General features: G+C 42.8%; 2 protein-coding genes across 4 annotated transcripts in view; one reads left to right on the top strand and one right to left on the bottom strand.

Annotated features, from left to right (window-relative positions):
• Positions 1 to 109,937, top strand: part of OSBPL1A (oxysterol binding protein like 1A) — a 248,851-nt gene extending 138,914 nt beyond the window's left edge. For all 3 annotated transcript variants that reach the window (XM_082258671.1, XM_082258672.1, XM_082258673.1), the window contains 13 exons: positions 35,235 to 35,400; positions 52,153 to 52,312; positions 63,219 to 63,294; positions 72,411 to 72,545; positions 75,198 to 75,295; positions 75,741 to 75,923; positions 77,716 to 77,823; positions 77,905 to 77,994; positions 82,024 to 82,150; positions 93,682 to 93,798; positions 95,436 to 95,559; positions 107,289 to 107,379; positions 109,376 to 109,937. In XM_082258671.1, coding sequence (XP_082114797.1) covers positions 35,235 to 35,400; positions 52,153 to 52,312; positions 63,219 to 63,294; positions 72,411 to 72,545; positions 75,198 to 75,295; positions 75,741 to 75,923; positions 77,716 to 77,823; positions 77,905 to 77,994; positions 82,024 to 82,150; positions 93,682 to 93,798; positions 95,436 to 95,559; positions 107,289 to 107,379; positions 109,376 to 109,478 — 1,578 coding nt within the window. In that variant the 3' untranslated portion in view covers positions 109,479 to 109,937. The remainder of the gene's footprint in view (positions 1 to 35,234; positions 35,401 to 52,152; positions 52,313 to 63,218; positions 63,295 to 72,410; positions 72,546 to 75,197; positions 75,296 to 75,740; positions 75,924 to 77,715; positions 77,824 to 77,904; positions 77,995 to 82,023; positions 82,151 to 93,681; positions 93,799 to 95,435; positions 95,560 to 107,288; positions 107,380 to 109,375) is intronic.
• Positions 109,938 to 136,216: 26,279 nt separating this feature from the next.
• On the bottom strand, positions 136,217 to 288,122 carry TTC39C (tetratricopeptide repeat domain 39C). Its single transcript, XM_082258676.1, has 14 exons — positions 287,909 to 288,122; positions 199,948 to 199,996; positions 187,750 to 187,875; positions 174,020 to 174,134; positions 165,368 to 165,722; positions 163,842 to 164,010; positions 161,747 to 161,840; positions 158,052 to 158,159; positions 152,223 to 152,332; positions 145,235 to 145,358; positions 144,963 to 145,060; positions 142,962 to 143,066; positions 137,441 to 137,479; positions 136,217 to 137,328 (listed from the first exon to the last, which is right to left on the bottom strand). The coding sequence occupies exons 1-14, from the start codon at positions 288,034 to 288,036 to the stop codon at positions 137,239 to 137,241; spliced, it is 1,710 nt and encodes a 569-aa protein (XP_082114802.1). The 5' UTR covers positions 288,037 to 288,122; the 3' UTR covers positions 136,217 to 137,238.
• Between the last annotated feature and the right edge of the window lie 236 nt (positions 288,123 to 288,358).

The following is a 288,358-nucleotide window of genomic DNA, read 5'->3' as shown; positions in this document are numbered from 1 at the left end:
CTCACATTTTTGTAAATAATTTATTATAACTTTTCATGTGACAACACTGAAGAAATTACACTTTGCTACAATGTAAAGTAGTGAGTGTACAGCTTGTAGAACTCTAAATTTGCTGTCCCCTCAAAAAAACTCAACACACAGCCATTAATGTCTAAACCGCTGGCAACAAAAGTGAGTACACTTGATACCGGAGAGGAAAAATGGCTAATTGGGCCCAATGTGGACACTTTCACTTAGGGGTGCACTCACTTTTGTTGCCAGCGGTTTAGACATTAATGGCTGTGTGTTGAGTTATTTTGAGGGGACAGCAAAGTTAAAATGTCCAAATTGGGTCCAAAATGTCAATATTTTGTGTGGCCACCATTATTTTCCAGCACTGCCTTAACCCTCTTGGGCATGGAGTTCACCAGAACATCACAGGTTGCCACTGAAGTCCTCTTCCACTCCTCCATGACGACATCCCGGAGCTGGTAGATGTTAGAGACCTTGCGCTCCTCCACCTTCCGTTTTGAGGATGCCCCACAGATGGTCAATAGGGTTTAGGTCTGGAGACATGCTTGGCCAGTCCATCACCTTTACCCTCAGCTTCTTTAACAAGGCAGTGGTCGTCTTGGAGGTGTGTTTGGGGTCGTTATCATGTTGAATACTGCCCTGTGGCCCAGTCTCCGAAGGGAGGGGATCATACTCTGCTTCAGTATGTCACAGTACATGTTGGCATTCATGGTTCCCTCAATGAACTATAGCTCCCCAGTGTCGGCAGAACTCATGCAGCCCCAGACCATGACACTCCCAACACCATGCTCGACTGTAGGCAAGACACACTTGTCTTTGTACTCCTCACCTGGTTGCCGCCACACATGCTTGACACCATCTGAACCAAATAAGTTTATCTTTGTCTCATCAGACCACAGGACATGGTTCCAGTATTCCATGTTTTTAGTCTGCTTGACTTCAGAAAACTGGTTGTGGGCTTTCTTGTGCATCATCTTTAGAGGAGGCTTCCTTCTGGGAAGACAGCCATGCAGACCAATTTGATGCAGTGTGTGGCGTACGGTCTGAGCACTGACAGGCTGACCCCCCACACCTTCAACCTCTGCAGCAATGCTGGCAGAACTCATGCATCAATTTTCCAAAGACAACCCCTGGATATGACGCTGAGCACATGCACTCAGTTTCTTTGGTCAACCATGGCGAGGCCTGTTCTGAGTGGAACCTGTCCTGTTAGACCGCTGTATGGTCTTGGCCACCGTACTGCAGCTCAATTTCAGGGTCTTGGCAATCTTCTTATAGCCTTGGCCAACTTTATGTAGAGCAAAAATTATTTTTTTCAGATCCTCAGCGAGTTCTTTACCATGAGGTGCAATGCTGAACTTCCAGTGACCAGTATGAGAGAGTGAGAGCGATAACACCAAATTTAACACCCCTTCTCCCCATTCACACCTGAGACCTTATAACACTAACGAGTCACATGATACCAGGGAGGGAAAATGGCTAATTGGGCCCAATGTGGACACTTTCACTAAGGGGTGTACTCACTTTTGTTGCCAGCAGTTTAGACATTATTGGTTATTTTGAGTGGACAGCAAATTTACACTGTTATACAAGCCGTACACTCACTACTTTACATTGTAGCAAAGTGTTATTTCTTCAGTGTTGTCACATGAAAAGATAGAATAAAATATTTACAGAAATGTGAGGGGTGTACTCACTTTTGTGAGATACTGTATACAATTGTTGTAAACGTCCCAAAATAGCAGTCCCCCAATAATCCCTGACTAGTGTTATTGTTGGCAGCATATGGTCTGATGATTACTGCTATGTTGCGTAGTGACCAGTGTTCTAAGTAATCATGATATTTCCTGTGCTCCAGGTCATGTTACAGGAAAGTCACATGTCAAAAATCACAGAGAAAGCAGGGCGCCACTTAACAGCAGTGTATAGTGCACCAAGGGTTGTGCGCCTAACAAGGAGATTTAAGAGGAGCTTAATCTGGACTGAAAATTAACTTGTAGCCAGCCTTTTTTTAAAAGGATTTTTTGTAAAACATTTCCTTTTACATGAAAGTCAATTGAATTGTTTGTATCCTTTCACATCACATTACAATGAAAGTATTAGAAAGGAAGATTGTTATGAGTGCTTGTAGGATATTGATCACCCTGATTTTAGTAATTCATTTGAGAGGAATGAACTGTGACAGAAGTGCTGGTGTGTTTAAATTGTGGTCCTGCAGAAGTATAAATGCTTGAAATTGTTCTATACCTTGTACAGTTTCAAAGGTTTTTTTTTTTTATTCATCTAAGATTACATGAAAGTTATTTTTTAATATATACCTATATGAAATCAGTCCGTGTTAAATCTGCTTCTAGTTATTGTGGAAAAGGAACTGGTTTTGTGCATTATACCACTCGGAAAATACCTGTCTTGTTTAATGCAAAGGATGAAACCAGATCCAGGAAAAATTGGTAGATCTATGAAATATACATGAGGCACTCATCTCTCCCATTAGTCTATCTTTGTCTATAGCATTATATATATATATATATATATATATATATATATATATATATATATATATATATATATATATTACAATATAATATATTATTTATTATTATGATTATTATTATTTTTATTTTTCCAAGCTTTACATCTATAACTAGAGTTGCAGGAAAAAAAAAATGTATGTATGCGTATGTTTGCATTATTTACTATACCAAGCAAAGTAATTTCACTATGCATGGACATAAGTGGAGCTTTGCATCAAGAGCTGCTACAATTGTTACCTGGTTATACTGAATCAAATAGGCAATTTGATTGATGCAAACTCCTTTATGCTTGACCTAGTGGGCTGCTTTTTGACATTGAACAAAGTAGAGAGTAAGGAGGTAGTGGTTTTAGGAAATCAAACATTCCTATCCAATTTTAGTTATACAGTATAATGCTGCACAGGATATAGTGCCTTGAAAAAGTATTCATACCCCTTGAAATTTTCCACATTTTGTCATGTTACAACCAAAAATGTAAATGTATTTTATTGGGATTTTATGTGATAGACCAGCACAGAGTGGCACATAATTGTGAAGTGAAAGGAAAATGATGTATAGTTTTCAAAAATGTTTACAAATATCTGAAAAATGTGTCTTGCATTTGTATTCAGCCAAAGAGTCAATACTTTGTAGAACCACCTTCGCTGCTATTACAGCTGCAAGTCTTTTGGGTATGTCTCTACCAGCTTTGCACATCTAGAGAGTGAAATGTTTGCCCATTTTTCTTTGCAAAATAGCTTAAGCCCTGTCAGATTGAATGGAGAGCGTCTGTGAACAGCAATTTTCAAGTCTTGCCATAGATGCTCCATTGGATTTAGGTCTGGCTTTTGACGGAGCCATTCTAGCCCATGAATATGCTTTGATCTAAAGTATGCCATTGTAGCTCTGGCTTTATGTTTAGGGACGTTGCCCTGCTTGAAGGTGAACCTCCGCCCCAGTCTCAAGTCTTTAGTAGAGTCTAACAGGTTTTCACATCCATCTTCCCATCAACTCTGACCAGCCTTCCTGTCCCTGCTGAAGTGGTGTGTTCAGGTTGATGTGCAGTGTTTGTTTTCCACCACACATAACATTTCGCTTTCAGGCCAAAAAGTTCAATTTTGGTCTCATCTGACCAGAGCACCTTCTTCCACGTTTGCTGTGTCCTCACATGGCTTCTCGTGAACTGCAAATGGGACTTCTTATGGCTTTCTTTAAGCAATAAAATGGGAAAAGCCCCTGCGCTATCAAAATAGTAAATAGTAAAAATGTTAAAATGAACTGGGAGATAGGATCAGCTGCGGCTCCTATCTCACCCTTTCATAGGGAACTGGATCAATCACAATAAGTAAAATATTAAAGCCGCGCTTATCCTGATATCAAATATCAATATATAGGTGTATACATAATTAGGTAAATAAATAGATCATGTGCTTCGTAAACAAAATGTAGAAAATAGATCAAAAGTGCTAGTGCTAATAGTGTCACAAATGCAATAGATCCTGTGCTTCGTAGACAAGATGTAAAAAAAATAAATCCAAGGTGCTAGTAGTGCCAAAAAAGTGCAATGGTATAAAATAAATATACACGGGGGTAGAAAATCCTCAGAATAAAATCTGCTGTGAATAAAGTGCTAGGTGCAAAATACCAGTGCAGTGCAGTCTCTCCTGAGACTTCTCTTCTGAGACGCAGAGGCTGAAGGCGGAAGTGCGGCATCACGGACCGCTCGTTACAGACATCCCCATTCACCGGCTCTGGAAAGCCTGAATGTAAGTTGCTACATGGTTTTTTTTGCCAATAAATCGTTTGAAATACTACACCAGAGGAAGTTTTGTTTTCTGTCTGCTCCTCGCTTGGGAGTCCATAGGACACAGCATAAAACCCCCCCTCACCCCTGGAAGTTGGAAGGAGGAAGGACCCCAATATAGTATCCCTTCCCAGCACCCCCCTTGGAGGAACGCAGGATCACTGGAAAACAATGTGTCAAATGCTGTAACCTTACAGCAGTAAGGTAAGGGTGTAGCACACCCAGAAGCTTTGCTTATTTTGCTCTGTCACCGTTCACTGTTTGGGACCTGCAATCACCCACCTGATCCTATCACCCGTGTCCACGCCACTGTCACTTTATGATCGATACTGCTACATATTATTGAATGGACTTACTAGCTGGAAGTTGATGTTTATATTAACTACACTGAATTTTATGTCACGCAGTTCACATTTAATATGTTACTTTATATTAAATTTTCCTTTTAAGTATAGTCAATCCTCACTGTAGGACGGCTACCCTATTGTGTAGTTTTCCTGCACTGGTATTTTGCACCTAGCACTTTATTCACAGCAGATTTTCTTCTGAGGATTTTCTACCCCTGTGTATATTTATTTTATACCATTGTACTTTTTTGGCACTAGCCCCTTGGATTTATTTTTTTATATCTTGTCTACGAAGCACAGGATCTATTGCATTTGTGACACTATTAGCACTAGCACTTTGGATCTATTTTCTACATTTTGTTTACAAAGCACATGATCTATTTATTTACCTATTTATGTATACACCTATATATTGATATTTGATATCGGGATAAGCGCGGCTTTATTATTTTACTTCTTTAAGCAATGACTTTCTTCTTGCCACTCTTCCATAAAGGCCAGATTTGTGGAGTGTACAACTAATAGTTGTCCTATGGGCAGATTATCCCACCTGAGTTGTGGATCTCTGCAGCTCCTCCGCAGTTTCCATGGGCCTCTTGGCTGCTTCTCTGATTAATGCTCTTCTTGCCCGGCCTGTCAGTTTAGGTGGACGGCCATATCTTGGTAGGATTGCAGGTGTGCCATACTCTTTCCGTTTTCAGATGATGGATTGATAAGTGCTACGTGAGATGTTCAAAGGGATTTTTTTTTTTTAACCCAACCCTGCTTTAAACGTCTCCACAACTTTATCCTTGACCTGTCTGGTGTGTTCCTTGGCCTTCATGATGCAGTTTGTTCACTAAGGTTCTCTAGCAAACCTTTGAGAGCTTCACAGAAAAGCTGTATTTATACTGAGAATAAATTACACACAGGTAGACTGTATTTAGAGTACAATAAGGTGACTTCTGAAGGTAATTGGTTCCACTAGATTTTATTTGGGGGTATCCGAGCAAAGGAGGCTGAATACAAATGCACCCACACCCAAACTTTTCAGATATTTATTTGTAAACAATTTTGAAAAACATTTATCATTTTCCTTCCACTTCACAATTATGTGCCACTTTGTGCTGTTCTATCACATAAAATCCCAATACATTTACGTTTTTGGTTGTAACATGATAACATGTGGACAATTTCAAGGGGTATGAATACTTTAAAGGCATTGTAACTACCTAGATCAGTGTTTTTTCAACCTTTTTTCAGTCAAGGCACCCTTTAAAAATGATGGAAAATATCGAGGCACCCCATTCTAAAATGTAAAAGCTATTCTGATAGTTTTACATAATGCAGCAACATCCACAAGTATAAGTAGGACACCCAACGTTCGAGGTGATTTTATTCTTCCACAGCAAATTCTCTTTGGAATACTAGTCAGAATCCGTTTGTAAAAGTTTCTTTTCTCCCTTAGTTTTTCTCCATTGCTCAGCTAATGTGATCCCAATGCTGGTGGAGAGGGGCAGGGGAGGGTCAAACAAGGATGCTATGCAGGCGACTGACATCCTTTTTATCAACTGATCATGCTATTGGTCGTTAGGACGCCAGCAGCTACAAAGTTATAATGGGGCACAATGGAAACCTGTGGCTGTGTGTAATTACTGTAAAAATGCAGTCTTCATCTACATGCCAGCCTGTATACGATTTTTGGGCAGTTTTTTAGGCATTTTGCTAAGGCACCCCTGAAGAAACTTCAAGGCACCCCGGTTAAAAAAGGTTGACTTGGACACCAGTTTAAAGATAGACTGTGTTTGTAAGGTCCCTTCAAAAATGAAATGGAGGTCACTCCAAAAATGAAATGGAGGTCACTCCAAAAATGAAATGGAGGTCACTCCAAAAATGAAATGGAGGTCACTCCAAAAATAAAACTACAGTAGCCCTGTAAAATTGAAAATAACTTAAGCAACCTCATCTAAAAATACTCCTTTTTTCAGTGCTAGGATTGGTGACTAACCGCATGCAAAGCACAATTTCACATATAGGTAGAACTTCCCTACAACACTTTCACTCTGAGAGAATGGGGATTTATACCTGTAATAAGCCTCAACAATTTGGTATAAAATGCATAGACAGAGTTGCCTGTGGTGAAGTTAAAGGGTAACTCCACATTCGTGGGGAAAAAATTGCAAAGAAAACAAAATGGTGTATACAATTGCGACACAAATCATATTGTAATTGATTATTAAAAATTACCTTTCCTTTTCAATCTACAGCTGTTGCTGTTGAAAATGCAATGCAATATGGCAACCTGGAGCTGTTCTGTACACAGAAGGTGTACTGACCACAGGGCAGAAACATCATTTTCTGCATGTGTGATTGGCTCACTTGATTTTCCCAGATGTCTGCCTAAGATACAAGTCTGGCATCCCCTGCAACAAAAATTTATTTTTTGGTGAGATACTCTCAACCGGAACATGTCTAAAGGGATGCAGGCCCAGCAGATTTCCTCATTAGAGCCCTGCAGCTGCCACAGCTGATAGATAATTATAAAACCACTCCCATTAGACCCACTCAGCACAGAGAAAGAAACAGTGGTTTCTTTAGAATAAGGTAGGAATCTGCAACAAAGTTTGTTAAAATCCTTGCAATGTACATAGATCACCCAGAGGGGAATGTTTTTTTTTTCTCAACAAAAGTGGAGTTACGCTTTAAGCTCCTAAACCTTTCTATTGTTCAATGACATTGCCCATTGTGTTAGGTCACAGGGTGGAGAAGGAAAAAGCAGGACTGGGCTCAACTAGGTTGTTTTATGAGTGTTTTCACTGAAAATAACATAGGTTTGTTTTTGTTTTTTTATTGAAATACTCTGGATTGTGACAAGTTTTATTTTTTCCTTTTTGTTCAAATTTTTTTTTTCTTTTGTTAGAACTGTCACAAGTGACAGTTCAGTAAGTTCTGTTCACACAGTGGTGTTGTGATATGGTAGTTTTTCGCAATCCTTTATGCTGGAAAAAAAGTACTGCGTGTAATACTTTTTTTTTAGCGCACACCACTGCAGTGGAGGGGTGTGATCGGTCTTTATAGGGAACAAGGACTTTCTCCGCTTTGCCCAGCACAGTCCTAGTACACCTGGTGTAAGGTGGAGGTTGCTTCTTGTCCCCTTGTTATCTCTTGCTGCCCTTGTAGATTATAAGGTATGTGGACAGCTTATATTGCCGGTAAAGACAAAAGAGGAAAGGTTACTAGCTAAGTATATGAGAACATGAAAAGAAACCATAAGAAGAGAAGAAAAAACTCCGGTCTTGTGCCCTTCCTGACTAAACAGTGCTGTATGGCTAAGCTGTGTAAATCTCAGGACTGGATGGACAGAAATGCAAATCCTTTGGCATGTAAACCAACTTCATTCAGCTTTAGGGATTTTCCCTGTTTTAGCACTATTTCTTAGCTGCGGTTCACACTAGGGCAACTTCAACATGACTTGCATTGACTTGACTGCAGGGATGTTCGCTTCAAAGTAGGGCTGCACGATATTGGGAAAAAAAGGACATTGCGATATTTGTTTTTCAACGATGTATATCGCGATATTGAACTGGGTGGAATGCAGAAGACACTGACAGTGTGGATTAGGCAGAGTCCGGGACTCACAGTGGTGGTAGGAGGTAGAAGAACACAGCCCGACATGACATCCGTCCCACACGTTCAGTCTGCCACCCTGCAGCTAGTTCTCTTGACCGAGCGGTGAGCGCGGCACAGCGAACCAATCATGTCGTGAGTAGCGGCATAGCGAACCAATCAGGGGTGCAGGCACGCGTGATTGGTTAGCTGTGCAGCTGCTCAGGGCGCGCTGCTCACTGCTCAGTCAGGAGAACTAGCTGCAGGCAGGCAGACTGAACGTGTGTGGGACGGATGTCGGGCTGTGTTCTGCTACCTTCTACAAGCACTGTGAGGTCTCCTGACTTCTCCCTGCCTATGCCTACTATCGTATGTTCGGCGATGTGACTATCGCCCACGCCCGCAGCACGATAGTCGATATCACATCGACTATCGTTCAGCCCTACTTCAAAGTGGGAACTGTGCCTTAAATAGGAACCAGATGTAAAATTACTTTATTGAATAGTGACAGTTCATAAGTGCTAAACTGCTTAGAAGTGCAGCAAGAACTGAATAATTGTAATCAATAAGGCTGTCACCATGCCAGATGCCTAGTCGGGATTAATTGGTCTACTGGCAAAAAAAATAATCTTCTTTTCAATAGCCAGCAGAAATACACTATATGTCAAAAGTATTGGGACACCTGCCTTTACACGCTTATGACCTTTAATGGCATCCCAGTCTTAGTCCGTAGGGTTCAATATTGAGTTGACTCACTCTTTGCAGCTATAACAGCTTCAACTCTTCTGGGAAGGCTGTCAACAAGGTTTAGGAGTGTTTGCATGGAAATGTTTGACCTCTATTCCAAAAGCGCATTTGTGAGGTCAGGCACTAATGTTGGACGAGAAGGCCTGGCTCACAGTCTCCGCTCTTATTCATCCTAATGGTGTTCTATCAGGTTGAGGTAGGTGAGGTAGGCCAGTCAAGTTCCTACACCCCAAACTCGCTCATCCATGTCTTCATGGACCTTGCTTTGTGCACTGGTGCACAGTCATGTTGAAACAGGAAGGGGCCACCCCCAAACTGTTCCCAAAAAGCTTTAAATTGTCCAAAATGTCTTGGTATGCCGACGGCTTAAGAGTTCCCTTCACTGGAACTAAAGGGCCAAGCCCAACCCCTGAAAGACAACCCCACACCATAATCTCCCCTCCACCAAATGATTTGGACTTGGGGGTACCCAGCAGCACCATTTCCTGGAAGAAACTCTGAGAGGGCTTCAGATGTCCACACAAAGGATAGACGCTTACTGTATCCTGATGGGACAATGAGTCCAGCAACAATGAGACCTAAGACAGCAAACTTTTTCTTTTGCAGCAAATGCCAGTTTAGATCACATAAGCTGAGACTATCACGGGAGTTATTTAAAAGAAAAAAAGAAGAAAAAGGCCGGAACTGTGTGAAAGGGATTTTTTTTCCTTTCCTTCCCTCTGACTGTGCTTGTCTTTTTAAGCTGGCCATAGATGATTCGGTTTTATTTCGTTCAACCAGGTCGGAGAATACACGGATCAGCACAGCAGTCTACAGCCTGCATTGCTGATCAAGCGGCTAAAATCCAAGAAGGTGATTGAACAGAATCAGTTGATGGGTAGATCGACTTCTGTTCAATCACAGTGGCCATAAATGAATTGAAATTCAGCCAGTCCCTGCTGAACTGTCCGAATTGTGATCCATGTATGATCAACTTTTACTTGTTGCTTCCTCGTTGCTGGACTTTGTCTCAGAGACAAGCAAACTGTTTGTTTCTTCAGGGCAGTGAACTTGTTTGTCAGTCTAACACTGTTATGCCTGAACTACAAGTTTTTTTGTGGAACCTCAGTAAAAACGCTTATCTCCACAAGCTTCTATGGCAGCATTATCTGTGAAAATTCTTCAGGAGTTCATCTCTACAAACTCTGACAGCTTTCTCTGTGGAGGCTCAGTGATGAAGTGTAGCTCCACATATTCTCATGACAGCCTTCTCTGCATGACTAAAGTTGGCCATACTCTGTTTTTGTTATGCAAAAAGAAAGGGAGTATGGAACTTTACATGAGCGCAGCTAGACATATATGTTTGTTATATAAATAACATAGAGAACCCCTCAAGGGGGACCTATAGAGAGCTGACATATAATCAGATGTACAATTTATAATATACCATATTTAATTACAATTCATAAATCACATATACAATTAATATAGATAGGAATAAATACACTTGTAACATATCCAATAAAAAACTGTAAAAATATAGTGGATTACATATGACCCCATATTCTCTATAGGTACATGGTCTTACAATATATAAAACTTGAATAGAATATCTGAGTAAATGTAGGCTCGACGCGTTTCATGGACCTCCGTCCATTCATCAGGAGCTTAGAGGTAGGTAGGGTATCTAAAAATAACAGATCTAAATTATAACACAATATAAATATAAAAGGAGGGGAGGGAAAATATAAAGGTAATAAATGGAATGAACAATGGAAAAAATTCTAGCAAGGGCATAGACCTGTCCCTAAGAAAGAGGTCAAGACTACGTCCCTACAAGAAGAAAAGGGGGTTTAAATGTGCCTCTACAAACAGTCAAAGTATGCACATGTTCATGTCACATAACAACGGTACACAACTGTTTAAAAAATTCATAAATCTTTATTAGTACATGGTAAAAACAAAAAGTATATCACTCTAATAAATTGAATAGTCAATACATAGTGACAGGATTAGTACAATTACAGATAAAAATGCTGGAGCTACGCGTTTCGCATTATGCGCTTCCTCAGGGTCCAGCAAGGGAAAGTATGTAAACAAAGATTCAGTCTTTAATAATCTAAAAGGTACATAAAACAGTTATTAGATTTATAAATATACACATATATCTATAACATTTTTATTATCAGTTTGTTATTTTCAGCTATCAATTGTATGTTACTTATATTGTTATCTTAGCCTTGAACACATCAATTTTACTCTAATTATTTCAAAATTATATAGGTAGATTAAAAAATAGATTTCCCACAGATATAGCTGGTTAGTGTATTGGTTCATATATTGTAGATTCATTTAAATAACAAAGAGAAAGAGAGAAACTTTTCTACTTATTTATCTCTTTATTCTTTGCTTGTCAAAAAGACAAGGAACTACATCCCACAACTAAAAAGGAAAAATAGGAAAGGGTAAGGGAAAAGGAAAAGAGATAGGGGATGAATGTGAAAGAAAAATGAAAAAAGGGGAGATGATGTAGAGTGTGAATCACCACGTAGCCCAAAGGGGGGGCAATAAGAGGGATAGGCTAGTTCCCCCGAATGCTATAGATCAAGGGACAGTCCATCCACAGAGGAGGCATGGAGGAGACCAAAAGATGAATGGCATACATAAAGAGCTATATTCCCTCCATTATAGAATGTAGATATGACATACTAAGGCATTAGATTGTCTTACCCCAATTAAGACGTCACAATGAATAGAGTTGAGTATACTTGTTTAATTTAAAATCACGTTATATGAAAGGGGGAGCCAAAAGCCCCTAAAATCAACAGAAAGAAAAAAGCAAATTTATATGTATATATGGTTACTCCTTATCTAATTGCTTTGATCAGGGGGATAGTAATTTGAGTATTAAGAGTGGACACTTACCAGGGACTCGTTCTATAAAGTTTAAGTGTTAGGTGGTGTAAGAGTCATAAAAGACGTACACCAGTTTAAGTGAAAGAAGGGTTAAACACTGGAATCCCCTTAAAAGATGTGCACCAGTATTAAGTGAGAAAAGGGTTAAATAAAGAATCCCCTTAAAAATTGGGGATCATTGTAGTGCTGAAAGTATAAAAACTAAATATAAGAGAGTCACTGGATGCTTTAGACAATTGGATCCAACCCCGAATCTGAAAAGATATATAAAAATAATAGACCATTGGTAAATGGCTGAGCCTGACAGAAAGGAAAGATAAGGAGCTGGTATAAAGTTGAAAAACTTACCATCTGAAGCAATTCAGAGAGCCCACGGGGAGTATGACACTCAGCCTATAAGCCTGTAAATGTGAGCTTACTAAGTTGTCCGGTATATATACTCACCATTCTATGTTTGATCTCCTCCTCCTCCCGGTCTCACGCCCCCCACATCCGCCCGCCATAGCGTCCACGTGTAGACGCCGCGGGAGGATGTTCCCGCATACCGGAAGTGAGCATCACTTCCGGTTCCGGGACCGGAAGTGACGATCTGCCATGACGTAATCCACTATTCAAACGGATTAAAGCCAATATTAGCTGACCAGCACCGTCAGAAATGGTAATATTATACGTGCATCAAAAACAGGGATATATCTTAACCATCAATGTGGCATATATGAAATACATCTGAATATAACTATTTACTCCCTATTTGTATCAATTCAAAACTGCATTTTAGCCATATAGGGGAAAAGTTATCCACAAACGTACCAAAACAAACAGTTTTACTCAGAAATGTCATCAGCAATTCTGTTTACATGGTGTGATCATATGGGGCAGTGAATAATTCAGATTTATAAGAAGAAGAAGAGAAAGAATAAATAGATTATAAAATCTGGCAACCAATATGCAGGACAATGGACCACGCGGTAAGCAGACCCACAGCAAACAGACAAAAAAAAAAAAAGGAGGGGGAAAGGGGGGGAAGAAAGAAAGGAGGGGAAGGGAAGAAAAAAAAAAAAACATATAAAATAGAAATATATAAGGTATAAATCTAAATGAATTGATCTCTTCAATATCATATTGGAGAATCTAAAAGGGTATTAATCTACCAAAAAGGGAGCAAAGCTCAGGTGTTCATTAAGTCCTGGAAGGGTGCATGCATTTAAAGAAAAAATCCAACGTGCTTCCCTTTGTAGAATTAAGTTATCAAAAGGTCCCCCTCTGGGTCCAGGATGGATCCTATCTAGGGCAAAAAATTAAAATTTTGGACATTTATATCTATGCGTTTGGGCTATGTGTCTCGCTATGGGACTTTCTAAGTCGCCACCCCTTATGTATGATACATGATCCTTTATTCTCTCCCAGAGATGCCGTTTAGTTTTAGCCACATAAAAGGCGGGACATTCACATTTCCAAAGATAGACAATACCTATAGTTTGGCATGTCACAAAATGTTTTAAAATAAATGGGCGTCCATTTGGCAATGTTTGTTGAGTCTTGCTAGCAATGAATTTACAGTAACCACACAGTCCACAAGGGAAAGTACCTTGGGGTAATTTGGTACAGGGGTCTGCCCTTTTGTCTCTCTGGTAGTGACTGGCTGTCACCATATCTCGAATGGATTTATTTCTCCTAAAAATCATATTGGGTTTAATATCTACAAAGTTACTGAGGATTTTATCCTCTGCCAAGAGATGCCAATGTTTGGCTATAATACTTTTTAGTTGGTTAGATTGAGAACAATATCTCGTGATCATTTTAGTTGGGTTTTGAGAGTTTTGACATTCTCCTTGAAAGAGGAGAAGGTCTCTAGGACTGTCTTTTGCTTTTTTGTATGCTTTTTTAGTGCTTTTTCTACTATATCCCCTCTGTAGGAATCTCTCTTGTAATTCTAAAGCTTCTTTTTCAAATTCAGTCTCTTCCGAACAGTTCCTACGAATCCTATAATACTGTCCTATTGGTATTCCTTGAATTACATGTCTTGGATGGCTGCTATCTGCATGCAGTAATGCGTTTGTGGCAGTTGGTTTTCTATAGAGTGTGGTTGCAAGTGTATTATCCATGCTTCTATAGATCTCAAGATCTAAAAAAGGAATCCTGGATCTATCAAAAACATAGGTAAAATGCAAGTTGAAGTCATTTACATTCAAGATATCTATGAATTCCTTTAGGATGTCGAGAGGACCCGACCAAAGGACGAATATATCGTCGATATATCTTTTCCAGATCTCTATATATGCCAGATATGCTGACATAGATTCTTGGGCAAAGAGCCATCGTTCCCACCCCCCCAGGTACAGGTTGGCATAAGATGGGGCGCATTTGGTCCCCATCGCCACTCCCTGTACCTGGAGGTAGTGGGAACCATCAAACACAAACACGTTATGTGTCAAGATGAAGAATAATAAGTCCGAAACAAACTTATTTAGCCTTCTATGGTCGAGTCCTCTCTCATCCAAAAAGGATTCAACAACTTCCACACCTCGAAAGTGTGGAATATTTGAGTATAAGGACTCAACGTCTATGGATACCAGATAGGTCTCCTCTTCAATCTGTATATCTTCAATCGTTAATAGCATATGCATAGTATCTTTTAGATATGAGGGTAGCGACTCTACATGTGGGCGAAGATATGCATCTACGTATGAACTGGCATTTTGTGTAAGACTATTGATGCCCGAGACTATGGGGCGACCGGGGGGATTGGTGTGATTTTTATGCATTTTTGGAAGTGCATAAAATGTAGGCGTTGTGGGTTCTTTAATAATCAAAAATTCCATCAAGTCCTTGGTTATAATTCCCCATTGATGGTATTGATTTAGGAGTTTTAGGAATTCTCTTTGATTCTTAAGTAACTGTAAACTGCTTACTCTTGAATACCAGGCTCTATTATCAAGAATGTTGTTGCACATTTCTGTGTATTGTACTTGATTTAAAATGACGACTTTTCCGCCTTTATCCGCAGACTTAATCACAATATCTTTGCGTTCTTGTAAGTTTCGTAGAGCCTGGTATTCAGTTTCGGACAGGTTACTAGAGTTTTTTCGTATGTTCATTTGTTTAATATCCTTTGTTACCATATGAATGAAAAGATCAACTTTAGGATTGGTTTGACTCGGGAAACGTTTAGACTTTTTTTTAAAAATTTGTACTGATTGTTGTGTTGTTCCTTCCGAGGTCGAGGGTGGGTTGGGTCCGAGTGTAATCGGACCCGACTCATCCTCAAGCTCGGTCAGGATTTTAAGCATCTTATAATCCTTTTTGGACCAATCGCGCCAAGTTTGAAGAAGACCACCCATAGGGGCTTCTTTTTGCTTGATTTTAGGGCCCTCAATTAGGGACCTAAAATTAAGCTTACGTGCAAAAAGATTAACATCTTTTATAAATTCAAAACGATCTACGTCTTTTGCCGGACAAAAATTGAGCCCTAGACCAAGTACTTTAATTTCCTCTTCATTTAATTGAACACCAGAGATGTTAATGACTTGTAGAGAGTTTGTTTCTTGGTTTAGTTTTTCTCTTCTGTTGTGGGTATTTTTAGAGGGCCTAGGAGTCCTAGTGTCATTTGTTCTAAAAAAGCATTGTCCTGAGTATTAGGGGGGTTTCTTTTTGGGATAGTTCCACAGTGTGTTCCTTGAGCACTTGCTGATAATGTGCTGGATACACTTGCCATTGGGTTTGATGGTGATTGGTTTTGAGTTTTAGGTCCAAGTTTTAAAGCCTTGGCTGTTTGTGTAGTCTGCAAATTATGCTGTGTTCCCATAGGGATATCCCTTTCATCATCTTTCCTTTTTTCCTGTCTAGTTCTATTAGATCTCTCTTGGCGAGCATTCCAGAAATTGGAAGATGTGGAGGATGCAGCTGATGAGTCAGACCAGTTGCCATCCTCTCTATTCTGTTCATTTTGTGGTCTAGATCTATATGTTTTATTAGTATTCCTTTCCCATTTATAGGCTCTTCCTGTCCTAAATGCCACTTGGTCACGATTCATTTTTTTATCTTTTCTTTTAATAATTTCTCCACTAAATTTTTCCACTGCATGTTTGATTTCAAGATTTTTTTCCTTAAAAATGGGTTTATTTTGGAATGCCCCTAGTTGGTTTACAATTTCTACTATTTCTTTGTCTAGAATGAGTGCTTCTGCCTCATAATAGCCTTTCAGAATCTTCATCATTTCGATTGAGCATTGTGTGAGATTTTCTTCCCATTTATTTTTTAATTCCGATGAAACTGAGTGAATTGTTGGAAATATTTGTATACGTAACCTGATAGGTATAATTTTGGTGTCTATATATTGTTGAAAATAAGTGGCATGCCAGAAAAAAGTTGTCTTACGTATTAGAAGTTGTCTTAAACGAGTTGTAATTTGCGAGATTTCAGAGTCCTCCTTATTTGAACCGCGAATTTCAGTCTGTATTTGTAGCATGTAATTGGACCAAAGATTTCCCAGATAGTCAGCCATTTCAATCACTGTCAGAGAGACAAAAGGACAGACCCAGACACACAGACAACAAAAACAGGGAAAAAAAAAAAACTGAAACTGAATACCAGGCTCTACGAAACTTACAAGAACGCAAAGATATTGTGATTAAGTCTGCGGATAAAGGCGGAAATGTCGTCATTTTAAATCAAGTACAATACACAGAAATGTGCAACAACATTCTTGATAATAGAGCCTGGTATTCAAGAGTAAGCAGTTTACAGTTACTTAAGAATCAAAGAGAATTCCTAAAACTCCTAAATCAATACCATCAATGGGGTATTATAACCAAGGACTTGATGGAATTTTTGATTATTAAAGAACCCACAACGCCTACATTTTATGCACTTCCAAAAATGCATAAAAATCACACCAATCCCCCCGGTCGCCCCATAGTCTCGGGCATCAATAGTCTTACACAAAATGCCAGTTCATACATAGATGCATATCTTCGCCCACATGTAGAGTCGCTACCCTCATATCTAAAAGATACTATGCATATGCTATTAACGATTGAAGATATACAGATTGAAGAGGAGACCTATCTGGTATCCATAGACGTTGAGTCCTTATACTCAAATATTCCACACTCTCGAGGTGTGGAAGTTGTTGAATCCTTTTTGGATGAGAGAGGACTCGACCATAGAAGGCTAAATAAGTTTGTTTCGGACTTATTATTCTTCATCTTGACACATAACGTGTTTGTGTTTGATGGTTCCCACTACCTCCAGGTACAGGGAGTGGCGATGGGGACCAAATGCGCCCCATCTTATGCCAACCTGTACCTGGGGGGGTGGGAACGATGGCTCTTTGCCCAAGAATCTGTCAGCATATCTGGCATATATAGAGATCTGGAAAAGATATATCGACGATATATTCGTCCTTTGGTCGGGTCCTCTCGACATCCTAAAGGAATTCATAGATATCTTGAATGTAAATGACTTCAACTTGCATTTTACCTATGTTTTTGATAGATCCAGGATTCCTTTTTTAGATCTTGAGATCTATAGAAGCATGGATAATACACTTGCAACCACACTCTATAGAAAACCAACTGCCACAAACGCATTACTGCATGCAGATAGCAGCCATCCAAGACATGTAATTCAAGGAATACCAATAGGACAGTATATAGGATTCGTAGGAACTGTTCGGAAGAGACTGAATTTGAAAAAGAAGCTTTAGAATTACAAGAGAGATTCCTACAGAGGGGATATAGTAGAAAAAGCACTAAAAAAGCATACAAAAAAGCAAAAGACAGTCCTAGAGACCTTCTCCTCTTTCAAGGAGAATGTCAAAACTCTCAAAACCCAACTAAAATGATCAGGAGATATTGTTCTCAATCTAACCAACTAAAAAGTATTATAGCCAAACATTGGCATCTCTTGGCAGAGGATAAAATCCTCAGTAACTTTGTAGATATTAAACCCAATATGATTTTTAGGAGAAATAAATCCATTCGAGATATGGTGACAGCCAGTCACTACCAGAGAGACAAAAGGGCAGACCCCTGTACCAAATTACCCCAAGGTACTTTCCCTTGTGGACTGTGTGGTTACTGTAAATTCATTGCTAGCAAGACTCAACAAACATTGCCAAATGGACGCCCATTTATTTTAAAACATTTTGTGACATGCCAAACTATAGGTATTGTCTATCTTTGGAAATGTGAATGTCCCGCCTTTTATGTGGGGAAAACTAAACGGCATCTCTGGGAGAGAATCAAGGATCATGTATCATACATAAGGGGTGGCGACTTAGAAAGTCCCATAGCGAGACACATAGCCCAAACGCATAGATATAAATGTCCAAAATTTTAATTTTTTGCCCTAGATAGGATCCATCCTGGACCCAGAGGGGGACCTTTTGATAACTTAATTCTACAAAGGGAAGCACGTTGGATTTTTTCTTTAAATGCATGCAACCTTCCAGGACTTAATGAACACCTGAGCTTTGCTCCCTTTTTGGTAGATTAATACCCTTTTAGATTCTCCAATATGATATTGAAGAGATCAATTCATTTAGATTTATACCTTATATATTTCTATTTTATATGTTTTTTTTTTTTTTTTTTTTTTCTTCCCTTCCCCTCCTTTCTTTCTTCCCCCCTTTCCCCCTCCTTTTTTTTTGTCTGTTTGCTGTGGGTCTGCTTACCGCGTGGTCCATTGTCCTGCATATTGGTTGCCAGATTTTATAATCTATTTATTCTTTCTCTTCTTCTTCTTATAAATCTGAATTATTCACTGCCCCATATGATCACACCATGTAAACAGAATTGCTGATGACATTTCTGAGTAAAACTGTTTGTTTTGGTACGTTTGTGGATAACTTTTCCCCTTATATGGCTAAAATGCAGTTTTGAATTGATACAAATAGGGAGTAAATAGTTATATTCAGATGTATTTCATATATGCCACATTGATGGTTAAGATATATCCCTGTTTTTGATGCACGTATAATATTACCATTTCTGACGGTGCTGGTCAGCTAATATTGGCTTTAATCTGTTTGAATAGTGGATTACGTCATGGCAGATCGTCACTTCCGGTCCCGGAACCGGAAGTGATGCTCACTTCCGGTATGCGGGAACATCCTCCCGCGGCGTCTACACGTGGACGCTATGGCGGGCGGATGTGGGGGGCGTGAGACCGGGAGGAGGAGGAGATCAAACATAGAATGGTTAGTATATATACCGGACAACTTAGTAAGCTCACATTTACAGGCTTATAGGCTGAGTGTCATACTCCCCGTGGGCTCTCTGAATTGCTTCTGATGGTAAGTTTTTCAACTTTATACCAGCTCCTTATCTTTCCTTTCTGTCAGGCTCAGCCATTTACCAATGGTCTATTATTTTTATATATCTTTTCAGATTCGGGGTTGGATCCAATTGTCTAAAGCGTCCAGTGACTCTCTTATATTTAGTTTTTATACTTTCAGCACTACAATGATCCCCAATTTTTAAGGGGATTCTTTATTTAACCCTTTTCTCACTTAATACTGGTGCACATCTTTTAAGGGGATTCCAGTGTTTAACCCTTCTTTCACTTAAACTGGTGTACGTCTTTTATGACTCTTACACCACCTAACACTTAAACTTTATAGAACGAGTCCCTGGTAAGTGTCCACTCTTAATACTCAAATTACTATCCCCCTGATCAAAGCAATTAGATAAGGAGTAACCATATATACATATAAATTTGCTTTTTTCTTTCTGTTGATTTTAGGGGCTTTTGGCTCCCCCTTTCATATAACGTGATTTTAAATTAAACAAGTATACTCAACTCTATTCATTGTGACGTCTTAATTGGGGTAAGACAATCTAATGCCTTAGTAGGTCATATCTACATTCTATAATGGAGGGAATATAGCTCTTTATGTATGCCATTCATCTTTTGGTCTCCTCCATGCCTCCTCTGTGGATGGACTGTCCCTTGATCTATAGCATTCGGGGAAACTAGCCTATCCCTCTTATTGCCCCCCCTTTGGGCTACGTGGTGATTCACACTCTACATTATCTCCCCTTTTTTTCATTTTTCTTTCACATTCATCCCCTATCTCTTTTCCTTTTCCCTTACCCTTTCCTATTTTTCCTTTTTAGTTGTGGGATGTAGTTCCTTGTCTTTTTGACAAGCAAAGAATAAAGAGATAAATAAGTAGAAAAGTTTCTCTCTTTCTCTTTGTTATTTAAATGAATCTACAATATATGAACCAATACACTAACCAGCTATATCTGTGGGAAATCTATTTTTGATCTACTTATATAATTTTGAAATAATTAGAGTAAAATTGATGTGTTCAAGGCTAAGATAACAATATAAGTAACATACAATTGATAGCTGAAAATAACAAACTGATAATAAAAATGTTATAGATATATGTGTATATTTATAAATCTAATAACTGTTTTATGTACCTTTTAGATTATTAAAGACTGAATCTTTGTTTACATACTTTCCCTTGCTGGACCCTGAGGAAGCGCATAATGCGAAACGCGTAGCTCCAGCATTTTTATCTGTAATTGTACTAATCCTGTCACTATGTATTGACTATTCAATTTATTAGAGTGATATACTTTTTGTTTTTACCATGTACTAATAAAGATTTATTGAATTTTTTAAACAGTTGTGTACCGTTGTTATGTGACATGAACATGTGCATACTTTGACTGTTTGTAGAGGCACATTTAAACCCCCTTTTCTTCTTGTAGGGACGTAGTCTTGACCTCTTTCTTAGGGACAGGTCTATGCCCTTGCTAGAATTTTTTCCATTGTCTGTACATGGGTGCAGGTGCCATTATAATTTCTGATTAAAAAGACCCTAATCTCCCCCTCCACCCATACTGTCTAAATGGAATGAACACTACCTAAAATAGTGTCATGTATCCAAAAGTAATCCAGTCCTGGGGAGGAGGAACAAGGGTCGATCCGAGAAATGCCTGACCCGGGGCTCATCACAGTGAATTTTGTCTGATGCAACGCTGAATGATAGCCAGGTTTTAGTTTCCAACAACCCTTTTGAATAATGCCAAGTAGGTGTTCATCATCGTGCTGGACATAGGGAAGCTGATCCTAGTATCTAACTACAGGAGCACGTTCTAACAGGCAGCTAAGTATCCCCTGGGCTGGTTTCATGCAGAGTGCTGTGGAATGAAAGGCTGTTTCTCATATTTTTTTGCAGTTTATAATAAAGGGTTTCAGTAAGCACTATAAGTTTTTTGTTTCCTTGCTCTGAGTTATGATACAAGCGATGATGTTAATGGAGAATTATTACCCTCTAAGGAGATTCAAATGCTACATGACCTGTATTCAAGGAATCCTGAAATGAAAGTGCACCCCTTTGAGCACAACTGGGAAACATGCAGAAGAAAACACTGCAGTAGATATGAATTGAAGCACAGTTAGATATGTGTGTCTTATAAAATGTACTTGTGATTGAAAAGTCTTCTTAACACTTTAGTTTACTTATGCATAGTTTAATGGAGTAACTGGAGTGGTACACACAATATTAGTTTGTGTAAGTGTGTAATAGATTTGGACGTTTGTGGTGAGTTATGAGCATGTTTTTCATATGTATATTTTTAAATTTACAGTATGTGTAATATTTTTTGGATATATTTAGTAGAATTGTTTTCGTATAGCATTGCAATTTTATGGTTGATGTTAATTTTGATGCTGTTGGCAGTCACTAACTAAATACATAAGTGTGGGTTTGCTGATAGCTAGGGGATACATACAGCGCATTGAAATGTATTGGATTTGTTCCTAACAGAACTGCAAGCGAGTGTTGGAATTGATGGTAGATACTTTTTAAGCAGTTCCATCTCAACTCCATCCCAACACTTTACAATCGAAGTCTCACAGCATTTGACAAGTCCAGTCTTTCTCTGTACAAGATGATCCGATTAAATTCTAAACTCAAGATGCCTCTGTTTTTGTTCTTCCTTATGTTGAGAGTGTCACAACAGACGCCTACCTTCTGGGTTAGGGTGGAGTTATGGACTATTTTTTCTTTTAAGGGTTATTTGTTTCTGGAGGAACCCAATCTTCCCATTAACAATTTAGAATTATGTGCTGTTATTCTGAATTTCCTCCACTGGAACCCCCTTCTGACCATTTATCTGTTCTGGGTTAAATCAGACAGTGCCACAGCTGTGAATCAAGAAATGTATCAGGGAGCACCAGGAGGTAAAATATGTCTTGTTCTGTCCTTTGTTGAGCTTCAATCTCGTGCACATGCCTAGTGTGAAGAACAATCAGACAACATTGGACCTAGAGAATGTTCTCCCAATCAAGAGGTGTTTTGGGACATATGTCTGCAGCGGAGGATGCAGAATGTGAATTTTTCAGCATTTTGGTCCAACAAGAAGCTGGACAAGTTTTTTTCCAGGATGTAGAACTTGATGGAAAATTCAGTGAATACCCTGTTTGTGACATAGGATCAGTATACCTCGATCTACAGTATTTGTGTATTAAGCTAAAACTACTACCTCATCTGTATTTTCGAATAATCGAAAGCAAGGGCATTCCAGATATTCTCATAGCTACAGATTGGCTTCAGAGAGTGTGGTACACACAACATCATTCACCTGTTATCTGACACTCCGTGACCTTTATCAGATTGGCTAGGTTTTTATCCCAAGGACCAAACTTGCACCCTGCCTATTGGTCACTGGTCATGACAACCTGGTTATTGAAACCCAGGTTCTGACAGAGGCATTGTGGATTAAGTTCTCCTGGCCATACTTAAATCTTGTAAATCTACTTCCCACAAGATTTATCATGTCACATTGAAGACTTCTTTTTACTGTTGTGAGGCTTTGGTGGCTTTCCCAATGTGCCTTTTCAGTGGGCTGTGCTCTTTTAATCAATCAATCAATTGGGGGTAAAACAAAACATAGTACTTAGCAACATCAAGGGTCCGGTATCTGCTCTGTTTTTCTAATTTTGCTCAATAATTCACTGATTTGTTCCTTCATTCACAGGGTTGCACACGTTTTTACCCCCGCCCATCCCGCACTCCAACCGTGGAATTTAAAACTTGCATTCGAACTTATGGGGGACATTTCCTTCAGGTTCTTATCCTGTAAGGTAGCCTGTCTTGTGGCCACCACTTAAGCTAGAAGGGCCCCCCATTTATTAGCATTGTTCTGTAGCCATGTTTGATTTTAAACAAAGACCAGGTTGGTTTGAGGCCTCCTTTGTGCCAAAGGTGGTCTCTGCTTTTCAACCTAATGAAGATATTGTGTTACCTTTGTGTCTAGCACCTATTCACCTCAAGGAGATGTCTCTCCATTGTGTGGATGTGTTGAGGGCTGTCAGGTTTTACCTCTTAACCACTGCCCCTTTTAAACAGGCTTCCTATTTATTATTCCAGAAGATCCTAAAAGATTTTGTGGCTTCCAAATCCACTATTTCTAAGTGTATTTGACATGTTGTTACACAGGCCTAGGAGTTGAGAGATAAATTGCCTCCTTTTCCCAATAAAGGCCATTCGACTAGAGCAGTGAGTATTTCTTACGATTCTTACGGCCTCAGTGTCTTAGATTTACAAGGCTACAACTTGGTCTTCTGTTCACGTGTTCTCTAGAGCCAGTTTACTGTAAATACCTGTGGCGGCCACTCAACCTGTGCAACTCAATGATGGACTGTAAGGAGTTGGTGCTGTCTGCAACTCTAGGGAGTTGGGGCTGTCTGCACATATGACATCTGGGATGACCCAAATATTATGGTGATCTTCATACAGTGTGAAAAACCATATGTGAAAATTCTTTATGCAAAAACATATAATTTATAACAATCGTGAAAATATATATATATATATATTCAATCGGAGGACTATATATTTTTTTTTTTACTTATTTATTTATTTTTCCCACGATTGTTATAAATTATATGTTTTTGCATAAAGAATTTTCCCATATAGTTTTTCACACTGTATGAAGATCACCATAATATTTGGGTCATCCCAGATGTCATATGTTTAAAACCACTTTACCACCGGAGGATTTTCCTGCTTAACGTCCAGGCCACTTTTTGCAACTTGGCACTGCGCGATTTTAACTGACAATTGCGCGGTCATGCGACCCTGTACCAAAACGAAATTTACGTTTTTTTTTTCCCCCATAAACAGAGCTTTCTTTTGGTGGTATTTGATCACCTCTACGCTTTTCATGTTTTGCGATATTAATAAAAAAAGAGCGAATGTTTTGCGGAAAAATTGACATTTTCTACTTTGACAGTTAAAAAATATCCAATATATTAAATTTTTGTCATATATTTAGGCCAAAATGTATTTAGCTACATGTCTTTGACAAAAAAATTCTCAATGAGTGTATTTTTAACCGCTTTAAGACCGGAAGATTTTACCCCATTCCTGACCAGGCTATATTTTGCGATTCCGCACTGCGTTTCTTTAACGGACAATTGCACTGTCATGCGACGCTGTACCCAAATTAAATTTATGTCCTTTTTTTCCCCACAAATAGAGCTTTCTTTGGTATTTGATCACCTGTGCGATTTAACATTTTTGAAAAAAAGAGCGACAATTTTGAAAAAAAAAAAAAAACAATATTTTTTACATTCTGATATATAACATTCCCAAAAAAAATTAAAAATCAAAATTTTTTAACATTTTAGGCCAATTTGTTTTCTGCTACATATTTTTGGTAAAAAAAAAGCGTATTTTGATTGGTTTGCGCAAAAGCTATCGTGTTTACTAACTACGGGAAAGATTTGTCATTTTTATTGTTTTTTTTTTACTAGTAATGGCGACGATCTGCGATTTTTTTTTTTTTTTTTTTTTTTTTTTTTTTTGCGGGACTGCGACATTGCGGTGGACAGATCGGACCCCTAACTGACATTTTCTCTATCGCTCATTGACAGACGTAGTCTTCTTGATTCTCAAGAGCTGGGTTATGTTGTCTCCGCAGGAGTAGGACTAGGCAGAAAGACAAAACATTCTGGCTCCACCTTAGGGGCAGTCCCTGAGGGTATATCCTCCCTCTCTCTGCTACAGGGAATCAGTTTTTTTCTGTCTAGTCAGGAGTAAGGACCTAAGTTCCTTGCTGGGATCTTTTTGGTCCTGGCAAGATTTTTTCTTTTAGAAAAAATATTTTTTAGGTAGTTTTTCTCCAGTGTTTTTTTCCTGTGAGATCTTCAAGCAAAAACGCCGGACTGGGCGACACTAGTGGTCACCCCAGCCGGCCTACGAGCGCGCGCAGACCATTGCATTGCGCTTGGTCGGCCGCGACACATTCAAGTAAGTATGCGGGGCCGGGCGACGGGCTGGATGTTGAGATCCAGTGGTCACCCCGGTTTCTGCCTACGAGCGCGTGCAGACCAGAGCTCCGCGCTGGGTCGGCCGCGACGGAGTCCCAGTGGAGGGACTGACCTTGCGAGTTAAAAGTCTCGCTTGGACGCCAGGAACCAGAGAGTCGAGGCGTCCGGAGTGGTCCACAACCCCCCACCCCGGTGGAGAGGGTATTGTGAAGAGAGGGTGCCCGTCGGTTCGGTATGGTGAGTAAACGTTCCCTTTTTTCTTTCCTCGTTATGAGGCAGTATGAATTATGGGCCTCTCCATACATGGTCAGTATATATCTGACACTAAAAGTCCCCCTTGTAAATACAGTATGTGTTTGTGGGAAGTGGACTTGGTTTGAGAGCTAACACTCTACCCAGCAGACTGTAGCATTACAGCAGACATAGGAGGTATAATCCTACCTTATTGTATGTGATGACATCTTGCCCGGTTTGGCAGTAGTCTTTATAGCCAATCATTTTTTATTTCAGGCTTTCTAGTCTTATTGACCCCAGATCTCCCCATAAAGAGGAGCTGTCATTCACTATTTCATTTCTTTAGCCCTTTTTATAGTGTCCACCTGTACCCATAAAACTGATGCTCCAAATTATATAACAACTCCTTGTTTTACTTTTGCTTTGTACGAAGACATTGTAATGTTTAATGTTTCCATTGGCTTCTATTTGTACTCAAAAAATTTCCAATAAAATGCTTTTGATAAAAAAAAAAGAAAGAGATAGTATGAGTGAAGGCTGCTGTGTCACTCAATGGACTCGAAGAAAAGAACTCTACAGGGAGTAGAAAAATCCAATCTTCTCTATTGTTCATTGGGGAATACCGCTTTATTCAAAATAAGCAACTAAGAGATAACCAAAATCAGTCCAAACTAAGAGGGGCACACCAAAACCACACAAACAAACGAGCCCAACAAGAAAAAAGGGGGGGGGGCATTAAATAGCTGCTTTCAGAAGTTTTCAGCTGAAACTGGCATCTGCAGAGGCAGATATATGGACCATGTAAAATTGAGACCTCATTCACACGTATCAAATCAGACACTGTGTGTGACAAGTATTCTGTGGATACCTGTGAAAAAAGGTATAGTGCGCTCAACACAATCATAAATATTAACCACTTGCCGACTGCTCACTGAGCTGCTACTGCGGCAAAGTGGCTTGTTACGTCACCAGACTCTCCCCTCTCTCGGCGACGCGCGAGACACAGCTTGTGCGACACAGCGGGAGTCATGCCAGGGGAGGAGAGGTAGTGATCACCGCCACTCTTCCCCGATCGTCGGGGATCGAGTGAGGAAATCCGCCCGCTTGTGTAAACAAAGTGGGCAGATCTCCTATGTGACAAATTACAGGATTCAGCATAGCTGAACCTGTGTTCTGTGTCTGTGTCACACAATCCCCTCCCCCCACACACGTCAGTAAGCATGAGGCATACATTTAACCCCTTGATCACGAATAAAGTTAACCCCTTCCCTGCCAGTGTCATTATTACAGTAACAGTGCATATTTATAGCACTGATTACTGTAGTAATGTCACTGGTACTCCCAAAAGTGTAAAAAAATGGATTTTTGTAAGATCTTACCGTAAAATCCTTTTCTCTTAAGCTCATTGACAGACGTAGTCTTCTTGATTCTCAAGAGCTGGGTTATGTTGTCTCCGCAGGAGTAGGACTAGGCAGAAAGACAAAACGTTCTGGCTCCACCTTAGGGGCAGTCCCTGAGGGTATATCCTCCCTCTCTCTGCTACAGGGAATCAGTTTTTTTCTGTCTAGTCAGGAGTAAGGACCTAAGTTCCTTGCTGGGATCTTTTTGGTCCTGGCAAGATTTTTTCTTTTAGAAAAAATATTTTTTAGGTAGTTTTTCTCCAGTGTTTTTTTCCTGTGAGATCTTCAAGCAAAAACGCCGGACTGGGCGACACTAGTGGTCACCCCAGCCGGCCTACGAGCGCGCGCAGACCATTGCATTGCGCTTGGTCGGCCGCGACACATTCAAGTAAGTATGCGGGGCCGGGCGACGGGCTGGATGTTGAGATCCAGTGGTCACCCCGGTTTCTGCCTACGAGCGCGTGCAGACCAGAGCTCCGCGCTGGGTCGGCCGCGACGGAGTCCCAGTGGAGGGACTGACCTTGCGAGTTAAAAGTCTCGCTTGGACGCCAGGAACCAGAGAGTCGAGGCGTCCGGAGTGGTCCACAACCCCCCACCCCGGTGGAGAGGGTATTGTGAAGAGAGGGTGCCTGTCGGTTCGGTATGGTGAGTAAACGTTCCCTTTTTTCTTTCCTCGTTATGAGGCAGTATGAATTATGGGCCTCTCCATACATGGTCAGTATATATCTGACACTAAAAGTCCCCCTTGTAAATACAGTATGTGTTTGTGGGAAGTGGACTTGGTTTGAGAGCTAACACTCTACCCAGCAGACTGTAGCATTACAGCAGACATAGGAGGTATAATCCTACCTTATTTGTAGTGTATCTCCTGTAGATCAATAAATCGCCACTCAGCAGAGATGCAGGTGGATGTGCTGGGAAAAACTATTTCGGCGGTCCGCCGCCATTTTGCCGTAGACCAGGTGCATGCATGTCCTCAGGTCACGCCGGCCGCCATGTTTTTGGAGTATAATGTCTCCTGTATGGGGGCGGCCATGTTTCATTAACCCAGCTACCTCGTGGAGAGCTGGGAACGCCGGAAGGCGTACACAGGGGGCGGAGCCACGTCCTTCTACCCGGGAAAAAGCAACAGCTCCTTCCAGTCTGTAAAAGACAGACGCTGACTGCAGTTGGTTGGAAACTTCACTGCATCGGTTGGTGAGCCTTGGGGGTCCCTCTCTCTCTCTGTGGGATCGAGAAGCAGGTACTCTGAGGGGCGCTATTGCGCTAGGGGGAGACACATAAAAAAAAAAAAAAATTAAAAAAAAAAAAAAAATTAAAAAAAAAAAAAAAAAGAAAAGTTTTTTTGTTTTTTCTGGCAGAAGTGTCCTGAATTTACATGGACCCTGCCACTCATGTATCTCCACCGGATCCCCTCGAGGGGTCTGCAGGATCCTCCAGCACCCCACTGATGGTTGAATCATTGTCAGCTATTATGGAAACTTTTGTGTCCCGGGTGGAAGTGGCTTGTCATTGACAGGGCGCAAGAAAGCGACCCCCGCCTAACCCCTTATTATCTGAAACTTCGGATTCAGACTCTGAGCCTATTTCTGCAGTTGCAGGTACTTCATCTGGGGTTGGTGTCTCGGGTACTGTCTCTTCAGACAGTGAGGAGGATGTTTCGGCATCAGCCATAGCCCGTGAGGAAGCGTTGGTAAACGCACTCATTGTATCTGTTCAAGAAACCTTAAGATTACAGGGTATTCCGTCGGAAATAGCTGAAACTGAAATCCCTTTTGGGACTAAAAAACGCATCAAAGTGGCGAAGGTTTTTCCATTGCCCAAATGTTTTGGCAATCCAATCAAAGAAGAATGGAGTCTGCCAAAACGCACTTCTACTATTTCTAAACGCATTAACAGGCGTTATCCGTTTGAGGAAACCCTCATTAAGAAATGGACAGAACCACCTGTGGTGGATTCACCAATTGCTAGATTGAATAAAGCCACGGTTATTCCTCTAGAAGACGCTCCGTCTTTTAAAGATCCAGTGGATCGCAAGATAGAAGCTATGTCTCGCACCATGTTTACCTTGATTGGATCAGCTTTCAGACCAATAATTGCTATTGGTCTGGTTTCGCAGGCTGTAACTGAATGGACCAAGTGGTTACGCCGGGACTTAGAAGAGGTCCCTCAGGCGGTATCAGATTTGTTGGAACAAATGATACAGGGGTTACAGTTTGTGTGTGATGCGGCGTTAGACGCCACTCCATTATTGGCGCGAGCATCAATCTCAGCGGTGGTTCTCAGGCGTACACTGTGGCTAAAAGGTTGGTTAGCCGACCAAGGTTCCAAAAAAGCATTGGCTAATATCTCCTTTTTAGGAGAGCCTCTATTTGGAGCCAACTTAGATGAGATCATTAAGGATCTCACGGGTGGAAAGAGCACCTTTTTACCGCAAAATGTTAAAGGTAAAGGAACTCAAAAACGAGGGCCTTCTTTTTCTGCTCACAAGAGGTTTTTTCGTTCCGCGGGTGAAAAAATTAAGTCCTCCAAAGCTCCTTCAGGGGGCTTCAGGGGACGTTGGTCGGGCAAGCAAAAGCCCGCCCCCTCCAGATCTGAAGATAAATCGTCCAAAGCCTGAAGGTGCGCCCCCACCCATAACTGGGGTGGGGGGACGTCTTCGCCGGTTCCCGGATCCATGGCTTTCCAGAATCCCGGACAAGTGGGTTTGCGAAGTCATAAGGTCAGGGTACAAGATCGAGTTTCGATCTCTCCCACCGGCGCGATTCTTCCCTTCCAATATTCGACTATCCCCGGATCGTTTAGAAGATCTGCGGAGAGCAGTCACGGATTTACTACAACAAGGAGTGGTAGTCCACGTTCCTTGGACAGAACGTTTTCTAGGGTTTTATTATAACCTATTTACAAAACCAGGAAAGAGGGCAAAGTGCGTCCAATTCTGGACTTAAGGGCACTCAATTCCTTTCTCGACATAAGGAAATTCAAGATGGAATCCATTCGCACAGTAGCAGCCTTCCTGCATCCAGGGGATGTCCTAGCGTCCATAGATATCTAGGACGCCTATCTTCACATTCCCATTTTTCGCAGGATATCAGCGGTTTCTACGCTTTTCCGTAGAAGAGATCCACTATCAGTTTGTGGCGTTACCTTTCGGTCTCGCCACGGCTCCTCGGGTCTTCACGAAGGTGTTGGCCCCAATGTTGGCACTACTGCGCCAAAGAGGCATATCGATTCTAGGTTACCTAGACGATCTCCTGCTTCATGCAGAGTCTCCTCAGACCCTGCTACAAAACATAGAAATTGCTATAATTTCTTTACAGGAATTCGGGTGGCTGGTGAACCAGCAAAAGTCATTTCTGGTTCCCACCCAGAGGCTCGAATATCTGGGTCTAATTCTAGACACAGTCAGGACAAGAGTTTTCCTTCCGGTAGGGAAACTCCGAAAGATTCAATCAGCAGTCCAGTTGTTACTATCCAACAGCTGGTCTTCCCTTCGGACTTGCATGAGGGTTCTGGGGTTGATGGTGGCTTCCTTCGAAGCAGTCCCATTTGCCCAGTCCCATACCCGAATTCTTCAGCAAGAGATTCTTCTCAGATGGAATCGGAATCCGGAGTCCCTGGACTATCGGATCCAATTGATCAAACAGACCAGAGAGTCTCTGGTCTGGTGGCTTCGGTCTCCGATGCTCAGCCAGGGAAAGTCATTTCTGCCAATATATTGGACGACAGTGACCACGGATGCCAGTCTATCCGGATGGGGAGGAATTCTCGGTCAGTTATCTGTCCAGGGACTTTGGTCCCCGGAAGAATCCAGGTTACCGATAAATGTATTGGAACTGAGAGCGATCAGACTTTGTCTGATTCACTGGACCGAGCAGCTCCAGGGCAGCCCGGTTCGGATCCAGTTGGACAACGCCACAGCCGTGGCTTATGTCAATCACCAGGGGGGCACCAAGAGTGTCCGAGCGGCCAAAGAAGTGGCTTGCATTCTTCGCTGGGCGGAACGATTTGTTCCAGCTATCTCTGCGGTGTTCATTCCGGGGGTGGAAAATTGGCAGGCAGATTATCTCAGCCGTCAGACTCCGGATCAGGGGGAATGGTCCCTCCATCCACAAGTTTTCCACCAGTTGTGCCTACGTTGGGGCACCCCGGATGTGGATCTGTTGGCATCACGATTCAACAGAAAAGTACAGAGATTCGTGGCTCGCTCCTGCGATCCTCTAGCAGAGACCGCAGACGCACTGGTCACCCCGTGGGGGCAATACCAGCTAATGTATGCCTTCCCTCCTCTTGGGTTACTGCCAAGACTTCTTCGCAGGATAGAGGAGGAAGGAATTCCAGTAATCCTGGCAGCTCCGGACTGGCCTCGTCGAGCTTGATACGCCGACTTGGTCAGACTGGTGGCGGACGTCCCGTGGAGACTTCCTCTCAGGGAGGATCTACTGTCTCAGGGACCGATCTTCCATCCTGCTTTACGATCGCTGGTTTTAAACGGCCTGGTTATTGAGACCCAGGTGCTGAAGGACAAGGGATTGTCCGCTTCAGTTATTCCTATTCTAGTTAAAACAAGGAAAGCGACTTCCAGAAAGATTATCATCGTACATGGAAGTCTTATATTGTGTGGTGTGAATCCCTTGGGTTCCATCTACATCTTTATTCGGTAGCCCGAATATTGGCTTTTCTGCAACAGGGAGTTGAGCAGAAGCTGGCCTTGAGTGTTATTAAGGGTCTGGTTTCAGCATTTGCTATCTTCTTTCAGAAGCCTTTGTCTACTCATTCCTTGGTGCGGAATTTCATCCAGGGGGTGCGACACCTGGCTCCGCCAGTGCACGCGCCGTTACCATCCTGGGATCTTAATTTGGTGCTGTCGGTTCTTCAGACACCTCCCTTTGAAAATATCAGGGAGATTCCCTTGCTTACTTTATCCCAGAAGGTGGTCTTCTTGGTGGCTATCACTTCTGCACGCAGGGTGTCAGAACTGGCTGCATTATCCTGTTGTTCCCCAGATCTGGTGGTTCATAGGGATAAGGTTGTTCTTCATCCGAATCCATCCTTCCTTCCTAAGGTGGTTTCAAAGTTTCATTGAATGAGGACAGTGTATTGTCCTTCCTATGTCCTTAGCCCAATCATCCTCGAGAATTTGCATGGCATTCCTTGGATGTAGTTCGGGCGATCAGGATATATTTGAATACTACGGATTCAATTTGTAAGACGGATTCACTGTTTGTGATCACGGATGGCCCTAAGAAGGGGTTGCCTGTTCTGCTGCGACCATCTTTAGATGGATCAGACAGACGGTGGTATAGGCTTATTTTATCTAAGGGTCGGGATCCCCCGTTCCCTTTTAAGGCGCATTCTACTCGGGCGCTTAGAGTTTCCTGGACCTTCCGCCATCAGGCGTCAGTGGTTCAGGTTTTCGAGGCGACTGTTTAGTCGTCGGTTCATACCTTTACAATATTGTATAAGGTTCATGTGATGGCATCGTCAGATGCCTTTTCTGGCCGCAAGGTTCCTGCAGGCCACTGTTTGAGGAGACTGTTGGTCTACCTCGAGGATTTGTGGGGTAGGTCTCATCTGTTTACTCGATGAGTCCTTTGATACTTCTGGTTGGCTCCGGTTGGGCCTTCTAGATTGGATTTTGATTTTTGTCAATCCCACCCCTCATTTGTGGCACTGCTTCTGGATGTTCCAGCTCTTGAGAATCAAGAAGACTACGTCTGTCAATGAGCGATAGAGAAAAATGGATTTTTGTAAGATCTTACCGTAAAATCCTTTTCTCTTAAGCTCATTGACAGACGTAGTACCCGCCCCTCTATCATTGAGTTGGGTTGGGTTAAATTCTCTGTTACTGCTTTAGAACAGAACTGATTCCCTGTAGCAGAGAGAGGGAGGATATACCCTCAGGGACTGCCCCTAAGGTGGAGCCAGAACGTTTTGTCTTTCTGCCTAGTCCTACTCCTGCGGAGACAACATAACCCAGCTCTTGAGAATCAAGAAGACTACGTCTGTCAATGAGCTTAAGAGAAAAGGATTTTACGGTAAGATCTTACAAAAATCCATTTTTTTACACTTTTGGGAGTACCAGTGACATTACTACAGTAATCAGTGCTATAAATATGCACTGTTACTGTAATAATGACACTGGCAGGGAAGGGGTTAACTTTATTCGTGATCAAGGGGTTAAATGTATGCCTCATGCTTACTGACGTGTGTGGGGGGAGGGGATTGTGTGACACAGACACAGAACACAGGTTCAGCTATGCTGAATCCTGTAATTTGTCACATAGGAGATCTGCCCACTTTGTTTACACAAGCGGGCGGATTTCCTCACTCGATCCCCGACGATCGGGGAAGAGTGGCGGTGATCACTACCTCTCCTCCCCTGGCATGACTCCCGCTGTGTCGCACAAGCTGTGTCTCGCGCGTCGCCGAGAGAGGGGAGAGTCTGGTGACGTAACAAGCCACTTTGCCGCAGTAGCAGCTCAGTGAGCAGTCGGCAAGTGGTTTAATATTTATGATTGTGTTGAGCGCACTATACCTTTTTTCACAGGTATCCACAGAATACTTGTCACACACAGTGTCTGATTTGATACGTGTGAATGAGGTCTCAATTTTACATGGTCCATATATCTGCCTCTGCAGATGCCAGTTTCAGCTGAAAACTTCTGAAAGCAGCTATTTAATGCCCCCCCCCTTTTTTCTTGTTGGGCTCGTTTGTTTGTGTGGTTTTGGTGTGCCCCTCTTAGTTTGGACTGATTTTGGTTATCTCTTAGTTGCTTATTTTGAATAAAGCGGTATTCCCCAATGAACAATAGAGAAGATTGGATTTTTCTACTCCCTGTAGAGTTCTTTTCTTCGAGTCCATTGAGTGACACAGCAGCCTTCACTCATACTATCTCTTTCTTTTTTTTTATCAAAAGCATTTTATTGGAAATTTTTTGAGTACAAATAGAAGCCAATGGAAACATTAAACATTACAATGTCTTCGTACAAAGCAAAAGTAAAACAAGGAGTTGTTATATAATTTGGAGCATCAGTTTTATGGGTACAGGTGGACACTATAAAAAGGGCTAAAGAAATGAAATAGTGAATGACAGCTCCTCTTTATGGGGAGATCTGGGGTCAATAAGACTAGAAAGCCTGAAATAAAAAATGATTGGCTATAAAGACTACTGCCAAACCGGGCAAGATGTCATCACATCGCGCCCGGGCCTCCGAGAGTCCCCTCTCGCTGCCAGTAAGAACGATTAAGCAGCTTAACAGCTGCTATGATTGTTCTTATGGTGCAGGGAATGGCCGAACGGAAAAAAAGCTGCAGGCATCATACAGATATCCCCACTTAAAGCCCCGGACGTCATATGACGTCCAGCGGTAAGGAAGTGATTACAGCTTGTTTAACGTTTGCTGCCCAACATTTAGACAAGCCTGTGAAATTCTGGGAGAATATAGTATTGTCATATGAGACCAAAATTTAATTCTTTGGATGCCATAATACACACCATATTTGGAGGTCAAATGGCACTGTACATCACCCAAAAAACACCATAAACACCATACCAACAGTGAAGTTTGGAGGTGGGAACATCATGGTGCAGGGCTGTTTTTCAGCATACGGTACTAGCAAACTTCAGGTCACTGAAAGAAGGATGAATGGAAAAAAGTACCAAGACATTTTTGATAAAAATCTGCTGCCATCTACCAGGATGATGAAGATGAATCAAGTGTGGACATTTCAGCAAGACAATGATCCAGAACACAAAGCCAAGGAAACTCAATTTGTTTCAAAGAAAGAAAGTACAGCTGCTAGAATGGCCCAGCCAATCACCTGACTTGAATCCAATACAAAATCTGTCATTACCAACAAAGGATTTTGTACGATGCAATAAATACATTTCGGTTAGGGGGTTCAATAGTTTTTTCCCTGGCATTCCATTTTATTATACATAATTTCTGACTTTTTTTTTTTTTTTTGGCTTTGTAGGTATGGATGGTTACTGGCATGTGGTGAAAATTTCATGTCATTAGCACCTTTTTAAATATATTTACCTAGAAAAATGGTGACATGTTCAATACTTATTTTACCTGCTGTACTTATTAATGTTATTCACAAATTTCAAGGAACAGTGTAATGACATGTTATGTGAATTAATGTGCCAAATCAGAAATAGTGGCATTTATGTTTCAACCTTACCAGTACATAAGAGTCACTGTTGCCTGGATGAACTGTGAATTGTCCTTTCTATTTCTGTAGATCATCCTAATAGATTTTTTTTCTGCTAGCTCATGTTTCCCTCTTTTCATTTTTTTTTTTTCTCACAAATTTCTTCAATTTCCATCTGTCACCTTCATTTACCTTACAGATAGTTAACTGAAACAGGAATGTTTTTTCCTTTTTTAGGTGAGCAATCTGAAACTAGAACACGAGCAAGAGAAAACGAAGATCTTATCAGAGGCTTTACAGACGTTGGCTACTGAACACCACGAATTAGAACAGTCTCTGGTTAAAGGAACACCTCCGCACCACAGCATTCTGAGCGAGGATGAATTCTACGATGCCGTCTCAGGTACATTTTCTTCTCCTCTGTTTTCATTGAAAGACTGCATGTTAGAAGATCCCTTATAGGAGCAGGTCATATTAACCTATGAACATGATGGCTTTAGTGATCATTGCTGAGCCAAGTCTATAGCAGCTCATCATATGGATAGCAATTAGAGACTTTTTTTTTTTTTCAATTAATTTAAAATGTTTGTTTCTCTTTCGTTCATTGATGGACACAGCTCTTGGTCTTCATTACCATTGGGTTATACTGCCCCATACAGGAGTAGGACATTAGGCAGAAAAAGAATCTGGCTGCACCTATGGCCAGTCCCAGGGAGTATACCACCTCTCTCTGCTATAGTGCCCACCTGGTTCCTGGTATGGTGAGTAGTTGTCCCCACTTTCCCCCTGTAGGGTTTTGGGTTGGATGTGGGCCACTCCTTAGAATGGTCGGACCCCCAGATTCCCCTCCTTCCCATCAGGCACCCCCCTTTCATCTGTCCCCCATCCTACCCCCCACCCCCCTCCACATATGCTGGGGGTGCTTGGGTGGTCTGATCCACCTTCTGGGTTGGGGGCAGGGCGTTATGCTGGCGATGGGGGCTGGGGAGGTCCTCTGCCGGCGACTAGACGATCGGCTGTGCGGGGGTTGTACCTGGTGGGGGCCCTTGCCAGGGCCCCCCATCCTGCCTGAGCCTGTCCTTTAGGCCTAGGGATTCCTCCTGGGTCCCTGAAGGCCTCGTAGTGTCATGTGGGGACCCCTTTTGCTGTAGCCTGTGTGTTTATATGCATGGAGGCCATGTTTGTGTAGTCCGGTGGCCATTTTGCAGTTGTTTGCCATTGGAAAATAGCGGCAGTCATGACAGTGGAGCTCTGTGGGCGGGGATTTCTGCAGTGGGAGCCCCTCTTCATCCCCTGGAGCTGACTTCTGAAACTTTGCACTTTCTGATCGCCGCACTTGGAGTGCAGATTATCGTAGTGGCTGCAGGTGCCAGTTTCTGCTGGGTGGTGAGTCTGGTGGGGTTCTCTTCCTCTCTGCTGAGGATCACTTGGTGTTTGTGCCTGGCGACCGGGTGGTGCTGCCAGCGCGGTGGGTGGTTTCCCTTTGCAGTGTTTTACACTTTGTGGGGGTCTCTCTGATGACTCATGGAGTCCTTAGAGCACATCTCCCCACCTGATCCCCTCTCCGAGGTTTTGGGGCTCTCCGGGTCCCAACCATCCATAGTTGCACTGACGGCGGTCCTGGAGTCTTTCGTGTCTCGGGTGGAGGTGGCTTTCGGGCAACGGGCTAGCATAAAAGCACACCCTGCCTAATCTGTCTCATCAGATCCTAATTCGGCCGCCGAGGACATGGGTCACCCTGCTGGGTCTGCAACCACGCGCCCAGAATCCTCCAATATTGATGATGATTCCTCCACATCTGCAACCGCGCACGAAAAGGTGCTGGTGGAAGCACTGATTGTATCTGTGCATGAGACCTTGAAGATAGAGGATGCAGCTACAGATATGATGGAGGCACAGGTTCCTTTTAGTACTCACAAACCATCCAGAGCGGCAAAGGTGTTTCCTTTCCCTGCCTATTTTTACAAAATTATCGCTATAGAGTGGGGACGACCAAAGCATCCTTAAGCAATTTTTTAGGCGTTCCCCTATGAGGATGTATTTAGAAGTGGTGCCCTCCGGTTACCAGATTGAACAAGGCAACCATGTGGCCGGTATTCACCATTGCCCTGTTGTTGCAAACTCTGACCTAAGCTAAGCTTTTACGCCGTGACCTGGAGGGAGAACAGCTCCCCCCTGCCTTTACTGAGCTGGCGGACCAGCTGGTCCAGGGGCTGCAGTTTAAATGTGATGCCTCTTTAGATGTGGTTCCCCTAGTGGCTCGGCTCTCTGTTTTCTGTTCTGTTTTCTGTCTCTGTTTTGGCAGTGGTCCTTCGGCGTGTCTTTTGGTTCAAATGCTGGTCTGTGGACCAAACTTCTTAAAAGGCCTTGACTGATCTTCCCTCTCAAGGAGATTGCCTGTTTTGGAGCTACCCTGGATGACATTGTTAAAGGTTCCACATGGGGGGAAGAGTACCTTTCTTCCGCAGGCTTCTAAGGGCAAGGAACCTCATCGTAAAAGTGGGCCCTCCTCAGCTCATAAGAAGTTTTTTCGTCCCTCAGGGTTAACTGACAAGGTCTGGTAGCCTTTCAGGGCCTCCCCTTGGAGGATCTAAATGAACCTGGTCTTGCAAGCCGAGAGCAGGCTTCTCAAGACCCGCAGATATGGCTCCTTCAGCGTGAAGGTGCGCCCTCACCCGTATCGGGGATGGGAGGATGTCTTCGCTGGTTCCCGGACCTGTGGACTTCCCTGGTACAAGACAGGTGGGTCCACAAAGTAATTTGGTCCGGCTACAAGATCGAGTTTCACTCTTGTACCCCAGCAAAGTTCTTTCCTTCCAACTTGCCCCTGTCCCCGGACCGCTTCCAGGGTTTTTTTTATGGCAGTACAAGACCCGTTGCTTCACTTGTTTTTACTCAAACCAGTTTACAGTTCCCAGGAAGGAAGGCAAAGTGTGTGCAATCCTGGACCTCAAGGCACTGAACTGCTTTGTGCAGGTGCAGGAGTTCAGAATGGAGTCTATTCGCACGGTGGTGGCATCCCTGCGTCAGGGGGGATTTTCTTGCTTGTATCGACATCAAGGATGCTTACCTTCACATTCCAATATGTGTCGGTCTCCAGCGCTTCCTCCGCTTTACCATGGGAGAGGAGCATTATCAGTTTGTGGCGTTACCCTTTGGTCTCGCCTCTGCACCTAACAAAAGTGTTAGCCCGGTGCTAGCTTTGTTACACCAATGGGGTATCGCTGTACTGGGCTACTTTTACAACCTCCTTCTACGAGTGGAGTCTCCTACTGCTCTGGTGGAAAATCTGAAAATCATGGTCCGAACTCTGAGGGAGTTCGGCTGGATTCAGAATTTTCAGAAGTCTGCACTGTTTCCGTCCACAAAGCTGGACTATCTGGGTCTGACTCTGGACTCGACCTTAGCCAGAGTGCTCCTTCCTCTGGACAAACTCCAGAAATTGCAGGCTGCAATTCGTCTCCTGCTGTCCAGCAGATGGTGATCCCTCCGGACTTGCATGCGGGTGCCGGGCCTGATGGTGTCTGCATTAAAGGCGGTTCCGATTGCACAGTTCCATATGAGATCCCTGCAAAGGGAGATTCTGGCCAAATGGGACAAGACTCAGCAGTCTCTGGTCAATCCGATCTGGCTGAGCCGGAGAACGCCGGAGTTCCTGATATGGTGGCTTCGCTCTCCGGCGCTTCGTCTGGAAAAATCCTTCCTCCCATTGTATTGGACAGTGATCATCACGAATGCCAGCCTGTCCGGCTGGGGAGGCAGTCACGGCAAACGTTCTGCCCAGGGGATCTGGACACTGAAAGAGTCTTGACTACTGATCAATGTATCGGAACCCCGAGCGATCAGACTGTGTCTGGACCATTGGACAGATCTTCTTCAGGGATGTCCAGTGTGCATTCAATCGGACAATGCCACGGCCTTGGCTTATGTCAATCACCAGGGGAGCACAAGAAGTGTCCTGGCGGCTCTGGAGGTAGCCGCATTCTAAGGTTGGCAGAACAGTTCGTTCCAGCCCTCTCCGCCGTACACATTCCTTGGGTGGAAAACTGGCAGGCAGATTACTTCAGTCGACAGGAGCAAGGGGGGTGGTCCTTTCATCCGGGGGGGGGGGGTTCATCAGTTGTGTTTCTGGTGGGGCATCCTGGAGTGGATCTGTTGACGTCTTGGCTCAACAGAAAGGTGCAAAGGTTTGTGGCTCAGTCACGGGATCCTCTGGCAGACGCCATAGATGCGCTGGTGGCCCCGTGGGGTCAGTATCGTCTAAATTATGCCTTTCCACCTCTCAGCTTCTGCCGAGACTTCTACACAGGATCAAGGCAGAAGGGTTTCCATTCATCTTAGTGGCTTCAGACTGGCCTCGCCGGGCTTGGTACACCGATCTGGTGCAGCTGATCGCCGACGTTCCTTGGAGGCTTCCTCTCAGGAGGGATCTGCTGTGCTGACTTTGATGGCTTGGCTGTTGAATAACAGGTGCTGAAAGATAGAGGTTTATCTGAGTGAGTGATTCCTACGCTCTTAAAAGCTAGGAAATCTACTTCTAGGAAGATCTACCATCGTACGTGGAAGACATGCATTCCAACGACCCTTGGCCACACACTCTCTCTGGGGCGTACCTTTTTTGCAAGGTTTTCTGACGTTTAGTTCCTCCGGTGCGGTCTTCGTTGCCGCCTTGGGACCTCAATTTGGTGCTTTCAGGCCTCCAGAAGCCTCCCTTCCGGAGATTCCCTTGCTTACATTGTCTCTGATTTTCATTTGAATGAAGACATTGTGTTGCCTTCCCTGTACCCCAGGCCTAAACATCCGAAGGAAATTACCTTGCATGCCTTGGATGTGTTCCGGGCAATTAGCATCTACTTGGCAGCTATGAAGTCTTTTAGGAAGTCGGATTCATTATTTGTGTTCACAGATGGGCCTCGGAAAGGGTTGTCCGCTTCCTCTGCGACCATTTCTAGATGGATCAGACAGGCGGTTATTCAGGCCTATTCCACCAGGGGTCAGGTTCCTCCTTTCCCTGTCAAGGCGCACTCTACTCGGGCGCCTAGTGCCTCCAGGGCCATCCAGCGTCAGTGACGCAGGTTTGCAAGGCAGCCACCCGGTTGTCGGTGCACACTTTTACAAATTTTATAAAGTGGATGTGCTGACATCTGCGGATGCTTCTTTTGGCCACAAGGTTTTTGAGGGTGTATTGTTTTTCAGGTGGGCTTCAGTTGTTTTGGTTGAGCTCCTGTTGCCTGGTTGGCTACTGTTTAGCCTTGGGAATTATTTTGCTGTTCCCACCCCTCATGTTTAACACTGCTTTGGGACGTCCCAATGGTCATGAAGATCAGGAGCTGTGTCTGTCAATGAACGAAAGGGAAAATGGAAAAAATTTTTGACTTACCGCAAAATCCATTTCTCTGATGTTAATTGACGGACACCGCACCCACCCCTCTGTGGAGTTGTAATTCTTCTGACACTGCTTGTAACAAAGCTGAGCAACTATAGCAGAGAGGGAGTAAACCGCCTGGGACTGCCCATAGGCATAGCCAGATTATTTTTTTGCCTAATGATCTACTCATGTAGAGGGAAGTAAAACCAAATGGTCATGAAGATCAAGAGCTGTGTCTGTCAATGAACAAGGCAATGCCCGTTAATCTAAATTAGCACCTTTTATTATGATTGGCGATTTTGTGCGCATTAAAACAAAATATTTCGGTTGAGTGCGTAAACTCACAAACGATGTATATTTTAATAGCATACATCTAAATAAACTAGATTTCTTGTGCTGGCCATATACATTAAAGTCTAACTATGCAGTGTATTGTTGCATACATGTTGATGTGCATTGTGAGACAGCCTATTTATTCATGTTGTAACAGGCTAGCAGCATTTCATTCACCTCAGCGCATAGAAACATAGAAACATAGAAACATAGAATGTGTCGGCAGATAAGAACCATTTGGCCCATCTAGTCTGCCCAATATATCTGAATCCTATGAATAGTCCCTGGCCCTATCTTATATGAAGGATAGCCTTATGCCTATCCCATGCATGCTTAAACTCCTTCACTGTATTTGCAGCTACCACTTCTGAAGGAAGGTTATTCCATGCATCCACTACTCTCTCAGTAAAGTAATACTTCCTCATATTACTTTTAAACCTTTGCCCCTCTAATTTAAAACTGTGTCCTCTTGTGGTAGTTTTTCTTCTTTTAAATATGCTCTCCTCCTTTACCGAGTTGATTCCCTTTATGTATTTAAAAGTTTCTATCATATCCCCTCTGTCTCTTCTTTCTTCCAAGCTATACATGTTAAGGTCCTTTAACCTTTCCTGGTAAGTTTTTTCCTGCAATCCATGTACTAGTTTAGTAGCTCTTCTCTGAACTCTCTCTAGAGTATCTATATCCTTCTGGAGATATGGCCTCCAGTACTGCGCACAATACTCCAAGTGAGGTCTCACCAGTGTTCTGTACAGCGGCATAAGCACTTCTCTCTTTCTACTGCTTATACCTCTCCCTATACATCCAAGCATTCTGCTGGCATTTCGTGCTGCTCTATTACATTGTCTTCCCACCTTTTAAGTCTTCTGAAATAATTACTCCTAAATCCCTTTCCTCAGATACTGAGGTCAGGACTGTGTCAAATATTCTATATTCTGCCCTTGGGTTTTTACGTCCCAGGTGCATTATCTTGCACTTATCCACATTAAATTTCAGTTGCCAGAGTTCTGACCATTCTTCTAGTTTTCCTAAATCCTTTTCCATTTGGCGTTTCCCTCCAGGAACATCAACCCTGTTACATATCTTTGTGTCATCAGCAAAAAGACAAACCTTACCATCGAGGCCTTTTGCAATATCACTTATGAAGATATTAAACAAAATTGGTCCCAGTACAGATCCCTGAGGTACCCCACTGGTAACATGACCTTGTTCTGAATGTTCTCCATTGACTACAACCCTCTGTTGTCTGTCACTCAGCCACTGCCTAATCCACTCAACAATATGGGAGTCCATGCTCAATGACTGCAGTTTATTGATAAGTCTTCTATGTGGGACAGTGTCAAAAGCCTTACTAAAATCTAGATATGCAATGTCTACTGCACCTCCACCGTCTATTATTTTAGTCACCCAGTCAAAAAAGTCTATAAGATTTGTTTGACATGATCTCCCTGAAGTAAACCCATGTTGTTTTTCATCTTGCAATCCATGGGATTTAAGATGTTCCAAAATCCTATCCTTTAATAGGGTTTCCATTAATTTGCCTACTATTGATGTCAGACTCACTGGTCTATAGTTGCTCGATTCCTCCCTACTACCTTTCTTGTGAATGGGCACGACATTTGCCAATTTCCAATTTTCCCGGACGACTCCTGTTGCTAATGATTGGTTAAATAAATCTGTTAATGGTTTTGCCAGCTCACCACTAAGCTCTTTTAATAATTTTGGGTGTATCTCATCAGGACCCTGTGACTTATTTGTCTTCACTTTAGACAGCAATCTTAGAAGGTCTTCCTCTGTAAAGACACATGCATCAAACGATTCATTAGTCATCCTTTCAAGTGGAGGTCCTTCTCCTTCTTTTTCTTCTGTAAAAACTGAACAGAAGTATTCATTAAGGCAGTCGGCTAGACCTTTATTCTCTTCTACATACCTTCCGTCCTTTGTTTTTAATTTAGTTATTCCTTGTTTTAATTTCCTTTTTTCATTTATATATCTGAAGAATGTCTTATCCCCCTTTTTCATAGACTGAGCTAGTTTTTCTTCTGCCTGCGCTTTAGAAGTTCTTATAACTTGCTTGGCCTCTTTCTGCCTAATCTTGTAGATTTCCTTATCTTCATTGCTCTGGGTTTTTTTATAATTACAAAATGCTAGCTTTTTATTTTTAATGATTTGGGCCACTTCTGCTGAGTACCACAGTGGTCTCTTCCTTTTTTTGCTTTTACTGACAAGTCTAATGCAATTTTCTGTTGCCTTCAATAATGCACCTTTTAAGTAGTCCCATTTCTCCTGGACTCCATGTAATCCGTTCCAGTCTGATTAGGACTCATTTATGACTAATTTCATTTTTAAAAAGTCTGTTTTTCTAAAATCTAAAACTTTTGTTTTTGTGTGGTGTGACTCTTTCACAGTTCTTATATTAAACCACACTGACTGGTGATCACTGGATCCCAAGGTTTCGCCTACAATGACATCATATACCGAATCCCCATTTGTGAATACCAGATCCAAAATGGCCTCCCTCCGGGTTGGCTCCTCAACCACTTGTTGCAGAGACAACCCCAGTAGGGAATTTAGAATATCTGTACTCCTGGTAGAACTTGCTATTTTGGTTTTCCAGTTTATATCTGGAAGATTGAAATCTCCCATAATGATAACTTCTCCTTTCATTGTCATTTTAGCTATTTCTTCAACTAGTAGATCATCTAGTTCTTTGACTTGACCAGGTGGTCTATATATCACACCTACACGAGTTACTGCATGATTAGCAAACTGCAACGTAACCCAAACTGACTCTATGTTGGCCTCACCAACTTGTATTAGGTTAGATTTAATGCTATCTTTCACATACAGGGCCACTCCTCCTCCTTTCTTGCCTTCTCTGTCTCTTCTGTATAAAGAGTACCCTGGTATGGTTATGTCCCAGTCATTTCTTTCATTAAACCATGTCTCCGTAAACAGCCACTAAATCTACATTCTCAGATGCCATAATTGACCCAAGTTCATTGATTTTTTTTACCTAAACTGCGAGCATTTGTAGACAGGACTCTGATCTTATCATTTCTTAACCTCTGTGCTTCTGACCTGTTCTGGCATTGTTTCGGGGGGCAATTGGACTCTTGGACTCTTGTAATTCCACTCTTTTGCATCACAATGCATAGGTGCATCTGTTCATTGTAGCGCTCTAAAAGGCACATGTGCAAGCTAGACGCATTGGGGTGCCATTCAAAATAAATAACAACGTAATGCCCCACACTTATTTTTGTGGATAGTGGTAACATTTAATAAACAGCTTACATCTGTCTTAAGGCCTGTTCGCACCAGAACACAGTGTGGGAGAGGTGCGTTCAGTGTGTTTCCTGCACCAAAGGTGAATATGCTACCCTTGCGCTCTGCATGTGGGTGCAAGTGTATTGTTTCAATAAACATATAGGTGCTACTACTTCAAGCTATATCCTGCAAGGGGTGCCAGTGTATTGTTTAAGGCACCCCAAACGCAGATTGAAAACACACATGGTTTGCAGGCACCAAATTGTATGGTACCATGCAATCCCTGTGTGAACCAGCCCTTAGAGTTACCTAAACTAGCTAATGTGAGTGCCTTCACCAACAATCTATTCAATTATATTATATTCAGTTAGGCAGACCCCTGCACTGCATATTTTTTGGTAGATCTAAAGGAGCTTAAACAATCAGATTGTACAATGTGTGATCATCTATAGACTGGCAGGGAACAAACCGAATTACTTTTCGAACTAATAACTTCATAATTGATAAGAATTATAATGTTGAGTTGAGGTAAAACAATGAACACAAGCAAGCCATCTATAGCTAATATTAAATCTCAACCTCAGACTTTTTTGTCAGTTGTGGGGAAGGGTGTAGAACCTGTTAGACTTTTATCGCTATATGTGTTTCCGTTGTCATAATGATGGAACCAAATGGAGAGCTTTTGCAAACCAATACACAAAAATCAGTGAAACAAACCGCAATAAAAAAAAAAAAAACTTCCTATGGTTCTAACTTCTTCTAGGAAGAATAAAGGGAAGGTGCATCAAAATGCAGTAACCAATAAAACATTTTATTGCACACTTATAGAATAAATGAAGGAAAAGGCTCATCACGGTTGAAAAAATCCAGGGGTCTACATATCTAGGTAGTCCTTAGATATTCCAGTGGGGTAAGGTGGAGGAGATCCCAATCCGACCAGCAGAGGGGAGCCACAAGAGGAAGCACTGGGAGGACAAGTGATAAGAAGATGTACACCGCTCAGGTGAATCTATATCCACAATTAGCTGTGGGTGCTGGACCTTGGATCACCACTGGATAACGGGAACATGAAGAGAAAGTGGCCGCACACCAAAACGATGACTTGATAGTAGCAAAGGATTATTTGTAAAAATCTGGATACAAGGTACAACAGAATGGAAATGGTAGACGCGTTTCACACGACCAACAGCGTGCTTGTTCTCGAACTGGGAGGAAACCACGCTGTGTAACTTCTCCTCCTTACTCTGGCCAAAACCTAAAATGTAGGCCCAAAGCAATTGTACATCCAATGACTAGTACATACCATAGGTCCTCCCATAATCGATTCAGCTGTTTTGGCTCCTCTCTAGAAAAAGCTCTGGAACCTCATTCCTCTTCATCCTTCCATTTGCAGGATTGGCTGAATTTATCTTCCATTTTAATGCTACCCCTAGCAACTGCTTATGGCTATTCAAACTGCGTAGGTGCCTAATTTGAATGGCCAGCACTTTTTCTGGGGAGCAAACAAACCAGCTGCATCAGTAGGAGGAGCTATGGTATATACTATTCATTGAATGAGAACGACTTTGGGGGGGGGGGGTGTTACTTTTAGTAACCGGCTACATATTACGCCCGTATTTAGGGTGTAACATTTAAAATGTTACTATGCAACATCCCCCGCCCCCCATCCCCCACTGTGACAGCAGGTGGGGGTCTTGTCCCCCCCCAACCACTGTCGAAATGTAAAATCGGCATGGCTCCACCCTTACAGTCACGTCATCCGTTCACAATAATGAATGGATAAACTACAAGTCCCACTTTCAATGGACTATGCTAATGAGTACGCTCGTAGTCCATTCAACCTTCCTTCAGCTTTGAAACTGACAGTCCGTACAGCAGTATGGGCACATTGCTTTAGGAAGACTGGGGATGAACCGGACATGGCACCCGCCATCCACTGATTTAAAAACATGTGCATTCATTTTTTTATTTTTTGTTAAAAGATATTAGCCTTTAAAGGATAGAATCACATTTTATAGTATGTACAGCCCCGTACACACGATCAGATTATCGAACGATCTGTCGTCCGTTTTTTGTGGCATGCTAGTCTGATGTGGAAAGTGAAGAGGTTATTTTCATACGAATTTTACCGTACGACAGAATTCTACTTCAGAAGTGATGTCATGTGTTGGATTGCTTTGTATGTGTTCTTTCGTCTCTGAGCATGCCCAGTCTTGCTCTTAAGATTTTTTTTCCGTCCAAATCTGTACTGATTAAACGAAAATCGGACGTTGTATTACGGACGACACAAATTATATAGCCTGCACATCAGGATTTTGTCAGCCGCAAAGTCGGAGTTGGCTGCCGAAAGCACCATATTAACAATCCGAAAATCGGCAGATCGGTCGCCGGACGAATTTTCCCTACAGATTTTCTTATCGTGTGTATGGGCCTTTACACCCATACTCCGGTCTGACCCCCATACTTCTCTCCGTACCTGTTATCACTTGTTAAAACCAGTTGCGCCCCCACAGCCGTGTCATTCATTCACAGCATTCTGTGAATGAATGGAACTATAAGTCCTGTTGGCAGACAGCTTGTAGTTTTAAATGAACTGCAAGGGCACTGGTGAGCGCTCTCGTAGTTCATTGACACTTCCTCCACCTTTGTAACTGTCTGCCTGTATGGAGATACGGATGGGCAAGATGGAGGCAGTGTCTGCAGGAGCCTGACACTGAATGTGCGATCTACTGATCATGAATGTAATGCTCTGCATACATCAGAAAGTTATAATAAATACACACATTTTTTCCTGCAATATTATTTTTGCTTAAAGGGGAACTTAGTCTTTAAGTAGCATGCAAAAAGACAAGAGAGAAAGGCGCACGGACCTAGTGCAATACCATAAAATATTTATTGACAAATTGTTAAAACAACATATAATCTATGAAACAAAATTAGAACAGCGCTCAACACCTACAGTGTTAGAAAAAAATGTGAAATGTGTTATGCAGCTGCTGTGCATCCAAAATAATATTGGAGAAAGTGTGTGTTACCAAATTAAAACAGCGCTAGCATGAAAATGTAAAATATACCAATATACAAATAAATGCAATACATTAATATATAAAATGATCCTTTAAACTTAAAACATTATAAAAGTCCTCCTTGGTGAAGTGACCTTCTGGTCCGGCTTCCTGGATTCCGTAGAACGCACGCCGCTGCGGCATTCCGACCTGTATCCAGTGTGATTTTAATACTATCTGTCTGTAAGTATAGCATGTAATGTTTGGGGAATAAATACCATTACGTATTACACTATTGGCCCCTCTTTTATTACATATCCTGGCTATACGATCACCGCCTATCGGAGCGATCCCATCAAGGGCATTTGGAACCAATACTGGAGCCTATATATCTCAAGTCGCTATATCAATATATGCGCTGATATATCTGCATTGTGGTGAGTAGGGGACCTGGAGGGCCACTCACAAGAGCACCAATTTGTTGGGACGTTTTACACTCGAGCACTTTAATTATATTTTGCACCAGGAATAAGGATCCGCACCTAAGCACTTTAAGGCTTCTTTCACACGGTCCGCCTCCGCAGGCGGATCCGTGTTGCTCAGCGGGGATCGATCCGCGATCCCCGCTGAGCCGGGCGGATGACAGCTCCGTCTCCGCTTGCAGAGCGGAGAGGGAGGTGTCTCAGCACCCGCTGCCCTCTATGGGGGATCGGAGGAGAGCGGACCGCTTGTCCGCTCTCATCAGATCCACTCCGCTCCGATTACTGAACGGATGGAAAAATAGGGTTTCCATCCGTCCAGATTTCAGCACAGGATCGGATGCGGAGGGCAGCGGGTGTCAGCGGAAGTGTCTCCGCTGACACCCGCTGCCCCATAGAGCTGCATGGAGGATCCGATCAGATCCGCCTAAAAAACTGACAGGCGGATCTGATCGGACCGCCCGTGTGAAAGAGCCCTAAGAGTCACTATATATTTTTACCAAGGAGGACTTTTATAATGTTTTAAGTTTAAAGGATCATTTTATATATTAATGTATTGCATTTATTTGTATATTGGTATATTTTACATTTTCATGCTAGCGCTGTTTTAATTTGGTAACACAAACATATAATCTACTCACAAGAGTAAGCTACAGTATATACAAGCAAAAAAGAGAGTCCCTTCAGCTCTTCCTCAGAGCCGTCGGGTCTGAGGAAGAGGGTTCTCCCTCGAAATGCGTTAGCAATATGGACACCTTCAAGTCTGCCTGTCACAACTAAGCATCACGGTCCTATGGTCTCTGGACAATTGAAGGGACTCTCTTTTTCGCTTGTATATAGCGTACTCTTGTGAGTAGAATATATGTTGTTTTCACAATTTGTCAATAAATATTTTATGGTATTGCACTAGGTCGGTGCGCCCTTCTCTTGTCTTTTTGTTTTCAGTTTGTGTGGATACCCATCATCCCGAGAGGGCAGCAAGACCTTTGATGCTTATGGTACAGCCAATGCCTCTCTGTCCTACATGCACTTTCTGAGCGCAGGGGATATTTACTTGTCTTGTTTGCTACCTTTTAAGGAGCATGCCCAGGCAAAAAAAGAAAAAAATAATACATATTTGCAAAACATGCACATTTCTTAATTGTTTTATACCTTTTTAACATAATTAACGTAACATACCAAACATGGATGGCCCCCTATAGAGGACCCTGCCACCTCTTGTCCTAATTCGTGCAATCCCCGTAAAGGATAATCCTACATTTAAGAGCTCAGTGGACAAAAGTATAGAGGCCCTTTTTATCTTGACAGGCCCTGCTATGCAACCCTAGCTCCATTTTAATAGATCCTTACGACTAGGGCTTTTACCTGTGGCCTCACGCTACTGCGGGGACAGCTTAGCGGACTTGTTTTGCTAAATCCCTAGGATGAGTCTTTGCTCTGTATATGTGGAGGATTCTTTGGTTCACTTGCTGGTCAGCAAAATTCATGTGCAAGAAATGACTGAATCACCTACCCTTTTGAAGGTGAACGCTTGTTTGGTCCCTCCTTGCATAAGTATATCAAGGAGATCACAAGGGGGTATGAGTACTCTTCCTCCAGAAAAAGCTTCTGTTCGCAGGTGGGTTACTGCCCCTATCCCGAGCTAGGCTTTTACTCCAACCTGTTCAGTTCCCTAGCCACATGGTGACGTTCAGCTCATTCTGTATCTGAAAACTCACAACTTGTTCCTGTGGGCTCAAAAGTTCTGCATGGAATCAGCAAGGTCAGTAATTGGCTCCCTCCTTCCAAAGAGATTTTCTGGCTTAAGTAAACATCAGGGATGCCTACTCTGCTTCGTTCTATAAAATATGTGCTGTAGCTTACCTGGATGATCAGTCCTCCCCATCCCTGTCAGCCAGTGTCCTATGTACACTGCAGATTCTGCAGAAATTTGGTTGGATCCTCCACCCGCTCTTATGCCCAGTCCCTTCACAGAGTTGGCTCTCAATTCTTGCCTGCATAGCGGCTTGGGTCTGATCATGTCTGCCTCCTGAGGCAGTGCCATATTCATTTTAAATCATTGCACATCAACATTCTTGCAACGTGAGAACAAAAGCCAGATTGCAGGATCACTCTAGAATAATCCTATCAAATAATATCAGGCTTAAATTAACCATTAGGGAGGCACTGCAGGGCTCAGAAGGAACCGGATTTATACCTCTCTTTGGCAGAACTGCATGTTTTAGCCCTGTCTGCTGTCCACAACCCAGATGGGGAAAATTGGCAGGTGGACTTTTTCAGTCATCAGCATCTGGATCCAGGGGTATGAAGTTGTTTTAAGCCCTTTGTTGCAAGTGGGGGACACTGTACATGGAACTTCTGGTGTCCAGGTTTATTAACAGACTGGAAAGGCTTATAGCCACATCCAAGTACCCTCGAGCTTTAGCAGGGGGCACTCTGATCACTCTGTTGGATCAGTTTTATATAATCTACACCTTCCAGCTTCTCCCTTGTCTGCTCCACAGGATCAAAATGGAGAGCATTGTAGCGATTCTCTTTACATTAAATTGGCCCAGGGGACAGGGTACTTCATCATATACCTGACAAATTCTCCATGGACCCTTCCAAATTGTCCAGACCATCTGTCCAAAGGACCGGTCCACCATCCTATCTCTCAGCTGCTGGCAAAAACAACTGGGCTGTTAAAGGCAAGGTCTTGAGGGACAAGGGCTTTTTGGATTTACTCATCCCTACCCTCTTAAAGGCTAGGAAGTCAATGGGGTCGATTTACTAAGGCAAGGGAAGTTGCTCTCTGCAAGGTAATTTTCTCTAGAACTTAATAAATGTGGTGAAACTTCACTTTGCAGGCGTACGTGCTGCGAGAATCAACTTGTTGGCCACAGCCTCTTTGTGCTTCCCAAGGGTTCCTGCAGAGGGTGCCCTGTTTCTGGTTCCAGTTATTGCTAGGTGAGTTTGACAAGTCATCTGAGCTTCTGTTCACACATATGTTAGGTTCTACCTGGTTAATTTTTCAGGCATAGGGTGTTAACAAGCTACTCTCTTATGCCGGCCATACACAGAGCAAACTTCTTTCCTGCAGGAAAGAAATTAGCTTGATTCTCCCATTAATACAGACAGTGTTTATGTGGGAATCCCTCCTGCCAGGCCATTGTCTTCTCCCAGCAAGAGGGGGGAGCTGTCCTCGCCAGGAGAAGACAGTAATTATTGCTAGCGGCTATAGCATAGCATGCTGGTTGGCTCAAGTTGATTGATCGATGAGCTTGGTACATTTAGCCTGCCCATACACGGTTTGAATCGAAGATTCAAACCTTGTATATCCTGCCTTAGTCTGTCAAGCGCTTCTTGACCAGTTTGTTATGTGAGCAAAGGGCAAGTTTTCTGTACTGCTCCCTTCTCCGCTAGTCTGTTAATGGGGTCCCATGGTTGGGGACAAAGGCCTCTTGCACACAGATGCCTAAAAATACTAAATTTTATGCATTCAGGCTTTTTTTTTTTTTTACTGACTTAGCCTGCCACAAAACTGGGCTAGCTTGATGTTGGAGGGGTTATATAAGGGATGTTCCTGTAGCTTTTTTTTTTTTTTTTTTTTTTCAGTGCCCAGTCACCTGAAGGTAGCTGCATAAGACCCATGGTTAAATACTACTTATCCCGTTTCCTGTACTGAACTGCAAAAAAAATAAAACTATTAAATAAAACGATCACCTTATGGACAGCAGCTTAAAAAGGATCAACAGGATGTCTATGTAGTCACATATGATAATTATTTTTATGTGCAGATTGTTAAAGTAATCTGTGAGGATAGAAACAGAAGCTGCCATAGCTGACTTGTAGTTAAAAGGACATACATAGGGACTGTTATCCTGATCCTTGTGTCATTACTCAGAAAAATTGACTGAAAAAGTCATATCAGCGGTGAAACCTAAAAGAGCTTTTAACATCCATTCAGCATGTTTCCTCTAGGCTACCTACTAAGCAGTGAAACTAGTATAAGGGTGAGAAACTTGGAACCTGCACTGTTAAGAACAAGTTGGCAAAAGCTTAGTCGTATGTGCACATTCCCATTCACACTAGTGTGATGCAATTTTGATCCGATTTCCAGTACAACACTTTTGTCAAAATAAAAGCAATGTGTAAAAAAAAGAGAGCTTACTTGTCTATCTAGCTACTGGTGCTTTCCATCTTTGCTCTCTGTTTCCAGTCACCAGCCACTATATTATTACAATTCAGCAAGGACACAGTAGAGATGTACCGACTGTCTGGTTGCTGATGATTCTTCGCCCAATGCAGTTCTGCAAGAGGAATCGCACATGATCAGAAAAGTGTCCTTGCTTTATGTGTATGTCTAAAAACAACCATACCAACGCTTTCTGTATTCATTTTCTTTCATAATGTGATCAATTTATTCTTATCAGACCTATCGGCAGCAATATTAACGTCTAATATAATGCAGGCTGAGCATCTTTTTTGAGCTTTACTTCAGTTTAAAGTCAATATGGTGAATAAAATAAAATGGTTTGGGGTGCCTTTTGTTTTCCAGTATAACTCATTAGGATCCAGGGAGAGATGCATCTCTTAGTGGATGGAGCCTGTCAACATAACAAAGTAACCTCCTCGGGTTTCAGTGCTCTGCGAATGTGAGAAGTTTTTCAGTTGTCGCTGTGCGGACGAGAGTGTGTATTTCATTAACACAATTGTGCTTCTTTTAGATTCAGAGTCTGATCATTCCTTGAGTGGATTTGAGACCGTTGGAAATTCTTCTCCAGAAGAGAGTTTGGATTTAAGCTTCCACCGTAATAAAGGCAGCATGTCTGAGGACAAGAAGCCAAGCGGAGGAGAAGCCACATCTAATGGCATTAAAAAACACCGGTAAGAATGGGCTAACAGGGGAATTGGAGTTCATCTTTGTAATTCATTGGTGAAGCAGTGAGATGCTTCACATTCTGTTATTTGTGTTTGTGAACAGGCAGACATCCATAGTAACCATGGTAGTCAAATAATAGCAAGGAACATGGGCCTAATAAATGGTCTAGATAAGGTTACAATGTCAGTTTCTGTACATCTTTATGTGTGTCTGCAGTACAATGAACACAAGTACTTTACTAGCATCAGCATGACTGTGCCTGTTAAATTGAGGGATTTTATTGTTAGAAACTTTGGAATAAAGACATTATATGTAGTTTCAGTATATTCCTGATGTGTACAAGGACGTCCGCTCCCAAACTCCAGTATATGATATTCTTTTAGCACACCACAGTAGACCAGCTGCAACATGTAAGGCAACCATAATCATAATGCTGCAGTTAGGATTTTGCTGCCCTTGTACATGAAGGAGTAATGTGTAAATCCTAATGAGCCTTAATGTGCTGGAAAAAAAAAATATTCACTATGAAGGTCTGTCTTATTAAACCAATTAGGGGACATTCACCGTTAGCAGAAATTATGTTAACTTAAATGAACAATTTGTAAGCTTGTGTGAAGGATAAGAGATGAAACGGTTAATGTTGCTTATTCCTGTGTACATGGCAAAACTACTAATTAAGCAAAATGAAGTGTTTATTCATGAAAAGCTGCTTACCATGTCTGTTATAGGAACACAGTGCATGGACAATGACCCTCCTGTGTTTCAAACCTTTTTTGGGGGTTTTTAGTCTATTCAGCTGAAGGAGAAATCAGCAGAGCTGTTTAAATACGGGGGGCGATCTTGAACAAAACTCAGCTAGTCTAAAGATGAACATATTTTTGCAATGTTTCCCTGATTTGTGTACTTAATAGCTAGCACAGCTATGCCACGTTTGTTTCATTTAAGTTTCAGCCATTTATGTTCAAAATACAATTTCGGAGGCGATATTGGAAAAGAGAGAGACTGAGATTGGATGATATGTAGACATCCTACCAAAGTGAGTTCAGGTGCTTTCAAAGATGCACGTCCAACCTTGTAGCAACAGTTTCAGAAAGACCCTTTTATCTTCCAACATGATTGTGTCCCTATGTGTAACATCAGCCCCTTAAAGCCTTGATTTGGGGTGGAGGAAATCAAGTGGCCTGTGCAGAGTCTAGACCTTAACTCTACTAAACACCTTTGATATGAATTAGAACTCCAGTTGCACGACATGCATTTTCTTCCAACATCACTTCCTGACCTCCCAAATTAGTTGAATGGGCACATATTACTAAAGGCATATTGCAAAATCTTGTGGAAAGCCTTCCCAGAAAAAATGCCTCTGAAGAGTTCAGGCTGGTATAGCCACAAAAGGATGGGGCTCTCAGGGAGGTGGAAAGGGATGCAACGCCCTTTGATTTGGGAATGGGACTAACGAATATACTGTACAAGCAGGTATAATTGTGTAGTTTAGGAGTGTGAGTGGTCATTAGGGCTAGAGTTGCACAAGTGCTTTTCATTGCAGTAATATCATGCTTGTGAACCTGTCTGACAGACAGATCTTTCCTCAAATGATGTTCCTTTTTTGACAGCATCAGAGAATTTGCAATTCACATCTAGACTGAGATGATGCGGTGAGCACTAGTTTGGGGAGGAATTTGCATGCTGTGGCTTTCCATCTCTCAATTTCCGAAATGATTCTGTTAAAACAGCTATGCTACTAGATGGTCAGTAGTCCTCACTGTGTGTGTATTTGATATACACACAATGTATATATAGTGTGTGTTTGTGTAAATATACACATCCACACTCAAAAACACTATAGCTCGCTTTTTTCGGTAGTAATTATTTTAGGACTTACAGTATAATCAAGACTACAATCCATGAAGCCCAAGGCACGTTTATTTGAGCTGTGTTTTTCATTGTTGCTTCCCTCTTTTAATTAAACATCATTTATTAATGTATCTCCAGCAACTTTTTAGTTTCCAGTCATTTGATCCCCTGCCACTAGTGGAATTAAATGTGTCATGGTCTGTACAGGAACATGTTGTATATTTTTCTGCTTGGACTTGTGGGGTATCTATGCTCTCTTTGTGCCCTGTATGTTTTCTGGGAATCAAAAGGCACACATTTTGTATCATTATCTCCATTCACCTTTGCTACATACCCTGAAAGTGGATCCTCGGCAGCATGTTCATTGTTTCATGATCTGTCAGGATGAAATGTACACCACACTTCTCCAATGTCTTTATTGCATTCTTCTACAGGCCTGAGTGTAAACACAACAGGCACATTTTGTCTTTTGTGTTTACATACCGCTCTCTTATTATTACTGTTTACCATGCGGCCCATTTATGCGGTATTATTGATCTGTTTTGTGTATCATGCACAACCTACTTCAAGTCTTCAAGAATGACAAAGTAGCTAAAATTCAGGTTATTAAGATAATTGTGGCTGTTTAAAGGATCATGCAATATGTGGACATTGTAACAACAAACAAACACAAGGGCGCACCGGCCTAGTGCATTATCATTTGGATGGTTTATTTAAAAATAAGGATTAAAAATACTCACAAACGAGTTCTTGTTAAAAGCATGTCACAATGGAACGCAGTCCTCAGTAAAGGTATCCCAGGGTGAGTTGTCCCTTAGATTTTTGAAGGCTAGCGTGTTTCGAGGCTAGGCCTCGAAACGCGTTAGCCTTCAAAAATCTAAGGGACAACTCACCCTCGGATACCTCTACTGAGGACTGCGTTCCTTTTGTGACATGCTTTTAACAAGAACTCGTTTGGGAGTATTTTTAGTCCTTATTTTTAAATAAACCATCCAAATGATAATGCACTAGGCCGGTGCGCCCTTGTGTTTGTTGTTACAGTGTTTCCAGACTTCCCTGGTCGTGTAAGGGGCAGCAAGGCCGTAGCATTTTTCCTGGGTTGTCGTGTCCACAGCTACAGAAATAGTCGAAAGACCCTAATAAGGTGGACTAAAGTTTATACCACTCTGAGCGCAGGTTACGGGTGCTTTGCACCATAAAACTTAATATGTGGACATTGTTACATCCACTTCCAAAAGGGAGTTTTTCACCCTGCAACCTCCCCATTCTTAGCAATACGAAAAGGGTGTTTTTTTTTTTTTCTTTTATTATTTTTTATTTATTTATTTATTTTTTTACGTGTCATTGAGTGCTGCAATAACCCAGAAGAGACAGACAGCTTGGATGTAAGATGGGAAGATGGCGGTAGGAACCAGGGCAGCATCCCCTGAGTAGTGGATCACATCAGAACACTGTATTTGCTATGCACTTAGGGTAAAAATTGAGGACAAACTGCATAACTGGTCAGAGAGAAGGGGAAAAAAAGCAAGGGGATGGGGAAATATAAAATTCTTCTTTAAGAAACACATTTTTATAATTCTTTTGAATAATCATTAGTCAGTAACTTTGATGTTTAAAGTCCAACTCTAGCTAAATATTTTTTCTGGTTAGTGGGAAAGGTTATGACACCTCTCAGGTTTTCATTGCCGACTGTCTTTGTTTTTCGGAGGTTTTACCACACTTCCTCTTACCCTAAAAAAAAAAATTCCCTATTTGCAATTGGACCAGCAATAAAAACCTGAAAGGTGTTTGACCCTTCCCTACTCTTCCCAAAAGAAGAGAAAACATTTTGTCTAGAGTTTTGCTTTATAATTTCTGCTGGAATACATAAAATGGAAAATAAATATGTAATTAAAGTGTTACTAAACCCACAACAGTAAAATCAGTGTGTATATGCAGTAAAGCATGCTTGTTATACTCACTGTGGAACCTAAAGGGTAATCCTCTGCATTGTATTGAACAGCTGTTTGATCCTGTCTTCTCTGATCCTCCCCTTCTTCCACTGTTGGGATAGGACAGTTACTGGAGTCACTCTGCACATGCTCAGTTGGGTGCGTATTGTTAGGGAGTTTTGTTTTTATTTTTGTTGGGACAGTGCATGTGATTAGCACAGGGCCAATCAGCACTGTCCAGACAAAAAGTCAGCGGTACTGCATCCTGATGCAGTGTTTCTCGAATGCATTTATCTATCTATGCTTTTATTGAAGACAGTGACTCTGATTTCAGGACTACAGCATGTGTACTTCCAAAGTGAGTTTCACTTATCTTCGTGAATGGAATACAACAAAGTGAAAATTCACTCTGCGGAGAAAAACCCAAGGACAATTTTTAAAAGAATATTTTTTTTCCTGGTTTTCCATGAAGTCTGTTCCCACTACTGTGATGTGGTGGTATGCATTGAAAAAAAAAAATACTGCGAGCGTGCACTACTTATTTCAGTGCATTGTCTTGTAAAGCAAACTACCGCATTGCAACAGCACTGCAGTAAATAGAACTGCGTGAAATGTCTCTTCTGATGTTCAATAAAGTTGATGCGATGGGATAAACCTATCAGCACTGTTCATCCCAGCACACACCAGCAGTTGTACATTCTGCACGGCTTTCTTGTATAAATGAGCCCTTACTATAAAAAGTACTCTCCAACCCATTATAATATCTATCAATCATGCACATACTATTAGTTCAGACACGCAGCTTTAAAATACAGAAGTAAATATTAGCACTAATTGCAGCCTCCCCTGTTGGAATCTCGGTCCAAACATATTTTCTGGAAAGATGCTCTCTCCTTTGACACTGTCAGCTACCGCTCTCTGCTCTGGCCCTCCAGCACTTGCTGGAGTGCCGGGCTGGGGTGGGGGAATGAACGGCTGGCTCATGCGGTCAGTGGTGTGCTGAAAAACTGAGCCAGTTACCGGTCAGGCATCTGGGTGGATCACAACGTTTTGTCAGGATCTCTGCACAGCCTGGGCCAGCTCAGTGATGACTGTCAGCTGAATCTGCGTCCCCGGAAGGCAGAACTAAGTGGAAAAAAAATCAAATCTGGAGTGTCTACTTTCCAAAAAGAGGCCAATTTAGCTATTATTGTATTGGCCTGGCTTTTTCATTTGCTATGTTTTAATACCTAAAGTAAGGGACACATTTTTTTTTCCTGTGTATAGTAAAAAACGAAAACCCTGGTGCTTATTAAATACTACAAAAAAAGCTCTATCTATTTTTTTAAAAATATATATAAAAAATTAATTTGGGTACAGTTGTGCATGAGCAAGTAATTGTCAGTCAGAGTATGACAGCACTGAACGCTGAGATCAATAAGTAGTAGCTAAAGAGGGGAGGATGTTATAGGGGGGAGGGAAACTCCAAATGAATGCCTCTGGTTTTGTAATAGGTTGTGCAACAAGTTCAGAGGTTTGATGGTCAGGTGTACACAAAGGTATGGCCATACAGTGTAGCTGAAGGCCCCTACATTGGGAGATTGTCAGGTACTTACTTCTGCTACTGCTTACTGATCTCATTAGAGTTTTTACTCCATACCCATTGTTCTTAGGACAAATATAAAGATTTGGATTTCCCATCATGTTCTTTTTTTTTTGTGATAATGGTCACCAGGAAATATAGAAGGGTGAATCTCCATACTAGTGACACAAACCGCAATATAACCCTTTCCTACTTAAAAACAAGTTAAAAAAAAAAAGTTTGGTTACAAATATACATTAGTTGAAAACCATAGCACTGAATTTTTAACATTAAAATAAAGTCCACCCTCTTGTTAATTACTCATAAGATAGGTATAGGATTACCAAAAAACAAGCCTTATACTCACCTAGGTGGATGAAGCGTTGATCTGATGCTGCATCTGTCCACTGTCGCCTCTGCATTGAGAATTGCGCAATCAAGCACATCTGATCGCTCAGTTCTCCCCTCTGCTCTAAACAGAGAGTGACTGTCAGTCAGCGGCTGTCTGCTCTGCCCCTCCAGTGCTCACCAGATCGCTAAGCTGGGGAGGGAGCTGCTGACTCAGTCTCCCAGTAGTGCAAATGATGAGATTGAACCAGCTGCCAGTCCAGGAATCTGGGTGGAATCTGTAGAGTTGAGATCTTTTCCCAGCCTGGTCTGGCTGGGTGACATCAGCCGACAGCGGGTTTAGCGCGCTGTCGCTGAAATTGGGTCACAGTATAGAAGTATAGCCAAAAAAAAATCTTTGGCCATACTTCACCTTTAGGTAAAAAAATAATGAAGAATTCTAGAGCAGCAGTCACCAAATTGCATCCAATTCTTTTTGTTTAATATATTTTTGTTGAAATTTTTTTTCAAAGAAATAACAAACAGTAGTCACTGCAGGGACAGTCTCCCAAAGCAAAGTCAACAATTGGAAGCAAATACATCATGAACCAATGTAGTAGACGGATAGTAAATACCATACCAAACAGTATAACAGACCGGCATAGCTCTGTAGCACCGGGAGTGAACCGCGAGAGTCCGCCCATCGTTAAACTGCAGCTAATTAATGCTTTTAAACTGGCCTATGGGGCATTATTCCTCCCTCTGATAACAACAAGGCACTATTCCTCCGTTTGATATAAATAATGGGGCACTATTTCTCTCACAGGACACCAATAATGGGGCACTATTCCTTTCACTAATACGATAAATTAAGCACTATTCCTCCCACTGATACCAAAAGCGGGGTACTATTCTTCTGTTATTTCACTGATATCAAGGATGGGGCACCATTCCTCCCACTGATACTAATAATGGGGCACCATTCTTCCATTGTCCTCAAGGACTGGGCACTACTACTCCCACTTATACCAACAATGAGGCACTATTCCTTCCACTGATACCAATGATAAGGCAATATTCTGGCTTTTCATTTCTTACTAACCACAGGTGATTGGTCATGTTTTACTCCTTCTGCTCACTAAACCTGGTACATTTTTACCCTCAGTGACCACCAGGTCTGGGACACTGTTTACTCTTAAGTAACCACTGACAATGGGGCTTTTTCCCCGCTTGCTACAGTGATGTCCCATCCAAGTCTAAAGGACAACGAATTGGCCCTTTGGAAAGTTTGAGGATCCCTCTCCTAGAGCATCTCGGTCTCTCAGCCACAATGGGTCTCAAGTAAAAAAAAAAACACTCTCAAGGGGTTGTACAAATAAGGTTTCCCTGTCTGTGAGTCATTTGTGAATTTTGTCAATTGCATTTGTGCACAGTATTAACTACCACTTTAAAAGCATTGAGGTGGTCAGTCATTGTCTTCTTGGTGAATTCAGTTTCATTGATTTTCTGCCTACCTCCTATGCAGCAACACTCTTCAGTAAGGTTTCGCCGGCAAATTAGATTTCTCAAGTCTGTATAGCCAGGACAAAGAGTGGGTAGGCTGCTGAAGAAATTGTGGGAAGATTAGAAAGAGACATTGTTGACTTTCAGAAGTCAAAATGTTCATGCAGTTTAGGCTGAAACTGGACACAAAGATATAGAGTGGAAAGTAGACCACATGCATAATAAACATATACTGTATGCTCTTACTGCACACATCATGCAGTAGTGACAAGTTTATTGTACTTTGATAGAAAACATATTAACAACCCTTTTATCAGTTCTGCCAGTAGCCAGGGTGTTAGCCAAGGCCCATCTTACCAACAAAGGGAAAATTGGTTAGCAAACTCTTGCTTGCCTAAACAGCAATACATTCTAGGCCCTGTTCACATTTGCACTTTTAAAGTTAAAGTGTGGTGTTTGCTACATCTGTCTCTGTCAAGCTCAATGGAACTCTGAAAATTGCATCAAACATACAGCAGCTGGACTTTTTCCCAGTGCACCATAACACACCTAAACATGGACTGAACAGGACCTCTGAATGTTTTCATGCAGCATGACATTCATACCATGGAGTATTATTACTTCTCTATTGTAAGTTTTTTTTTTTTTTTTCTAATTTTACCATGTTTTTATTGAAAATGTTAATGTAAAAATACAAATATCCAGATAGGACATTATCCATTTTCTGTCCGTATGAGAGTAGGTACATTAGTGTATGACTTAACATAGCCAGTACAAATAATACAGGAAAAGTAAAACAAAACAATAAGAACAATGAGTATACAGAGCTAAAAAAAAAAAACAGTTGATGCTGGTCGTGTCCCCAGGACATCCGAACACCCCTATTGGGGGAAAACTGTTCCCGGGTGGGGGAAAATCCAACCATCTTTCTCAAGAACTGTTGAGTTTTCACATGTGGGAAAGAACAGAGGGAGACCATAGTGATGTGAACAAGTCAGAGAGCGGGAGGAGGATTGGGCTTCCTATAGGTTATACTGTATAGGTCATGGTGGAACAGGAAGGTCGTGTTTGACAGATGAAACCTTGTGATGATTCTGCAAGGGAGTCATGAAGAAATGCTCCAACTGGAGCTAAATTACCATTAGTAACACTAGTAAGGTAAACAAATAGTCAACAACAAAATAATGAAACCAAGATTGTGATACCAGAAGGGGTGTACCATGGAGTAAGTGATTTTTTTTTTTTTTTTTTTTTATCCTTTTTGACAAGCAGAAGTACAACTTGAAAATATATTTAAAAAAAAAAACTGTATTGACTGTAACGTCATTGCATATATTACCTGAATCTATTACCAACATTAAATATTAAAAAAAAAATAAGAAAATACTTTTTTTTTATTTTCTTTTAGCAGCTTAGTAGATGCCCCCTACACATTCTTATGTGGTAGAGCATTGTTCATTTCGATGTCAAATTTCAATTTAGTTTTAGTCAGTCTTTTGACTAAAATACCATTTTAAGGAAGGGGATTGGTGTGGGTCACCATGAACTAAACCTGCGCAAATGGATGTGATCGATAAATAAACACTAATAAATTAATCGTGAATTTGTGTGTTTAGTGAAATTTCTTTCACTCTGTGAGCTGCAACATAAACGTGATAACGTGAACAATTGAAAATGGAAAAATATATGGCGCTCAACAGATAAATCACAAACCACAATAGTGCTAATAACATGTGCATCAAAAATAAAGTGCAAATAATATCAAATTGTAAATCAAGTCTCTAGTGCTCCAAACATCAAGGTGTTAAACCAAATAACAGCAGCTGATGGAAAAATCACAGACTTGATAGGAGTTTATTCCTCAATGCCTCCACCTCCACAAGTTCACCCAGTGCTAGTATATGCACTGCTTACCAGAAGTACAGGACCCCTTAATTATAGGGGGTCATAAGCGCAGGTTTTATTCCTCACTTAATCCGACCAGACACTTCACAAATGTAGCGTGGTACTTGTATATGAACCAGGCACTCTCTCGCCATCGAGAGTGTATAGCCAGACCAAGGGTTAATTCACGACCAAGCCATAAGTAGAAAAAACAAGAAGGCTCTCATGGTGCAGTAATTCATGATAAAAGACCATTTATTGCTTAAAATCACACTTCCTACAATCCAGAAGTTTAAAAGCCTTGAATACAGATATCTCGGTTCCAGAGAGTGAGAACGCCGCTGCCCGCCTGCGTTCCACCAAACCGGAAGTTACGGTCTCGCGTTCCGAACCCTTGGTCTGGCTATACACTCTCGATGGTGAGAGAGTGCCTGGTTCATATACAAGTACCACGCTACATTGGTGAAGTGTCTGGTCGGATTAAGTGAGGAATAAAATATGCGCTTATGACCCCCTATAATTAAGGGGTCCTGTACTTCTGGTAAGCAGTACATATACTAGCACTGGGTGAATGTGTGGAGGTGGAGGCTTTTAGAAATAGACTCCTATCAAGTCTGTGATTTTTCCATCAGCTGCTGCTATTTTTGGTTTAACACCTTGATGTTTGGAGCAGTATAGACTTGATTTACAATTTGATATAATTTGCACTTTATTTTTGATGCACGTGTTATTAGCACTATTGTGGTTTATATATTGTGATTTATCTGTTGAGCGCCATATATTTTTCCATTTTCAAAATACCATTTTAGTTCTTTTGACTAAAATGCCATTTTAATTTTAGTCATATTTTAGTCCTCTCAATTCTTTTAGTTTTAGTCATATTTTAGTCTTCTAAAATAGTATTAATTTAGTTGACCAAATTAACACTGTCCACAACTTAATCCCAGAGATCTTTTGACAGTGCCTTGACAGCTGAAATGCTCCTGGAAAGCTCTTTTCATGCTGAGCTAATCAAAATGACCACAACTGATCACAGTTGAAAGTCAAATGGCTTTGTGTACCATTGAGAAGGTGATTTAGCTACACCTGATTGAGTTTACAAGTCATTTTTAGGAGGGGGTAATCCTGTTTTTGATTTTTTTTGATAAGTTATATCTAAAAGTTGCACTAAATAAACACAGCTGAATAAAACAAAATCTGTGTCTTCATTTTGGGCTGCAAAGGAACAAAATGTGATTATTTAATTATACCCACTGTATGTATTTTAACGCATTGCACGTAAATTGAGATCAATGAAAGTCTTTTGAAAAAAAAAAAAATCTTTATATTATTTTGTCCCTTACAAGGACCGATATGGCAGCCATCTTAGTGGGGAAGTAGAGATTGTGTAGTGAAAAGCTGGCTAGTGAGGTGTCTCCATGTCAATGACAGGGTTTATAGAAATAGATTAGTGACGTAAGTCCTGGTTTAAGGTCCAAAACTGCCCTTCACTTTCACGTTATGTGATATAGATGCAGTTTGGCTTACCCCAATCTCCTCATCTGCCTCCTCCTTGTTAGTATAGCTAGTGCAGTCACAATGATTGGGGCTGTTACCATAGACCTCCTAATGGCTGTCTAAAACAAAAATGTTTTTGTCTGTCTCTCCTGCTTCTTCTCTTAACCCACAAACAGCAAAAGGATTTGATGTATGAGGAAATAACTTGCAAAATGCATAGCAATTTATTGTGCATAAATGTGTGGCAACGCATATAAAAATGTGTTGTTGCATGTCAATAGGAAGCAATGCACATTGATTTTTTGAGCAGGCCCATAAGATTTTATCTAACTTTTTTCATCTTTTGCTTTTTCCCAGAACAAGTTTACCATCCCCAATGTTTTCCAGAAACGATTTTAGCATTTGGAGTATTTTAAGAAAATGCATTGGAATGGTGAGCATTTACCTATATATTCATTTGAAACTGCTTATGTTATTTTTCTGGTTACATTTTGAGTTTACAATGTTGTGTAAAAAAGTAAATTTTTGTTTTTCATGAAATATTCTATGAGCCAGTTTGTAATAATGTTTAATAATTAAACCCATGAACAAAAATGTAATATATTGCATCGTACAGTCCCTAGATGTGGTGGCTGCATTTGTTTTTATTTTAAGCTGACATCCTTTTTTGCAAGTGCACTTCATGTGAGCTGCACCCTAAAGAGGAATTTCCACTTTATGCCCCCCTCCTCCTCTTCTACTTATGGAACTTTTTTGGGGGTGGGCAAGCGGATATCTGGCTTTGACAGGTACCCACTTCCACTTCTGGTTGGATTGTCAAGGCCAAGGGTGTCAAACTCATTTTTATCACAGGCCGCATCAGAATTAGGGTTGCCCTCAAAGGGCCAGTTGCGTTTGTAAGACTATGTATCTACTCAGTTACATAGGACTACTCAGGAGTACACAGCATACAGAGTGCAGAGTTCAGGAATGGGCTGTGTACAGAGTGCAAGGTTTAGGCGTGTACTGCGTACAGAGTGCAGAGCTCAGGAAAAAGTGGCGTCGCTGAGAGTGCAGAGCTCGGGACCGTGCGTCGCTGAGAGTGCAGAGCTCGGGGCCGTGCGTCGCTGAGAGTGCAGAGCTCGGGGCCGTGCGTCGCTGAGAGTGCAGAGCTCGGGCCGTGCGTCGCTGAGAGTGCAGAGCTCGGGGCCGTGCGTCGCTGAGAGTGCAGAGCTCGGGGCCGTGCGTCGCTGAGAGTGCAGAGCTCGGGGCCGTGCGTCGCTGAGAGTGCAGAGCTCGGGGCCGTGCGTCGCTGAGAGTGCAGAGCTCGGGGCCGTGCGTCGCTGAGGGTGCAGAGCTCGGGGCCGTGCGTCGCTGAGGGTGCAGAGCTCGGGACCGTGCGTCGCTGAAGGTGCAGAGCTCGGGACCGTGCGTCGCCGAGGGTGCAGAGCTCGGGACCGTGGGTCGCCGAGGGTGCAGAACTCGGGACCGTGGGTCGCCGAGGGTGCAGAGCTCGGGACCGTGGGTCGCTGAGGGTGCAGAGCTCGGGACCGTGGGTCGCTGAGGGTGCAGAGCTCGGGACCGTGGGTCGCTGAGGGTTCAGAGCTCGGGACCGTGGGTCGCTGAGGGTTCAGAGCTCAGGACCGTGGGTCGCTGAGGGTGCAGAGCTCGGGACCGTGCGTCGCTGAAGGTGCAGAGCTCGGGACCGTGCGTCGCCGAGGGTGCAGAGCTCGGGACCGTGGGTCGCCGAGGGTGCAGAACTCGGGACCGTGGGTCGCTGAGGGTGCAGAGCTCGGGACCGTGGGTCGCTGAGGGTGCAGAGCTCGGGACCGTGGGTCGCTGAGGGTTCAGAGCTCGGGACCGTGGGTCGCTGAGGGTTCAGAGCTCGGGACCGTGGGTCGCTGAGGGTGCAGAGCTCGGGACCGTGGGTCGCTGAGGGTGCAGAGCTCGGGACCGTGGGTCGCTGAGGGTGCAGAGCTCGGGGCCGTGGGTCGCTGAGGGTGCAGAGCTCGGGGCCGTGGGTCGCTGAGGGTGCAGAGCTCGGGGCCGTGGGTCGCTGAGGGTGCAGAGCTCGGGGCCGTGGGTCGCTGAGGGTGCAGAGCCATGGGTCGCTGAGGGTGCAGAGCTCGGGACCATCTCCCTCCCTCTCTTCCTCTTTCCCTCCCTCTCTTGCCCCTTAATTTTGTGTATTAGTGGCTATAAAGCTAATGTGTATGCAGGCACTGTAGTGATGAGATAGCAGTAATTATTTATATGCATGTAATCCTGTTCCTGCTATTGTGTCTATTAGGACACAGAAGGTGCACGCCTCCATCTAAATAGATGTTATGCAGTCTATGCCCCCCCCCCCCCCAACCTCGTTGCTGGAATCTTCTTCTTCTGCTGCAACAGGGGTTAATACAACTGTCATCAGGAGAGTCTAACTATGCCTACCCTTTCCACCCAGCTACTTCATTCATAGAAACTGTACTACAGCTTTCTATGAATGAAACCGGATCTAAGAAGAGGATGGGTGGATTATTGAAAGTTCTGCCCCCTCCATTTATAGAACATGTTTCATTTATAGAAGCTGTGGTACGGCTTCTAAGAATGGAATTTCTGGGCAGAAAGGCTCTGCATAGTCAGGCTCTTTTGATCAGAGTCTGTGACAGCCCCTTAGTTCTATTAACCCCCACTGCACCAGAAGATTACAGTGGCAGGAGTGGGTGAAATGAGTATAGCAGGATTTCAACTAAAAGAAGATTCATCTGCACAAGGGACACAATCTACTGTTGTTAAGTTGCAGTATGTCCCTTGTGCTAATTTTTCTTTTTTTTATATTTTGGCTGCACTCAGGCTTTAAGGGAAACAGGATTTAGAGATAATTGGATTTTACTGCCACCTAAAGGATGATTTGGACACTGGCAAACCAAAAAAAAAAAAACTGTTGCTAGCTTAGTATAGCTCCACCCACTCCGAGTACAGTTCTGTTTTTCAATGGTGAGAAAAGTTTACCTGTTTTTATTAGTCATTTGTTTAAGTTTTACCAAGTGGGTGTTTATGCCTCATCTGATGCCAGCTTTGGGTGTAAGGTCCTTCAGGCAGCTCTTTGAGATACAAGCATTTCTGTTTAGTTATTGTTGGAGTATTCCCACCCCTTAGTTGTACTGCTTTTGGACATCCCTGCTGCCTCTGAATTTTGTGTCCCTCTTTTTTTTTTTTTTGTAAATCAAGTTGAATTTTTTGTTTGAGATGTCACTTCCAAATTACAAAAAAAGTAGCGAATTCACATCAGCATGAACGGCACCGTTGAACAATCATTATACATACAAAAGTAGCAAACATATAAAACAAAATGCAGATCAATGTGTCCCAACTATTTCCCTCTCCAATAGTAAAAGTCGTCTAGATAAGTGTGACCATGTTATCAAAGTGCATGTATATCCAGTAAGCGTCTGACTCAGTGGATCAATCTCTCGAGTACCATTTCCATTGGAACCAGGCCCGGAAAATCCAACCATCTGCCCCAGATCTTTTCAAATTTAGATGGGGAGCTTCTGTGCTGGTAGATATATTTTTCGAAGCGTATTATGTTACCCATCGGCTCAAGCCACATCCTAGACATGGGTAGATCAGGTGAATTTCGTGTTCTTTAATAAATGAGAAAAAAAAAATAGTATTTTAGTACCCACCATAAAATCAGTTTCTTGGAGATCGTTAACCAGTTTTTTAAAAATCCTTCCTGCCCAGGCCATTTTTCAGTTTTCAGCTCTGTCACACTTTGGTACTTAGTCATGCATGCAACACTGTACCCACAGAAATTTTACATCATTCTTTTGAGACCAAAAGTTTTCTTTTGGTGATATTTAATCATCACTGTTTTATTTTTTGCTATATAAAGAAAAAAAAAAGACTGACAATATTGAAAAAGTTAGTTTTTAGTTATGAAACTTCTATAAATAATCTTTCTTCATAAATTTGGGCCAGAGTGTATTCTGTTACATTTTCCTAATGAAAAAAAAAAACAAATAGGTGTATATTGTTTAGTCTGCAAAAGTTAGAATCTACAAAATTATGGTATCAGTCCTGATGTGCTGATTTACTATCTCATTTCATGAGGTCAGGATGCCAGGATAGTGCAATTACCCACCAAAATGACCCCTTTTTGGAAAGTAGATTGTCCAAGGTAATTAGTAACAAAAATGGGTAGTATTCTGAAGTTGTAATTTTTTTTTTTTTTTTGGATTATGAAAAATGTATTCTTTATAATTTATTTTTCTTTTTACATAGTTGTCTTTTTAATACGTTTTTTTTCTTACACAAAGCAAAGGCACACATACAATTAAATCTTAAAACACATGCTGCTACTCCTTCCGAGTATGGGTTGTGTGAGACTTTTCAACAGCCAAGACGCATAGAGGGATCCAAAATCCATTGCCCAGCTTTGAGCATTCAAGGAGCATAAATTCCACATTTCATTTCCTGAATAGCGATCAAATTTCTTGAGTCCCTGAAGTGCCAGGACAGGAGAACTCCCACCAAATTACCACATTTTGAAAAGTAAACACCCAAAGGCTTCTTTCACACGGTCCGCTGCGGTCCATTCTCTGCTAATCGGGGATCAATCCGCTGATCCCCGCAGAGCCGGCAGATGACAGCTCCGTCTCTGCTCTGTGTGCGGAGAGGGAGGTGTCAGAGCCCCGCTGCTCTCTATGGGGAATCGGATGAGAGCGGACCGCCTGTCTGCTCTCATCCGATCCCATCCCCTGGACGGATGGAAAATAGGGTTTCCATCCGTCTGGATTTCACGGACAGGATCGGATGTAGATGGCAGCGGACATGTCTCCGCTGACATCCGCTGCCCTATAGGGATGTATGGAGGATCCGATCAGATCCGGCTAAAAAACTGACAGGCGGATCAGATCGTTTGTGTGAAAGGAGCCAAAGTTATTTTCTGAATGACATAATGAATCTTTTGAAAATGTAATTTTTTGCCACAGATTTTTTGAAACTGGAAAAGAAAATTAAAATGTATTTTTTGTTACTAAGTTGTCAGGTAATAAGACAGCAGCCTATTAATTTGACTGTGATGCTGTACCTGCATTTTCCACAGGGAAAAAGTCCCTGACCCTTGTTTAAACGTGCCGCATTTTTGGATGTATGGAGGTGCCATTAAAAATTAACGGACTCCTGCGCATTTGCTAAAGAGCAGCACGTTACTGCTGGTGTCTATATATGAGGGAACACATGCAATTTAAACACACTCCCGTACCTGCAATTGTCTGAACCTGGCCTCACAGTACACCGTTTTTGATGCAGTTGGTTGATTTTTTGGATACACAAGATACAATGTCTGGTACATAATCAGTCAAACACTGAGAAAGCCACACACGTGTTGTATACTCGGAAGGAGTAGCAGAATGTTTTTTTTAGGTGAAATTCTGGTTAAATTTGCTGGCTGCATCTAAATGGCCATGAATGAGGCCTAATAAAGCAGCCAGTCACAATGTCTCCGATCACCACCACACCACTCACAGTGACGCCAGACCAGTGGCATAATGAGTCTTTTGAAGACTTCATTTTGTTGCCACACATTTTTGGAAAATGTGGAAAGAAAATGGAAATTCGTTTTTTACACAAAGTTGTCAATTTATTAAGATATTTTTCACACAGCATGGGCATACTTCCCCCGAAAACACATTCTGTTACTCCTTCCGAGTATGGGGATTCCCCAGGTGTCAAACCTTTTCAGCGATTTCACCGATCGTGTATGGGACATTGCATCTTGTGTATCACAAATATTAACCAATTGTATCAAAAACAGTGTACTGTAATAGTCGTCTCTGTATGAGTGGAATATAACTTTGTGTAGCATTACCTGTAGCAACCTTTGTTTCTATAAGCCAAGCAAGCCAAGCCTTCTGGTACATGGCTGCCCCCAGGAATGCCATGTTTGCTGGTCAGGAAGTACAGGAGGCTGAAGAAAGGAAGTACAGGAGGCTGAAGAAAGGAAGAACAGAAGAGCCCCCCCTGGTTCTAGGAGTGCAGGGATTGCTGGGACTGGTGTCTCGCCGCAACATAGTCAGTGGGACATGCAAATGTACAGGTGGCAGCCAGAGGCATGGTAAGCAAACAGGCAAAGATTGGTTTAGACAGCAGAGAGAAGCATAGTCAATAAACAGGTGGGGGTCAATACAGGCAGAGGGAATACTCCACTGGTGTGATGGCGACCAGGAACACTGATGTGGTGGCAATCGGGGACACTGCTAATGGCTGCACTGGCTCTGGTGACACTGGCATTGGTATGGCTAATGATCAGGAATCTTGTTGCTGACTGCTCTAGCTTGGCGACATTTTTACTGGTCTGGCAGCAATCAGGAACACTGTTGATGACTTACACTGGTCTGGCAGCACTGAGACTGCTGTGGCAACAATCAGGAACAATGTTGTTGGCTTAGGTTGGTCTGGGGACAGTGGGAATGGTGTAGAAGCGATCAGGGATATGGTTCCTGGCTTACACTGGTCTGGTGGTACTGGCATTGGTGAAACAGGTATCAGGAACATGGTTGCTGGCTTACACTAGTCTGGTGACACTAGCACTTGTGTAGCACCAATCAGGAACACAGTTGCTGACTTACACTGGTCTGATGACACTGCTACTTCGGTAGCAGAGATCAGAAACACTGTTCTTGGCATACACTGGTCTGGCGACACTGTAGCTGGTTTAGCAGTGACATGGAACACTGTTGCTGGCATACACTAGTCTTGTGACTCTGGGACTGGTGTGGGGGGTCATCAGAAAAAATTGTTGCTAGTCTGGTGTGGCAACAATCAGGAATATTGTTTTGCGCTGGTCTGGCAAACATTGACTGGTGTGATGGTGATTGGGGATATTGTGACTGGCTGCACTATTAGGCCTCTCTCTTTCACACAGCCATTTAGATTTGGCCACTGAATACCAGCAGCAAGATTCCTTCAGCTGGAATGACTAGAACATGGGAATAACCACTCAGCCTATATAAACGAATGACAGGCTGACAGCAGCCACCACTGTTTGCATGTAGCTGTACACAAAGCCATTTACCTGCGGTTCTGTAAAAGTCTCAGTCAGGATGCAGAGGTTTTGACAGGTGGATTCTACTGCTATTTAGAGGTTGTTCTAAGTGTTTAAGAACCATGAACAAGAATGAGAGGTAGCTGTCCTTGAGGATAAAGCAGCCATTTAAATTATTCACTGTCTGCCAAACCTGTAATCACTATAACTAGTTGTGCAGCATGTCATCAATAAAGCTGGTATCAGAATTTGCCTCTGTTAAGTGCAAAAGTTATTTGTGCTGCAATATGTTTCTGACACAGATTCTGTATGTCCAGTGCAAAGTGATGGATTCAGTCTAGTCGATTAAAAGTCTCAGACACCTGGGCAGAAGAATGTATTGAGTCACAATAAACCTGCAGTTCTTGCCCATGTTGTGAGGCTGCATTCATAACGTGACCTACTCTGCTTATGAAATTCTTTCAGAGAGCACCACAGGGCAAAAGCCATGGAGATTGGGTATGCCTTGTGTTTTAGCCCTTGTGGTTCAAAGTGAATGTACAGTTTAGGAATAAGACGTAACAATACAACACTGTAACCAGGCATATCACACTGCCTTTAATACTATATCTTTGCCTACACAGTTCACCTAATACGTGCCAATGGTGTCTCATTTTGAAGGTAGAATGAATGTGTCTGGTCATTGACACCAGGGGCAGAAAAATGTAAATATAATTTTCCTACCTTCAGAAAAAAGGTTTTAGTTTTTATTTTGAGCACATCATTTATTTAGTGCACACTTACTAAGACAGCCACAGATCAGACTAATCTTCTAGTTTAGATCAAGACATGTCTGCAATGTCCCTGGAAGAATCTTTTTGAAGAATATTCGGGCATGATCGCTGGTGGCACATATTCATGAAAAAGTCAATTCAAATGCACCACTATTATAAATACTAGCAACGCTGAAAATGTATTTGTTTTATACACTGTAAACCATCAGTATATATCAGTTTTTAGTAGATGCTAGAGAGTTAGGCAAACTTCCTCGTATCTCTCAAAAATTCCAGCAAATGCTCCACTTCCGTTTTCAATTCTAAACACCCGCGGCACCAATTTCAAGGAAATATCACTGCTTGATTTTATTTCATATGATGGACAGTGGGGATATGGTTACCCTATGTGATAGACAGGAATAAACCCAAGAACTGTGACAATGAGATCTCATCAGCACTCTGTGGAAGTGTCAGAGATACAGTTTGTGAGTTGCTGTGGGCACATACCAGCCAAATAGAGAAACATGTCTTACTAATAAAGGATAGAAATCCTATCACTGTGTCAGCAATGATAATGTGATAATAAGACCATTCTTTTTCCTGAAATCAGACTGGATTACAGAAGCAATTGCATGAGAGCCTGACATTTTTTTGGCTAACATCATTGTTAACTAACACTTTCCCTAACAAGGGAACAGAAGTGTGAAGAATAAGGTAAGTATTTGTACCTATTCCTTTTCCCTCTAGACCAGTGGTCTCCAAACTGCAGCCCTTTGCTCGCCTTTATCCGGCCCTTGGGGCACTATCCCTGCACTGACATCAACAGTGGGACACTATTCCTTCCATCGACATCAATGATGGGGCACTATTCCTTTCACCGACACCAATGATAGGGCACTATTCTTCACACTGACACCAATGATGGGGCATTATTCCTCCAACTGACACCAATGATGGGGCACTATTCCTCCTACTAGCACTGGGGATGGGGTTCTATTTCTCCCACTGATGCCTACAACTGGCACTATTTCTCCCAACAATTCAAAGTCACTATGTAATTTATTTACTCCCAGCGACGATCAAACCTGAGGCATTGTTTACTCCCACTGACTTCAGGGCATTTTCTTCCACTTACCAAAGTCCGGCCCTCCTAAGGTCTTAAGGACAGTAACCTGGCCTTTTGTCTAGAATGTTTGGAGACCCCCTGCTCTAGATAATTGACCCTAGTGGTAAATTTAACAATAGCCTGGAGTTGGGTTATAACTAATTGTTATACCAAAATTAAGGGCATCACAAAAGCTAAAGTATGTTGCATTTATTCCTTTGCTCCCTAAATGTTCTATGGTATTGTCTGTGCTTTTCCTGTACCAACAATAGGTATTTTAGCAATCTGAAAGTGAAAAGTCATTCTTCCATTTTCTAACTATGGCTAGTTTTGCAATAAACAGTTTTTGCAACTCGATTAGTGGTCTCAGCGGTTTGTTGGTTTCTTTAAATGTGTTCTGACAGTTCTGCAGTTCTGACAGTTGATAAAACGTTTATTCATACATAGCTAAAAATAATGTATGTTGGCAAAAATGTAAAAAACAGTAATTTAACATTTCATGTTTTTTTTTTATTTGTCCTATTATAGTCCTTTTTTTTAGACATACTGTTAAAACCTAAAACATATTCTCTCCTATTATAAAATACAACTTCTAACAAATTACACACACGTAATGACTTTAATAGTATCTTTATTTGTTCTTTCATGCTTTCATGGTTCTTTTCTTCACCAAACAGGAATTATCAAAAATCACAATGCCTGTTATATTCAATGAGCCACTGAGTTTTCTACAGCGCCTCTCAGAATACATGGAGCACACATACCTCATTCATAAAGCAAACCGCTGCTCTGACCCTATGGAACGAATGCAGGTGATTTCTGAATAATCTGTTTTTGGTAATATTTGAATATTATTGGGGATACAAACATGAATTATGGTTTTAACATTTTTATCTATATTTAAAAAAGAGACTGGGACGTATAAAATTGATTAATTTACTTTTTTCTATGTATTGTGGTATAAAATGGCATATGGCACAGTTGGCAAGCATTTGCTAAATGTGGCTTGTCCTTTTCATTTACATTCTGGAGCTCTTGTGTGTATTAGAAATGGTTAATTTAAAGACAAGAAAACTGGGAGAAATGTATGAACTGCCACATCTGATCTTCTAAAAATGCTAGTTTTCTGGATTTATTGCTGATCTCCTGTAACTAATACTTACCGAGAAGCCAGAGATAGTCAGGCAGCTGATATTTTCAGAGGAATGTTAGCAATAGCAGCCTTCATATTGCTCATAACACTGATTTCCTTTCATAGTGTTGTGTTTATTTTACAAGGATGGTGAAGTATGAAAAAAGTTGACATTTTATCTTGTTTAATAGAACTATGGTATCTCCTCATTGCAGTGCAGAGTGTACAAATAAAACCCCTTGGGGGGAAAATCAATAAAACAGAGGTGGCAGACCTGATCCAGAACTAGCCCCCTGGACCTCTGCTCCTATTTGGTGGGCAGAGCCTGAGCTGAAAGATTAGCTCCTCATCAGGTTGGACTAAATATCGGTAATGGATCTCCCCACTGCTGTACGCTGTCATTTAACAGCAAGGTAGACCTGATGCACAAGTCTCTCAATTTCCCATCAGGCTCTGCCTGCTGCACTACAAAATTTAAAGACGTTTGTCTGTTTGACAGACGCAGTGACCAGGGAGGAAGAACACGGAGGAAGAAGAGTCCAATATGGACCCTCAGAGTCGTAGTGCTGGTTTCTGACCGATTGAGAGAACGGTACATTTATTGGGGACAAGCAGCGACCATTACAGTACAGAGGCCTGGCAGAATTCGAAAGGATGTCTACAATATTTCCCCCCTCCCTTGTTTGTAGTTTATGTAGCACCCTACAAGGTAGGTGCTAGGCAAAAGTATAGTGGGCTTTGGCTGCCTAACAGCAGGGCTATGATTTTCAGCTGGGCTGTCATGTCTCCCAGGTGTGGCTGCTGAGAGGGGAGTCTCCCCACTGGCTCCATGAGAGGATTCTCATTGGGCAGTGGAGGAAACCCAATCAGAGGCACATTCAGGCCTGTATCTACCCCAGAAGGCAGATTCTGCCGCAAAGGATTCTGGGAGTGGGTATACGTTTGAGGAGAATGCATGACGCAACGTCTTTGGAGGGAAGCCGAGTCCCAGGTCGGAGAGTACGGCTGTCTCTCCTCCTGTCAGAAGGATCGGGTGTCTCGGGTGGTTGCCTGAGAGTACAGAGAGAGCTGCAGAGACGATCCGGTGTGCCGAGGACCAGTGGAGATAGAGGGGTTCAGTTCCAGGAAAGCATTCCAAGTTTGTGAGTACTGTGAATTGCCCCTGAGGGTCTGCCTAGTGTAGAGGGTACCACTCTGGTGAAGGTCCCAGGGATCCAGGAGCCAGCTAGTATCAAGGGGGTGCCTAGTGAGAGGACCCTGAAGTGTCAGAGGGGGTGCCTAGTGAGAGGACCCTGAAAGTGTACAGGGGGTGCCAGCGGTTGGGCCCTGAAGAGTCAAGTGTACAGTGTTAAGGGTTGCAGCAGCACAAGCAGTTACAAGGAGCTACCTCAGTCAGTGAAGGGCTGGAGGGAGCTATTCGCAGGACTTTTGAGCTAGACAGAGTGCCAAGAGTCAAGTGTTACTACAGTCCTGCTCGCACACTTGGGTTTTCAACTTAAATGTGTTGGAAGTGTTACCGGTAACAATGGCAGACCCATATCAGGCCCAATGCCTAGAAATCCTGCTACATTTAATATCTGTAAATTCCTTCACAAACCATATATTGTAACTGATAACAGACAACTGTCATGCTCAACATTGCCCCCCAAAAATTTCTGTTCAGTTCTAACCTAAGCATTTTTTCCACTATAAAACCAATTTAAGCCAAGTATGTAAAAGCCAGAGCTTGTATGAATTTCAGGCTTTTATATACTTAGTGAAAACTGTCACCCAGCTTACCATTACCACCACCTAAAACTTTTCATTGTTTTGGTTTTCCTTGCGCTAGAAAAGCTAATTATCCTGGAACATGAACTCTAAATGAATGAGCGCAAAGGAATATATCTGTTTACAGTAAATGTTACTATAACTCCAGACATGCTCCATGTATAATATTAGAATTTTTACTACCTTGCCTAAATGCCTCTTTTACATCAGGCATCATCTAGTACAGCCTTTCTCAACCTTTTCAATGTGGAGGAACCCTTGAAATAATTTTCAGGTCTCAGGGAACCCCTGCTAAAAATTACTATATTTACAACTCATGATACATTAGTGTGATGGTCAGTGGGATGAATGCTCCTTACATTTGTGGACATTGGGAAGAATTACCTTCTTCCAGATGGCTAAAAAGATCAATGGTGTCAGGGGGCAGAAATTGCTATTTGCTTAAGGAACCCCTAGCAACCTCTGGAGGAACCCTAGTTGAGAACCACTGATCTAGTATTAGTTTCAAATGATTTACCACATGCCTGTGATACATTACTTTTCATGTTTTTCATCTTTCTTACAGTGTGTTGCTGCCTTTGCAGTTTCAGCAGTTGCATCACAATGGGAACGCACAGGGAAACCTTTTAATCCTCTCCTGGGGGAAACCTTTGAGCTAGTACGGTAAGAGATATTTTCACACCATGACTAATACCAGTTTAACTTCACTAGTAACACTGAGAGTCAAGTCTTTGTTCCCCACTGTAACTAGTCCAGTGTCTGCTTTTACATCTTAATGTCGCATAGAAATATATCATGTGATATCTGGTTGCAATGTGCTTAATAATATTGCATTCTAATATATTCTGTAGCAGCCTGCTTTTCTAGTGATAGAATTTTGTTTAAAGGGTAATACATTCAAGATAATAATTATTGACGTTATTTACATACCCTGAGGTTATGTGTACTTGGAATGCTATGTTTCATTGCAGTGAACAGCCTATTTGCCTTTAGTTCATCAACTACTAAGTATTCTAAAAGGGGGGTGGTTAGTACTGCCCATGTATCTGAATCACTTAAATGATTGCCTTTACATTGTGATATCATTTGTCTGTTTTTTGTATTTTAGTGAGGATCTTGGCTTTAGACTAATATCTGAACAAGTCAGCCACCACCCACCAATTAGCGCTTTCCATGCTGAAGGCCTTAGCAATGACTTTGTTTTTCATGGATCAATATATCCTAAACTTAAGTTCTGGGGGAAGAGTGTTGAAGCAGAACCCAAAGGAATAATCACATTGGAACTTCTCAAGTACGTTGTTTAAAGCTAAGTGCTAGGCAGATATTAAAGACAAATTAATGCAGTTCTGTAATCATTAATACACAAATAAATTAATATTTTTAATGCGAGCAGAGTAAGTACTTCAAGTTGACTTGTATTCGCCTCTTGCAGCCCCTTGATAGCAGAGCATGAGTGAGAGAAAGAAGCAGTACAAGAAGCCAAAATGAGTTAATGTGCTGGCAAGATGCATACTGATAGGAGGAAAAGGCAGTGATAGAAAGATGAGTTTATCGCTGGGCTTCTTCTCCTTTCAATGTCCAGTCGTAGGCCCGGGCAGGTACAGGACAATCTGTGCTCAGAGAAACCAGGTTAAATTAGGCTGTCAATCAGAATGAGGACATCAGAAAAACGTACTGTGGGGGAGTTGTTTGGATTGAAGAGTAATACTGCAACAAAAGCTTGTATTTTATCTTTAACTGTATCATTATTTTGTTACTAGTAATGGGTTGTTCATTTTTATCTTGTTCTTGGCTTGAGTTCTTCTTAAAAAGTAAAGTCAAAACTTGACTCGACTTGCTTTCTATTCTTTGTGGTATAAAATAAATTAAAAATGAACAATGACAGTTAGACACTCTAAAACCTAGTACACACAGAGCCTTTAGGCTGGACAAACATTGACAGATTCCTCCATCTACACTATGGGGCATGGATGGACAAATCCCCCTGCTTTGCTATTGTATACAGCGGTCATAATACGCAAATATTGCCTGCATGTCATTGGGTGCTGCCACGGTTTAGCTGACAATTTTCCGCTAGGCTCTCTTACATTTTCAGGGATAATGTGTTGATAAATTATGTAAGGTTTAACACCATATACAATCATAACAAAACAAAAAACAAAACAAAAAATCAATCCTGCAGGGTTTTTTGATAAAAAAGTAACTCTCATTACAATACTTACCCATTCTCCTGGGTTGAATGACATCTAGCCTTATTCAGCCTACTTCATGTGAGCCAAGAGGGGCCAAGAGTATACGTTTCTTTTTAGTTTTTTTTTTTTTTTGTAACCCTACTGGGGAGATTTTATGTCACATCCTGTATCAATGCTCATACAAGCAATTTTTGAGGGGTGCAGGTGACAGGAAGACAGACAGTGAGAAAACAATGTTGAAGGTTCTAACCCTTTCCCCTCTCTGCTAGAAGGAGGTTTTGTTGTCTTTGTCCCCATTACAGAGATTTCCTGTCTTGACAGAAATTATTTTATTCATTGGCTTTTTTACTACTAGATCCCTAAGCTAATGGCAATAGACATTTAATTAATAGTAGGGTGAGTATAGTAGTAGTAAAAGAGAAAAACGCTGTATAAATGTTTTCACACAGGATTCCCACAACTGTCATCCAAGATTCACAATTTTTTTTTTTCATCAGTTGAGGCCAATAAGAAAAATGTGTGAATCTTGGGTGAAAGTTGTGTGGATCCTCTGTGAAAACATTTCTAAATAGACCCCTTAGAAGTTAAAAAAAAGAGATTACTGTGAGAGAACAGGCAAGGTAGAAATGCAGCCTCAGATCCCCCACCACCTTCTAGCACAAATTCAGTTCTACTACATCCTATACCTCCGAGTCTGCTCAGCCCTGAATTTTGGCCAAGGATTATCTGGTACAGTACAATTGAGGAAAAAGAAGAACCAGCATATGTAATAAACTATACATCAAAATAAAGGTCCTAATACATTAACACAGCAATAGAAGTAATTCAAGTTTGCTGATTACTTTCAGACGCATATCCTAAAAATACTGTAGTCCTGTTTGCTTTTTGTAGGCACAATGAATCCTATACCTGGACAAACCCAACTTGCTGTGTACATAATATCATTGTTGGCAAACTGTGGATTGAACAGTATGGTAATATGGAAATCACTAATCACAAGTAAGTAGTTTGGACCATTAACCACGCCCCGCCTTCCAATACTAAAGAAGAATGGATATTAATTAAGCAATTTGTTTGCAGAACTGGTGATAAGTGCATTTTAAATTTTAAACCTTGTGGTCTGTTTGGGAAAGAATTGCACAAAGTGGAAGGATATATCCAAGACAAAAGGTATGTTCACAGATTCTGTTTAAGGGAATGTCTAGCATTATTTTTATATTCTCTATATTATTTTTAGTAATATATAATCTAAATATAAAGGTAACATTTTTTTTTTTTTTTACTTTTTTTACTACGCATACAGTGCCTTGCAAAAGTATTCGGCCCCCTTGAACTTTTTGACCTTTTTCCACATTTCAGGCTTTAAACATAAATATATAAAACTGTAATTTTTTGTGAAGAATCAAAAACAAGTGGGACACAATCATGAAGTGGAACGAAATTTATTGGATATTTCAAACTTTTTTAACAAATAAAAAACTGAAAAATTGGGCGTGCAAAATTATTCAGCCCCTTTACTTTTAGTGCAGCAAACCTGCACTGTGATAGTCTGAGGTCCGTTTAAAGCGCAGAGAACATCATGAAGAACAAGGAACACACCAGGCACGTTCGAAATACTTTTGTGGAGAAGTTTAAAGCCGGATTTGGATTCAAAAAGATTTCCCAAGCTTTAAACATCCCAAGGAGCACTGTGCAAGCGATAATATTGAAATGGAAGGAGTATCAGACCACTGCAAATCTACGAAGACCTGGCCGTCCCTCTAAACTTTCAGCTCATACAAGGAGAAGACTGATCAGAGATGCAGCCAAGAGGCCCATGATCACTCTGGATGAACTGCAGAGATCTACAGCTGAGGTGGGAGACTCTGTCCATAGGACAACAATCAGTCGTATACTGCACAAATCTGGCCTTTATGGAAGAGTGGCAAGAAGAAAGCCATTTCTTAAAGATATCCATAAAAAGTGTTGTTTAAAGTTTGCCACAAGCCACCTGGGAGACACACCAAACATGTGGAAGAAGGTGCTCTGGTCAGATGAAACCAAAATCGAACTTTTTGGCAACAATGCAAAACGTTATGTTTGGCGTAAAAGCAACACAGCTCATCACCCTGAACACACCATCCCCACTGTCATACATGGTGGTGGCAGCATCATGGTTTGGGCCTGCTTTTCTTCAGCAGGGACAGGGAAGATGGTTAAAATTGATGGGAAGATGGATGGAGCCAAATACAGGACCATTCTGGAAGAAAACCTGATGGAGTCTGCAAAAGACCTGAGACTGGGACGGAGATTTGTCTTCCAACAAGACAATGATCCAAAACGTAAAGCAAAATCTATAATGGAATGGTTCACAAATAAACCTATCCAGGTGTTAGAATGGCCAAGTCAAAGTCCAGACCTGAATCCAATCGAGAATCTGTGGAAAGAACTGAAAACTGCTGTTCACAAATGCTCTCCATCCAACCTGACTGAGCTCGAGCTGTTTTGCAAGGAGGAATGGGCAAAAATTTCAGTCTCTCGATGTGCAAAACTGATAGAGACATACCTTAAGCGACTTACAGCTGTAATCACAGCAAAAGGTGGCGCTACAAAGTATTAACTTAAGGGGGCTGAATAATTTTGCACGCCCAATTTTTCAGTTTTTTATTTGTTAAAAAAGTTTGAAATATCCAATAAATTTCGTTCCACTTCATGATTGTGTCCCACTTGTTGATTCTTCACAAAAAATTACAGTTTTATATCTATGTTTGAAGCCTGAAATGTGGCAAAAGGTCGAAAAGTTCAAGGGGGGCGAATACTTTCGCAAGGCACTGTATATGTATTGCACATTTAACACTTGCAGTCAACAGATGGTCTCTTTGTCGCTGTCTGAAGGCTCACTCTTTTGTGCTATAACTTGACCAGAATGGCACTAAAGAGGTCCTTCCACCTTCATGCATTGATGGCAACAGCTTAATCTGAACCTGTTGCCAGACTATGGTCTGTCAACTATGTAAATATTTTTAATGAGCAGTAAAACGAACCCCAACTAACTTCTGTAGCTGCAGGAAACAAGGCGCCATTCATCCTCAGCCATTCACAGCAAGAGCTCTAATGGCTTATTCAAACTCTTTGAGACAGATGCAGAGTATTGCTGTGAATAAATCTGTGGCATGTCTGCATTTTTTTTTCCGCACCACACAACAGCTCACTTTGTGACGTTTCAGTAAAGTTAAAATGATTGCAAAGATTTTTATTTGTTTTTTGTTAACAAACATGTTACACTTACCTGCTTTGTGCATTGATTTTGCACAGAGCAGTCCCAATCTTCCTTTTTTTCAGGTTCCTGGTTATTCCCTCATCCCGAGTGCCTCCATAGCAAGCCATTTGCTCATAAGACACACAGAACTAGGCTTGGCCTTGCCTTCCACTCCCTCCTCACTGGCTGTGTTTGACATCAGTGGGAGCCAGTGGCTACTGCTGCTGTGTCTGAGCCAATGAGGAAGAAGAGAGCTGGGTGAGCCTGTGCTTTAGTGCACAGTGCTAGATCAGGTTTAGGTGAGTACAGGGGGGGGGGGGGGGCTGGGAGAGGAACTGCCTGCAGAAAGTTTTTTTACCTTATTGCAGAGAATGTATTAAGGTAAAAAAAACTTTCTGCCTTTAGAACCACTTTAAGAAAAAATAAAATAAAAAGAACTTTATAAAAACACAAGTCCCCTTCCCCCAAAGCCTGTACAGTACAGGTCAGACACCAGCCTAGATAGGAAAACGTATCATTTTCCTGAGCAGGCAGTATGAATGAGCCCTAAAGACTTGTGTGTATGGGGGGGGGGGGGCATAATCTCTAACAGTGCGTTTTAAAGATGTATTGCTCTACAGTGCCTGAGTACAGAGATCAATCAGGGTTTGTTTAAAAGCTCATTTTTAGTGTGTTAAGAATATGTAACTATTTGAATGCAGGGGTCTCCAAACTTTCCAAACAAGGGGCCAGTTTACTGTTCTTCAGACTTAAGGAGGGCCGGACTGTGGTTATTTAGAGTAGAAAAGGTACTGATGTCAGTGGGAATAAAGAATGCCTCATCTTTGGTGTCAGTGGGGGAAACAGCGCTACATTAGGCCCAACTGTTGGTGTCATTGAGAGGAATTGTGCCCCATCTTTGGTGTCAATGGGATAAATTGTGCCCCATCTTTGGGGGGAATTGTGCCCCATCATCTGTGTCAATGGGGGAATTGTGCCCCACCTTCTGTGTCATTGGGGTGGAATTGTGCCCCATCTTCTGTGTCATTGGGAGGAATTGTGCCCCACCTTCTGTGTCATTGGGAGGAATTGTGCCCCACCTTCTGTGTCATTGGGAGGAATTGTGCCCCATCTTCTGTGTCATTGGGAGGAATTGTGCCCCATCTTCTGTCTTTGGGAGGAATTGTGGCCCATCTTCTGTGTCAATGGAAGGAATTGTGGCCCATCTTCTGTGTCATTGGGAGGAATTGTGTCCCATCTTCTGGGTCGTTGGGAGGAATTGTGCCCCATCTTTGGTGTTAATGGAAGTAATTGTGCCCCATCTTTGGTGTCATTGGGAGGAATTGTACCCCATCTTCTGTGTCATTGGGAAATTCTGCCCCTTCATTGGTGTTAGTGGGAGGGAATTATGCCTCATTTTTGGTATTTGTGAATGAAACAGTGCCCCAAGGGCCAAATAACAGCAAGCAAAAAGCCACAATTTGGAGATCACTTCCCTATAGTATGACTCCAGTTACACTTTAATTGGTCTGGTGCACACAGAAGCCAATAAGAAAATAGATAACATTAGGCTTCTAGATAGTCTAGTCTAGATAGTGGGGTGTCATTCCTGTATTAAAAAGAAGAAACAAAAAAAATAAATAAAATGTGATATACTGTATATAATGTGAAAACCCTAATGATGAATATATTCCAATAGTGCACATTTACAACATTGGTGCATATTTACATTATTATTTCTACTATGATGTAAAGCTTTGTTTACTGAGGATGAAAAATGCCCTGCTGTTTCCTGCCAATCATTAAAGCTCAGCATAGGATCAAGAGAGTGATAAATTGCTGTATAATGCCTAAATGTGTTGAGCGAGTGTTTTTGGAGAAATTGTGTTTAGATACAGATTGGTATACAGATGCCCCACTGTTTGCCCTTGCTTCTGACTGATATGTATATTTAGCTCTTGTGGTTTACATTCTTCATGCAGTAAAAAGAAGCTGTGCGCTCTCTATGGAAAGTGGACAGAGTGTCTCTATTGTATTGATCCAGCTGCATTTGACTCGTATAAAAAAAACGACAAGAAAAATGGTGAAGAAAAGAAAAACTTGGGCAAGGTAACCACTATGAAGCAAATATTGTTTACACAATCGGTATTTTTAGTGTGCTGATCGACTTGCCATAATTGAAATCAACTAATATGTGCTACAATTGTATAGACATATATAAAATACCCAATTAATCATATAGAAAATTGACTGGATTAGCTAGGGAGGCAGAGGGGACTTTCATGGTACTACATACAAAGGCTCATAGAAAAATATATAAAACAGTATAAACAGACTTGTGATAATTGTGCAGTCCTCTATTATTTCTAAAAAAAAAAAAATGTTCTGCTTTATGTGCCATCTATTCTAAAGTGAGGTATACACTATAAGAAAATCGGGGGAACAATTTTCCGATTTCCCTCGTCGTTTCACAGCAAATCGGAACCGATGAACGAAAATTCTCCTACGACAAAGGCATTTTTTTGTTGTTTATTGTTTCTGATCACGCGCAGTCTTTCTTTTCTGATTTTTTTCATACAAAGGTCGTACGAAAAATGTACACATTAAATGAAAATCGTTAGTTTTTTTTATTGTTCATCGACAGACGCAGCTCCATATCTTCTTTGACCATTGGGTTATGCTCCTCCAATCAGAAATAGGCACTAGGCAGAAAAAAGCTTTACCACGCTTAAGAGGCTGTCCCTGCAGGCATAACCCCACACACTCTGCTACAGCAGTCAGTTTGTTTCTGCCTAGTTTAGGAATAGGACCTAGTTCCCTGCTGGGACTTCGGTCTTAGTTATTATATGGAAAGTTTTTATTTTGTGATTTTTCTTTTTTTTTTTCACTAGTTAGAGTTCATAGAGAACTACAAGCAACACCCGGTTGTTGTTGTTTTGGACTGGATATTCTAGATCCTTATGGTCTCCCAGCCTGGCCAACGTGAGCAGGTTATAGTCCAGAACTAGGCCTCCCCAAGACAGAGCCCCTTTGGATGGGGAGGAGCCTGCAAGTGGATGTGATCGACCTGGAACGCCCTGAGTCGCAGCGTACCCCCTGGCTGGCAGAACCCCCATCCTGGGTGGGAGGTGGTCTGTGCAGAGTGGCGCCCACCTGGTACCATGGTATGGTGAGTAATACTGTCCCCCCAATCCTCTGGCGGTCTTGGAGTGGATGTGGGCCCCCTTCCTGAAATAGTCGGACCCTCGGTTCCCCTGGCCTCTGGAATGTTATGCCTACACCCTCCAAGCATTTTCCCCTACTCACAGCAGGTCCTACATCCGAAGGGTGGAAATATTTCGGTTGTGGCGGCGTTTTCTCTGCGGGGGGGAGGGGCCTTGTCCTGGAAGGGTTCCTTCCTAATGACCCTCTGATGCCTCTTGTTTGGGACCCCCTCGGGGGATCTGGGAGACCACATGACACGCCGTGGGGGCCGCCACTTTGCTGTAGATTCATGTTTTCTTTTCTTCCATTGGGATACATGGGCAGACATTTTTTTGTTAGTCCCCATAGGAATGCATGGGGTGGCCATTTTCTTATAGTCCACAATTGCTGGACAGGCAGACGGCATGCAACACTAAAAATCTAGCTGTGACAGGCTATGCTTGTCATTTCCTGTGAAGGAACTTTTTACTTTCACTTTCAAAGAATGTTCTGGCAGTCTCTTGAACAGTCTGGTAACGTTTTTCTGGGGTCCCCTGTAGGTTTTCTCACCCACTCTGCTATCAGATTGTTTTGGCTTGGGACCACGTATACCGCTCAGTTAGCGGTAGGATCGCGATTTAGCGACTTTTAAAGCGACATAGCATTATTTTTATTTTGGTGTAAAATGGAGTCCAAGGGTACTATTTCACCTACAGACCCCCTAGGAGTGGCTGCGGAACATTCTGGGTCGCAGCCCCTGCCTGCGCTTACAGCAGTCCTTGAAAGCCTGGTGTCAAAGGTAGATTTTGTATGTAAAAGTGTTGCTAGCCGCAAATGCCCTCTGCCTTCGCCTTCCCCAGTAGTTTCCTCAGATTCTGAGGCAGACATTGCCGCCGAAGACGCACCCCACCCTCCAGGGTCGGTGTCTTCGCATTCTGATGGTGAAGAGACCTGTCCTCGTCAGCAGCTGCACGGGAACGCACATTGGTGGAAGCAATTATAGATTCAGTGTGGGAAACTTTAAAATTGGCTGATGAATCTACAGCGTCGGGTTCACAGGTGTCTTTTGGCTCCCGTAAATCGCAAAAATCGGGCAAGGTGTTCACTTGTCCGGAGCTTTTTGACTATATTGTCAATGGACAATGGCGGCGCATCAAGCACATGCTAATGGTGGTGCCTAAGCGCTTTAGACGCAGTTATCCCTTTGCAGATGCAGTTTCCACTTGGTGGACCGTGCCACCAAAGGTGTACCATCCAGTTTCCAGGCTGAATAAGGCTACTGTGGTTCTGGTGGAAGAATCCCCGCGCTTCGCGGACCCTGTGGATAGACGGGTGGAGTCTCTGTCCCACCATCTACATGTGCTAGCGGGTTCCATTTTGAAACCAATATTTGTGAATGTTATGATGTCACAGACGGTTACTGAATGCCTGAAGTTACTAATAAGTAACTTGGAAGCTAAGCAGCTCCAGCCCCCCCCCCCCCAGCAGTGCTGGAACTAATAGACCAGATGGCCCAAGCGCTGGGGTTCATGTGTGATGCGTCCCTGGATGCGGCTCCCCTAATGGCCAGAGTGTCAGCAGAGGGGATTGCGTTAATACGCATGGTGTGGTTAAAAAGCTGGCCTGCGGACCAGGCTTCCAAAAAAGGCGTTGATGGATCTTCCCTTTTTGGGGGAGAGGTTGTTTGGATCCTCTTTGGATGAGTTGATCAGAGGTCTTACAGGTGGGAAGAGTACTCTTCTTCCTCAATCTTATAAGGGTAAGGCGCCATGTCAGCGACGGGGGCCTTCTTTTACTGCTCATAAGCGGCTTTTTCGTACCTCCGGGTTGCAAGGTTGTTCAGGTCTTCTGGGAGTTCCAAGAAGCCATGGTCAGTTAAATTAAAGATGGGCCAGTCTGGATCTGCAGACAAATCCTCGTCTGCATGAAGGGGCGCCCTCACCCATTTCTGGGGTGGGGGTACGACTTTGCTTCTTTCCGGAACCTTGGACTTCCTTGATTCAGGACAAATGGGTTCACAAACTCATCCGATCAGGGTACAAGATCGAATTCTGGTCTCACCCATCGGACAGATTCTTCCCGTCCAATCTGCGCCTATCTCCAGATCGGTTAAGGGATCTACGGGAGGCGGTACAAGATCTGCTATCCTAAGGGTTGATTGTGCCAGTTCCCTCTCAGGAACGCTTTCAAGGGTTTTTTTCAAACCTGTTTACTGTGCCTCAGAAAGAGGGCAAAGTGCATCCAATTCTGGATCTCAAAGCTCTGAACCGTGGGTTCTGAAGTTTTGTATGAAATCCATTCGCACAGTGGTGGCGTCACTACACCAGGGAGACTTCTTGGTCTCCATAGATATCAAGGACGCATATCTACACATCCCTATCTACGCTGGACACCAGTGGCTTCTTTGTTTTGCCATAGCAGAAGAGCATTATCAATTTGTGGCATTACCCTTTGGTCTGGCCTCCGCTCCCAGGGTGTTTACCAAAGTACTGTCCCCGGTGTTGGCATTGTTGCACCAAGGGGGGATATTGGTACAAGGGAATCTGGACAATCTCCTGTTGAGAGCAGACTCCCATTCGGCCCTGATGAGCGACCTATCACTGTCGGCTCCCTACAAAAGTTTGGATGGAACATCAATTTCAAGAAATCTGCCCTGGTACCTTCTTTGAGACTGGATTATCTAGTTCTGACTCTGGATTCAGCTTTGGCGAGGATCATTCTTCCCCTGGACAGGCTGCAGAAGTTGCAGGGGGGCGATCTGGTTGTTGTTGGAAAATAATCTGTCCTCTCTGCAAACTTGCGTGGGGGCCTTGGGTCTGATGGTATCAACCTTCGAGGCGGTTCTGTTTGCTCAGTTCCATACCGGACCTTTGCAAAGAGAGATTCTTGTCAAATGGAACAAGGATCCAAAGTCCTTGGACGCTTTGATTCGGTTGAGCCACAACATGAGATCTGCTCTGTTATGGTGGCTTCATTCCTCAGCACTGTGCCAGGGCAAGTCCTTCCTCCCATTGTTTTGGATGGTGGTGACCATGGACACCAGCCTGTCTGGCTGGGGCGGGGTACTGGGGAAGTTTTGTGCCCAGGGAACCTGGACAGTAGAAGAGTCAAAACTGCCGATAAATGTGTTGGAGCTCAGAGCAATAAAGCTTTGTCTGAGCCACTGAACGACTCGTCTGCAAGATTGTCCGGTTCGGATTCAATCAGACAGCGCCACAGCTGTGGCTTACATCAATCACCAGGGGGGCACCAAGAGTGTCTTGGCAGCCAGGAAGGCTGCCGAGATTTTGGCCTGGGCAGAAAAGTTTGTTCCAGCCCTCTCTGCTGTGCACATCCCAGGTGTAGACAACTGGCAAGCGGATTACCTGAATCGTCAGGTGTTAGATCAAGGAGCGTGGTCCCTACATCCGGAGGTGTTTCATCGTTTTGTGTCCGGTGGGGGGTTTGCTTCTTGTCTCAACAAGAAGGCGCAGAGGTTCGTAGTCAGGTCTCGAGATCCTCTAGCCGACACCACAGACACACTGGTGGCTCCTTGGGGTCAGTATCGGCTGATTTTATGCCTTTCTGCCGCTGAAGCTCCTGCCACGGCTTCTCCGCAGGGTAGATGTGGAAGGGATCCTGGTCATTCTGGGGGCTCCAGACTGGCCTCCCCAGTTTTGTTACGCAGACCTAGTAAGGTTGGTCGTCGATGTTCCTTGTAGAAATGTGAATGCAGCGCTGCTTAAAAGTGTGTAAATATAGATAAATACAAGTAATAAAATCTACTACCGATCACATACTCATAATTATCATAAAATTACAAAATTATAAAATCATATATTTCTTATAACCAAATATATAGGATTAAATAAATATATTGTGCTTAAAATAAAAGTCCATTAGTAAATCCTTCCGGAGTGGTGTGTCCTTCCCCAATATTTATAAAGTGCTTGAGTGCTCGATCTGTGCTTTACATGGGGTTTCCCCCTTCAGGTGTCTACTTACCACTAAGTAGATATAAGCAGGCATGAACAATTAGACTTTACACTCAGCGTCTCCACTTTAGCAGGAAAGGACTGTTGCTGGAAGATCAAGGTTCATTCCCCATGTCCTCAGAGAAAGAAACTATTCATAGTGAAGTTCGTTTAAACATCACATTTATTGGGTGTACAACGGGGATTTATACTCACAAACATCACACAGTAACATGCAGAGAATAAAACAGGACGGCTCGGTGGTGTGCTGCTCCCGCAGCATACAATCCTCTGGCCGGAGATCACGTGGTACTCGCTCTATCGCTAAATTTTTAAGTATATCAACAGCAAAAAAACTAGGGCAGAGCATATTGCACACATAATTAACGATGATGGGAGGATGGTTACAGAGGACACTGAAAAAGCAACTGTGCTGAATGCTTTTTTCTCATCAGTATTTACACAGGAAAAGGAGGGGTACACTGACCATGACTGTATGGTTAGTATTAATACACAGGACTTGCCACTATGGCTAACAGAGGGTGGAATCAGGGAAAGGCTGGACAAACTTAACACAAACAAATCACCAGGCCCGGATGGCGTACATCCGAGAGTACTCAAGGAACTCAGTAAGGTTATATCCAGACCACTGTTCCTGATCTTTGCGGACAGTATTAGGACAGGAGATGTACCAGGGGACTGGAGGAAAGCAAACGTGATTCCGATATTCAAAAAGGGTCAGAGGCATATACCGGGAAATTATAGGCCGGTCAGTCTGACATCAGTAGTATGTAAACTTCTGGAGGGGATGATAAGGGACTATATCGTAGAGTTTGCTAAGGACAACAGCATCATCCGCAGTAATCAGCACGGGTTTACAAATGGGCGTTCTTGTCAAACCAATCTCCTAACATTCTACGAGGAGGTGAGCTGTGAGCTAGATAGGGGCAGACCAGTGGATGTGGTCTACCTAGATTTCGCTAAGGCGTTTGATACAGTTCCCCACAAGCGCTTAATTTATAAAATAAGGTCTGCAGGTATCGACAGCAGGGTTTGCTCTTGGATACGGAACTGGCTAAAAGGGCGTGTCCAAAGGGTGGTAATAAACAGCGCATACTCAGACTGGTCTGAGGTAGTAAGCGGGGTCCCCCAAGGCTCAGTCCTAGGACCAACCTTGTTCAATTTATTCATAAACCGCATTGAGGATGGGATCAGTAGTTCGATATCAGTTTTTGCTGATGACACAAAATTAGGCAGGGCAATAACTGCACAGCAAGAAGCAAATATCCTACAGAATGACCTGGACAAAATAACGCAGTGGGCAACGACTTGGCAAATGAGGTTTAACATGGAGAAGTGTAAGGTTTTGCACTTGGGAACTAGAAACATAAAAGCACAATACACGTTAGGAGGGGAACCCTTGGGGGAATCAAAAATGGAGAAGGATTTGGGAGTCTTGGTAGATAATAGACTAGGCAACAGCATGCAATGTCAAGCAGCGGCTACCAAGGCTAGCAGAATACTAGCATGCATAAAGAAAGGGATGTTTTCCAGAGATAAGACTATAATCCTTCCACTTTATAAAACTCTGGTCCGACCGCATCTGGAGTATTCTGTCCAGTTCTGGTCGCCAGTCCTCAGAAGAGATGTGTTGGAGCTGGAGAGAGTACAGAGAAGGGCAACTAAACTAATTAGGGGATTGGAGGACCTTGATTATGAAGAGCGTCTCCAATCGCTTGATTTATTCTCCCTGGAGAAGAGACGCCTGAGGGGGGACATGATAGCAATTTTTAAATATCTCAATGGGGATCTCAGCTTAGAAAAAAATCTGTTCAGTCGAAGGGATTGCATGATGACTCGGGGGCACACAATGCGGTTAGAGGAGAAGCGTTTTAACCTCAGGCAACGTGGGGGGTTCTTTACTGTTAGGGCTACAAGACTGTGGAATTCTCTACCACAAGAAGTGGTTTCTGCGGGTAGTATGGTGGCTTTCAAAAGACTATTAGACGTACATCTCAAGGATCAGAACTTTCATGGGTATGTGAGATGATTACAGCCACACACACCTACACAGGTTGAACTGGATGGACTATTGTCTTTATTCAACCTCACCTACTATGTAACTATGTTTAAAGAGAATCCTGTTTTGTTTTCTTTGAGGGTGTTTTCTAGGTGAGCTCCAGTTGTTCCTGGTTGTGCTCCATATTACCTGGTTGGCTACGTTTAGCCTTTGGGGAGTTCTTTGCGTTGTCTTCCCACCCCTCGTGAAAATACTGCTTTTGGACATCCCAGTGGTCTAAGAAGGTATAGAGCTGCGTCTTTCGATGAGCGATAGAGAAAACTGGATTTTTGTACTTACTGTAAAATCCTTTTCCCTGAAGTTCATCTACAGACGTAGCACCCGCCAATCTGCTTCTGAGTGAATGGGGTTTTTTGTCTTCTAAACACTGCTTGCAACAAAACTGACTGTTGTAGCAGAGTGTGTGGGGTTATGCCTGCAGGGACAGCCCCCAAAGGGGTGTTAAAGCGTTTTCCTGCCTAGTGCCTTTTCCTGTTTGGAGGAGCATGACCCAATGCTCTAAGAAGATATGGAGCTGCGTCTGTCGATGAACTTCAGAGAAAAGGATTTTACGGTAAGTACAAAAATCCATTTTTTTCCCGTACGATAAAAATTTGGGATTCTGAATCAGCTGTAGAAAGTTGTGTATACACTATACGAAAATCGTACAAAAATTCTTTGGACGAAAATTTTCTTATAGTGTGTACGAGCCTTTAGGCTGGCTATAGACCGTATGTGTGGATGGAGAATGTTATTTTGGCTAAACGAAAAAAACTAACAAAGTGGATGGAGGAATTCCCCTTGGCCAGGACATTATATTCGGAGAGCGACACCCATAGCTGTCAAAATGCACTATCCATAACATTTTTCCAACATGTCCTTTCAACAGAAGTCGATTAAGCGTTCGCCTTCTGTCAAGCAGGGATTACCACTGATCAAAAATTCAGTCAGTCCCTGCTGAACTGAATGAGTTTCGACCAGTGTATGGCCAGCTTAAGTATATACACACATCGGCCACTTTATTAGGTACACTATAACCAGGTTGGACCCCCTTTGCCTTCAGAACTGCCTTAATGCTTTGTGGCATAGGTTCAACAAGGTGTTGTAAATTTCGGTCCATATTGATATGATGGCATCACGCAGTTGCTGCAGATTTGGCAGCTGCACATCCATGATGCAAATCTCCCGTTCCACCACATCGCAAAGGTGTTCTATTGGATTTGGTGACTGTGGAGGCCATTGAACTCATTGTCATGTTCAAGGAACCAGTGGTGAGATGATTTGAGCTTTGTGACATGGTGCATTATCCTACTGGAAGTAGCCATTTCTGTTTTTCGGACTATTCTCTTTAAACCCTAGAGATGGGTGTGCATGAAAATCTTCACCAAGTCTAGTTGTCTAAATGTATTTAGTTGCTGCCATGTGATTGGCTGATTAGCAATGTACTACCAAGCAATTGAATAGGTGTGCCCAATAAAGTGTGTGTGTGAAATTAAAATGGCTGCATAGTATTCTTTCTTTAATATACTTAAAGTACCATTGGAACATGTTTAAAGAGAACTTCAGTCAGTTCAAAACTCACTAGTACACATATCATTTTAAGTTTAATATCATTCCTTGTCCTTTGTGAGCTCCAGTAACATCTCAGCTGAATGATTTGGGAGGTACATCTGCTGGAATTAATGAAATGGCCAGTTCTATTCATAGTTCTTATATGAAAAGGGCAGAGAATTTTAAAGCTGTTGTAGACTGCAGATATTAAAGAGTATGTAAACCCAACATTTTATATCCCTAAAATATGTGCCTGCTGTACCATGTACTTGTATGAAAAAAGTATCCTGTTCTCTGTATTGCCTCCTTTTTGTGAAATCCTTGGTGTTCCTGCCAGTCCCTCTCCTTGCCTATCAAAAACTGACCACATTAGGCATGACAGCACAGTGTGGTCAGTTTTATAGCTGTGATGGGAACTCTGTCTGTTCTCCTCCAATGATCAGACTGGTCCTGACACACCTCTCCCCCCCCCCCTTCCCTTGCACAGCCTTTACCTGGGAAGATCAGGGTGCTGCTGTTTCTCCTCCCCTAGCTCTTATGCAGCTGAAAACCGAAGGTACAAGGTTAGGGTTTACTTTAATGCACTGAAAAGAAATCAGGAAAACACAGGAAATAGCCATGCATACAGCATGTTTAGTTGATAGCTTATGCAATCGGTTTGTAGTTCTCTTTTTAAACTGTTTGTTCTTTAGGATTCTAAATTTCTGAAGTTTTACATAATGTAAAAACTGAGTTTAGACTGCTTATATAATCATGTTAATCAGATTTCTGTGGGTTAGGTAAATAAAACAAACCATAAGATGTTGGTATCCCTAATTTTCATGGGACTGGAATCCTCAGTTGCAGGTTGTGCCATGCCAAATGTTAGCTCTTTGCATCTCTGTGAGTGCCATCCTACCTTGGGTACCAGACCTCCGCCTGCAAGGGAATGTAAACACATTTAATCTCCTAAGCACTTAGGGTTACCCATTGCTCCTCTTTGGAGTCATTGTGGTATCTGTTTTATTCCACTAAAATCTCTTCTTTGTACAGAATTTGTTAAATAGTGCATGCCTAAACGGTAACTCTAGTCAAAAATGAAATCTTCCCTATTGATAGTATGTTAAATATATTTATCCTTGATATTATTCATTTTTTGGCTAGCTGATTGTGTAGCTTTTAAAGTGTTATCTAAGCTAGACAAAACCGCTTCTACCTGTTTTTCACCGATTTATCTGAATTTGCTAAGCTGTCTTTCACTTCCTGAAAAGGTTGTCAGTCTTTCTTAGATAGGCATGCCTAGACCTGCCCAGCTCCACCCCCATCCCTCCTATCTTTCACAGAACATGATCTCCTGTCTTCATAGCCTCGTTTAGGCTAGCAGCTTCTCCTAAAAGAGAGAGGGCAGGCTTTGGAAATATGTTATGTCCACTCTTCATGGTTCCAGCAGCACATAACACACACACACTGTTAGAACATGTACGATAGATTATAATGCAAAATGTACAGTGTAGAACCATGTGGTTGTTTCTGCATGGCACTGTGATCAGCACTGATGGGCACTGTATGCATGGTGTGGCACATGCCCAGCTTCTGTGAACAGCAGAGGAAGCTAGGGAAGAAATGTCACGTGACTGGCGCAATATATGAAAAAAATAAGGTACAAAGGAACATTTTTGAAAGTTTAGAAGGATACAGATTGATTTCTATTGCTCATTAGTAATGAGTTTAAGGCTCCGTTTCCACCAGTACGACTTGTCATTCAAGTTTGGACACAAAATTGCATGAGAAGTCACATCCCATTGATTTCAATGGCACCCGTTCCCATCTATGAGACTTTGAAAATCAGTGAATTTAAAAAGGTGCCTCCACTACTCTGATGCGACTTTGATCCAGAGAGTGTAAAGTTGGATCAAAGCTGCACTCAGTCGCACTCTAAATCGCACAACTTTGGAGTCAAAATAGTGGAAACATAGCCACTAGGCTAGAGTGTGACTTTGATGCGACTTTTGATGCGTCTTTAAAGGTCAGCTTTGATCCAAATTTACACTCTCTGTATTAAAGTTGCATCAAAGTAGTGCAGGTACCTTTTTCAAAGTCGCTGATTTTCAAAGTTGCATAGATGGTAACGGGGGGCCTTTAAATCAATGGGCTGTGACTTGTCATGCAACTGTATGTCCACAGCCGCATGACAAGTGCGGCTGTGGACATACCACACTAGTGGAAACTGAGCTTTAGTCTACGTTTCCGCTATTGTGATTTGGAGTGCGACTTTGATCCAACTTTAAACTCTCTGGATCAAAGTCGCTTGAAAAGTTGCATCAGTGTAGTGCAGGTATCTTTTCAAAGTCGCATAGATGGGAAGAGGTGCCATTAAAATCAATGGGCTGTGACTGAAGTCATGTGACAGGCACTGAATACTGCAAAATAAAGGTAGAAAAACTGGGATTTTTTCATTTTGAGACATAAGGCTGTACTTGGCTCACATTAATGATTGCAGGACAAATTGAAGTATTAGGCTGTACTTCCACTTTAAGCCTGGTACACACTAATTTTTTTTTTTTCATTCAACCCAGTGGGCCGAAGGAAAAAACCTGACCAATCGCTGTAATAACACAAGCGATGTTAGTACAACCATCTCCCCTATTGTGTTATTGTGTTCTGATAGGGGCACCGACCCATGCCAGAACACATTGGTCAGTGTTTGCAGCCCTTGGATGACATCGTTGATTGGATACTGGTTTTCCAGGCAGCTGTTCCTATAGACCGAACGTCGGCCATTTTTTACTGTACCAGCTGATTTCAGCCGATATTTGGCCCTTGTGTACACAGCATTATTGTTCATGTCTCTGTAAATGAATAAGCACAGTCTTCATTAATTGGTGCAACCCTTCCTTCCAATCTGCATTTTTTAGACTGGAAGCACAGAGGAGCCTGATGAAATGCCACTACCGGATTCCGAGAGTGTACTAGTTATTCCAGGGAGCACTTTGCTGTGGCGAATAGCACCGCGACCCCCCAACTCTACACAGGTGATCATTCATGTTTCCTGTTGCATTCTATAAATGTAAAGCACAAAATAACACATACATGTGGGAAGTTACTACAGCACAGTATCACAATATGTGCAATTGTGAACATTTTTATAGAGATTTCAACTAAAAAAAAAAAAAAAAATAGGGTAAAATAATGAAATAGTCAGCTGACCCAAAACTGATATATCAGTTTGTGATAGATGTTGAAGATTTAAACTAGATTGCAATTTCTTAAAGAGGGTCTTTATTGGTGAGTTCTTTGTTCCTGGGTCTGCACCAGTGTTAAATTTTCGTTTCAAAATTTAACACTGTTTTAGCCAACTAAAATATGACCTAAACAATTCAGATGACTAAAATACGACTAAAACTAAAATGGCATTTTAGTCAAAAGACTATGACTAAAACTAAATCCAAATTTGATATCAAAATTAACACTGGTTATATATCACAACAGCTAAATCTGTGTCTGTAATGCATGTTCAAACCTTAATACCATAAATAACATGTTGGTATATTTTTTACTCCAGGAGTATATAATGAGTTTGGCAATGCTAGAGAAATGCCTAAATAATGCATTACAAAGTAACAAAAACGATTAGATTTTAGTCGACTAATGAACATCCTAAACCAAAACTATTTAAATGCCTAAAATACAACTAAAACTCAAATGGCATTTAGTCAAAAGACTACGACTAAACTATATTGAAATTCAATGTCAATATTAACACTGGTCTGCACAACTGCGAATACAGAGGCAGAATCTGCTCCCCAAGCTCCACATATAGCTAAAGCATCCTTTTGGGAAGACTGACCTTTTAAATGGACTTGTTGTCAAAGTTCACGTTTCAACTGCATCTATATGGTACATACTAACCTTACTAAAGAACACTATCTTTGTGATTAAAGAAAAAAAAAAAAGAACAACTTTTTTGGCATTAAATTAAAAAAAAAAACCCTTCTTCTGAGAAGCCAAGACTAGACTACAATCATATAAAGTGCCTTAAAAACGTATTCATACTCCTTACAATGTTCCACATTTTGTCATGTTACAACCAAAAACGTAATGTATTTTATTGGGATTTTATGTGATAGACCAACACAAAGTGGCACATAATTGTCAAGTGGAAGGAAAGGTTTTTCACCATTGTCAGTTAAAGTAACACAGTGCTGTATCGCAAAAAATGGTCTGGTCATTAAGGGGGAAAAACCTTCCGGGTTCCTAAGTGGTTGAAGTGTTTAAAGTACCAATCAGTTCTAGTTTGTAAATCTTGAACATAGATTCTAATAGAAGTACTGATTGCACTTTAAACAAGTTGCTCGCAGGCTTCAGCACTCAAGCTTGCTGAAGCTTGCTATCAGCTTGCTTAAAGTGGCAATCAAGACCCCCATTTGGATCTGTGTTTAACATTTATAAACTGGAGTTGATTGGTGTTTTTAAAAGCTTCAACAAAGCTTACTGCAAGCTCTGCAATACTTTGTCAAAGCTTCATGTTCACATTGCTTTTATACAAGCTGAAACCAGGCCTGTGAGAACATTCTGATAGTTGTGTGATAATATATTACTTGATTAGTAAGACGTGATGTATATTAATTACTTGTGTAAAATCTGTTCTTTTTTCTGTTTGTGCTTTCAGATGTACAACTTCACTCTCTTTGCTATGGCCTTGAATGAGCTGGAAAAGGGCATGGAAAGCATCGTTCCTAAGACAGACTGCAGACTACGACCTGATATTAGGGCAATGGAAAATGGGGATATAGGTAAATGCTTGAAAAAATTTAAGATCAAAGACTAAAAAAAACTAAAACTCTATCAAGACTTATAGCAAACTAGTATGAATAGAGAATTGTATGAGATCTGCCTCTACGGTCTTGTTTTTTCTTGGGTGTAAGTTCCAAGATAGTCACATCAATTCTAGCTTCCTAACCAGTGAGTCGCTATTCTTAAGCAAGCATGCAGTCAGTGAAGTCTAAGAAGTATATTTTCCTGCGTGCTTGTGTCAGATCAGTCACTCTCTAGATAGGCAGGATTATTGTTTTAGCCCTGAAATCGGCACTTTTCAAATAAACCTACCATGAGATATACACAGAGGCAGCCATAGCTGAGGGATGAGCCAAATGTACCTGGGTTCAGTTTAAGGCAGGTTTGTAGAACATAACTAAAATTTGGGTTCCAAATCCAAGCCCCATTGGGAGCCAGTTGTTAACCACTTCCCTTCCAGCCTATAGACCAAGGGCCAAACGGGTGGCCGCGCAGAGATGCCATCTGTCACCGGCTGTGTCCACGGGACACAGCTGATGACTGATCAGAGTACCGGTACCATGTGACTGTTGTGACGAATCACAGCAGGTCACATGACATTTGTACACGGCTTCCTTGCATGCCATACATTGTGTGTAATTGTAGCTGGCTGTAATTGGTCAATTTGATCACATACAGACAGGGCCAATTACAGCCCATCTGTACCATGTGATTAGCTTTGACCAATCACAGCTAATTACAACAAAACAGACTGAGTGATTCCGTTTCATTCAGTAAAATGCTTGCTTATGGCAATGTAATACACTGCTTTAAATAATCTTAATGTGTAAAAAAAAAAAGAAATGTAAGAGGCATGGCAGATTTTTTTGAAGTTGTAATTTTGTGGGAAAAAAAAATGTCTTTTTTTTTTTTCATACCGTCACCAATCAGTGTCCCCGATTTCTTTTTTTTTTCCCAAAAAATTATGACACAAAATTACAAATTCAAATAACCAGCCATGCCTCTTACTAAATACCTTGGACTGTCTACTTTTCAAAATGGGGTCATTTGGAAGGTATTTCCACTGTCCTGGCATTTTAGGGGATCAAGAATTTAAATAGGCTGTCAGTATATCAGGACTGATCAATTTTTAAATTTAAAGTCCACAAACTATGGTATACACTGTATCTTTCCTACAGACTAAATAATAAACACTGATTTGGGTTATTTTCAACAAAGAAATGTAGAATACATTTTGGGCTACATTTTTGAAGAACAATTATTTATTTGCAAAACTTTATAACCGAAATGAAGAAAAACGTGTTTTTCAAAATTTTCTGTTTTTTTTCATTTATTTAGCAAAAGATAAAAAACCCAGAGGTGATTAAATACCACCAAAATAAAGCTCTATTTGTGTGTACAAAATGATAAAAATTTAGTTTGGGTACAGTGTTGTATGACTGCGCAATTGTCATTCAAAGTGTGACAGCACTGAAAGCTGAAAATTTGCCTGGGCAGGAAGGGGGTAAAAGTGCCCAGTATTGACGTGGTTAAAAACAGTAATGGCAATTTTCTAGGCTAATAGAGAAGAGAGGGTGGGCACTGCCCTGGGGAACATATATTAAAGCAAAAATGAAAACAAAAATTTTTAGCTGGTGGGAAACCGCAATTTTAGCAATTTAAGGGCAACATTAAAATTGAAAAAATCCTTTAAATAATGTGCCTGGGGGATGCCTGTAGCCAGCCTGTGAAGTAGTACATCCGTATGATGGATACCACCGACTGTAGTTAAACTGACACTGGCAAAGAAAAAATCACTGCTCAAATTGCTTGCAAATGACTGCTTTGGCTGCTTTAAATATCTGGCTAGCCATTACTTTCAGCATAGGAATACATACCACACGATTCCTATTTTCGATGAGTCTGGTATAAATGTTAAGGATGACCTCACAAAAAAAAATTGTTGTGGGGGTCCCCCTCAAATACCATATTATATACATTTTAGGAAGGAATCCCTTGCAAAAAACATCTATACCAGAACCTTATCTAAACATTCAGCCTTTGCTGGCCAGGAAAGGGAAGGAGGCAAGTGTGCACCCCTCTCCTTCTTGAACCATACCAGGCCATATATCCTCAATTGGGGAGGGGGGGGTGGGAATTCCCCATGCGGAGCACCCTGACCCCTTTACTCATTCCACAAAAAAAGTAAAACCCACACCGTTTTTAAAAAGTCCTGACTGATAGGCTGCATGTTTAGTAAGGGTTTGGTGTGGATTTTTAAGGGGACCTTATGTTTAGTTTATTTTACTTGTTTTTTTTGCATGGGGCTCCCTCTTAAAATATGGATTCTGGGAGGGACCCCATGCCACTTTTTTCACAATCTCGGCCCTATGTTTACATTCTGTAGAATAAGGTCAATGGGGATAAGTAATGGTTTCTAGGCTGCAGGTGGCAGCCTAAAAATGAGTAGTGAAATATTCACTGTAGTGCAGGTTTCATTTAATTGGGGATTGTTGGAGCAACACAGATAACGGAAATTTTCCTATCAAATGCTTACCATAATTTTCCTTTCCTGATGGAATCCATACCAGTATACATATGGGTTAACCCTGCCTCCACTCCTCCCCTATAGGACCCCACTCCCATAAATCTTTGCTCTGAGCCAGAGCCATAACTAGCCTACTCATGACTCTGGGAGGAAACTCCTGCTGCCATACAGTCCATCAGGAAAGTAAAATTAAGGTAAGTATTTGATAGGAAATTTTCTGTTTTCCTGACAGACTCCATGGCAGTATACGTATGGGAAATAACTAGCTATACACACTCGGGTGGGCAATTGCAGATCAAAAGAAAAGGGTTTAATTAACACGGTCAACCTACAGGATTTGTAAACCAAAAATAACAGAAGAGGCTGGCTCTACACAATAATGAGCCATAAATGTATTGATCGGGGACCACAAGGCTGCCCTACCGATTAAATTGGGAACCATATGCTACAAAGCCACCCAGGATGTGGACACACTCCTTGTCAAATGAGCGGTCTCCATCCCCAAAGGAGCTAAGCCCTCGACTCTTGTCAGCCTGTCGGATGGCCCAGACACTCCATGCCACAGTCAAATATTCTGTGCTGTGCTCAAACAATAAAATATTGCTTCACTCCACTCGTTAAGGTGCTCCAAGTGACTGGTGCTCTTTAACCACTTGCCGACTGCCTAACGACGATTTACGTCGGCAGTCAGCACCTCACAGGCAAAGCGACGTAGGTCCACGTCGCTAGCCTGTGAGAGTCTAGGGAGCGAGCGCGCGCCGCTGGAAGCGCGCTCCCGCTCGCTCAAAGACCCCCCCCCACCCCCGCGCGAGTGACCGGCGGACCCAATGTCCGCCGGTAACTCGCGATCGTCGGTTACAGAGGGAGAAAGGCAGGCAGCTAATGTAAACAAAGTCGCCTGTCATTCTCCCCTGTGTAACAGCACAGATCATACGGTCCTGCTATGTAGGACCGTTGATCTGTGCTGTTACACCACTAGCCACATCCAATCACAGTAAGAAAAACGCCCCTAGGGACACACATAACCCCTCCCTCTCAAATAAAGTTAACCCCTTCACTACCAGTGTCATTTTTACAGTAACCGTGCATATGTATAGCACTGATCACTGTAGTAATGTCACTGGTAACCCCAAAAGTGTCAAAAATGTCAGTCAAGGGTCCGATCTGTCCGCCGCAATGTCGCAGTCCTGCAAAAAAAATCGCAGATCGCCGCCATTACTCGTTAAAAAAAAAAACAATAAAAATGACAAAAATCTTTCCCTTAGTTAGTAAACGCAATAACTTTTGCGGAAACCAATCAAAATACGCTTTTTGCGATTTTTTTTTTTTTTTTTTACCAAACCTATGTAGCAGAAAACAAATTGGCCTAAAATTTTGATTTTTACATTTTTTTGGGGGGGAATTTCATATAAAAAAATGTGAAAAATATTATTTTTTGCAAACTTGTCGCTCTTTTTTTGTTTATAGCGCATGATCAAAAAATCGCACAGGTGATCAAATAGCACCAGAAGAAAGCTCTGTTTGTGGGGGAAAAAAGGTCGTCAATTTCCTTTGGGTACAGCGTCGCATGACCGCACAATTGTCCGTTAAAGTCACGCCGTGCCGAATCGCAAAATAGGCCCTGGTCAGGAAGGGGGTAAAATCTTCCGGGGCTTAAGTGGTTAAGCAGCTCACCTCATAAATAGTCATGAAGAGTAATGCATGCATCAGTGGTATACAGATAGTCTGCATATCTCTCCTCTTCAGGGATCCAACCTCCAGTGAACCAGCCTCCAGGTCCCAGTATCACTCAGGTAAAGAAAGGGAGAAGGATCTAATGCTCTCAGTTTTAACTTTTTATTAGAAATAAAAATAGTATGGCACTTACAAATGCATCACTTAAGGCAGTGTGGGCTTAGACAGGCTGACAGCGTGTGAAGACAAGACCGTCCTAGGTTTGACGAGTAGGCTCCTCTCCTGTACACATTGCGTCATGTGACTTTGTCAGCAGGGGACTCCTGCTGACAAAGTCACATGACGCAATGCATACAGGGGAGGAGCCTACTCGTCAGACATCAGACCTAGGACAGTCTTGTCTTCACATGCTGTCAGCCTGTCTAAACCCGCACTGCTTTATGTGCTGCGTTTGTAAGTGCCATACTATTTGATTTCTAATAAAAAGTTAAAAATGAGAGCATTAGATCCTTCTCCCTTTCTTTACCTGAGTGATACTGGGACCTGGAGGCTGGTTCACTGGAGGTTGGATCCCTGAAGAGGAGAGATATGCAGACTATCTATATACCACTGATGCGGGTATGACTCTTCATGAGTCTATTTATGAGGTGAGCAGCTTAAAGAGCACCTTAACAAGTGGAGTAAAGCACTATTTTATTGTTTGAGCACAGCACAGAATATTTGATTGGGATATTTACATCACCCATTCTTTGTTTGGGACTTCTTTCAGTTATTTTGCATTTATGCACCATTGCATTATTTATTCATTTATTTGGATTTTTTTACTCAGTGTTATTTTATTATTAGTGTGATTTTTCACTGCACATACTTTTTGCACAATTTATATTGATTTACCATTTATAGTGATATTTCATCTGATCTGATTTATGTATGCTTTGAGTCACTATTGTACCTTTTAAATTTTGGCGCAGCATTATTGATTACTTTTATATCCACTGGTGTAATGTGTTAACACTGAATGCTTGCAGCCTTAGATTTTGTTGCTATTTTTACATAATTATTATTGTGGTTTTGCACAGATTATTATATTCTTTAAGTTTTATGGATGTAGAAATGCACCCAGTGACAGAAGTTCTGGCCTGATGAGAAGGGACACTGGATTCAGGTAGCTGAACAGTGCTAGCAAGGGGAACCATGGCCTAATTGGCCAATAAGGTACTACTACCTCCACAACTTCTGTTCAGGGTTTTCGTAGAATCCCAAGGATGACCAGGACTTGAAGAAATGCACAGGCCCCGCTGCATTTCCAATATTCCGTCAGGGCATCTGCGCCTGAAAAACGTAGAAGACCATTCCTTGTTGTCAAACTTCACTAGAAAGAAAGTCTGTTAGAAATTTTGGATTCTGGGGAAAAAAGTCTCTAAGATGTAGGCTCGATTCTTCTTAACCCAAGACATAATTGGCTCCGCTTCCTGTAACAGTCTGTTAGTTTTCCCTTGTCTTTTAACGTTGGAGACCGCTGTAGTGTTGACTAGCCTAAGAGAACTGATGCTCCCTTCTTTATATGGTGAAAGACCTGTAAGTTGCAGAAGGCTGCCCGGATTTTCAGAATGTTCAACACAATCTTGTGAAATTGACAGCCCCGCCTGCCTCAAGCTATCCCCAATAGGCAGCAAGCCCCCCATCCCATATTGGTGGTATCAAACGTGATTGTGAACCAGGAAATGGAGCAATGGATGGCAAATGAGCCAGTTTCTCTATTGCAGCCACCAGGGGACTCACTCTCATGACTGAGGTTATGTACAGTGCCTTGCGAAAGTATTCGGCCCCCTTGCACTTTGTGACCTTTTGCCACATTTCAGGCTTCAAACATAAAGATATAAAACTGTCATTTTTTGTGAAGACTCAACAACAAGTGGGACGCAATCATGAAGTGGAACGAAATTTATTGGATATTTCAAACTTTGTTAACAAATAAAAAACTGAAAAATTGGGCGTGCAAAATTATTCAGTCCCTTTACTTTCAGTTCAGAAAACTCTCTCCAGAAGTTCAGTGAGGATCTCTGAATGATCCAATGTTAAACTAAATGACTAATGATGATAAATAGAATTCACCTGTGTGTAATCAAGTCTCCGTATAAATGCACCTGCACTGCGATAGTCTCAGAGGTCCGTTTAAAGCGCAGAGAGCATCATGAAGAACAAGGAACACACCAGGCAGGTCCGAGATACTGTTGTGGAGAAGTTTAAAGCCGGATTTGGATATAAAAAGATTTCCCAAGCTTTAAACATCCCAAGGAGCACTGTGCAAGCGATAATATTGAAATGGAAGGAGTATCAAATCACCGCAAATCTACGAAGACCTGGCCGTCCCTCTAAACTTTCAGCTCATACAAGGAGAAGACTGATCAGAGATGCAGCCAAGAGGCCCATGATCACTCTGGATGAACTGCAGAGATCTACAGCTGAGGTGGGAGACTCTGTCCATAGGACAACAATCAGTCGTATACTGCACAAATCTGGCCTTTATGGAAGAGTGGCAAGAAGAAAGCCATTTCTTAAAGATATCCATAAAAAGTGTTGTTTAAAGTTTGCCACAAGCCACCTGGGAGACACACCAAACATGTGGAAGAAGGTGCTCTGGTCAGATGAAACCAAAATCGAACTTTTTGGCAACAATGCAAAACGTTATGTTTGGCGTAAAAGCAACACAGCTCATCACCCTGAACACACCATCCCCACTGTCAAACATGGTGGTGGCAGCATCATGGTTTGGGCCTGCTTTTCTTCAGCTGGGACAGGGAAGATGGTTAAAATTGATGTTGAAGATGGATGGAGCAAAATACAGGACCATTCTGGAAGAAAACCTGATGGAGTCTGCAAAAGACCTGAGACTGGGACGGAGATTTGTCTTCCAACAAGACAATGATCCAAAACATAAAGCAAAATCTACAATGGAATGGTTCACAAATAAACATATCCAGGTGTTAGAATGGCCAAGTCAAAGTCCAGACCTGAATCCAATCGAGAATCTGTGGAAAGAACTGAAAACTGCTGTTCACAAACGCTCTCCATCCAACCTCACTGAGCTTGAGCTGTTGTGCAAGGAGGAATGGGCAAATTTTTCAGTCTCTTGATGTGCAAAACTGATAGAGACATACCCCAAGCGACTTACAGCTGTAATTGCAGCAAAAGGTGGCGCTACAAAGTATTAACTTAAGGGGGCTGAATAATTTTGCATGCCCAATTTTTCAGTTTTTTATTTGTTAAAAAAGTTTGAAATATCTAATAAATTTCGTTCCACTTCATGATTGTGTCCCACTTGTTGTTGATTCTTCACAAACAATTACAGTTTTATATCTTTATGTTTGAAACCTGAAATGTGGCAAAAGGTCGAAAAGTTCAAGGGGGCCGAATACTTTCACAAGGCACTGTAGATGACTTGAATTCTGCTTCCTGGCTCCCACTGCTGGAGAAACACCTTCCGGAAGGGCCGCCTTCCTCAGAGCATCCACTTGACCAACGGATCCGTAGACCTCATTTTAGACACTGAAAGGCATGCAGGTGGGAAGAAGACAGGGCCAGGAGTATTCTGTTCCAGAACATCGGGATCCAAGGACAAAGCAATGGTCCTCTTGATTATTTCGAACTAAGCCCCAAGGCACACAAGAGACTGAGTCTTTTCCAGAATCAGCCAGCAGCCAAATTTTGAGGAGCAGCTGCACTCTGTCTTGGATCAGTAGGAGAAGAACATCCACGTAACTATGCAGGTGTATGCGCCTTGCTTTGATAAAGACCTTAACATCTAATGCGATCCTAAACACAGGGTGATGTTGTAAGCCCAAATGGTAGACAAACAAGCTGGAGATGGTCTTGACCTACGGCAAACCTAAGAAACTTGCGGAAGTCTTCTACAATGGGAACATATAAGTAAGCATCTTTAGGTCTATTGGAAATGAGCCAGTCATCTGGCTGGACCCCCTATGAATCAGGGACAATGTTTCCATCTTGAACTTCTTTGATAAAAATTGGTTTAGGTGTGTGAGGTCTAAAATTGGCCTCAGCAAGCCGCTCCTCTTCATAACCATAAATAGAGGCAAGTACATGCCCTGAAATCTCTTGCATCCTGGGACTGGCACAGCAGCACTTTGCGACACCAGTGACTTTACGTAATACAAGAGTATATGCTTAATTTTACCTCAGTGTGAGGCAAAATCCGTGGAAACGAATCCGGGATGAGGAGGACTTCTGATGGACTATGCGTGTACTGTAAAGACTGCTTGGACATTCCAATAGTGTGAGGCTCAAATTCAGTAGCTTCTTGTATACCTTAGGTCAAGATTTTATCATAAATCTAAGGGGATATCTGACCTATTCACCAGCTCTTCCTGCAATCTAGATCTGGTCTGTTAAAAAAAAAAAAAAAAAGTGCGACCCTCGCACGCTTTGAACTTTGTCCTCTAGACTGTGTCGTCTTCCGGCGTAGCATGCACTGGTCCTGAGGCAAGACCCAACTTGCCAACTGAGTCCCGGGTTACGGTGCTGATCAGCTTGCCAAAAGATGAAGCTCCTTCAAAGGGATCTTACGCTAGGCCTGTTATAGGCTGGATCAGCAAGCCCAGGCCCTAGCCATAGCACTAACTTTGCCATAACTGACAGGAGCAAAACCCACGCCACTTTACGGATGATGTCAACTTGAGCCTCATCATGGAAACTACATCCGCTCCGGTTCCTGAACTACCGAGTTTCTGAAAACGCTCTTGAATACTGCGTCCGCATTCTCCTTCCACGTTTCCATCACTTTAAACATGGCCACAAGCGGCTAGGCCGACTTTCAGGTCATTCACTGCATCTTCCAAGGAAAACTGACATGCTTGCTTGCCTCATTAAGGCCTCAACAACTAGAGAGACAGCCTTTAGATGCTTCACGTCCTTATCTCTGAATAGATAGAGCTTGGCCATTTTGCTCAGAAGGGAGGTATATATTGCGACCTTGCTCCACTCGACCAAAATGATGTCCCTTTTTTCCGTCAGGCATGGGAAATTAGAACACTCTCTCTAGAGGTGCTTAAAGAACTTCCACTTGCTTTGCAGGAGACTCTACAGGTTCTTACTCATGTAAATGCCCCATCATTGTCTTGATTGACCAAGGGCATCACAAAGGCAAAGGAACTCATCTCGCTCTGCCTCACATTCTGAAGTCTTCATGGATGGATGGCTTGGTTAGGACGGTTCCAGTTCTTCCTGGCTGTCTCTAGTGGGAGAACACGCCGTAACGGCTGTTGGACTTTGCGCGTGGCTTGTACCTAACTCAAGAGTTTTCTGTACTATGCGCATCATCAGAGATTCCATTTCATGGAAATCACCATCCCTGGGCTTAGTATGGCTCACACATAGACTTGCCCTCTGGGACCTAAGTCCTGCATCCCCAGCAGGCCCCTTCCTTGGAGCCGCTGACATGGCGATGGATGTGGGGCCTAAAGGAGGATTCAGAACTTCTGCTATGAAAGGCTGGACCTTGACGGTGACTAATGAAGACTAAATCTGGAAGAAGACTGTTGATGTAGTGACGTAATGAGGTCTTTATCATCTTGTGCTGTGTGTTTTCAATCTGACCTAGATAGACTTAAAAACCTAAAAAGAAACAAAATAGGGTAGAAAGGAAAGGGTTAAAAACCCAAAAGGAGTGCCCAAGAAAGCAAGGAAAGGGTTAAACACACCCTCTTCTCCCCGCTACACAAGGGCTGGCCACAAGGGAGGAGGGCAGCGATACATCCGTAGTGTGGAAACTGCACACACAGCCAACCTATACAGGTGATAGAACCATCAGGATCACACACACAGGCAGCACACAAGAGTTATTGCAGAGCACATACCTGTGATGATTGCATACAGCATTTAGGGAAACTACTGCAGTCCCTGGGCAGGAGTAACCCAGAGAGCGGTGACTTGGACCGCAAATGCGCTCCAGCCGCCATAGGCTGGAAGACACTAGAGCCAGGGAAGAAAAAACAGACAAACACACACAACTGCTGCCATGGAATATGCAAAATAAAAGTATAGATCATCACACACGGCATCCCCACGACCATGCCTGGATCCAGAAGACGCTGCTGCATGGGCCCAGCGCATTTATGGCCACCTGCTTGTAGCAAGGCTCTTAGGCCATACTGCAAATTTGCTTGCCAGTGACCAAGCTTAAGCTCTTCATGGCACCGCTAATAGCAGTGGATTGCTGGAGACTCCACATGGCACCAAATCCATTGCCCTTCTCCACCCCGTTAATCGCTGGGGACTTCACGTGGCCCCGAATCCATCGCCCTTCTCCATCCCGCTAATAGCTGGAGACTCCACACGTCTTCCGGGGGAACAGGTTGCCGTACAACCAGGCCTCGATCGTGGACACTTCATCCAAGGTAGGACTTCAACCGTTCTGGTCCTTAGGAGGAGGACAAAAAAGGAACGCGGCCTCTGGCTCAGAGCAAAGATTTTCGGGAGTGGGGTCCTATAAGGGGGGTGGGGGGTGGAGACAGGCTTAACCCATACGTATGCTGCCATGGAGTCTGTCAGGAAAGTTCTATTTTTAAACATTCTTATAAACAGACACCCTTAGGGCTCATGCACATGGCCATACAGTGCCCAGGTCCTGTGTATACACTTTCCTGGGACCCACAGCTGCTGCATACTGCTGCTCATACACATCAAGTTGAAGATGCAGCTGTATGTGGATGTTCGCTGAGGGTTTCGTAAAGCCCATCCATCACGCATATAGTGTGGGTCCAGAGCATTTGTCTATTTGCGTGCAGGTGCTTTATGTGACTTCTGGCCTACACCTGTGTACAGCCGAATCTTCTAATTGATGGCTATAGGCAGTTGTACGCAACCGCTATGGGTTCCAGAGAGGGGTTTTGTGCAGGCTCTGGATGCCATACGTCCGTTTCTATAAGTCCTTGTATTTGTCAATAGAATATAGTCACCAATCTGCACCAGCTTGGGCAGCCCATAGATGGCTCAATTTTCTTTCCTTCCACCTGCCCATATTTGGATCGAATGTTGGCCAATCCCTGATTCTATCCATCTGGTATGACTAACAGGACTGCATCTGGTATTATGCAGTCACTGTTTAGCGGATAATTTTCCACCAGGCTTGGTTGATTTTTAAATCAACATTTGTCAAGCTGGGTGTTGCAGACAGAGCCATCAGCTGCACCAATTTCAGCCGCCTCAGCAGGAATCTGTTAGGTGAACTTTGTGGATGTGGGTACCAAAGCAATAATTGGGCTCACAGAAAGAAACAAAACCCCCATACAAATATTTTTTCCATGCTCTATACTAAACTGAAATCGAAGAGTGTAGTGGGAATTTTGCCTAATGCCAGCATTGCAACTGCACACTGGTGCACTGGCAGCTTTTTTGTTTGCCATAATGGTAAAATTCTGTGTTTTAATTATTTTGATTATTGATCTGATTGCAGAATCTTTTGTTTTTCTGTTAATTACTTATAACACCAAATCTTTTTCTTTTAAGACACTGCAAGTGAGGAAAAGAAGAGGCTGGAAGAGAAGCAGAGAGCAGCACGTAAGAATCGCTCCAAGTCCGACGAAGACTGGAAAACCAGGTAAGTACCAACAGTTCAGTTTATGCACGTGAGATCAAGGTGGTTTCCTAATGGAACAAACATTTCTACTTTTAAATTAGTTGCTTTTTTCTGACCTCTAGCTGCAGAAGAAGTGATTACATCATTGTTATCCATGTTTGTTTACTGGCATTGTTGTGCAGCCACTGTAAGTTACAGATATGAGGGGTCCTGAGAGCTGGATAGGTCCCAAGCTGCCAACCATAGTGTTTTAAATGTAATAGCAATAATATTGTAAGGCTCCATGCATTATAGATGAGAATGCAGAAACCTTTAGTATCCTCTGATGCTCCAGCAGGCTTATAATAAGTTATGATTTCTTAACCATTCGTAATCAGTCTTTGTATTTTTTGGCTTCAGTAACTATAGGTTGCTCCAGTAAATACATCATCTTTTGTGTTTGCATCGACTGTAGAATTCTTCTCTCTATAGGGCCATGTTCACACTTTGCTTAGTTGGAACTTGGGCTCCCGTTCAATATTTTATGTGGTCGATTTTCACAATTCCTAACTGTCCAAGTGTGATCAGGGCCTAATAGTTACACTGAACAATCTCAAATTTAAAATTCACACCGTATCTACGAAGTCTTAATTTTTTTCATGAGGTTCTATACCTCTAATAGTCATGCATATGTGGAATAAGAAAAAAATAAAAATCGCAACCTTTTTTTCTGTGGTCACCACTCCTTCTTGGACTGTCCTAGCTGTCTACGGAGAGAATGGGTGTAAACTGAGCATGGCTCACACTAAACTCTATATCTGATAGCAGGGCACAGACGATAAATGACTGGCTGTCTCATTCAGATTAGCTCATTTTCATATTACAGCACCTCCAACTTTAAATGGCAACATGATTATGTATAGAAACCTACCAAGCTCTGCTATTAGAAAATACAGATATATTTGTGTTTGGACTGGTGTCTTTGAAAGCAAAAACTCACCTGTGACCACCAGAGACTCTTGAGCACTGTGTATACAGAAGCTTGTACAAGAAATCATGTTGTTAAGCACCAAGAGCAGTCATGTCATCACCTCACAGCCCAAAATAATATGTTTGCTTTCTTCCTTTTTCTTTTCTTGAATTGGGTCATTATTGTTTTCGTTTGCTGTTATTTGAATTTAGTTAAAGGATAGGTACACTTTAAAAAATAAATAAATACACATTTTTTTTTGCAGGTAAAAATATATGCATTTATTATTTCTTTTGTTAGGGACCTGTAAAGCAATGCACTCACAATCAGCAGATCGTGGGTGTAATGGCAGGGTTCTGCAGACTGTCTGTGTAGCTGTCTGCCTGTACCTCCAGAATGGGAAGGCAGTTACACTTTGACAGGAAGCTTTGTGAACTACTAGAGTGATCAACATTGCCCTGGTAGTTTATTGCGGTTGTTGGGACTTGCAATTTTCCCATTCACAGAACACTGTAAATGAATGACATGGCTGGGTGGGCGGAGCCCCGCACTGCCACATTTTTTCTAGATGGTAACAGCGAGGGAGGGGGGGGGGGTCACTCACTCACTGTGGAAACAGGGATGGTTCTAGGGGCTGGTGCATATGTACCATGTTACACCATGAATATGGATTCTTTTATCGCTGCAAGTGGCAAAATCCTTCAAACCAAAGTTCCTGGTTCTGCTTCCCTGTACTATGAAGTTGTAATTCTCCTTCTGCATTATCACTATTCTAAAATGAATTTTAAATCATAGCAGGGAGAATATGATACTCCATAATGGCTTCAGATGAGCAGATCTGGAAACTGACTGACAGAGGTCTGATACCTGGCAAACCTCCCTTGAGATAAAAGAAGTCACTGGGTAGTGTAAACATCTAGTATTTTGCCAAAACCAAAAATACCAATTTTGTGTGGAATGACATTTTAACCAGATGAAAATGAATGTTTTTGTGCTTTATAGAAAGTGGAGATTTTATATATATTGCATTGCTTTTCCATAGTACATGCATCAATTTTCTTTTAACAGATGGTTCCTCCAAGGCCCTAATCCCTACAACAATGCACAGGACTGGCTGTATTCTGGAAAGTACTGGGACAGGAGCTATACAAGCCTCCCCGATATCTATTGAATGTGGCACATTGCAAGAGGAGTCTTTTACATCTGTATCACATGTAGACTTGTGTGTTCTGACGTCATGAAAATCGCACCTTCTCAACCCCTTAGCACTTACTGTAAGAGTCCTACTGGCTTAGTTGCCTTCTGTAAAGAACGAAGCATCTTCTAAGTTACCGTGACCACCAGTAGGAAGTTTAGAGGTGGAATGGTGCTGAAAGCCATTAGGCTCACATCTTAGTATCTTAAATTTTAGCTGAAGCAGAAATTCTAATACCATTTTCATAAGCGTGAAGCATGTTTATTGAATAAAGAATGTCAGGTGTTTCTCCCGGGTGATTCAGGCGGCCGTGGGCCTGTCTGTGGAATGGGAGATATAAGCACAATGGGGCATAGTGTTTTATGTAAAGAAAGGATTTTATTTCTATTCCTCAGCAGCAACTCCTATTGACTTCATTTCTCAGTATAGGGGGATATATATATATATGTGCCCGGTGTTTGAGGGTTTGCTTTAAATCAGGCCACCATTCTAATTTGTGTGTATAGTGTATTTGGTCTGAGACTTGTCTATGTCTAACTCTATAAATATTACTGAATGTTGGGGGTGCAACCAGCCATTTTATCCATGTTTGTCTTGGTGATGTTCATCTATGTAATTAAAGACTGGATATAGAATGTACTTGAAGCATACACCTCTGACCAGAAGATTTGCACATGTACAGAACATTTTACTCCCCATAATAGACATTACATATCATTATAGCGGAATTAAGACATCCTAGATCCAGTCTGACAGACCAAAGAAGAGTATTCTTATCTTTAAATGTTCTTTTATTGAGGATCCACATTCCTAATGGCCTCGTGTCTAATAATTCCTTACACCTACAGCACAAACTAGATAGGCCTGTGAATATTGTGACCTACTGTGCAGAAATATTTCTATTGTGTTAGAATATTGTCTGTGATGTAGGCACTGTGGAACTGTATTCACTTTACTACTGAAAAAAGGATACAGGATCTTCCTAATAGGTCACTCCCTTCATGCATAGGAGTTGTGTGATCTCTTTAATTCTATATAGCTTAAAGTATATGTCAAGTCAAAAACTTTTTTCTGTTTTTGGATTACTAAGGGAAGGATTCCTATCAGGTATTTTCACTGCTATCTGGGGCTCTGTCTGAAAGATTTCTCTTTACTTCCTGTCCTGCTACCTTAACAGTTTCATCAGACAGCAAGAGAGGGTAAATAAAAAATATGCCAGGAATTCTAGCCTTTCCCTACTCCGGTTTACAAAAAAAAAAAAAAGTTTTTCTTCTTTGTTACTATTGGAAAGGTCCCCTTGCTTCCTGTCTGGTGAAATGTTGCAGTAGATGAAGATAAATCTTGGACCCCTGGGTAGCAGTAAAAACCTGGCAGAGATTATAATGCTTTACACTTTATCAAAAACTGAGAAAAAAAATTGGCTGGGGATATATATATATTTAATATAATAAAAATGATATTTTAATAGATAAATTGTATTTTGTCCTTCCTCCAGATTTTTTCCGACATGTAATGTCTAAGTATAAGGCACTGGGATATAAACTCTGGCCCAATACGACCAAGGCCCATTTTGTTTTTTATTTTTCCAGACACATTTATAATAAGCATATAACCTTGTAACATGTACATTTGTATACATATCTTGAAATAAATATGCATATATTTGTATCCCTCTTCTTTGTGAGGTGCCTGTTCTAGATTGATTTGTACAGCAAGTCAGCAAATCCTTGACAAAAACAATCCAAGGAGTCAGTTTTGTAAGCCATGAGAACTGTTTAGAGATTTAATGTCATCTTTAATCAATTGCTGCTACTTAAAAGCATTAAAATTAAAAGTTTGAAAAAAAAAAAAAAAAGTCTCTTTGTGAACTCATTGTCATAAAAATACTATAGTGGTCACTATCTATTCAGAGTTTTGTATGTTGCCTGTTTCTGGCCGCACTTAGATTGTATGTGTGCATGAGAAACTTCCAACTGGTGTCCTAACTTTACTCTCGGTTTACTTATAAACCATGTGTTTTGTATGTAAGAAATGTTAGGGGAAAAAACTATGCTACTCTATGCTCCAAAACATTATTTGGATAATATTGCATTGCAGAAAATAGTCATCTCTCTCATAATGAAAAGAAAAGCCAATCAAATCGAAAGACAGGCTGAACAATATAACCTTTAACCTTGTAGGGCTTTCCATTTAGAGAAACTAAAAAGAAAATCAAGGTATCATTGAGTATGGTGTCTTAGGGTTTGCTCACACTTGACTAAATTTCCAACGCTCAACAAACGCTCAAGTTACAGAAATAAACAAATTTTAATGCACCGCAAACGCCTGCTGGAGTGTTTGTTAAACGTTACCATAGACTTGAATGGGAGGCATTGAAAGGCTTCAAACATCTCCTGACTTGACATGAGGCTTTAATTTTGAAGCGAAGCAACGCTTCATGTTTTGATAGTGTGAACAGCACAATGTGTCTATTGTATTTTCTGCATGTGCATTTGAAGAGCGTTTAACGCCTCTCAAACGCCTGCTTTTAATGACAAGTGTGAACTCCGCCTTAGACAATCAAAAAACGAGATCCAACAAATAAAAAACACCGCTCTCCTGCGCTTAGAGGTGGGCCTCACAAAGGTATCACTCTAGGCTCTTCTACTCTTAATCTTTTTCCACCCAGGATAACTGCCACCTTGCTCCCCTCTCAAGATGGGGGGGATGTCTGGATACACTGGAATCAAGAAATAGAGGGTGCACTGGCCTAGCGCGTTATCCTCATTAAAATTGGCCTTATTAAGTAAACATTCAAATTCATGCTCACAAACATAGGTTTGACAAAGGCACATCAATTTCCATGTTATAGCATCAAAACTATCGCATAGCAGGTAAGATGTCCATAATATGACTTTTGTGACGCATTTCGAGGTCCTGCCTCTTCCTCAGAGCCAACTAAACTGTATCACAGCCTTTGAATTTTTTTTAGAACCGGACAAAATGCAAAGGAGGTGTAATCCAGGATTAGCCCCTCCTAAATGGGTGTATCATCCTATGTTGTCAACCCGCACAGCGTTGCTAGGCAACCTCAAGGCATATTAAGTCAATCAAAACAATTCAAAATTCATTAAAAAGTTTTAGAAACACACACAATATCACATTAGTATCATGAGTGATCTTACCCTTAAATAAAACATGAGAGGAGGTGCATGTGAAGAAGAATGCCCACAAGTGATCTATTTTCTCCATAAGAAAGGGGGGGGGGATAAGAGGTGCATTGAATATGCCACCGATGGTATCCAAGGCTAGGCATGGTGGAGGTGCAGTAGAGTCAATGAAGCTTTAGGGTATCCAGATCCATAGCATCCAGGGGCGATCCGTGGGGTCTCTCATAGTGGCAGGGATCCAGAGTGGCTGGAACACACGCCGCCACAACAAGGAAGTGCGGCCACCTCCTGAATTCCAGGCCACTGACGTCACTTCCTCCCGCATCATTTCCGGGCCGCTTCCTGGGTTTCAAGCCACTGACGTCACTCTCGCTCACGTCATTTCCGGGCCAGCGGCATTCATGCTCCTTCCGCCCTTAGTGTAGCCCTGGCTGCAAGTGCCTAACCTACCTCGCAATGTTATACCCAGTGTCGAGGGACACCACACGCCCCCATCCCACCAACCCAATGCGCGTCCACCGATAGGGACCTCCCACCAGCAGAAAGAGGGTTAGGGGTGGGGGTGGCCAGCACAAAAAAAAAAAGGGCAAAGGCAGTCTGATCAAAGGGAGCTTTTCATGACCATATAATGCAAATTAGTGTGCTGGCAGAGGGACATAAAAAATAAATGGTGAATAATAATATTACAACTGTACAGAAATCAAAGATGGAACAAATTGTAAAAATTGTCACCATAAATCTAAATAACGCACTGCAAAATTGACTGGTTCATAATTAGAAATATCCAAAGTAAAAATATATAACCCCTAAAAGATACAGTAATTAAAATCAATAGTAATCATATAGCAGAAAAAGTTCCACCCTGATATGGGAGGACACCAATCTAATAACCACTAATTGATTCTTTTAGTTATCTGTAAGTGACAGGTATATGATGCCACAATTTCTCCACAAAAGAATAGATCCAGGTTACCTCTATCACTCAACGGAACACATGAGCAAATTGGGAGAGAAACTCTAAACCAAACCCAAGAAACTCAACCACGCCTAAAAGCTAGAGCTAGGCAGTACGGTTTATAGAACATTGCAGGTATCTATAAGTGAAAAATAATCGAGGGGTTGAGGAAATTCTCACCCGTCCATAGTCGCATGTAAAACCATCAATATCTGATGTATTTAATACGCAGAAAATGGAAATCCTAACTGGATAAAAGGGGTGGATTAACCAGACCCCTAGTATAGACCTATTCCTTAAATGACTCCATGTATCTCAAGGTCCTCATTGAGTTCTCCAGGGGTAAGGGATCCCAGGGTGAAGATCCAGTAGGTCTCCCTCTTACACAATTTCTGGAACCTCATGCCACTATCCTGATCTCTGCCTTTGGCCTCAATGCCAAAGACCCTCAAAGCAGAAGGATCCCCATTGTGGCATTGCCTAAAATGCCAGGGAACTGAATATTTTTTCTCTCTCCACTCTTTCATTTTCATTCTAGTTCAAAATACTGCATTTATGTTCCCTAAACCTTACCCTCAGTGGGCGTATCGTGCGCCCTACATAGAGAAGGCCACAAGGACAGATGCAATGGTTTTGCACAGAGCAGACCTGATCCTCCTCTTCTCAGGTCCCCAGCCAGCGCTCCTGTCCTCTCCTTCCTGCTAAGTGCCCCCAGAGCAAGCTCTCTTCCAAGCCGCTGCTCTGTGTATCCATTCAGTGATTGGAGAAAGATTGGTGGCCATGTTGGTACACCCGGCAGCTATTTTGCGGTGGATTCCCATTGAAAATCACTGGCGGCCATGTTCTTGGAGTTCCTGGGGGTGTTTTTTTGGTGGTGGAACCCCTCCCTATACTCTGGTGCTGACATTCAGGTTTTTCTCTGCTGATTTAGATCGCTACAGACACGTACTGTACAGACGTTCTGAGCCTTCCTGGTGCATCTCTGGTGCGGGTGGTGAGTCTTGGGGGTCTCTCTCTCTGCTGGGGGTCTTTAGTGTGGTCTGCCTGACCTCTTGGGGGCGCTATAGTTGCTGAGGGGTTCCCCTGGAGCAACATGGACCCTGCGGAACTTTATTCCCCACCTGACCCCCTTAAGGACAGAGATGTAAAGTAACGAAGTAGAACTACTTAAGTACTGTACTTAAGTACCGAAATGCGGTATCTGTACTTTCCTAGAGTAGAATTTTTTTCTTCTACTTTTACTTCACTACATTTTTTCGATGATTTCGATACTTCTACTCAAGTATTTTTTTTTTGTGCTGCATAGTTACTCGTTACTTTTAAAAAAATTACCACTGCCAGAACAGTAGATGGCAGGTTACATAAAGCTCAAAAAAATGTGTATGTCATTTGTAAATCAGCGCATACGAAAATAAAGGCCGTGTATAATAAAAGCTGCTATACCAAATCTTTCCAATAAAAAGAAAATATAAAACAAACAAATAAATGGTGCTACAGCGCTTAAAGTGCATCAAGAAACTACTAACAAACACAACTTGGCTGTGCGAATAAAGTGCCTGTGCAATCGATATAATATCATCGTTGCCCCCAGTGCCCTGCCCACACTCCACACAGTATCAAAAATAAAGTGACATGAATGTGCTAAAGCCTAAATGCAGTGAAAATAATTATTCCCACAATGTAACAGTAAATTCAATTCATATAAAATATGACAATAAATCACAATAAAATAAGTTATGAAATAAGTTAGGTCAGGTGCGTGCAACAAGTTGAAGTGTGTAAACCTATCTATAACGAAAAGTCCATAAATGAATTCCAGTGTGCAAATCTAAAGTGTCACTTCACTTGTCAGATGCTTCCACCTCCTTCAGTGCTCGAGTGACCGACCAACACACTTAATGGTGGTGGCACTGGTGGATAGCGTCTGGGTGGCACTGTGGCACTGACTGCACTGGTTCAAAAAGCCATATATATTTAATTATTTCAATTCTCAATCTCATAGGTCCTCTCCTCATAAGATATTAATAATTTAAGATTAGGTGATGAACTTCTTGGCGGCCCTGACAGGATGACGGGGACACCCGCCACTTCTGGAGCCGAGCCGCTGTGATTCCCCAACATGTGACAAAGTGACAGCCAGGAGATCTAGTGGCTAGTAGTGCTCAACAATACCGCTTTTATATATAAAAATGAAATAAAATATACTAACTCACAATTTTAGTAGTAGGTAGCGTGTAGCAGTAGGCAGCACAACTCAATTCAATCAATCCCACAGCCTCGCTCGAGCCGCGGAATCACTGTCATGATCATCAAGTTAAGACCGCACTGGAGGAGCCATGCTGCCGTCTTCCCGCTTGAGGTCTCTGCCTCTAGACGTGTTGTGTGTCACTCAGACTCCACCCCTTAGGGCCCTTACTGAGAGGAGTTGTGACGCGGGCGGCCGGACGCGGGAGCAGGACTCGGAGCATTTTCTTCGTCATCTCATCTTCTTCTCTATGAGGTGAGTGAGGTGGACCGTGGAGAGGGCCTAATCCTTGCCATGGCAAATGTGCCATTTGAGAATCAAATAATCAATATAAGATATTAATATATTATATACACATGGGTCATGGGTGGCTTTTTTGAACCAAGAAGAGTGAGACTGACGGCTATGATGATTATCCGACCATCCATGGTCCATGGACCATAAGTGTTGTGTTGTAGTGGTGCCTGTGCTTCCTGCGGCCTGCCTCTGCCTGTGCGGCTGTGCCTGCACTTCAGTGGCACTTGACTTGAGCAAAGCAAATGAGCACTACTAGTGTGAAGGACAGGTGGTGGAAGCATGTTCTGACAAGTTCTTATAATGAAAATAATATAGACAGCTTTTTGAACCAGTGCAGTGCCAGTGCTACTAAGGTGAGAGGCAGAGAGAGAGGCTATCCAGTCCACCACTTTACTTGAGCAGATCACAGAAGAAAGGTGGAAGCATCTGACAGCAAGTGACAAGCACTTCTTAGATTGCACACTGGAATTCAGTTATGGACTTTTCGTTATAAAGTTTAGTTTACACACTTAAACTTGCACCTAACTTATTCACAATCACAACTTATTTTATTGTGGTATTGTCATATATATTTTATATGAATTAAATTTACATTGTGAGAATAATTTGCACTGCATTTAGCACAGACATGTCAGTCACTTTATTTTTGATACTGTGGGCGATGATTTTGAATACAAGAAGAATATATATATATATATATATATATATATATATATATATATATATATATATATATATATATATATATATATATATATATATATATAATTGCAGGCACTTTATTAGCATTTTTAGCACAGCCACTTTGTTAGTAGTTTTTGATGCATTTTTCACTTTAAGCGTTGTAGGTTTGATGAAGCTGGCCTGGCATATCATCATCAATTGAGCAAATCAAATCAAACCGCGATTAAGAAGACTGCGCATGCTCCTGTTCTGCCTTTTGATCAGCTGAAAAGATGGACGAACCAAAAACACCACCTTCCACCCCTGGCCCTTCAACTTCAAGTGATCTGCCTGGCTGTGAGAGTGAGGAAGCTCAGGAAGGAGACCACCCCTGGCTTTAAAAGGTGGATGCTTTAAAAGGGGAAGGGAGGGACATACTTTATCTGTTTTTTGTTTACAAAAAGTTACAGCCTAAGGAATTGTGATTGTCCTTTAGGTTAATCATTTGAATAAATCATTTGAAATAATAAAAAACAATATGATGTTCAAACTTTTGACTTCTTTCTTTAATAACTACATAACACAGTACTTGTTCTTCTACTTTCAGTACTTGAGTAGAATTTTTTTTTCAAAACTATTGGCACTTTTTACTTTTAGTACTTAAGTAGCAAATTTTTTGAAAAAACTACTTGCAATACTTAAGTAAAAAAAATGTTGAATACTTTAGTACTTCTACTTAAGTAACTTTTTCTGCGAGCACTTCCACTTCTACTCAAGTCACTTTTTGATCGAGCACTTCTACTTTTACTCAAGTAGAAATTTTGAATACTTTATACAAGTCTGCTTAAGGAGGCAGTAGGGCCCTCCGGATTCCAGCTATCCAAAGATGCACTGTCGGCGGTCTTGACATTTTTTGTGTCCCGGGTGGAGGTGGCCTGTAAGGGGCGAGGTGTTAAAACGCCTCCCGCCTACCCCTGCCTCATCTGATGTATCAGATTCTGAATCTGATTCAGCCACTGCAGACGTGGGTCTCCCTGCCAGGTCTACTACCTCGCCCCCTGTCTCCTCTGATAGTAAGGATGACACCTCTCCCTCTGCTATCACGCAAGAAAAGGCGCTGGTGGATGCACCAATTGTTTCCGTGCGTGAGATCCTAACAATGGAGGACGCAGGTTACGTTTGGCACTTACAACCCATCCAGGGCGGCAAAGGTTTTCCCCCTTCCCGCATATTTTGACAACATGCTCAAAGAAAAATGGGACTGCCCAAAGCGTCCCCCTGGGGTGCCTAAGCGGATTGCTAGACACTACCCTTTTGAAGAGTCCTTTTATTAAAAAGTGGACTCCAGACTGAATAAAGCTACCATGATCCCAGTGGAGGATTCCCGCCCTTTAAGGATCCGGCGGATAGAAAGGCAGAGTCTGTGGCCCGCAATATGTACTCCTTGGCGGGGTCTGCACTAAGACCAGTGTTTACTATTGCCCTTGTGTCACAAACCTTGACTGAATGGACTAAGTTACTACGCCGTGTGACCTGGAAGAGGGTACAACTCGGTACGCAGTGGTCCTCTGGTGTACACTTTGGCTAAAATGCTGGTCTGTGGATCAGACCTCAAAGAAGGCCTTGACTGATCTACCTTTTCAAGGTGATCGCCTGTTTGGGGCTACCCTTCATGACATTATCAAAGGTTTTACAGGGGGTAAGAGTGCCTTTGTCCCACAGGCTAACAAGGGTAAGGACTCTTGTCGTAGACAGTGTCCCTCCTTTTCAGCACACCAAAAGTTTTTTTGTCCCTCAGGGACAAGTGATAAAGGATCAAAGTCCTTCAAGGCCTCCTCGGGTGGCTCCAAGCGACCCTGGTCTGGCAAACAGAAATCTGGTTTCTCCAGACCTGTGGATAAGACTCGTTCAGCCTGAAGGTGCGCCCTCACCTGTATCTGGGGTGGGGGGACGTCTTTGCTGATGTCCGGACCTGTGGCTATCACGTATACAAGTTGGTTCACAAGGTGATATGGTCCAGTTACAAGATCTAGTTTCGATCTGTCCCGCCGGTAAGATTTTTCCCTTCCAATTTACGACTGTCCCCGGATCGCGTACAGGCTCTCTTTGGGGCGGTACAGGACCTGTTACAACAAGGAGTAATAGTTCCGGTTCTGTCTTCCGAACGCTTTCATGGCTTTTACTCAAACCTGTTGACTGTCCCCAGGAAGGAAGGCAAGGTGCGTCCAGTCCTGGACCTAAAGGCACTGAATTGCTTTGTGCGAGTTCAAAAATTCAAGATGGAATCCATTCACACAGTGGTGGCTTCCCTACATCGGGGATTTCCTTTCGATTGTAAGCTCTTCTGAGCAGGGCCCTCTAAATCCTCTTGTATTTTATTGTATTGTATATGTACTGTCTCCCTCTAATATTGTAAAGTGCTGCGTAAATTGCTGGCGCTATAGAAATCCTTAATAATAATAATAATTTCCTGCCCTCCCTACACATCAAAGATGCCTACCTTCACATTCCGATAAATGCCGGACATCAACGGTTTCTCTGTTTTGCCCTGGGAGAGGATTACTATCAGTTTGTGGCGTTCCCTTTTGGTCTCGCCTCTGCACCTCGGGTCTTCACATAGGTGTTGGCTCCGGTCCTGGCATTGTTACGCCAGCGGGGGATATCGGTCTTGGGTTACCTGGACGATCTGCTTCTCTGTCCAGAGTCTCCCACGGTGCTGGTGACAAACTTAAAGATCACCATGAGAACTCTGGAGGAGTTCGGGTGGATTCTGAACCTTCAGAAGTCGTCCCTGGTTCCTTCCATGAGACTGGACTATCTGGGCCTGACTTTGGATTCATCCTCAGCCAGGGTGTTTCTTCCTCCGGAAAAACTTCAAAAGACTTCTTCGCAGGATCGAGGTGGAAGGGATTCGGGTCATTCTTGTGGCTCCTGACTGGCCTCGTCGAGCTTGGTACGCCGACCTGGTCAGGCTAGTCACAGATGTTCCTTGGAGACTTCCACTCAGGGAGGATCTACTGTCTCAAGGCCCGATCTTCCATCCCACTTTACAGTCACTGGCTTTGACAGCTTGGCTGTTGAAAGCCAGGTGCTGAAGGACAGGGGATTGTCTGCTTTAGTGATTCCCACTCTGCTTTAAGCGAGAAAAGCGACTTCCATAAAGATCTATCATTGTATGTGAAAGTCGTATATTGCGTGGTGTTAGTCTATTGGGGTTCCCCCTCGTTCTTACTCGGTGGCTAGGTCAAAAATTGGTGTCGAGTATTACCAAGGGTCAGGTCTCAGCCTTAGCAATTTTCTTCCAGAGGCCACTAGCCACCCAGTCCCTGTTGCGTAACTTTATCCAGGGGGTGTGACCTTCATTGCCACCTTGAGACCTTAATTTGGTGCTGTCGGTTCTCCAGAAGTCTCCCTTTGAAAATATTTGGGAGATTCGTCTGCTTACTTTATCCCAGAAGGTGGCCATTACTTCTGCACGCAGGGCAGAACTGGCAGCGTTGCCCGGTCGTTCTCCCTATCTGGTGGTTCACAGGGATAAAGTGGTGCTTTGTCTGGATCTGTCCTTCCTTACAAAGGTGGTTTCCAGTTTCCACTTAAATGAGGACATTGTGTTGCCCTTCTTGTGTCCTAAGTCTCAACATCCCAAGGAATTTGCACTACATACTTTGGATGTGGTTTGCGCAATCAGGGTGTACTTGGCGACTACTGAATCTTTTTGGAAGGCGGATTCACTCTTTGTACTCACGGATGGACCAAGGAAAGGGCTACCTGCTGCGACTATTTCCAGATGGATCAGACAGACGGTTGTGCAGGCTTATTCTATTAAGGGTCCGGTTCCACCTTTCCCTGTTTAGGCGCATTCTACTTGGGCGCTTAGTGCTTCCTGGGCCTTTCGCCATCAGGCATCTATGCTTCAGGTTTGCAAGGCGGCTACCTGGTCGTCTGTTCATACCTTTACGAAGTTTTAAAGGGTGTGCTGGCATCTTCAGATGCCTCCTTTTGGCCGCAAAGTTTTGAAGGCTGCTGTTTAAGGGTGTTTTTAGTCTCCCTTGAGGGTGTATTAATGTTTTTTTTTTTCAGGTGGGTCTCATCTTGTTCTGATGAGTCCTATGTTGCCTGGCTGGCTATTTTTCAGCCTTGGGGAATTATTTTCTGCTGTTCCCACCCCTCATCTTTAAGGCACTGCTTTGGAATGTCCCTACTGTTATGAAGAACAGAAACTGCCGTCAATGAACAATAGAGAAAATTAGGTTTTTGTCTTACCATAAAATCCTTTTCTCTGAAGTTCATTGATGGACGCAGTATCTGCCCCTCTATTTTGAGCTGTGTTGGTATAGTTTTCTCAGACACTGCTTTGATACAAAACTGACATCCTATAGCAGGGAGAGAGAGTATACCCCCTGAGACTGCCCATAGGTGTAGCCAGAACTTTTTTCTGCCTAGTGTCCTGCTCCTGTAGGGGACAGTAAAACCCTACTGTTATGAAGAACAGAGACTGCATCCGTCAATGAACTTCAGAGAAAAGGATTTTACGGTAAGACAAAATTCGAATTTTTAAAGTGGCCTTTTGTACTATTATCAGCTACATCTGTGACCCTAAGGGTTTGCTTGCACTTGGTGGGGGGGAACATGTGGCTAAGCCCCATTTTTGCACCCCCCTAACCAATTCCTTTTAAAGAGGTTGTAAACCCTCTCTTGGAAGTTGTACCTATAGGTAAGCCTTTAATAAGGCTTACCTATAGGTACTGTAAATATCTCCTAAACTTGCACCGTTTAGGAGATATTTACTTTTAATACAGCCGATTACGTCATCGGCGCATGGTCTCTGCAGGAACGGCGGCTCCCGCGCGTGAGCGATGTATGGCCAGAGGATGTGAACCAGAAAGCAGGACGGCCGAACATGTCGGCCATCCTATCGCTGTGCAGGCGGCACTGCGGGGGCTTAATTCTAAGGTAAGTATTTCATAATGAGCTACTATGCGATGCGTACTAGCTCATTTTGCCTCTGTCGTACAGGTTTTTTTTTTTTTTTTCTCCTTTTTTTTGTGCAGGGTTTACTTCCTCTTTAAGCATGCTGCGGCACACAGCACTTCCAGAAGCTGAATGTGATACATTCAAGTGAAATGTAGACAACTGCGCTGCAGCAGTAAGGCAAGTGACATGGGAAGGCCAACTACAAGATGGACATTAAGGCAGGAGTAGAGAAATTTCGCTACTAAAGTATCCTACAAAAATAAGACTGGTACAGGATTCAACACCGTAGTTCATGCACCACACTGAAATAATTGTTTTACAGTACTATGTACACCTCTGGCCTCAAGAAAGACCATGCACCGCAATGCTAATTCTTCCAAATGGAATTGATTGAAAATGGCTAGTAAGCTTACTTACAAGAAATCAGAGTTCATCCACATCACAGCTCACTAATGCATATTTTGAAAGAGTCAAACCTGCAAATCTTTCTATCAAACAAAAGACCACCCAAACTCTACCCTGTTCCTCCTATCAGAATCTATAAGTATTTGTATAGCCATGTCAATTCATGCAGCACTTTACAATACTGTTCAAGCACATCAGTCCCTGTCCTCAAGTAGCTTAACATCTTAGGCCGTTATCTCCAAACTGTGGCCCTTTGCCTTTTTCCAGTCCGTCAGTACTGTTCCTTCCACTTACACCAACAGTGGGATGTAATGCCAACAACTATGGGGTACTATTCCTTCTACCACAGGCGCTATGTATTTTTTTTTTTTTTTTTTACTCCCACAGTCACTGGGACATTTTCTACTTTCATTGGCCAGCATCCAGCCCCCCCCCCCCCCAAAAAAAAGTTTAAAAGGACAGTAAACTGGCCCTTTGCTTAGAGACTCCCCCTCTAAGGTCATATGCACTAGAACCAATTTAGACAGGAGCCAATTATTCTACCTTCATGTCTTTAGATGGTGATAGGAGGCAGGAGTACCCAGAAGAAACTCATGCAAGAACATGGAAAATATGCAAACCCCATGCATATAGTGTCTGAATTCTCAACAAGCTCTGTTGAATAAAATGCATCATTAGCCAAAACATATCTATAACATGGCAACTCATCCCTCTTCATAGGATATCTACACACAGTTGAGTTATAGATATTTAAGGATATCTTCTAGTTGACTCGGGAGAAGGAAAAGTGTTCTTGCCTCAGCAAAAGGTCTCAGAGATCATCAGATCTACAAAGTGAGTGGTTCAGACTCCAGTAATGAGTGCAGGAGACTGTATGATCTTGGGTCCCCTACATCCAGCCTTCCAGCAGTCCAGAGGGCAAAAGTAAGAAGCAACCTAAACATGTCCATAGTCATCCCTTTCATAGTCCACAGAGTTAAAGACGATGGTTGTTTCACAGCGATTCAAGGCTGCCAGGCTTGAAGGAATGTATCACAGACACTTCTGATGCCAGTCTCCAGGTTGGGGGGGGGGGGGAAGACAGGATCAGGGTTGCTGATGGGGCCCATTTTTATGCATATTGAAAATAATAGCTTGACACGTAAGGCTGGTCATTCATTATACAATTTTCCTTTAGATTTACCATAACCATGTAATACGAGGTCAAACCTAAACACTTTCAATTGACATGCAGTTAGGCACTACACTTGCACTACATAGTTGAAGGTAAATCTAAAGGAAATTGAATAGGAAAATTGTATAATGTATGGTCAGCCTAACACTCAATGCACTGAAGGCCTTCAACATCCTTTGTTAAAGTGTAAAGATCCTAATAGACAACTGTTCCATACATTTCCAAGGCATAAAATACCTGCTATTGCAACAGAATGCCTCCCTTATTGTGGGCAGAGGCACATGTTTGGGACTGCACCTAATTTTCTTGAATCAGAGAATCTATTGGTGGACAGCTTATGCCACAATTTCCTAGAAAGGAATGAATGGCCGGTAAAGCCCTGGTATACAGTATGTGGAGTATTAGCAATAAATGGGGGGTTTACTGTATATCTGAGACATTTTCTTAGTATTGTCACACTCAGATGACAAATGGAACCCAGAAAATCCAAAAGACAACATTGTGTAATAAATGAATGCAGGCGATAAGAGTCATTTACAATTCGCAATAAATACAGTACACAAATCAAGATCAGTTTCCTTTTATTCTCTTTTCAGAAATATAAAAGTGTGAGTTCTTTACATTACACCACAATAAATATGCTAGGTTTTGTGTAACATCTAAGTTCCAATTTATGATCAAACTGTAATTAATGAAAACTAAACATATCAATTGATGGACAATAAATAAATAGGCCATTAACTGTATGTATTTGTACTATTTTATTGCTATTAGACTATGCCTCCGAGTCTATAACCTATAGCAACCCACTACTGACCGACTTTCCTCATCACAGGCACAATCTAACGGGAGAAAATACTACTTTTGTAACGTTATGTTCCAGTAACAATGCAAATATGAATTAAAGCAGTCTTAAGAAGCTAGCTAAATCCCTTTACCCAATATAATTTTTTAATAAAATGGGGATTTAGATCAGGATGTGATAAAAGCATTCAAGTATTTTTCCTATGTTTTGCCAAAATCATGAAAATTGGCATGATGAATTTAAATTGCTGTAATGTTCTACATTGTGGGGAATTAGGGTCAAAATTCCTCAAAATTAAATATGTCCCGTGAGTTTCTTATATCTCATAATATCCCCTAACTAAAATGAAGACATTTTTGACCAGAACTATGTTAACTAATGAACATCCATACCAAACAAAATGTATTTCTAAAAAGCATTTTTTTTTCTTCAGAAAACAGGTTCATGAATTAGTTCTACAGTTGATTTCCCATATGCAAGGGTAATACGTGGACAACAAAACAGTCATGGCTGTACCTGCGTTTCCTGCAGTACCACTGGTTTCAACTAGTCAAACTAGTAATGTATTATATCATTTTTCTAAGCCCTGGCTAAAGTACAATTCAACTCTCAGCTAAGTTGCTACCTGAAAAAGTTGCAAAGCATCCTATATGGGGCAATTATCAGACCTCTTCCTATTTTCTGTTCCCTAATGGATCTTTGCTGGGCAGTGTGCCTGTTCTTGGTGGCCTGGCATTACAAAAAAAAGCCCTGCAAAGCCTGTTCCTGCTCCCATCCCATTGTCCTCATGGTCACCTTGCTCCTCTGAAAGCCTGAGACCACTACAGGTGGAACTAGGAGGAACAGCTCTTATTCACTGATCCCTTTCCAGGGCTGAACGAACCCATACAGTATGTAATGAGCTCTGAGCTCTTGAGTTTTCAGATCTTGGCAGCAGTAGCCTTGTGTAAGTGGCAGACTGGAGGCAGAGGATGCTCCAAAGGTTTAATGCACTGTGATATTGCAGTAAAAAACACCTGTCACTCTTCATGTACCATCACACAAGGTTTGCTAACACCCTTATGAAAGTAATGAAATTAGAGGAACTTAATTGGAAGCTCTGTCAGGCAGAGGGGCAAAGGACTAGTATTTCTTGTGGTCTACCTACAGGTGAACCTGTTACCGACATACCATGTCTTATTTAGCATAATGGCTATGTGTAGAGGCAGCCTTCCTTTTTAAAGGTGGGGTTTTGCTTATGTTAGTCTCCAGCAAGTAACAATAAGCAGCACAGGGGTGACTTCATAAATTTTCAATCCAAACCAGCAGCTAGAGACTACAGTGCCTTAGATATCACACTGCAGATATACAGCTACGAGGCTATAGGCACAGGAGTGCCCTAGGTATACTTGTATACCAGAAAGCATGCTGCTTACAGCACGACTTCAAAAGAAAAATGGGAAATTTTCAAGGATACTGATTAGGCACAGTTAGCATTTCTAAATGCTGCTTGTGAGATTCAAATCCTTACTATTTGAGTCCAGTAAAAAAAAAAAAAAAATATAAAAAATGTGATTACAAAATAAAACCTCCCCTCACATTTACAGGAGGCATGTAAACTAAAATACAGCAATGCATATTAGTTCTCCCCACGTAGGTCAGAAGTAAAAACTGTTTAGGGCTCACCAGTAAGGTTTACCACTCAACTGATGAGCTGTAAAGTATATTTAATGCATTGCCTACCTATAGTTTTGGGTATCTACTTTATTTTTTTAAGAATAAGTGCATAAGATATTGAGCCTAGATATATTTATCTGATACTTATTAGTTTGTCCCCTATCTTGTATATTTAATAAAAAATGTAAAGTTTAGATTGTGTTCGGGTGCACTGAAATTAATATACATATTTTTTATTGAAAACATAAATTGCATTAGCGCCGGTTCACACTGCAGCGACGCTACTTCGCACCGCGACCTCCGAGGTCGCGGTGCGAGCAGCGCGCCGCGACCTCAGAGCGGCCGCCATGGACTTCATAACATTGAAGTCTATGGCGGTCGCCTCCGGGTCGCCCCAAAGAAGCTCCGGACCCTTTTTCTAGGTCGGAGCGACTTGTGTCGCTCCTATTAGAACGGGTCCGCAGCTTCCCTATGGGAGGCGACCTGCGGCGACCTGTGAAGCGACCAGGTCGCCTCACAGGTCGCCCTAGTGTGAACCAGCACTTAACCTTTGAACATATATATTGATACATCCAGGTTGTGCCTTGAAAAAAGGTACAGGTCCCCCCCTGTACAGAACCTTTTATACACAACTTTTTTTTATCTTTGACCACTAGACTTCTTTCCTGGAGAAAGGTTTGTTATTGGTGGGAATAGAAAATCACACACCAGTAATAAGTTGAACCAGTTGCATTAAAGAAACTGATAATATAGGGGGGAGCCTGTACCTTTTTCAAGGCACAACTTAGATGGAAACAATATAAATAAATAACTAGAGCTGCTTTCTATGACAAGTTTGAAAAACCTCCTATTTTTTATCATTCATTCTGAAATATATCAGTGGACAGCTAAGCCAACCTATTTATGCTGCAACTGGAAAGGATGCCAAAGAGTTTTTATTTCCATCTATAGGTTACCGGCTACGTGACTTGAAAGGGCATATTCAAGTATTGTAAAGCAGTGTTTCCAGTTAGGATTCTTGGGTCCTGCGCCAATGTTTAGGAGTAACTTTGCCAGCTTCAGATATATGAAAATGAACTGAAAGTTGGCAGTTATATATGTGACAAATGAGCAGTCCTGGTGTTTATTCTCGACTTCTCAGTAAAGATGACTGGATTTTTTTTTTAATAATGTAACCTGCAATGTACTAGAACTTTATTACAACCCAAAACAACCAGTCAGCTTTTTTTTTTTTTTCCCCACAGCCATCTTTTTTTTTAGATACCACCTCTACCCTATTGTAGAGATTTCCATAGCTCGCTCTAGTTCCCCTGGAGAGAGATTTTCTATCACCCACTACAGTTCCTTTGGATAGATTTTCTATCATCCTCTCTGGTCCCATTAGAACAATTTTTAATCACCCATGCTAAATCTTATGTAGAGCTTTTCCATCGCCCTCTCTTATCCTAATGTAGACATTTCCCTAACCTTCTCTAATCATTTTGGAGAGTTTCTGCTCTAGAAATTTCCCGATGTAATACAGGCACCCATAAAAACCTGACAGAGGTTTTCACCCTTCCATTGCTAGCAATCTGGGTGTCCTGAAAGTTTTGTGACTGCTTAGAACTCCATACATTCTTGCTTTTCTCACCTTTCTTTGCTTCAGAAAATCCAAGTTGTCAAGTCATGAATTATGATGGGGCCAAAAGTATCTGCTACTAAATGCTTTTCAATATAGGGGGTCAATGTACACCATGAAATAGTAATTTTATTAAATCATACCCACACAAAAGTTTTGAAAATATGGTCCCCTTGGTTTTAACACAATTGCAGTCATAAACTTGACGGCCTGCTGCTTTCTTTTTGACAAGTTAGGGAATGGGAGAGATGGATGCACCTGCTGCCTCCTCTCCCCCCCCCCCCTCTCAAACTCATCTCTATCTTCCTTCTGCACCTCTCTCTTTGCTCCTCTCTCTTTATTCTTTCTTCTTCCTGCTATCGAGACACCAGTCTCATTACCTAAGCAGATATACTTCCTCCTCCTTTCTTACTCCCTAATGACCCTCTCCAAACCCCCCCATTACCCAAACCACTTCTCAATCCTTATCAGATCTTCCCTACCACTGATAGTACAGCGCTCTACTCTAGATGGCTACATCAAACTGTTATTTAAGGTGATTTTCCAGAAGCGGCATACAGTTGGACTGTACCTCCCATTTATCCACTTTTAGATTATCCTGCTTTCCAAATCAGGCAGCCGATAGCAGGTATACTTTTTTTTCTTAACAAATACCAGTCAAGGCCTATTAAATAAATGGAGAAATATTACTATATACTGAAATAATAACAGTCTCTACTATGGAAACCTTTCAGTACTACAGACAAAGCAGAGGATGAGGATCTTTTCTGCTGCATATTGACTTAATGATTTGTAGATTGTATCATCCCTCACTGGGAAACGTTGCTCTCTATCTATATTAGCACTAGTCTTACATTATGTGACTATATTCTAGTTACAGGAATCCTGGCTATTTTTCTATAGCAGATTAGGAATGAATGGACACTATGCTGGTTCAAAAAAGATTTGTGCTAATACTGCCAATTTATTTAAAGGGCATATAATGGGATAAAGAGGATTTTAGGGTAAAAAATGAATACTCCCTGGTGTGCTTGCTGCCTGTCATGCATCTTCCTGGATTCCTTAAGACCCTGTTCACACTGGGGCGACCTGGTCGCCTGACAGGTCGCCTGCCATAGAGAAGCTGTGGACCCGTTCTAATAGGACCCTTTTTCAAAAGTCGCTCCGACTTAGAAAAAGGGTCCGGAGCTTCTTTGGGGCGACCCGGAGCGACCTGCATTGACTTCAATGATATGAAGTCCGTGCCGGCCGCTCCGAGGTCGCGGTGCGAGCTGCGCACCGCAACCTGCGAGGTCGCCCCGGCAAGTCGGATCGCTCATATGTGAAATATGTGAACCGGCTCTTAAACGTTTGTTTACCCCCCCCCCCCCAAAAAAAAGAAACAATTCTGTTCCTTTAAAGCATGTTATATAGCACAGTGCCTGTGCTGTGTTATTTGCCCCCCCGTATTACCTAAAAAACCTGGCTGATCCTGCCAAATTCTGCCCCTCTGTAAACTGACCACGGTGTATCATGTCTGATGAGCCCTGTGGTCAGCGTACGTGCCTCAGTCATCCACAGCCCTGGACTATCCTCTCTGTCTCCCGCTGCCGTCCTCCCCCCTCTCCTCCCTGCTTTCTGCTCCTGTGTCAGGTGCCACCCCCCTCCCCTCCCGCTGCTGAAAAACCTTTTAATACCCCATATAATCCTCTATGTTTCCCAATGCTAGGTGCTCCGGTCACTGTTTTATAAAAAAAAAATGCTGGCTTTACCCGGTTTTAGAGCGCCGCTCGGTTGTCACGTGATCGGCCGGCTCTCTCCTCCTCCCCTCCTGACTGATGTCAGCGGGGGAATCTTGGCCCCACCCGCTGCAGCTGTCAGGCGGGGAGAGGAGAGAGGTAGCGGGTCGCTCTGAAATCAGGTAAAGCCAGCATTTGTTTTTTTTTATAAAACAGTGACAGGAGCACCTAGCATTGGGAAACAAAGAGGATTATAGCAACATAGCAGTGTGGGTTAACAACCACTTTAAGACTGAGCTAGGATCACAAATTGAGCTTATAGCACTATCCACTGGTGAAATCCTGTATTACATCATGATCATAATATTCTAAGGTTCTGTCTGAAAACAGTTTCCTTTCACAAGTCACATTAGAGTCTCCCAAGTTGTTAAACATTTTCTTGCCCAGAGGTAATTGAAAACTGGGTGCCCAGGCCAATTTATTACTTTGCTTAATACTAGAATTGTATTGGACAATCAAAATATTAAACAGAAGCACACCGTCATTTATAAGCTGCTGTGGCCTCTGCAAGCTTAAACCACTTTTTTAATAGTCTGTAAAGCGGTAATAAAACCAAAAATTGTTGCCTTGGTAATATTATTTTCACTTGATGACCTGCCCAGTAACATACCTCCTGTGTTAGAATACCTCCACTCTGGATGCTGGAGAACAGGGGGACCTTTGGACAACAGCATTGTCACTGTGAGGGGAGGGGGGTGATAGATAGATGTAATACACTAACAAATTAAAGCCAAACTCCAGCTCACACTGTAATTACACAGGTAGTTACAGCAACAGTATTGTTTTCATTTGGGACTAAGGTTTTACATGAATAAATAAATGGTGATTATTGTAAGTAACCTTGTCAGAGGTGAATGATTTGTCTTATTAAACTCACTTTTGCAGTAGAGCTTGTTCTGTTGAAAAACAACAGACTTACTTGGCTGGATCACCAGATGAAAATAAAGGAAAGAAAGCCCAAAAAAGAATACTAATGCAGCCACCACATCTAAGCATTGGTAAGCAATAATTGTTTGCTTTTGGGTTTAATACCGTTTTAAGCTTGCATGCAATCATATTGTCATAGCTGAAAGTAATTGCATGATGGTGAACTGCTCTAAATGTTTGGATTGTTAGTGGGAACTGCAGCTGTCAGTGATGGCTAGGTTTGACAATTATCAAATGTAAAGTGTCAGCTGGAAACTAGTAGTTAAAGGTGGGTGTTTATTACCAAATTCTCAGCACATTTGATCATGCTGGAGAACTTTTAAGGGCAGATTACTAGTGGGAAAGGGATAGGCAACAGGATGCTGGCTCACTGCTGTTTAGTATGGGAGGACCTGTGCCTTTCATGTTTCTGCAGAGAGGTGCCTCAATCATGTAGGGCAGTGGTCCTCAGGACCCACTAACAGGCCAGGTTTGCAAGATAACTTAATTACCTCACAGGTGATCTCATTTGCTGCTCGGTGATTGCAGTATTCTAGTCTGCATCTCCCCAAGGTCATACTTAAAACCTGTTAGTGGGTCCCGAGGACCGGAGTTGAGGACCACTGATGTAGGGTATATCATTTATTTCTAGTACTTTGCTATAAAAATAATTTCTGCAGCAGGCAAGGCAGGTATCTGAATCTGGACTGCAGAAAACCACATCCCCAAAACAGGTACAACACAAGCAATATACTTACCTGTCTTTGCTCTGCTTAATGAAGGCATATATTCGTGCATTTCCAATACTACTTAGAATTGGCATCTACATGTTACCTTGCATACCAATACAGGAGGAGATGTAAATGTAGAGTATATGAAAATTTAGCACTATGTGGATGAACACATTACGTATCCATCACTGAATAGGAGATGCAAAACCGTAATCATTCAAATAAATACTTTTTCTAAATGCATTATCGCTAACCTAAAATCACTGATATCTGCCATAAAAACTAACAGTATACAGAATAACCCCCCAGTAGCCTATATCAACTTTCCTACACCTTATCAGAAAATTCAATAAATTAGAAAAAAAAAATACATTTTTAGTACATTATGAACTAAAGTGTAACAATGTGGCATGTCCATAAAAGAGACAAGACTGGGGATATATCCCTGAATTAGAAGAAAAATAAATTTTCAGTTCTATATAGTGCTGCAGTTTCTTTACTGTATTGCCCTTTACTGCCCTTCACAGCTGATAGGTTTGTATTTCTTTTATAATGCTGTATGGGTCTTGTCGGTGTGGTATGTATTACAGGCAGTAAGTGAGGTAATGTGCCTGTCATAGATAATAGCAGGAAAGCAGAAATAGCTGCTGCCTTTTCTTGGCCAACTGAAAGTGTTTTAGTTCCTACTTGAAGAATACACTTTTTGTCAAGCATGATGTTATATAAAAGAGGACAGACTAGTGAAAATATTCCCAAATGCTCCTAACCAAAGCCTGTCCATAGGGCCTTAAATGCTAAGTTCACCTTTTGGGAAAAAATAATAAATACACATATTTCTGCAGAAAACAAATGTACTTTTTCTTTTTCCCCACAAGAGCCTGGAAAGCATTGCACCCGCAAATCAGTAGATCATGGGTGCAATGTCAGGCTCCTGCATACGCTCAGTACAGCTGTCTGCCCCTAACTCCTGTATAGGCAGACAGGTACAGAAGAGCAGGAAGATCAATGAACTACGAGAGCGCTCACCAGTGCCCTCACAGTTCATTGAGCATGGGTGTAACATGTAACATCCTCCCAAAGGTGAACTTATCCTTTAAACACTTCATATGAACCTGGACCCATTCGCACTACATTGCAGAATTAGGGTCGTTGGCTCAAATCCCAACCACAACACTACCTGTCTAGAGTTTGTACAGCATGTTCTCCCTGTGCCTGCGTGGATTTCCTCCGGGTACTCTGGTTTCCTCCCCCGCTCCAAAGACATGATGGTAGGTTAATTGGATCCTGTCTTTATCGGCCCTAGAATGTGTGTGTATGAATGTGAGTTAGGGACCTTTGATTGTAAGCTCCTTGAGGGCAGGGACTGATGTGAATGTACAATATATATTTAGTACCTGAAATAAATATAAAAGCCTAGAGGCTCGATTTAAAAGCTAAAACATATGGATATTTTAATTTTTAAATTTTAAGTGGCAATTATTTTCTACTGATTCCAGTGAGATTTTGATTATTACAATGCAAAGGTTTGACAACCATGCCCCAGGTTAGGGGTACAGACACAATGCCTCACCACAGCTCTAGATGAGATAAAAAATTAGCAGTACATTACCCTGCAGATGTGATAATATTGTACATCTGATTATGTGGGGTACATAAAGTTGCAAAAATTGGAAACGAATACAGAAATGCAACAAATGAAATGTCACCTGAATAGGGACAGCGGCTTTAAAAAACATTCTATGGTCAAGTTATTTTCTTACATTGTGTTAGAGGTCAATTTTTATTATAAGGAACCGAAGAAGATGGTTCTAGATACTCTGCAAAATATGGGATACTATGAATGCGCTATATAAATACAGGAAATATTTTTATTACAATAAAGGCCTTATCACTCAGATCAGATGAGTTAATTGCATGCATTTTATGTATTAGAATTTTTGTATTATTTTGCATGTAAAATTAAACAATAAAAGCAAATATTATAATATGGGCTTTCACCTGGTAAAATATAGTTGGCTTCTGAAAGGGGTCAATTGTGAAGTTGTATTAAGCCTCTATTTAGGAGATCAGAAATAAGAGCAGTTTCAGATAGAGATAAAATAATTCATAAGTGAATATATCAATCCACTAGAAATAAAGGACTGTGTTGGTTCAATACCTAGTTTAAAGCGGAGTTCCACCCAAAAGTGAAACTTTCACTCATTTGCTTCTTCCCCCACATTTGGCACCTTTTTGACAGGTACCCTTCCCCACTTCCCAGAGACAGCGCCACGGCTTCATCCACTGGAAGTTCCATTCTCCTCCTCCTTCCCCCACCGCCGAGCTTCATTGCTGGTTTCCATTAGAAAGAATGGAGGCGGCGGCGGCGGCAGCAGCACCCGGCAGCCGATCCAAAAATCGGCTGGGGTGCTGACATCGCAGGCTCCCTGAACAGGTGTCTGTATATTAAAAGTCAGTAGCTACAGTATTTATAGCTGCTGACTTAATTTTTTTTTTTCCAGGCGGAACTCCTCATTAATCGCAACAATAATGGCTGCATACTACAAATATGCAATGTGTTGGTAAGTAAATTGACTGTTTGTGTGAGAAAATTATCAAATGATAAAAGGAGAAAGATTTAGGCTCCATTCACACTTGTGCACCTTGCTATACAACTTTGGACAATAAAGTCACATGATAAGACGTCCCCTCATTTTTCCAATGATACCCATTCATATATGCAAGACTTTGTTGCAACAACTTCAAATACAACTTCCATACAACTTGAGGGCCATAGACTTCCATGGTAAGCCTCAGAAGTTGCATTAAAGTCGCATCTGAATGTTATACAATGCAACTTGTGTGCAACAGTTGTCCATTATTACTGGTCAAAGCCAGTCGTATCCCAGTTGCACCCATCCAAAGTTGCGTCAAAGTTTGACCAAAGTTGCACTCCAAAGTCGGCGTAATTTTGGAGTCGTACAAGTGTGAAAAGGGCCTTATACAATCTGAAGAGAAGCCAGAGTATTACGCAGCACATTGACCTTGTTTGTGTAGGTTGTCAATCTGCCCCTTAATGGGTAGAAGATCAAGGGATAGGGTGTGAGATCATATAGTCTCCTTCCACACTTATAAATCCCAATTCATTTTCAATAGTCTGAGGGTCATGCTAATTATTATACAATGCTTTACCTAGGTCTTATCAGCTTCTCGAAGCACACTGTATTCTAGTGATTTGCGTGAAACCACATATTCTTTCAGGCTCATGCTAAAATATAATCAGCCAGTGTATTTTTACTTTCCTGCACCATTCAGAAGGGCAATGTAAAATATTAAACGCTAGGGGGCACTATTGCACACATTTTTGAATTCTATTGTACATAAACCAGGATGGCTTTGTATCTTAAGTATTCAGGTACAGTACTCTAAAAAAAACTTTTTCAACCAGGGTGCCTTGGCAAAATGCCTAAAAAATTGCCCAAAAGTAGTATACAAGCCAGCGGGTGGATGAAGCCTGCCTTTTAGTTACTCAAAGCCACAGGTTTTCATTGTGCACCATTACTACTACCTTCAAGACGCCAGCATCCTAACAACTACATCATCGGTTGATAAGGTGGACGCCAGGCACCTGCACAGCATCCTTGTTTTTTTCCTCCCCTGCTCCTCTATCAGCACTGGGGTCACATTAATGAGTGAGGCAGAGAAATGGACAGAGAAAAGAAACATTGGAATACTAATCAGTACCACCAGTGTGCCAAGGTGTGCTTACTTTAGAACAGGGGTCTCCAAACGGAGGCCCATGTACCTGATGTGCCCCTTTGCTTGCCTTTATGCCCTTGGGGCACTAATCCTTCAACTAATATGAGGCACTAGTCCTTCCCCTGACACCAAAGATGGAGCACTATTCCTCCAACTGACACCAATGATGTCATTTTTGGGCTCCAACTGACCACCAAGTCTATGGCATAGTTTACTCCCACCAATACCCAATGGACACAGTTTCCCCCCCAAAAAACGTGAAGAGCAGTAAACTGGCCCTTTATTTTGAAAGTTTGGAGACCCCTGCTTTAGAAGAATAAATCATCTCTAATGGTCGGTGTCCTACATGTGTGGAGGTTGCTGCATTATATAAAACAGTTAGTTTAGTTTTTACATTTTAGAACGGGATGCCTTGAAATTGTACAGAATTTTAAAGGATGCCTTCACTGGAAAAAGGTTGAGAAACACTGCTCTAAAATGTTTTGCTAAAACATATGTATACCTATTTATGCTACAAGTTATAAGATCAAAGTCTAATCCCAAACAGCCATTTTTGCCCTGGTTATTATAAATAAGGATATTCTGAGGTCAGCTGAATCTATATGTTCCTACTAAGAACTGGATATCCTTCTCTCAGACACCAATAAGCTTCAAACCAGGTCTAAAGTTTAAATCTGATTAGTAAGTACATCAGGTTCCTGGAATTTTGCTGAGGAATGTTGGAGCATCTTTGTGCCTTGCCTTCTCATTGCTTCCTCACCAACTATCCACAATAGTTAATAACATAAAATGTAGCCACACTTGCTTAATATAGGTTAGATGAACAGAGTGGTATACAGCTAAATGGCCTACTATTTGACATGGCAAGCCATATGCTACGACGGCGTAGGGTGTGCGGTGAGGACAATGTACATTACTTTGTGTTATGTGTGCTTTACTCGGCCCTCTTAGCAGTTGTACAATAAAAGTCAGGTGTCTTCAAGCCCCATGATGAACAAAATACTCTGCTCCTGATCTTTAATCTCCTTTTTCTGTTAAACTCACATTAAACCCCAACTCAGGATGGAAGGGTTTTATTACCCTGTTGGAACAAATTAGACCATAGTAATTTTTATTTTGCCTTCCTCTGGATCAGCTGTGAGTATAGGACTGTGTATATGGAGGTTTTAGATAGTAAGGTTGAAAAAAAAAAAAGTAACTTTATAATCATAAAAAAGAAAGCAGGAAAATGAGGAAGGGTTAGTCTATCAGGTTTTAAATGCTGTCTGTCCCCCTGCGGAGGAGATTTAAACTCCCTAGGGGAGATTTCTATTTGCTTCCTGTTCCATGTGATACCTATTCCCTGGACAAGAAATGAGGGGGGATCTCCTCATGTCGAATAACGGGTGGCCATATAATCCTGATAGTAATTTAAACCTTCCCTACTTTACTAGAAAACATGTTCATCTTGCAGCCCTGCTAGTGAGATTTTCTCCTCACTCCCTGTTCTGACATGTTTTCAATAGAAAGGCCAGGAAGTGATGGAAAATCTCACCATTTATGGCCTGATACCCCTCAAAAACAGAGGAAGTAGGCAAATACTTCCTAAATCCTACAGATGTTCTAACTCGCACCCCCCACTCTATCCAAAAAAAGTTTTGAATGGAGTTAAAAAAACTTTAAGCAAAGCCGAAAAGCACACTTATGCAAAAATAAATGCTCCTTTTCACAGGCGCATATTATACATTTTTAAACAAAAGAGCACAATAAAGCTGCCATTACTACCACTAGGTCTGATGGTGTCAAAAAAGTACCTCAGACAATACTATCTTTGATGTACATTTTCTATGGGCAGGTGTCCATGCTAGATTTACGCCCAAGTGTATGTCATACAGCATCTGGACTGTAGTCATGTAAGGTGCTGAGGAAGAGGTATTGTGTACTTATGCACATTACATAGAGTACCAACACACCTCCACAAACCTCAACAGGTCATAGCCTACCCTAATGTTGGCCAAAGCCTGGCTCTGAATCTGGCCATGGAGGAGTAGACTAGCTACTGTAGTATTGGCTGGTGGACTTTAGTGGCAGGTCTGCTTTAGTGAAGGGTATATAGCGACTAAGCCCAATTGATTTTAATAAGAAAGGTAGCGAAAAGATCAGCAACAGACTACTTTGTTCCTTCAAGAAATAGGTCTTGCTGCACAGCAGTTCAACTTACTGACATATATAGTTCACAATGTTAATGCAGTCATCTCCTTAATGACTGCATAATCTGTACAACCCCAACAGAAAGAAAAGATAACACAGGGCCAACTATTTAGCTGCAGTAAGTGGAACTAGGGCTTGTGCCTAATACACAGGTTAGAGAGACTTTGTACATGTCACTACAACAATTCCGAGGAAAATTCACCATTGTAGCAAAGTATTCTACTGTACTGGTGTCAGGATGGAGTTTTGACTTGCAGATTATTTAAAAATGCCATAGTTCTGTGTCAGTTCAGCTTTACTGCAACTGTGAATTCTCTTAGTATCAGCACAGCTGGCGTTCAGAGAACATACTCGGTCACCCGTATCATCCACAGTCAGCCATTGTGATACACTTCTGTGTGTTGTAAGTGCAGAAATTTGTGTGATATAGAAGAGTCTTGTCCTCCTTGCTGTCACTGAGGGACCACCTCCTTGAGAGAGGCTAAGGCTGCGTGAATCCGTACATGCAGTCTGTTCTCAAAGTCGTAACCTGTGAAGTCCTCCTGCAACCAGCAAAAAACACAAAGAGATATAGGCAAGAATGCTTAGTTTGTGTATTGTACAATCTTACAACTGTCCAATTCCTGTAGTAGGCTGGAAGACCATGGATATTACCTTGGCTTGAAAAAGCAGAGTTTTTCCTTTTGCAACAGTCTGGAAAATAGAAGATAAAACACAATTTGTATCGCCTTCATATCAAAATGCACAAATTATGATTCATCATATGTCTTCACTATCTGAGGACCATGGGAATACTAGATACAGTATGTCCTGCAAAATGTCAGTTAAAGAGGAACTTCAGTTAAAATAAAAAAAAAAAAAAACTTAAAAAGTCAGCAGCTACAAATATTGAAGTTGCTGACTTTTCATAAAAAGACTTACCAGCTCAAGGATCCAGCTCTGTCTTCACCTGGTCCGGTTCTTTGCCAGTCTTCAGGTCCCTGGCACTGCAATGTTGATTGTGGAAAGCCGGCTGTGACTCCCTGTGGCTTCACAGTCAGCTACCCACTGCAAATGCGCAAGCTGCGCTGCACATTCTGAATGGTTCCTCAGCCACCTGGGCCCTTTGACATGTCCCAGGAGTTAGCAGGCAGCGAGGCAGGGGACCAAACGTCCACATGAATTGAAAAAAAACATACAATACACAGAGAGAAGGGGGACGGAGGACAATCAGCAGAACTTCCTTTAGTAAATGAAGTTCCATTTTAAAGCAGGACTTCCCTCTCTTAATCAACCTTGAACATTTTAATTATGCTGCTAGAATTAGTAAAAAGATATGAAAGTATATAAAATTTACTTGTGTTACACTTTTTTTTTTTTACATTTCTACAGCTACCTTCTGGTCTCCAGGCCTAGGCAAATGAGGTTATAGATCCCCTGAGTCTTCACAAGGGGAGGAGGGGTTTTCTCAGTTAAGCACACCCTTCTCCTTCTGCTTGCAAGCCTGAGCTAAGGGCAGATGATTTATGTAGCATTTATCCTGGACTCCATCTGCCTTTACTCAAGATGGCTACAGCCAGAAATGCTAGGGGGTGTTTTTCAAAGTGATTTCTTAGCCAAAAAAAGCTCAGAAACACGGATGGATGTGCGGGTTTGCTTTGAATTTTAAAAATGAATTAATTAACGTTTTTGGTTTGTGGTGCTCAGATGCAGTAAAGATCTGCTTTAAGTCCACAGGCACCTAGCGTGGCCTAAAAGAATAAGCTTCTCTTTAAGTTTTTATAAACCCATAAATTCTGCTCCATGATTAGTACAGCTTAGTTCCTGCAAACCAGCTGACAAAATAAAAAAGTACATTTCACATATCTCTACCTGGACATTAAAAAATGGGATTTTTGACTTACTGTAAAATCCATTTCTCTGAAGTTCATTGACGGACACAGCTCCTGATATTCATAAGAAGCAGTGTCAGGAGAATTATAACTTCACAGAGGGGTAGGTGGTGTGTCCGTAAATAAACATCAGAGAAATGGATTTTACGGTAAGCCAAAAATCCCATTTTTTTATGTCCAGCTATTCATAACCATTGGGTCATCCCAAAGCAGTGTTAAACATGAGGGGTGGGAACAACAAAAAACATTCCAAGGCTAAACATTAGCCAACAGGAGCTTAACCAAACAACTGGAGCTCATCTGAAAAAAACAACACACCCTGAAATAGGATCAGGTCCCCTTAAAAAGCAGCCTGCAAAACCTTGCGGCTAAAAGAAGCATCCGCAGATGCCAACACATCCACTTTATAAAACTTTGTAAAGTGTGCACCGTCGACCAGGTGGTCACCTTGCAAACCTGCGTCACTGATGCCTGATGATGGAAAGCCAAGGAGGCACTAAGCGCCCTAGTAGAGTGCACCTTTACAGAGAAAGGTGGAACCTTACCCCTGATGGAATAGGCCTGAATCACTGTCTGTCTGATCTATCAGGAAATAGTTGCAGAGGAAGCGGACAACCCTTTCCGAGGTCCATCTGTGAGCACAAAGAGAGAGTCTGACTTCTTGAAAGACTCCATAGCTGCCAGATACACCCTTATTGCCCGGACCACATCCAAGGCATGCAAGGCAATTTCCTTTGGATGTTTAGGCCTTGGACTCAGGGAAGGCAACACAATGTCTTCATTCAAATGAAAATCAGAGACAACCTTTGGAAGGACTGACGGACAGGGGCAAAGAACCACAGTAGGTAAGGTGAACGACAGGATAACGCCGACAGTTTCGACCCTGCACGAAGAGGTTATAGCCACTAAAAAGGCCACCTTCTGGGACAGCGTAAGCAGGGGAATCTCCTGATTATTTTCAAAGGGAGGTTTCTGTAGAACTGAAAGCACCAAATTAAGATCCCAAGGCAGCAACGGAGCCCGCACCAGAGGAACCAAATGCCGGACACCCTAAAGAAAGGTACACACCAGGGAGTGTGTGGCCAAAGGTCGTTGGAAGAAGACCACCAAAGCAGACACCTGGTTCTTGATGGTACTCAAGGCCAATTTCTGTTCAACCCCCCATTGAAGGAAGGTCAAGATCCGAGTCACCGAGAAGGAGCGAGGAAGAACCCCAAGAGACTCATACCACGCAATGTACGTCTTCAACGTACAAGGATATATTTTACTAGAGGTAGATTTCCTAGTTTTCAACAGTGTAGGAATCACTGACTCAGATAAACCCCTTCAGTACCTGGCATTCCACAGCCAAGCCATCAAAGCCAGCGACTGTAAAACAGGATGGAAGATCAGTCCTTGGGACAGCAGATCCTCCCTAAGAGGAAGCTTACAAGGAAAGTCGGCAACCAGCCACGCCAGATGGGCGTACCAAGCCGGGCAAGGCCACTCTGGAGCTACTAAGATGACCGGAATCCCTTCTGCCTCGATCCTGTGTAGAAGTCTTAGCAGAAGCTTCAGAGGAGGGAAGGCGTAAATCAGATGATATTGACCCCCACGGGGCCACCACCACGTCTGTGGCACCTGCCAGAGGATTCCTTGACCGAGCCACAAACCTCTGCACCTTTCTGTTGAGCCGAGGCGCCAACCGATCCACCTCGGGGTGCCCCACCAGAGACACAGCTGATGAAACACCTCCAGATGAAGGGAACACTCCCCGTGGTCCAACACCTGCCGACTGAGGTAATCCACCCGCCAATTTTCCACCCTGGGAAGGTGTACGATGGAGAGGGCTGGAACGAACTGTTCTGCCCACCTTAGAATGCCTGCTACCTCCAGAGCCGCCAGGACACTTCTTGTGCCCCCTTGGTGATTGACATAAGCCACCGCCGTGGTATTGTCCGATTGAATACACAATGGACAACCCTGAGGATGATCTGTCCAATGATCCAGACACAGTCTGATCACTCAGAGTTCCAAGACATTGATCGGGAGTCTGGACGCTTCCAGCATCCAGATCCCCTGAGCAGAATGCTTGCCAAGGACGCCTCCCGAGCCGAACAGGCTGGCATCTGTGGTGACCACTGTCCAATACAAGGGGAGGAAGGAATTTCCCAGCCGAAGAGCCGGAGAACGAAGCCACCATATCAGGGACTCCTTCGTGCCCTGACTCAGCCGTATCTAATTGTCGAGAGACTTCGGAGTCTTGTCCCATTTGGTAAGAATTTCCCTTTGCAGGGATCTTGTATGGAACTGTGCAAACGGAACTGCCTGGGAGGTAGACACCATCAGGCCCAGCAACCGCATACAAGTCCGGAGGGATGACCATTTGTTGGACAGCAGGAGGCTAATTGCAGCCTGCAACTTCTGGAGTTCGTCCAGAGGAAGGAGCACTCTGGCTAAGGCAGAGTCCAGAGTCAGGCCCGGATAGTCCAGCTTTGCAGACTTCTGTAAATATCAGAATCCAGCCGAACTCCCGTAGAGTACGTTTTGTGATCTCCAGGTTCTCCACCAGAGCAGAAGGAGACTCCACTCACAGAAGGAGATCGTCCAAGTAGCCCAGTACCGCGATCCCCCGTTGGCATAGCAAAGCTAGCACCGGGGCTAACACTTTTGTAAAGACCCCAGGAGCAGATGCGAGACCAAAGGGTAACGCCATAAACTAATAATGCTCCTCTCTCACAGCAAAGCGGAGAAAACGCTGGTGACTGGCCCATATTGGAATGTGAAGGTAGGCATCCTTGATATCGATAAAGGTGAGGAAATCCCCCTCTGTTGCAGGGATGCCACCACCGTTCAAATGGACTCTATTCTGAACTTCTGTACCCGCACAAAGCAGTTTAGCGCCTTAAGGTCCAGGATTGGATGCACTTTGATTTCCTTCCTGGGAGCTGTGAACAGGTTTAAGTAAAAACCCCAAAACGTGCCGAGGTCGGAACCGGGACAATCACCCCTTGAAGAAACAGGTCTTGTACCACCCCAAACAGGCCCTGTAAGCGGTCTGAGGACAGGCACAAGTTGGAAGGATAAAACCTTGCGGGAGGGACAAAAGCAAAACTTGATCTTGTAGCCAGTCTGAATGACATTGTGGAACCACTGGTCTCGCACCCAGGAAGTCCACGGGTCCGGAAACCAGGGACGACGTCCCCCACCCCTGATACGGGTGAGGGTGCACCTTTATGCAGAAGGAGCCTTGTCCCCGGGCCTGGAGAAGCCCGATCTTGGCTTGCCAGACCAGGTTCGTTTGGATCCTTTCAGAAAAGGGGCCCTGAAAGGCTTCGAGCCCTTGTCAGTCGACCCTGAGGGACGAAAAAACTTCTTATGAGCTGAGAAGGAAGGCCCATGTCTACGACAAGGTTTCTTTCCCTTAGTAACCTGCGGAAGAAAAGTACTCTCCCCCCCCTGTGAGACCTTTAATGATGTCATCCAGGGTGGATCCAAACAGGCAATCTCCTTGAAAAGGAAGATCAGACAAGGCCTTTTTTGAAGTCTCATCCGCAGACCAGCACTTGAGCCCAAAAAAAAAACCCTGAAGGACCACTACCAAAACAGAGAGGGGAGCCATCAGGGGAGACACATCCAAAGAGGCATCACAGATAAACTGCCGGTCCGCCAGCTCAGCAAAGGCAGGGGGGAGCTGTTCCCCCCCTGCAGGTCACGGTGTAGGAGCTTAGCCCACACGGTCAGAGTTTGCAACACTAGAGCAATGGTGACACTAGGGCTTCATTGCAGAACCAGCCAGAGTGTACATAATGCAGGCCAACTGAGTGGCTATAACAGAGAGAGGAAGTATACTCCCTGGGACTGCCCATGGGTGTAGCCAGACTTTTTTTCTTTCTAGTGTCCTACTCCTGTAGGGGGCAGTATAACCCAATGGTTATGAATAGTGAGGAGCTGTGTCCACCAATGAACGAAAGAGAAATAGGATTTTTGATTTACCATAAAATCCTTTTCTTTGAGTACACTAAGGAAACAGGATGAAGTATTCAGATACATTGGGTTATGCTGCTGCCTTCAGGACATTCAGGATAACGACAAACAAAAGCGGACTATGGAAGGTTTTTTTCACCCTAATGCAGAGATTACACTAAGGTAAAAAAAAAACCTTCATCAGATTCATCAGCTGTGCAGATGCAGATACAAAGTCCAATTCAGCTACACACACTAGCTCTTCATTTGAAAACAATTGTTTTTTTTTATGAACACAAATACTTATTTGCCTGGAGGTCCCCAATAAGCAAAAGTAAAAATTAAAAAGCCATGCTTACCTCTGGATTCTCCAACAAAATGCAACCCAGTTCATAGCAGGCATACGGCTGTATGTAGAGGTTCTGCTGTCGCCCCAGTTCATCTTTCACAGCACGATGGAAGAACTGAAAGAGAATTTCTTTTATTGCGCATTTGTAAAACTAAAATTATGCTTAATAAGCACACAAATGCTTGTCATTAGACTCCCAGCAAACTTGATTTAAAGTGATTGTAAAGTCTCTCCCTTTTTTAAATAAAATACAAAACATGTTATACTTAGCTCCTCTGTGCAGTTGGTTTTGCACAGTGCAGCCTGGGTCCTCTTCCCGGGTCCCATTTTACGGCTCTCTTGGCCCTTTCCTCCTGTTGAGTGCCCCCACAGCAAGCAGCTTGCTATGGGGGCACTCGAGCCAAGTTACAGCTCCCTGTGTTTATTCGTACACAGAGCCATGACCCGACCCAGTCCCCTTTCTCTCCTGATTGGCTGAATGATTTTGATTGACAGCAGGGGGAGCCAATCGTGCTGTCTCAGCTAATTAGAAGGGGAGTCCCAGGCAGCTTAGACACTCCTGCAACATCGCTGGATAAAGACGGGCTCAGGTAAGTATTAGGGGGGCTGAGGGGAGCTGCGGCAAGCAGAAGGTTTTGAAACCTAATGCATAGAATGCATTAAGATAAAAAAAACCTTCTGACTTTACAAATCCTATAACTTTACCAATACTATAAAGAAAAACCTAGGGCCAGTTCACACCATAGAAACGCAGTACGGATGCATTCCGGATCCATTTCTGCATGTGAGTTTTTAATGCGTTACCGGTGCCCTTTTTAGGCTTTCCGGTGAATTTTTTCCTTTATTTTTTCCTTTATTTTTTCCTCACTTTAAATGGGGACAGGTGCGTTCCATTGTGTTTTTGGTGCATTCCAGTGCGTTTTTTATGAGTTTTACCGCAACTGGAACGCTCTGGAACTGACGGCACTGGAGTGAACTATGCCACTGGAAACCATATAACCTACTATCCATGCATTTCTGATGGAGAAAAAAAAATGCACTGGACTGCATGTGGTGTAAACTAGCCCTAAAACTATAAAGGAAAACTTTTTTTTTTCTCATTTTGGATAGGGTAAGGGAGGGTTATAACCCATGTCAGTTTTCTTTCAGCCATCTGTGTCCCTCTCACTTTTGAGGATAATGGTAAACAGGACAGCAATAAAAACGGATGTGTTCTTATCCCTCCCTACTCTATCCAAAACTAAAAAAAACAAATATACATTAACAAAAGCCTAATATTAGTTTTAAAAAAAAATGTCTATGAATGGAGGGTGGATGAAAGGTCTACCCCCTCCATTTGTAGGTTCAATTTTAGACATAGAATTTTAGACATTTTTATATATATATATATAGACTTGGCTTGATACACAAAAAAAGTTTTTTTTTTTTTTCTTGTGCTGGTTTTCCAGCATGAACATCCAACATACACACGGCCTGAGTATTGTACTTTTTTTTTTTTTTAACCGCCCAATGTCTCCTGACATTCGCCTGATTGTACACGGCTTTAAACTCTAAAGAGAGGAGTTTAATCAGTTACTTTACTGTTATCTAAACCACACATACAGTATCTATCATTTTGTATATGTAAAGTAATGATAAACATCCAAAGAATGAAATTATGTAGAGTAATGCCTTGTTATAATTTCAGAATTTTGCTGGATACTACCAACTTGCTGGACTACTACTAATCCCCAAAAATGGATTGGTCATGGCAGAAAATTGGCCATATCCAACCCTTTTTATGCGGTGTCAATTGCCTCTGAGTGAAAAATTGTTTGAAGGGATCAAATCTGTGTTGGCGTACGCCCAGCATTATAGCCCCACTGAAAATAAGAGCTTGGCAGCAACTATATAAACTGCATATTATGCAGAAGGGTCAGAATCATGGGAGAGGTTTTATTCTGGATGAAAAAACACAATACAGTAAAATGTATTCATTGTCTTTTATCAATCACCTAGTTTGAGGTCTCACCTGAATGGCATCTTCAGCATTTCCCAGACATTTATGGATGGCACCAAGGAGCAAATTCCTTAATCCAACAACAGAGGGATCCAGCACCTCATGGCAAGCTATCGTTCATACAAAATATAGGCATACAAACCAAAGTTTAGCATAAGTAACAATATCTAATACATATTATATTATTATTATTATTCTTAATCAAGTAGAACAGGGATGACTTCTAAATATGGTTATTCAAATGCAAACAGATTCTAGAATACAATAAAGCAAGCAAGCAATACCTTGGCTCATGTGCTGGAGATTAGACAGAGAACAGTTGGGCAGAGCTTTCCAAAGGTACAGCACCTCAATGGCAGCCAAGATACACAGCTGTTTGGTGGGAGCTTGTTTTCTAAATCTTTCACCCTGTTATTGATAAAAAAAATATTAAGGACACACCAGTATTTAACCTAATCAGGACTATAAATTTAGCCATCATGTACATGGACACTTTCAGGCATCCAACATAAATTGCAGGCATACCAGTAGACACAGCTGCAGTGCACAACCACCCATAGTAATTAATAGCTTTACACTAGTTGTATGTAGGTATATGCCATACTTGCATAAACATGGACACAGGCACAAGTTCCTGGACACACAAAAGCTGCATTCGGGGAGTTATGCCCATAGGCGTGTTTACACAAACACAGTTAGCGTACAGCCATTTATTACTATGGGAGCCTGTATGTTACAGCTGTCTCTCCCTGGTGTAGAAATATACTTGCAACTTATGTTGGATGTTCAAAAGGCCTTAAGGTTGTGTTTCCTAGAATATCGGAATTTTTTGATACTTACCGTAAAATCCCTTTCTCTGAGTTCATTGATGGACACAGCCTCTACTTCTTTACCCATGGCCAAACAGGGTTTTATAGCCCAGGAGTAGGACACCAGGCAGAAAAAAAAACTCGGAACCTCCTATGGGCAGTACTTTCTGGGCATAAAACCCCCTCTCTCTTATAGGCCTCCAGTCAGGCACAAGCAGTGTCAAAGGAGAAAACTTCATAGAGGGGTGGATGCGGTGTATGTCAATGAACTCAGAGAAAGGAATTTTACAGTTAAAAAAAATCCAATGTCCTCTTTATTGACAGACACAGCCTCTTCTTCTTTATCCATGACCAAACAGGAATGCCCCAAAGTAGTCTCACAACGAGGGGTGGGCAAACCAACTGATGGAGAAAACCCCCGGGGCAATATGCCAACACTCCAAACCACCCCGAAAAGGCACCAAAGATTCCAAAACAGCGGCCTGCAAAACGTTGGGACCAAGGATACCAACACATCATGTATAGAATGTAGAAAACGTGAGCACAGATGACCAGATGGCCTTGCAAATCTGAGAACCCGATGCCGGATATCAGAATGCCCAGAAGGCACTAACCGCCCTGTGGAGTGCACCATCTCGGGGAAGGGAGGTTCCAGCCCCTTAATGGCATATGCCTGCACAATCACCTGCTGAAGCCAATGGAAAATAGTGGCAGAAAAGGCCCCTATGCCTGTCCTTGGACTGTCTACGAAAACAAAGAGAAAATTAGACCTCCGAAAAGGCGGTCGTCACAGAGAAGTACATGCTAAGCACGCAAACCACGTCTAGGGAGTGCAGACCACCGTCTTAGGGTGTGACGGCCGAGGATGCGAGGAGGGAAGGACAATATCCTCAGTCAAGTGTAAATCCCACATCACCTGCAGAAGAAAAAAAAAAGGGGCATGACCGCAGCACCACTGTGTCCCTGTGTAAAAAAAAAACAACAGATAATGCAGCTTACAGGGCAAGCTGCCAATTCCAACAGCCGCTGAGCTGAAGTGACAATGACTAAAAATGCAACCTTCTGCGAGAGCATCCCGAAAAAGAAAAGGAAAATCTACACCTTGTAAAGGTCTACACCTTAAAAAACAAACACAAAACAAATTAAATCCATACAGTGATAATTAAAGTGCAAAGTCCCAAATAATCCTCTGACATCCAGTTTATAGAATCCTTCCTGCCCGTGATTAACAGATTGCTCTAATGATTAACCTCCCCAAAAAAAAAAAAAAAAGAAAACACCACTTGAGAGCAATAAGGTGAAGTTTCGCACTCACCAGACATTGTTGACCCTCCTTATCTCATGACAAAAAGAATCAATAAAGGCTTTGGTGGTCTCCATGTCCAAAGTATCTCCTCATACCGGTTTCCAATTTGCCCTTCTCAGGTGGTCAAAGGTTCTAAAGGTAGGGTATCAATGGCAGACAAGAGGAGAAAGAAAAAAAAAAGAGAACAGATGCCTCAGTGTAAAAAAGTTTTGGATAGCTTTATTAAAAGCCTCTGTAGTAGGCTATACATACAAAAGTGGTTAAAAACCCTCCCGTACGAGCATCCACACTGTATAGTGGAAGCAGGACTCGCTTGGCATGACCACCGCCCAAAGAAGGGGAAGAAAGGAAGGACTTTTCAGTCCTTAGGGAAGGAGATTGCAGCCACCAGAGGAGAGGGCCCTCATTGACCGCTCCAGACAATTCCGATTGTCCAGGGAAGCGATAGACATGTTCCATTTACATAGAATTTCCTTCTGCCACGTTCTCAAATGGAACTGGGCATACAAAATCGTTGTAGCTACTAACACAGACCTTAAAACCCACATGCAAATAACGCAAAAAGGGGCACTCGCAAGACCAGAGCTGCCAGATTGCCAGAGTTTCTGGAGTTTGTCCAATGGGAGGTAAGCCATGGCCAGCTCTGAATCAAGAAGTAGCCTCAGACACTCCAAGTGCATGGATGGAGTCAACACAGCTCTCCTGAGGATCAGGATCCACCTGAAGTCCTATAGGGAACACAAGGGGATCTCCACACTGACCCTCAAGAAAAGCAAAAATCCGCACGAAGAAGGAAGCTGGCGAGGTAACCGATAACAGCGATCCCTTGTCATCTCAGTGGGGCCAAGATTGGAGCCAAGATCTCAGGAAACACCAGAGGAGCAGAGGCCAGACAAAAAGACAGTGCCACAATCCTCCGAGAAGCATAGGGGACGCTGATTTACCTTGAAGATGTACAGGTAGGTTTCCTTGATGTCCAAAGAAGCCAGCAAATCCCCTTGGCGGGTGAAGGTCACCACTGAGTTAATGGATACGATCTTGAACCTGTGAACCCACAAAAGGGCAATCCATGCCTTGAAGTCCAGGATTGGGCAACCCGTCTGTCTTGGGAACCTCAAACAGATTAAAGTAAAAACACTTAAACCTGACTCGGGCACCTGGACAATTACTCCTCAGAGGAACAGTTCCTGCACAGCCCAATACAGGGCCCACATGCGCACGCTAGTGAGAATGCAGATTGGAGCAAAAAAAAAAAAAACCTGTCCGGCAGAAAGGAACTCCATTTTGCTACTGGAGGGATAGATTGTGCTGACCCCCCTATTGGAGTGGAGGTAGGCCCGGAACCAGTAAAGATGACCCAACACCTCCCTCCTTAAATGAAAGAAATAAAACAGCGCTAGCATCATATAAACACATATATATAACAGTCCAAAAAAGTGATATAATCAATGTAAAGTGCTCTTGTGCTCCAATCTTCTTAAAAGTGCTGAAGTACTCCACACAAATGTATTCCGTGAACCCCTTTTGTGTTCCTCCAAACACGCTTGATTTAAATGGGAATGATGGGTCACAAGGAACGGATCAAGAACTCCCCAGCAGCCTCTAGGATGTTCCAGTAATCCTCAAATGCGGGACAAAGAAAAGGAGCCAATAGTGAACTAACGTAGGGTTGCAGTTTATTGGCTCAATAAAAACAAACTTACAAAATGGTAGTATTAAAACAGCATGTAACAGTAGAAGCTTCAGCGAACGCCGTAACCACCATGCACTCCAGAAGTGACGTTGTTACAACTCGATACCGGAAATTCTGTCAACTTGCTTCGCCCTCCCACAGGGCATCAAGGACCTCTTTTCCGCTCAGTGCAAGCCTCTGTTTATATCCTGAGAAGAGCCGCCTCTTCTTCGGTAACCAATCAAAAAGATGTTTCACTTCATTTTTTACTATAAGCAAGTATTCATTTTTATATACCTCCCTTCTTAGGTGGAGGCAAGCGTTCATGTCGAGAAGGGCATCGCCGCAAGCTCAAAGGGCTCCTGAGGCAAGAAGCACTTGGCACCACCTGCAGGGGTCCTGAAGGGTTTGGAGCCCGTGGCCCAAGGACAGGGAAAAAATCTGCATATGCACTGTGAAGTTGGGTCCTGCCTGCCTACTCAGCTCTTTCCTTTTTTGAGCAGAGGAAGGAAGGTGCACTTACCACCCGTAAGGTACTGGATAATGTTGTCCACTATAGACCCAAAAAGACAGTCTCCCTGGGAGGGCAGGCCAAGAACCCGCTGCAGTACCACTGCTGAAACGGAAACCAACAGGTCAGCTAGTTCCACTCACCCTCTGGCTAGAAGTCAAGGTTTATCGAAGAACCTTGGCCCATTTAGTCAACATCTGGGACACTAGGGCTATAGCCAACACAGGCCAGAGCGCTGACTCGGTGCTGGTGAACCTAGAACGAAGCACCATCTCTGCCCTGCAGTCTATAAGGTCCTTATGTCAGGAAATTCCCCAACTAGGATCACTGTGGCCTTGTTAAGCCTGGAAATGGAGGAATCCACCACATGAAGAGAGGTCCACTTTTCGAGGGTAACGCACCGCTTGGGAAGTACCAGCAGACACTGTGCATGACCCCTGTCCTTGTAAACAAATATGGCACAATTTGTGGGGTAAAGGACAAAAACCCTAAACAGCCAATGCCGTCCTGTGTGAACTAGATAGGATAGCCACAACAGTAGAAGCCCCAGCGGAATCCACCATTTTAAGCGTCTCTCACAGACGCTCTAAGAGCGTCTACCATGCTTTCCTGCGCAAGGCAAGTGGCAGAGTCAAAATCTCACGAAAAATAAAAAAAAGCTATGGAACCATAAGTCCTGGTAGGGAATGGCCGTACTCCTGAAGAGTAAAGACACTAAGCAGATAGACTGGAGGCCTACAGCAGAGAGGGGATTTTATGCCCAGAGAGAACTGCCCATAGGAGGTGCCAGGTTGTTTCTGCCTAGTGTCCTACTCCTGTAGGTGGGGCTTTAAAACCCTGTTTGGTCAGAAAGATAAAAAGACTGTGTCCATCATTAATGAAAGAGAAATGTAGCTTAAGTGCTAAGATATTGCCATGGGACTATTTTCTTGACAGTCCCAGCACTGGATAAGGTAAGTATATTATAATTTTCAGAGTCATGTGCTACAACCTAAGAGATGAAAGGAATCCCTCTGAGCAAACGGGTGCATGATCCAACGTCGTATGACTGCTGATATGACATCCAAGCAAATGATCAGCTAGACATGTGCCGAATGGAAATTTTTGTTTAGTTTTGGAAAAATTTGTTATGTTACTAATTTTGAGTTCCAGATTTTCGGAACGATTCGAACTTGGATTAGTCAAAACATGATTGACAAATTCAAATTTTGTGTGAAGAATTGCTGGTTGTTAAACAGTGGGCCAGGAAGCCGGCCGCCACGTCCTTAACAACCGATAATTCACCAGCTGTCAGCGGTCTTCCCTGCTGAGAGCTGAAATGTTAACAAAAGAATGCCAGCAATAGAAAATTCAGAAAGAAAAAAAAACATTCAAATTTAATCCGAATTTGTATTTGAACCAAAACGAACTGCACATGTCTATGGTCCGCAGCTCCGTATTATGCTCATAAAAATCTTGTCTTTATTAGTTTCTCCATAGTACACAAAACCTTAGTACAGCAAGCTGATGCGTTTCAGCCTAGTTTTGGCCTAGTCGGGCCTTAGTCATAACAAAAGTGACTTTATAACTAAGGCCAACTAGGCTGAAACGAGTCAAATTGCTGTAAGATTTTTATGAGCTGTGGATCACTTGCTTGAAGGTAGGTATATTGCAGAAGAGGTCAAGACAGTATTTCCTTAGATATTGGAAGTCTGCATTCATACTCTGCATCTTGAAAACTTGCACACAATCATGCCGCGCAAATGCGTCACATGCATAGGGCAGCTCATTCATTTGAATTGGCTGGGCAAAGTATCCCATGCACTATTTCTGCAGCGTCGGGCTTTAAGCAATGTGCATCTTTTTTCCATGCTTGGGCTGCCTTTAAGTATATGATGCCCCTTTCACAAACTGCATTTACAAAAGGCTAGTAGTGAATAGCTTAGGATCAGGAGAGAAGGACAGAGCTAGAATTTAGGGGGCTAAGTGAAGGGTTAATATTGAATATTAGTTTCATTGTATGTGTTAAAGGGTTAAAGTTTAAACTGTATATAAACTGTATTTATATCGTGCCTCACTGTATACAGTATGTGCAAGAAAATCATTGATGTGCATCTTTTTCTTACCTGGACACCCTGCCAGTAACAGCATTGAGAACATTAAGTCACTGTCTCATAGTTCGCATCAGTGATCTCAGCCTGCCATATGAGCTCATTCAGTTGGCTGTTGAGCTGCCTATCTTATAGACCTGATAGGCAACTGAATAGTAAACTGAAGGAATGCACAGTAGAGGCAATCACATTGCTTCCAACTGTTTGGCAGTGGCATAGTAATGTCAGCCAGCAACAGTGCTGTTTACTGGCAGGACCTTCAGGTAAGAACCTTTACAATGGATTTACCAAAAAATTATTTGCTTAAGAAATCCTTACCCACTTTAAGGGTTAAGTTTTAGGGGGGAGGGGGGGGGACATGCCAGTGTTTCCTGTTTGCAATGCCTCATGTTTAACTCTTAAGTGGCTGGAGTGTACTTTAAATATGTCAACATTTTCTGTTTAATCTAGCCTTCAGCTGTCAAATACCTTTGTTACATTCTACAGTAGTCTTCTCTTAGAGAAAATCTACAAATCAAAAATAGAAGGCCTGCAAATCCTTACCTATTCTGGTGACCTTAACAATATTCAAGACAAAATACAAAACACCGCTCAACAGACTACCATGAAAAATGTGAATAATAATGAAAACTAACTCAAACTTCTTTCAGAACATTTCTGCCAGGGGTTAGAGTGCCTATTTCTGGACTTTTATTTACAGCCCGTCAAATTATAGCTCTGAAATGGCTTTCCCCTAACCCCCCACCACTGAGGATTGGCATACACATGTCAATACTACATTACTTCATGTGGCAGGATTCAGAAAAACTAACTCCATTGGTTATTGAGCAGTAAGACCTTTTTTTATTTAGTAGGTTGCTGTATCTATGGTGTTGTATACAAACCTTTTTTACTGAAAATTGTTCAATCTGATTGTTTTTTCTTTTGAAAAGCTTTTGAACTTCTTTGAACACTTCATGTGCTCCATCCACATCCCCCATGGCACCCTGACACACTGAAATTGAAATACACAATGACTATTGATGGTAAATAGATGCAATTTACTAATAGCACTGTAGTGTTATTGCAAATTAGTGATTTGTATTATAAGACATGGATGGAAAAAAAAATGCAACATAACCATATTCTTCTCTTTGTGCTATAAAACTTACAGAATTACATGATCTAATACCAGGTTGGATATTCTCACCTGTCATTCAAATAATTTTATTTAGGATCTTCATATTTATATGGAGAACACCAACCCATGTCCATGCTGTCTGGTTTTAGATAATTATAGCTCTAGGTAGTGGTCTTAGTGTTGCTTCCTGATGACTGTGTCATGAAAGTCCACTGGTAAGTAACCAGGCGGTGCCCACTATGGCCTATATTCAGATTAATTTAAAGTCTTCAATACACTGGATTTGATTTAGTAAAACTTTAGAGTGCAAAATCTGGTGCAGCTCTGCATGGTAGCCAATCACCTTCTAACTTCAGCTTGTTCAATTAAGCTTTGACAAAAAAACTGGACAAGAATTGGTTTCTATGCAGAGCTGCACCAGATTTTGCGCACTCCAGTTTTAGTAAATCAACCCCAGTGTTCTTTACAAAGATATGTAAATGTCTCTTTAGCCTATTAACACTGGTCTTGCACATAAATATAGGCATCGCAGAGGTGGGCTTTCTGACAAGGCATTACATATATGCACACCAGAGTTTGTGCTGGAAGTGTGCACCATAGCATGCTCCCAGCACTGAAACCGAGCAGCTCCCAATCACATAAACGCTGTGAAAGGCTATGACAGTAATCAGTCAGCAACAATTCTCTCAATGGAAAAAAAGATGCAATGGAAAGAATTTATCAAAACTGGAGCAGACAGAATCTGGAGCAGCTGTGCATGGCAACCAATTAGCTTCTATCTTTCATTTTCAAAGCTTAACTGAACAAGCTGAAGATAGAAGCGATTTGGTTGCCATGTACAGCTGCTCCTAAAAACACAAGTACACACTATTGTTTCTTGGTCTTACTACATATATAAAACCAATATACACATAGGGCAAGGTAAAGGCAAAAATATATAACCTAATCATTAAAAAAAATTTCTAAGAACTTACCATAAAATCCCTTTCTCTGAAGTTCATCAACAGACGCAGCTCTGCTTAATTATAGGGTTATGCTCCTCCCACTAAGGATAACTAGGCAGGAAAAAAGGCTTGTCCACGCCTATAGGGGCTGTCCCAGCCAGCATAACCTCTCATGCTCTGCTATACTTAAACAGTTGTGTTGCAAGCAGTGACAGGGGAAAAAAAACATAACTCAAAAGTAGAGGGGCGGGTGCTGCGTCTGTCTATGAACTTCTCTATTTTCTCTATTGTTCATCGACAGACGCAGCTCTGCTTAATCATAAACTTTAGGGATGTCCCAAAGCATTAAAAACATGAGGGGTGGGAACAAGACAAGAACAAAAATCCTGAATGCCCCAATGGCCAAACAAAGCCAACCAGGTAAAACAGAGCTCAACCACAAACAGGAGCTCCCTGGAACAACGAACCCTCGAAGAGAAACCAAAAAAAGAAGAAGGTTCTCTCTTAAACTGCAGCCTGCAAACAGGGCCGGCGCTACCACTAGGCGGACTAGGCAGCCGCCTAGGGCGCACTGCTGCCTAGGGCGCTGCCACGGGCATTGGAGAGTCTTGGTTCGGGGTGGTGGAAGCAAGCAGCGGTGTTCTCGTGGAGTAGGCATCTGTCTCCACGCTGCGAGCAGGCGGCGGCCGCAGAGAAAGAGAACAGCGAGGGGAAGGTAAGCCTGAGAGCTTGGGATGGGAGGTGAGCAGCAGTGGGGGCGGCGGCACCTCCCGGAGCCTGGATTTCTTCACTACAATGTCATGTGACACAGCGGCCCAGAGGACTAGGATGGGTGCAGTGGGGGGTGTGGTATTGTCCCGACCGGTGGGGGAGGCAGGAGGGGCCATCTGCAGGGTCGGCGCTACCATTTGGCAAAACAGGATCGATACAGAGCACATTGCGATGGCGCGCCCTGCCTCTCCTGACATCCTGCTGTCCCCCTCCTTCACATACATCACCTCCCTCCCTTGTTTCTCTTACTCTGCCCAGATGCAGGACGAATGAGGAACTCTGAAGGGCGGAGTTGAATGACGTCGTGGAGGAGGCGGGGTTGGACGGTCCAGAGTCAGGAAGAGGGAGGAATCTATGATCGGTAATAGAGGAGAGTGGATTCGGTGTCCAGTGATGTGAGGAGCCAGCATGGGGCTCTGTACACATCACACTGACAGTCCCCTGCCTAACGGTGAGTCACCTCTCCACACAGCCTGACTGCCTGGTGTGTGAGAGGACCTACTGCCAGGGGGACACAGATCTCCCTACCAGCTGCATACTGCCCCCAACTGTATACTGCACACCCCCCCACCTGTATACTACACATCCCCCCACCTGTATACTGCACATCCCCCCACCTGTATACTGCACATCCCCCCACCTGTATACTGCACATCCCCCCCACCTGTATACTGCACCCTCCCATCTGTATACTGCACATCCCTCCCACCTGTATACTGCACATCTCCCCACCTGTATACTGCACCCCTCCCACCCCCACCTGTATACTGCACACACCCCACCTCCCTACCTGTATACTGCACACCCTCCTCTGCCCCCCACCTGTATACTATACACCCTCCCGCCCCCCTACCTGTATACTGTACAGCCCCGCCCCCTACCTGTATACTGCACCCCCCCCACCCCCACCTGTATACTGCACACACCCCACCTCCCTACTTGTATACTGCACACCCTCCTCTGCCCCCCCCCACCTGTATGCTATACACCTCCGCCCCACCTGTATACTGTACACCCCCCCACCTGTATACTGTACAGCCCCGCCCCTACCTGTATACTGCACACCCCTCCGCCCCACCTGTATACTGCACACCACCCCCCCTACCTGTATACTGCATGACCCCCCTCTGCCCCCCCCACCTGTATACTATACACTTCCACCCCACCTGTATACTGTAAACCCCCCTGCTCCCACTTGTATATTGTACGCCCCCCTACCTTTATACTGTACACCCCCCGCCCACCTACCTGTATACTGCACACCCCCCCACCTTTATACTGCATACCCCCCGCCCTCCTACCTGTATACTGCACACCCCCCACCTGTATACTGCATACCCCCCGCCCCCACCTGTATACTGCACACCCCCGCCCTCCTACCTGTATACTGCACTCCCCCACCTGTATACTGCACACCCCCACCTGTATACTGCATACCCCCCGCCCCCACCTGTATACTGCACACCCCCACCCTCCTACCTGTATACTGCATTCCCCCACCTGTATACTGCATACCCACCACCCCCACCTGTATACTGCACACCCCCGCCCTCCTACCTGTATACTGCATTCCCCCACCTGTATACTGCACACACCCCGCCCTCCTACCTGTATACTGCATACCCCCACCTGTATACTGCATACCCCCCGCCCCTACCTGAATACTGTACACCCCCCGCCCTCCTACCTGTATACTGCATACCCCCCCGCCCCTACCTGTATACTATACACCCCCCGCCCTCCTACCTGTATACTGCATACCCCCACCTGCATACTGCACACCCCTGCCCCCCTTACCTGAATACTGTACACCTCCACCCCCTACCTGTATACTGTACACCCCAGTGCCAGTGTTGCCCGCCCACACCTGTATGCTGTACACACACAAAAATGCATGTGCTTTAGCGCCTATGATTGGCCTATACATGGTTTGTATCACAGCTCACACCAGAGTGAGAGAAATATTTCTAGCATCAGAACTCCTGCCTGACGCTAAACTGATGATCTGTATGGGGCTTTTAAAGCATTGCCTAAGAAAAAATATACGGAACTGACGTTTTTCGTAGTTTCATGGGCGCACATACGCAAAGCCCCTACAGGTCATCAGTTTAGTGTTAGGCAGGAGTTTTAGCGCTAGAATTGTTGAGTTCATTTTAAAAAAAAAAATTTGGGAGGGGGGGGGGGGGCGCAAGTAGCTGGTCTTGCCAAAATAGTCTTGCACCGGCCCTGCCTGCAAAACCTTGCGGCCAAAAGAAGCATCCGCTGATGCCAGCATATCTACCTTGTAGAATTTTGTAAAGGTATTCACAGACGACCAAGTTGCCACCTTGCAAACTTGTAGCACCGGCGCCTGATGTCGAAAAGCCCAAGAGGCACTCAGCGCTCTAGTAGAATGCGCCATTCACTGGAAAAGGAGGAATCTGACCCTTCAGTGAATAGGCCTGTACCACCGTCTGTCTGATCCATCTGGAAATAGTTGCAGCAGACGCAGCCAGTCCCTTACAAGGCCAATCCGTATGGACAAAAAGAGCGTCCGATTTTCTGAAGGACGCAGAGGTCTCCAAGTAAACCCTGATATCCCGGACCAAATCCAAAGAATGTAAACATACTCCTTAGGATCCCTGTCGCTAGGCAGAACTGTTTGAGTATAGCAGAGCCTGAGGGGTTATGCCGGCTGGGACAGCCCCTATAGGCGTGGACAAGCCTTTTTGTCCGCCTAGTGCTCCCTAGTGGGAGGAGCAGTACCCTATAGTCTATGATTAGGCAGAGCTGCTTCTGTCAATGAACAATAGAGAAATGTTTTATTACTTTTACATTTTGGGTTTAGTTTTTTGAAAATAATAAAAAAACAGGATATATCAATAAAGTCCAATTTATCCTGAAAAAAAAAAACAAAAAACACAAGGTATACCTTATGTACAGCTTTACAAACACATGCCAACTTACAAAACCTTGGTTCAGGTATTAAGATTTGTTTTACCTTCAGGCATTAAGGGGTTAAAGTAGAACTCCAGGAATGATGTCACTATTTAAAAATGTGCTGCTTTACTATGGGTTAGGTCTAATCAGGTGTATGCAGTCAATTGTACTATGTACAATTGACAGTTTTACTGAGGGCAGGGAGCACAGCTATCACTATACTCTAGGTGCTCTGACAGGAGAGATGTGGCTGCTGTGTGACTTACTGCCTGCATGTACCTCCCTTTGGGGGTCCTTTCCCAGAAGGGTTTGTGTTTTTTTTTAATGGGTTTACATAATACCAAGCATTCCATAAGTGGGTAAGAGGAGAGGAGGGACAGGCAGGGCAGCTGAACACAATTCTCCAATCTCTGCAAGACTCGAAGGTCCAGTGCTAGAGAGCAAGTAGTACTCACGGTGCTCAGTAAAACGGTCAATAGAACTTGTAAATAGAAGATAGGTTCACCTCATTAGACTTAAACCATTGTAAGCCAGAACATTTTAAATAGTAATTCCTGGAGTTCTTTAGCGTTCCATGGCAAAAAAATATAAATTGTACTCTTAGCTGGGAGGCTTAGCCGAGTGACGGTCCAGGCATGTGAGCGGATCCAGACTCCATTGTCGCGATCTTGCCATGGTTTTGTGACATCAGCAGACAGCGGACTTCAGCCCGCTGTCTGCTGAAAACGGGTCACAGGAGTGCAGAATGAATTGCACTCCTGTGATCCATAGGAGAAGTACAGCCAAACATGCTTTGGCTGTACTTCCTCTAACTGAATTTTGTAACTCTTCCTTATAGAGAGACTAAAGACTTTAATAATCAAAGTGTCTAAAGGAAGATTTGTGCCTGTTGCCTTTAGCGATGTCTTCCCTTCAAATATACAAAATGTAAAAACTGGAAATGTGAGAGGAATACCTACCTGCCGTGAGATAGGCGTAGTAACACTGGGACCACCTGGATTCATTTTTGAGTCTTTCAAAAGATCGGAAGGCATCCTTAAAATTCATTTCTATCATGCTGCACCAGCCTAAAAACAAAAAAAGTAAAAAAGAATCATTTCCTGCCACTAGGTGGCTTAATAACATCATGCATGATTAACAGTACAGAGGGCAGAGCTCTACTGCACATAAATGGATCAAAAGACTGCACTGCGGGCAGAGTAATACACTGCTTACTTCTACAGAAGGGTAGACCGTCCTGACTGCTGGGACAATCCTGTCTGCGGCAAACAGGCAACATAGAAACTGATCAGATTGGAAAATGCTACCATTTAGGACAGCAAAACTCAGCAAAGAGTATTTATTTCATGTAGCTATAATATTTTGGTAACTTAAAAAAAAAAAAAAAAATGGTGGTTTTAGCTTCCTAGCAGAACTTTGCATGCATAATTCTAATAGTCAAGGTAATACCAGGTATAAAAACTTCATATTTCATGTACCAGCCTATTTTTTATGGTTCCACCCAGCTTAACACTTTGCCCTAAATCATAATAGCAAGATAGTAAAGATGATGAAGCCATAAAAATATATGTCAGGCATTTTACTTGTTGTCTTCCAGGCCACCCCTGGACCATGCATGGGAGGGTTGAGAGACTTACATTCCTATACAGGACCCCCCCCCCCCCCCCCGAAGGCCAAGGTAGGTGGGTCTGGACATTGAAGGTGTATAGGTGGGTTCAACATTTTTAAGTACTTCCTTACAGTTCATTACAAGGCACCAACTGAATACCAAGGGTTGTAGGACTGGACATCCAAGGTACATGAAAGTTTGACCAGTTAAATGCACTTCCTTAAAATCCAGTACTGCGCACTTATGAAGTGTCAAGGATTGTGGCATCCAAGGTGCATTGGGTAGCATTTGCCAGTTAAAGACACTTCCTTACAATTTTGTATGGTGTGCCAATAGACTCGCATGTTACCATGGTCTAGCCATGCAAGGTGCATTAACCTTCACACAGCCAGCCATTGTAAATAAATGGTGGGTTGGGGAATTCCTCTATTAAGTGAACATTACAAAACATGCTTTTTTTTCCTGCGTGTAAGCGCACAGTACCTGCAATCTCACTGTCACTTGACAGCTCAGATCACAGGCAAAAGTAAGAGAACCAATGATAATGGGACCTTGCGATCGCTATGACCAACCACAGCAATCAGCAGCCAGCTTTCCGCTTCCACTCACACACACAGAGCTGCAATGGAAGAGAGAGGATGAAGCTAGAGGAGAGATAGGTTCTAGTCACAACCATAGAGATCTAGTCACTGAGTTTGCTTGTCAAGGTGTTGCTAATCACAGTGCCCATCAAAGTGAAAGAAAAGTTTAACAATAACTTCTCTTAGAATTTTTCCCTCCTCCTACCTATATTATATGTATAACAAAGGATCTGTGTACTGTGCCCAAAAAAAGGCAGGCACCAGGCATTGGACTTGTCACTAGTACTGCCCGTGGTCTCCCTGTAGCTGATCATTCCCTCATTGCTGACTACCATGTATTGTTCTGTACTGTTTCTCTTTGTGGAGGTGACCATCTTTGTAGAGGCAGGTCTTTGCTTCCTCATGACAGAACCTCCAGTAAGGAGAACAATCAGCAGCACAATAGTGACATCACCAAATCGCACTCCAAATCAACCGAGAGTAGCAGCATTCCTATAGATCTTAGGCTAGGTTTCCACTAGTGCGGCTACGAAGTCGTGCTACTTCTAGCACGACTTCGTAGCGAAAGTAAACTGCGGCTTCAGTGAGACTTGTCCCTCATATATAGAGGGAAGTCGCACTGAAGACGGCTCAAAAGTAGTGCACAAACTACTTTGGAAGTCGCCGCAACTGAAGCCGCGGCAGTGGAAACGGGCCCCATTGTAAACAATGGCTTTTGACTTGCTGTGCGACTTGACATGTGTCAAGTCGCACCGCAAGTCGCACTAGTGGAAACCGAGCCTTACACTGAAGATATAGGAAAGTAGGCACAGGAGCGCCTTGGCACCCTCACATACCAGTAATTGTACTGCTATTTTTAGGAGGAATTCAATACACATAGATATTTCATGGTACAGTTGAATCAACATTAGCAGATCTAAATGATCCCCATAACTTAGCATACCTTTACTTTTTTAATTCCATTCTCAATATCTCAGTATCCTCAAGACAATATCTCAGTATCCTCAAGACAATATCTCAGTATCCTCAAGACAACGCCTTAATTATCTGCTGGATATCAGGTTTAGAAGTATTTAACATATGACCTCTACACTTTATAATCTTTTAAAGTTATGCATTATATCTCAAGTTGAAAGCAAGGTCTGGACTGTTTAAAATCACATGGGGAAAGAATTATTCTTCTAACTAAAATACACAGTTATGGAGAACATCAAGGTTCACATACATTATAGTCCTATCTTTAATACTGGGGGAATTCTGGACACTAAGGGACTGATTTACTAAAACTGAAGTGCGCAACATCTGGTGCAGCTTTGCAAAGAAAGCAATCTGCTTTCAGTTTTTTTTTTGTTTTGTTAAAGTTTAATTGAACAAGCTGAAGTTAGAAGCTGATTAGCCACCATGCACAGCTCCACCAGATTTTGCAGTTTTAGTAAATCAACCCATAAGGCTATAAATGAAATGTTGAATGACAGTTCATTCATATCTGAACTCCCCTGTAGTATTGAAGAACAGACCAGACTACATTTCATGCATTTGTTAAAGTGGTTCTAAAGGCTCAAGGTTTTTTAACCTTAATGCATTCTATGTGTTAGGGTAAAAAAATCTATTCGTCGCAGCTTCCCCCACAGCCCCATCTCGATCCAGCAATGTGCATGAGAGCAGCAGCTTTACCGGGTCTCTCTCTCCTCATTGGCATACACAGCAGTGGGAGCCATTGGCTCCTCCTGCTGTCATTTACAGCCAGTGAGCCAATGAGGCGAGATCGGCGGCGGGACCAAGCCATGGAGTGTAAATGGACACACAAACAGTGTGGCTCAGGGGGGAGCCTGCTTGAGTGACTCCAAAGCAAGAGGGGCACTCGAGCACAGCAGGTAGTAGAACAGGTTTGTTTTTGTTTTTTACTCCTTTCCGTTAGAATCACTTTAATTTCTGAAATGCTTCACATCTTTTTTTCCCCAAGATGTCTTGGCCAATGTAAGACAACACACCATGACATACGTGGCATTAAATACGACTGGACTAGTTTGGATGTATAACTCCTTAGGGTCCTTTCACACGAACGATCCGATCAGATTTGCCTGTCAGTTTTTAGGCAGATCTGACCGGATCCTCCATGCATCCCTATGGGGCAGCGGATGTCAGCGGAGACATGTCTGCTGACACCCGCTATCCGATTCTGATCCTGTCTGTGAAATCCGGATGGATGGAAACCCTATTTTCCATCCGTCCAGCGGATCGGATGAGAACGGACAGGTGGTCTGTTCTCATCCGATTTCCCCGTAGAGAACAGCGGGGACCTGTCAGCTCCCTCTCCGCACAAAGAGCGGAGACGGAGCTGTTATCTGCCTGCTCAGTGGGGATCGGCGGATCGATCCCCCCGCTGAGCAGCACGGAGACCGCCAACGGAGGTGGACAGTGTAAAAGGAGCCTTATGTTATATCAAAAAACCTGTAACACTTACCAATTTCATACAGACACACATGCTGTATCTCTCTTTGATCTGTTGCAAGCTCCAGGGCAGTATGAAAGGAGGACAAGGCACTGTTTATTTGACACTGTAATTGAAAAAAGAAACAAGTAAAAAGCAAATTGAATAATGATTGTATCTTAACAGTATCAACATAGGACATATTTATACCTGGTGCTGAGAAATCCCAGTTAAACCCACTTAAACCATTGGACACTTCCATAAATACTGCAGAAATAATCACAAAGCGAATAAATCGTAATATGAAGGACCTAGTATAAACATGTTTGCAAGAAGCTGTCAACAACCAACAACCATCTTATTAGCTTTATTGCTCATGTGTTTTGGTTTGAATGTGCGACCAAGTGGAATAATTATACGTGCAAATGAAAAGAAGCAACTTGTCTGGGGCACAAACTGTGCTTCAGTATGTTCTGTACAACACCCACATCTACTGTACTAAAGTGTCTTTAAAACATTATATTTAATCATTTCAAGCGGAGTGCAAATTTTCCATGCTAACACAGGCATAAGGATCTAAGTGCTTCTTATCTGACTCATACAATTTTGACAAAGTAAAAGCTATCTGAGTCACAAGACGGAAGGGTGCTGTTCTCTATAAATTTGTGATTACTTGGCTTTAGAAGTCATCTGAAAGCTATCAACACACAGAGCAATGTGCTTTGAAGATACAGGCAGATATTGCTGATCTAATAAAAGACCTTAGTGACAGGCTTAAAAGAACATTTAAAATGTAGACAAGATCCCAACAATGGGATCTTTGCAGCTCCGCAGAACGTAAGAATTAGGCTTTCCATACACGGTTCGCATCTTGGCCGGTTCAGCGGGAACCCGCCAAGATTCAAACCACTATTGCGCAACCTGAATGCACCAAGTTGATTGATCGAACAACTTAGGTACAACCAGCCTGCCTGGTTCTCTTGCAATTTTAGCTAGCGGCTGCTTTAGACGCTAGCGATTATCGCTGTTCCCAGCCTGAACGGCTTCCCCCACCCTCCCCTGCCGGGAGAAGACAATAGCCCGGCAGGATGGATTCCTACATTAACCCTGTGTGTTGATGGGGGAATTGAGCAAATTTCTTTTCTGCAACCCGTGGCTGCAGGAAAGAAATTCGCACCATGTATGGCCTGCCTTACACCGATCAACCATAACATTATAACCACTGACATGTAAAGTGAATAACATTAATTATCTCAAGTCAATGGTACCAGAAAGTGGGTGGGATATATTAGGTAGCAAATGAACATGTCCCTGAAGTTTAATTTTCTTGAAAGCAGAAAAATTGGGGCAAGCGTAAGGATTTTTGAGCAAGTTTAACAAGAGCCAAATTGTAATGACTAGACGACTGCATGACAGCGACTCCAAATTGCAGTTCTTGTGGGTTGTTCCAGGTCTGCAGTGGTCAGCACCTACCAAAAGTAGTCCAAGGAAGAAAAAACAGCGAAATTGTGACAGGGTCATGGGCAGCCAAGGTTTACTAATGCACGTGGTGAGCGAAGACTGGCCCGTGTAGGCTATTCCAAAAGAAGAGTTACTGTAGCTTAAAATGCTAAAAACGTCAATGCTGGTTTTAATAAAATGTTGTCTAGAACCTGTCTCTGTACTGTCCCTGTCTGTACTGAACCTGTCTCTGTACTGTCCCTGTCTGTACTGAACCTGTCTCTGTACTGTCCCTGTCTGTACTGAACCTGTCTCTGTACTGCTCGTAAGCCCCATCCCTGTTTCCCAAACCTCTATCCCCTTTTTAGAAAAAATATGCTGCATAAAGTCTTCCATGGCAGGCACATGGGGCAAATGTAGGAGCTAGTGTTTCTGCTATAAAAGGGTTTGGTTTGTAGACCTCAGAAGAGGTGAAAGCTACAGATGTTTATCTGTAAAGCAAAAGAGTAGTGAATGTATTCTCCAGATGAGAAGGAGTTAAAAAAAAAAAAAAAAATTAGGCAAAGAAAAAACAAAGACCATTCTAATGACAACCAATCACTTTTTATTCTCCAGCCTATAATGTGTGAAATCCTAAAATTCCCTGGTTAGGAACAGCCATATAAATTTATAATTTATGTAAGGGTACCTCTAGTCTCTGTATTCTTCCCTTGAAGAACATGAATAATGAGGAGTTGGGGTATATAGATTCCTTTTTGTGTAGAATCTCTTTTGCTTCTTTTAGTCCTGCTTGATTGTCACTTCCATCCAGTGCAAAGAAAGGACGAACTACAGTGTGGTACCACAGCAAGGCTAGCCTGCAGTAAGAGAAGAACATTGCTACATGTTGTAGTTATGCAAGTTATAGACAAGGCAGGGGAACATTCAAATAAAGATGTGAGAACAGATGTTAACATGGGAAAAAATCACAACTATAAAATCTAAACGATCTAAACTGTAATACTAAAAACTGGAATCACAGGAGCATACTGTTTATTAAAAATAATGAATTACTCAAAAAAAAAAAATAATAATAATAATAATGATTTATTCAAGCCTTCTAATGTCTATCATTTCAGCCCTTTTAAGACCTAAAAATATTAAAATTATTTAAATTCAATATCTGAAATACATTTTGACTGACATAATAACTCTTCTCTCTTAATCCCGGAGATTCACTCAATAATACAGTAGGTATATATGTTCAAAAGACCTTATTCTCAGCTGGCAGTGTACAAAAAGTGGTTAATGTTCCCTTCGCCCAAGTAATGTTAAATGGAAATATCAAGTTGCTATGGGTAAAAAGTTCCACTTACAACTTGGTTCACACTGCTGTGACAGCAAAGTTGTACAACTTTGCCCTAAGATTTGCTTCCAACTTGGATGCTATTTGGACCCTATACAATGATTGAAATCGCACCCAAGTTAGACCAAAGTAGTGCAGGAACCTTTTCTAAAGTTGGCGCAACTTCTGTAGTAATCAGTTAAGACGGCTCTTAGAGGGAAACATTTGACATGTCATGCCACTTGGGGTCTCACAAGTCGGATCCCATGTCACAGCAGTGTGAACTGAGCCTTAATGAACATCAGACCTAGGGGAGAAAGAAGGCTTAGCTATGGGGTTGGACTGGGCACCTTCCCTTCCTGGTCGCTTGTCTCAGTGCTAAATAATTTCCCAACACAAATGGCATCAAGAGGATTGCCTAAATTATCAAGAAGGCTTTGATCTTTTTATGGAACATCCCATTAAATGTGTAAAAAAATATATGGTCAAAAGAGAATAGTTGACTGCAGTTGACCGAAACGCTAACACAACAGTCTATACAAACCATAAAATAATAAGTTATTTAATGTTAACAGATACTGCATGACAAGTCCAAAAAGTGAAGTAGAACTTTGTATATTTCACCCACTGCTTGCTGGGACTACCAGGAGGATGTAACCCCGATCACATCATTGGTAGTGTACCAGAAGCCAGGTTGGGGAACAAAGCAAACATAAGAAGGCCACTAGCTGCCATGTAGACCTTGCGTTTGTCCTCACTTCATGAATCCAAGCAGTAACAAACAATAGAGCAGTTTTATCTGTTTAAATTCATTGCTTCCCCTTCCATATACTGGTTACTTACTATAAACACTATACCAACTACCGAAGCATTGCAATATAGCTACTCACGTAGCTAAAGGGGCCTTCATGTCCTTACTTTCACTTGCATACATCAGTGAAGACAGCCCCTGCAGACGATCTCCTGGAAAACCCAGCAAGTTGATGATTTTGAGCAGGTTTGGGGGCACCATGGATATGCAAAGGTGAAAAAGTCCATAGCCAAAGCTCACAGCACCTTTCAGTCTGTTCAGAGCCTCCTCCGTGACCCCCTCAGCAGCAATGTGATTATCATTAGCGGCGTCAGAGGGCGAGGATTCCTGAGACAGCTTCTTCTGATACATTTCCTGAAGGGAGTTAATGTCCATATAGCATTTGTGGTAAATCTTCCATGCTTTGCGGAGGATCCAACCACCTTTAATGTATGCTGAAATGAAGCAAAAGGACAATGGAAAAGAAAACATCAGCATAGGCATAATGGCCAATTATTCTTATAGACAACAAAAATCTGAAGAAGTGAAAACTGCAGAAGTTGCTTATACAGAGAATTAGAGTGTAGATATCTAGTTTACAGAGCATTTGCCTCACTGGCTACTATGTGCAAATCCACAGTTTTTCTTCATGACATTTTTTAAATTCCTAAATATCATTGTCTTTATACAATGACAGTTAAAATGCTTTTACCGTTAGATATAAATTTGAACTACAACTATTTTTTTTTTTTGCTTTCGATAGAGTGGGATTAAAAGAGTATCTGTGTCCCCATAAAGGGGATATCAATTCTCTTCCTGTTCCTGGTCATAGACAGCAATAAAATCTTAACAGGAACTCTAAAGTTCTCCCACTAGCACAGGGAGAGCCTATCTCACTCCTAACTAGGCAGAAGACAAACTGAGTTGGGATGGCTGATAGCAGGGGGGGGGGGGGTATTGGACCAGTGGGACAGCCCCCATAGGTGTGCCTATGTAAATTACTTTGTGTTTTAACAAGTCTTTTGCCTAGCTTGCTCGTATGGACAAAGGGTCAATACCCATTGGTGAAGACTGTATGAGTGGGCGGCGACTGTCAGAGGACGTAAGAGAAATGTGTTTTCTGCACGGAATGCAGGTTCTTGCTGGCAGAACAAGTGGAAGATCGGTGTAAAAATCACATCTAAAATATTTGCATTTAGAGGCATTTAGACACATACAATTCTTCTGATTACTTGATGTGTGTATGCATGTGTTTGTAGGCAGGTGCAATCTACTTTCTCCACTGCAGGTGATGCTCTTCTACAGCAGAACTGCAGTTGGAGAGGAAGTCAAGAGTAACAAGGTTCTGCTTTGGTTTCCTGGGTCACTGTGGAAGCTCTCTCATTGGATGCTTCCACCCCATGTGACTTTAGCAGCCATCTTGGGTAAGGCAGAATCTTTTTAAGGCTCTAGCTCCCAGGTTTGGCACGCATGTTGCGAGTTGGTAGAGTAGGGACAGGTACCTCGTTTGGTAGGAACAGAACTAGCGGCAGGGTATAGTTCCTTACGAGGAGGAAAAGCATAGGACTCAAAACCTCCTTGCTTGGGCACAAGACGGCCAGGCTGCATTCTGCCTCTCAACAGGCGCTGTTAGTTCGGCTGAATCTTGCTCTATACATGCTGTTGGAACAGTGAGTGTTTCTGTCTGGGCGGCCTTCCCCCTCCCCCCGAGTATTTGTGAACTGTCTTTGCATTATCTCAATACAAGTTCTTTCATCGCACTGGAACTGTGTGGATTATTGCCGCCGCACCACACTGCACCTCACTTAAATGTTCACATGCGTACACGAGAAAACTCTGCAGATATGTATGGCCCTGGACTCAGCTGTGCCATCTTTTTTGTACGCTGCTAAACACAGTGCACATTTTTGTTTGTAGATGCAGAGGAGTGCATTGATTCCTATAATATATAGTTGGGCGATATAAGTAGCTACAACCCTGTCTGGTGGTGGTGGGGGTATGTGGGCAGGGGGCTTATTGGAATCTGAAACCCTCTTTTAACAAGGAGGCTCCCAGATCCCCCCCATGTGAATGAGTATGGGGTAAATTGTACCCCTACTCATTCACCAAAAAAAGTGACAAAAAGAAAACAAAAACACAAGAAACTTGTCAAAAACAGTTTTTTTTTTCTTTTTGAGACTTTTTTTGGTGAATGAGTAGGGGTGCAATGTACCCCATACTCATTCACATAAGGGGTCCGGTTCTTCCAGATTCTGATAAGCCCCCTGCCCGCAGACCCCCACAACCACCGACCAGGGTTGTGGGGAAGAAGCCCTTGTCCAGATCAACCACCTGTCCCAAAGAACCTCACTATGCTGAGAGCATGTGGCCTGATATGGTTGGGGGGGACGCTCGCTCACCCCCCCCCCCCTTTCCTGGCCTGCTAGGCTGCATGCTTGGATAAGGGTCTGGTATGGATTTTGGGTGAACCCCTACACTATTTTTTTTTTAAATTTTGATATGGGGGTTCCCTTCGAAATCCTAACCAGACCCATGGGCCTGGTATGGATTGGGGGAAGAGGACCACATACCGATTTTTTTACATTTTGGTTTCCCTTAAAATCCATACCAGACCTGAAAGAGCCTGGTATGGATTGAACAGGGGGGCCACACTGTTTTTGTTCAGAATTTTGAGTCATTCGTTGGTAAGGATGCAGTGGCTGACTTCCCAGCCGGCTCCTTAACATCCAGCTAATGTTAGGGGAAACATAATGTACTAACGCACTGCAAACGCACCGCAACAACTCAATATGGGGCTTTAATTCTGAAGCAACACTAACGCTTAATGTTTTGATAATGTTAACAGCACTGTGTGCTGTCCATTGTATTATTTGCATAGACGTTTGAGAGGCATTAAAAACGCCCCTCAAACATCTGCTTTCAATGCCAGTGTGAACTTAGCCTAAACACAGCATTTTCGACTTTTGTTTGAATGAGCCCTAAAGCATTGACTGCAATTTTAACAGAATGTCTGTCCACATGTATTTCAGCAACAGGAAAACTGCAGGTTCTTTGGTTCCTCAGATATTTCAGAGATTCACCTTCCTGCTGCTAATTATGAAGAGTTCGCTGTTTTTAGAAGATTTTTTTAATGTATTTTAATATTTTTGAAGAATGCAGCTTAAGGATTGACAATCCTGCAGGAGAAGTGAGACTTTGTGGCAGGTAAGGGCAGAGAGGTGAGCGCCACCCTGGAAGTCATGCAATTAGAGTTCCTATGAAGGCAGAGTATACAGTGGTAATCGAAAGTTTGGGCACCCTAGGTAAAAATTTGTATTAATGTGCATAAAGAAGCCAAGGAAAGATGGAAAAATCTCCAAAAGGCATCAAATTACAGATTAGACATTCTTATATTTCAACAAAAGTTAGATTTTATTTCCATCATTTACACTTTCAAAATTACAGAAAACAAAAAAATGGCGTCTGCAAAAGTTTGGGCACCCTGCAGAGTTAATATTTTGTACTGCCCCCTTTGGCAAGTATCACAGCTTGTAAATGCTTTTTGTAGCCAGCCAAGAGTCTTTCAATTCTTGTTTGAGGTATCTTTGCTCATTCTTCCTTACAAAAGTCTTCCAGTTCTTTGAGATTTCTGGGCTGTCTGTCACGCACTGCTCTTTTAAGGTCTATCCATAGATTTTCAATTATGTTGAGGTCAGGAGATTGTGAAGGCCATGGCAAAAACTTCAGTTTACGACTCTTGATGTAATCCCCCGTGGATTTCGAGGTGTGTTTAGGATCATTATCCTATCGTAGAAGCCATCCTCTCTTTAACATCAGCTTTTTCACAGATGGCATCAAGTTACCATCCAAAATTTGCTGAAATTTTATTGAATCCATTTTTCCTTCTACTCGTGAGATGTTCCCTGTGCCACTGGCTGCAATACAACCCCAAAGCATGATTGATCCACCCCCATGCTTAACAGTTGGACAGAGGTTCTTTTCATTAAATTCTGTGCCCCTTCTTCTACAAACGTATCTTTGCTCATTACGGCCAAAAAGTTTGATTTTAATCTCATCGGTCCACAGAACTTGTTTCCAAAATGCATCAGACTTGTCTATATGTTCATTTGCAAAAGGTCAAACGCTGATTTTTGTGGTGAGGACGTAGAAGAGGTTTTCTTGTTATGACTCTTCCATGAAGACCATATTTGTACAAGTATCTCTTTATAGTAAAATAGTGTACCACAACTCCAGTGTCTGCCAGATCTTTCTGGAGGGATCGTGCAGTCAAACGTGGGTTTTGAATTGTTTTTCTCACAATCCTGTGAGCTGTTCTGTCTGATATTTTTCTTGGTCTTCCAGATCTTGCTTTAACTTCCACTGTTCCTGATGACTGCCATTTCTTAATTACATTCCGAACAGAGGATATTGACATCTGAAAACGCTTTGCTATCTTCTTATAGCCTTCTCCAGCTTTGTGAGTGTCAACTATTTTCAGTTTCCGTTTTCTAAACTGCTTAGAAGATCCCATGGTGCTGATTGTTGGGGCAAGGTCAGATGAGTCTGGGCATTTAAAACCTTTGAGATTGACATCACCTGGTCTTCCAAGACGATGATTGAGAACAATCCATGACACTGGCAGGTCTCAGCCTTGCAAAGGGGGCAGTGCATGCTATAAATTCTGCAGGGTGCCCAAACTTTTGCAGACACCATTTCTTTTTTTCTGTAATTTTGAAAGTGTCAATGATGGAAATAAAATCGAACTTTTGTTGACATATTATAAGAATGTTGAATCTGTAATTTGATGCCTTTTGGAGATTTTTCCATCTTTCCTTGGCTTCTTTATGCACATTAATACAAATTTTTACCTGGGGTGCCCAAACTTTCGATCACCACTGTAACTCTGCCATAGCTAATGTTTCACTTGCTTATGGACTGGACATTGGCAAACCACTTTTCCACTTCTAGACCTTTCTTCTTAAAGCACTGGAATAAAGTTGTCCCTTCTCAGTTATTTATTTTTTTAAATCCAAAATTGTTCTCATTAGTATTGAAATGGGCGTAGTCAGGCATATTTTCAATGCTATTTACCAATAACTTAATACAAAGCGGAGCAGTTTACCCCAGGCCTACTAAATCTGTTTACAAAATGACAAACCCCCAATGTCTGTTAAGAGCAGATGGAATATACTTTACAAGCAAATAAAGAGGACTAGATAACATACAAGCAGTATAGTACATGGTTCAGACAAGTCAGAATATTTACAGTTTATTTTATATGCTGTGTAGATTTAAACTCTAGAAATTTTTTTTTAATTTGCTGATGAATATTTATATTAAACTGCAATGCAAATAGCTTCTAAACGGCTCGATGCTGGCATCATAATGCTCTAAAGTGCATCGCTTATAATTTATTCATTAAACCTCAGGCGCTGTCTTTTGTAAAAGACGTTATGACTGCAGCAGCTCCATTGTATTTGCGTATATGAATGGTGAACTGCTAACCTCCTTTTATATGCTGAAAGAACAACCATACAAAAAAAATGGCTTCCCTCATCTTATTAAAAATTAAAAACAAGTGGGAATTCACAATTTTCTAAGGAGGTACATAATTTGGTTGTCAAAGCTCTAACGCCAAACCATCTCTTCTATTATTACAACACCATCCTTAGACAAACTTTAATCAACTTATATAATCTGACTTTTACATGGTAATCTTGATAACAAAATTGTCTTTTTTTTATCACATGTATTACATGCATTTCCTGGTCACCAGTTATCTTATTTCAACAGAGTGAGTTCTGATTGGTTGCTAAGGATTATTTACACTTGAGTGTTTTATTTCCCAATTCCCAAAAGATGACAACGCTCAAGATAACAAAAAACCTTTCTTCTCAATGGACCTCCTCATATTTGAGTATTGACACCTGTTACATGAAGCTTTGAAGAGTACATTAGGTTATTTGGGGCAGAATTGCATGTGTTTTGGGCTCCATAGACCAGGGGTCTCCAAATTTTTCTAAACAAAGAGCCATTTTACTGCTCTTTAGACTTAGGCTTCTTTCACACGGCCGCTCAGTTTATTTCGTCTGCTGCGGCACTTTTTTTTTTTTTTCACGGAGCGGATGACACTTGTGTCATCCGCATCCGCTCCGTATGTCCGCATATCATCCCATCCGTTTGCGGGTGATATACGGACATAATGTATGTCTATGTGATTGCGGACGTCAGCGGATGACACCGCTGACATCCGTTTTTGCGTCCTTTCCGTTTTTTAAACGGAAGAAAAACAGGGTTCTGTTCCAAAAAATGGAACAGAACTGAAAGGACGCAAATCGGATGTCAGCGGATGGTCATCCGCAATCCCATTGACATGGATTATGTCCGTATATCACCCGCAAACAGATGGGGTGATATACGGACATACGGAATGCCTGTGTGAAAGGGGCCTTAAGGAGGGGGGGGGGGTGGCAGCCTGTGGCCATTGGGAGTAGAAAATTGTATCAGTAGATAGGGGCAGAACCGATGGTGTCCATGAGAAGAGTAGTGTGCCATCTTTGGCGTCAGTGGAAGAATAGTGTCTTATCATTGGTGTCAGTGGGAGGAATTGTTCCTCATCCTTGGTGTCAGTCTGAGGAACAGCATCCCGAGGGACGAATAAAGGCAAGCAAAGGGCCACACACAGTTTGGAGACCACTGCCATAGACTTTAATGGGAACAATTGAAAAACTTGAAAACCATGTACAGTAAAACCTTGGTTTGAGAGTAACTTGGTTTAAGAGCGCTTTGCAAGACAAGCAAAATTTTCAAATAAATTTTGACTTGATATACAAGCGATGTCTTGATATACAAGTAGCCTCAAGTCACAGCTGAGTATAAAAGAGAAGAGAGGCGCCTCTAAGTGTAGCAATATGGTTAAATTTAATGAAGGTACAACATTTAGCAACTCACATGGTTGATGATTGGAACAGGCACATCGAAGGATGCAGGCATCCAGGCTAAAGCTGTCCACATAGACCATCCTCCGCACCGTCATCTACGTCATCCTTTGCATGCTGCCCCTTGCTTTCAGATCGCTTTACGCAAGGATGGTCTTCCCGGTCAGGATTACAGACTGGCAGCCGGCGGGGCAGAAGATAGTCTATGTGGACAGCTTTACCCCGGATGCCTGCATACTTAGATGTGCCTGTTTTATTCATCAACCATGTGAGTTGCTAATGTTGTACCTTCATTAAATGGAATCATATTGCTACACTTAGAGGCGCCTCTCATCTCTTTGATACTCTGTAACTCCTGCTGGATTTTTCTTCTAATCCCCTTGTGGAAGCGGCTATTTGTGGATGGACATTTTATGGATACACAACCTATCGCAATGCTATAATCTTTTTATATGGACTATAAACTGAAGGACTTATGAATAAATGGTTGTGGAACGAATCATCTGAGTTTCCATTATTTCTTATGGGGAAATTTGCTTTGATATAAGAGTGCTTTGGATTACAAGCATGTTTCCGGAACTAATTATGCTCGCAATCCAAGGTTTTACTGTATTTACATGCGTTTGTCAGACACTTTAATTTAAAAGGCTTTAGGACAAATAATGCAAATACTATACAAGTCACGCAAAAAATGCTTATACAAAAGCACAATAAAAAACACTCTTAAATGCCTAGCTATGCTCACGCTAAGTGTCAATGGGGGCGAAGGCATACATGACCATTTTGATTTTATTTAAACTCAATTAATAAAGAAATACAAAGAACGATGATGATGGAGTATGAAATCACAAAGCAACCAAACAGATTTCAGTTTTCTGTAGTAACATACGCAAAATTAATTCTCATTGGTTGTTTGTAGGTTAATTAATTTTTAACATTTCTATTATCCAGGTCATTTAGAAAGTATTGAGATTGGTTGGTGCCGGTTGGAGCACTTTTCTCTTTTGCAGCATCCAAATGATGGGTTCTAATTGGTGCAATAATTGCAATGAATTTATGGACTTAAAAAAGACCACTATACTTAACATGGCTGTGATCCAAAGCTAGCCAATTTACATAAACTCACCAAGAAGAAATCTACAAACTACATACCTGCAGCTAAATCTTTTTCTGAATTGTTGGAATTTGCTTTGTGGATGGTTTAACAAAGAATTCCATACAAAATACATGTATTTTCTTTTGAGTAGACTGAGGTTGAAGTATCAGCGATCACAACCTATCCCTGGCACAGCTTTTCAGCTGCCTTTAGTGTTCACCAATCCAAAATGGATTTCTCCATATTCCAGCAGAGAATCCTACTAGAGTTCAGATGCTGCAGCATTTCATAGTCCTAGGTTGGTGGCATTGGAAAATCAGTTGAAAAGCCAAGCTCAGCTGGTTGCAGTTGTGCCAGGGATGGGTGAGGATCTCCCTGCCAGGGCACTAGAAGCATAAAGACAGCTGATACCCTTTCTGCACAGATAGAAAGGAAGGCTACATTTAAGTGCAATATGTTTTTTATTTCAGAGTGACTGACAGTTAAGAACATGGAGAATAAGGATGAGGACTTTATTTTTCATTTAAATGTATATACCTTTAATAAACCCATTCCATGCTCTGTATGAAATACTTTTTTTAACATCGGTTGTGTGTCATTTTGAAAATATTCCAACAGAGCCAATAATGGCAGCCTAACTTTTTTACCTTTTCCCAGAGAACAAGCAGCATTCTGACACACATATTAATGTTTCAGCCAGCATAGGGAATGGCTGATCTCATTTATTCTGGACACTCACCTGACAGCTCCTGCTTAACAAAGGAAAGCACGGCTAAGTAAACTTGGCAGTCTGCAACAATGATCTGTCTCTGCAAGCGGTCAATCATAGACTGGGCAGACTTCCTAACATCAACCTGCAGAAAAGAAAACATGTACCAATATCAATGTAATATTCCTAATGAGTTCCCGATCTGGTAAACAAAATCTGATATATGTATACTACAGGTCATACTGCTCAGAAATACACACATTTAATGTCTTAATTCACAGTACAAAACAAAGGTCAACGTTATTAACCCTTTTACTGCCAGACCCTGTGCTCCACTATTAAACTCTGGGGGCCAGACCATTTTTGCAACTGTTCTATTTATTTTACTTATAGCTTTCAAAGTTTGGTAAAGACCTCCCAGTAATCCTCCCTGACCACCACCACCATTGCCGAGTATATGTGAAGCGAGATGAAGGGACGCTGTGTGTGTGTGACCCATTCCCCCAGGCTACTCTTGGCGTCCGTCAGCATTAGCCATCAAGCACCATATAGTGCTCCCTGCTCTACACTATCAGCCAGCTGATCCATCTTGCTCTGATGCTGGTAAGTGAACACTGTAAGCCAGGGGTCTTCAAACTATGGCCCTTCAGTTGTTCAGGAACTACAAATCCCATCATGCCTAGTCATGTCTGTGAATGTCAGAGTTTTACAATGACTCATGGGATGTGTAGTTCCACAACAGCTGGAGGGCCGTAGTTTGAGGATCCCTGCTATAAGCTTTCAATAAACTTTGAGGTTTATTATGGACTTCAAGATGGAGATTTGTATTTCTTTCCTGACATTCCTTTGGGAATGACTGTGGAGTGATGACCATCGTTTTGTTTTCTGACTGCCCAGCCTGTGTTAACATCTTGTGCGCTTTTGGCCATTATAACCTTTAGCCAATCTTTTCTTGTAAGAGGCATGATGATTATTCCTAGCCGGTGGTGGATCTCTTTGCAGCTGAGATGGAAGAACACATGCTAATGATCTTTGTTCTCACTATGGACTTCACAATTTCCTTTATATTATGGCATATGGACATTTATATATGCATCGTTTTTGTTTGCACAGTTGTTGTTTCTTTTATGCACGGTAAAAGCGTAACTCCACTTTTGTTAAGAAAAACAAAACATTCTCCTCTGGGTAATCTATGTACATTGCAAGGTTTATAACAACTATGGAATGCACTGATACCACTTTTTTTTAGCAACGAGTACTCGTTGATGCTGATTACCGATACCTATTTTTGGCATTTAGGGAGATCAAGAGAAGGAGGAAGAGGAGGAGGAAAAGGGAGGGGGGTCTACATCGTCTATCAGTGTGCTGTGTAATATTAACCCTTGGATAAGACCAAGTGATGAGCAAACACAGCACTCCCAACACTCAGTACTGCCAGCACCACAGCTAGGAGGTCCATGTTGTCATCCTACATCTTCCTCTAGTCCCATCTCCTCCATCCCATGCCCCCCTCCTCCTGCAGTCCATACAACATGTTTGAGTGCCTATTAGATGGATTGAATAGCACACAGTGTAAAACAATGGGATCCGGATTAGCCAATCAGGGGCTTTTCTCCCTTGCAGACAGCACAGGGGTTAACACTGGGATCCTAATTAAGCCAATGAGCTGTGTCTCCTCTCCTCTCCAAAGGCAGCACAAAGTTAACACAGGACTCCTAATTAATACTTTAGACAGCTTTAAACCTTTAGATAGGGCAGGACAGGGTTAAACCAAGTTTTTCATTAGCCAGTCAGCAGTGGGTTTCTCTCCCAGCAGGCAGCACAGGGGGTAACAACGGCTCCTGTGTACAGACTCCGGATCTCCTGAAGTGTCCTGACAAGAGACGGAGCCAGTGACACCCGAAGAAAACACGCTAACGGGCCGAAGGAGACCTGCACAGCATCAGAGGGGACGTCCGATACCAGCAGATGCTGGTGAAAGTGCTCCACAAAAGATATACACAGTGAGGGCACCAGAAAGCTGGAGACAATGCAGCCAGAAAAACAGCCATTAGACATAGGATAACTAAAATCCAAACTGGGAGGATGCTGACCCAGTCCAAGACTACAGGTTTCGGGGTTTAACCCCCTTCTTCAGGTCACATAGTCATGTAGTCCTGGACCGAGTTGGCATCCTCCCAGTTTGGATTTTAGTTATCCAGTGTCTAACGGCTGTTTTCTGGCTTTCCAGTGCCCTCACTGTGTGTATCTTTTGTGGAGCACTTCCGTCAGCATCTGCCGGCTTCCAAAGTGCACTCTGAGTCTGTGCAGGTCTCCTCTGGCCCGTGAGCGTGTTTCCTTCGGGTCTCCCTGGCTGTCACTGTCCCTTGTCAAGATCCCCCAGGAGATTCAGGGGCTGAGCCATCCATCCATTCAACCTGGCAGTGAAGTGCACCTTACCATCTATGAGTTTATGAATGCTCCTGTACCACTGATGGCTAGCGGCAGCTGTCCCTGGTTTTGTTTACATTCATCTGTCAGCAGGGAACCCCGCTGACGGATTAATAAGTCATCAGTTGTTAAGGATGCGGCGGCCCAGCTCCTTAACAACTGATAATTGCTGCAGGAAGAATCCTGCTGACATCTGAAAAAACCAAACCAGCAGGTATCGGTTTTAAGTATCTGTGCATTTGCAAATGCTTCGTATCGGCACCGATACCAGTATCGGTGCAAACCCAATAACCGCCTTTGTTGCAGATTCCTATCTTTTGTTAATCTGAAGAAATCACTGTTTGTTTCTCTGTGCCTCTGTGCTGAGTGGGTCTAATGAGAGTGGTTTCAAAAATATCAACCAGCTGTGCACCTGCAGGGCACTAATGAGAAAATCTGCAGGGCCATCCTTTTAGACGTGTTCCTATTTGGAGTATCTCACCAAAAATAAGATTTTTGTTGAAGGAGATGCCTGAAATCCAACTTGTATCTTAGGCAGACTTCTGGGAAAATTGGTGAGCCAATCACACAAGTAGGAAATTATGTTTCTAGGGTGGCTGGGGTGTGCAGTAAACATCCTGTGTACAGAAAAGCTCCAGGTAGCCATATTGCATTTTCAGAAAATTACAACAGGTGCAGATTGAAAAGGAAAGGTAATTTTTAATAACATTCATTTACAATACGATTTGTGTCGCAATTGTATACACAATATTATTTTTTCTTTATTTGCTATTTTTTTCCCCCAAGAAAGTGGAGTTATTCTTTAAGTGTTGGATGTATATCTGAAATTTATTGAACGCTCTTCCATACTTCACTCTCTGGCATTTTCCTATTGGAACATGCATGTTTAAATATTTGGTGTCTCATATTGCTCTTAAAAGTTTGCTGTTCTATATTGCACTTTATTCACTGTTGCATATTGCAATTATTTGCACATTTGTTTTATCTATAGCGCTGCTTTGACACATATACACTGTCGTTTGCCAGGTGTAAACAAGGCCTATTTTTTTTTTTTTTCTTTTTAATTTTTCTTTTCTGGAGATCTGTCCAACAGTGTTAATTTGGTTGACAAAGATATTTTTGTAGACAAAATTAACACTAGTACTGGAGATCTTAGTCGACTAAAATATGACTAAATCTATAATAATTCAGATTGCTAAAATACGATGAAAGCTAAAATGGCATTTAAGTAAAAAAAAACTATGACTAAAACTAAATTGAAATTTGACATTAAAATTAACACTGCTGTCCAAGCAGAGGATGAGGCAGTTTGTCATTTTAGCTCATGGAACACTAGGTTGTTAATACAAGAAAATTGCTTAATGATTTTGAAGATGAACAAGGGCTATGGAGCTATCTTAAAACTTCTATACAGGAACCTCTCCTTGTAAAATTGTACATCTTTACTTTGTACTATTATGTTCAAGTAAAAAAGTAAAGCCTATAGTAAATATTATATCATCTGTCTGAGCAGAGATTTTAACTGGCCATACATGCATAGATTTCTTTACTTCAGCCTGGATGGATGATCTCCCCTGCCGGTGATGTCGCTAAATGGCCCTGCCCCCTAGTTATTAAAGAGCTTTCAGACGGCGGGTGCCTTAGTCGGGACCGGAGGTTTTTTTCTTTTCTTTTGTTCGGGTTGGCAGTGGGCGTTGTGATTGACGATGGATCTACACTAAGGGACTTTTTATATTTTTTTTATAAAAGAAAAAAACTTGTGTTGTATTTTTAATAAAATTTTCACTTTTTCGGTGAATGAGTAGGAGTACTATGTACCCCATACTTACTGACATGGGGGGGGGGCCGGATCTGGGGTCCCCATTGCATTTTTTTCACAAGTCCCACACAAGTCACATGTATATCATGCAGGTGCAACTTTCAAACTTTTGAGGGTTTAGTCTATAGCCTCACGTCGCTTGAAAGTCAGACCCAAAGCAGGGCAGCAGCTACTTTAAAATTGCTGCATAGCTATGAACGTTATACATTGGGAAACATGAGGTGCATCGCGTGAGGGGGTCATGCCGGGTCCAAAGTCGTATGACAAGTCGCACAAGTGTGAATGAGGCCTTAGCAATAATTCCAGTAAAGTAGACAAAACATCAAGGAATACATTTTTTGACTGCAAAACACTGTGCCAATTCCTGAAGAACAGCTATGGTGTGTGTTTATTTTCTGCAGGAGCCTGGCATTGCACCTATGATCCACTCATCATGGGTGCAATTCTTTGTAGGCTCCTGTGGAAAAAAAATAAATGATAATAAATGCCCATTTTTTCCTGCAAAAATCCATTGTATGTCAATTTATGATTATTATAATTATTATTAATATTAATAATATTTTTTTATTTATTTTTTTTAAATAAACTTGTGTTTATTTAAAGTTATGGGAACTTGGCCCCTCCCACATTCAAGTCTACAAAAGCAATTTTTGCTTAGGACCTTCCAGCCAGAATGACAGGGCTATGCAGTAAAGCAGGAAGGCAATTGTTTAGAGTATTCTTCCCAGCTTCCAATTCTACTGTACTATGAGCACTGCTCATATGAAACCATTTCCCTGCAGCAAATGCAGAGTCTGCACTACAAGGAGGAATCCATGCAGGCATTAGTCTCTATGCACCTGACTGCAGTAACCCCCCCTCCATCTTTTCTGTTTTTGGCGGACAGAAACTCCCCTCATTTAAATTTCTACTGAGAGAAGTCCAGGGGCATACCACCGAGTTCTCATCCAAGATCATCTGTCTGTTATAATCAGATCCATTCATGCCAGCAGCAACAGCAGTCCAAGTGTAACCCAGGGTGGCAGCAATGCCAGATGTGTGCTGTCTTTTAAAGGTCAAAGTTCTGTACTGCAGGACAGAGGACATCTTCAATCCATATCTTGGGGGAGGAAAATAGATCTTTTAAAATAATGGCAGTGCTGGGTAATTCTGAAAAACTATTAAAAAAGCTATTTTATTCCATAATTTGAAACAGTCTGGTGCATAGAGATAAATGGCCAAACAAGATTTCCCTTTGCAGTGCAAACTATGTTCATTCATGTCATTTGCATAGTAAACATGTACAGCAGGGAGGCAATGTCACACAGCCAGAGAATGCAGAGCAGTAGCACATGCCAGGGAAATAGAAGGCAGGCGGGGGGGGGGGGGGGGGCTGTATCGATGGTACTCTCAGCTTCGCTCTGCACAGAGATTTCCAGCTCGTGGGACAACATTCTAATTACCAGCAGTGATCATCACTGTGGTTGGTTACCTCTACAATTGATCTCTAAAGCCTCGTACACACGATCAGATTATCGAACGATCTTGCGTCCGATTTTTGTTGCACGTTAGTCTCATATGGAAAGCGTCGCAAAGAGATTACTTTCTTACGAAAATTCCCATACGACAGAATTCTACTTCAGAAATGATTTCATGTGTTGCATAGTTTTGTATGTTTTCTTTCGTTTCTGAGCATGCCTAGTTTTGCTCTTACAATTTTTTTCGGACTAAACCTGCACCAATTAAATGAAAATTGGACGTTGTGTTGACATACGATGAAAATTTTATAGCCTGCACATCCAGATTTTGTCGTCCACAAATTCGTAATGGGCTGTCGAAAGCACCATACCAACAATGTGAAAAACGGCAGATCGTTCATCGGACGAAATTTTACTTCCGATTTACGTATCGTGTGTACGGGCCTTTACACACAAGCAGAACACAGACTCCCATCATTCACAGTAGCTGTTGTAAGTATTCTGAAATTCTGAACTATTCTGAAATTCCATAAGTATTCTGAAATAAGTATTCTTTTTAAGAAAGGGCCATGACACCCACCACCTTGCTAGATAGGTAAAAAAACAGAATTTATAACCTGCAAGGAGTTCTTCTTTAGCCACTTTATCTCCGAAGGTTTACCCCCCTTCATGACCAGGCCATTTTTTGCAATACGGCACTGAGTTACTTTAACTGACAATTGTGCAGTCATGCAACCCTGTACCTAAACAAAATGTATGTCTTTTTTTCCCAACAGAGCTTCCTTTTTGTTGGTCACCGCTGCATTTTTTATTGTTTGCGTTATAAAACAACAATAGAACGACAATTTTAATTTTAAAAAAATATATACTTTCTGCTGTAAAATATATCCCCAAAAAAAAATCAAATTTTTTCATCAATTTAGGCCAATATGTATTCTGCTACATATTTTTGGTAAAAAAAAAAAAAAAATCCCAATAAGCGTATATTGATTGGTTTGTGCAAAAGTTATAGCGTCTACAAACTATGGAATATTTTTATTTTTATTTTTTACTAGTAATAGTGGGGATCAGCAACTTTTAGCGGGACTGCGATATTGTGGCAACAGTCAGGAGACTGACACTATTTGGGGACCAGTGACACTAATACAGTGATCAGTGCTAAAAAAATATGCACTGTCACTGTACTAGTGACACGGGTAGGTTAACAGGAGCGATCAAAGGATTAAATGTGCGCCTAACAAGTGCTTTACTACTGTGGGGGAGGTGCCTGTACTAGGAGAAGGCATGGATAGGTGCCCCTACTTAGCAGAGACACAGGATCCATGTCTTCTATAGAGACATAACGGCGATCTGCCTTGTTTACATAGGCAGACCAACCGCCTTTCTGTGACTGTACCGAAGCATTAGCAGGTGCTGGCAGACATCGAGCACCCGCTGATCCAAGTGCAGGATCATGTACTAGGTATGTGATCCTGTGCAGGAGAGCCGCCTTGCCACCGTATATTTACAATATACAGTCAGCAAGCGATTAAAGCATTTAGAGAATCAGCTTAAGGACTTTTACTTTCAGTAATGTTTATTGAAATATTCAAAATACACGTATAACAAAATAAAACACAATAAAATAATAGGGATGAACATAAGGTAGGGAATACATGAACAACAAGGTTTGCATGCAATTGCTAAAGTCAATGTCCGTAAAGGAGGAGTACAATGCATGTTATAAAAGCATAAAAATATAAAATATGCATAACGTGGACTATCTGCCGTCGGAACTATCAGCAGGAGAAGCAAAACAAAGGGAAAAAACAAACATCGACACATCCTGAACTACGTGTCTATAAAAGTGTCAACAGGACGGAGTAAAATATTTTCTGTTTGACCAAATTGACCAGTCTCTGTGGAATTTGGGGCCTTTGAAGGTGGAAAAGGCATAGGCTCGCTCTAAGGAGAATTGGAGATTGACTTGCCTCAAGGTCTCTAAATGCAAGGGAGCAATAGGTTGCTTCCAGTATCTTGCTATGACTGTTCTGGCTGCAATCAAGATATGAGCCACAACTATACGCATATGGGATGGAAAGGTTTCTAAACCTAGGGAGAGTAGTGCTAAGGCAGGATCTGGTTTACGTAGTATACCGGTAGTGTCCGAGATAATCTCGAAGATTTTACCCCAGAAACTGGTCAACCCTTTACAGTGCCAAAAGATATGAGCAATCGTGCCCACCTGGTCGCAATTACGCCAGCAGAGAGGGCTTTGGGCATCATAAATTTTAGACAGACGATAGGGCGTTAAGTACCAACGGGTTAGGAGTTTCTGTGCCTGCTCCCAATGAGATACACATCTAGACGCTTTATAAGTGGCACGGATGGCTACTTGCCATTGTGTGTCTGAAAAGACTTGCTTAAGTTCTCCTTCCCAAGTGACCAAATGTGGTGATTTTCGGAATACATTTTTGTGTTTGATGGTGTTATAGAACATGGAAATGCCCTTTAGCTTAAGGACTTTTAAATATGGTTTAAAAATGGTGCAAGAAAAATATTTACAGAAAGTGTTATTACAAAAATAGACTTTTCCTCATTTCACTCCTACCTGCTCTCCTTTTTTTCCCCAAATCCTTTTTTTTTTTCCCCAGAAACCCTCCTGACACCACCTGGATGCTTGCATAGATGAGAATGACATTCCAATCACCTACAGCTTCCAGGAGGCAGGTTATCTTCTCCCGGGTTTCTACTGCTGGCCCCTCAACCATACACTGCAGCACTAGTGTGTTTTGAAGCCACCTGATGACACACCTGTACCCCAACATATCATCAGGGGTGCCATTTTTAAGAACCTGGAAGGGACAGCTGCCCCCCTAGTGACATAAGTAAAGAAGATGGTGGCAAGGAACCTGGCATACAGTGGCAAATTGCAGCAGCACAATGCTGGATGTGCAAGTACGTCTTTAGAAGACAACCCAGCAAGGTTTGCTTGGTCTTTAGTTCCAGCAGAATCCAATTCACTTTAGGGTTAAGTCTGATATCTGATAGAGCCACTGGACTTTAGAATGACTGTCGGCATTTGTGCGTAATTTCAATGGAAAATTGAGACCTCAGCTGCAAATGACGCCATCTTTTCTGGTCCCTGAAGAGGGTGTGTGCTGTACACAGAATGTGTACTGACCACACCCCAGAAACATAATTTCCTGCTTGTGTGATCGGCTCACCAATTTTCCCAGAAGTCTGCCTAAGATACAAGTCAGATTTCTGGCATCCCCTGCAACAAAAATTTCATTTTTGGTGAGATACTCCCAATAGGAACACGTCTAAAGGGATGCAGGCCCAGCAGCTTTCCTCATTAGAGCTCTGCAGCTGCACAACTCGTTGATAATTATGAAACCACTCCCATTTGACCCACTCAGCACAGAGGAACAAACAACGATTTTTTCAGAACAAAAAGGTAGGAATCTGCAACAAAGTTTGTTAAAATCCCTGCAATGTACATAGATCACCCAGAGGGGAATGTTTTTTTCTCAACAAAAGTGAAGTTACACTTTAAACTTCTCCACAACTTTATCCCTGACCTGTCTGGTATGTTCCTTGGCCTTCATGATGCTGTTTGTTCACTAAGGTTCTCTAGCAAACCTCTGAGGAATTGACAGAACAGCTGTAGTATTTATACGGAGATTAAAATTACACACAGGTGGACTCCATTTACTAATTAGGGGGTTTCTGAAGGCAATTGTTAGGCCCCTTTCACACAGGCGGACTGTTCAGATCCGCCTGTCAGTTTTTTTGGCAGATCTGAACGGTCCCCCAATGCATTCCTAGGGGGCATCGGATGTCAGCGGAGACATGTCCACTGACATCCGACCCGCTCCGATTCGTCAAATCTGGACGGATGGAAACCCTATTTTCCATCCGTCCAGCGGATCGGATCGGATCAGATGAGAACGGACCGACGGTCCGTTCCCATCCGATTTCCCCCATAGAAATGCATGGGGAACTGAAGGCTTGACAGCTGTGTCTCCGCACAGAGACACAGCTGTCCTCCTGCTGCTCAGCGGGGGATAGGCGGCTCGATTCCCCGCTGAGAAAAACGGACTCCGTCCAACGGACAGAGTGTGTGAAAGGAGCCTAAAGGGGGCGGAATACAAATGCACGCCACACTTTTCAGATATTTGTCAATCATTTTAAAAACCATTTATCATTTTCCTTTCACTTCCAAATTATGTGTCACTTTGTGATGGTCTATCACATACATTCCCAATAAAATACATTACCATTTTTGGTTGTAACATGGCAAAATGTTCAAGGGGTATGAATACTTTTTTAAGGCACTGAAGTAGGGTTCCACTCTAAAAAGTGTTTGCTAATGTGGCCTTGCACACACACGGGCAGCCAGGGGGGCTGTAAAAACAGGCAGCTGAGCTGCCCCTCGACTGCTCACTTAAGATTACATGCATCCGCACAGGATCTTACAAGTGTTGCAGCCACTGTAAAAAGAAAACCCTATGTCGCGCCCCATGTCACACTTGGCAGACAATAGCAATCCACTGGTTCATCTGCATACTAACAGTTATAGTTCGAAGGATCATCCAATTGCCTCTTGAGGTATCAGGAAGGAATTTTTCTCCTGCTGGAGAAAATTGGATCATGCTTTGTTGGGGGTTTTTTGCCTTCTTCTGGATCAACTGTGGGTATGGGATTGTGTATATAGGATTGTATTCTTTTGATTTTCCCTTTTTATTGGTTGACCTAGATGGACTTTTGTGTCTTTTTTCAACCAGACTAGCTATGTAACTATCTAACACTACCCTCTACACTGGTGCTTCTGTCCATGGGAAGCTTTATTGCTCCTCCAAAGATAGAGTTAGAGGGTGGGTGTAGCCATCCTAGAACGGGAAGTGTGTTAGTTACTGGATAACTAAATAAAAAAAAAAAAAGGCAGTGAGTGGTCCATCAGCAAGAATTTCTTAGTCATTGGGCCACTTGTTATAAGTGCACCCTCGGCCATCAATCTGGCTTATTCAAATTGTGCACAGGATAGAGGGAGGAGGTCGCATAACAAAAAGTTTATGCTGACAGGCTATACACGGCCTACACATATGGAGGGGAAAAGCAGCACCGGCATGGGGGGGTTGGTGGCAAAATTGTAGAAAAAAATGAACCCTTTAATTTTGTACAATGGCTTTGTTCACCTGTTTAAAAATAAAAGTTGGAATGAAGCTCTTATTCCACTTCCTATCACTTTTGAGACTCCTGGACATGAAGGGATACATTTATGGAATTCTTCAAAATAAAGTATTTTACACATTTTGACACGGCTTAAATACTAAATATATATGGAAGCTATCCATTTAGGTTAAATGTAACAGGTATCCATATGCATGAAGATAATTCTGCGTTAGTTGCAGCAATCCATATCAATCAGACTCCATATTGTCTTGGTCAGATTACTGCCAGGTGTATTCTCACTGGTTGCTATGGGTTAGTGTACTTAAAGTGGAACTAAACCCATTAATAAAGAGTAGGCCCCATTCACATTTCAAATTGCAGGAGCATGTGTTCCCACTTGCAACTACAGATCAAGCAGAGACTAAAGGCCCGTACACACGATAAGAAAATCTGTAGGGAAAATTCGTCCGACGACCGATCTGCCGATTTTCGGATTGTTAGTATGGTGCTTTGGACAGCCAACTCCGACTTTTCGGCTGACAAAATCCTGATGTGCAGGCTATATAATTTTTGTCGTCCGTAATACAACATCTGATTTTCGTCTCATTAGTACAGATTTCGACTGAAAAAATCTTAAGAGCAAGACTAGGCATGCTCAGAGACGAAAGAACACATACAAAGCAATCCAACACATGACATCACTTCTGAAGTAAAATTCTGTCCTGCGGGAAAATTCGTATGAAAATAACCTCTTCACTTTCCACATCAGACTAGCATGCCACAAAAAACTGCCGACAGATCGTTCGATAATCTGATCGTGTGTACGGGGCTTAAGATGGCAGCTCCCTTGGCTGTAAAGGATAGGAGGATTTAGTCCTGCTTTAAGAATAAAAATGATAATGAACAAAGGATAATTGTACATCAATAAGAGTAAGCAGGTCAGCTTACTAAGGACTTTCAACCTTGAAAATTCTGCTGCATACGCATAATGAATGGTTTTTTGCAACTATGAAAAATCTGTCTTTAAGTAGATGTTTTACCAATGAGTAGCATGTGAAGAACAAACAAACAAACAGTCTATTCACACTAGCAAAAATTCATCAATTTCTTGAACAGGAATTAGTCTAAAATAGCAATTTTTTTTTAGAATATTATCTATAAGAGATCTATTTTGTGTGCGCATTTTGTAAGTGTATGACTTTGAACAAAGGTCATTAATATGAAAAGTGATCGTTGAAAGTGGACAATTTTGGACAAAGTAGCAGGTTCACTTTATGGTGCAAAAGCAACAACCTGAAAAAGTATTTTGTTTATGATCTAATTGAAGTTACGTGCCCAAATTGTTTATTTTCCTGTAAATTGTCCTGTAAAGTGTTTAGCTAGTCTACACAAACAAGACAGACAGACTCTGTAGCCATTTAAACAAAGCCCAGGGTGTTAGCCCTGTTATTACTGAAAAAGGATGTCAGCTTGCTGAAAAGTTTCTTGCATTTGACACCTTTGAGGCTACCCAGTGCCTGGTCTCTTTCTGCAATCAGTGGTTCCTCCCATCAGCCCCTCCATCACTGTGCCCTGAAACAACTGCATAGCAGGGATCAGGCCATTCAACTCTCCTGGAAGTGCAAGATGCAGAATAATTTACAGCAAGCTTATCTCTTGTGAAGTGGCACAATTTATTTATTTATTTTTTTAAATAGCCATCATAGTGTCCATGTGTAAGTTGTAACCAAAATACAGCAGCTTAGCAACTATGTCATACCAGAGATCAACACAATGTTTCCCTCAACTTTGAGGAGCATTAAAATACCAAAAGGAGCATTAGGGCCCCTTTCACACAGGCTTTCCGATCAGGTCTACCTGTCAGTTTTTCAGGTGGACCTGATCATACACTCCATGCACCCCTATGGAGCAGCGGATGTCAGCAGTGACATGTTCGCTGACACCCGCCGCTATCCGATCCTGTTTGTAAAATCCAGACAAATGGAAATACTATTTTCCATCCGTCTGGAGAATTGGATAGAATCGGATGAAAACAGGCAGGCGGTCCCTTTTTCATCTGATCTCCCATAGAGGAGAGCGGGGATCTGACAGGTCTGTCTCTGCAAAGTAGGCGGAGACGGACCTGTCATGTGCCTGCTCAGTGGGGATCAGCAGGTCGATCCCCGCTGAGCAAAACGGAGCCTGCCAGGTGCAAAGCCCATGTGAAAGGACCCTACCTCCACCTAAAAGTGACAGTTCACAACAATAATAAATTACAAGTGTAGAACTTTTAGTTTCCCTTTTGTGGGCACATCAGCTCCAGAAAGGCGACAAAGTCCTGTTGCTGTGTGCACACCAGACAAGATTATATCACAGAATAATAATCTTTGGGTTTTGTGTGCACCCAGGGGAAGTATTTAACATTCTCTATGTCTTCCTATAATGCAGCACTTTAGTAGTCAACTGCCAGACCCAAGCGTTGTCACTGAACCTGGACAGCTTCTCTATTAGGGTCTACAGAGAAAAGACGAACCAGTTAAGTCAAGAGGACAGAAAATCTCTCTGACCTGACATAGATCACGCCTCCTAAGTCATCCATAGAGAGATCCAAATTCAGACAGATTGACACGAACTGGCCGAATATTGAATCATCTATGGGCAGGCTGGTTGTCTGTTTTTTTTGTTTGTTTTTTTTTTTTTGTACAATCACTGCCGCTGGTTATAGCTGGCAGCAGTGATCATTTTATTCTGGCAGCAGCAGGAGGGATTCCCCCATCAACGCTGACTGTGTTGATGGGAGAATCGAGCGATTTTCTTTCCTCCAACCAAGGGTAGTGGGTAAAAGGAAGGGCACTTAGCCCCATCATAGTTTAAACAACGGTTACCCTTTACAGTATATAAAAATGACAACTACTTACATTTTTCTTGATCTTGTTTTTGATAGTTTCTATCACACCTTCCTCACTTTCACACAATTTTTCTGTCATTTTCAAGTCATCACATGCCACTTGCATTTTTTCCTCCTCAAACGTCATCATTGCATTCTACAAAAAAAAAAAAAAATGAGAGAACAGGAAACATGAACATATAAAATATCTTATTCAAAGCCAGCTACATGTATCATTTTACACTTACACACAAATCCTAATTAAATACTGTATATAGTTGTATATAAAATACACTTTTTATCTTTTAAAAAGCAATTCACAGTGCTAAACCTTTTATCCAGTTTCTAAAATTTCTGCACTTGTAAATTTCAAAAGCCAATATAAAGGAATAGTAGTGGTAAAAAAAAAAAATAAAAAAAAATAAAAAAAAAAATAAAGTACTTTTTTTTGTATAATTCTCCTTTAAGGGGGTGTGGCAGGGGGTGTGTCCTATGCCTACATACTTTTGCTAATAGGTGTCCCTCATTCCCATCTCAAAAAGTTGGGAGGTGTGAGATTGTATGTATATTAGTTATTTATTCATTTTCAAAATTTTCAACATCACTGGTCCTTTTCCCGCCAGCAGTGGGTGAGTCTTAATGGTCAGTCATCAGTTGCTTTTTTGATTTTTAAAAGTCTTGGGCAATTGTATTTTTTTAATTTTATTTTAAATTGGAATTAGGCTTAAACTGTACCGAACACTCAAAGTCTCAGTTTACACTATTGCGACCCCTAAATTGCAATTTAGAGTGCGACTTGGATGCGACTTTGAGTGCAGTTTTGATCCAACTTTACACTCTGGATCAAAGTCGCATCAAAGTAGTGCAGGCACCTTTTCAAAGTTGCATAGATGGGAACGGGTGCCATTTAAATGAGCTGTGACTTGTCATGCGACTTTACGTGTCCAGACCAAATGCAATATTCCCCAAGCACACATTCAAGAGAACAGGCTGCTCAGTGATGCTGAGTGCTGTAATGGCCAATTATGTGTCCAAAGTCACATGACAAGTCGCACTAGTGGAAACGTAGAGTTAAGGGGATTCTACCTGCAAAATTAGATTCCAGACACAAACCTCTGCTGCAAAAATGTAGGGGTTTCCATTCTCCTTGTTGGATTTGTAAATTTTTTTTAGGTACATGTATAGCGCCATCAATTTACGCAGCACTTTACATATATATTGTACATTCACATCAGTCTCTACCCTTGTGGAGTTTACAATCTAAGGTCCCTAACTCACATTCATACATACTGTACACATACTGTACTAGGGCCAATTTAGATCAATTAACCTACCAGTATGTCTTTGGCGTGTGGGAGGAAACCCACACAGGCACAGGGAGAACATGCAAACTCCAGGCAGGTAGTGTCGTGATTGATTCGAACCAGCGACCTTTTTGCTATTAGGCAAAAGTGCTAACCACTGTGCCGCCCAGTAATTAGTAGAAGTAAGCAAGAGGAAGCAAGAGGAAGGGAAACACTTTAACCACTTGCCGACCGCCGCACGACTATCTACGTCGGCGGTCAGCCCCTCACAGGCAAACTAACGTAGGGCTACGTTGCTTGCTTGTGAGGGTCTAGGGAGCGAGCGCGCGCCGCCGGAGGCGCGCTCCCGCTCCCGCGCGGTCACGGACCCCCCCGCGCGTGTGACCAGCGGACCCGATGTCCGCCGGTCACTCGGCGATCGGCGGGGGAGAGGGAGAATGTCAGGCAGCTTGTGTAAACAAGCTGCCTGACATTCTCCTCGCTGTAAAGACACTGATCACATGGATCTACTATGTAGATCCGTTGATCAGTGTCCTTACAGCTGAAGCCACAGCCAATCACAGTAGAAAGCACGCCCCTAGGGACACACACAGCCCCTCCCTCCCAAATAAAGTTAACCCCTTCACTACCAGTGTATTTTTACAGTAACAGTGCATATATATAGCACTGATTACTGTAGAAATGTCACTGGTAACCCCAAAAGTGTCAAAAATGTCAGTCAAGGGTCCGATCTGTCCGCCGCAATGTCGCAGTACCGCAAAAAAAAAAAAAAAATCGCAGATCGCCGCCATTACGCGTTAAAAAAAAACAACAAAAATGACAAAAATCTTTCCCTTTGTTAGTAAACGCGATAACTTTTGCGCAAACCAATCAAAATACGCTTTTTGCGATTTTTTTTACCAAACATAGGTAGCATAAAACAAATTGGCCAAAAATGTTAAAAAATTTTGATTTTTACATTTTTTTGGGGGGAATTTCATATAAAAAAATGTGAAAAATATTGCTATTTTTGCAAAATTGACGCTCTTTTTTTGTTTATAGCGCGTGATCAAAAAAATCGCACAGGTGATCAAATACCACCAAAAGAAAGCTCTGTTTGTGGGAAAAAAAGGACGCCAAATTCGTTTAGGTACAGCGTCGCACGACCGCGCAATTGTCCGTTAAAGTCACGCAGTGCCGAATCGCAAAATACCCCCTGGTCGGAATGGGGGTAAAATCTTCCGGGGCTTAAGTGGTTAACAGAGTGGGCAGAAACAGATCTGGGAACCATGACAAGAAGATCTGACCTCCAGTTACCAAGAGATATAAAAAGCCTTCAGGTGACTCATGTCACCAGATGACACCAATAACTAAAATATCACTTTTAGATGGACTGCCCCTTTAACAAGTATTTTATGATGTTCTTCTCACTGCACTAATAAACTAGAAATCATATTGCTGCAAATGTATTCTGTGCTACAATCACAACACTCTGCGTTTTGCAAGGAAGCACAGTAAAACAGTAAGTAGAAGATGGTAGGTGGAAAACAGGCAAAGTGACATACTTGGAAACCCACAATAAATCAAAGGATGGCTCACTCCAAGCTATAAAATCCAGAGATCGCACAAATGTTGCAGCATGCAACTTCCTCTAAATCAGCCCTTCACTCACAAGCTGTGGTTGCTGTGCTTGGCCTTTAGGTAGGATGCAAAGTCCTGTATCTATGTTTAGACAGGGAAGTAAGCAGACCACACCAAGGTCAATGCTGCCGAGCTGTGCAGTCACAGCAGTTCAATATACTAGTCACCCAGAGGCAATATACTCGTCACCCAGAGGCAATATACTCGTCAACCAGAGGCAATATACTCGTCAACCAGAGGCAATATACTCGTCAACCAGAGGCAATATACTCGTCAACCAAAGGCAACACTCCTAGTTAAACACACAACACCATCCCGTCACTTCCCAAAAACAGCAAAACAGTATTTAAAGGTTCACTAGAACTATGTCAAAGGCTTTATAACGACATTTACAAATATGTATGCAAAATACCTGTCTGTACAGCAAGAATGTGACATTTACCATTTCTAAAACACTCTTTGTAGCCCACTGAGCCATGTTAGCTCCTAACCTAAAGCAGATCTTCACTGCATATGAGCACCACCAACTAAACACTATTTAAAGTGGCGTTTCACCCAAAAGGGGAATCTCCACCTGCCTGCCTCCCCCGCCCCCTTCCGCTGCCACATTTGACACAATTTAGGGGCGAGGAGGGAGTGGGTACCTCATTTTGCCGCGGTGAAGTCAGCTGGAAGTTTACCCCCCCCCCCCCCATGAGAGGGCTCATTCACAGAGCACAGCAGGCTTTGCACATGCACAGTACGGAACCGACTGTGAAGCCAGCTTGAAAAAGGAACGCTCACTGGTTTTCCATCGCAGTGCGCATGCTCCGAAACACATCGTCAGCAAGCCGGTAGATTCCAGACGGCAACGGTGCGGCTCACCCTGCGGTCCAAGCCTCGGTTTTATTCCACTAACGTCATTTCATTTCGGAACCGGATACAAAGTGAGGACAGTTGACCAGAAGCAGTGGCCCCATGCCGATCCCGGACACCGCATGATCCACATACCTACATTTACCAAGATGTAAGTTTTTAATGTACCTTATAAATGTCACAGTTCTTACTCTGAGGCGCCTGTTTTCCCTTTTGTTTTTCAAGCAAACCCTCCTGCCTGCATGCCTGAGCTAAGGGCAGATTGCTTCCAGGAAGTTAAAGGGGTTGTAAAGTCAGAAGGTTTTTATTATCTTACGGCATTCTATGCATTAGGATAAAAAGCCTTCTGTGTGCAGCCCCCCTCAGCCCCCCTAATACTTTTCTGAGCCCCCTCTCTATCCAGAGATGTCCATGACTGCCTTAGCCATCCGGGACTCTCTCTCCTGATTGGCTGAGACACAGCAGTGGCGCCATTGGCTCCCGCTGCTGTCAAACTCAGCTAATCAGGAGAGAGAGGGGGTGGGGCCGAATGGCAGCTCTGTGTCTGAATGGATACATGGAGCTGCAGCTCAGCTTGGGTGCCCCCATAGCAAGTTGCTTGCTGTGGGGGCACTCAACAGGAGGGAGAGACTAGGAACTCCAGTCAGGGACCAAAAAGAGGAGGATCAGGGCTGCCCTGTGCAAAACTGAGTGCATAGAGTAGGTAAGTATAAAAAAAAAAAAAAAAGAGACTTTACAATCACTCTATTGCTACATGAATCATCTGCCCTTACTGAAGATGGCCGCAGCTAGAAATGCTTACTTTTAAAGTGATTTCTCAGCAAAATAAAGCATTGACACATGGATATATGGGTGAGTTTGCTTTGATTAAAAATTACTTAAATATTTTTGGTTTGTGGTGCTCAGGTGCAGCACAATTCCACTTTAAAATTGCAGAGGGTAGTGCATAGAGCCTTAGTTGATCTAGGGGTGAAGGTCCGTTTTAAGTGCCGCCTGCCAACAGCAATCATAGAACACTGCCAAGCCATGTACTCTCCACCTCTCCCCTTTAGTTTGTACAGCAGCGGCCCACCCAAGCACCAGGGGCCACATTATGCACTGCAGCACTCTGCACAACAACAGTCCAACACCCTGCAGGACTCTGGGGGAGCCTGGGAAGGGGAGCCTCATGGTGCCCGAGTGCTCACTGCCTCATCGGACACAATACTGTGTGACCACTGCACTGTCACCACATTCTGCCATATGCCCGTCGCAGCCAAACATCTGCCTGTGGCCCAAGGCACTTTGGGCCATTGCTTTTTTAACCCGTTATTGGGCCACTTATTTACAGCTCCAAAATAAAAATTTTAAATACCAGCAACTATGTTAATTGCAAACATTTTGTTAATATGGAGGGTAAAGTTTATGGATATGGGTTGCCGAGGGGCGCACAAGTGAAAGCAATTAGGATACCACTGAGCCAAAGGAAAGTACATGGGGAATATTGCTTTATGTACTTAAAATGGATAGTCAACCCGAATGATCAGAGTTTAAAACTCATCCAGGAAGGCAAAAATATATAAAAAATACATTATAATAAAAGCTGAACAAAAACATGGACTCTTCACAGCAATGCCTCTGTGACTCGACCACTTGTGTGTGGTTGCATAGCATAGTCTCCATAAGGCCCCTTTTACACTTGTGTGACTTGTCCTGTGACTTGGGACTGCAAAGTCGCATGACAACTCTTACCCCATGATTTCCAATGAGTATCGTTCATATCTGTGCAACTTTAAGTCGCAGCGACTTCAAAGTAGACACTGCACTACTTGGGTCTCACTTTGATGCGACTTGAGGTCCATAGACCTCAAGATTACATAGGCATTGCTGCAAGTCACATCAAAGTCAAACGACTTTCAGGTCGCTCAAGCATAAAAGGGGCCCAAGACTCACAACAGAGTCAAGCTGAGAATCACAACTTCCGTAAACGGTACAGAAAACAACTTGCCATTATCCCCAGACACCATCCATAAGGCTACATTCACACCTGAGCGTAGCGGTTTCACGCGTTTTTTACCGCGTTTTACAGGCGTTTTTTGTGCAGGTGTTTTTAGATTGAATAGAGACCAATGGAAAACGCCTGTAATCTGCCCAAAAAGAAGCTCAAGTACTTTTTTGAGCGTTGGGCGTTTTGCGCACAGCGTCAAAACGCTCAGATGTGAACAGGGGCCATTGAAATGAATAGGATTTGTCTTGTTTGGCGTTTTGAGAGCTGATCCTAGAGCAGAAAAACTCCCCCAAAACGCCTACATGTGAACGGAGCCTAACAGTAGAGTACCAGGGCTGTTCTGGTAATACAGGTGAACAGCTAGAGTTGTCCAAGTGCCAAGGGCCATCCCACTCAAACTGGAGTACTCTGGTAGAAACTGGGGAAGTTCTCCCCACAGTAGCTGGGTCTCTTGAAAAAGTTCTGGCTTGGCTGTATACCCACAAGTTCTGACAGTGAAGGGCCTCTCATCTGGTTGCAAATCACTTGCCTGACTACCTCTGGCTCTTCAGGTATGGCCTCTCTCAGCTAGTGAGGGAGGAAAGCAGAGAAATGCATCTTCCTGGGCATGTTAAGGAACCATGGGAGTTGATGACAAAAGGAGTTAGTCTGTAACTGACCATGGTGTGCTCTCCTGCTTAGTGTTGTTAGTTTTTAATAGGAAAGCAGAGGGACGGGCAGAATTCTCAGGGATCTCACACAAAGGAAGCAATACAAAGAGAACAGGATACATTTTATACAAGTGCATAGTACAGCAGGCACATATCAGGATTATGAAATGTTGGGTAACCGTGAATCTGTAGTTACTACAAAAAAAATGAAAGCAACATGAAAGGTTGCAAAAAAGCACCAAAACATACATGCTTATACATAGTCTGTGCTCACTTCCTCACTGAGTTGCCACTGGAGCTCCCTAAAATTTCTGTAAAGTTCTATCTGTAGCAGGTTTTCCAGGCATTGGGCCTGATGTGGGTCTGCCATGGTTACCGGTGACACCTTCAGCCTATTTAAGCTGAATACCCAAGTGTGAGATTGGAGACAATGACCATTCCGACATCTTTTTTTTTTTTTGTTTATTTGATAATGGGGATGGAGGAGAAAGGAATGAGTGGGATACTCCTCTGGCTCAACTAGATACAACTTGGGACACTCTGGAGAAAAAATGCCTTCCAGCGCTGTCTTGACGCCAGCTGGATGCCGACCAACGCTTGCTGGTGCTTTAAAAGTACTGACTTGTTGAACTGTACTTGGACTTGACTTTTGACACTCTGGTTTGCTTAAAAGGTCCTGGACTGTACTGAGAACTGACTCAAAAGTCCTGGATACAGCTCCTTTCTGACTGAGGTAGCTCCTTGTAACTGCTTGTGCTGCTGCAACTCCTAACACTGTACACTACACGCTGTACACTTTAACACTTCAGGGCCCAACCGCTGGTGCCCCCTCTGCACTTTAGGGTCCTCTCACTAGGCACCCCCTCTGCACTTCAGGGTCCTCTCACTAGGCACCCACTCTGAACTTCAGGGTCCTCTCACTAGGCACCCTCTTTGCACTTCAGGGTCAATACTGGCACCCCTTTACTGCTAGCTAGCTCCTAGATCCCTTGGACCTTCACCGGAGTGGTCCCCTCTCAGCTAGGCAGACCCCCAGGGGCAGTTTGCAGTACTCACGAACTGGGAATGCTTTCTGAAACTGGACCCCCTCTGCTCCGCTGGTCCTCGGCACCCCGGATCCTCTCTGCAGCTCAGCTCAGCTCTTAACTCTGTCCCCTCAGGCAAGCCGCCCGAGCCTTCTGACAGGAGAGACAGCCGTCCTCTCCCTCCTGGGACTCTGTGTCATGCACTCCCCTCAAACCTATATCCACTCCCAGAATCCTGTGCGGCAGAATCTGCCTTTCTGGGGTAGGTACAGGCCTGAGTGTGCCATTGATTGGGTTTCCTCCACTGCCAATGAGAGCCCTCTCATAGAGCACAGTGGGGAGACTCCCCAGTCTCAACAGCCACACCTGGAAAACATGACAGCCCAGCTGAAAATCATGGCCCTGCTGTTAGGCAGCCAAGGCCCACTATACTTTACCTAGCACCTACCTTGTAGGGTGCTACATCTCTAACTTAAAACTTGCCAAGGCTAAGCAAGCTCCTCCATCCTGCCCATGTAACGGCATTCAGAATTGGCGATTGGTTTGTCAGGAATGCAGTGCTGGATTTTGGAGGGTGCGGTAAGGAGTATCTCTAGGTGTACCATACTACCATACACACAAATAAATGGGATTTTGAATGGTTGAAGCAGCACATGGCGCACTTTATTGCACCCAATTAAAACCTGAAGTGCTAGTTTTTATTTCAGCAAGCATATTGCCATGTCTGCAGTTCCAGACTTATTCATTGGAAGTCATCAGAAGTGTGCTGTGTCTTTACATTATGCATCTGTCACAGACAATTTAGACTTCTCTACGGTTATGTACATTTGACAGTCATAACTGATAAAAGCTGAGCCCTGAGCAGACATATCTAGGACTCATGAACAGAAAGCAACTCACAGACAGTCTGCGCCACACAAAGCTGGACAGAATATACATGAAAATAAAATAGACAAGTCCTCTGATAGAATTAAAAAGCAAGACTGGCATTTGTCGGTTAAACTCCTCTGACCAGCATTTATATCTAAAATGCCTACACCCCATTATATATATAGTATATAGGAGTTTCATCATTATATTGGTCAATTGCTTTTTGGGGTTTGAGGATTCAGGGTATTTTTATTTCTTTATTCATGGTCATAGGTCTTTTTTAACCTTGTTATGTTACTAAGCAGACGAGCGACAACTCCATTCAAATGATACAATTAATGTTTTCAATGATTTTTAAAAGTAGGGAGACCACAAACAGGTTTTAAGGGCGTTGGACATCTCTACAATTTAGGCCATCTGTTATTAGAATGAAAGGAAAAGGGAAGGCTGAATAGCCCTCTTTTCCTCATGGGAGAGTGGCGGGAAAGATTTTAGTTATAGACTAGTCATTATTTCCCTCCTTTTTTCCTCAGGGAAAAAGGGGAGGGAAGAATGGTTGTATCCTGAGGAAAACAGCTGTAGTGGGTTGGTCTTTTAGCTCTGCAGGGGTCAGTGCACCTATAGGAAGAGAGCAGCTAAGGAAGTTTCTAGAGCTTCTGGGGACCCTATATAAGGAAGGGATCGCCTCAGAGGGGCTAATTCGCCTCAGAAGACTCGACCAGTGCAGTTCCCCACCCCCCACCCCTTCCCTTGTCGCGGCTGTTTTTATGTGGTAGGTCACCGTTGCGTTTAGCAAAGGGGGGCGGTTTTTACATATATGTGAAAGTGATGATTTTAACTGAGTTATTTATTATGCAGGCTGAGCTGTGGTGGCTGGGTTGTCACAAGTGTTGTATGTTTATCATCTATATTTATTAAAGTTTTAAAACCAATAATAAATGGCCGCGGCCAATTATTTTCCACAAGTACAGTTGTCTGCCTTTTTAATCTTAGATAAGTAATTAGGATAAGAAATCCTGCCTACTGTCCCATAAAAAGGGAGGTAAATGATAGTGGATTAACGCAGACCTACAATGTAATCACAACTCCCTTCCTCCACACCCTTCTTCATAGTCTTCGGCCTTAAAATGAATTTGGGTATGTGATTTCGGCTGAAGAGACCTAATTTAGGTGGCCCATCCTCCCCTCCAGTAGGGGTCAAGCAGTGGTGGGCCATCAGGGCCATCAAGGCCTTCTCTGTTGGCCCATTTACATTTTAATATATTTTCTCCTATGTATGTGTTATTCCCAAAAGTCTTTTCTCTTGTTTCCAGTAGTGTTAGAACTTTTATACAATCATATTTCATGATAGCCATCATGTGTTGCCAGGGTCAAAGAAATCTGCCTTGATGCTTTCAGAAATCAACAATGTATGCGCCTGTAGCTTACAGTAAATGGCAATGAAATTATTTATGTAGGATTATACTTTAGGCCCAGTATATGCAGTTTCAGCATCTCATCTAAAAATAAATGTCCTGCTTCTTAATTATGCCATAGTTTTCCTTTTAAAGGCATGTTACTATCAGACAAGGAGGTCAAATGTCTTTCTGGTTCAAAAAATGAACCAGAAGTTTATTCTTAAACAAACTGCTGCTTTACGTGTTTCTCCTAAGTTCAATGGAGTCCACATTTTCCTGTTTGATTATGAATATACATGACACAGCAACTATAATGGGCAGAGGGGAGCTAAGGGAAGTCAGCAAACAAGTATTGCACAGTGCTTTAACATGAGACGGTCCTAGTGAAATGAAATCCCAGTAATGTATAATAGCTACAAATGTGAAATACATGAAACGGGATCTTTCCACATGAGTTGATTGAAGAGGGTCCACTGCACACAGTTCAAAAAAAGGCACATCTTTCCCAATGCCAATGCTGAACAAAGATATAACTATGCGTATGTCTACAGCCTACAGATCCTCCTATTTTACTTATTTATGGGCGACAGGTGACTTCAGATGCCAATGAGTGTCTGACAACTGCGGTCGTTTTTGGCTCTTGGAAACACATGATGAATTGGATTCTATCTGTCACACAACCTTGCCATTTAAAATCACAATACAGTTTTTTTTGTTGTGCTAAAGGATAACCAGAGGTCCCTCAAAAACCTTTTGGGAAAATAATCTTCTGATTCGTACAGTGCTGGATGGGCTGGGTACTCCACTCTCCAGACCACTCCAAGGTAAACTTCTCACACAGGGAAGTTGAACACCCATATACAACACTAGGAAGTGGTAACTGGAATAAATACCTATTTCAATGGCAGCATTATTTATATCTCTAATATCTATGACGAACTTCTTGATTTTAAAATCAAATATTGCAGAGTATAAATCAATGCAGAAGAGGAAATATACAATGAAGGCAAGAGAGCAGGGCCAGATCTCTGATACAAAAAAGATAAAACGTATTTACTGACAGGTAATTAATTATACCATGTATAGGTGGGTGGACTAAACAAGATAGAGAAAGAATGTCAAACATAGATACGTAAAGTCTATCAACCACTTCCCGTATGTCGCTGGACTTCAGGTGGTTATACCAGGATAATGCCTGCAGCTACAGTATATATATATTTTTAGAGCTGGCAGCCAGCTCTCTTGTATTAGCAACCGGTGTGGCTAACTAACTGCTTGATTGTTATTACAAGCAGCGGGAGGTTACATCCCCTCCTGTGGCTTGCTCGGGCTTTCCCATCCCACCGGGAGATCCAAGCGACCAGCCGGCGTGTCTGCCAAGGGATCAGCTTTGATCGACAGTTCGCAATAGTAATCTAGAAGTGATGACATGGCAATGGCGGGGTGCTGTCCCCCTGTCAGAACACAAAATAGAACATCAGGGGAGATTGCTGTACTAACATTGGATTATTGGATAGCTATGTAAATCCAGGAACTAACACCTTTTTCACACCTCCCATCCTGCTTTAGGCTCTCCCATCCCACCAGTAAATCCAAGCGACCAGCCGGCGCGTCCGCCAAGGGATCGGCTTTGATTGGCTTTTTGCGATAGTAACCCAGAAGTGATGAAATGACATCACTTCCGGTTAACTCGGAAACAATCGGCAGCATTTTTTTTAAGGATCTAAAGCATTCAAATACATTGATTTTGGTTTTTTGAATACTTTTAAGTGCAGAAGAGGGATCTGGGTTCTTATAAACCCCAGATCTCTTCATAAAGAGTACCTGTCAAGTACCTATTGCTGTCACAAGGATGTTTACATTCCTTGTGACAGAAAAAAAGTGATAAAAAAAAAAAACTAAGCAACAGTGCAAAAATTAAAAAAAATAAAATAAAATTGATACTTTAAAAAAAAAAAAAAAAATGAAATTGTCTCCGTCCGCCTGTGCTCAAAGGCAAACGTGTGCATCTGTCCCGCATGCATGCAAACAGCGATAATCGCACACATGTGAAGTACCACAGCGAACATCAGATCATGTGCAGTAATTCTAGCACCAGACCTCCTCTGTAAATCTAAAGTGGTAACCTGTTAAAAATGTGCATAATTTGTCACGTTGCATGGGCGTGTGCGCAATTTTAAAGCGAGACATGTTGGTATCTATTTATTTGGTGTAACAACATCTTTTATATTTTACAAACAAATTGGGTAATGTATTGTGTTTTTTTTTTTTAAAAAAAGTTTATTTTTCCCAAAAACTGCATTTAAAAAAACCGTATGACATAAAAATTGCAAAACCCACCTATTCTTTAGGGCCTCTACATTAAAAAAATATACATAATGTTTGGGATTCTAAGTAATTTTTTAGCAAAAAATACTAATTGTTACATGTGAACAAAAAGTGCAATAAAAGTCTCGGACTGGAGGTGTTTAAACACATGCACTACATACATAACGAGGCAGATTTAATTTTCAGCACTTACCAGAAAGCTTACAAAACTAGCGCCAAAGCTCATCAATGGGCTGTGATTCCTGCAAAACACAAACACATTGCTGGGGTTAATACATACGGTATATCTGTGAGACATATGAAAACATATACAAATTGCTGGGATTGGTTAAAGTAAAAAAAAAATAAACAATAATAAAAAAAAAAATATATATATTATATATATATATATATATATATATATGTATGTATGTATGTATGTATGTATGCATGTACGTATATATATAAGATGAAGACCTATACATATATTTTTTGCTGGCATAGATACGCATACAGAGAAAAGTGTAAAATTACAAATGTGCACCAAAAATAAAAATAAATTAGAGTTAATTTAATAAATAAATAACTGCAATGGCAAACTATTGGTTATCATCTTTAAAGTCACTTACTGATAAACAATTTCACCCTGGCAGCTTCTCCTCCACCAGTGCATGCCAATCTGCCACACTGCACCAACCCCCACCCCAGCCACTTGCTTACTTCATCACAGTTGCAACCCTATCCAGTGTCCAGTGTTTACATCCTCAAAGTCCGACCTACTGTACATGGATCAAAATTTGACCTGTTTAGCAGAGACCAGCCAAATTTTGATACATGAATGGGCAAGCTGGTTTTACATAAATCAGGCAGTTAATTGATTTGCGTACAAACCAGGCTGTCACGTTTTTTCCCAAATGATCAATGTGTGGATGGGGGAAATCATATTTTTTTGTTCAACCCTCTGGTTGGACGAAAAAAAAAAAAAAAATAAGATCACAAAAGAAATTCCCTCCAGTGTTTGGCTGCCCACAGAGTCCCTATAGCCTTATGTGGCTGTACATAGATCTCTGGTTTTGGTATACAGCCTCATTCAAAGTCTACTGGGTAGATGCCGCCATTGTTGGAAAGAAAGGAGAAAGAAAAAACTGGAGCAGGACTCCATCCTAGTCCAGAGGAAAGAAGAAAACACTTGGCAGCGAGGTGGGCAATGTGTGGATGTGGGAAATCGTATTATTTTTTTGTTCAAAAATCTGGTTGGACGAAAAAAAAAAAAAAAAAAAAAAGAAGAAGAAGATCACAAAGTAATTCCCTCCAGTGTTTGGCTGCCCATAGAGTCCCTATAGCCTTATGTGGCTGTACATAGATCTCTGGTTTTGGTATACAGCCTCATTCAAGTCTACTGGGTAGATGCCGCCATTGCTGGAAAGAAAGGAGAAAGAAAACACTGGAGCAGGACTCCATCCTGGTCCAGAGGAAAGAAGAAAACCTTTGGCAGCGAGGTGGGCAATTCACTAAAGCCCGGTACACACAGGCCAAATGTCGGGTGATATCGGCTGGTTCAATAAAAAAAACGTCCGATATTCGGCCCATGTGTATGGCAGCCAGCCCTACATAAGCTGGCTTCAGTAGAATGAGCATGCTGGAAAACCAGAATATGGCCAGCGCTCTCAGCAAATGGCGGAGGGCCGTCCCCCTGTCAGATCACAATAGAACAGCAAGGGAGATCGCTGTACTAACAACGGATTTTTAGCACAGTGGCTCCGACTGGAGCAGTCAGGTTTTTTTATTCAACCCGCTGGGTTGAAAAAAAAAAAAAAATTGAATGGTGTGTACTAGGCTTAAGAGGTGCACACAGTTTTATCATCTCTAATTTTACACCAATTTGGCCATTTAGCCATGTAAATCCAGGAACTTAACTCTGTGTCACACCTCCCATCCTGCTCTAGGACAATCAAAATTGTAAATTCAATGCTGATTGACTTAAGGGGTACTAATGTGTAAATATACTGGGGTATCACCCTGAACATAAGAACTAAGTGGCTTAGTAAACTTTAAAATTTTTTGAACATTACAGAACAAGCCCAGAAGAGATAGGGAAAGAGAGGGTGACAGCACTGCACCTTGTCAGTGTCAGAATGTCACCCATGGTTCTTTTCTTACTTTTGTAGGTTAAGGGGCTCCAGTATGTCTGTTCTAAATGGAGAAAACTTGATTTGCAGGTTCTGGAGCCCAGAGGCTTTGAGACTTGGGAGGGATGAGACCTCGAACGCTAGGTCCTCATTTTACTGAAAACCAATATCATGGTTGTGCAGGTGTGCATAGCTCTTTTAGTCAAGGGGTTGTCTATGGTTTGGGCTCTTTTCCAGGAGGCAAACTGAGTGTCTCCAAGTGTCTATTCTGGCTTTAAGGAGAGAAGATCTGACCAGAACATCACCTGAGAGAGGTACTAAGTGACCGTATGTAATTAGATAGGAGCCTGTACAGACCCAAGTAAGGCAGTTTATTTGTCACAAGGCTGAATGAGATAACGTGGTGAGTCTGTGTGGAGACGATCTTAGGGACTGCACAGTCTGGATAGCCAAAAGACTGGAAAATTTTTACTTACTGGCTGGAATGAAGAGAAGTTGTTGGGAGTCCTGCCCCCTACCCCAAAAATAAATATATAAGCCTTATGATCTCTTTCCCGATAATAACAACGGTAACAAGTAGCAGTAGTGACCAGGTTGGTAAAACACCAGCAATGGTAAAGCCTAGTCGGGATCGACCGATTATCAGTGGGGCCGATATTCACTTTTTTAAAGCATGGGTATCAACCACAAACTTGCCGATATAGCCGATATTGCTATAAGTGGTTGTACCGGAGTGATGCCTGCAGCTACAGACATCAACCCGGTACCGTTTTTTAGAGCCGACGGTCGGCTTTCTTGTAATAGCAACCGATGCAGCTAAGCAGCCGCTCGACTATTACAAGCAGCGGGAAGGGACTGGGAGGCCCGAGCGACCACCAGGTATGTCTGCCAGCTGGCCGAAGACCCGAACAAAGCCAGAATCAGCTTTGACTGGGTATCCAATGTAGTAACCCCGAAGCGATGTCATGACATCACTTCCGGTTACTGAAGCCTTAAAAGGTGCCAGATTAAAAAAAAAAAAAAATAAAAAAAAGACAGTATTAAAGACAGCCAAACTTTGCCTTTTGAATGCTTTTAGGTGCAGAGGAGGGGTTCGGGGGTCTTTTAGATCCCAGATCCCTCCATAAAGAGTACCTCTCACTGCCTATTATGGTCACAAGGGATGTTTACATTCCTTGTGACAGCAATATAAGTGATCAAAAAAAAAAAAAATTAAAAGGACAGTGTAAAAAAAAAAAAAAAACGTTAAATGTGCAGAATATCGTCACCTAACATCGGCTATCGGCCTGAAGGGTGGCCGGAAAATCAGTATTGGCCCTGAAAAAACTATATCGGTCGGTCCCTAAAGCATAGTACACATGGACCGAATGTCGGACGACATCAGCCGGTTTAAAAAAAAAAAAAACGTTTGACATTTGGCCCGTGTGTATGGCAACCAATGGCTGAGAGCAAAGACCGGAGTGTTCTGGGGGGTGGGTGTCCCCCAGTCAGAACACAATAGCTCAGCAGGGGAGATGTCTGTACTAACATAGGATTGTTAGTACAATGGCTCCAATGTTCAGTCCGCTGGGTTGAACGAAAAAAAAAAAAAAAAAAAGTGTACTAGGCTTAAGCTGCCTTCTTATTGCCCTCTTCTACTCAGTTGTACAGCAAAGTACATCCAGAAAACCAATACATAAAGTGAGGAAAATGATTTAATCTTCTGCAGATTTTTTTTTTTTTTAAATCAGAATTTTTTTTTGTTATATTGAACAAAATGTCATAAGTACAGACAAGCAAAGTACAGATGAAAAAAAGGGGGGGTTTTGGGACTTTAAATGAGGCGTGTGATTGAAAATGACCATCAAAAATTATAGACAAGAGTATATGTGCATACACATCCAAACAAAAAACATGAAATGGTACACATGTAATCTGATTTATTTGTATGCACAGTTGTAGCATCATAAAGACAGTAATGCCATGCAGTGGATCCCAATAAACATAGCATATCGAACAGGGTATACAAGTACATGTCATAATAAGTATAAAATAAATTGTAAATGTTATATTCTCCGTGTTGTGAGAGACACAGGACTCTGATCTGGAACAACGGTTGTTTATTCAGGACTCTCTGTACAGCATTACAGGACAGCTCTGCATATCAATACATCTCTACACGTGTCTCCAAGATGGCCACTCTGCCCCTTGACCCTTGTCAATCCTCCTGGGTGGAGCCAGCCTTAAAGTGACAGTACATGTGAAACCCTTCAGGTATAACACCTTCCATCCATCCCTAAAAAAAACAACAAAAAAAAAAAAAAAAAACACACACAACAAAACGAGAACAGGCATAAAACAGTAACTAATAATTGTCCAATACAGTCCTCAAACTCAGGAGATTTACATGGCTTCTTCCGCGTCCGGATGTGAGAACAACTTCCAGGGACGCTACGGGGAGAACATGGCAGCGGATCACTTTCGGTGGGCCCGTCGAAAGTCTCGTAACCGCTCTTGCATTTGAAACCGGTCAGGAGGGCGACAGTGTCGTTGAGGACGGACACCCAGGGCCTCGGGGCCGGAGGAAGCAGGGCTGGCCAGAATGGACACCGGCGGGGCCAAGAGGGGATCCCCTATCTCAGAGGATGAACAGACCTCTGGACCAGGGCTGGAGGGCTCTGTTGGAGCGGAGTTCAAAAGTTCAGAGTCTCCCCAAGCATCAGTCTCAATGCCTCCTGATCCGGTAGGAGCAGATCCTTGAGACACTGGAGGTGCAGCCGATGTCAGGGAGTCGGGCAGCTGAGAACGAGGACGCAATTGGTCCGCATGCCTTCTGCAAATGGAACCATCTTCCAGGCAGACCCGATACATTTTGGGTCCCAAAGTCTCTGCGACTATAGCAGGAAGCCAACGAGTGTTGGAAGCGCCATAAGATCGAGCCCATACCTTTTGCTGGGCTGTAAACCGGGGAATCTCGTCGTGTTCGACCCTCTTGTCTTGGGACTGCCGTACATGTTCCTGGACCGTTTGAGGGCGGAGCATATCCAAAACAGTCCATGGCTGCCGACCCAAAAGTAGTTCAGCTGGAGTTTTCCCAGTAGTTGCATGTGGTGTGGTTCTGTAAGCAGAAAGGAAGGAGTCCAGCTGTTGGGGTGACAGGGACTGTTGTTTACTTGTAGCCACAGTAGCTTTGAAATAGCGTTTGAAGGTCTGTACAAACCTTTCTGCTTGACGATTTGTAGCCGGGTGGTAAGGTGCGGTCAACTTGTGTTTGATGTTGTGGGCAGTCAGGAAACTCTGAAACTCCTGGCTTGTGAATTGTGCACCGTTGTCTGTGACAATTTCTCTGGGGTATCCAAACGTAGCAGCGAGATGTAACAGTATGGAAATCGTCGCCTTAGTCGTTGGCTGGGTAACAGGAATGACCTCAGGCCACTTTGAATTGGCATCAATAATGATCAAAAAGGTGTGTCCTCTGATCGGGCCTGCAAAGTCCAAGTGTAGGCGAAACCAGGGGACCGTGGGCCAAGTCCAGGGCTGGACGCACCCTCGAGGAGGGTCTCTTGCAGTTTGTGCACATCCAGCACACGCATTCACATATGTCGTGATATCGGAGTCGAGGTTCAGCCACCACACATAGCCTCGGGCCTTTTGTTTCATACGTGTGCCCCCGGGATGACCAGTATGTAGCAAGTCCAGAATGTGTCTCCGGAGGGTCTGTGGAACGATCACTCGGTCTCCCCATAAAACACAGTTGCCAGCCACAGTTAATTCCAGACGCCTACGGAAGTAAGGTTCATAATCCTGTGTGACAGTTGCAGGCCAACCGTACCGTACCCAGGAGAGTATTGTCTGAAGGAAGGTATCCTTGGCTGTATGGGCTGCTACTTCCCCAGAAGACAGAAAGGACAGGCTAGTGTAACGACAACTCTTGACAGGTGGAGAAGAGTCTGTTAATGTCCTTGTCAGCCGGGACATGGCGTCCGCATTAGCATTGGCATCATGGCTGCGATACTGGATTTTGTAGCTATATGCTCCCAAGAATAGGGCATAGCGTTGAAGACGGGCCACAGTCGTCTGGGAGATGCCTTTGTCAGGGCTAAAGATCTGAAGGAGTGGTTTATGATCAGTCAGTATGGTGAATTCCCTACCATACAGGTAAAGATGAAACTTCTTAATTGCCCATATGAGCGCCAGAGCCTCTTTGTCAATGTGAGAGTAATTGCTTTCTGCTTTTGTCAAGGACCTGGAGGCGAATGCCACTGGTTTCTCTGACCCATCTGGTAAAACGTGAGATAGTACAGCCCCTAGACCATAGGGTGAGGCATCACAAGCCAAGGTGAGAGGCCTTTGGAGGTCATAGTGCACGAGCATGCGTGACGCCAACAGCTTTCGCTTAGAAACTTCAAAAGCACGTTGGCATGCAGCCGACCAGTTCCATCTGGAGTGTTTCTCCAAAAGCTTGTTCAACGGAAACAAAGTGTGCTAGATCCGGCAGGAATTTGTGGTAATAGTTCAGCAAGCCCAGGTATGATCGCAGCTGTTGGGACGTTGGTTGGGGCTGGAGCTTTTACTAAAGCATCAACTTTGGCTTCCGTGGTGTGTATACCCTCTGCATCCACAAGGTGGCCACAAAACTCCAATTTAGGTACCATGAATTGGCATTTCGCTAAGTTCACTTTTAGACCCTGCTCTTGGAGTCTGGTCAACACAAGCTCCACGTTACGCTTGTGTTCCTGGTCCGTCAGGCCCGTGATGAGCATGTCATCTAACAGGCACTGTGTGAAAGGAATGTCTGCCAAAATCTCATCCATTTTGCGTTGCCAAATGGCTGGGGCGGAGGCTACACCAAACACCATCCGATTGTATTCATACAGTCACTTGTGAGTGAGTGTTGATGGTTAGAAACTTACGGGACGAAGGGTGGACCTCAAACTGTAAATAAGCTTGCCTGAGATCAAGCTTGGTGAACTTTTGACCTCCTGCAAGAGAGGCAAAAATGTCATCTACTCTGGGTAGGGGATACTGGTCTATCTCCAGTTGAGAATTTAGTGCCATGCGGAAATCGCCACAAATGCGTAAGTCCCCATTCGCTTTCTTTACTGGTACAACTGGTGATGCCCACTCGCTGTGCTCTACCTTTGAGATGACACCTTGTTCCTCCAGCCGGCTTAGTTCAGCTTCCACACCTGCTCGGAGTGCGAAAGGTACAGTCCGAGCTTTGAAGAACCTAGGCTGGGCATTGGGTTTCAGCCTGAGTCTCACACAGTCATGCCTTATTTTTCCCAAATGGTGATCAAAGACTTGCGGGAATCGCTGTTTCAGGGATTCCACCCATCCCTCATTATCTCTTGATGTGATGGTCACAGTGTTGCAGGGGTTAATGGCGATGTCTGGCATGCCAAAGTGAGCAATCCAGTCTCTCCCAAAGAGAGGGGGTCCCCCATGTTCTAGGATATAAATGGCATTCTCTTTGTCTGACCCTTGTAGGATACCTGTACTTTCACGTACCCCAGTGGGTGGAGTATCTGCTTTGAGTATGTCTGCAGTTTAATTGGTGTTGGACGGACAGTTGTTCGGATCAGAAGTTTTCTCCATTGTTTCTGGGTGATAACTGAAACTGCTGCTCCTGTGTCTACATCCATCTTGAGTTTCTTTCCTTCCACGGTTACCTCTACAGTCATTGCTGAGGGTGCTGAATGCATATGATGTATGTCCAATCTGTGGAGCACTTCCTCATCCTCTGATTCAGATGATGATGTATATCTTCCCACCATATATGCCTTTGTCCTGGTGTTCAGAGGTTGTCTATTTCGCACCTTCTTACTACGGCAGACTCGTTTCAGATGGCCTGCCTTTCCACAATTATGACAGAGCTGATCCTTAAACCGGCAGACTTTGTGATCATGGTCTGTATTCCCACAACGGTAGCAAGCTGACTCCCGGCTTGGTGAGAGTCTATATTTACCGTTTGCTGCAGTTTGCTTGACTGCTGTTCTGAAAACTTCCTCTTTAACCTGGGGGTTCAATCTGCTCTGGGGGTTCAATGCCTCTGTATCTTTCACAGCCATTTCCATCACTGAAGCCATCTCAATTGCCTTTGTAAGGGTAAGGTCTTTCTCTGTTAACAGTCTCTTTTGGCTAGACTCACTATTCAGTCCCATGACAAACTTATCCCTCAGTGCAGTCGGTAAGTACTCCCCAAAAGAACAGGTTGAGGCTAGTCTGCGAAGGGCGAGCACATAAGCCTTAATATCTTCACCCGGCTGCTGCTGCCGCTGATAGAACCTGAATCTTTCTGCAATCTCTAGTGGTTTAGGCTGGAAGTGATTCCCTAACAGTGTCAGGAGCTCTGCCAAAGTCTTAGTTGCTGGTTTTTCAGGGAAAAGGAGATCCCTAAGAGTGTCATATGTCCTAGCACCAACCACTGTCAGAAATACTGCTACTTGCCTGTCGCCTGGGATGGCATTTGCATAGAAATATTGTTCTAATCTTTCAATCCAGGAGCCCCACGATGTCTGTCCTCCATCAAATTCACTTAATGTCCCGATCAATGACATTTTCCTGCTGAGCTCTGTGGGTTTTGTATTCAGCTGACAATCCAGAGTTTTTTTTTCTTCCTTTCCTTTCTCACACGGATAGTAACCTTGTAAATCCCATCCTCGTCGCCACTGTTATATTCTCCGTGTTGTGAGAGACACAGGACTCTGATCTGGAACAACGGTTGTTTATTCAGGACTCTCTGTACAGCATTACAGGACAGCTCTGCATATCAATACATCTCTACATGTGTCTCCAAGATGGCCACTCTGCCCCTTGACCCTTGTCATCACTCCTGGGTGGAGCCAGCCTTAAAGTGACAGTACATGTGAAACCCTTCAGGTATAACAGTAAAAACATTGTGTAACAAGGTAGTATATAATCCATAGTAATTGCATCATGTATGCTCTACGCGTTTCGTGTATATAACACTTCTTTAGGAGCTGGTGCAATTGATTAACTATAAAAAAAGCAATAATAAGCAAAGTACAGACAACATAAGTATATGATACTCAGGGAATCTTATTCACTCTAGTGCATATAAATTTACAAAGCCTGTACATCGCATTATCATATATATTCCTCCTAGGAAATATGGAAAAGCAAAGTAAAATTACAACCAAAACAAAGAAGAACATGAATAACAATGTCATTGGTGTGTGCAATCCTTCAATCGGTTTAATCGAACTAGTAGAAGAAAGGCCAATCCCAGTGTGCCATCCTTTTATTAGTATTAGCCCACTGCCCTCTCAGGTCCTCTGCACATACACTGAAATCCACCACTTCCCACTTCACATTTGTAGTAGTCTGTTAAGAACAAGTTGTGGGGGGAGCCACCCCAAGGGCTCCTACCATTTCTGCCAGATTTTGGCAAATATTTTAGTTGCATTCCTGTGCTGGTAAGTATTTTTCTCTAGGATAAGCATCCTATTAACTTCCTGAATCCATTGTTGAGATGTAGGATCTTGAGGAGAAAGCAAATACCTCGCTATTTAGCTTTCTAGCTAGATATAACCACCTTAGTAATGCAGTGTACGTAGTAGGGAGATACAGGTCCTCCTCCAAACCACCAAGTAGACAAGTGACAAGGTTAAATTGGATTATAGGTGTATTTTAAAATGATAGAGACAGAAGATCTACCAAAAAAAAAAAAAAAAATGATACAAAATGTTATAAATTGACTTGCAGTTCAGTGAGTAAAATAAGTATGGGGTAGTAGACAGGATTTCTTGGATAACTAAATAACTTAAACTAAGATAAATAAATGACACCACAATAATTTAAGGTTGGAAATTGAAGAGGCCGCAGCCGTTTATTATTTATGAAAATTAACCAATAACTTTAGATATCAATATAAAACATCATCAAACAACCCAGTCACCACGACCCAGGTTGCCACCAGCAAAATTAAAACTTCAAAATAATTATCCAAACGAACTTAGAACATACAATTACAAGAATAAACGTCCTCCTTTGCAGCATGCAAAGGTGACCCTAAAATAATAAACTGACCGCGACAAACAAGGGATGGGGGGGGGGGAACCGCTCGGCTTCGGCTTCCTGAGGCGAACTGAAGTCCAGTCAGTGAGAGGTCCCTTAAGTGAGGCTGAAGGAGGGCTCTGAACCAATCCTGGATGAGGAAAATAGGCGGGAAAAAACGGGATGCAGCAGGTAAGAAGCCTAATCTGCCTGGATACTAGGGCAGCTAGTAAAAGGAACAGCCAATCAGCTCCAGGATGAGCTAAACGACTTAAACTCCCTAGAAATATCCCTGGCCCTATAATACTTATGCTAAGCTAACTGTACCTGTCACTACCCCATAAATAAAAGGGGTTAATTAACCCCTTTTCTTTTTATTCCCTACCAATCAACAATATTTCTGGCTCCCACAGACTGGCTACAATATCTGCTCATGTGGTACACAGATTAGTCCTGTCAATTTAAGAAGGTGCTCCAAATGACAACTTATGTGTAAAAAGGAAACCTATCCACAGAATCGCTTTCTTCCATTCAAACATCACCATCATGGGCAAGAACAAAGAGATGCCAATGGACATCAGGGACAAGATTGTAGACCTGCTCAAAGCTGAAATAGGCTACAAGACCATCAGCAAGTAGCTTGGTGAGAAGGAGACAACTGTTGGATCGATTATTCGCAAATGGAAGAAATAAAATGAACCATCAATCGCCCCTCGGTCTGGAGCTCCATGCAAGATTTTGCCTCATGGGGTAAGGGTGATCATGAGAAAAGTGAAGGATCAGCCCAGAACTACACGGGAGGAGCTTGTGAAGGATCTCAAGGCAATTGGGACCACAGTCACCAACAAACTATTGGTAACACAATACGCCGCCATGGATTGAAATCCTGTAGTGCCCGCAAGGTCCCCCTCCTCAAGAAGGAACATGTACAGGCCCGTTTGAAGTTTGCCAATGAACATCTAAATGATTAAGAGAAGGATTGGGAGAAAATTTGCGGTCAGATGAGACCAAAATTGAGCTCTTTGGCATTAACTCGACTCTCCATGTTTGGAGAAACAAAAATGCTGACTATGACCCCAAGAACACCACCCCTACAGTCAAGCACGGAGGTAGAAACATTATGTATTGGGGCTGTTTCTCTGCTAAAGGTACAGGACGACTTTGCCACATTGAGGGGCCGAAGGACAGGGCCATGTATTGTAAAATCTTGGATAAGAACCTTCTTCCCTCAGCCAGAACACTGCAGATGTGTCGTGGATAGGTCTTCCAGCATGAGAATGACCCAAAACATGCTGCCAAGGCAACAAAGGAGTGGCTCAAGAAGAAGCACATTAAGGTCATGGAGTGGCCTAGCCAGTCTCCAGACCTTAATCCTGTAGAAAATGTATGGGTGGAGCTGAAACTTCAAGTTGTCAAGCGAAAGCCAAGATACCTTAACGATTTAGAGAAGATCTGTAAAGAAGAGTGGACCAAAATCCCTCCTGAGATGTGTGCAAAACTGGTAACCAACTACAGAAAAATGCATTACCTCTGTGGTTGCCAACAAGGGTTTCTCTACCCAGAACTATGTTTTGCTTGGGGATCAAATACTTATTTTCCTCACTAAAATGCAACTTAACCACTTACCAACCGCCTGCCGTCGATTTACGTTAGTACTTTGACGCTAAATACCGGGGTTATGGCAGCAGATAGCTGCCATAACCCTGATATTTTTCAAAACAGCGGGCGGTCCTCCTTCAGAAAAGGGTGGTCCCAGTGGCAGATTCGCCGCGGGATCACCCTTACGGTGCGGCGGAAGAGGTGCTCCCCGCCGCTTCAAGGTCCTTTTCTCGCTTACCAGACCCGCCGGCAGCGGGGAAAACAATCCGGTCTGCGCTCCTCACAGACAGGAAGTCGAGTGAGGGCAAGATGGCCCCCACTCGACTCTATGGTCTTGGAGGACCGGAGTGACATGAAACATCGTCTCCTAGCAACCGATTTAAAGAGCCAATTTTTTTTCAGCATGAAAAAATGACTTTTTTTCATTCTTTTTTAGTGTTGTTGTGAGGTCTCAGGTCTTTTGGACCCCAGATCTCACAATAAAGAGGTCCTGTCATGCTTATTTGCGCAAATACGGTGTGATAAAAAATACTGCAACAATCTCCATTTTATTCTCTAGGGTCTCTGCTAAAAAGAAAATATATATAATGTTTGGGGGTTCTAAGTATTTTTCTAGCAAAAAAAAAAAAAAAGCTAATTTTAGCTTGTAAACAGCAAGTGTCAAAAATAGGCCCGGTCCTTAAGTGGTTAACTTATAACATGTGTTTTTTTCTGGATTTTTGGTTGATATGCCGTCTTGATCATTTAAAATACACCTATGATAAAAATTATAGACCATTCCTTTCTTTGTAAGTGGGCAAACCTTAAAAAAATTGCAGGTGATCAAATAGTTATTTTCCCCACTGTACAAACCACTGTCTGCAGAACTAAAGAACTTTGTATGCTTATTCTTCTTTTCCATAATAAAAAATAGTATAATTACATAGTGCCAATGATAACACCATGCTTTATATCCAAAGTTTATAGCTAAATATAAAACCTGCTACTTCAGAATTAGAGCCATCCATACTTGCATTAAACCAGTCAGGATACAATCCCTGGAACTCAGGAGTTTTGTAGATGTTCTTTAGCTATGGGTCTTCAGGTAGTGTGACAAATGGCAGAATTTGTGACTGATTCACGTACATCGCAGTAAGTTATATATGAGTCTGTAGCAAATCTGACAGAACGCTCATAAACATCTCTTCTGAGAAGTGGCCCAGTTCCATAGACAGAGAAGTGGTTTGGAGAATTCCGGAGTGTAAGGCCTTATTCACATTGGCATTGAAAATAAGCGGTTGGGTCTAGGGCTGAACGATAGTCGATGTGATATCGACTATCGTGCTGCGAGCGTGGGCGATAGTCACATCGCCGGAATATATGATGGAAGGCAGAGAAGTCGGGACTCACAGTGGTGGTAGAAGAAAACAACCTGACATCCGTCCCACATGTTCAGTCTGCCCTGCAGCTAGTTCTCCTGCCTGCACACCTGATTGGTTCGCTGTGTCGCTACTCACGACGTGATTGGTTCGCTGTGCTGTGGGGCGGAAGTGTATTGTGGGGACTGGGAGTGTGGTTTCGGTGCGAAGGAGCAGCCCGGGGGAAGAGGACTACAACTCCCAGCGTTACCCCCCCCCACTTCCGTCTGCCCCCAGCCAGAGAGATTCCCTCCGGGAGAACCGACTTCACACCCCCATCATGAGGGACAAACAGAATAGTCGGAGGGAGCGCACCTGGGCCGAGGCCGCCAAGATAGTACCAAATACGGGGGGGGCGGGGGAGGGGACTGTACCATGTACACCGGGAAGAGGGGGGGGCGGAGATGTCTATATAGCGATATGTGAGGGGGGGGGCAATACAATGGGGGGGATATGAGATGGGAGGGGTGGTGTAATGTGAGGGGAGGGTCTATATATAATGTGATGGGGGGTGTATACTGTATGTAGTGTAATGTGAGTGGGGGAGGTGTGTATATACATATCTATATATAATGGGGGATGGTTAGATTATTATTCAGGATTTATATAGACAACAGTATATACAGTACATACACCTCCCCCATATTACTATATATATGTGCAGTATAAATATCGCAATATATATCGTTGGGGAAAAAATATCGCAATGTGATTTTTTTCCAATATCGTGCTGCCCTAGTTTGGTCACACTTTTACTGCTTTCTGACGTCACTCACAATTGTTAAAACAGAGAAAGGATGGAGGCGTAATGGCAGAATGAGTGTTGTAGCGAGGCAAAAAAATAACACTGCCTGTAGAATTCAGCAGGCATTGATGCTTTGCAACCACCTACATACACACCATCAGAAATGTGTCTCAAATGCCTTTTTATATCATCCTCAATCTGTGAATAACCACTATAAATTACAGAGTATTCTTTAAAATTAAACCGTGAAGGTCATGAGCATTTTATTCACATGGAAGGTTTGTACAGTCTGTAAAACGCTTTAGAAACCTCTTGTACATTGATTTATTCACTTAAGCTATTATCAAACAGCGCAATGAAATAATGGATGAGTCACTACAGGCTGAGTGCCAACAGCCCACAGATTACCCTGAATGGTCTATATTTACTAATCCTCTGCCTATTTCTTGATATAGAGTAATGATATTCCTGTGTAGGGAAAAAATGCTCAGTATTCAGAAAAATAGAACATTTTGTAGTTTAGTGATTTCCCTTGACATTAAAACTTCCATTACTGTGGCACTTTACAATTTTTCTGCTATTGTTCCGGATGAATAAAAACCATCTTTAATCAATATGAATATCTATGTTAATGGCAGTTCAGTTCATATGCCAGCGTAGAGAAGTACGGAAATACGGAGATGTAAACACTGAAAAATGCCACACAAGTCAATAAAATTGTACATCCTTGAAAGTTCATACAAGGTAACAACTAAAGCAGAACAGCAACCTTAAAAATGCTGTGCAACAGAGCCACTGACTAGATTGCACCTCAAAATAAATGGTATATTATATATACACATATACATATATACACACACACTATATATATATATATATACACACATATACACACACACACATACATACATACATACATACATACATACATACATACATACATACACATAGTATCTGACAAAAGTGACTACACCCCTCACATTTTTGTAAATATTTTATTATATCTTTTCATGTGGCAGCTCTGAAGAAATGACACTTTGCTACAATGTTGTAAAGTAGTGAGTGTACAGCTTGTATAAGAGTGTAAATTTGCTGTACCCTCAAAATAACTCAACGCACAGCCATTAATGTCTAAACCGCTGGCAACAGAAGTGAGTACATCCCTAAGTGAAAAATGTCCAAATTGGGCCCAATTGGCCATTTTCCCTCCCCGGTGTCATGTGACTTGTTAGTGTTACAAGATCTCAGGTGTAAATGTCAGGGCCACGAAAGAATAAAATAGAGAGGTGGCCCCATGGGATTGTCACTCCTGACACCCATTTGTTTTATAAATAAATTTTACTTTTAATAGAGGGCTATGATGATTGTTAAGTAAATGTCTCTCTATGGCTGCTTTGCTGGCTCTATTTTGTGTTTCAGATGACAAGCTGCCTGCTGTTGCTAGGAAGATTTACCTCAGCTGCTGAGCACTGGATTTGTGACCAATCTTTTGGCGGGAAACATCTAGCCAATGAGTGTAAGCTTTTACTTATATCCTCCCCTGTCACTGGGCGAAGTCAGCATTTACCTCAGGTCTGTCAGCTGGACTCACCGCTGGAATACTCCTCAACCTTCCTTCTGGATGTTTTAACCTGCTCTCCCACCCTCCCTCCCCCTTTGTTATTTCCCCTTGTCGCGGTCCACCTTCATGTGGGTAACGTCGCCCACTTTGTGGGTGGACAGTGGTTGGTACGCTATTATTGGTATAAGATATTGCTGCTTGAGTCTTAGTGACTAAGCATGCTACTCTATTATTAATTAACGACAGTTCTGTTTGATATTGAAAGTCAATCTTTTTGGGTAATGTCACCCACTTTGTGGGTGGACAGTTCTTGGTAAACTCTTATTTGGTTGGTATAAGATATTGCTGCTTGAGTCTTTGTGACTAAGCATGTTGGTCTGTTAACCACTTGCCGACCGCCGCACGACTATTTACTGCGGCGGTCAGCCCCTCACAGGCAAAGCGACGTAGGACTATGTCGCTAGCCTGTGAGGCTCTAGGGAGCGAGCGCACGCTGCCGGAGGTGCGCTCCCTCTCCCGCTCGGTCACGGACCCCCCCCCCTCCCGCGTCAGGAAAGGGGTAAAATCTTCCAGGGCTTAAATGGTTAATGGTTAACAGCGGTTCTGTTTGGTATTAAAAGTTAAAGTTCATTTCATAATTAAAATGGTTTTAAACCCAATAAAGGGGCCACGGCCTAAACTTTTCCACAATCCTTGTTGTGTGTTTATTTTATATTTTAGGTATGTTCTTATGGTATGATGGGTGTTAATGGGGTTTACAATCCCATGGGGAGCAGGTGTGTTAAATTTGGTGTTATCGCTCTCCATCTCTCATACTGGTCACTGGAAGTTCAACATGGCACCTCATGGCAAAGAACTCTCTGAGGATCTGAAAAAAAGAATTGTTGCTCTACATAAAAATGGCCTAGGCTATAAGAAGATTGCCAATGAATTGGAATGAATGTAATCTCCCAAATGAAAACCTTATCCACGGTCATTGAAGAAAAATTTGCCATCCTTCAAAATTTGTCACTCTGGTTGAAAAGGGCCGTCGATTTGACATCACAAATGATTAGAAAATTGTATGAACTTTCTTAAACTGAAAAACGGATTTCTAATAGCGTATAGCCCTGGCAGGCCTTACTGAAAACCCCTAGTACAGAAGAAGATGTTCCATTGCTTGTCATTCCAAACTAAATGCGGATAATTGAATTTCTTGTTCCAGACAAACAAACTGCTGAGTCTCTCATGGGGCACATACATCCTAAAAGTGAGAATTCTTCTGATAACTGCTGACATACCACTTATAATGGATCACATGTGACCTGCTGCACCATCATGAGGAACACAAAAGAATCTCCCAAAAGAACTAAAAGAAGAAAAATACTGTGTATGCACTGCAAAATGCGGGAGAAAAATACATAGATGGGAGCTAGAAAGACACAACCACTTTGTACGGGATCAATTTGCGTAAAGGGGGTTGCACAAAGCACCTGGAAAGCAGATCGTGTGATTTTGGGGCATACATTGACTGTTGCAAAAAATAAAAACCTGTATAATGTGCCCAGTAAAAAAAAAAAAAAAAAAAAAACTCCTAAAACATCTGCTTAACGCTGCTAAGGCATGTATACCTGCCATGTGGAAGAAATCTTCTCCACCTATTATGGTACACTGGTTGGATCATATAGTTGACATACAGTTGATGGAGCAGCTGACCGCCGATGTCAGAGAACAAAAAGGAAAAACTATCTGAAAATCAGGATCCCGTCATTCCTTTACAAGGACTCTGGGCCCTCATGAACAAGTTGATGGACCACATCCGGGATGGGAAACTACGCAACCTATCCATCCTACCACCCTATTTTTTCCCCCCTTCCTCTCTCTTTTCCCTGCCCTCTTCCCAATCGGTTTTCCTCTACTGTCCCTATCCCCCCCAAGAAAAGAAAGAGAGAGCCAGAGCAGTGCACTTTAATATATGAGCCCGTTCTCTTTCATATATGATTTGCATGCCATTTCATAATGTTCCTTTCTGTAACAGTTTGCTCTGCTCTATCGGAGTTTAAAAATAAAAGAATTAAAAAGAAAAAATTATATTGTATTAAAGTAGAGTTCCACTCAAAAGTTGAACTTCCACTTTAAGTGGTCCCGACCCCTGCCACTTTTGGCATGTCATTTTTTTGAGGGGGAGGGCGGGTACCTAGTTTTGATAGGTACCCGCTCCCACTTCCGCTCGGGCTGCACAGCCAGGTGCCCACACTAGAGATGCCGGTGCCGTGAGGAGAAGACGGAGAGAACCGAGGCCCCCCCCCCCCCCCCCCCCCGGCCACATCGCTGGATTGTGGGACAGGTGAGTAGGTTTATTAAAAGTCAGCAACTACACTTTTTATAGCTGCTGACATTTAATAAACACAAAAGCCAGTACATACATATACAGTGCCTTGAAAAGTATTCATACCCCTTGAAATTTTCCACATTTTGTCATGTTACAACAAAAAATGTAAATGTATTTTATTGGGGTTTTAGGTGGGTAGACTGGTTTAAGCATTGTTTAAATGCCATGGCCTACCCGAGTATTGTTGCTGACCATGTCTATCCTTTTATGACTACAGTGTGCCCATCTGACAGCATAGAACAAATGTGAGGGGTTTGTTTCCTAAATCTCAAGCTCTGTAAAAGGAAAGCTGTGATGAACTAGAAGTTTCCGACAACTGCATTTTGCCTAGACAACAAAAAGGATTTAAATAGCATTGGCCAACTGAAGATTGTACTACATCATGCAATAGATTTAGACAATCCCAGATGTCATAATAAATTGACATCTTATTTTTAGGTTGCTGCATTGTTAGGCATTCAGAGTGGATTTGGATTTTGCTTCATATTAGAAGCACAGTAAGAAAATAAGACGAGCACTTATGGTTTTATGGTACGTCATCCATACGCACAATGCCGGCACTCATCACCCACAAAATTACCACTCTTGCACATCCCCATTTCTCCACAGCATGTTCACACTCCAGACTGCAGTGATTTTCTGAATTGCACAAATTCTTTACCTGGAACAAAAGCAAGTCAATTTCCCGTTCTATTCGTCGTACTGTTCCAATGATTAAAGGTCTGAATATCTCCAGCAGTCGTTGCAATGCTGTGCGATGCTGGCCTATTGCTAAATGTAGCATAAAGTAGCAAGCCTCTTGCTGTTTGGAATACAATTCAATTCAGCATGCACTTAACTACCGCTACGGCTTTTTAACTACACTTCATGTCCAGCTTTTAAAGAGAGCCTCTTCTGTGAAAAAAAAAGCTGCCGCTGCGGACTTCTTCTGCAAATGCTGGTTGCCGGGCTGTCATACGTATGCTCTTGCTTCAATAACGCAGTAAATGTACAAAGTACACACACTCCAATCTGAGTTTCCTGGCGCACATACTCGTTCCTTGAAGGTGACTCAAAGTATTGAGGTCAGTGGGTGCACATAAGAGCAAGACAACTAGCATTTTAAAAAATTCTGTAATGGCTGCCCTATGTTATATATAGGATAAGATTATTTCAAAGAAAGGCTATCTCGCCATAATTTCATAGGTAAAATTATTGTTATGCACAGCTTAACCACTTCTGGACCAGAAGGTTTTCCCCCTTAATGACCAGGTCCTTTTTTTTGCAATTTGGCACTGCATTACTTTAACTGACAATTGCGTAGTCGCGCGACGCTGTACCCAAATTAAAATGATGTTCTTTTTTTCCTATAAATAGAGCTCTCTTTTGGTGGTATTTGATCACCTGTGCGATTTTTATTTTTTGCACTATAAACAAAAAAAGAGCGACAATTCTGAAGAAAAAAAAAAACAATATTTTTCACTTTCTGCTCTATAACATTCCCAATAAAAAAAATAAAAAAAAAAATAAAAATCAAATTTTTTCATCATTTTAGGCCAATTTGTATTCTGCTACATATTTTTGGTAAAACAAATCCCAATAAGAGTATATTGATTGGTTTGTGCAAAAGTTATGACGTCTACAAACTAGGGGAGAGATTTATTTCATTTTTATTTTTTATTTTTACTAGTAATGGCGCCGATCTGCGATTTTTAGCGGGATTGCAACATTGCAGCGGACAGATCAGACACCTAACTGAAATTTTTGACACTTTTGGGGGGACCAATAACATTACTACAATAAATCAGTGCTAAAAATATGCACTGTTACTGTACTAATGGCACTGGCAGGGAAGGGGTTAACACCAGGGGCGATCAAAGGGTTAAATGTGTCTCTAGGGGGTGCTTTCTAACTGTGTGGGGATGGCGTTTCATGGGAACTTGCCGACCTGCCACAGTATATGTATGGCATCTGGTCGGCAAGTGATTAATTATGCAAACGTTTGATTTAGGGCTCATTCACACTGGCTTTACCCCATGCAATGTGAAGAGACCGTCTTTCGCTTTTTTTTAAAAAAAAAAATTGCGCTAGCACTGAACTGCGTAAAGACCGATCATATAAAGTGAATGGATACACAGAGGTTGGTAAGTATGTAGGGATGGCTGCATAGATGCCGAGACAAAGCCTGTGCGTGGAAAGCATTTGTATCACAAGCGTAAATATGGCCCCTATGGGGGCGTGGGTGAATTTCTCCAATGGGGACACAAGCAGCAGATTAAAAAAAAAAAAAAAAAAAACTTGACAGAGGGTCTAACCCTTCTAACTGTATCCAAAAGTGAAAAAAAAAAAAGATTTGCTGAGATACACTTTATCACCAAGTTCACAATATACTGTATAGTGTCATTTAAATGTGCTTTTATCCTACAAAATGTGTGTTTCTTAATAAATATCTTGGTGGACACTAGAATTGATGTATTCGAAGCTGAAGCACATGCAGTGATTATGTAATACATGAATTATTTATTTATAAGTAAATATTCTAAAGTAAAATATGTAAAAATGTAAGTTTATATACTGGATTGAGCTATAACCTGGGTGTAGGTACCCCCTTCCTCAGGTCACCCCTTGTCTCTGCCCCCTACCCACCTTCTAGTAGAGAATATTGTATCGTTTTGTGGTGCCAAGTAGTTTTTTTATGAATTTTGTTAATAGATTCCCCCCAAGCAACAATAAACCCACCACCAGCAACAAAAGATCTCCCAGCAGCCAGCAACAATAAACCCTCCGCCTGCCAGCATCAACAGACCCATCCAACAGAAGACCCCCCCCCCCCCCGGCAACAATAGATCTCCAAGTAGCAACAATCAAACCCACTAGCAAAATGCCCCCTTCAGAACAGTAGATCCCCCCAGCCACAATAGATCCCTCTAGTACCCAACATCATTAGACCCTGCAGCACACCCCAGTGCCCCTTGCCAATACAAACATTCAAGGCTGGAGGTCCCAGAACTGCATACCATCGAGCTCTTGCTGAAAAAAAAAGCTCTGGCATTACCATACACAATAGCACAGACGCACATTGGCGTACCGCTTGACCACTTGACACTCACACATCTAGCATAAGAACGCATATGCCAGTCAAGCAGGGTTCCTCGGTTACTTGGCTCCTTCATTCAGCTGGCTTTGGAAGGGAATTTCTCACATCCCTATAAAACAGCAAATGCATGCAAGTGTGCATATGCATGAAAAAAACGTGCAATAGTCTGGGCCCTTAATATCATCACATGCAATGCAGGACCATTATGCATAATGACGCTGGAGTGACCACGTTTCCATGTACGGTAAAGAGGAACAAGTTTGTGGGAGCTTTACATCTACCCTAGACTAAACTCTGAATAGCAATTAAACCTTGTGAGGAGGGGATATGCTACTAATATTTTACGGACAACTGGAATTCAGATTTAATTTGTGATTGCATTTTAAAATAAAAAAATAAAGTTTACATGGCCAGTTTGCATGTTAACACGTGCACAGTGAAAAATACACACCTCTTTGCATCTCCTTGGTATGCACACAAATTGTATTAGAACTGGCAATTCAAAAGAAGATGCCAGATACCAAAAATAGGGGGGGAAAGGTGAGGTTCAGGATGCAGGATCAAGACCAGTACTACAATCAAAGTTTATTGAATGCTCTTCTGACACGATCAATAGTGCGTGTTTATGGCAATGTAAAGAAATATTGTTTTGTTAGTCAAATCACTTCCATACAAATGAACCCTCTGCATGGAAGCACGGGGTCATCTCTGGGAAGAACTGCAATGTCTTCACAAACACAAGGCATGTAATCCATAGTTTAGGATAGCTGGTCACAGAGACATGCAAATATGAATTCTATTATATTCCAGTGACCTTCTGCATTTCCAGAACCATTGACCAATGGGATAGTATACTGTAGATACAGCCTAAATATATAACCATTTATCTAGGCGGCTTACAGCTGTTCTGCGCTGGTTCCATGCAGCATGGGAAAGGGTGCATCAAATTTTATTGTGAACCCAAAATAAAAAGCTTAAAAGCACATGTGTCAAACACAAGGCTCACGGGCCGAATCCAGCCCACCAGACCATTTCAGCTGGCCCGTGCACCTCTCCTGCAGTTGCAGCACCCCCCTCGTCTCCTCCCCCACCTTGTCACAGTAGTGAGTGCTGGTTCAAACTATAGCGATGTCAGAAATTGCATGTGATTCGCACCGAACCGCAAATCACATGCGATGTTAATGTAGCCATACATATTGCATGGCTGAATTCGCATCGCATTCGGGCCAAAGTCACGCAGCACCCTTTTTTTGGTCCGCATCAGAATCAGATTGCATGCGTGTTCACACCTATGCGATCGAATTCCTATCTGACTCGACAGTTCGCACTGCGATATGCAAACTAATCTTGGGGTGTCATTAACTTTGTATTGACACTTCCCGCAGTGGATTCAGAGGGTTCCCGCAACGCACCAATGTGAGCCGGCACTGAAAAGGACATAACTCCTCCAGCAAATCCCACACTTCTTTGCACCACCTCCTTGTCTCAACATTCAGCAGCTGACTCCAGCCCTCCTCCAGGCTATGCACTCCTCCAGACTATGCACTCCCTTCTTCCCAGCTCTATCTCAGCTACTTCCCAACAGCAGCATAAGGTAAGGGGGGTGCTGGTGTTCAGGTTCCTTTAGGAGCGATGGAATTCCCTCTCCCAGATGGCTCCACACAGCTCACACATAGGTCAATAGCAACAAACAGAACCAGAGCCAGATGAAGCCACGTGCGTTGGTGGCGTAACACGTAGAGGTGGAGCCTGGCGGCGGGAGTTTTCACGTGATCACGTAAGAAGCTGGATTTTACTATATGCTTGTTTTTTACCGAATAAATGTGAGTGCATTTTATGAAGTGGGTTCTGTGCGGTGTGTTGAACTTAATAACCCAGGTACTGCACTATTGGAGGCTGTTTTTTCTGTTTGTTGTCTATGACCTATGTGTGAGCTGTGTGGAGCCATCTTGGAGAGGGAATTCCATCACCTTTAAAAGGAACCTGAACATCAGAGTTTGGTCCATCAGATTGATCTGCGTTTATGCTTGGTTGACCCTTAGAGGTCTATAATGGAGGTGAGCTTGCACTTCACCTGGTGAAAGGAGCATGAGTGGAAAACGGTCGTTACACTGTGGTGTCATCCCTATGAAGCACCTTATCAAATAGAGACTTTTTTATTGCACAAGCTATAAGAAGCTTTATTTATTGCATTGGCCTTTTTTGCATTATATGTTTGTCTATGGATTTAATTGGCACCCGCAGACAAAATGCACGGCTCTTTAGCAGATGCATGGGGGTAATTCTTAATGGCATCCCAATGTATCTGATGCCGCAGCACCTTGCAGTTTCATGCAGCGGACCTGCAGATGTGTTTTTTGAAAAAGGGTTCAGGATGTTTTCCCTGTGTTTCCTACAGGTACAGCACCCATGCAAATGAATGGGCTGCTGTGCCCACGCAAATGTTCATCCATTTTTCAGGGATTTCTCTGGCAAAATCCCAGAGTTTGAGTTACAAATTTAAGACCAATGTTAGATTTTGTAATCATTTCATGTAATAAACATTGCAGTAGTGCCAGTGTGAACATCCAAAGCATCATGGTGGATGAGAACAAAACTAAATATTTTGGTGGGTACATCTCAAAAGGTACAGAGGAGCTGCTCATGGATTGGGGAAGAAGAGAGATCTGATTATGATCAGCCTCTTCTGTACCCTGTCCCATGATCTAATGTGGTTAGGAGGTGGAGAGATAACCATTACAGAAAAATTGTGGTCAGGTTGGGGGGTCCTGCCAGAAAACATAGTGTGGACAGCAGAAGGTGGGCTGCCAAGGAGTGTAGTGTGGACTGGAAGGAGGAGCTGCCAACACAGAATCATCATGCTTTGGGAGACGCTAGAAAGGCCAGATTACTCCGATCAGGGTTTGTGGGTGTGCCAACACATGGAGAAGAGGCACATATGGCACTTTTCCACTGCAAGTACTGGCTCGGCTCTACTCGGCCCTGCTTGGCCCGGTTTGCTTATCTACTGCTGGTACCGCATGGTACGGTGTTGGAACGGTTCGGTACGGTACGGTATGGTTTGCTTTTCCACTAAAGTAGTACTAAAGTTAAGTGGGTGGGATAACAACAGGGTGGGTGGGATTCTCTGACCAATCAGTGGCTAGTAGTGACTGCATGCAAAGGATTGTGGGATATGGTACCGGGTATGGTACCTCTTAGAACCAAAATTGAGGTGGTACTGTTTTTGAGAGCCGTAAGGTTCGGTTCCATGCAGTGGAAAAGCGCCACCGTACCGTACCGTACCGTACCGAACCGTACCGAACCGTTCCTACACCGTACCATGCGGTATCAGCAGTGGAAAAGCACAAAAGTGAGCCGAACCGTTCGGTTCCATGCAGTGGAAAAGCGCCAATAGAGGACCTGAAGATGTGACATGTTGTTCAACATAGTTTGTATATCCAGGAAAGAAATGTCACCTTTTAGCAGGCCAGAAATACTATAAACCTACCAGTACCAAAAAAGTGCAAATCTACGCATTGGTGTGAAGAGTTTTAAAAGTCCAGGCCAGGACAAGTTGGTCTATGCTCTGGTCTGGCTACATAAGTGTTCCAATGAATGAAAATGCTGAGCCGGCAAATGTCACAGCTAATAAAATCAACATAATACCTGCTCAGATAATTATAATGCAAGCTGCAGAGTCCCATTGGCGTCACGTCAGGTAATGTTTATGTCTACTAGTGGAAAGTTTATGGAGATAATACAGGGATTTAAACTGACTGCTAGGTGAAGACAATTTTTTCTATTAAGAATAAACAGTAGTAGGTGCTAAACACAGTGTCAGTTTCATCACAGACATTCATTTACCATCCCAGAATGCTCAAAAGTCCTCTTCCACACAAGTGAGAACATTCTGGCTTTCACTGTATTACTTGTTAGAAGTGTTAACTGCCTAAAGCTGTCTTAGGACAGATCACGTTAAACCCTGTACAACGTTGATGAGATAAAAGCAATGACTCACTCATTGGTATACTTCTATCTGACAAGTAATGTTATTAGCACTATGAACGTGTACATCCTTAAAGTAATATTAAACCCTTTTTTATTCCAGTTAAAGAAGACCAGACTTACTGTACATAAGATATATAGCCTGCTTCCTTAAAAATGTATTGTGCTTTCTTTCCCAGTCCCTGATCCCCTTCTCCAGCCGCGCTGTTTGCGGGCGTCTTCTTTGACTAGCCAGCTACTATGGAGACATCTGTGGGCAAATGCTCCTGGCCAGGGCTGTGTGCCATTCAAACCAGCAACCCAGACAGCCACAGGGACCTACTGCTCCCCTCACTGTCTCCTCCACAACCTGGAAGTTCACATGGATGACTCGGTAGTGGTGACAAGAGACAGTAAGGTGTTTGAGAATGGGATCAGGGGGGTTATAAAGGTATTGGGGTGTTTTTATTATTTTTTTTTCTCACTTTAAATTTCTGTGAATGCTTTAGGGTAAAAAATGCTGAGCCTTTAGTATTGTTTTAAACCACATCTAGTGGGACAATCTCCAGGTGTCCAGAAGATGTCCTTTAATGATGAAACACATCAGACGGAGCCTCCTGTGGACGATGTCGCGTGCTGGAATACTGAAAGTGAAAATTTAATGCTGGCTTGGTGACTAGTATTTTTACTTGCATGTGAGTACATATACTTGTTTAATAAAGGTATAAGAGGTATTTTACACTATTGGCACTTTTCCACTGCAAGTACCAGCTTGGCTCCACTCGGCCCTGCTTGGCTCGGTTTGGTTTTCCACTGCATGGTACCGCATAGTACGGTGTTGGAACGGTTCGGTTTGCTTTTCTACTAAAGTAAAGTGGGTGGGATAACAACGATTCTCTGACCAATCAGTGGCTACTAGTGACAAACAGTCAAGGCTGCATGCAAAGGATTGTGGGATAGGGTACCGATACGGCCCTCTTGGAACTACAACCGAGGTGGTACTTTTTAAGCGAGCCGTACCGTTCGGTTCCATGTAGTGGAAAAGTGCCGCCGTACCGTACCGAACCGTTCCAACACTGTACCATGCAGTGGAAAAGCCCAAAAGCAAGCCGAACCGTTCGGTTCCATGCAGTGGAAAAGCGCCATATGTGGAGTGTTTTTCTGCTTACTCCTGCATGACCCTTATCGCTGGGAGATCTACCTATTGTGATTTGGAGCTTGTTCAGAGAATTCATGAATGTATTGGAGATGCCATTGACGTCCACGCATTTTATGACCACTCTGAAAAAAGGGGGTCAAATAGATCTGGTAAGCTTGCATCCTGACACTCTGGTGGCGGTGGATGTTGCTGATACTATTGACAGTGATGTTGAACAAGAATATTTACACTCTGCACGTCTAAAGGGATCCTCGGTCGCTAGGATTCATGCTTTCTTTTTTGGGCTTTGTTTGAGTCTAATCTTCATTTTGACTTACATGGACTTTTTCACAATTCTGTTAAATAATTTGTGTAAGGGTAATTTTCGCCATTTTTATTTTTTTACCACAAAGCAATATTATATTAGTTCTGGTCTACCACAGTAACCGCCTTCATGTTAAAAAACACACCCTGCCAGGAAGCCTGCGTTTTTCCGCCCTCTCCCACTGGTGCACCCTCTCCCCAACCTGAACCCCCCTGCTCCCCTTTTTTTGCCTTCTGTTTTCTTTCTTCCATCTTTTCCTCCTCGATTCTCTTTGATTCAATTAACATTAAAATAGAACCAATGGAAGGTATTGGGATACGAACTCTGGTAGGCAGCAGGCCTTTGAGGTCTATCATGCATAATTGATTGTAAGCCTATTTGCATTATATTCTTTATTTAATATCAGAGGTCATCGACCTTGAGACACTATTGTAACAGCTATGCATGCTGATCTTCAATTGCTTCACTCAGCTGCCATGGAGAGGCTCCGATTCTAAGATTTTGATCAACCCCTGCCTTTTGTTAAATAAAGAATTTAGGCCGGGTTCACACTAGTGCTAGAACCAGCACGATTCCAGTGCAAGTTCCCACATCGCATGTCTCTGGCAGGAAGTTCACACTGCCCTATGCGAACCACTGTGGGTGTCAATACAATGTTAATGACACCCCAAGATCGGTTCACAGATCGCAGTGCAAACTGACAAATGGTGCATGTGATCTGCACAGCAATGTAGTGCAAATCACATGCGATGTCTAACATCACAATAGTATGGACCCAAGCATCAAGCACATCTGGCAGAGTCAAACTATGAAAGTGACAACAATGAAATTATAAACAATGTTTCACTTTGTAAAAATGCTTTATGTATTATAAGCATCTCTCAAGAATAAAGCCTAGGCTTAGGTCACCAATATCTCTCTAATGGTTGCCATATAGCGATAAAACTGCTCAATCAATGTAGGATTTAAGAAAACAAAACAAAATCAGACCTCGAAGGAGCCAGACAAAAATGACATGGCCAAGCACTAAAATTGATAGTGAGTTTTTGATAACCCAAATCGATCAGTTGTGGAGAGAAAAAAAAAAAAAAAAGGTCTATCATAATCAATGTAGGGCATGAAAGAATGCCATTGTCAGGGACATATCCGTAGAAGTACTGGCGTTACTGCCAATACTAGTAATGGGCGCTACAGGCGAGCACCTGTGCGCGTGCATGGAAGCGCGCATGCGCATACGTGGTGGCGCACAGCGCAATAGCGCACAACGTGTCAATTGAGACCATCTGCTGGCCTATATAAACCCACCTCTGGCCCCATCAAAATTGCTGGATTATCGTCAGCGTCCTGTGACCCGAACCTTGTGAACTCTCTTGGAATTCCCGTTGTGACCCGGCTTGCTTCTGACCCATCTGATCTCTCTCCTGGTGTTTGACCCTGGGCTTGCCTTACTGACCTTGCTACTGCTACCTACCTGCTCTGAATACCTGTGTATGACCCCGGCTTGCCTAAGGACTCTGCTTCTGCCTGCCTGCTCTTCTGTTGTGACCCCGGCTTGCCCCTGTTCTGCTGCTTGCCTTGCTCTCGGACTGATCACCTGTGTATGACCCCCGGCCTGGCTTTTACTACTGCACCAAGGTTGCCTGATATATCTGGAGTTCCTGGAAGTCGCCAGGCGTGCCTGTGTACCAGCCTCCTCCTCCATCTTCTGGTGTCCACCAGTCCTGCTCTCCTGTTCCCCGCAGGCGACCTGTGCTTCTTGGGGCGCTTCACCTCCTGTACCACTTCCAGGGGAGACTAGCACTGAGCTGCAAGGGAAGCCCTCTCTGCACTTTGGCCTCGATCCAGGTACGTGACAGCCACACATTGACCTGGCACAAATTGTTTTGCCAGCCCCACAACCAACTGACTTGGGGCAATCAAAACCGTCACGATCTGCCGCTCATCACTCGGCCATACCATTTTCTGCCTCGCTCAATCGATGTTTGATTCAACGGTTTTGTCTAATCAAACAATGGTCGTTCAGTTTTAGCACTCCATGTATGGCCACCATAATACTTGTGTTCCTGGAGGTGTACAGTGCAGCAGATGTGCCTCGGCTCTTTAAAGCAAACTAAGCAGAGCTTCCTAAAGCGGACTGAGGGATTTATTGAACTTGACGGTCTACACATCTGTGATATGCATAGGCACTACCAAACTAAGGCTGATACATCTTATTCACTTGCATCTGCCTTTGAGCCTGCATACGCAGCAGGTTTCACTGAGCCCTTCAGGCATGTTCAGAAAGCTTTTCTGTTTTTGCTTTAAACAGTCATCAACAGATGGGATCCAGAAGAACGTGGCAGTCTACAGGAGCCTATACTGATACGAAAATCAAGAAAAACTCTTACGCCCTAAAGAACAATTCCAGGAACCGCAGCTGTTCAAATGTCAGAAAGTCCACTTTATTTACTTGAATCTCAAATCTCCTGTTCACAATGGTGCATTAATCATTGTTTAATTCTAAATGGTTACATTGATCATCAATAGCCAGGATTGACTCAGTTTAGTAGGAATGATCCAACAACACTCCTTATAATTGCAAAAGAACACAACTAGGGAGACTTATACTGTGTCCTGGACCTGGAGGTTATGCATTTCTTCATTCAGACATGTTCAGCGATGAGGAGCTAAAGAGGAGTAGTTCCTTTTGATTTTCATCCACATGTGCACAAGAGTTTGGAGACCCCTGAAATATTTATTTTTTTTGTTTTTTTTTTACAAAGAAAGAGAAACTCATTGGATTTATATGCTGAAAGCCACTGAATCCCCAACCCAAAAAAAAAACTGCTTCTACAGTTTTGTGTTCTGCCTGTAGAAGCAGCTCAAGGTGATCCTATGTGTCCATACAGATTAGAACAATTACAGGCATATTTTAAGCCCAGCGTTTAGAGGCAGGGAAAAAAAAATCCTTCTGGTTTGCATTTTGATTGAAGCCTTCTGGCAGAAAAAAAACGCAAACTCTCCTAAACTTTGTACAAAAAAAAAAAAACGCTCTATATGGGTATTTTTTTCTGCCAGGAGAACTGGCATTTTTTTAAGCCCAGTGTGGAGCCTTATGGTGATATTTTTTGGCGCAAAAAGCACTTTGGGGACTGAAAATTCTACATCATATGACTGGTGCAGTGTGTATTTGTATGATTCCTGCACCAGCCTTAATTTTTCTGTGTGTCTTGGAGCGCTCATCATCCATTACCTTGGTAGTAATTTTTGGTAGCTTCAGGTCCACACTCCTGGTAAGATTTTGATTGTTTGTATGTGGTTGGATTCTTTGAATAGAAGTTTTAATATCCTATTCTCTACTTTTTCTAATAATTTTTCTTTTGTTTCCCCCCTGGATATTTACACTAACCCTCTTTGTATACATGACCCAGGGATTGTGTATTCTCTATCTTTTTTTGGCACTATCCCATTCTTTTTTTTTTTGTCTTTAATTTTACATGGTGGGTAATGATTTATATCCTCATACGAGATGTGTGCCTGTATATTCCCCTCATGATCACCTATCCAGTCCTACATCATTTTTCATAAGGTTTTGGATTTTGACAGACGACACAAATCGCTGATGACCCTGTTTTATCCCTTGTGCTTTTTGTGGGCTTATGTGGAGAGTGCCTGCCCTGGAGACACTAAACCTCAGATGTTTTGTCTGATGTACAAAATTTTGAGGTGCCACTCTCTATCATTGAATCCTGTTTACTGTTTACGTATTGGTTTGAGATATTGTATTTGCATTATGAGAAAATTAAAATTATACATATTTTTTAATATCTTTTTTTTTTTCTTTTGCAGAAGTTAAAGAGAAATAAACCCACAGCGTGTTGGGGTTTCACACTGGTTATTTGTGATTCTCTTTGTGTCAAGTATATGGTTCCAATATGCATCTATAAGTTACCTTTTTTAGCCTATTATGATGTTATCGTAATATATGTATACGAGCCTCGTAGCTTTATGGGGCTTATTTTTATCAATTTTGATGTAAAATAAAATTTGTAATTTTTTATTTTAATTTATGAAAAATTTATTGGGTGCCCAAAAGTCCTGTGTTCCCCTTTTTCCTCTATATTCTAGAAATGTTGGGATGTGGTACCTTTTTTAAGTTTGGTATAGGAACATGTAATGAAATTTTCAAAGAAAAAGGTTGGTATTTTCCTGAAACAAAACCTAAGATTATTACATAAAAACTTAGAAGCAAATTGTTCTTAGCAAAGTTGTTAGGTGCAAGGTCGGCATTAGATTTTGGTTACCAACATTTTCTAGAAGGCGCAATGTGTTGTAGTGTTGTAGATGCCCTCAAGCCTCCTACAACACGTGGTGCGAGTATCCCAGAAAACTGAGGGCTATGTTAAGAGTTTGGCCATCTTACTACATAGGTATTGGTAAATCCAAAAGTAGACTACAAAGTTTGTATGATAAGTTTGTAACATATGGCTTGCTCCCATGTGACAACCAACAGCAGAAACCTTCATGGGGCCACCATTTTCTTAAAGGAAAACTGAATGACATTTTGTTTGCTAAAGCGCAGTGTATTATAAACGTTCCACCATTTTCTTCAAATAAAGTACTTGTGTTCACCATCTTTCATCCTTGGTTGCATCTCAGTGCTGCTAACCTCCTCCAGCCACTTCCTACAAGCGTACATGCACCCCAGCTTTGTCTGAAAAGGCATTTCTGTGGGCAATTTTCGTGGTGGTGACAACAGTGCTTGTATAATGTGGGCTGAAACAGACACTGGTGGTCTCAATTGTAAGCCCATGTGACAGTAAGACAACAAAAGAGTGGAGACGTGGATGCACTGTCACGCTATAGGTCAAAGTGCCTTTTTTATGCAAAAGTTTTTTACAAATACTGTACGTTAGCTTGTATAGCAGTGTGCAAAGAGTTCATTCAGAATATTCATTGTTAACATGTGGCCTCATCCACTTTAGCACCTGATGTGATCACATATATATGTAAGCTATTTGGATTTAAGAAGACATTTCTTTTCCATTGCTATTGCAAAGTGCCTGAGCCTAGGTCTTCGTCAGAGGATCATCAGGTATTTTAATGAAAGCTGGAGATTTAAAAACATTGAAAATAACTCTTGAAATAATAAAATGTTAAAGCTTATGAGACTTCAGTAATTTAATTTACACATACTTTAATTCATGTCTAATTACAAATCTTTGTGTTTAAATCACAAGTACATTGTCCATTTCACAACAAAACCCATTGAGGATAAAAAACGAAGACCAAAGCAGACAAAATCTGGAGCAGCTCAGCATGGCAACCAATCCGCTTCTAGCTTTTATTTTGAAAGCTCAAATGAACAAGCTTAAGCCAAATGTTAATTGGTTTCCCAGCTGTTCCAGTTTTAGTAAAATTCCCATTTACTCTACTCTAACTTTAGTTACATTTAATTAGAGTAGGAAAATAAAAAAAGTTAATGATTCCAATACAGTTCTAGATACTGCCTTTTTTTTTTCTTGGAGCATACAGGTTTACAGATGCAGTTTCATCATTTTGCAACACACGAAGACACGAAGGGAAAACATCATAAATACACTAGTGAACTGAATCTAAGAATCACAGTATCCTAAACCAATGTCCTAAAGGGATGGACCCTATGGGAATCTCTGCAAACATGATGAGAAAGCACTGAGTGAGCTAGGAGAAACAAGGGACCCCAGCGGGATTTCATGGATTAAGGCAGGAAGATAAGATCAGACGAGATTTTCAGCTTTGTGAACTACTTCATTTAAAAATGTTTGGTATAATATGCTTGCAAGAGACCACCTTTATATACCAACTGTAATGTTGCTGTAATAGATATATGTAGTCAAATATGTTTATTTCCACACAATTCTGGTTTTCAGATATCGTATTGTTCGTTAAATTTAATTAGTACACAGATTATCCAAAGGAAAAAGGTCCCTAGCTTGTTAGTGTAGTCACCCCAAGATCCCACTAGCTCCTTCAGCTCTCAATTGGTCCAACAATGATGAGCTGCCTCATAATGGCTGCCAGAGGCAAAGTGGGGAATGCTAGGTGCTGACTTCAAAAGGGAAGTCAATATTTGCATATCAGAAGATAATGTGGGATATGTAGAGAGGTACCCACTTTCCACAGGAGTAAGTGAGCACAGGTACTCCCTAAAGGCGCAAAAACACGATAAGAAAATCTGAAGTAAAATATCGTCCGACGATCTACCGATTTTCGGATCGTTCGTATGGTGCTTGCAACAGCCGATTACAAATTTTCGTAGGACAAAAACTGAATGTGTAGGCTATAAATATTTTTATCGTAAGTGAATACAACGTCCGATTTTCATTTATTTAGTACAGTTTTTGTCTAAAAAAAAACGCAGCGAGTAAGTGTCGGTTCACACTATGGCGACACGACTTCGGGGCGACTTAATAAAGTCACCGTGCACCGCCACTTCGGCGCGACTTGCACCAACTTCACATAATGGAAGTCAATGCAAGTTGCTCCGACTTTGTCCAAAAGTAGTGCAGGAACCTTTTTCTAAGTCGGAGCTTCTTAGAACGGTTCCAATTGCACAGCACGGTCCGCGACTTGTCAGGCGACCAAGTCGTCTGACAAGTCGGAACAGTGTGAACCGGCACTAAGACTACGCATGCTCAGAAATGAAAGAATATATACAAAACAATTCAACACATTAGATCACTTCTGAAGTTAAATTCTGCCATGGGAAAGTAACCTCTTCACTTTCGATAAGCTACTAGCATGCAATAAAAAAATAGGCGAAAATGAATCCGATAATCTGATCATGTGTACGAGGCTTTAGTCAGTCTCTCTAAAACATTTCACCAAGGATTTCACCTTAAAATAATTTTCAGGACTAGGGGAGCCCCTATTAAATGTGATTATATGAACAGTTCATGATATATCACATACACCAATCAGTCATATCATAATGACCACTGACAGGTAGACTGAATAGCATTATCTTCCAATAATGGCATCTGAAAGTGGGTGGGATATATTAAGCAGCAATTGAACCTGTCCTTGAAGTTGATGTGTTGCAAGCAGGAAAAAATGGACAAGCGTAAGGATTTGAGCAGCTTTGATAAGGGCCAAAATGTAATGGCTAGATGACTGGGCAAGAGCAACTCCAAAACTGAAGCTCTTGTGGGATGTTCCTTATTTTTCCCCTGCTTGTTATCCCCTGTCTCTGGAGCCTAATGTGTGCTTGGCAATATCCTGAAGTTGGGCTTTAAAGGAGAACAGCCAAAGCTCATTTGCCTATACTTTTGCTGTGGATATTGTCGGCTGACATCACAGAGCTGATCCAGGAAAGATCGTGACAATATGGTCGGGATCTGCTCACAACCTTGGATCGGCACCTGTCTCAGCCTCTCCGCAACCTGCTGAGAGCCTGAGCCAGCTGCTCCCGCCCCCTCCACAGCTCAGCACTCCAGTGAGCAGGGTCGGGGCGGAGAGGCCAAAGCAGACAGCGGTGACTGAGAGTCACCAGGCCTCTGCTCTCGGAGCACTGAGAACCGAGCGATCAGCGGTCTTTGATCTCTTGGTTCTCATAATTAGATGGCGGGGGGCCGATGCTGCATCCACCTAGGTAAATACGATTTTTTTAAAAATATACATACTTCTCTTTTAAGTGGCATTTTCAGCCTCTGCAATGACCAAATATTAGATCTAACTCATGAAAAGTTTAAAAAAAATATGTCAGGCATAAATCAATCTCTAAAATTTCCCCCCAGCAATGTTAGCACTAAATTTACAACTTTGGTGAGGTAAAAAAAAGTATTGTTCTAGTCTAGCACTGCTCCGGAAAAGATGGCATCAGGAATAGAAGCTTGTATTCACACCACGAAGGGCTGTGACGTTATGAGTGCCTACAATGATAAAGCAGAACTATAGGCAAAAAACATTCTCCCACAATTTTTGGATAGAGTAAGAGTGTTATAACCCCTGTCAGATTTTTATTTTTTTTTGGTCATCTGTCCCATTGGGGAGATTTCCCCTTCATTTCCAGTCCCATCGCCAAAACAAGAAGCGAGAGGAAATCCCTGCAAATTAAGGGATTCCTTGGGGATCCCCAGGTCACCAAAACTAGTGTCCTCATCGGACAATTTCCCATCTACTGCTTTCACGGGACAGATAATAAAAGAAATTGGGGATTTTCTTTTACTTTAAGGCCCCTTTCACACAGGCAGACCATTCAGATCCGCCTGTCCGATTTTTTTTTTTTTGGCCAATCTGAACAGATGCACAATGCATCTCTATGGGGCATCGGATGTCAGCGGAGAAATGTCCGCTGACATCAGATCCTTCAAATCTGGATGGATGGAAACCCTATTTTCCATCCGTCCAGCGGATCGGATCAGATGGGATCAGATGAGAACGGACAGACGGTTCCCCCATCCAATTCCCCCATAGAGAACAGCGGGGACCTGACAGCTCTGTCTCCGCACATAGAGCGGAGACAGAGCAGCCATCCGCCTGCTCAGCGATCGATCCCCCGTTGAGAAAAACTGAGCCCGCCGATGGACTCCTGTGTGAAAGGGGTCTTATGGATAATGGTTGAACAGGACAAAGAGGGTGAATCTCCCTAATGGGGGCACAGACAGCAATAAAAACTATAATCCCTCTCCATGCTATCCAAAACTACAAATAAGTTTTGCCTTTAGTTATACTTTAATGCCATTCCCTGACATAAAAATAGAGTCCCCCAGCTAAATACAATCCAGGGGCTGAAAGACATTGAGCTCTTCCAAACGTCCAATGCCCATAAAATGTTGGGATAAATTGCAGCACCCTCATGCATTGAACCGGACCTACTTGAGTCTCTTTTTCAACTTGATGAAGTGTAACCTATTCAGCCCCTCATTCACAAATAAATTATATATATATTATATATAAAATTAATATGGCGCATTCTTATTATGCACTAGGTCTGCTTTTCATTAAATACCCGCCACTAGGGTTAAGTCCCCCCTAAATCCTTATGAACTTACAGAATGCGAGATAATTTTACTTAAGTCACAAAAACTTTACGAAGCAGCTTTTTCTGCAGAAAACATCCAAAAATAATAAATTTAAAAAAAAAAACACAACAAAAACAACACAGGAACAGCTAGACAGTTTCTCACTTTGCATATTGCCTGGGGTTCTTGTTTTAAGTTATATCATTGTGACAAAATCATAAATAATAAAATGCTAGCTGTGACAAAGTAATTGCCTTTACAGTGCTCAACGTCAGTTCCATCAAGTGAATTAAAAAAAAACCCCCAGTATGCCATGAAGCCAGCATAGTAATAATTTTCAGGGAAAAGCAATAAAAGGCCTGGAGGAAGGAACCAGCAATAAAAAGGACTAGAGGAGGGACTTTGCAGTAAACATGAAACCTGCTGATGTGTACACTTGATGAGGTGAACAATCTAGTATATTGCAGGTTAAAGTGGAACTACATTGCATCTGAGCACCACAAACCAAAAACACTATTTAATTCATTTGTGTTATTTAAAGCAAACTCGTCCACCCAGCCATCAATCCATGCTTTATTTTGCTGAGACATAAAAAACACCTCCTTAGCATTTTTGGCCGTGGCCATCTTGAGTAAGGGCAGATGATTCATGTAGGATTTTCTTCCTGGAATCCATCTGCCTTTAGCTCAGGCATGAGGGGTGTGCTTAGCTAAAGCCCCGTACACACGTTCAGATAATCGGACGACTTATCGTTCGCATTTTGTTGCATGATACTAACATCGAATTCAACAATGCGTACAAACCGTATGATTTTTGTCGTACGATTCGGGAAAAGCTTCCTGGTTGCTTAGCTACGTATCAGATGGTGCAAAACAAAAACAATGGCCGCCAGGCTTTTTCCATGCTATTTTAGTGTTTCTGATCATGCGCGGTCACATGGGCTGCTCAGATGTGATAGGGAGGAAATGCTCAGCTCGGAAACTCACAAAAAACTGGGCATGTGCAGAGCTGCCATCACTGCTCTGCAAAATCCCCAGCTGCATTGGAGACTTGGACAGAAGGGCGGGACAGAGAACAGCAGGATCAACCAGGTTTTTTGAGTACAGAAAATGAATCCCATAGTGATTGATTGGATATGGATAGTATTTAATACACCATTTATTGATGGTTTTCTATGGTGGGGGTTTAGTGATACTTTAACTGGGAGAACATTTTAAATAAAAGTACTGTATTTTCTGGCGTATAAGACTACTTTTGAACCTCAAAAAAAAAAAAAAATCGCCCAAAAATGGGGGGTCGTCTTATACGCCGAGTAAAATATCTCCAAGGTAACCTAAGTATAAGTTTTACCGGTAGATGAAAATTAGGGGGGTCGTCTTATACGCCGGAAAATACGGTAGTATTGTAAAATACCTAGCAGATTTGTCCCAGTGCAGATAATACAGTGTAAAAGTGACCCCTTACATTGGTGGTTAGTGGAAAATAGTTTTCTTGCACTGGTGTTCAGTGCAAGGGAGATCAATCCACCATTGATCAGTGCTTAAAGTGGAAGTTCACCCTAATGCTAAAATCTCTAAATCTAAAACTAACCTATCCAGCCCTGTATAGAAAATAAATCGCTATACATACCTTTTCTGAAGGCAATCAGGTCCAGTCTCCAGCGGTGGAAGCTCCGCAGAAGAGACAGGTGACAATGGCTGGGAAACGCCTAGGAAGTTATGTCACCCATAGTTTTACTATGGGGCTTCCGTTGTTGGCTGCCTCCACTGCACACTCCCACAAAGAGAAGCCGCCGCTGACAGCATAGCATGGGACTTGACCAGATTCAGAAAAGGTACGTATAGTGATTTCTTCTGTACAGGTCTTGGATAGGTTAGTCTAAGATTGTGGATGCCAGTAGATTAAGACCCCGTTCAGACAGGGGCGACACGACTTGATGGGGGGACCTGCACGGACTTCATATCATTGAAGTCAATGCAATTCGCCTCCAGGTCGCCCCAAAGTAGTACAGGACCCTTTTTCTAAGTCGGAGTGACTTGTGTCGCTCCTATTAGAACGGGTCCTGTGCTAATCAATGGCGAGCGACCGGCTGCGACTTGTCAGGCGACCAAGTCGCCTGACAAGTCGGGCTAGTGTGAATGGGGGCTTAGAGATTTTAGTATTATGGTGAACTTTAAAAGAGCTCTGGAGAAGAACCCTAGGGTTCCATGAAACCCTGGTCTACAGGACACAGGCAGGAGGACCCCATAGTGGGTCGCAGCACGGCAGCAGCTTTCCATATGCCAACTAAGCCCCATTTTCTACCACTTGCCTAGGCCTCTGTCAGCATTTTTCCCTAAACTCCTTAAATGTTAACCTCACCTCTACACAATGTAAAGCACCAGAAGGCAACACATACTTCAAGGAGTAATATACATCTAGAAGCATACTTTTCATCAAGTGAGGCAAATGTTCTGATATTAGTCTGCAACATTGCAATGACAAAATTAATACAATGGCAATTAAAATATCCACTGTAATTGCGCCTCCAGCAATTCAATACTTACACCAAGAGGACAATGGATCTTACTTATACTAGTCCCAGAACACATGTAATTAGCACTAATGAGCTTAGAATAAGACGTTCGTGTATCTGAAAATACCATCTGACCTTTCTGTTAACAGCAGCCATGTCTGTATTGATGCTTCATGCCGTGCGTAACTGCTAGTGGCATCATGCAGGTGTTCTAATGCCAGGGAGGGCTGGATGCCAGATGCAAGGATCAAAAATAGCAGCTACTGACACACTGCATGGACTGAAGTGAAGAGCATACTGGATCCATCAAGGTAAACTGAGGATACCATATTCAAGAGCAATGCCATCACTCTGTGTTGATGTCAACATATACTGCATCGCTGTAAAATAGGTTTTATGTAAATGCCACCACGTTGAAAAGAACACCGAGTACACATTTAAAACAACACCCATACTATTCTAAATGTACAGGCCTAGAAAACAAGTGGAACCAGAATAAGTATATATTAACAGCATAATTAAATATCAAAAACAGTGTAGCTTTACAGGGACCTTTAATCATTACCTTTATTCATGGCTCTTACTAAGGCCTTTCATCCTTGTTAAAAATGGCAAGTGAAGCCACTTCTGGATATTATTATACATCATAAAATCTCATTTAACTGAATGTTATAATTTACCCGAAAAGGATTTGGTTTAGATTTACAATTTTGATCCACCCATAATATAGAAAATGCTCCATTTAGTGATGGCAGACAATTAGGAAGCTTATGAATTATTGCCATTTATCTGAGAGCAGTTCAGAGCTTACGCGTTTTACATTCAGGTGGTGAAGTCATTCACATAGGATGATGTCGGCAGATCAGGATGATGAGGACTATGGTAGACGGCTTTAGTACTCGCTTTTCTGATGCCGACAGTATTTGCTTTCTGCCACTAGAGGTCCTCAGTCTTCCGAAGGAATGATGCCCTAGTTCAGGCATGTCCAACCTGCGGCCCGGAACCTCAGGCAACGCGGCCCACTGCCACCTGACATTTTTTTTTTTGCTGGGGAGGAAAGAAGTAATGGTCGGGGGCACGGCCACAGCAGCTTCCAACTAACGGTAGGCAGAGGCTGCCTTAGAGGGGAGGGGGGAGGGGGGAGCATGTGCAGTGTTTCTGACTCCTACCACCATGACCACTTCAAATCACTGAAGTGGTCATGGTGGTTAGAGTGTTCCTTTATTATCGCTCAGAAGAAGTAATCCTCTGTATACTGATTCAATTTCATTTGATCATCCTCTAGTTGTGTTAAATTAGTGCGGGGGGCGCTGTGGCGGCATTTTATTATTTATGTACCTTAACTATAGTATATATTTTATATGCGGCCCGAGAAAATTTCTCTACACTCAATGCGGCCCAGAGAAGCCAAAAGGTTAGACACCCATGCCCTAGTTCATCGATGGCAAACCTTGGCACCCCAGATGTTTTGTATCTACATTTCCCATGATGCTCATGAACTCGCAGTGTAGTAGAGCATCATGGGAAATTAGTTCCAAAACATATGGGGTGCCAAGGTTCGCCATCACTGCTAGAGCTGGACTTTACCTAACACCAATATGGCATTGCTTCCACCAATATGGCATTGCTTCAATGGTCTATGTCTCCCAATAGAAAGATTCCTAAATCTTTAGCATTGTTTGTATTAGTGACCAGCCTGCCTTCTGCAAAACTGATTTCAGCCATACTGAATCTGAACTAGGTAGAATTAGGAAAGCTGTTTAGAGGGTGACTGCATTCATTCTCCATAGTCCCACTGTGTGTCGAAAAAGTCACTCTTTTGCTTGCTCCTGCAATGGACTTTGGACTTGTAGTGTGCATACAGCAGTGCACACGGCCGCAACTAACATGCGCTGCTCGTTTCAAGCAAATAGAAGTGTGGCGGAAAAGAGAAGGATCAGAAGTTTATGCAAGATGTTACAAGGAGAAAGAAAAACTATTTCATGAGAAATGGATTACAGCATCATTAAGCAGCGATTGAATGTGTGTGCGCGCGCATGGATTATTTTTGGAGAATAAGGTTTGCCATAGATGAATTGTATTTTTTTTTTTTCAGGCAAAGGGTTAAAAATGAAAAAAAAATGAATTCCTACATCCAATAAAACATGGTGGATAGAGGAATCTTTCTCTTTAAAATATTGTATTCTGACAGCAAGGACCCTTTGATCAGCAGCTACAGCCAAATGAACAAAATTTTTCAGCAAGCCCATTCCACAGAAATCGATTATTAGATCAACTTCTACTGAGTGGGATCAGACACAAATGGATCGAAATATGGCTGGTCCTAGCTGAATGAGACACATTTTTATCTATCCATGGCCAGCTTAATGCAGAACTTTACCCAAAAGGGAAAGTTCTTCAACCCCCCCCCCCCCCCCCCCAGCTCCGTCAAATCTGAGCAGAGGTTCGCCCCCGCCTCCTTCCCCAGCAGCCTTCAGGGACACATCACAGGTCCCAGAAGCCTGAATGACAATTTACAAAGCAAAGTGTAGCTTGCACAGTGGGAATCCGGCAAGGCTTCACTGAGGGTTTCCCTTAGTCAAGATGCCTGTGACTGGACCCGAAGCCAAATAAAAAAAAAAAAAAATCAGCTTAGGTGAGGACAATGCTGGATCCGTGGACAGGTGGGGGGGGGGGGGGTCTAGAACTGGAGCTCCTCTAAGGATAGCGCTTAATGCACTGGGCAGTGCAGTCTCAAGCCAATCTGGTGGTTTAGAGAAAGGGGGGGGGTGGAAGGTGGAGCATAGGAGTGCCTTACCATTGCGTGTTTCTATTGATGCACACAGTGTAGGGAGACTAAACTTTAGTCCCTGCATGCAAGGGTGACTCCACATCATTCTGCAAGAGGAAGGAGCCACCCTCAAATAGGAAACTTCGGGCAGCAGCCATGGCATTAGCTCACATAGGAACACCTACAAGGATTTGAAAAGGAAGAAGCTGAAAAATTCAGTTGCAGAAAGGGGTTTATCACTTCAAGTTGTGTCTATGATCAACCATACAGCAGTCCCGTACCAAAGAAATGTTTTCATCAAGCTGATCAAAAGAGATGATAAATTTATACTGAGGCATCTTCTGAATTATTCACTGTACAGAATGCTACAAAAAAATCAATAGTAGCGTTAAAAGTCTATTCAACCTAAAAGCTGTAACTGCGGCACCTGCTGCTCAGCACAGATAAAGCTAGCGCTGCAAGATCTCATCTGACCACAGTACAGCAGAGTGCCAGCAGCACATACAGGAACTAGACAGAAGGTTAGATTCATTCAAGTGTAGCATAGACAAGGATTTGAAAAGACATGCCAAGACTGGCAGCATATTTACGTCAAAGGTAGCAGGAATATATGCAAGCATTATCAATGCCAGGCCAGAGAACAAATTTCCACTGCATCAGACCTGTTGTCATCATTGGGATGTATACTGCACTATTTAAAAAGATAGAGTACGTGAAAAAAACTGGGGACAGGTCAGGCAATCAGAATGTGCACCATCACTGTTCATGGCTAGCAGTAGGTAAGTTTTAATGCAGGAGAATTCAAGAGGCAGCCAGTCTAAAGCTGACCATACACATTAAAAATAGTAGTACAGAATTTATTTTTTCCCCCCCAAGAATCCTACTTACCTAGGTGGATGCAGCATCAGACCAATGCTGCATCTGTCCCTGGGCGGCTCTAAGGCTGAGAACAGAGCGATCAAACACCACTGATCACTCGGATCTCAGAGCAGAGAGCTGACCAGGGAGTCACCAACTCTCTGCTCTGCCCCCCTTTCACTGGAGCGCTGGAATGTGAAAAGGGTGGGTGCGGCTGGCTAAGGCTCTCAGCGGGGGTCGCTGAAAGGCTGAGCTGGGTGCCAGTCCAGGCATGTGGGCAGATCCCAACCATATGGTCGCTATCTTTTCCTGAGCCTGAACTGGCTCTGTGAAGTCAGCAGGCTTCAGCGCGCTGTCTGATGAAAATGATTTTCATAGCTTTGGCTGTACTTCTCCTTTAAAGCTGAGTTCCGGCCCCAAAATCGACATAGTCGATTTTGGGCTATCCGCTTGCTTCTAGGTCACCTGAAAAGGAAATGGATAATTAAGATTTTTTTTTTTTTTTTTTACTTACCTTGTAATTGCAGAAAAACATACTCCCCTTTCTTCTACTTCCTCCCTCGGCGGCCGTGGCCCCAACGTCAATGCGCCTGCATCGGCCCCAACGTCAGTTCCGGTGCAGGCGCGTCATACCTTGCTAAACAGCTTCTGGGCATGCCCAGAAGCTGTGCAGGGATGACGCTGCAGCCCCGGAAGTGACGGCGGGGCCGGCGCAGTGCATCGTGGGACCGAAGAGTACGGAAGAGGATGCAGAAGAGGATCGTGCTGGCTTCAGCTGCCCACACCTGAGATGGCAGAGCTGGAGAAGAAATTTTCAAGGTAAGTATTTCTTCTAAAAAGGTAAGTGCGAACCTGGACAGATCAGAGGCTATCCATTGTGGAATGTACTAGCCCTGACTGTCCCGGGGGGATTTTCATTGAAATTTTTTCTTGGTGGCCATAACTCCGCTTTAAGATTTCTCTTGTGCAGCTGAACATGAGAAATCTTTTATCCCCCATTCAATGCTAAACATCAAAGATGGACTAATCTATAGTGCCAGCTAATGGCTGTCAGCATACTCAAACAGCGTCTGCATCGAATTGGATGCAGGAGCTGTTTGGTTAAAAAGGTTTTACCCATTGATTAAAAAATAGACTTTTGTCAGGCCAGGTGGTGCCAACAGAGCCATCTACAGAACAAATTTGGTTGATTTAACCATAAATCAGTAAAAATTTAAATCAGTGTATGGTCTCTGACCATCTGGCTTCTAGGATCTGTTCAGCCCTGTTGAATACAGATACAAGATAGAGGACCTGCAGAGCTATATTAACACATTTCCATATCTTTACATACATATGTATAATGTACGGTCATATACCTTTGAAAGTCCATTGAACCCTCAATTACCCAAATACCTAAAAGCGGAGCTCAGAGCTACCCTTTTTTGCCTCCACACTAATTCTGGTACATCCAATGATGGGTGGCCTTAGTGACCAACAATGAGGCAAAAGGGGGATTTACTTTTCTCTTTATTTCTTTATTGTAGTTTAGCTTCTCACACACAAAATGTTGCTTAAAGATATACAGCACATAGCACCAAGTATTGATGAGCAACATATAGAGTTATCTGCATAGTACAGCATTGGTGGAGAAGATGAAGATTAGTCAAGAAAGAGTTGTCCGCCAAGACATGTAAAACTAGGCATCCAGACTGCGCGTCGGCTGAAGGTCAATGGCAAAGTACTGCGAATGAGGCTGAACACCACAAATTTATAACCCAAACTGCACAGGGTGTACACAATACAGCCTAGAACAAGTTCCACATCAAAGAAATGAATCCGTTTTCGTATTATGGGTGGAATAGGGAAAGAGAAAAGCAAGGAAAGGAGGGAAAGGGATAAAGAACTAAAACCACTCTCCAGGGATCGCCCACGCCATGGACAGGTGAATGCCCTATAGGCGCTTTTCCACTGCATGGAGCCGAACGGTTCAGCTCGCTTTTGTGCTTTTCCACTGCTGGTACCGCATGGTACGGTGTAGGAACGGTTCGGTACGGTACAGTACAGCGGCGCTTTTCGACTGTATGGAACCGAACGGTACAGCTCTCAAAAACAGTACCACCTCAATTGTGGTTCCAAGAGGTACCATACCCGGTACCATATCCCACAATCCTTTGCATGCAGTCACTACTAGCCACTGATTGGTCAGAGAATCCCACCCACCCCGTTGTTATCCCACCCACTTAACTTTAGTACTACTTTAGTGGAAAAGCAAACCATACCGAACCGTTCCAACACTGTACCATGTGGTACCAGCAGTGGAAAAGCAAACCAGCCAAGCAGGGTCGAGTAGAGCCGAGCCGGTACTTGCAGTGGAAAAGTGCCATATGAGGTCTTAGCCCGTTGCCAACCCTGAACAGGTCAGCTCTTGTGGATAACCATCCGTGCATGTAAAATCTCCAGGGCCTCCACCTCTCCCTAAACTGCTTGTCAGGAATATAAAGGGTGGCAGTCATTTCTTCCATGTGATGGGTATCTTTAATTTTGAAGTACCACAGTGATCTAGTGGGAGTAAAGAGGATGGACTTGAGAGATATGGGTCTTCCAAACACAAAGAGAAGAGAAGCTAGTGAGGAATTTTTCCAATATCAGGTTATGTAGCATTCCTCCTGCAGATTTTCTTGGCCCTGTCATTTTCAACTTATTGTAAATGCTTTATATTTAAAAGCAAAATAGGGGATTACGTAGGTTCATCACGCCCCCACACTTCTTCGCTGGCCTTGACAGCTGACTGCAGAGCTTCCTTTATCTCTGACAAGATCAGGTAGGGCACATCACATAATAGCACAGGATCATACTTCATTTTTGTTCTGTTGATGTAGTGACATCTGATGTACCCTACAGGAATCTCCATCAATCATATAAAAGAATGGAGGTCTGGAGACAACAGCTGTCAAAATTAGGTCAGAGTATGGATATTAAGATCCCACATACTGACATTTGCATGAAAGCACCTTTACAAAAATACCTCTCCTCTCCATAAAACCTTTCAAAACAGACAATAGAAAGGGGCGACAGAATTTCAAAATGTTATTATAAAAGGAGTGATTAAAAAAATTAAAAAAAATGAGGAAAAGTAAACAGTGCCAACTGCTGGAGGCATAAAGTGCAGGTACCTAGAAGTGCACATACCTGCAGCATCCTCCAAAGCTAAATCTCAGATCTTTCTGACATGCAAAGCTCTGACAACTTCTGTCAGAATGACGGGACATTTGGTCATAACTGAAAAGTCTGAGAGGCTGCTGCAAGTATATGCCGATGCCTCTAGGTACCTACACTTCATACCTTCAGAAGGGCCATAATGTATGTAGCGTCACCCCTCGAAGGAGCTACTGGGTAAATTTTGGGTTCTCTGTCTTCCGCCTCGACAAACAAACGCAGCCCCTCTGACACACCTGGTAAAATGGAGAGACCTCTGCAACCACAGATAAACACAATTGGAAAATACCCCGCACCTGGCTGTATGTTACTATAGCAAATGCACACACATCAGTTTAGTGATAAGCAAGTTGGTATATTGAAACCACATAAAATAAAGTCTGAGATTACTCTTTACTTGGGTAGAGTTTCAATCAGTTCTTTGACTTTCAATCGAATCAATGAGTGAAATGGCAATAAGTAATGTGAATAACCCTTACGAACAGTACAACATATAAAATAACTACACGGTCTTAGAGTGCACTCTCAGGAAGGGGGGACCCAAAGTGTGGTACTTCTAAAAACAAAGTAAACGGGCAAAGGGTTAGGGGCAGTATCTGGTCATGACTCTTCAGCAGCCAGCAAAGACATTGGAGCTCTGTCAGGTCACCTGTAGCCAGGTGACAACTGCACCCTGTTTGAGGCAGGGGTGCACCGCAAGGTAGTGAACCCAATAGCAGACTGCTGCGGATGGACAGAAAAGATTCCCCAGGCCGCGGAGTCTAAGACCCAGCAGGTGTTCATCAGAGCCTTCTAGTGGTGAGGATGGACTTCGCTGCAGCTGGGCCCAGGTCGCGGTCCCTGGGGTCCCCCAGGTCACGCTCCGTAGGGAGAGAGGGGAAGCAGCCACTCAGGACACACAGGATGGGGATGGGTAAGCCGAGGTCGGGGTAACAGGCAGACGAGGGTAACCAAGGGACAGGCCAAAGATCAGGGTCACAGGCAAACAGGAGTAGTCAGAGACAAGCCAAAGTCGGTACACAGAAACGTAGATCAAGCACACGGCAGACAGGAACACAACTAACAAACACTGTTGAACAACAAAGCAGACCTGCAGTGCGCTGGTTAATATAGACTTCCTGGAATGGCCTGGGGTGGAGCCAAACAGGGAAGAGAGATGATAAAAGCAGCCAGAAGTAAGAGTCTGGCCTCTAATGCAGACATGAGGAAAAGGTAAGCTGCCAGACACTATTGCATGTACATAACAAGCTCTTTAAGGCAGTCTCTAAGGCCTGCAGGTAGTGTTAGAGATATGGGACTGACTGTAGATCCTAGCAGCTCAGCCTCTGATGACAGCCGCAAACAGTGGCAGTCACAGATAATGGCCTCTCACCAATACCAGCAACAACGGTTCCTGCTAAAAAGATGTCCTCTCCCTCGGTTGCCCGTGACGACACCAGCAACTAGCACTGCAGGGGCTGTATCCTTGCAGCAGCTCTGTACTGTGGCTCACAGGTCACAGTATTGTGCTCTGGTCTCTCTCCCTTACAATAATACCTCCTGTCTCTCTGGCTGGTGATGCCAAGCACAACCGTTCTTTCCACACTCAATCGTGTCCTCTGAGCACCATCCTCTCGCTCCTCTCTTGCTTCAGGGGCTGTTGTGGTTTGGGCTCTCTCTTCCGAACCACCTCAGCCTCCTCTCAGTCTTGTCTCCACACTCCTTCCTCTCATTTCCCGGGCTCCTGCCTATCCTCTTCCACTCCTGTGACTGCTGGAGGCTGTAGTTTTCTCCCTGGGGTTCAAAATGGGGCCTTCTGTCTTTGGGACTACATGTCCCATGATGCTCCACTCTTCCTCCCTGGCTGCTAACGGGTTCTCGGCTTCAGCCAATGGGACAGAAGGGGACGCATCAGAGCGGGCGGCAATGTTAGCAAGTGCCGCTCTGTCTGTCCCTCTGCTGACAGCAGAAGGGGGGGGGCAGAAATACACTAACCCATGTTCGCTTCTCCCCTTGTCACAGCGCCACTGTCATTTCTCACTCCCGCAGCATCGGCCCATGCAAGGGAGGGGCAGAGAGGGGGCACTGCAGTGTTTCTCACTAGCAGCCACTTGCGATAATCGGAAGCAAATCTGGCAGGCTGGTTGTACCAAAGTTATTCGACCGTTAAACTTGATACATTCAGCCTGACCATTAATGATCCAAACCTCAGCCGGTTCCTTGCTGAACCGCCCAAGATTTGAACCGTGTATGGCTGGCCTTCTTGCACTGAGCTAGTGATAATATTGCAACATGTTCCACCCTGGGACATTTTTTTTTAATAAAAATACCCCCGGGACAGTCAGGGCTAGTGCATTCCACAATGGATAGCCTCTGATCTGTCCCGGGTTTGCACTTACCTGCAAGAAGAAATACTTACCTTAAAAATGTATTGTCCAGCGCTGCCATCTTAGGTGTGGGCAGCTTGAAGCCAGCGCGATCCTCTTCTGCGTCCTCTTCCGTCTTCTTCGGTCCCACGATGCACTGCACCGGCCCCGCCGCCACTTCCAGTGCCGCAGTGTCATCCCTGCACATCTTCTGGGCATGACCAGAAGCTGTTTAGCAAGGTATGATGGCGCTCGCACCGGAACTGACGTCGGGGCCGGTGTAGGCGCATTGATTCCTGGGAGCGATGACGTTCAGCTCCCGGGATTCATTGCAAAGCCAGGAAGTGACGAATCGCCGTGGCCGCCGAGGGGAGGAACAGGAAGTAAGGTAAGTATATATTCTTCTAAACAAGGTAAGTAAAAAAAAAAAAAAAAAAATTGCAATTATCCATTTGTTTTTCAGGTGACCTGGAGCGAGAAGATGGAGAGAAGTTTAATTTTAGGGTGGAACTCCGCTTTAAACGAATATGAATGTATTGTCAGCCATTTTGAAACAGGATTTTTAACACTACTTGCTGCATTTTTGGTCAGCACCTCCCCATTGAAACGCAATGAAAAGCAAAAAAATGCACCCACGTTGTGTTTTTAATGCATTTTTGAGTCACATGACCTATATAAAAACACACCATAAGCCCAGTAAAATTGCTGCAAAATCACAGGCGGTTTTTGGCAGCCATTATCGCCACCTTTTTTGCCTTCGACTGCGCTGAAATCCCAATTTTCAGCTGATATTTTCAGCGTCCGAAATTTATCACTAATTTCTACAAAATAATTCTTCAATGCCTTTAAGTCACAATCATTAAAATATGATTAGAAGCTAGAGAGCACAGCAGATATTCTCACAAAAAAAAAAAATTGTAATCAGAAATATGTAAGGCGCCATCATTGTTCATGCATTATAAATGGTCAGCATTTACCTCTTGGACTGAAATGCTAGCTCAGAGATGACACAATCATGTACATTTTGGTGACTTTGCATTTCTTGGCTGTGTCCTTAATTATCGGACTTAGATTAGCCTCTCACCCCATGACTTGCTATAAGGTTACAATGTTGCTGTCTGATAACAGGGAAGAAAGAGGAGACTGAGGAAATACTTTCTCCTGACTACAGAAGACCAATGACACCGTCTTAGCTTAGGCAAAGTCACTTGACCAAAGCCAGGGACTGGCTTTTTAATGTTAAAAGGTAGAGATTTTTTGAAAAATTATACTTTAATTATATATATATATATATATATATATATATATATATATATATATATATATACGTAAACATATGAGCAATTTATTTATACAGACTTGTGAAGTTAATGAAAGGTCAACTTTAATAGAATTTCTCTGCCAGTACATGCAGTTTGATCAGTATTTTTGTGTAGACCACCCAAGGTAAAACCCCTCTGCAGGAAAAGCGCCTGACATTATGAAGTTTCCAAAGAGAAGATGAAACCGGCATATAAAGCCAGGTATCAATTCCAGCATGTATGGCAATCGGCATCCAGTTGCCTTCTAATTATTCTTCCCCTGTATTGACAGTGACAATGCAGCACCAGAGCAGGTTGCTGTGGGAAGGGGATGTGGGCCACAAAACTGACTACGGGAGATACAGATATACTGTGTGTGTGCACAGTGTCCTGTGACTCGTCACAGCAATCACAGGGACACAAACTGACTATGTCAGCATAAATCATCTTCTTGGCATGGTTGGTCTGAAACAAGAGGCAAGAAAACCTGGCAGGATCACCAGGTAGTCTACAGCAACATACAAAAAAAAAAAAAAAAAATCATACTGTACAGGGTACATTTACTAAGAAATACTGTATATGGATAACAAAACACATACATACGTATATGGATTCCTAATTTCTAGGGTAACATCCACTTTAACTAGCATAACATGTTACATAGACTAGTGTCTGTATACTAAGCCTTAGGTTGAAAGACAAAAATTATTTTTACAATAGTGCAGAGGCCTCAAAACTTTCTAAAAAAGGGCCAGAGAGGAATCGCGCACTGTCGGTGGCGTCAGCGAGAGGAATCGCGCCCCGTCGGTGGCGTCAGCGAGAGGAATCGCGCCCCGTCGGTGGCGTCAGCGAGAGGAATCGTGCCCCGTCGGTGGCGTCAGCAGGAGGAATCGCGCCCCGTCGGTGGGCATCAGCAGGAGGAATCGCGCCCCTTCAGGTGGGAGGAATCGTGCCCCGTCAGGTGGGAGGAATCGTGCCCCATCAGTGGCGTCAGTGGGAGGAATCGTGCCCCATCAGTGGCATCAGTGGGAGGAATCATGCCCCGTCAGGTGGGAGGCATTGTGCCCCATCAGTGGTGTCAGGTGGGAGGAATCGTGCCCCATCAGTGGCGTCAGTGGGAGGAATCGTGCCCCATCAGTGGCGTCAGTGGGAGGAATCGTGCCCCGTCAGGTGGGAGGCATTGTGCCCCATCAGTGGCGTCAGTGGGAGGAATCGTGCCCCGTCAGGTGGGAGGCATTGTACCCCATCAGTGGCGTCAGTGGGAGGAATCGTGCCCTGTCAGGTGGGAGGCATTGTGTCCCATCAGTGGTGTCAGGTGGGAGGAATCGTGCCCCATCAGTGGCGTCAGTGGGAGGAATCGTGCCCCATCAGTGGCGTCAGTGGGAGGAATCGTGCCCCGTCAGGTGGGAGGCATTGTGCCCCATCAGTGGCGTCAGTGGGAGGAATCGTGCCCCGTCAGGTGGGAGGCATTGTACCCCATCAGTGGCGTCAGTGGGAGGAATTGTGCCCTGTCAGGTGGGAGGCATTGTGTCCCATCAGTGGTGTCAGGTGGGAGGAATCGTGCCCCATCAGTGGCGTCAGTGGGAGGAATCCTGCCCCATCAGTGGCGTCAGTGGGAGGAATCCTGCCCCATCAGTGGCGTCAGTGGGAGGAATCCTGCCCCATCAGTGGCATCAGTGGGAGGAATCCTGCCCCATCAGTGGCGTCAGTGGGAGGAATCCTGCCCCATCAGTGGCGTCAGTGGGAGGAATCCTGCCCCGTCAGGTGGGAGGCATTGTGCCCCACCACTGGCATCAGTGGGAGGAATCGTGCCCCGTCAGGTGGGAGGAATCGTGCCCCATCAGTGGTGTCAGCGGGAGGAATCGTGCCCCATCAGTGGTGTCAGCGGGAGGAATCGTGCCCCATCAGTGGTGTCAGCAGGAGGAATCGTGCCCCGTCAGTGGCGTCAGTGGGAGGAATCGTGCCCCATCAGTGGTGTCAGCGGGAGGAATCGTGCCCCATCAGTGGCGTCAGTGGGAGGAATCGTGCCCCGTCAGGTGGGAGGCATTGTGCCCCATCAGTGGCGTCAGTGGGAGGAATCGTGCCCTGTCAGGTGGGAGGCATTGTACCCCATCAGTGGCGTCAGTGGGAGGAATCGTGCCCTGTCAGGTGGGAGGCATTGTGTCCCATCAGTGGTGTCAGGTGGGAGGAATCGTGCCCCATCAGTGGCGTCAGTGGGAGGAATCGTGCCCCATCAGTGGCGTCAGTGGGAGGAATCCTGCCCCATCAGTGGCGTCAGTGGGAGGAATCCTGCCCCATCAGTGGCGTCAGTGGGAGGAATCCTGCCCCGTCAGGTGGGAGGCATTGTGCCCCACCACTGGCATCAGTGGGAGGAATCGTGCCCCGTCAGGTGGGAGGAATCGTGCCCCATCAGTGGTGTAAGGTGGGAGGAATCGTGCCCCATCAGTGGTGTCAGCGGGAGGAATCGTGCCCCATCAGTGGTGTCAGGTGGGCGTAATCGTGCCCAATCAATGGAGTCAGTGGGAGGAATTGTGCCCCATCAGTGGCGATAATTACATGTGGAATTATCTGACCCATTTTGGTTTTCACACTCAGTAGAATGTAGCATCTGTTATTTACTCACTGCAGCATTCATTCAGATTAAGATTAAGATGAAATTATCTATTTGTTATATGGAGTCAATGCAAAAAAGAAAAAAAAAAAAAAATATATGTTTACTTTTCTTAGTTTTTTCCTAACTTCGACACCTGACTCTACCGGACAAAAGTTATGTCATGTATACTGTCAACACAGAAAATTGAACGCTGATTGATTTTCCATCAGAAAATATGAATAACATCTGATGAAAGAATTCACTTCACAATGTCATCAGCTGACTAAATGTAATATAGAATACACAAATAGCTTGGAGGCCTCTGAAGAAACTGGTTATTCTACTATGAAAATGTGTACTTTGAATCAAAACAAAGTAGAAGCAGAAAGCTGTCAATTATGGTGTGTAACCACTTCAGGACTAGCAGTTCTGTACCCCTTGTGGTCCAGATTTATGCCCCAGACTGGTTTCAGCCTGTGGACGGGACTGTGGGACCATTCATAAAGCAAAGCGCAGCTCGTGCATGTGCAGCATAGTTGGATGCCCACAGTTAGGATGGTGGCTCCAGGAACCGGAAGGCTAGTGAGGAACTAGCCTGGGTGGGGAAGGGGCTGGAAACCAATGGACAGGTAAGTGTCCTTTTAGGAAAAGTCAGCACCTACAGGCTTTGTATATGCTGACTTAAAGAGGACCTCCACCCAAAAGGAGAAGCTCTGCTTGTTTGCTTCCCCCCCCCCCCTTCGGTGCCACTAACAGGTATGGCGGCAGCACCCGAGAGCCAATCAAAAAATCAGCTGGGGTGCCGACATTGCAGGATCTCTGGACAGGTAAGTGTCCTAATATTAAGTCAGCAGCTATTGTATTTGTAGCTGCTGACTTTTACTTTTTGGAGGGAGGGGGGCTAGAGGTCTGCTTTCAATTTTTTTATCATCTTGAGTAAATACCCGCTTTAAAGTGTATCCATGTTTAAAAAAAAAACTGTTTAAAATCATTGTATTCATATTCCAATTATTTCTAGTCTACTCTATTAATCGGATTGATCTAGTTTGTAAACTTGCTTTGTGAAGATCCCCATACATTTACAGCCTTGAATTCTGTGGCATGTATTATTAGAGATGAGCTCGGGCGTGTTTGGGATCCCACCTGCCCGATCCTGCCAAGAAGCACACAGCTAATCACAGGTAGTAAGACATTTCCCGGTCTGCAGCTGCACAGATCGGGAAACGTTTCAGGCAGGTGGGATCCCGAACATGCCCAAGCACATTCTTATTTAGTACCGTATTTTCCGGCGTATAAGACGACCCCCCTATTACATGATCTACCGGTAATACTTTTACTTAGGTTACCTTGGAGATATTATACTCGGCGTATAAGACGATCCCCCATTTTTGGAGGTTCAAAAGTAGTCTTATACGCCAGAAAATACAGTATGTCCTACGGGGAGGCACGGTTATGTCATACATATCACAAACCAAGCCTCCTATACTGGAGAGGTGCTGAGGCGAGGAGTTTCAGGAGGTGGAGTCAGACCAAGAACCACAGTTTGCAGGCAGCAAGGTACCATGGGACATGTAGTCCCCAGAAACTGAAAGTAACCAGCAAAGGAGAAGCTGAAAAGCATGCAGGGAGTTGTGGAAAGAGATGTGGAAAGAGAAGGTCAGCAGACAGGCAGAACTCACAGCATGAAAGGAGATTTTTCAAACAGGTTTATACTGAATAGTCAAAATGATGTGATCACAGAACTCCTTTACATATGGTTCTGTGGGGGTTGCGAACAAGTCAGATGATTTTTTTATTATTTTTATTGTAAGCCAAAAAGTTCTGATCATAAGCACATTACTAGACTAGAAAAGAAAAAAATTAAATATAGACAATCTTATATGTATGGGTGGTTCCTGCGCTATCCGAGGTCGTATATGTTTCCCTTCCTGCTGCTGCACCACAATACTGGTACCAGGAACCAGTCAATACAATAGTGCAATTTGGGTGGGTGGTGCGCTTCAGAAGTGGAAATGTAACTTATAAGGGTGTGGCTTAAAACATGGCTTAAAATGGTGAATATATAAAATAAAGACGTGTTCCTGTGATAAAATTGTGTATTCGTTAAATTATGCCGTGGTGATCAAACAAATTAAAATGTAAATAAACCATTACAATATATCTTCTATACAAAAAAAGTGCTGAGTACTTCAATTTCATAAAAAATCAGTAAATAAATAATCCGTTAATAAAGTATAAATATATAGATGGAGTTTCAAAACCAATTAAAGGTGCTTTGTGCTTTCTGAAATAAATAAATAAAGTGCACTGTTCAAGGTGTCCATTTATAAAAATCCAAAAATCAGGTACAATTCCCTTCAATAGCTTCAAAGAATAGTAAACGTGCTCTCATGCAAGAAATAAGGGTGTTGTGACTTGCTGCCTCCACCAGGTGTCACATCTAGGTGTTCTATATTCTCACCTCAATAAGGTGTATATTGCGCCTGTATGTAAAGCTTAGCCTCCGGGTAACATGTAGGCTTTTGCTAATTCCAGTCTCCTGTTTCGACCTCCGGGTGTTTTCCTGTCCTGTCCTTTCAGCTTTTGGGGTGTAATCTGTAATCTGGCTATCCCGGGCCGGGATAGCCAGATTACAGATTACACCCCAAAAGCTGAAAGGACAGGACAGGAAAACACCCGGAGGTCGAAACAGGAGACTGGAATTAGCAAAAGCCTACATGTTACCCGGAGGCTAAGCTTTACATACAGGCGCAATATACACCTTATTGAGGTGAGAATATAGAACACCTAGATGTGACACCTGGTGGAGGCAGCAAGTCACAACACCCTTATTTCTTGCATGAGAGCACGTTTACTATTCTTTGAAGCTATTGAAGGGAATTGTACCTGATTTTTGGATTTTTATAAATGGACACCTTGAACAGTGCACTTTATTTATTTATTTCAGAAAGCACAAAGCACCTTTAATTGGTTTTGAAACTCCATCTATATATTTATACTTTATTAACGGATTATTTATTTACTGATTTTTTATGAAATTGAAGTACTCAGCACTTTTTTTGTATAGAAGATATATTGTAATGGTTTATTTACATTTTAATTTGTTTGATCACCACGGCATAATTTAACGAATACACAATTTTATCACAGGAACACGTCTTTATTTTATATATTCACCATTTTAAGCCATGTTTTAAGCCACACCCTTATAAGTTACATTTCCACTTCTGAAGCGCACCACCCACCCAAATTGCACAAAAAAATTAAATATTTTTTACTTTTGACCTGTAAGGCCTCATGCACACTGGAGGTTTTATTCTGCTGCTCCAAGGTGCGTTGGGCATTTTTTTTTTCCCTGCCTCTTTAACACCCCTGAATGTCCATGTATGTATGTATATATAGGTGTTTAGAGGAGTCTAGAAAACCCCCCAGCCAGTGCGTTCAGGAGCAGAGTATTGGCAAAGTTTGACGCACTTCACCACATGTAAACGCTTGAATGTTAAATCATTTCAGTTGCCAGAATAGATTATTTTTCTGGCCAATAAAATGAGTTTATATCTAAGCGCCTGACGTGCCTAAATGCATTACAAATTTTAACAAGCGGCAAGCAGTTTATTTATTTTTTTGCCAAAACACTGCTGCCAGGAGGAAAGGTGTCTAGGAGAAATAGCAAAACGTCCTGTGTTTTGCTATTGAGGCCTAAGGCCCGATGCACACAGGGTGTTTTTGTAGCTGCTGTTAGGAGCGTCAGCCATTTTTTTTTTTTGCAGCTTGAAAACACCCCTCCATGTTATTCTATGGCCTCATGCACACACAGGCTTTTATAGGAGCTCCAAGTGGCATAGGTGTTTTTAAGCTGCAAAAAAACCCAGGGCCAGTGCGTTCAGGAGCAGCAGTGTTAAGCTATAAAAACACCTGATGCTGCTAAACGCACCTAAACGCAGCTTAACACTGTATATTAGCTTTTAGCAGCGTCAGGCGTTTTTTAAAATGTGAAAAATTAAAAATGTGATTGGTCACCAATATAAAGAGGGTTGTGTTTATTTAACCACTTTACTACCGCTTACGGGAATACTACTGCGGCAGAGTGGCTCGTTCCCGTCCAGTCACGTAGTATTAACGTGACTGGACTCCTCCCCTTCTGGGCGGCGCTTGCGCGCCGCCGGAGGCTCGCTCCCGCTGTTTTCATTCACAGCGGGAGTCGGGCCAGGGGAGGAGCAGCGGCGATCGCCGCTGCTCTTACCCGATCGTCGGTGATCGAGTCTGGAGATCCGCCCGCTGTGTGTAAACACAGCGGGCGGATCTCCATAGTGACAGGGAGTGACAGATCGGACTGTTCAGCATAGCTGGACATCCGATCTGTCCATGAATCACATAGTCACCTCCCCCCCTACACGTCAGTAAGCACCAGGCATACATTAACCCCTCCCTCTCCAATAAAATTAACCCCTTCCCTGCCAGTGTCATTTTTACAGTAACAGTGCATATATATAGCACTGATTACTGCAGTAATGTCACTGGTACCCCCAAAAGTGTCAAAAATGTCAGTCAGGGGTCCGGTCTGTCCGCCGCAATGTCGCAGTCCCGCAAAAAAAATCGCAGATCGCCGCCATTACGCGTTAAAAAAAAAACACCAAAAATGACAGAAATCTTTCCCTTTGTTAGTAAACGCAATAACTTTTGCGCAAACCAATCAAAATACGCTTATTGCGATTTTTTTTACCAAACATATGTAGCATAAAACAAATTGGCAAAAAACTTTTAAAAAAATTGGTTTTTACATCTTTTTTGGGGGGAATTTCATATAAAAAAATGTGAAAAATATTGTTATTTTTTCAAAATAAACGCTCTTTTTTTGTTTATAGCGCAAAAAGTAAAAATCGCACAGGTGATCAAATACCACCAAAAGAAAGCTCTGTTTGTGGGAGAAAAAGGACGTAAATTTCGTTTGGGTACGGCGTCGCACGACCGCGCAATTGTCAGTTGAAGTCGCACAGCGCCGAATCGCAAAAAGTGGCCTGGACGGAAGACAGCAAAATCCTCCGGTTGTAAAGTGGTTAAAAACGCTACTAAGCGCCGACACGCCTAAACACGCATTTACGCCAATGCGAAAAGCTGCTAAAGGCGCGTTTTTGACGCCGCTTTTTCCTAGAGTCAGAGATAGCTGTGCAGCTCGTTTTTTCTGACACCATGTGTGTATGGGGCCTAATAGTTTCAAAACAACAACAACTAATGTTACAGTCCATACACAGTTCATGTTGCAGTCTGTCACTCACTCCATTTATCACAACTCTAAAATTATGTTGCTGGTAAACAACAATAGAGATGCACCGAAATTTCGGCGGCCGAAAAACATCAGGCAAAAATGGTGTTACTGGCATTTTGCTGATAAAAGAGAAAAAGGTGCCAATAATAGTGCCAAAAACACACGCCATTTTCCTGTGACTTTATTGCGATTTTGCTAGGCTTATGGTGTGTTTTTCCTAGGTCACGCGAGTCAAAAACCGCATCAAAAACGTAACACAAGTGCGTTACTGATAGGTTCTTGCTGCGTTTTCAATGAATTTCAACAGGGAGGTGCGTTTTTGGTGCAGTTTTTTTAACTGACCTTATGCATCAAGCAGGATTTTTAACAGAACAGAAGCACAATGAATCATTGAGAATATATAGAACTTAAAGTGATACATTGTTCTTGACCTTTTCTTGCGCTAGAGATGCCAATGCCCGACAATAAATTAATATTAATTTAAATTAATGATAATAAAGTAATAAAAAAAAAAAAAAAAAAAATTACAAGTCAAAAGGTATTACAAAGTCAAATATTATACAATTTAGAGCCGGTTCACACTAATACGACTTGCCAGAGGCGACTTGGTCAGCCTGGCAAGTCGAGCACCGCCGTCGGGTCCATTGAGTAGTACAGGACCCGTTCTAATAGGAGCGACACAAGTCGCTCCGACTTAGAAAAAGGGTCCTGTACTACGTTGGGGCGACCTGGAGGCAACTTGCATTGACTCCAATTATATGAAGTCCGTGCAAGTCGCGCCGAGGTCACGGTGCACGCGACTTCACAGGTCGCCCCCGAAGTCGGAGCGACCTAATGTGAACGGGGTCTTAATACAAAAAAAAAAAAAGCATATATATTTATTTTTTAACTGTAACTTTCGGTTACCTCCAAGTGCATCCTGCATTTCTGGTTTTGGCACCAAAATTTCCATTCAGTGCGCCTCTAAAACGCATAATAAGAATATTTATAAATTAGGTTTTTTTTTGTTTTTTTTAACCACTTGCCGACCGCCGCACGACTATCTACGTCGGCGGTCAGCCCCTCACAGGCAAAGTGACGTAGGGCTACGTCGCTTGCTTGTGAGGGTCTAGGGAGCGAGCGCGCGCCCCCGGAGGCGCGCTTCCGCGTGGTCACGGACCCCCCCGCGCGTGTGACCGGCGGACCCGTGGTCCGCCGGGCCACTCTGCGATCGGCGGGGGAGAGGGAGAAAGTCAGGCAGCTTGTGTAAACAAGCTGCCTGTCATTCTCCTCGGTGTAAAAACACTGATCACACGGATCTACTATGTAGATCTGTTGATCAGTGTCCTTACAGCTCAAGCCACAGCCAATCACAGTAGAAAGCACGCCCCTAGGGACACACACAGCCCCTCCCTCTCAAATAAAGTTAACCCCTTCACTACCAGTGTATTTTTACAGTAACAGTGCATATGTATAGCACTGATTACTGCAGTAATCTCACTGGTAACCCCAAAAGTGTCAAAAATGTCAGTCAAGGGTCCGATCTGTCCGCCGCAATGTCGCAGTACCGCAAAAAAAAAAAAAAAAAAAAAAAATCGCAGATCGCCGCCATTACGCGTTAAAAAAAAAAAAAACAACAAAAATGACAAAAATCTTTCCCTTTGTTAGTAAACGCAATAACTTTTACGCAAACCAATCAAAATACGCTTTTTGCGATTTTTTTTTACTAAACATATGTAGCATAAAACAAATTGGCAGAAAATGTTAAAAAATTTAGATTTTTACATTTTTTGGGGGGGGAATTTCATATAAAAATAAGTGAAAAATATTGCTATTTTTGCAAAATGTACGCTCTTTTTTTGTTTATAGCACATGATCAAAAAATCCCACAGGTGATCAAATACCACCAAAAGAAAGCTCTGTTTGTGGGAAAAAAAGGACGCCAAATTCGTTTAGGTACAGCGTCGCACGACCGCGAAATTGTCCGTTAAAGTCACACAGTGCCGAATCGCAAAATACCCCCTGGTCAGGAAGGGGGTAAAATCTTCCGGGGCTTAAGTGGTTAAAGAAATGTGGTGAATTTTTAATACAAACCCTGCAACAAAAGAAACAAAAAAGAAAAAAGAAAAGGAAAAAGGGAAAAAAAGGGTTCTGTACAAACAGCACAGGCAGCAGTAAAAAGAAGTAACTTAGGGAGAATAATAAAAACGAAAGAAAAACCCTTTGTTTCCACTGTAGTCCTGTCACCAAGAGTTGGCAGAACAAGCCTGAAATGTGCAATGACAGGCTTCACACTCAATGATTACGGTTGGGTTGCCAATAAATTTCGCAATTTTGTAAGAAATTTTAGGGTTTTCCATCAGTTTTCAAACACCCATCTTTATATACTGAAGTGTGTCCTTAAAGCCTCGTACATACGATCAGATTATCGAACGATCTGTCGTCCGATTTTTGTCGCATGCTAGTCTCATATGGAAAGTGAAGAGATTACTTTCATATGAAAATTCCCGTACGACAGAATTCAACTTCAGAAGTGATGACAAGTGTTGAATTGTTTTGTATGTATTCTTTCGTTTCCGAGCATGCCTAGTCTTGCTCTTACCATTTTTTTTGGGACGAAAACTGTACTAATTTAGGCCCCTTTCACACATACAGTCCGTTCAGTTCATCAGTTCAGTCACGTCAAATGTATCAGTTTTTCATCCGTTTTTCGTCAGTTGTTATCCGTTTTTCATCCGTTGTCATCAGTTGACATCAGTTTTTCATCCGTTGTCATCAGTTGACATCCGTTTTTCATCCGTTGTCATCCGTTTTTCGTCCGATCCGTTTTTTTGACAGATGAAAAATAGGGCATTCATCCGTTCAAAAAAACGGACATTGACGGAAGTGGATGAAAACGGATGTTAACTGATGATCATCAGTTGTCATCCGTTTTTACATAGAGATGCATTGATGTCCGTTTTTCATCCGTCAACGGATGGATGAAAAACGGACAAACGGACAGCATGTGTGAAAGGGGCCTAATGAAAAATCGGACGTTGTGTTGACGTACGATAAAAAGGTTATAGCCTGCACATTCAGTTTTTGTCATCCGAAAATCCGTAATCGGCTGTCGAAAGCACCATACTAACAATCCGAACATCGGCAGATCGTTCGGACGAAATTTTCCTTCCGATTTTCGTATCGTTTGTACGGGCCTTAAAGGTTTCATGATCAAGGTCTACCTTTAATTTACTGTATATAATATAGCATCAAATATTAAACCTACGAAGTAAATCTACAAAAGACACGGAGGGGGAAATTTACGAAGACCAGAGCAGACAGAATCTGGAGCAGAGTAAAACCGACCATAGATCGAAAATCAGCCATTTCAGCAGAAAAACTGACAAATTTGGGTCCATGTACGGGCACAGCCTGATTGTACTAAAGTTGATAGCTCAATTGACTTCAGTACAACCAGTCTGTTTTTCCTTCGATCACTGCTGGCAGCGATCAATGTATTAGGAGGGAAACTCCTGCTGTCAGAACACAAAAGCTCTGCAGGAGGGATTCTACCATCAACACTGACTGTGTTAAAGGAATCGAGCGATTTCTTTTCCTGCAATCTGTGTTTGCAGGGAAGAAAAAGGCTTTAAGTGATTGTAACGTCTCATTTTTTTTGCTTAAAAATAACAAACATGTTATACTTACCTGCTCTGTTGCAGTGGGTGTGCACAGAGCAACCCAGATCCTCCTCTTCTTGGGTCCCTCTCCTGGCTCCTCCCTCCTGACGGGTGCTGCAACAGCAAGCTTGCTATAGGGGCACCCGAGCAGAGCCGCAGCTCTGTGTGTCTAGACATGGAGCCCCGTTAGGCCTTGCCCCTTCTCTCTCCTCATTGGCTCACTGGCTTTGATTGACAGCAGCAAAAGGCGCTCCACTGCTGCCTCAGCCAATGAGGAGGAGAGTTCTGGGCAGTCAAATCTCTCCTGCGACATTGCTGGACAGAGATTGGCTCATGTAAGTATTAGTTGGGGGGGGGGGCTGCTGCACGCGGAAGGCTTTTTATCTTAATGCAAAGAATGCATAAATGTCTGCCTTTACACTCTAACCACTTAAGCCCCGGAGGATTTGGCTGCTAAAAGACCAGGGGCTATTTTGCGATTCGGCACTGCGTGACTTTAACGGACAATTGCGCGGTCGTGCGACGCTGTACCTAAACGAATTTGGCGTCCTTTTTTCCCACAAACAGAGCTTTCTTTTGGTGGTATTTGATCACCTGTGCGATTTTTTGATCACGCGCTATAAACAAAAAAAGAGCGTCAATTTTGCAAAAATAGCAATATTTTTCCCTTTTTTTTATATGAAATTCCCCCAAAAAAAAATGTAAAAATCAAAATTTTTTTAACATTTTCGGCCAATTTGTTTTATGCTACCTATGTTTGGTAAAAAAAAAAAAAATCGCAAAAAGCGTATTTTGATTGGTTTGCGCAAAAGTTATTGCGTTTACTGACTAAGGGAAAGATTTTTGTCATTTTTGTTGTTTTTTTTTTTAACGTGTAATGGCGGCGATCTGCGATTTTTTTTTGCGGTACTGTGACATTGGGGCGGACAGATCGGACCCTTGACTGACATTTTTGACACTTTTGGGGTTACCAGTGACATTTCTACAGTAATCAGTGCTATACATATGCACTGTTACTGTAAAAATACACTGGTAGTGAAGGGGTTAACTTTATTTGAGAGGGAGGGGCTGTGTGTGTCCCTAGGGGCGTGATTCTAACTGTGATTGGCTGTGGCTTCAGCTGTATGCAGAGTGATCAACGGATCTACATAGTAGATCCATATGATCAGCTCTCATACAGAGGGGAGAATGACAGGCAGCTTGTTTACACAAGCTGCCTGACTTTCTCCCTCTCCCCCGCCGATCGCAGAGTGGCCGGCGGACATCGGGTCCGCCGGTCACACGCGCGGGGGGGGTCCGTGACCACGCGGGAGCGCGCCTCCGGCGGCGCGCGCTCGCTCCCTAGACCCTCACAAGCTAGTGACGTAGCCCTACGTCACTTTGCCTGTGAGGGGCTGACCGCCGACGTAGATCGGCGTGCGGTGGTCGGCAAGTGGTTAATGTATGGCCTGCCTAAGCAATCAGCTCCGATATTCAGCTTTTTCAGTTGAATTGATTGGGTTTATATCCACCTTAACTGTTTTCCCATTACATTGAAGGTATACCCTGAATGATAATTGTCACAGTGGCTTGTGCTCTCAGAACTGGGCCTGGGGTCAAAACATTTGCAGCACCATCGAACAGAGTCTAAGATGGCCGCTCCCTTGTAAAGGAAAGGGAGGTTTAGTTCCCCTTTATGGTTTGAAGACGAGGGGCTCCAGATTCTGGCTGCTCCAATCTCTGTAAATGTTATGATTCTCGGCTTCCTTAGTAAATCAGCCTTATTAGCTTTTTTTCATTTCATAAAGAAACACCCCAGTCAAAAAGAACAATCAAACCCTGAGTTTCATACAGGATGCAAAACCTAACTGCTCTGCACTTTAGCTTTTCATCCAGGCATTTTTATTTTCTACAAAACCCAGTGATCAGAGAAATCATACAAAGGGCGATATCACCTAACTTTGGGCTGAACTGTTTTTTTTTTAAACCACTTGCCGACCGCTCCATAGCAGATTTTACTACTACAGGGCAGCTGCCCTGCGCAAAATCACACACACATAGTAAAAAAAAATGTAATTAAAAACAAAACAAAAATATCCCATAGTTTGCAGACGCTATAACTTTTGCACAAAGCAATCAACATACGCTTATTGGGATTTTTTTTGTTTTTTATTAAAAATATGTAGCAGAATACATATTGGCTTAAATTAATGAAGAAATATTTAATTTAATTTTTTTTAAAATTGACCGTTTTAGAGCAAAAAGTAAAAAATATTGTTTTTTTGATCAAATACCACCAACAGAAAGCTCTATTTGTGGGGGGGGGGAGCATACATTTTTTTTTGGGTACAGTGTCGCACGACCACGCAATTGTCAATTAAAGTAACGCAGTGCCGTATTGCAACAAATTTGCCTGGTCAGGAAGGGGGTAAACCTTCCGGAGGTGAAGCGCTTAAATGTGAATGTGGAAAAATAAAATAGCACTGGCTGCAAAACTCCCCTCTTTGGTGCTGTGCCCCGAGCCCCCCACAGAAACATCTGTCCACCACTAGAGGTCACCAGTCTTCCCAGGTGAATGACATCCACCATCATTCAACCCTGAAGACTGGATATCCTATCACTGGAGGGCATGGTGGACCTACCAACTAAATATAAAAATAGTTGGGGGCTGATATATGGAAGTCAGTTCGTAAAACTGCAATATTTATGTAGGAAGTCCATACAGTTCCTTATGAGGAAGGGTGTACGTCCACGATACAGGGCTGCCCATCAGACGGGGGGGGGGGGGGTAGAAGCATTGTTTTCTGCCACCCAATGCGCATGCTCCGAAAACGCGTTGCGGATGTGACGTCAGAGGGGCGACATTGCTTACACCGTGCGTCTCAACCCTTGTTTCCAGCTAGGGGCTTCTCATCGGACTCCGTTTCCGGCCGGAAACAGCAGGACCTGGAAAGAGACGATACTTGCCATCCACACGGACAGGAGTGCCTCTATTCCTATGGACGTCTTATTGGACACAACATCCCACATGCATCTCCTCACGAACCTTAATGGGAGTCTATATTTGCTTTAAAAAAACTTTATGTACACAGTCCACACTCAGGCTCCATTCACACTACCGCAACTTGTCAGGTGACTTGTCAGGCTGACAAGTCGCGGTCCCTTGCGGTCCATGCAGTGCTACAGGATCCGTTCTAATAGGAGCGACACAAGTCGCTCCGACTTAGAAATAGGGTCCTGTACTACTTCGGGGTGACCTCGGAGCTACTTGCATAGACATTCATTATATGAAGTCCGTGCAAGTCGAGCCAAAGTCGCAGTGCACGCGACTTCACAGGTTGCCCCCGAAGTCGTGCCGCTTCAGTGTGAATGCGGTCTCAGAGGTGCTTTTTTGTTTGCTTGTCTTTCACCTGCCAGCTAAAACTGTTATCTCCTCAACCTGCATTCATATACATTGATACTGAGAGTAGCACGGATGTCATCAGATGAACACTGTACTCTGTTATCAAAGATGGTCTACTACTGGCAGAAGACATGAAGACAAAGAGGGCCCTTTGTGTCATAAAAAGAACAAAGCCTTCTGGATTAGTAAGTACAATAAAACCTTGGATTGCAAGCAGAATTCGTTCCGGAAACGTGCTTGTAACCCAAAGCACTCTTATATCAACCCGAATTTCCCCAGAAGAAAAAATGGAAAGTCAGATGATTTGCTCTACAACTATTAAATCATAAGTCCTTCAGTTTATAGTCCATATAAAAAGATTATAGCAATGTGATTGGTTGTGTAACCATAACATGTCCATCCACTTTATGGTTACACAAGCCTTAATCTACAAATGATTACAGCAATACAATATACAGTATAAAGTGTACTGTAAAAATAAATGAACATGCAGTCCTACTCAGGTGACACAAAGAGCAGCGCCATCTAAGTGTACTGTAGTATGATCACAGTTTTAATGTAAAAAAAAAAAAAAAAAAAGTGGAATGACACTCACACTGTTATAAACAGTATCCAGCGTTAAGGAGTCTGGTGCTCATCCAGGGAAGGCCACTGGTGTATATGTGGCCAGAAGTCCGGGGGCGCTGGTGGCTCCCAACGCTTCCTGGAGAACTTGGAGGGACATATTTTGGTCACTTCCGGGTGCTCTGAATGGCTGGGAAGGTCTCAGAGATCTCCAGGAAGCGCTGGGAGCCCCCAGAGCCCCCAGACATCTGGCCACGTATACACCAGCGGCCTTACCTGGATAAGCACCAGACTCCTTAACGCTGGATATTGTCTTTTATATTGGGAGTGTCATTCCACTTTTTTATATTTTACTGTGATCCTACTACACTTAGATGGCGCTGCTCCGTGCTACTCGTATAGCAAGACATCGCTCGCATATCAAGTTAAAATAAAAAAAAAATATGCTCATCCCCATCTTGCAAAACACTCCCAATCAAAGGTTTTACTGTATAACAAAATAGGCCAAAAATGTAAATGGGGTAGAAAGGGAGGAAGCTATGGGACGAGCTCAGATGTGGTTTTTAAGCTATCATTTAGATTCTAACCAGCCTTGGAAATTTAAAATGTGCAAAATTTGAAGTTTCATCAATGAACATTTCAATTGTGACACATCTCAGCGCTAACTGCCTGGAGTTTGCATGTTCTCCCTGTGCCTGCGTGGGTTTCCTCCATGTAGTCCGGTTTCCTTCCACACTCCAAAGACAAGCTAGTAGGTTAATTGGCTCCTGTCTAAACTGTCCCTAGTATGTATGAATGTGAGTAAAGCCCCGTACACACGTATCGATCGTCGGCCGAACGATCGGCCATCTTTTGTCCCCGGGCTGTCGTGTCCGCTGAAAACTGCAAAAGACTGCACACGAATTTTGTCCGCCAACAACAGCCGACTGCAGAAGTGATGTCATGTGATGGTTAACTTTCCCTGTGTTTTTTCTTTTCTGAGCATGCTCAGTCTTGCAAATCTGCTGTCTGTCGGCTGAAATCTGTACTGACTGGCGAACAATCGGCCGTTCTGGTGTCGGCATACAAAAATTTTAATGCTTGCACGACAGATTCTGTTCGGCTGAAAGTGCGCTGTCGGCTGTCGGAAGCGTCATACTAACAAGCCGAAAATCGGCCGATCGGTCGTCGGCTGAATCTTTTCGGCCGACAATCTGCACGTGTGTACGGGCCTTAACAAATGAAATAAAAAGGTCATCGGTTCACTAATGTGAAACATTTGTGCAGATCTGTAGAGATTCTAGAGCTGTATGCTTTATACCAGACGGCCATATGGATGACCATGATCACAAGTACTAGTATCAGAATTCAAAGCAGCCATCTAGAGCCTTGTATACACGATGGAAGTGCTATCAGCTTCCTAGTCCTACCTACAGGATTTGCTGAAATGTAGCAAGCCAAAATAAGCAGCAAGTATGAGAATGCACTCCCTGTACAGGAAACCACAAAGCAAACTAACCCAAACTGATTCAAAGCAGCCATCAAAACGACAAAGAAGCTGTTCTTAAACAAAAGAGAAATCAACTATTACAATATTCTAACACTAGCTGATACCTCTCCCCCGTCTACACCGAGAAATCATGTGACCTACAGTATGTACAGGTCCTTCTAAAAAAATTAGCATATTGTGATAAAGTTCATTATTTTCTGTAATGTACTGATAAACATTAGACTTTCATATATTTTAGATTCATTACACACAACTGAAGTAGTGCAAGCCTTTTATTGTTTTAATATTGATGATTTTGGCATACAGCTCATGAAAAAACAAAATTCCTATCTCAAAAAATTAGCATATCATGAAAAGGTAGCTATTAACCTAATCATCTGAATCAACTAATTAACTCTAAACACCTGCAAAAGATTCCTGAGGCTTTTAAAAACTCCCAGCCTGGTTCATTACTCAAAACCGCAATCATGGGTAAGACTGCCGACCTGACTGCTGTCCAGAAGGCCATCATTGACACCCTCAAGCAAGAGGGTAAGACACAGAAAGAAATTTCTGAACGAATAGGCTGTTCCCAGAGTGCTGTATCAAGGCACCTCAGTGGGAAGTCTGTGGGAAGGAAAAAGTGTGTCAGAAAACGCTGCACAACGAAAAGAGGTGACCGGACCCTGAGAAAGATTGGGGAGAAGGACGGATTCCAGACCTTGGGGGACCTGCGGAAGCAGTGGACTGAGTCTGGAGTAGAAACATCTAGAGCCACCGTGTACAGGCGTGTGCAGGAAATGGGCTACAGGTGCCGCATTCCCCAGGTCAAGCCACTTTTGAACCAGAAACAGCGGCAGAAGCGCCTGACCTGGGCTACAGAGAAGCAGCACTGGACTGTTGCTCAGTGGTTCAAAGTACTTTTTTCGGATGAAAGCAAATTTTGCATGTCATTCGGAAATCAAGGTGCCAGAGTCTGGAGGAAGACTGGGGAGAGGGAAATGCCATAATGCCTGAAGTCCAGTGTCAAGTACCCACAGTCAGTGATGGTCTGGGGTGCCATGTCAGCTGCTGGTGTTGGTCCACTGTGTTTTATCAAGGGCAGGGTCAATGCAGCTAGCTATCAGGAGATTTTGGAGCACTTCATGCTTCCATCTGCTGAAAAGCTTTATGGAGATGAAGATTTCATTTTTCAGCATGACCTGGCACCTGCTCACAGTGCCAAAACCACTGGTAAATGGTTTACTCACTATGGTATTACTGTGCTCAATTGGCCTGCCAGAACCCCATAGAGAATCTGTGGGATGTTGTGAAGAGAAAGTTGAGAGACGCAAGACCCAACACTCTGGATGAGCTCAAGGCCGCTATCGAAGCATCCTGGGCCTCCATAACACCTCAGCAGTGCCACAGGCTGATTGCCTCCATGCCACGTCGCATTGAAGCAGTCATTTCTGCAAAAGGATTCCCGACCAAGTATTGAGTGCATAACTGAACATAATTATTTGAAGGTTGACTTTTTTTGTATTAAAAACACTTTTTTGTTTTTATTGGTCGGATGAAATATGCTAATTTTTTGAGATAGGAATTTTGGTTTTTCATGAGCTGTATGCCAAAATCATCAATATTAAAACAATAAAAGGCTTGCACCACTTCAGTTGTGTGTTAATGAATCGAAAATATATGAAAGACTAATGTTTATCAGTACATTACAGAAAATAATGAACTTTATCACAATATGCTAATTTTTTGAGAAGGACCTGTATACAATAGAGTGTTGCTGAATGGTATGCCAAGCTAAAACTGCAGTTGGATTTTCTGGGCATACACTGTAGCAAAGCATAATGGTATAACCCACCGAAACAATTGTTAGCCACACCAATTTTCATTTTTTTTTTTTAGAATTTATTATTATTTTTATAAAATTAGATTTGCAGTAGCAAACATCACCTGGCACACAAGGCATTCACTACTGCACCTTTAATTAGAATTCTTCTGGACTTATTTTATTGCACTGTAGCACTTTGCATTGTTTGGTTTCATTTGTTATACACCCTTTGGACATTTTGTCTCACTTTGCTCTTTATTATATCAGAGACGAGGTCTCTGCACCATTGTTGCACATTTATGGTTACATTTACACTGTATGTTCATTTTTTTCACATGATATGTCACTATTTGTTTAATATCAATTCTACTATCACTGTTTTTTAAGCAGCACTATCACATTTCTGGTTTTTAATATGGATTTTTAGATGTGGGAACACATTTAGAGCCGGTTCACACTGGGGCGACTCAGTCGCCCCGACTTTGAAGCTGCTCCGTGCAGTGCGACTTCATCGCGGCTTGCAAATGACTTCTCTAATAGAAGTCGATGCAAGCCGCTCCGAAGTCGCCCCTAAGTAGTGCAGGAACCTTTTTCTAAGTCGGAGCGATTTGAGTCGCTCTGATTAGAACGGTTCCATTGCACAGAACGGAGCACGACTTGACAGGCGACCAAGTCGCCTGACAAGTTGTGGCAGTGTGAACAGTGTCAGTTACGTGGCAGTGTAACATTTAGGCCCCTTTCACACACTCCGTCCGTCGGACTGAGTGAGTTTTTCTCAGCGGGGGATTGATTCGCCGATCCCCCGCTGAGCAGGAGGATGACAGCTGTGTCTCCGCGCTGTGTGCGGAGACACAGCTGTCAGTTCCCCATACATCTCTATGGGGGAAACCGTCGGTCCGTTCTCATCCGATCCCATCCGCTGGACGGATGGAAAATAGAGTTTCCATCCGTCCAGATTTGACGGATCGGATGTCAGCGAACATGTCTCCGCTGACATCCGATGCCCCATAGGGATGCATGGGGGGACCGTTCAGATCCGCCAAAAAAACGGACAGGTGGATCTGAACGGTCCGCCTGTGTGAAAGAGCCCTTAGGCTACATTCACACCTGAGCGTAGTGTTTTCGCGCATTTTTTACCGCAATTTTTGTGCAGGCGTTTTTAGATTGAATAGAGACCAATGGAAAACGCCTGTAATCTGCCCAAAAAGAAGCTCATGTACTTTTTGGAGCGTTGGGCGTTTTGCTCACAGCGTCAAAACGCTCACACGTGAACAGGGGCCATTGAAATGAATAGGATTTGTCTTGTTGGGCGTTTTGAGAGCTGATCCTAGAGCAGAAAAACTCCCCAAAAACGCCCCAAAACGCCTACATGTGAACAGAGCCTTAGTGGTAGCAGCAGCTTTTGTTTAGATTTACATTATTTATAGTACCTTTGATGGTTCAAGGGTAGAGCACAATTATATATTCTTATCTACTTTCACAGTTATGTATCCTTTTACTCCGATTGGCAATTTTGTAGATTTCATTTGATTGCACTTTAGCTTACCAGGGACAGGGTCTCTGCACTTTATTTTACTTTAGTAATGGTGCTTTTCCACTGCATGGAACCGAACGGTTCGGCTTGCTTTTGTGCTTTTCCACTGCTGGTACCACATATACGGTGTAGGAACGGTACGGTACAGTACGGCGGCGCTTTTCCACTGCATGGAACCGAACGGTACAGCTCTCAAAAACAGTACCACCTCGATTGTGGTTCCAAGAGGTACCATACCGGTACCATATCCCACAATACTTTGCATGCTGTCACTACTAGCCACTGATTGGTCAGAGAATCGTTGTTATCCCACCCACTTACTTTAGTACTACTTTAGTGGAAAAGCAAACCATACCAAACCGTACCGAACCGTTCCAACACCGTACCATGCGGTACCAGAACTGGAAAAGCAAACAAGGCCAAGCAGGGCCGAGTAGAGCCGAGCCGGTACTTGCAGTGGAAAAGTGCCATAAGCCACTTGATAGATTGATTTAGTTCATGTATGGTGGTCTATTTATGGTTTACACTGCGGATTTTACTCAATAAGTTGTACCTTTTGTAGCAGCGCTACCACATTCATTCATATATGCATTTACCCTACACGTGGGAACACATTTAGGTGGTAGCAGCAGCTCATATCCATTTTTTTTTACTAGGGTAGCACACCATGAACTTTGGCTCTTAATCATATTCATAAACCAGTTGCTGCATGCATATACCTATATTGTCCAGATCACAAGACAATTTCCTTATGTGTAAAGCCGCTCAGAGTCCATGTGTACAATGGCAACCAGTCCATGTATCCATCAATGCTCTGCTGGGTAGCGTTTGTTTGCTTCAGTTGTGGGTAACTTTAGAAATAATCGCAGTTGTGAACAATAGTGCCGGACAGTGTACGCAACAGTGTTTAACATACACTGATAGAAACCCTGATGGACATGGAAGCATGTGAAGGTCAACTCCGGGAAGGCCTCATCTACACTGCTGCTGATAGACGGACGTTTAGGAGCAGTCGGGCATTTTTTTCAGCAGCCCCTGAACTCTCCTCGATGTTATCTTATCTGTCCATGTACACTGAGACGTTTAGAGCCGGGTCACACTTGTGCGATGCGGGAAGGCTGCGAATTCGCAGCCTCTTCCCGCATCACAAACGCACCCCTGGCAGTTCACACTGCATATGCGATACGTAGGGGGTGTCAATGAAAGGTTAACGACACCCCCAGTTTGATCGCATATCGCAGTGCGATCTGACAGTTCGCACAGGATCGGATCGCACAAGTGTGAACCACTGTGCGATCCAATCCTGATGCGGCTGAAAAAAAAAGGGTCATGTGCGACTTTTGTGCGGGTGCGGTGCGAATTTAGCCATACAAAGTGTATGGCTGAATTCGCACTGCACATCCGATCGCATGTAATGAAGGAGCAGTGCGCTCCGATATTACATGCGATCGCCGCACACGCTATAGTGTGAACTGGCACTCAAAGTCATTTAGAGGCAGTTGAGTTTAGTGGTATTTTTTTAAATCAAAAAAATGCATTCAGACAGAAGTTTATTGGCATTTGAAATGCCAAATGCTTGTAACAGCGTGCAAATGCGTCTAAACGCAGTACGTTGCGTTTATGAGTGTTTTGTTTATAGGGGTTTTTAATGGGGATACATTTCTGACCATTTTACAATGTAAAAATGCTTCTAAACGCAAACCTCGCTAAAGGCGCATAAACGCGGCATGTAAACACGGCAAAACAAACAAATGTTTTTAACAGGCTGTTACTAGCTGTCAAGTTCCAGCATTCAGGAGAGGTTTTCAAAGGTCCCGTGTACGTGAAGCCTTAATCTACCCTTGCAGCGGGCTCTCCCCACCATGCTTTCCTCTTGAACTCTGGGCAATCCCTTGGTGTCATCGCGTACAATGCAGAGCTATTTACCCTGTAGTGTACCTAGAGGAGATGAGCGTGCAACCACAGCGGAGAGAGAAGGCTTTTCTTTGAAAGAGCAGATTTTGTCTAAGTCTAGGAGTTGGGTTTTAATGCACCTATGCTGATGGCATACGTACATTACCATTTGCTATGTATTTTTAGGGGGACAGCATGACACACAAATTATACGTCACCCTACACACACTTCTCTCCTGTATTACATACATTACTAATGTCTAAAACTAATTGCATTTTGATTGCCACTTTGACATGAATGGTAAGGGCTAGCTCACACGGAAGTTTGGTATCACAGTTATAAAGACTTAATACCTCTTGTGTATTTATCAAGCCTTGGAACCTAAGCTAACCATAAATGATGGAAACTCAGCCAGTTAGGCAGAGACCAGCTGAATTTCCATCCATGAATGGCTCTTCCCACTCCCGGGGACTTTACTAAAGCTGGCTACACAATACTAAACAAATACACCCAGTAGTCAGTAACCACATATACAAACACACCTACCTGTAACTAAAAAGAAAAAGTAGTGTGAGCGTAAACATACATAAATAATGCAACTTGCCTGGGAGCAATATGCTCATATGTTAAGAAAACATGTGGTAACTTGGAATGATGAAATGAGAGAAAGAGAAAAGGCACTAAAGCATTGCAAAAGAAAAAATAATAATTATATTATAATATATTATATACACATATATATATATATATACACACACATATATATATATATATATATATATATATATATATATATATATATATATACACACACACACATACATACATACATACATACACACACATACACATTTTGTTTTGTTTTTTTGGGGGGTTTTTTTTGTTGTTCATGTAGTTGTATAAAAATAAATAATGCTCGAATTTGCTTTAAGGGCTCTTTCACACGGGCGATCAGTTTTTTGGCTCCGCTCCGGTCCTTTTTTTTTTTTTCCACGGAGCGGATGACACATTTGGCACCTTTCATGGGGGAGGAAGCACAATAGCGAAAGTTCCATTTTTGGGTGGAACTCCGCTTTAAGCAGATGAGGCCTCACCTCATCATTAAGGCTTGGGGTTGTCTGATTTCTTTTTTTTTGCAGAGCAAGGGCATACTTTTTTGCCCCATTTTATCTCATAGTAGGACATAGGAATTTACCCTTAGCTGTCACTAAAAAAAAAAAAAAAATATTACAGTATGGTATACAGTAAAGTATATTACAGTATTTCCAGTAATGTCAACTTTCTGCATTTCTGCCTTGGGGACAAAAGATTTATCTGTACTGTTTACAAATGTCCTTAGCCCCATTCGCACGGGTGACTTGTCATGCAATTTGACAGTTCCAAATCGCATGACAAAAATCGCTGGCAATGGAACTGTTCATATCGCCGCGACTCAAGTTGCAGCATTTAAGAAAAAGGTTCTCGCACTACTTTTTACCGATTTAATTGCAACTTGCATAGACTTTTGTTAAATTAAGTTGCAAGCCACAATAAAATCAGCAGTACAGATCACACTGATGCGCACCTTTGAAATTGTGCTAAAGTAGAATGATTTCAAAGCTGCACTGGTGTGAACCAGGGCTTAACCGTCATTTTCAGGCCTATTCAATAGATGAAGAGTTTTTTTTTTTTTAAAGCCCAAAATCTAGGAATTACAAAAAAAGAAAAAAAAGGGGAAGTGTATAACCCTTGCAGTGGAATTTCCCCAACCCCCCACACCCACATTGCAAGGGTTATACGCTTAGTAATCAAGATATTAGCACAGACATCCTCCAAACTCATCTCTAGCTGAACTCCAGCGTTTTTATTAGTCAAGGTCATTCCCGCCCCGCAGCTCACATAAACAAAGAGGCAGGCTGTAGGGGTAAGAGTTCAGCTAGAGATGAGTTTGGATGACTCCTCTCTACTCTCTGAAATTTTGGGGTAGATGTACCTTGTTCCTCCCTTTTGGAAGACTTCCTCTATCAGTGCAACCAGACCACTGCCCCATGATGACATCTCATACAATGCAGGTCCAATAGCTCTGCATTGTACCTGAGGATGGTGATCTTGATTCTAGAACAGTGACAGAACTTGCAGGAATGAGCAGTGCGGTAAGTGTTACCCCTTGTTTTTTGTCATTGCTGGGGTTGGGCATTAAATAGACCGAGACATTTTTTTTTTTTGAAGGTTTTGAACCTTTGCCTGTTTTTTATTGCTTTTTGAGTTTCTATCGTGGAACCTCTCCTTCACATCTTGTCTCTGATAAATAATAGAGAATAAATAGAAATCTCCAGTGAGAGAACATCACATTCCTGAAAGTTGCCCCATTGTATGAAATGTCCTCAACTCCTGTTAAAAGTGACAATTGTAAAATTTTAGCTCTCCCCTCACTTTGTGCCCCAGTGACAATGGTCATTCATGATGGAAAGAGTGGATCTTCCCAGTGAGAATGTTAGGGCCACGAAAGAATAAAATAGAGAAGTGGCCCCATGGGATTGTCATCCCTAACACCCATTTGTTTTATAAATAAATTTTACTTTTAACCACTTAAGCCCCGGAAGATTTTACCCCCATTCCGACCAGGGGGTATTTTGCGATTCGGCACTGCGTGAATTTAACGCACAATTGCGCGGTCGTGCGACGCTGTACCTAAACGAATTTGACGTCCTTTTTTTCCCACAAACAGAGCTTTCTTTTGGTGGTATTTGATCACCTGTGCGATTTTTTGATCATGCGCTATAAACAAAAAAAGAGCGTCAATTTTGCAAAAATAGCAATATTTTTCACATTTTTTTATATGAAATTCCCCCAAAAAAAAATGTAAAAATCAAAATTTTTAAAAATTTTCGGCCAATTTATTTTATGCTACCTATGTTTGGTAAAAAAAAATCGCAAAAAGCGTATTTTGATTGGTTTGCGCAAAAGTTATCGCGTTTACTAACAAAGGGAAAGATTTTTGTCATTTTTGTTGTTTTTTTTTTTAACGCGTAATGGCGGCGATCTGCGATTTTTTTTGCGGTACTGCGACATTGCGGCGGACAGATCGGACCCTTGACTGACATTTTTGACACTTTTGGGGTTACCAGTGACATTTCTACAGTAATCAGTGCTATACATATGCACTGTTACTGTAAAAATACACTGGTAGTGAAGGGGTTAACTTTATTTGGAAGGGAGGGGCTGTGTGTGTCCCTAGGGGCGTGGTTTCTACTGTGATTGGCTGTGGCTCTAGCTGTAAGGACACTGATCAACGGATCTACATACCAGATCCGTTTTATCAGTGTCTTTGCAGCGAGGAGAATGACAGGCAGTTTGTTTACACAAGCTGCCTGACATTCTCCCTCTCCCCCGCCGATCGCCGAGTGACCGGCGGACATCGGGTCCGCTGGTCACGCGCGCGGGGGGGTCCGTGACCACGCGGGAGCGGGAGCGCGCCCCGGGGGGCGCGCGCTCGCTCCCTAGACCCTCACAAGCAAGCAACGTAGCCCTACGTTAGTTTGCCTGTGAGGGGCTGACCGCCGACGTAGATAGTCGTGCGGCGGTCGGCAAGTGGTTAATAGAGGTCTATGTTGATTAAGTACATGTCTCTCTATGGCTGCTTTGCTGGTTCTTTTTGTTTTCTGTTTCAGGTGACAAGATTCCTGCTGTTGCTAGGAAGATTTACCTCAGCTGCTGAGCACTGTATTGGTGACAAATCTTTTGGCGGGAAACATCTAGCCAATGAGTGTAACCTTTTACTTATATCCTCTCCTGTCACTGGGCGGAGTCAGCATTTACCTCAGGTCTGTCAGCTGGACTCACCGCTGGGATTCTCCTCAGCCTTCCTTCTGGATATTTTAACCTGCTCTCCCACCCTCCCTCCCCCTTTGTTATTTCCCCTCGTCGCGGTCCACCTTTATGTGGGTAACGTCGCCCACTTTGTGGGTGGACAGTGGTTGGTACGCTGTTATTGGTATAAGATATTGCTGCTTGAGTCTTAGTGACTAAGCATGCTAGTCTGTTATTAACGACAGTTCTGTTTGATATTGAAAGTCAATCTTTTTGGGTAATGTCGCCCACTTTGTGGGTGGACAGTGGTTGGTAAACTGTTATTTGGTTGGTATAAGATATTGCTGCTTGAGTCTTAGTGACTAAGCATGTTGGTCTGTTAATGGTTAACAGCGGTTCTGTTTGGTATTAAAAGTTAAAGTTCATTTCATAATTAAAATTGTTTTAAACCCAATAAAGGGGCCGCGGCCTAAACTCTTCCACAATCCTTGTTGTGTGTTTATTTTAGGTATGTTCTTATGGTATGATGGGTGTTAATGGGGTGTACAATCCCATACAAACAATCATAATTCTGCCACTGTTATCTAACTCTTCCCTGCTGTACTGGATTTTAGAAAATCTTTTCAGCTGAAACAGCACTTTATAATATTTTATTTAATCAATAATAGCAATCCTTATGCCCCAGTCAAGAGAGTTTGGCTAGGCTGACATGATGACATTGATCAGCTGCAGGAAAGGGGGAAGCATTCCTCAGTGCCGGTTCACACTAGTACGACTTGTCAGGCGACTTGGTCAGCCTGGCAAGTCGCGGTCCGTTGTGTAATACAGGAACGGTTCTAATAGGAGCGACACAAGTCGTTCCGACTTAGAAAAAGGTTCCTGTACTAGTTCGGGGCAACCTGGAGCAACTTGCATAGACATTCATTTTATGAAGTCCGACCAAGTCGCGTCGCAGTCGCGCTGCACACGACTTCACAGGTCGCCCCTTAAGTCGGATCGCCATAGTGTGAATCGGCTCTTAAGTCTCCAAAATCTCAAAACAATACAGTACAGCGCTAAATAATTAAATAACCAGTAAATAAAACCGGCTAAAGTGCATCAAGTAACTAAGTGTTTAAAGTGCATATACCTATGCCAAATCAAAATAAAGTGCTTCAAATACAATACTACATTGACAAGGTGCCAATCAAATCCATGAAATATACACATAAAATACCATGAATAATGAGCAGTCCAAGAAGGCTTGGGAAAGGTGCTTGAAGATAAATGTGTGCTTTCACCACCACCACATAAACGATTGGCCTCTCACATGAAGCTTAGACCTGTGTGTCACCACTAGGTCAAATAAACGGGGGTTAATAGCTCTTTTTCCTTTTCAGACTCAGTTAGATCACTGCTGCTTAGTAGCTTGGAAAAGCCATGAACTTGAACAGTATTCCCATCATGGTTTCATTTTTGGCATAGAAAAGACAAAGAAGCACAGGATCTAATGCTCACCGTTTGACAATAAATGTATTGGGAATTCAATGAATAAAACACTCACATGTACTGGCACTAAGACTAGCGCACATAATATGCTTGTCTGTGTTCTATTCCGAGCTGGCTGGCGGCTTCCTGGTTGCTGGTGAAGTCTCCGCCCCCCTATACACGTTACGTCGGTCTGTGAGACGATAGACTTCCTCAGTAGGGGGTCTACCCCCTACTGAGGAAGTCTACCCCCTACTGAAGAAGTCTAGCATCTCACAGACCGAAGACTTGCTCACCCATGCCTTTATAGACTTTGCTTTGTGCACTGGTGCAAATCATTTGGTGGAGGGGGATTATGGTGTGGGGTACTTTTTCAGGGCTTGGGCTTGGCCCCTTAGTCCCAGTGAAGGGAACTCTTAAGGCCTCAGCATACCAAGACATTTTGGACAAGTTAATGATACCAACTTTGTGGGAACAGTTTTGGGATGGCCTCTTTCTGTTCCAACATGATTCCTGACCTCAAACCGATAGAACACCTTTAGGATGAATTAGAGTGGAGACTGCGAGGCAGGCCTTTTTGTCCAACATCAGTGCCTGACCTCAGAAATGCGCTTCTGGAAGAATGGTCAAACATTCCCATAGACACTCCTAAACCTTGTGGGCAGCCGTCCCAGAAGAGTTGAAGCTGTTATAGCTGCAAAGAGTGGGCCAACTCAATATTGAACGGACTAAGACTGGGATGCCGTTAAAGTTCATGCATGTGTAAAGGCAAGTGTCCCAAGACAATATAGTGTGATAATAATAATAAAAAAAAAAATACACACACACACACACACACACACACACATACATACACATATATATATATATATATATATATATATATATATATATATATATATTTATTATTTGTACAATTCTGTACAGTGTATTCATCTATTTTTTATTTTTTGAGTTGCCCCGCACTTTGTGAAATTCTAGTAAACTAGGCCTTACTGACCTAGCAAATGCTAGTTGTCTATACTTGTCTTGGATCAGTGACTCAAAGTATTGAAGCCATCGGATCAGTATGACAGTATTGAGAAGCAATGACCGCCTTCATACTTTTCTCGTGGCAGGTTTCCTTTAACAGAGGGGCCACGCACATTAGTACACACCACCAATGGGTCCTATAACTATAATTATTTTGTCATTAAAAAAAATCACACTAATATTCACTTGTTGTACAACAGATTTTTCCATCATTATAGATGGATTACTGCCTTCTAGTTAAATTACTAGCTTCCCCATTTTGTTCTATATGCCTTTTGGCTGCAGCCCATGTTCTAATGTTTTCAGCCCACCACAAAACGACCAGCTAAATAATAACCCTGTCTTTATCGCAGTCGTTTAACAAGTGCCATGTTCCCTTCTGCGTCTACATTAACATGTTCTATTGCACTGATTTGTTGATTTTTACAGCTATAGAATGCATGCTGATTTGCCAAGCCCTATGCTGAGTAGAAACGTTTACAGCGATGACCGCATCAAAAAGGAGGGCCTGGGCAAAGGCAGAAATAAAAGGATGCGTAATATGTCAGAATCGAGTTGCGAATGAATTAAGCCTGTGTTAAAAAGATTGGGTGACAAAGAAAGAAGATTATGAATAAAATGAATGGTATACAAGGACAGAGAGCCTATAGACCTCATATGTGTGCGATCTTCAACACCTAGAAAAGGTGTCAGATGCCTAAATCTAGTTCTGAAGCTCCGCAGTCAACGGCCCACATTTTTTTTCTATGTAAGGCCTCTTCCACACTGTAGCTTGAAAAAGCGCAGTACAGCGGGTTTTTTTTTCACTGAGCTAAAAATGTAGCCCAGACGCATAAGCAAGCGCCAAGTATTCCTCAGAAAAAAAAAAAATCTGCATTTCCAATCAGTATTTTGCGTCAAAGAGCGAAAATACACGCATATGAGCATAAATGTGAATTAATTTTCCTTAGGAAGGTATTGCGCACACAAATACGCGCAAAACAAACACGTAAAATTACGTCCCACAAAAGCAGAAGCTCAAAAATTTGTACCGTGTGCAGGGGGCCTAATAAGGAACAAATTGCTTCCATTATTATGTGGGAAGTTGCTTAGGCACACTGGCCACCTGGATCACTGAATTTGTCTACAGTGGAGTGGAGATCCACAATACGGACAGCATGGTGTCAATTAAAAAAAAAAAATATATATATATATATATAATATTGCCTTAAATGATCCCTGTATTTTGTCGAATATGTTTATTTCCTAAGCTCATTGACCCCCATCTAGTGCCTATAATGCCTTATTTTTAACTGAGGTTTTTCGGGAACATACAGAAATATCGCCACTAGATGGAGCTGCCGATCATAGGAAATAAACATATTAGACAAAATACTTGAATTATTGAAAACGGCTCTGTAACTTTATTAAAAGGAAAAAAAAAAAAAAAAAAAACCTTCACGTGTCAATAAATACAAATAACACACTGTAAAAGCATTCCGCCAATGAAACAAGCTTACCAGGAGAACACCTCGCTGATAATTGCATTACTATAGACCTCAAAGAGATAAAGGTTATTAACACAAAATGAAGCTTATCAACGGGAACAACCTGTTAAGTGTCCATGCACACTGGCTTAAAAAAAAAAAAAAGCTGATCCTAGGCAAATTTGCTTTTTGCCTATAGAAGCAACTAATGTTATTCTAAGGCCCCTTTCACACCGGCTTTCCGATCCGATCCACCGGTCAGTTTTTCAGGCGGACCTGATCGGATGCTCCATGCAGCCCTACGGAGCGGCGGATGTCAGCGGAGACATCTCCGCTGACACCCCCTGCTATACGATCCGATCCTGTCCGTGAAATCTGGACGGATGGAAACCTTATTTTCCTTCTGTCTGGAGAATCAGATCGGATGAAAATAGACAGGTGGTCCGTTCTCATCCAATCTCCCCAACCGGTATGTATCTCCGTGGAGAGGTGGTTCAAAAATATGGGGTGTCTCCCGGAGAGAAACATACTGGATTTATACATTAAAATCTTATTATCCGTATGGTTTGAATATAGAGTGGGACATAAATGGCTTTATCAATTCAGCTTAAAAAGGTTAAAGTCCCCTCTATTATTCATTTATTTATCCATGTTTTTTTATCTCTAGCGTATTATGTGTCTCTTTCCTCCATATAAAATTGAAATGTTATTTTACATTTTAATCATTTTCTTGATTTTATCCATTTTAGATTAATTAATCTTTACCTTTACAAGGTTTTTATGGTTAATTTCGGTTGACCACCATTCATTTTATGTATAATTTATGTTTTTAGTCTGGCTGTTTATGTGTAATTTTATATTTATTTTTATTGTTGCATATAGATTTTTCTTGTTTCCCCCTGTTGGGATATTGTCCCGGGCTCCATTAGAGGTGTCTTCTATAGTGCTGACCATATTGCGGTTTATTTCCGCATTTGTTCGGTGTCTATCGTCGCTTCCTGTTTATTCCGGAAGTGACGTTATGATTGTAGCACACCATTGAATGGAGTCCTGGAACGCACGCCAGCGTTATTGCGAACCATTATCGTCACTTCCTGTTTACCCCGGAAGTGACGTTACGCTATTGGAAGGTTACTATAGCGAGTCTTGGAACGCACGCCGGCGCCATTGTGATCCGGCGTGGAACACGCCAGAAATCTCCCACAGGTGTGATACCTTACCTACAACATTATATATAGTAGGCATTTTTTGGCTGACATTATCTTTTGATAAAGGCATTTTTGCTGAAACGCGTTAAGAGGACTACAGTCAGCCCTGCTTTATACCCTTGATATGCACAATACCTTGGGATGTTTTGTAAGTGTATCTGCTATGTCTTTTTATTAAATTGATTTTTAGCAATATTACACTAGGTTTGTCCCTCTTTGGTTCTTACCTATACCCATGTTGGAGCTGGAATTTGGTTCATCCATGCCTGCTGCTGATCCATATGGACACATCTGAGGTCTCTACATCCATCTGGGACATTCACCCTATATTCCAACAGCTTGTATGACCCACATGCTATATGATATCTGGGTCCTACTTATCTGGTGAGCGCAATCTATTAACCCTTATCGGTGTTGGGATTTGCTGCACATTGTGATCACGTCACTTATGTTGGATTTTTTTCATCACATTATTCACTTGGGACTTTCATTCCAGATGGACTTTTTATTGATTTCCATTTGGCTCATATGATTGGACATTTAGTATTTTATTTTACATGTGTCATTTGTTCAATTATACTTTATTAGTTTTAGCGCTGCACATTTTTATGCTTTTTTCTATGTTTTTGGTCACTTTTTTGTCTGGTGATAAGTGCAAGCAGCTTTCCTTCCCTTTTTTGTTAGCGCAGTAATCCTTACTCCATGTGTATATAAAAAGTGACATTGTCCTGATCTGCATAATTGTTTAGAGGGGTTATTATCCCAGAAAGTACTAAAGCCAGTATGATAGCCAGTCAAATAGCATTTTAGGGCTGTTCACACCACATGCAGTCCAGTGCATTTTTTTTCTGCATCAAAAAAACGCATGGATAGTAGGTTATAAGTAGGTTTTCAATGGCATAGTTCATGTCAGTGCTGTCAGTTCGAGAAAAGAAAAGAAAAAAAAAAAAAAAAAAAAGGGGAAGAAGAACATGCTACAGTTTTTCTGTACTGAACTGAACTGAACTGAACATGGTGAAATTTATCAAAACCAAACTGAACTGCACATGTTCTTTTTTAAGGTGATGAAAAGAGGGGGGGGGGGGGGAAATGCACCGAAACACATAAAAAAAAAAAAACACACAAAAAAAAAAAACACACACACACACTGGAACACATCAATATGCGCCCATGCAGAAACGCATCCGGACTGCATTTCTATGGTGCGAACCAGCCCTTAGGGAAATGAGACTAAACATAGCAACCTACTGATTTCCTATAAACCCCCTATAGATCTATGCGTACAGTAATCTGTGTCAGTGTGATTGTTGTGGTACCATTCATTTGAATTGGCACACCAATACACACCATGCCATGCGTTGCAGTGTTCTTTTTTTTTTTTTTTTTTTTTAAGAGGATGATGTACATTTTTTTGGAATGGTTATAATGCATTGGGAGTCTATGAAAAATGAATCAGCTCCGTAAAATATCGCACATTAACAACGTGCATGTGATAAAACTGCAGAAGAAGGGCCAGATATGAAGGGGATCTTAAACTGTCAATTGCATTCTTGCACAAATAAAAATAAAGGGGATTATGCAGTCAAAGGACTCGGGTTAAAAAAAAAAAAAAAAACATAAATAAATAATAATAAGCAGCAGTTCTCAAAGCTGCAGATTTATGTAATTTCCATACCTGTAGGCCAACACCCTTGAAGTCTGGTTAAAAAACTCCCATTGTTGATGTAGCACCCTCCCAGGTAGGTGCTAGGCAAAGCCCATACAGTATGTGACCCCGTTCTGCAGTGTTTATCAGGAGGGTCTGATCTGTCAGTTAGCCTGTCACTAGCTTCCAGGTGTGACCTGTTGAGTATGGGGAGTCTCCCCACTGTATCCAATGAGGGACCTTGTTGGACAGTGGAGGAAACCTAGCCAATAGCACACAAGGGTTTAGACTGTCCCAATGGGTTGGCATTGCTGCAATGCATCCTGGGATTGGGAATAAATCCAGAGGGGGGCATGTGACAGGGTGTCTTTGGGAAGGAAGCCAGGTCCCAGGAGGAGGGTAATGGCTGTCTCTCCTCCTGTTGCTGAGGAAGGTGGTCCAGGAAGTTGCCCTAGGGACCAGGGGTTGAGCTGTGCTGCAGAAGGATCCAGTGTGCTGACCAGTGGAGCTGCTGGGCACAATACTTCTGGAAAAACAGTATCGTGAGTATTTAAGAATCTGCCCAGGGGTCTGCCTAAGTGTCCATTCACACTACCGCGACTTGTCAGCCGACTGGTCAGCCTGACAAGTCGCGGTCCGTCGCGGTCCATTGTGTGCTACAGGAACCGTTCTAATAGGAGCGACACAAGTTTCCTGTACTACTTCGGGGCAACCTGGAGCGACTTGCATAGACATTCATTATATGAAGTCCATGCAAGTCGCGCCGAAGTCGCGGTGCACGCGACTTTACAGGTCGCCCCTGAAGTCGTGCCGCGTTAGTGTGAACCGGCACTAAGAGAGGGGACCATTCCAGAGGGGTCAAGGGGATCCAGAAGTCAGCTAACCCAGAGTGATACAGTAAAGGGGGTGCCAAGTTGTTAAGCCCTGAAGATTAGAGAGTAAAAGGGGTGCCAGGAAGGGCCCTGAAGTTGCTCAGCAGTGCAGTCTACTATAAAGGGACAGCTACCTCAGAAAAGGAGTGCCTTAGGAAGCTAAAAGGAATTTTTCACAGTCAAAGGAAAAGTAAAGTAAGCGGCCTAGCCGTGACTAGCTCAAACAGCGTCAATCAGCATTTTTCTATATCGTCCCAACCTATTGTGCATAGTTCAGTTTAATTGGAGTATCCCACTCATCCCTTCTCCTATCCGAGTTCCTAATAAAACCTAAAACCAAAGAAACTGGATTGGTCCTTGTCTGAGGTAAAAACACTTGGAAACGTCAGAACGCTCTGCTAATGGTAACCCAGGGGAACCCACACAAAGCAGCTCCCATGGGAGTAGTGCTACATTAGCATTCCCCTGTCTTGTTGCTAGTGCCTCATACACACGTTCCGATAATCGTACAATAAAACTCGCTTTCGACCTGATCGCACGATAATCTGATCGTTAGTTCACAGATTTCGACAGCCGATCACGACAGTTGGTCCAACAAAATCCAAAAGGGACAAACAGGAAAACTTCTGTTGTACGATAGCCTAGCGAACGACAATCGTTTAATCAGTACAGTATGCGTCCGCTAAAAATCGATCGACAAAGACCGCGCATGACCAGAAACACTAAAATAGCACAGAAAAAGCCTGGCTGCCATTGTTTTGCACCATCTGATACGTAGCTAAGCAACAAGGAAGCTTTTACAGAATCGTACAAAAAAATCCTATGTTTATATGGATTGTTGAATTCGATGTTAGTATCATGCAACAAAATGCGAACGATAAGTCGTCCGATTATCTGAACGTGTGTACGGGGCATAAGAGTAGCAGTTGGACGTTTCATATGATTGAGAGAAGTAGAGAAGCAGATTTTAAAAACATTTGTTCCCATCTATTTGTTAATGAAGAAACTCCCCAATTTTAATAAATATATATATATATATATATATATATATATATATATATATATATATATATATATATATATTTTATATTATATTTTATTACACAGTCCCCGCTAGTGACAAATGTCAACAGGAAGGATTTCTGCAGAGGCGAGACAGAATGGTAATCCCCATCATCAGATCCTGCCTGCCGAATACTATTACACATGACGTCTGTGTGCAGAATGACTGCACCTTCATCCTATAGTGACTACCCAGGCCTCCCGGATAACAGGAACCCAGCCAAGTTACAGGAACTGAGCTGAGATCATGGATGGCACATTGATTATCATCACCCCGGATTGACAACGACCTGCCATACATTTACACATACAATGAGTGATCTGCCATTCTGATCAGCTACATTACACACAAGATTTCACTAGGCAATAAAATTTCACTGATTATTACATACTAATATACAGTACATGGTTACTTTATACAGAATGACAGCGGTACTGATAAAGCAGGGGCAATGATTTCATTACAAAGGCTTAGATTCTGATGTAACAATGTAACACTATCCGGAGAACATGCTGTATATACAGAGAAATGATACTGCTCCGCTCTAATCCGCGCTTCTTCTGGGTGCACATCCAGCGTGTCCCTGAAAAATCTTATTACAACTGGCAATAGGATGACCGCACTCCAAAGATGCTAATTATTTCTTTTCTATAAAATGGGGTGCAGCAAATGAGTTCACCCATAGAAATGCAGTCTGCATCCACATGTAAATGCGTTTATTGGATGTTTTTGATGTATTCCAGTGCAGTTTTATTTTTTTTTTTCCATTATTTTTTTTATTTGTTTTACTTGTTTTGTTTTTTTTTTTGGGTGTAATGCATTTTTCTTGTTTTGTTTTTGTTGTAATGCATTTCTCTTGTTTTTTCTTCTTTTTGTTGTAATGCATTTCTCTTGTTTTTTCTTCTTTTTGTTGTAATGCATTTCTTTTTTGTGTGTGTGATGCAGTTTTTAATTATTATTATACAGGATTAAGGCTCGGTTCACATATATGCGATGCGGGAAGGCTGCGAATTCGCAGCCTTTTCCCGCATCGCACACGCACCCCCGGCAGTTCACACTGCCATATGCGATACGCTGGGGGTGTCAATGTAATCTTAACGACACCCCCAGTTTGATCGCATATCGCAGTGCGATCGTGCAGTTCGCACAGGATCGGATCGCACAAGTGTGAACCGCTGTGCGATCCGATCCTGATGCGGCAGCAAAAATGCCTCCTGTGCGTGTTTGCTGCGGGTGCGATGCGAATTTAGCCATACAAACTGTATGGCTAAACTCGCACCGCACAGCTGATCGCATGTAATGTCGGAGCAGTGCGCTCCGACATTACATGCGAACCCCGCACACGCAGAAGTGTGAACCGGGGCTTAGTGCCGGTTCACACATATGCGATGCGGGAACCCAGCGAATCCACTGCGGGTTACCGCAACGCATTCAACTCGCAGGCAGTTCGCACTGCCAATTGTGAATTGCTGGGGGGGTGTCAATACAGAGTTAACAACACCCCCAGATCAGTTTGCATATCGTAGTGCGAACTGTCAGGTCGGACATGAATCGGATCACATAGGTGTGAACACTTATGCCATCCGATTCTGGTGCGGCCCCAAAAAAGGGTCCTGTGTGAGTTGTGTCTGAATGCGATGCAAATTCAGCCATACAATCTGTATGGCTGAATTTGCATTGCATGTGATTTGCAGAGCAGTGCACTGTGAATCACATGCGATGTCTGTGATCACATATATGTGAACCGGCTCTTATATAGCGCCAACAGTTTGTGCAGCGCTTTACAACATGAGGGCAGACAGTACAGTTACAATACAAATCGATACAAGAGGAATCAGAGGGCGCTGCTCATTTGAGCTTACATGCGTTTTGCCGCGTCCCAGTACAGTTCCTTGTAGGAAAAATGCAGCATGTTCTACTTTTGTTGACTGTACTGAAACACACTGCTCTAGTGTGAACTCTGCCATTGGCATCCATGCAACCTACTACCCATGCGCTTTTGATGCAGATTAAAAAAAAAAACACACTGGACTGCATCTGGTGTGACCGGGCCCTAAGATCTCGAACATGTTTCATGCATAGCTGTCCCTAAAGTTGAACTATAAGCAAACCCTTCTTTCTTGCCCCATTTTGCAAAGAGGAATGTCATCTGTGTCCCACTGGGGAAATGTCCCTTCACTTCCTGTCCCATAACCAAAACAGGAAGTGAGAGAAATTCTCAGCTGTCACTAAAACTAATGTCTCCAATGGAACATTTCCCCTTGATTACTGTTCTGGTGACCAGAATGTGGGCTTTTCTTTTCTTTTCATTATTAAATAGTAAACAGGACAAAAAGCGAGGATGCATCTGGCCAACGGGGACACAGACAGCAATAAAAGCTGACAGGTGTTCTAACCCCTCCCACAACAGAAGACGAAAGTCCGCCTTTAGTTATGTTTGAAAAGAAGTCTTTGTGGTTTACCTCGGTGCAGAGTGGGCAGTCCAGACTATGGAGGGCACTTGCTTTCACTCGCCATATGAAGTTTGGCATTAGGCCTGTCATTTGCGCCCATGCAAGTCAAATAGACTGTGCTACAGCCACATGCCAAGTGTATATTTCAATGTTCAATCCCCCTTGGGATCAATAAAATAGGTGAAATGCGATCTGAAAAGGGATCCACTGCAGAATGCTTTTCAAAGCCTAGCACTCATGTGAAAAGAGCCTAAGGGTTAAATGCGCACCTAGGCTTACAGGAAAAGGGACTTTTACTTTCCTTATCTCTTGCCCCCATGGAAGCTGGCACACCACTCCTCTCTCTGATGCTTTGAGTTGTAGGCGGCCCCATGGCCCTGCATTGTACTTAGTGACATCAGAGTGTCTGTGACCAATAGAATGGCTTAGAGAGAAGGGTGTGGAGGCCGGTCACATGGAGCGAGTGATGGATTAGGTAGGTAAAAGTCCCTTTTACTGCTACTCTAGGCTAAAACCAGCGTCTGCAAGGGCACTTTGTTTTCCCCAGAGTTCAGCTTTAAGCGCTAATAAACCCAAAACCAAAAATGTAATATATTGCAGCTTACAATCATTAGATGTGCTGGCTGCAGCAAGACCCCCCCCCCCCCGCTCTGTTTTCACCCGGTGATCCTGCCAGTAACACTTCCTGGGATGAAGGAGTACAGGGGCAACTTTAAACAGCAGCATTGTCAGTCTGGGGGAGGGGAGTGTTAGATGTAGTAGATGATTTAAATACACTAACAAACTAAAGCCAAACCCCATCTCACACTTTCAGCAGTTACAGCAACATTTTTCACCTTTTGGGATAAAAGATTTATAGAAATGAATAAAAGCTGATCATTGTAAGCCACCCTGCCAGTGTTGAGGTTTGTCTCATTCCTCTAACTGCTACATCTGCTGAACAGCTTGTTCTGTTGAAACACTACAAACGTACTAGAGGAGAGATTCCCCCCCCCCCCTGGATGGGATGTACTCCTTCTAAAGAAATAACATAAGTTGCACCATTGTACAGAGTGCGGTCATCCTATTGTCACATGTCACTATTGTGTACCAAGATCCTCATATGGGGACTCCGTATATCAATGTGTACCCTGCAATGCTGACAGCTACTGCCAGGGATGCTCACTGGCACAGTGATCTACACCTGGATCTTGAAAGAAATAGAGGTCTACCCCCCTTCCCCCCCCCCCATACAGAACAAGAACAGTGATCTCCCCCCCCCCCCCCCCCCGTACAGAACAGTCATCTACCCTCCCTGCACAGAACAGTCATCTACCCCCCCCCCCTGTACAGAACAGTGATCTCCCCCCCCCCGTACAGAACAATGACCAACCCCCCCCCCCACCCGTGCAGAACAGTGATCTAACCCCCCCCTGTACAGAACAGTGATCTAACCCCCCCCTGTACAGAACAGTGATCTCCCCCCCCCCGTACAGAACAGTGATCTACCCCCCCGTGCAGAACAGTGATCTACCCCCCTCCCATACAGGACAGTGATCTACCCCCCCCCCCATACAGAACAGTGATCTACCCCCCCCCCATACAGAACAGTGATCTACCCCCCCCCAAACAGAACAGTGATCTACCCCCCTCCCATACAGAACAGTGATCTACCCCCCCCCATACAGAACAGTGATCTACCCCCCCCATACAGAACAGTGATCTACCCCCCCCCCCATACAGAACAGTGATCTACCCCCCCCATACAGAACAGTGATCTACCCCCCCCCCATACAGAACAGTGATCTACCCCCCCCATACAGAACAGTGATCTACCCCCCCCCATACAGAACAGTGATCTACCCCCGTACAGAGCAGTGATCTACCCCCCCCCCCCATACAGAACAGTGATCTACCCCCCGTACAGAGCAGTGATCTACCCCCCTCCCATACAGAACAGTGATCTACCCCCCCCATACAGAACAGTGATCTACCCCCCCCCATACAGAACAGTGATCTACCCCCCCATACAGAACAGTGATCTACCCCCCCATACAGAACAGTGATCTACCCCCCCCCCATACAGAACAGTGATCTACCCCCCCCCCCCATACAGAACAGTGATCTACCCCCCCCCCCCATACAGAACAGTGATCTACCCCCCCCCCATACAGAACAGTGATCTACCCCCCCCATACAGAACAGTGATCTACCCCCCCATACAGAACAGTGATCTACCCCCCCCCCCCATACAGAACAGTGATCTACCCCCCCCCCATACAGAACAGTGATCTACCCCCCCCCAAACAGAACAGTGATCTACCCCCCCCAAACAGAACAGTGATCTACCCCCCGTACAGAGCAGTGATCTACCCCCCTCCCATACAGAACAGTGATCTACCCCCCCCCCCCCAATACAGAACAGTGATCTACCCCCCTCCCATACAGAACAGTGATCTACCCCCCCCCCCCCCAATACAGAACAGTGATCTACCCCCAGAACAGTGATCTACAACAGAGAATCGTCCCCTGTACAGAACAGTGATCTATGCGAAGATGCTGAGAGGCGCAGGGATCTACCCTTGAATGATAACCGTGATCTACCCCCGGATCCTGATGATATATATAAGGCAGAGTGACCCAGTGATCAGCCAATCGCACAGGGATCCTGGCTGACAGAGGCGGATCCTCCCTGATAGGACACAATCCCGGTGCAGTCCAGTCGGAGGTGCTGATCGGAGGGATCCATTGATCTCACCTGTATTTCTTGAACAGCTGATCCGATTCCCTGAAGCCGTTGTTGAGCAGCATGTTGATGCCCACCAGGGCCAGTTCTGCATCGTCCATGTCCAGGTGATGGTGGTCGGCGTCCAGCTGCTCGGCCATTGTGCTGTACGGAGCCGATCATCCAGCTGTGCCACCTCTGTCCCCGGACTACTGTCACCGACACAGCTCAGTCCTCCTCGTGTGATGGGAGGGGGAGAGGCAGGAAGGGGAGGGGCCCCAGCTGCACTGTCTTCTTTGTGATTGGAATCATGGTGAGGTGCTGGTGATGGCTGGGAGCTGCCCCTTCATTGTGTGTGTGTCTATTTATATCCTCTATTATACTCAACACCTGTGTGTGTGTGTGTATGTCTGTATGTATGTGTGTGTATATGTATGTATCTATGTCTGTGTGTGTGTGTGTATATATATATATATATATGTG

This window comes from Pelophylax lessonae, assembly GCF_965119305.1.
Source record: "Pelophylax lessonae genome assembly, chromosome: 5".
Classification (NCBI taxonomy): Eukaryota; Metazoa; Chordata; class Amphibia; order Anura; family Ranidae; genus Pelophylax; species Pelophylax lessonae.
This window is presented reverse-complemented; position numbering and strand designations above follow the sequence as displayed.

Bases quoted from the DNA above. Each gene is read 5' to 3' on its own strand.
- TTC39C (XM_082258676.1), bottom strand. From the start codon at position 288,036: ATGGCCGAGCAGCTGGACGCCGACCACCATCACCTGGACATGGACGAT. The intron at 165,723-174,019 runs GTGAGTGTCCAG...GCTTCATTTCAG, and splicing joins TGTTAAGCAGGAGCTGTCAG to CATACATTAAAGGTGGTTGG. The intron at 137,480-142,961 runs GTAAGCATGGCT...TCTATTTTCCAG, and splicing joins TTTTGTTGGAGAATCCAGAG to ACTGTTGCAAAAGGAAAAAC.